Source organism: Haliotis rubra, unplaced genomic scaffold, assembly GCF_003918875.1.
Source record: "Haliotis rubra isolate DU_JTF1 unplaced genomic scaffold, ASM391887v1 Scf328, whole genome shotgun sequence".
NCBI classification, from domain to species: Eukaryota; Metazoa; Mollusca; class Gastropoda; order Lepetellida; family Haliotidae; genus Haliotis; species Haliotis rubra.
Window position 1 is genome coordinate 861887 of NW_025767000.1, and position 224856 is coordinate 1086742.

At 40.1% G+C, this 224856-nt stretch overlaps 13 protein-coding genes, 2 long non-coding RNA genes and 1 other non-coding gene across 24 annotated transcripts; 13 read left to right on the plus strand and 3 right to left on the minus strand.

Moving 5' to 3' along the window:
• Positions 1-6679: 6679 nt before the first annotated feature.
• LOC124284045 (BTB/POZ domain-containing protein 6-like) lies at positions 6680-11745 on the plus strand. Its single transcript, XM_046720097.1, has 3 exons — positions 6680-6785; positions 8302-8597; positions 9893-11745. Exons 2-3 carry the CDS (start codon positions 8320-8322, stop codon positions 10920-10922), a joined length of 1308 nt encoding a protein of 435 aa, XP_046576053.1. The 5' UTR covers positions 6680-6785; positions 8302-8319; the 3' UTR covers positions 10923-11745.
• Positions 11746-14742: 2997 nt separating this feature from the next.
• Positions 14743-24617, plus strand: LOC124284047 (BTB/POZ domain-containing protein 6-like). Its single transcript, XM_046720099.1, has 3 exons — positions 14743-14788; positions 21073-21382; positions 23108-24617. Exons 2-3 carry the CDS (start codon positions 21105-21107, stop codon positions 24117-24119), a joined length of 1290 nt encoding a protein of 429 aa, XP_046576055.1. The 5' UTR covers positions 14743-14788; positions 21073-21104; the 3' UTR covers positions 24120-24617.
• Positions 24618-51830: 27213 nt separating this feature from the next.
• On the plus strand, positions 51831-59367 carry LOC124284011 (BTB/POZ domain-containing protein 6-like). The gene is given in 4 exon segments (XM_046720048.1): positions 51831-52049; positions 54178-54473; positions 58648-59012; positions 59015-59367. Coding segments are annotated over 4 exon segments (1056 nt in total). The 5' UTR covers positions 51831-52007.
• A 3091-nt stretch (positions 59368-62458) lies between these two features.
• On the plus strand, positions 62459-65445 carry LOC124284049 (BTB/POZ domain-containing protein 6-like). The gene is made up of 3 exons (XM_046720103.1): positions 62459-62509; positions 63322-63718; positions 64800-65445. Exons 2-3 carry the CDS (start codon positions 63441-63443, stop codon positions 65227-65229), a joined length of 708 nt encoding a protein of 235 aa, XP_046576059.1. The 5' UTR covers positions 62459-62509; positions 63322-63440; the 3' UTR covers positions 65230-65445.
• Positions 65446-75683: 10238 nt separating this feature from the next.
• On the minus strand, positions 75684-77552 carry LOC124284012. Its single transcript, XM_046720049.1, has 2 exons — positions 77373-77552; positions 75684-76634 (listed from the first exon to the last, which is right to left on the minus strand). Exons 1-2 carry the CDS (start codon positions 77550-77552, stop codon positions 75684-75686), a joined length of 1131 nt encoding a protein of 376 aa, XP_046576005.1.
• Positions 77553-80413: 2861 nt separating this feature from the next.
• LOC124284051 lies at positions 80414-88194 on the minus strand. The gene is made up of 2 exons (XR_006900462.1): positions 87733-88194; positions 80414-80551 (listed from the first exon to the last, which is right to left on the minus strand). It is a non-coding gene; the product is annotated as an uncharacterized LOC124284051 (long non-coding RNA).
• LOC124284046 (BTB/POZ domain-containing protein 6-like) lies at positions 80433-83307 on the plus strand. The gene is made up of 2 exons (XM_046720098.1): positions 80433-80710; positions 81463-83307. The coding sequence occupies exons 1-2, from the start codon at positions 80433-80435 to the stop codon at positions 82481-82483; spliced, it is 1299 nt and encodes a 432-aa protein (XP_046576054.1). The 3' UTR covers positions 82484-83307.
• Positions 88195-92082: 3888 nt separating the features above from the next.
• Positions 92083-123067, plus strand: LOC124284014. The gene is made up of 2 exons (XM_046720050.1): positions 92083-92141; positions 122074-123067. Exons 1-2 carry the CDS (start codon positions 92083-92085, stop codon positions 123065-123067), a joined length of 1053 nt encoding a protein of 350 aa, XP_046576006.1.
• Positions 123068-133857: 10790 nt separating this feature from the next.
• Positions 133858-136138, plus strand: LOC124284044 (BTB/POZ domain-containing protein 6-like). Its single transcript, XM_046720096.1, has 2 exons — positions 133858-134140; positions 135055-136138. Exons 1-2 carry the CDS (start codon positions 133863-133865, stop codon positions 136112-136114), a joined length of 1338 nt encoding a protein of 445 aa, XP_046576052.1. The 5' UTR covers positions 133858-133862; the 3' UTR covers positions 136115-136138.
• On the minus strand, positions 136075-155196 carry LOC124284050. The gene is made up of 3 exons (XR_006900461.1): positions 155182-155196; positions 144320-144322; positions 136075-136163 (listed from the first exon to the last, which is right to left on the minus strand). It is a non-coding gene; the product is annotated as an uncharacterized LOC124284050 (long non-coding RNA).
• On the plus strand, positions 138711-142917 carry LOC124284048 (BTB/POZ domain-containing protein 3-like). Of its 2 annotated transcripts, XM_046720101.1 has the most exons (3): positions 138711-138744; positions 140112-140508; positions 141589-142917. In XM_046720101.1, exons 2-3 carry the CDS (start codon positions 140402-140404, stop codon positions 142592-142594), a joined length of 1113 nt encoding a protein of 370 aa, XP_046576057.1. In that variant the 5' UTR covers positions 138711-138744; positions 140112-140401; the 3' UTR covers positions 142595-142917. The 2 variants fall into 2 exon arrangements, with proteins under 2 accessions (XP_046576057.1, XP_046576056.1); XM_046720100.1 differs by lacking the exon at positions 138711-138744 and having other exon boundaries at positions 139877-140508.
• Positions 150855-155196, plus strand: LOC124284043 (BTB/POZ domain-containing protein 6-like). 3 transcript variants are annotated; one of them, XM_046720095.1, is made up of 3 exons: positions 150855-150936; positions 153076-153385; positions 154068-155196. In XM_046720095.1, the coding sequence occupies exons 2-3, from the start codon at positions 153108-153110 to the stop codon at positions 155125-155127; spliced, it is 1338 nt and encodes a 445-aa protein (XP_046576051.1). In that variant the 5' UTR covers positions 150855-150936; positions 153076-153107; the 3' UTR covers positions 155128-155196. The 3 variants fall into 3 exon arrangements, with proteins under 3 accessions (XP_046576051.1, XP_046576048.1, XP_046576050.1); XM_046720092.1 differs by having other exon boundaries at positions 150895-151006; positions 153094-153385; XM_046720094.1 differs by having other exon boundaries at positions 150895-151002.
• Positions 155197-157941: 2745 nt separating this feature from the next.
• Positions 157942-167264, plus strand: LOC124284015 (BTB/POZ domain-containing protein 3-like). The gene is made up of 3 exons (XM_046720051.1): positions 157942-158363; positions 159322-160300; positions 167097-167264. The coding sequence occupies exons 1-3, from the start codon at positions 158257-158259 to the stop codon at positions 167262-167264; spliced, it is 1254 nt and encodes a 417-aa protein (XP_046576007.1). The 5' UTR covers positions 157942-158256.
• Positions 167265-172098: 4834 nt separating this feature from the next.
• On the plus strand, positions 172099-178049 carry LOC124284052 (polyamine oxidase 7-like). Of its 4 annotated transcripts, XM_046720105.1 has the most exons (4): positions 173196-173372; positions 174856-174889; positions 175367-175463; positions 176342-178049. In XM_046720105.1, exons 3-4 carry the CDS (start codon positions 175367-175369, stop codon positions 177781-177783), a joined length of 1539 nt encoding a protein of 512 aa, XP_046576061.1. In that variant the 5' UTR covers positions 173196-173372; positions 174856-174889; the 3' UTR covers positions 177784-178049. The 4 variants fall into 4 exon arrangements, with proteins under 4 accessions (XP_046576062.1, XP_046576061.1, XP_046576060.1 ...); XM_046720106.1 differs by lacking the exons at positions 173196-173372; positions 174856-174889 and adding an exon at positions 172099-172187; XM_046720104.1 differs by lacking the exon at positions 174856-174889.
• A 1625-nt stretch (positions 178050-179674) lies between these two features.
• On the plus strand, positions 179675-189120 carry LOC124284053 (polyamine oxidase 1-like). 3 transcript variants are annotated; one of them, XM_046720108.1, is made up of 6 exons: positions 179675-179763; positions 179933-180042; positions 183977-184066; positions 184179-184272; positions 186131-186257; positions 186927-189120. In XM_046720108.1, the coding sequence occupies exons 4-6, from the start codon at positions 184213-184215 to the stop codon at positions 188264-188266; spliced, it is 1527 nt and encodes a 508-aa protein (XP_046576064.1). In that variant the 5' UTR covers positions 179675-179763; positions 179933-180042; positions 183977-184066; positions 184179-184212; the 3' UTR covers positions 188267-189120. The 3 variants fall into 3 exon arrangements, with proteins under 3 accessions (XP_046576064.1, XP_046576066.1, XP_046576067.1); XM_046720110.1 differs by lacking the exon at positions 183977-184066; XM_046720111.1 differs by lacking the exons at positions 183977-184066; positions 184179-184272.
• Positions 189121-204019: 14899 nt separating this feature from the next.
• Trnay-gua lies at positions 204020-204152 on the plus strand. The gene is made up of 2 exons: positions 204020-204056; positions 204117-204152. It is a non-coding gene; the product is annotated as a tRNA-Tyr (tRNA).
• Positions 204153-224856: the final 20704 nt, after the last annotated feature.

The window sequence follows — 224856 nt, forward strand, 5'->3', positions numbered from 1 at the left end:
AACAACCCTTATTGAACAGGGCCGTGCTGCGTTGTCACGTGACACGTTCACATTTCAGTGGCGAGACATCCAACCAGCCGAGTAAGGTGAGTAGGGCGGATAGACTACGACAGATGTTTACTTTGTCATAAAACCATCACTATATGACACAGGTTGAAGTAAACGTGACAACAGCAAGCGAGATTCCATGTCAAGTTTGTGTAACATATCTGAACCATAGGCATAATATTAATAATAATAGTCCCATTCGCTGTCTGGGCTGCGTGTAGAGGGGGGAAGAAAGAAAGAAAGCTGCCCCCCAGAAAAAATAGGGGGGTCAGCTCCCCCCCCCAAAAAAAATATATATGGGGGGCGCTGCGCCCCCCCTATATATATTTATAAGCTGGAAATTTTTTCAGGGACCATAATAGAGAATTAAACACAAATTCAAGCCTCTGGTAACGTTGAAAAAATAACATGATCACAAAAAATATTTCCGCTAATGATAGAATCCAAATTTTTTAATTCATGTCACTCAAAAGTGAAAGCAGAGGCAGTCAGGCTGTTATTAACAGCCAATATGGATTCGAATCAGCGGTAAATTGACAACATACATTGACATTACAGTGTAGTCTATACAGTAACATAAGTTTACAGTAATAGCCATATTTTAAGTATAATAGGTGCTGTTTGATTTATTTATTGAAAATCTAAACAATAACAATAAGACACGATTTCAAACTCATACATTGGCAGTGAGAGAGCTGGTTTTATCTGAAAGCCGAATTCTTGTATGAAATAAGAATGGCTGCATTATTATACCCCCGCTACGACGTAGTCGCTGGTATATAGCGCTCAGCCCGTCCGCCCGTGTGTCCGTGCGTCCGGAATGGTTTCTCTGAGCATAACTCAAAAACTATACCACTTACAAACTTCAAATTTGGCATGGAACTTACCCTTATGGTGCCATTGTGGGTTTTGGCTTTCAATTGCATGATGCCAAAATTGAAAGTTTTCCTAACATATTATTTTGGTATTCAATAATGGTATTGAAGGCGATCAGACTATAAGCGGGGATATGTGAGCTGTGCTCACTTCTGCCTTGTTATTGAATGTAATTATAATATATTTATACTATAAAACTATTGTTTTTCGGTACCCTATGGTTCTATTTGTCAGCACCCAAAATATGATTATTATAAAGCAAAAATCACAGTGACTCCAATTTCGTATTTTTCAGATATTTAAGACCAAATATGAAGAGAATAAGTAATTATAAAGACCTTCTTGTGAAGTATTCTAAAGCTGCAGACAAGGGCGGGGACACTCTTTGTGGAGAAATTGCAAAGCAAGTGAACTCGTCTGTCCTCTTCATATACCTCCTCTCTCCACCCCACACCCCACCCCCCGTTATAAATTTCGAAATCTTGCCCCACCAACTTTTAAACTGTTCCTACGCCTAGGTAGCTAGAAAAAGATGAGTTTTTTAGTTGGCTCCTAAATGCTTCCAGGGAAGATACTGATCTCAGTTCAACTGGCAGAGAGTTCCACAAAGCTGGTGCAGCAGCACTGAAAGCTCTGTCTCCCATGGATGTTTATGTGGCTTGGATTTTCAGGCTGCCTCTTTTTCTTAGACCTCACGACACGATTTGGACGATAGCTTTCGATGATGTCTTTGATGTAAGCTGGTGAATTGATTCTCCTCTTTACTAGGAGCCAGTGCAACGACCTCAGCACAGGGGTGATGCGTTCCTGACATTGTGTCCTGGATATGATCCTGGCAGCTCTGTTTTGTACAAGCTGGAGATGTTGGATTGCTGCTGCTCCTGACACGAGGGAGTTACAGTAGTCTAGGCGTGAGATGACGTATGACTGAACTAATAGTCCATGGGCTGATATAGGTGCCCCCCCCCCCGGGAATTTTGAAGACTATATTTTTTTGAAAGCTTATCATATGTACATTCAAATTCCAGGTGTTTGCAGGCTGGGTGCGGGGGATTTTTCCCGCAGTGTCAGGGTGGGAAAAATTTGAGAAAATTAGTTTTTGCTTTTTTCACAAAATACATTCTGATAACTGCTTTCTATCAGGAACTATAAAAATATTTAAGGTTTATTGATAAGTTATATGTACAGGAAGACATTTACTTGGAAAAATGCATGGCGTCTAAGGGAAAAATTAAACTTTATAGCTGTTTTTCTACACTTTCTAGTGGGCAATTGTTTTAAGAAGGTATTCTTGTTTCAATAGCTCTAAAATGATCAAAATTAATGTTACAACTATACTTGAAGCATGAAAAGACTTTGAGATGTTTTTTTGTAGTCTGGGTGCTGGAGAACTTTGGAAAAAGCATTCACAAATTCAGGGTGAGATTCGAGAAGCTCAATGGGGAGAACTTTGCCGCGTCTGACAAAGGCACTGGTGGTATCACCTCCTGTAAATGCATGAAGGGCTAGCTGGACATTGCACAGAGTGGACCCTTTCAGATTGATAATACTTTGTACATCCAGAAGTCTTCGTTGTCACCAGTGCCTTTGTCAGCTTCGTGTAGAAAAACAGCATTCAAGTCTGATTTCCCCCTTAGACACAATGCATTTATATCAGCCCATGGACAATAAAAGTTTGGTTGTGTCAATGTCCAAATAGCGGCGGATTTTTCGTATTCGGCGGAGATGATCTTGCTGCTGCTAGGGCTTGTGTTTCTGGTGACATCGAAGAACGGAAAACAACACCAAGATTCTTCACCTGGGGCACAGGGCAGATAGACTGATCTCCAACTATATAACATGTACCTTATATAGTAGGGTGTGTGGATACTAAACCGGGGCCTAGTTTATCGATTTTCTGATCCGCAGTGGGAGCCTATGGTACTCAGTAGCCCGTGTATTCAAGGGAGATAACTGGCAAACTTTGCGATAACTTTGAGGATTTTATACACATTAAAACCTAAACAAATAGAAAACGTTTTCAGACTTATAATTTAAGGGTAGTGGTTAAAACGTTTCCTTGTCACGCCAAAGACCCGGGTTTGATTCCCGACATAGTTACAATGTGTGAGGCCCATTTATGGTGTCCCCCGCCGTGATATCGCAGAAATATTGCTAAAACGGCGTAAAACTAAACTCAGTCACTCACACCAAAACCGAGGCATTGTTATCCTGCCTCACGAAGCCCGTCGGAGATGATAGGGACAGATTTTCTCAAAAAAACGTTATAGATAGGGAAACCAAATTTGGTTTGTGTTTTCAACACATGAATGCCTTGATGAAGTTTCAGAACAGAAACGGTGTTACAATTTGTAACAGAGTTATGGCCCTTGTCATGTGTTTCTTGACTTAGTGCACGGTATCCCCAATGGGGACAGTTTTTCTGAAATTCCATTATAGATAGGGAAGCCAAATGTGTTATGTATTATCAGGACTCAAATGCCTTGATGGAGTTCGAAAACGGAAGACGTGTTACGATTCTTTAGAGTTATGACCCTTGTCATACGTTTCTTGACTTCGTCCACGTTATCCCCAATGGGGACAGATTGTCTCTGTAACCGTTATAGATAGGGAAACCAAATGTGGTGTGTGTTTTCTGGACATGAATGTCGTGGTGAAGTTAAAAAATCAGGAACCAAATAAGAACAGAACACTGTGGTGGGGGATATTGATGACCCTGTCTTCTCGTTGTTTTTGTAAGGAAGCAGCTAGCTAGCCAGCTAGGGATCGGGTTTCATAGTGTAATTATCGCATGGTTGTGTTTGACGGCGTTGCTTATCCCTTCACTGATGTATCCAACCTAGGCTTGTTAATTGAAAAAAAACATCAAAATCGGGGGTTCAAACTCCCGATCAGCGGATCATAGCGAGTTCAACCATCTTACATTATAGTTCGGGCCTTAGGTAGTGTTTTTGATTTCATGGCTTTTGGACATAAGACTCTAAGAATTTGGATCAGTCTTTCTAGCACTTTGGCCTTCACTCCTATTTAGGTTCACACTTCCATGAACTTCAACAAAGTGAAGGACAATTCTTGACTATTACCAGATTATTCCGTACTATGGAGTGAGATGCTTATGACTGTTCAGATATTGGAGAGATCCACCTCTTTCTAAGAATTTTACAACATGAATTTGTGAACATGAACCATTCATTTACTTTGATTATGGGGTGTTTTCTTACCATAATACAATTGTCAGCTATGTGAAAACACACTCAACAGATTTCTGTAGAAGAATTCCCTGTTCGATTCGAGAATTCGAGAAGGACGCAATGTTTTGATTCCTGCCTTTCAGTCCCAACAGAACACATTAAGGAACACAATGAACTGTGTAGAAGTAGGGGGGAGACAACTCCGGATTTGTTGACAACTGGCATAGTGGGAAGACCTAGGCGGAGTGCAACCCTCATATGTTGACCTTTGAGGATTCTTGTGACGTCAGCTTCCGGGTTGGGAAAGCAGGGTGATGAGTCGGAGCTGTGTGTTCTACGCCTTTCGTCCACACCCAGAACATATCGTCATATGGTTTCATTTTAATAGAATTTATGTTTAATATGGTCTCCAAAAAAAGTGTACTCTACGTTACCCCATGAAAATGACCATTTAATTATTATAGAAAGTATATTATTCATTAGATAGTATTCCTTATTTACAGTTTTATATTGGGACAATACAATATCAATCTCATAGCCACCAAATTTCAGCCGCTTTCTCACCATAATGCTTCACAGGTTTAAAGTTATAGAGATTTTAAAAGGATGTAATCTACGTGACCACCATAAGATGAAAACTGTACATCGAGTGTCACCAAAAGGGTTTTACAATGAACGGACCTAATCAGTAGTAATAACTAAGTGAAGGAGATGCTCTACCTTGACACTTTAAACGTTTGGTGGGTGCTGAAGGTCGTCTGTGTAATCAACGTTACATCATTTCCAAAGAAGCATATCTTTTTGTCGGTTTGCACACAATAGTTACGTACATTTGGCACTGACCGTCCACTGGTTCCAGAAGTAATATCGGCGCAGTCACCCAAGCGCCAAAAGCACATGGCATGACGGACATTTTGTTCAGTAGCGTGAGTGAAATGTGCACGATTGTCCAGTGACTGTCATGCGGGAGTAAAAATGATCACACACCACCTGGGCTACTCAGGTAAGACAGTTTTATGGAGCTGTAGTTATGGTATGAACTCTTCTAAACATTAAATGATTATTTACTTTTAATTGGCTTATCATTGTTGATATTCTACATCAGACTAAGGTAACGTGATTACAGTTAGGATGGATTTTCACTGTGCTTATGTATTGTCTGTACTTTAAATAATGAATGAAACCAGGGATAGTCTACAACAGGGATATGAAACTCGCTTTCTTTACAAATTGTACTAATAGCGTGTGCCTCGCCATGCTCCAACGCACACAGTGGCTTGGTTCGTTCCCAGTGCAACTTCGGCTGCGTTTAACAGTACTTCAGCCAGTTTATTGTATCAGTCGGAATTTTACAATGAATGAATATGTGAATGAATGAAGAAATAAAGAAAAAGAACAAGAGAAAGAAATACATAGGTGAAAAACTACGCTGTCGCCATATTGGCTACACACGTACTGGTCACGTGACGAGCTGAGGCATACGCTAAGGGGCTTTTCGAGGAGTGACCACTCCCCGTTATATAGTCTCCTTGATGAAACGAAGAAACAGTTAATCACTTTTGTATCTTTTAATGTAAGTCTGTGTAATAGAATAACAACATCAGTAATTTTTTTTTAAAGTTCTATATAGATATGGTTGTGTTACGGTACCGTAGATTACAAGATTTGTATTCAAGTTGTATAATGGTTTTGTTGTTTATCACAATATAATACAGATCCAGTATATTTCCAGTTAGTTTGAAAAAAACTGTATAGTAAGTTTGGTGATCAACTAATGCAAATTAGTTTACCCAATCATGATTGGCGGTCATCGTTTTCTCCCACTCACCTACCCAGAGTTCCATGCGGCAAGCCAGCATAGTATGTACCTCTGCCACCGGCCAGAAAACTGTGACGATTCGTCACATCTTGCAATGTCCATTCAATATAATGTACAGATTTCTTTTACTCATTTATTTTAGACGAGTCTACACATCTAACTAAACATTTTTAATAGAATGGTTTAGTTTCACTGAGAAAATATCCAAAACCATGTAACACTATTTCGATTTACGTAGCGATTCTTTGTTAACATAGGTTGTACGGCTCCACGTGCAGTCATCGAAGCTGATGGAGAGCAAACGATGCAGCCAGTTTGATATCTAACTATGTACTGTCATAGACCTTACAGTCGCAGTTGTGGAAGAATATATATGTAACAATGTAAAACAATATGAAGAGAGCGTCGAAAAGCTTTCGTGAGTCCAGTCTCTTCTTCTTATGAATATATGCGCGTTTGTTTACAAACAAGAGAAAAGTCCGGTCACGTGATATGCAAATTAGCCTGTGGCAGTGATATTATGTTAGTCATCGCTGTGCCGGAGTGTGCGTTTTCTCCTTGACATCTGACTTTTGAGTTTGAATTTTGTGAGCAATAAATGATGTTCTGACAATAAAATGACTTATCATTTGAAGAAAAGAACTTTTTATCAGTTCCAGTTATCAGTTAGAGCACATTTTGTGAGAATAGGTGAGGTCTCTGGGTGAGGCGAGGTGGTAAATAGGAAAATAGCGTCTTGCTTTTAAGTAGGCACTGTTTCGTACGAAAACCACCGATATTGTTATAACCCGCAGCGCTGTCACGTGACACGTTCACATTTCAGTGGCGAGACATCCAACCAGCCGAGTAAGGTGAGTAGGGCGGATAGACTACGACAGATGTTTACTTTGACGTAAAATCAGAACTATATGACACAGGTTGAAGTAAACGTGACAACTGCAAAATTCCTTGTCAGGTTTGTGTAAAATATGTGTATGTGACGATTAGTTGTTTTAAGTTAAAACATATCTTTGGGACCCATTTGAAATACCATACGTTCGGTTTCGGTACAGGCAAGGCGATTCCAACAATTCTACATTCGATTACCAGGACCTATGTAAGTCTAAATGTACAGTTATTGAGCCTCCCTTCTTCTGCGAGACGCGGAAGTACATTCTATTCAAGGGAGATAACTGGCATACTTTGTGACACATATAGGAAACCTCAGTTACAACCTTGACACGTGGTTTGTACGTTACAGGTATATGACTATGGGAAGGTTTCAATAAGTGAACGAATATGTAACATTGCATCACAGATATCTTAAGGGAAAAGCTAATATACATTGTTTTGACAGTGTAAAGTTAGTAGAGACTATTCATTCTTTGGTAGTCAATCAGGTCCATGTGTTTAAATCACCTGAATAAAAGTCATGCTTGTTCCCGCCAAGATGACACCTGAACTAGTTCCAGTTGAATGCAATTTTCAATATGGAATTTCGAAGAAGTCTCCTTTCTTTTCTTTTATGGGAGAAATTACAGAGACAGATTACGATTACCTTGACCTGTATCTGTATGCGAGGGCCGCCATATAGCTGGAATATGGCTGAGTGCGTCACAAAACTAAATTCAATGTATGCGTGTCACTTTGGCCTGAACCATGAACTCAAGTTGAAGTACACTCTTGGCAATTATTCGATTATTCTGCACAATGTAGCGAGATATTTATGACTGTTCGGATATTTCAGCCCTCAGATCTATAGAGTTTTGAAACAGTTATAATTAAATCAATTGTGTTAATCCTTGTATAAAATTGAAGCAAAAATATACACCTTCGAGATAATGTACGAAAAACTATCTTACAGTCCCTGAACCGCATTATTAACTTTCTGCCTAGCCCTTTCTGCAATGATAAAATCCTAAATGAAGCAAGTCTGGATTTAATCAGTTTCAGGTTTTGAATCTCCCATCGCACTCGGGCTACTTTTCGATTTAAAGGAATTGTATACATTCAGAGACTAAACAATAGTCTAAGTTAAAAAGGGAATACACATGTGTTGTTCAAGAATGGATGAAGGCCTTCTGAAATTGGTTTCTCTATTGTCGTGTCCCGAAGGCCCCTGTAATATACGTAGTTGGTTTAAGGCAGCAACAAAACGGTCCCAGTCTGTCCAAATATTGGAATTATTTACCCCATTTCCAAGAATTTTACATGTTTTTGGGAACATGAAGCATTCATTTAGTTTGAACATGGATGTTTTTCACACACTCATCTTGCAAATGCGGTCTTTAGGGCATAAATTCCGTGGAACAATTCTCAGTTTATATTCGAGAAGGACGCAACGGTTTGACTCCGGTAAAATTCTGCTTTTTAATATCGTCCCAACAGAAAACATTTAGGAACGAAATGGCCTCTGTGGAAGTAAGTGGAGAAAACTCCGGATTTGTTGACAACTGGCAAAGTGGGAAGACCTTGGCGGAGTGTAATCTCCACATGTTGACCTCTGAGGATTCTTGTGACGTCAGCTTCCGGGTTGGGCAAGAAGGGTCGCTGGTCGGAGCTCACCGATATGTTCTGTCCAGTCGGAGTTGTGTGTTCTACGCCATGTTGTGTGGCCCCCTGGCGGAGAAGGAGGACATCAAGATCCCCGATGTGGAGGAGGAAGTATTTTCTGAAATGTTGAGGTATATATACCTGTGGCGGTTGGTATTAGTTACATTATTGGTCATAGCTGCAGGATACTGTTAGCTGTCATTGTCATATATAAAAGCCTGGCTGGATAACGCTATATGTTTTTTATTTAAAGTCAAAACTTGCTCTTTCCTGGTCTCACCTAACAATCATGGTGATTTTAGAGTTCTAATTATGAGTTAAGTGTCAAACAGCTTGTGGCAAGGGTATTTTTACAACAATAAGCACCATCTCTAGTGTAATACAAGGTCACCAGAAGTATAGGTATAATAACCATACAAATCCTCGCAGGACATTCCATGTATTAATACTAGTAGTCAAAACCGATGCATGGAGGTTGAAGCGACGTTCGCAAAATGAGGAATAAATTCTGAATACACGGGGCCAAGCTTTTACTTCAAGACAACCGTAAGTCCGACAGAACGATGTTTTACTGCACTGTTAACAAACACCGGTCGTGTGCCAGCTACCTTTAAGGGTTACATATATTGTCTCGAAGACTTTAAGTTTACAAACCATGAAGGTATGTTACTTATCCGTACATGGCACAAGCTACACGAACAGTATAAACAATACATTGATTTCATATTTGTTAAACACTCCTTAGTTTCAATACATCTTTTCAATAAATTATATCTTTTATTTAAAAAGAAAGAAAGATGAGGCTTATAATAATTTCATGATACTTTGGGCTCTGAGTAAAGAATATTGTGAATTAAGCCAAAATCAATTCAACTTCGTTTCAATAAAAAACTTCAAGTATAATTAATTTGTACTTGCCGTTAATGTGAAAAGGCATAGTACTATTGATAATGAGCGATTTAGTATGGTTTTACGCCGCTTTTAGCAATATTTCATCAATATCTCGACGGGGGACACCAGAAATGGGCTTCACACATTGTGGGGAATTGAACCCGGACCTTCGGTATTACGAGCGATGTCTTTAATCACTAGACTACCCCAGCGCCCCTGTACTATCGATAAAACACCCCAGCAGTATCGTTAAGTTCTGTTACGAATCTGAGGCAGTCATGAAGACATATTTAGATGATGAGTAGCGCAGAAAAGATAAATGTTTACGTAATCGGTATCAGTTTAGGTCAAACATTCTTTTAATGTCAAAAAATATGTTACATTTAGATTCCTGTCCAGACACATGATAAACGCGGAACTCTGGCTTTGTTCATGTAGCATCAAAATATTCAGACTGGATACAGTTCATACTAAAAATCAAACTTTGGTCAACAATCAACAAGGTCTAATTGCCATGAATATATATCACTTACAGGTACCTGTACACAGACAAGACAACCCTGACTGCTGAGAATGTGACAGGTCTGTTGTACCTGGCCAAGAAGTACTCCGTGGGGGGTCTTGAGCGTCTGTGTGTGGTTTACCTGGAATCGTCCCTAACGGCAGAGAACGCTTGTGTCATCTTGGAAGAAGCTCATAAGTTTGATGAGGAGAAGCTCTTTGACAGGGCTCTGGAGGTTATTGTCAAACATTGTGGTACCGTTGTCAGTAGCCCTGGCTTCACATCTCTTTGTGCATCGTGTTTTCATAAAGTTGTAAGTTCAGATACATTTTTAACAATGGATGAAACAAGTTTCAATGCTGCTCTCTTGTGGGCTGAGACAGAGTGTAAACGCCAAGAAAGGGAGATAACTCCAGAAAACAAACGTCTTGTTCTGGGAAAAACCGTGTACGAGCTTGATTTTACCGCAATGGGAATGAAGGTCTTTGCAAAAGTAGTTGTACCGTCTGGAATATTATCGGGCGACGAATGTACCAAGTTGTTGTGTCACATGATTTTACCTGGTACCGATGTGGCACCCTTCAAGATAAAGCCAGAACTTGACACGTGGGTCACTCTGTATGCAGATCGAATTGACAGGGATCAATGTAAGAAGGAGTCTAACATACTCATCATCACATGCAGTCAGGACATGCGTCTACTTGGTCTCTTGGCATATGGTGATGGCAGCTGCAAATATAGCACTTGTCTTTATCAAGAACAGGAGAGACAGGGGGTATATTCTAATTACACTACTACATGTACTAGTAAAACCTGGGTCAGAAGTGAAGCATCGTTTGTGTTAGTGAGAAATTTTCCCAATGAAGTCGAACTGAAGGTGTCAAAGGCATTGCCTTTAAAAAGTACATGCAGGTATAAAATTGAAATAACAAGAGAGTCAAATAAAAGTGGATTCTCAGGCTCTTCCGTATTCAGTAATATCACAGTTGGTAAATGTCAGCTATCAATTAAAGAAGAACGTGGCCCGGGTCTTATTTCCAGACTCATAATGGAGCAAATGTGAGACAACACACTGGCATGCATAGTGCTCGTCAATCAGTGTACAGTACATGTGTATACTGTTCCACTTCAAAAACAGTGATGGATGACTTGTCATCAACAACTAGGCTTAATCGGGAATAGGGAAACTGTGCTGACAAATTGCAACGATATTTTTATTTTCTGGTAATATTTCGCATTACCTTCATTATGAGATTAGAATGTTTAGAATTTCCATGTTCGTAATACATAGAAGTGACAAACACTGTGGTTTTTCTATAATTTTTAAGTTAAAAAAAGTAATATGTTCATTGTGACAAGTAAACAGGTGTTCGATAATTGAACAAATTGTGGATTTTGTATATTCTGAAATTGCATATTGTATATTTCGAAGATGACAATGTTATTTGAATAATTCCCTTCAAACAGTTAATTCACTATTGATATCTCTAGCCTTTACCCCCGTGATACAATCTTTATGTTATTTGTGAACTTGATGTGGGATCAGTGTGTCAAAGGTTACCAAGGAAGGATAATCATTTCTTCATTGTTGTGAGAGCGACGTTTCGGTGTAAGTTCTAACACCCTTATCAAGCAAAAGATGAACAGAATTGGGATAGAGGAGCATATATACAAGTTACAGGGGATGTTTGTACAGTACAATAGGGATTAGGAAGCCAAACACAATAACAACCCATGGTTTTTTGATAAAAGCGTTAAGAAGTGAAGCCTGCAATTTACACAACGAGATAGTGGAGCCTTTGGTGTACACAAAGAGGGGATTATCGGTTATTGAAAGGTTACCAGCTTGTGGAAGTTGTGCATTTAAATAAAGCTCGTCAAACATACCTTTTCTGCTTTCTTGTTATCCCCCGCCGCGCGTTTAGCGCGAAGCGGGGGATATAGTATTAGGCTCCGTCTGCCCGTCCGTCCGTACGAATTGGATTACCTTAAGAACCATTAACTAGGTTCTTTTCATACTTGGTACCTAGGTTCATCACAGTATAAGAAAGGTCCCAGTCAGCTTTGGTGACCTTGACCTTCATTTCAAGGTCACAAGGGGACTTTTTACGATTTACAAAACCGTTTTCTGGATTTTCTTCATATTTGACACCAAGCTTCATCCAGGGAATGCACAGTGCCCAGTTGATCTTGGTGACCTTCACGTAAGTTTCAAGGTCACAGCAACACTTTAAAGATTTCAACATGTTAGCCTGCATGTTAAGCTTGTCAGTAAGATATCTCAAGAACCGTTGACTGGATTTTCCTCAAATTTGACACCAAACTTCATCTTGTGAATGCGCAGGGCCCAGTATCACAAGGGGACTTTTTACGATTTACCCTTGTCAGCGAGCAACACTTTGAAGATTTCAGCATTTTAATTTTCATGTTAAGCTTATCAACGAGATATCTCAAAAACTGTCCACGGGATTTTCCTCATATTTGACACCATGTTTTATCTAGGGAAGGCGCAGGGTTCACTCGATTTTGGTGACCTTTAAGTAATTTTCAAGGTCATGGTGACACTTTGAAGATTTCATTATGTTAAGATTGTCAGCAAGATATCTCAAGAACGGTTCACTGGATTTTCTTCATAGACTTTCAAGACCTCTGTTGAATGTTTTTTACTAAGCAATTTCTTTATTACTATTTTTGGCATATTTCATACACCATGACATTCATGTCAAGGTCAAATTGAGTCTTGAAAATATTTGTGTGATTGAACAGCTACAGAGCAAGATATCAAGAGAGGTTGACTGGTCATGTTTTTGTTGACATTTAAACTGCGACCCTCACTTTTTAAGTTTGATTTGATAATTTGCAGCGTGGGATTATGTCATCTTAGTGACAACAGCCTGTTATAAACTTTTTTATAGGATAGTTTTTGACAGTGTTCATAGGACATGGTTTGTTTTCAGTGAGTGAGTGAGTAAGTGAGTATGTTTTACCCCGCTTTTAGCAATATTCCAGCAATGTCAAGGCGGGGGGACACCAGAAATGGGCTTCACACATTGTACCCATGTGGGGTATCAAACCCGGGTCTTCAGCGTTTTGAGCGGACGCTTTAACAAAGAGGCTACTCCACTGCCCCTTATGCGTTATCAGCCTCGTGGTCAGGTACAAAATCTTGGCGAGTTTCACATACTACTTATTGAATGTCTACAACTTGCAGATCTATGCAATCTGTTTTAACTGCTTGCTAAGTCTCTGAAATGATTGTCTATGTGGAATTTATCGAAACCTGTTGGATCTATTTTACATATTGTCACAGCCCGTGCCATTAAAAAAACCCACAAAAACAAACAGAAATCATTAGTTTAACCTCACTTGAATAATTGTATAATATATACGGTTTGGATATCACTTATCATTCACTATTCTGCGATGTATATGTATTCAAAGATTAACCTTCTTACATATTTCAAGGAAGGATGTTAAACAGGTGGGAGCAATCCCATTTGGTTTGTGAAAGGTAGAGCAGATGTAGGCTAGTGCACATGCACGTGCATTACATGACGATGAAATTGATTCCGCGCGTAGCACGATGAGTGTTGTTACTTCCCGCTGCCAGTATTAAGTTTACAGCGCACGGAGACACAAGAAACATTAACAAGATATTATCAAGGGATTGTTACATAGGTCTATGACACCTTGGCGTTTCTTTCAGTTATTTCAAGCCTGGCCGGGTAATGTTTATGCCAGGCAGAAGAATGTTGTACTTTGCTTCATTACAATCTGATTCATTCACTTTTTGAAAATAAATTTGTTTCATTTTCAGCAAGTACACGTGTATCTTACGCACACACAGTTGCAGACAGATGGACAGTTATGTTTTTCAGGTCACACCTCATATTAAAAGCAGATTCTGTAAAGGTATAAAACATTGTAACTTATGAGCCAACCATGAATGGTTATGAGAGATTATAAATTCCCATTGATTTCTTAACGTAAAATGCAAACAAATGCACCTGCCACTGTCGAACTCAGAGTTTGCTGAGACAGGCCACGCGCTTCACTCATCGCACTACACTTGATCGCGGACAACCTGGGGTCCCTTCGCTAACAATGGCAAGCGCCAGTGGGCGGCTTTCATACATGCTAATACGGGTCAATTGTGAGGTCGGTGCTCAACTTATCCTTGTTTGCCAGTAGTTCATTACCAGAATATTTCAAAAGGTCTTAAATGTCTGATTATGCTATGCTATGCTATGCTATGTTACGTTGTTACGTTACGTTACGTTACGTTACGTTACGGTACGGTACGGTACGTGACGTTACGGAACGTTACGTTACGTTACGTTACATTACGTTATGTTATGTTGTTAAGTTATGTTATGTTATGTTATGTTATCATTAAAACAAAGCATCTTTTTCCAAACTCATGCATTTATTAAACAAACAATATCTATTTGAGCAACAGAACAGCGCCAAAGTATGTGTCAGCGGGCGCGTGAAGTAATTCTACGCGAATTATACCATGTTATGTTCATCCCAGGATCCAAACGTATTTGGCTGGCTTAGTTGGTGGATTATGCATTTGAAAGATAAATGCCCTCCTTAAAAGCAAAACAGCAAAAATACACCCCACACCCAAATACAATAACGAATACAAATACGATTACGCCCAAAAAATAAAAATAAAATAATAAAAAATCAACAAAAAAAACCCTCCCAAACAAACACAACCCAACAACAAAACAAAACAAAAACAAAACAACAACCCCGAAATACCTAAAACAAAATTAAATGTTAAGGAAGGGAGTAAATAAGAAAATAGCGTCATACATGCATTCGCAGTTTCGGATAAAAGCCATCGATTATTATACCTCGCTGTGTTGTCACGTGACACGTTCACATTTCAGTGGCGAGACATCCAACCAGCCGAGTAAGGTGAGTAGGGCGGATAGACTACGACATATGTTTACTTTGTCATAAAACCATAACTATAGGACACAGGTTGAAGTAAACGTGACAACGGCAAGCGAGATTCCATGTCAAGTTTGTGTAACACATGCGTATTTGACTATTAGTTCTTTTAAGTTAAAACATATCTTCGGGACACAATTGAAATATAGCACTTTCGGTTTTGGTATAGGCAAGGTTATTCCAAGAATTCTGCTTTTATTCCTGATAAAGGAAAATGTCAGAGGCTATTTCGTGATTTCAGTTACCTAGACCGATGTAAGTCTAAATAAACATTTATTTTATCCTCCCTTCTGTGCCACGCGGTTCCAGTAGACTGTATTCAAGGGAGGTAACTGGCTTTGTGACAAATATGAGGATTTTGTACATATTAAAACTTAAAAAAATAATGTTTGTCATAATCAGATCTTAATTTCACATAAAGTAATGTACCATCTCTTGTTATGTAGTATGTGAAGGTGGCACATTCATTTGGCATTCATTCATTTGTTTATTCTCTGAATCGCGATCACTTCTAAAGGAAACCTCAGTTACAACCTCTATGTTTTATGTTTTGACATGTCGTTTGTAAGTTACGGTTAAGACTATGGGATGCTTTCAATAAGTAAATGAATATGTAACATTGTGTCACGGTATGCCAAGTAATATACATTCCAGTGTAGAGACTATACATTTTCTGGTAGTCAACCAGGTCCACGTGTTTAAATCACCTGAAAAAAGTCATGTTTGTTCCCGCCATGATGACACCTGAACTAGTTCAAGTTGAATGCGATTTTCAATATGGAATTTCGAAAAAGTCTACTTTCTTTTCTTATACGGGGAAATGAACTCATGGTGAAGGACACTTCTTGGATTGTTTTGCACCATGGAGTGAGATAGTTATGACTGTTCAGATATTTCATGTAGTTTTGAAACAGATATAATCAAATTAATTGTGGTGAACTATGTATAAAATGAAACAAAAATACATACCTTCGAGATAAAGTAAAGGAAAACGTTGTCTATTTCACAGTCCCTGAACCGCATTATTAACTTTCTGCCTAGCCCTTTCTGCAATGCTTAAGTCCTAAAAGAAGCAAGTCTGGATTTAATCAGTTTCAGGTTTTGAATCTCCCATCTCACTCGGGCTACTTTTCGATTTAAAGGAATTGTATACATTCAGAGACTAAACATTAGTCTAAGTGAAAAGGGAATACACATGTGTTGTTCAAGAATGGATTAAGGCCTTCTGAAATTGGTTTCTCTATTGTCGTGTCCCGAAGGCCCCTGTAATATACGTAGTGGGTCTAAGGCAGCAACAAAACGGTCCCAGTCTGTCGAAAAGTGGAAAGATTTACCCCATTTCCAAGAATTTTACACAACATAAAGCAATTTACTTTGAACATGGAAGTTTTTCACACACTCATCTTGCAAATGCTATCTCTAGGGCATAAATTCCGAGGAACAATTCTCAGTTTATATTTTAGAAGGACGCAATGGTTTGATTATGGTAAAATTCTGCTTTTAATATCGTCCCAACAGAAAAAAAAATAGGAACGAAATGGCCTCTGCGGAAGTAAGTGGAGACAACTCGGATTTGTTGACAACTGGCAAAGTGGGAAGACCTTGGCGGAGTGCAATCTCCACATGTTGACCTCTGAGGATTCTTGTGACAGTGGATTTTGTACGTTTTGAAATTGCTTATTGCATATTTCGAAGATCCATTCAAAAAGTTAGTTCACTATTGATATCTCTAGCCTTTACCCCGTGACACTACGCCTATATATGTTATTTGTGACCTTGATGTGGGATCAGTGGGTCAAAGGTTACCAGCTTGTGGAAGTCGTGCATTTAAATAAATCTCGTCAAACATACCTTTTCTGCTTTCTTGTTATAAACTTATTTATAGAATAATATTTGACAATGTTCATAGGACATGGTTGGTTTTCAGTGAGTTAGTGAGTTCAAATCAAATCACGGCGGGTAGACCGTAACTGGGCTGCATACTTTGTACCCATGTGGGGAATCGAACCCGGGTCTTCAGTGTGACGAACGGACGCTTTAACCATGAGGCTACCCCATTGCCCCTAATACGTTATCAGCCCCGTGGCCAGGTACAAGATTTTGGTGAGTTTCGTACACTGCTTATTGAATGTCTACAACTTGCAGATCTATGCAATCTGTTGTAACGGCTTGGTTGTCTATGTGGAATTTATCGATACCCGTTTGATCTATACAAGGCACATTAAGAAACTGTGCATACAAAAATTTAAAATCTAAATTTATCAAACCTGTGTAGACACATAAGGATTTAAACTCAGAGATTAGTGACATGTATCCAACATGCATGCACGTGCCACGTTCCGTGACGTTAGTGGGTACGTCCTTGAGACGTGCAATACGTTGTTGCACGTGCATTACGGGAAAGAGAAACAGAGCAAATGAATGCCACACAATACTGTCACTTTGGAAAGCTCAACCCCTGCCCTTGCGATCGTTCAAAAAATTAAACGGCTAATAAAACGCATAGCATGCCAAGGCTCACGTCTGTACAACGTCATGAGGCCATTGGGATGGTCCGTGGGGGAATGTCTCAACGACAAGTGGCTGCACATTTCCACTGCCACCGGAAAACCATTTCTGCACTGGTGAGACGCTACCAGAACACAAATGACGTCATCGATCGGCCACGTTCTGGACGTCCACGTGTAACATCGCCGAGACAGGACTTATGGATAAGGGTGACCCATCTTCGCCACAGGTTTCAGACTGCAGTGATGACTGCCCGAACCATCCCAGGACTTCGCCGTATCCACCCCAAAACAGTTCGACAACGTTTACGTCATCACGGGATCAGACCACGACGTCCCGCCATACGGCCTATCCTGACACAACGTCATCGACAAGCACGCCGAATGTGGTGCCGAAATCATGTCCGCAGACCCTTGTTTTGGTGGAGAAATGTTGTTTTTGCAGATGAGTCCAGGTTTTACATTTCCCATAGTGATGGACGTCAACGTGCCTATAGACGCGTGGGAGAACGTTATGCACAGGCCTGTGTCTTGGAGAGGATTCGCTTTGGTGGTGGTTCCGTGATGATTTGGGGTGGAATAACAGCACGCCAAAGAACTCCTTTGGTGATTGTTCAGGGCAACTTAACTGGTGTGGGCTACAGGGATCAGATTCTTCGACCTGTGGCAATTCCTTTTCTGCAAAGTCATGGCCCTGGGTTAACATTCCAACAGGACAATGCCCGCCCTCATACGGCAAGGGCTGCGATTTCTTGCAACACAACAATGTTGACTTACTGCCTTGGCCTGCAAATTCACCGGATCTCTCCCCGATAGAGCATGATTGGGACGAGATGGATCGACGTCTACGCCGTCTTCCTCATCCGCCAGATAACGTCCTTGACCTTGCAACAGAACTTGAGAGAATCTGCCGTGACATGCCACAAGCCTCCATTGCACGTTTGATAGGCTCTATGCGACGTCGATGCACTGCTGTTCTCAATGCCGATGGTGGACAAACCCGTTATTGAGCTTGTGACATGGTCGTTTGACCCCTGTCCCGCTTTTGGACTCGTGACGTCATTGTGATTGACTTTTCAGTTGAAATTCTCCCTACTTGTTATGGTCTCATGATCCCTCCATTAATTTTTTTATGTACCTTTGACATTGTTATCGTAATTATTAACTGGGATAATATTTTGAGAATGCACAGTTTCTTTATGTGCCTAGTATATACTACTTATTATCACAGCCCGTGCCACATCCATTAACAAAATCCAACACGAACATCTCTAAGTATTCCCTGATATATCTCTTTGGCATTTATTGAACAAACAATATTTATTTCAATCCAACAAGCAGACGAGCTGCAAACTATGTGTCAGCGGGCGTGTGAAGTAATTCTATCCGAACTACGCCATGTTATGTTCATCCCAGGATCCAAACATATTTGTCAATGGAGAATGCATTTGAAAGTAAAAGCCCCCAAAATACAATAAAAATACAAATTAATTTTAAAAAAAAGAAATACCTAATCAAAATTAAATATAAACGAAGGGAGTAAAATAAGAAAATAGCGTCATGCCTTTAAGCACTCGCAGTTTCGAAAGAAAACGATCTCTTTTGTCATACCTCGCTGTGTTGTCACGTGACACGTTCATATACAGTGGCGAGAGATCAGCCGAGTAAGGTGAGTTGTGAGGAACGACTACGACACATGTTTACTTTGTCATAAAACCAGAACTATATGACACAAGTGCAAAGATGACAGCAGCCTGATTCCATGTCAGGTTTGTGTAAAATATGCGAATGTGACGATCAGTTGTTTTAAGTTAGAATCATATCTTTGAGACACATTTGAAATACCGTACTTTCGTTTTCGGTATAGGCAAGGCGATTCCAAGAATTCTACTTTCATTCCTGATAGAGGAAAATGGCAGAGAATATTTCGTCATTTCGGTGACCTAGGCCGATGTAAGTCTAAATGTGCAGTTATTTTATCCCCCTTTCATCTGTGAGACGCGGAAGTAGATTGTATTCAAGGGAGATAACTGGCATACTTTGTGACAAATATGAGGATTTTATACACATTAAAACTTAAACAAATAACGTTTTCGGATTATGTTTGTCATAATCAGATCTTAATTTTCACAAAAAGTAATATTATGCCATATTGTTATGGTTTATATGAAGGTGACACATTAATTTGAAATGTCTATTTGTTTATTCTCTGTATCGCGATCACTTCTTAATAGGAAGCCTCGGCTACAACCTCTATGTTTGTTTTGAAATATTTTTTGTAAGTTAAGGTTAAGACGATGGGATGGTTTCAATAAGTGAAAGAATATGTAACATTGTGTCACATTATGGCAAGTAATATACATTCCAGTGTTAGAAGTGGCTACTATTCATTCTCAGGTAGTCAACCAGTACACGTGTATAAATCACCTGAATAAAAGTCATGTTTGTTCCCGCCATGGTGACACCTGAACTTGTTCCAGTTCAATGCAATTTCCAATATGGAATTTAGAAGAAGTCTACTTTCATTTCTTTTATGTGGAAATTACAGAGACGGATTACGTCATTACGATTTTTATCCCGGTTAGAATTGATCTGTAGCATACCATGCTTGTTGTAAGAGGCGACTAACGGGATCGGGTGAGCAGGGTCGCTGAATTGGTTGACACATGTCACCGTATCCCAAATGTTTAGAACGATGCTCATGATGTTGACCACTGGATTGTTTGGTCCAGACTCGATTATTTAAACACCGCCGTAATATAGCTGGAATATTACAGAGTGCGACGTCTGCTTTCATTTCTTATACGGGCAAATTGCAACAACCAACCAACCAAACAAATCGTATTTGGGTTCACACGAACCATGGAATCAAAGGTGAAGGACACATCTTAATTACCGGATTGTTCTGTACCATGGAGTGAGATAGTTTATATACGACTGTTCAGCTGTATCTCTCCCTCTGTAGTTTTGAAACAGATATAATCTAATTGTGGTTAGCCATCAATAATGTTTAAGGAGTGTCTGTCTCACAGTCACCGAACCGCATTGTTGTCCCTTCTGCCTAGCCCTTTCTTAGGTTCTGAATCACCCATCTCACTGGGGCTATTTTCAGTTCATAAGGAATTGTTTCTTTCTATCAAAATTATATTATACATTCAGACACTAAGCATTAGTCCAAGGGGAAAATTAAATACACGTGTGTTATTCAGTTTGTATTTGTATTAGGGTACACTTCTGAAATTGGATCCAATTTCTCTATTGTCGTGTTGCTATGGGGCAACCTGGTGGATAAAGCGTTAGCTCGTCACGCCGAAGACCCGGGTTCGATTCCCCACATGGATACAATATGTGAAGCCCATTTCTGGTGTCCCCCGCCGTGATATTGCTGGAATATTGCTAAAATCGGCGTAAATCTAAACTCACTCACTCTGTTGTCGTACTCAGGAGGCCCATGTAATATACGTACTGGGTGTGAGGCATCAACAAAACGGTCATAGTCTTGCGAAAAGTGGAAATATTCACCCCATTTCCAAGAATTTTAGAACATGAATTTGGGAACATAAACCACTCATTTACTTTGGACATGGAGTGTGTTTTTTGTACCATAATAATTGATAGCTATGTGAAACACGCTCTAAACAGGCAAACGCGGTCGTTAGGGCATAAATTCTGTGGAACAATTCTCAGTTTATATTCGAGAAAGACACAATGTTTTGATTCCGGTAAAATTCTGCATTTTAGCATCGTCCCAACAGATAGCATTCAGAAACACTATGGCTTCTGTGGAAGTAAGTGGAGACAACTCCGGATTCGTTGACAACTGGCAAAGTGGGAAGACCTTGGCGGAGTGTAACCTCCATATGTTGACCTCTGAGGATTCTTGTGACGTCAGCTTTCTGGTTGGGAAAGAAGGGAAGCTCGTCCGAGCTCACCGATATGTTCTGTCGAGTCGGAGTTGTGTGTTCTACGCCATGCTGTGTGGCCCCCTGGCGGAGAAAGAGGACATCAAGATCCCAGATGTGGAGGAGGAACTATTCTCTGAAGCGTTGAGGTATATATACCTAAGGCGGTTAGGTATTGGTCACATTATTGGTCATGGTCATAGCTGTAGAATACTGTTAAGTGTCATTGTCATTTATAAAAGCCCAGCTGGTTAACGCTAGATATAAATATCCCATTTAATTATTTTATTATGATACAACATTTCTCTATCATTTAAAAAAATATGTTTTTGTTTAAAGTCAAAACTTGCTCTTTCATGGTCTCACCTAACATTCATGGTGATTTTAGGGATCTAATTATGAATTAAGTGTCAAACAGTTTGTGACAAGGGTATTTTTACAACAATGTAAGAACCGTCTCTTATGTGATACAAGGTCACCAGAAGTATAGGTACAATAACTCATGGCATTACAAATCCCCGCAGGACATTATGTATATTAACAGAGTCAAAACCGATGCATCGAGGTTAAAGTGAGGTTCGCAAAATAAGGACTAAATTCTAGGGGTGGGTATTGCAGAGAATTTTCATATTGCTTTAAATTGCGATGCGAAAGCATATATTCCAATATGTATTGCAATATATTGAAAGAAGGTTTTTTTAAATGAAAAACTACTTATATTCGAGTTAATGCTTGATTTATCAATCATGAATACAACAAACTCACTATGCTTGATTTAGCTTTAATAAAAAACTTTTAATCATGACAAAATAAAATGTAAATAATATTTAGCAAAAATAAAAAAAACGAAAGGAAGAATTTAAAAAACCCGGAAATATCCGAAGTTTTCCGAATGAATGTCAAAATACCGGTTTTCGATCAGCGTATCGCAATACGTATCGTTTTTATGTCTGAACCGGTTATACTGCGCAGCCCTACTAAATTCTGACTACGCGGGGCCAAACTTTTAATTCGAGGCAATCGTAAGTCCGTGTAAGTGTTTTACTGTACTGTTAGCACTGGTCATGTGCCGGCTATCCTTAAGGGTTACATATATTGTCTCAAAGATTATAAGTTTACAAACTCATGAAGGTGTGTTACATATTAGTACCTGGTACGCTACACAAAGAGTATACACAATACATTGATTTCATGTTTCTTAAACACTCCTTAGTTTCAATAAATTATATATATTTTTAATAAAAAGATGAGGCTTATAATAATTTCACGAGACTTTGGGCTCCGAGTAACGAATTTTGAAAATTAAACCCAAATCAATTGATTTCAATTTCGTGTGAAAAAAGGTGACTATGAAAAATTTGTCAATTATCAGTTATTTGTACTTACCGTTAATGTCAAAAGGCATAGGACTATTGATAGTGAGCGAGATAGTATGGTTTTACGCCGCCTTTAGCAATATTCCAGCAATATCCCGACGATCGACACCAGAAATGGGCTTCACACTGTGTGGGATCATCGCAGTAATGAGCGATCTCTTTTATCACTAGATTACCCCACCGCTCCTGTGCAGTATCATGAAGTTACGAATTTGAGGCAGTTAGGAAGACTTTATTCTATGACGAGTCTCGCAGAAAAGATAAACGTTTACGTAATCGGTATATGGACTGACTCTTATCAGCTGAGATCAAACATTATTGTAATGCCAATCAATATGTTACATTTAGATTCCTGTCCAGACACATGATAAAACGCTTAACTCTGGCCTTGTTCGTGTATTATCAAAGTATTCAGACTGGATACAGTTTATACTAAAAGTCAAACTTTGCTCAAGCATTATACAGGGCCTAATTGCCATGAATCCATATCACTTACAGGTACCTGTACACAGACAAGACAATCCTGACTGCTAAGAATGTGACAGGTTTGTTGTACCTGGCCAAGAAGTACTCCGTGGGGGCTCTAGAGCGTCTATGTGTCGCTTACCTGGAATCGTCCCTGACGGCAGAGAATGCCTGTGTCATCTTGGAACAAGCCCACGTCTTTGACGAGGAGAAGCTTTTTGACAGGGCTCTGAAGTGTATTATCGAACGTTGTGGTACCGTTGTCCGTAGCCCTGGCTTCAAAACTCTTTGTACGTCGTGTTTTCATAAAGTTGTAAGTTCAGATAAATTTTTAACAATAGATGAAACACGTTTCAATGCTGCCCTCTTGTGGGCTGAGACAGAGTGTAAACGCCAAGGAAGGGAGGTAAGTCCGGAAAACAAACGTCTTGTTCTGGGAGAAACCGTGTACGAGCTTGATTTCACCCCAATGGGCATGGAGGCCTTCGCAAAAGTAGTTGTACCGTCTGGAATATTATCGGGCGACGAATGTACCAAGCTGTTGTGTCATATGGTTTTACCTGGTACCGATGTGGCACCCTTCAAAATAAAGCCAGAACTTGACACGTGGGTCACTCTGTATGCAGATCGAATTGACAGGGATCAATGTCAGAAGGAGTCTAACATACTCATCATCGCATGCAGCGAGGACATGCGACTACTTGGTCTCAGGGCATTTGGTGATGACAGCTGCAAATATAGCATTTGTCTGCGTAAAGAGTGTCGGAGGCCGATAGCGGGCCGTGGTTGGAAGGCTAAACTCAATAGAGAAGAATTACCTGCGGTAGTGAGACGTTTTCCCAATGAAGTCGAACTGAAGCTGTCCGAGGCATTGATTCTAGAAAAGTCATGCAGATATGAAATTGAGGTTAGAAGAGAGTCAAATAAAAGTGGACTCTCAGGCTCCTCCGTATTCAATAATATCACAGTTGGTGAATGCCAGATATCAGTTAGGGAAGAACGTGGCCCGGGTCTTATTTCCAGACTCATAATGGAGGAAACGTGAGACAACACACTGGCATGTATAGAGCTCCTCAAACAGTATAGAATACATGTGTACATACCGTTCCACCTCCTCATGAAAACAGTGATGGGGAACATGTCAACAACAACTACTCGGAATTACTCGGAATCAGGGAAACCGTGCTGACAAAATTGCAATATTTTCGTTTTCTGGTAATATTTCGCTCTACCTTTATTATGAGAACTTTTTTGAATTTCCATGTTCATACCGTACATGAACGTGACAAACACTTTGGGTTTTCTATATTTTTTGAATTAAGAAAAGTCTTATGTTCATTGTGACAACTAAACAGGTGTTCCATGATTAGAACAATTTGTGGATTTTTTATATTTTAAAATTGCATTTTGTATATTTCGAAGCTGGCAATGTTATTTGAATAATTCCATTCAAACGGTTAATTCACTATTGATATCTCCAGCCTTTACCCCCGTGACACTATGCTTAGGCTATTTGTGATCTTGATAAAGCCCGCCAAACATACCTTTTCATACCAATTTGTGGGTTTTGTATGTTTTGAAATTGCTCATTGCATATTTCGAAGATCCATTCAAAAAGTTAGTTCACTATTGATATCTCTAGCCTTTACCCTGTGACACTACGCCTAGATAGGTTATTTGTGACCTTGATGTGGGATAGTGGGTCAAAGGTTACCAGCTTGTGGAAGTCGTGCATTTAAATAAATCTCGTCAAACATACCTTTTCTGCTTTTTTGTTATAAACTTATTTATAGAATAGTATTTGACAATGTTCATAGGACATGGTTGGTTTTCAGTGGGTGAGTGAGTGAGTGAGTATATTTTTACCCCGGTTTTAGCAATAATTCGGCAATATCACGGTGGGAGACACTGGAAATGGATTGTCTATGAAATGGATTGTCTTGTGGAATTTATCGATATCGTGTATTGGATCTATACTACATATTATCACAGCCCGGGCCACATCCATTAACAAACACACACACCCCACCCCCCTGTGTATTCTTTGATGGGATATAAACATCTCTCAGTATTCCGTGATGGGATATAAACACCTCTAACTATTCTATGTTGGAATATAAACATCTCTCAGTATTCCGTGATGGGATATAAACACCTCTAGGAAATCTATGATGGGATATAAACATCTCTCAGAATTCCATGGTTTTATATAAACACCTCTAAATATTCTGATGGGATATAAACATCTCTCAGTATTCCGTGATGGGATATAAACAGCTCTAGGAATTCTATGATGGGATGTAAACACCCTATCAGTATTCCGTGATGGGATAAAAACACCTCTAAATATTCTATGATGGAATATATACATCTCTCAGTATTCCGTGATGGGTGGAATATACACATCTCTCTGTATTCCGTGATGGGATATAATCACCTCTAAGTATTCTACGATGGAATATAAACATCTCTCTGTATTCTTTGATGGGATATAAACACCTCTAAATATTCTATGATGGAATAAAAACATCTCTCAGTATTCCGTGATGGGATATAAACATCTCTCAGCATTCCGTGATGGGATATAAACACCTCTAGGAATTCTATGATGGGATATAAACATCTCTCAGTATTCCGTGATGGGATATACACATCTCTCAGTATTCCGTGATGGGATATAAACATCTCTCTGTATTCCGTGATGGGATATAATCACCTCTAAGTATTCTACGATGGAATATAAACATCTCTCTGTATTCTTTGATGGGATATAAACACCTCTAAATATTCTATGATGGAATAAAAACATCTCTCAGTATTCCGTGATGGGATATAAACATCTCTCAGCATTCCGTGATGGGATATAAACACCTCTAGGAATTCTATGATGGGATATAAACATCTCTCAGTATTCCGTGATGGGATATAAAAACCTCTAAATATTCTATGATGTAATATAAACATCCCTCAGTATTCCATGATGGGATATACACATCTCTCAGTATTCCGTGATGGGATATAAACATCTCTCTGTATTCCGTGATGGGATATAATCACCTCTAAGTATTCTACGATGGAATATAAACATCTCTCTGTATTCTTTGATGGGATATAAACACCTCTAAATATTCTATGATGGAATAAAAACATCTCTCAGTATTCCGTGATGGGATATAAACATCTCTCAGCATTCCGTGATGGGATATAAACACCTCTAGGAATTCTATGATGGGATATAAACATCTCTCAGTATTCCGTGATGGGATATAAAAACCTCTAAATATTCTATGATGTAATATAAACATCCCTCAGTATTCCATGATGGGATATACACATCTCTCAGTATTCCGTGATGGGATATAAACATCTCTCTGTATTCCGTGATGGGATATAAACACCTCTAGGAATTCTATGATGGAATATAAACATCTCTCAGTATTCCGTGATGGGATATAAACACCTCTAGGAAATCTGTGATGGGATATACACATTTCACAGTATCCCATGATGGGATATAAACAGCTCTAGGAATTCTATGATGGAATATAAACATCTCTCAGTATTCCGTGATGGGATATAAACACCTCTAAATATTCTATGATGGAATATATACATCTCTCAGTATTCCGTGATGGGTGGAATATACACATCTCTCAGTATTCCGTGATGGGATATAAACACCTCTAAGTATTCTATGATGGAATATAAACATCTCTCTGTATTCCGTGATGGGATATAAACACCTCTAAATATTCTATGATGGAATAAAAACATCTCTCAGTATTCCGTGATGGGATATAAACATCTCTCAGCATTCCGTGATGGGATATAAACACCTCTAGGAATTCTATGATGGGATATAAACATCTCTCAGTATTCCGTGATGGGATATAAACACCTCTAAATATTCTATGATGTAATATAAACATCCCTCAGTATTCCATGATGGGATATACACATCTCTTAGTATTCCGTGATGGGATATAAACATCTCTCATTATTCCGTGATGGGATATAAACACCTCTAGGAATTCTATGATGGAATATAAACATCTCTCAGTATTCCGTGATGGGATATAAACACCTCTAGGAAATCTGTGATGGGATATACACATTTCACAGTATCCCATGATGGGATATAAACAGCTCTAGGAATTCTATGATGGAATATAAACATCTCTCAGTATTCCGTGATGGGATATAAACACCTCTAGGAATTCTGTGATGGGATATACACATTTCACAGTATCCCATGATGGGATACGAACATCTCCCAGTATTCCTAGATGGGATTACACTGCTGTATAAACTTTCAGTATTACGTGATTGGACATAAACCTTTCTCAGTATTGGGATATAAGCATAACTCGGTGTGTATTCAAAGATGAACATTCTTACATATTCCAAGGTAGGGTGTTATCAAAACACATTCTCTGTTGGACCGGCGGCGTGAACCCAATGTGCGTTGACGTCGCGCATACAACACAAATAATAAAAATTGTTGTGGGTGGACGCCGTCCCATGAAAACATGGAACTGTCAGCACTTTCAATGTCATGCCTTAGTTGCACTCCCCCCAGCTCCCTCACGCGGTTCCCAACCCACCTGTTGAGGGTCTTGCGGGCCCCCTCGATGGCCGAAAACGAGGCGGCACCGCTCCAGTGGCGACGGGGTAGCATGTTGGACCACAAGATCCTCGAGTTGGGCAGCAGTAGCTGCACCCACAGCAGCGACTCCAAGATGTCGAGGTACAGCAGGCTGGTCTTGGTCTGTACCATATCATTAGATCCGAGGTGGATTACGAGCACCGCGGGATGGGGTTGAACGACGCTTTCCCTCTCGATGATTGGGACCAGTTCCCTCCATCTCATCCCCCCCTCGAACGAACCACGTACCACGTCGAAGCGCCCCAGACGAACGTTGAGCTCTGGCCATATAGGATGACCCAATCAGCCACACTGAAAAGAGTGGGACAAGTGAAAGGAAATATATCTGTTAGATTGTGCTAAATGATTACTGGCAAACGAATGTAGGATTCATATGCATCGGACCCCCATCTACCATATTTTTTAATTGTGTGTGGGCTAACGCCGTTTGCTGCAGCCGTTGTTGCAGCCCCAATCCTAAAAGAATGGGAAGAAAACGCTGAGGTGTCTACATCGCTGTGCGCTAATGCTTTTTTAAGCACGGCCTGGAACTGATATCTTGTGAGAGGGGAGTGGTCAAAGTGGATAAAGGCTTGCTGTGGACCACTTGGGCGAATGTTAAGGTAAGAATGGACAGCTGTCACGGGACACAAGGGGTTGGAGGGGATGGAGGAAATGACAACAAGCACGCCTTTGTTCAGCCTGTCAGTCTTGAAGCGTCTCAAAGTAAATTGTACTCGCCCGGCAGATTTGTCCAGCTTCACGTCATTGGTGGCAATGCCTGGCTGATCAACCGAGGTCTGTACGAGCTCCCCCACCCCGAAAAATCCAAAGAATGCGGCACAGAAAACAGCTTTGAAAAGACATTGCTCATATACGTTGCTGCACACCGCTGGAAGATTACGGATTATTAACTTTAACAAATCAACAGTTATTGGTTTACGTGTGTCACGTCGCGACTGGTCACGTGACATGCCAGCAAGTAACTTAGAAACCAAGAAGTGATCGGTGCAATCCTGCCACCCATTTAACTTAAGAAAGGATGATAGTGCATAGATGTATGTTTTAGCTGTACTGCTGGAGTAATGATTAACCGACAGATACGAAATGAAATGCACAACCTGATCAATCGGGGCCGGCCAAAGTGGTGACAGCTCATGGGCTCGTCTGAAGGCGTGGAACGTCTGCAAGCTCGTGTGGTATGTCGACCAGGTGTTCGACGACATGGACTTGTGTAGCAGTCGCTGGACCTCCCGATCTAGAGGTCCCAGATCCCGTCCGGTAGGGGTGTTGGTGTCCGGTCCGCTTCTGGCGCACATTTGCGGAACTGGTCCCACTGAAATCTCGACAGAGAGTCATCTATAACATTGGCATGGGTACTAATGTATACAGCTTTAAATGTGATATTGTACTGCAAGCAATATAGAACGAAGCGTCTCACAAGAGACATAGTACGAGGGACGCGACAAGACTGCTTATTGATGATATGAACGACCGCTTGATTGTCGCAATTAAACAGAATTCGTCTGTTGGCCAACGACTCGCCCCAAATTTGGACAGACAATACAATAGGGAACAATTCCAACAGCGTCATATCCCTCGTCACGCCCTCCCGCACCCATTGCTGTGGCCAACGCCCACATGTCCATTTGCCTTGGTTGTAAGCACGAAACCTGCACCGCCGGCTGCGTCAGTAAAGAGCTGAATGACTGTGTTTGACGCCCACGCAGGACTCTGAAAAACTGATATGCCATTAAAATGTTCTAGAAATTGTAACCACAATACCAAGTCATCCTTGATGCCCTTTGTGAGCCGACATCTGTGAAATGGAGACTTTAACTTGCACATCTCGTCGATGAGACGTCGACAAAATGCCCGTCCCATGTGAATGGCACGACATATGAAATTGAGTTTACCCACATGAAACTGGAGTTCGCGTTTGGTTGCCTTCCTACGATCAGCAGTCAGCCACCCTCTGATCTGCGCGGTCGTCTCAACAATTTTGTCTTGTGGGATTCGAACGTGCCCGGCAACTGTGTCTAGCTCAAGGCCCAGGAAAGTAATTTTTGTTGTAGGTTGAACAGTTTTCTCAGGTGCCACTGGGACATTGAAGTGATACAGTACATGCATACAAGATTGTAAATTATAATCACAGTCACTGGTACCGGCAACGCCCCCTGTGAGGAAGTCATCCAGGTAATGCATTAACTGCTTATTTGGGAGACTGCAGAGAATGCACCATTGCAAAAACGTGCTGAATCTTTCGAAAATAGCGCAAGAAATAGAGCATCCGAATGGTAAACATTTATCAAAATAGTACTTGCCGTTAAACTGAATGCCGAGCAACTCGAACTCATGGGGATGGACTGGTATGATGCGGAACGCTGATTTGATGTCAAACTTTGCAAGGAGGGCGCCCGCTCCCAACTGTTGTACCATCTCCACAGCTTCGTCAAAGCGAGAATATGAAACAGAACAGTCTTGTTGGTTAATGTTATCATTAATAGAGTCACCCTGCGGATATGATAAAATGGTGAATCAAACGAAAATTATCAGAGAGCTTACTGACCGACCCACCGTCTATTTTCTTCGGAACAAGTCCGATTGGTGATACTTGTAATGCAGGAAGCGGTGGATCATCAAAAGGACCAACCATTCTACGTAGGGTGACCTCTTTGTTCAGCCTTTCACCAACAACCTCCGCACCCACAGCATCTGTCGCTGATGACAGATTTTTTGACATTCTGGAGACGCGGGTACCCTGAAACTTAAGCTTAAAACCGTACAGAAAGCCATAATGCAATGAGTGTGCATCCGAAGGGTTAACCAGTGAATACGAGTGAAGAGACTCCAACATGTTACTTACGCTGACCGGAGTTGGTGCTCGAGACATTTCGTCTATACTGCTCGGGTGTATATGCACCGGTGGCAGCTGACGCTCCGACGGACGCATGGGGACGAAAACAGCTCTGGATGTTGTGACTAGACTCTCCACAGTTCCCGCACTTGTGTGGGTATTTACCGGATTGACGTTGACAGTTCCCCTTGTTGAAGTCCCAACAAATACTAAATGGTAATTCGCGATGATTATTTTTTGAGACACTTACCCCAGTATTGGTACGTGGCTTGATCTGTTGGGGTGTCAGCATGTGCTGCAACCAGAGCTCACCGTCGACACGTCCCCACTGACGAGTGGGATCCCTTGCCATTCTGTGACGGAATTGTTGATCATACACCCTCCATCCATCTCCGCCGAAGCGCCAGGCAGCATTGCGTATGGATTCAGAGTATGACAACATTCCCTGTAACACACTAGGTGAAAAATGTTTTGACATGTAAATTCGACATAAAAATATGAAATGCCGATGTCCATGCACCAAGAGTGATTGGCTTACCCTGCGATTGCTGGCGGGTGACAAGAGAGACACTACCGTGTCTATCAGCGATCAGTTCCATTTTCGCTTGGTTATCGATACCCGAATTCACATTAGGAACTAAGGTTGAAAGATCAACGTACTCACCGTTGTAGATTTTGTCACGGGTGGCCTGTTTCACGTGAGCACCAATTTCCTGAGCGTCATGCATACGTTAATGGCGAAGGGGCGGAAGAGGGAACTGAAATGTCAGACATGACGGGGAGGGAGACAACCGGGTTCTGAAGATTACCTTGGTTTGAAAGCAATTTTAGAATTGCTTCAAGCTGTCCCGAAATACTGAGACTTGCTCTTGGCGCCGGGGATGTGAAATCGGAAATTTCAACCGATGCAGAACGGGCGATGGATTCATATAATTATTGCAGGACTCACCATTCTCAGAAATGTTACCGCCTGTAACGACTGCGACAGCCGGCGTCTTCTTTGGCTGCTTTGGGCCCTTCCCCGTCCTCACGAGCCGGTGGTTGATAGCTGCCCTCCTTTTCCCGGGCATGACGAAATGAAGAACAGATCGATTTTACCGAATGGTGTTGATGGCACGATAAGATCGGCGCGAATGACATTCAGAAAGTGATGTAATCGGCACGCGTTTATACATGACGTCACTGGTAACTAAGTGACGTAACTATGGCAGCAGATAACAGAATGCGGAAGTAAACACGAGAACGAGGAAGCAAATGCGAAGGATGCAAGAGAATGGTTTTGATAACCGCATTTAGTGTCAATCACTAAATGTAATTAAACAGACATGGTTTTAATTCGTTGAGTACAGTCCCAGAATATCTAAAACAGCCTTAAATGTCAGAGTATATTATATTGTATTGTATAATATCATATATGGGGTCTTTTATTCAAAACAAAACATCTTTTTCCAAACTCATGCATTTATTTAACAAACAATATATATTTCAGCCCAACAAACAGACCAGCGGTAAACTATGTGTCAGCGGGCGTGTTTTTAAAAAAAACGTAAATTGTAATACAAATTGACATAAATTGTAATACGCAAATTATAATAAAAATTGACGTAAATTGTAATACGCAAATTGTAATAAAAATTGACGTAAATTGTAATACCTTTCGTTGCGGTAAAATGTAATAAATATCTAAGTAAATTGTAATAACAGTTTTAATCACTCGTAAATACGCGTGTGTTTGTTTTTCGTTGTATTTCATACATCAAATAAGCTTGTTAGGGCGATAACTCAAGGAAGAAATGATGGATTTTGTTCAATTTTGGTACCAAGGTATATTGGCGAGATTCACCGCAACAAGTGAAATTGAGTGACCTTGAGATAATTTTCAAGGTCACAGCAAAAGTCTGAGGGTTTTGCCAATATAAAGATTGTTAGCGCGATAACCCAAGAAAGAATTGACAAATCTTAGCTAAATGACGAAAGTAATATTCGTCCTGATATAGAATCGATATAAAATCTCTAACTGTCCTCTGTATCATGTCTTTTCGCAAATATCTGTTGAGGTTTTGATATGTATACATATAATGTTGGGGTGGGGTGGGGGTGGGTGTCTAACGGGTATACATGTATCTAACACACTTACATGCATGTAGAGTCGGAGTGGTGGGTGTTCTAACGGGTATAACTACGAGGGACGTTCAAAAAGTAGCCAGCCTCACCTAGAATATGATACAAATGCAGCTGTTTTTATGTTTTATTTTTCTACATATTATCTGTAAGCTTCAAGCACATCTGTTTTGCTATGTTGCAGCCTCACGATCCCGATTTTGTGTGACTTTGTATCTTTGCCAGGTAAAAAACGTAACATCTGCAATCACAAACTTCAGGAAACAAAATATGCTATGTTTGAGATTGGGAGAAGTCGGCTAGAATCAAACTCAGATATTAAACTGCACAAAAAAGCAATTTGAAACTACAATCGCTTGTTCAAATGACTCCCCCTTATGTTTACTGAAAGAACTCGAGAAAGAAAGGATAGATTTTGTTCAAATTTGGTAACAAGGTTTATTGACTGGACACCACTTGAATTTGGTGACCTTGAGGTCATTTTAAAGGTCACAGCGAAGGTGTAACAGTTTTGCACATGTCAAGCTTGGTAGCCGCGAACTCAGGAAAGAATTAATAGATTTTGATCCAATTTTATATCAAGGTGTATTGGCGGGATTCCCCCAACACCAATTGATTGGGGAACTTGTGCTCATTTTAAGTTCACAGTGAAGAGTGTTACATGTCTAATCTAACTTTTTAGTGCGAAAATACGAGACAGAATTAATATATGTTGCTTAAAGGTAGTACCAAGATGCTTTGGGAGTATCGTCTAACGCCAGTCGAATTCAGTGACCTACGGATTATTTTCAAGGTCACAGCGAGTATTCTTGCGATACCACCAAACCTAATGGATACAATTTGTTCGCATTTTGTATGAAGGAATCAGTTTCGGTAACCTTAACATAATTTTCAGGGTCAGACAGAGGATTATTGCGACATTCAGATATGGACATGTGGCGGGGGTAATAGCTATGTTAGTGACAACGCTTTTTCATTACTAATTTTCAAATTTTTGTTAGCAAATGGTTTCTATAATTCTACCAGCTGTGAAATTATTCGTGACACGTCTTACAAAAGCCAGAGATTATTTGTGTATGTTTCAAAAATTAAAGTTAATTGTTTTTCATTATGGAGTTATTTTCGATGTTGACGCAAGGACATATTTAACGAGCAATAGCTTGCAATAATTTAATGTTATTTCTATTACATTTTGAAGTTCTTCATAGCATATCCCAAAATAAGAGGATATTGTTTGTTTTCGCTTTGAAATGTACGTTGTTTCTTTTTCATTTTCGAATTATTTTCAATGCTGACGCAATGACATATTTGCAGTTAATTTAATGTTTTAATCATATGTGATTTATTATGATTTGCGACTATGCTTGTCGTAAAAGGCGACTAACGGGATCGGGTGGTCAGGCTTGCTGACTTGGTTGACACATGTCATCGGTTCCCCATTGCGCAGATCGATGCTCATGCTGTTGATCACTGGATTGTCTGGTCCAGACTCGATTATTTACAGACCGCCGCCATATAGCTGGAATATTGCTGAGTGCGGCGTAAAACTCAACTCACTCACTCACTCACTATTATGATTTATGTTTCGATCATACAATCATATATTGCGTTGTCACAGTTTAACCTGGTTCGTATTATTTTCTTCGTCATATTACTAAATATGATTGTATTTTATGAGAGGGAATTTTATGTTACATTTGCTAAGGATATCATAACTCGCTGGCACCTGGTTATTCCTTGCTACATAGCAGTCAATCTGTCTACTCATTTGTTGTATTTGATTGATGCATTAAAAACAAAAATGTAGAAATGATATTGAATTGTATCATTTGCTTCAAGGAATCGATCAAATGTGCTCGTTATCACAGTAAAGTCAAAACTTCTTTCTGTAAGGTATACAATGGAAGTTGACACCTTAATTGTTATGGGTAGACCAAAGAAATCAATTTCTTTTTGTTTCACCGCTCAAAATACAACAAAGAAATCAACGGGTGGCATTAACCTCAAAGAATGATCATAACAATACTTATAACCTACGAGGGTAAACATATCGGGGATAATCTGTTTTCGTGCGATATGCACCGGGTAAAATATGACTTTGTCATGGTAACATGACATCATGAACGATGTTATGACGTCACGCTGCTTCTAAGAAGCCGCCTTCTAAATACAACGATGACGGGGAGCCTGTCTTTGTTGGAAAGTAGATTATCGCGTATTTTCCGCAATTAAAGACTTCGGTAATAAATAGAAAATTATATTCGTGACCATATCATGCTATGTTAACGACCTAAATATCGGCATATCCCTTCTCTGGTTCCGAAAACACCAAAATTTAGGCAGTTGTGTTGTAAACTCATATTTATCTTCTATAAAGTCGGCTATATTCAAACCATGAGAAATGTCGTCAAATAATGTCTGATGAAAGTTACCAACGTCCCAATAGTGTCCATAGATTTTAGAATTTTTTTAATCTATAACAGAAATGCACAACCTCACTACGTTTTTGGATAAATGACAAAGGATTATTCAACCATATTGAAAGGTTTTCAGGCTTGAAGGACGAAGCTCATTAAAATCTATTGCCAGCTCCTTTTTAGAGACTGAAATGTGGGTCATAAATCCATGAAAGTTTTTATTGTTGTTCATAACCGTAAGGCCTCCCGCCTCTACATGTATTTGAGATATGACCGTTAGAACACACCACACCACTTTTCTTCCCATTTATTCAATTGGGCTAAATCATAGTTGAGAGTTGCTTCCATGGATTTTACATATTTTCCCGCAACACCGATTGATGTGTCATCGGCCAACATTGTTGTGATATTTTGTAAATTTCCAGGTAAATCATTGATATATACAAGGAACACAAATTAACCAAGGACAGACTCTTGAGGAACCCCTGCAGTAACATTTAGTTCTTTTGATAATGTTCCATTAACAGAGACACACTGTCGTCTTTCAGATATATAGTTAGTTAATCAACTAAGTACGCTTCCACGAACACCATAATTTTCTAAGTTGTGCAATAAACCTTTATGCCATGCCCTGTAAAAAGCTTTTGAAATATCACAAAATAGCATACAGTAAAGGTGGTGATTATCTAGGACTGAGCATATATTATCATAAATGTCTATGTTGAGATGTACTAGAATGAGTAGCAGTAAAACCTGACTGGAATTTACTTAAAATGGTATGTTCATGGAAACGGTCGTGCACATGCTTTACCATTATTCTTTTAAAGATTTTCCAAAGGACAGGTGATAAACTAATAGGTCTGTAATTAGTTGGGAGGGATGTATCGCCTTTCAAAATAGGAGTGACATTACATTGTAGGAAATACAGTCACTCAGTGATATATTATACAACAAACAAAGAGATTCAGCTATAGGTGTACAAATTCGTTTTAACACTCTTATGTTAATGCCATCAGGTCCACTAGATTTGTTTGCTGGTAAGGTCTTATCAGATACCTCCTTTTCGGTTACAATGACATTTGTTATACTGTTAACACAGCGATGGCTAACAGGTGGCAAAGTCTTGCCGTCATCAGTAACATTTGAAACAGATACAAAATATTCATTTAATGTTTGAGCTTTATCGAAATCTGTAAAAACTGAAAGCATCCCAGAATCATCAGTGACAAGAAAGGGAATGGGTCCCGATGAAGTAGTAACCACCTGATTGAGTAGACTGAGGTGATAAATAGTTATCAAAAGTAGATTAAACGTTTCCCTTGGCTATTCTTTTCAGATTATTTACTTTATTCCTTTGCTTTTTGTATTTAAATAGCTCAGAAGTATTCAGAGATCGAAATGCTTTTTTCCTTATACGTTCTCTTTTCTTTTAAGTATGTTTCGAGGGGCGTTGAAAAAGTAGTCAAACTAACTATATGTATATTCTCGATGTCCAATGTTTGAAAAATGCTTCCATTTTATTTTGAAGGGATCATTAGCGAAGTTATATCCAACATTTCATGTGGGTAATGTGGTTAACGAGATATTAGTCATCACAACATTGGGGTATTATGTTCCTTGCAAATTTGCAGAAAATGGAAAACGATCTGCCATTTGGTATCTAGTAATAGTAATAGGGTTATGGCCCGGGAAAGCGAAATCTGGACCAAACCACCGGTCTCAATTTAGATGTCGCTTTCGCGGGAACGGTCAAGCTACAGTGAACGCTGAAATTAGCGTTCCCGGGACTCTCAATACACAAGAAAAACAAAGAAATGTGAGTCGTCGTCTGATACCGTAGTCATGGTAAATATTTGATAAATATTTTGATGTACATTAGTAGCAAATTTAAACCAAACTGAAATTATTCACTTTTAATATATACAGAGATATAGGACTTCGTCCAGTCTCTCAGTATAGAGCATGTAGGATGGCGTACACTTGCGAAGTTTCAGGACAGATTTCATGAATAACCTGCGAACATTTTCTAAAATGTCTTTATTTGAATTTATAATGCAGTTTATGATACAGATCAACTTCCCTCAGGTAGTTCACAATGACCGCGGGAAACCAGATATCGGTTGTACACGAGTATAACAAAGGAGTACATACAAAATGTACAACAAGATGACAAAATGATACATCAATTTGTTTGTTTACAAACAATCTGAATGAACTTGGATACATTTTATGAGTAGATATTTTACATGAAAAAAAGTTGACCGAACTTTGAAAAATTCGGCCAGGAACAAAAAGGTTAAAAATTCTTTTAACAATGATCATAATAAAACTATAATTAATAGCTAATGTTGTGGTGTTTTTTTTATCTGAGCACATTCTGGATTTTAATTGTAAAAAAAAATTTGGATGATTTTCCCCCTTGTTCAATTCATTTGGCTTTTGATCTTTATATAAAGGAGCCTTCAGTCTTTATTTTATTAAAAAAATTCTAATTCGGATTTAAATATTTCCGTTGGTATATCTTACTGAGCTGGCGGAAAAAAAGTCTTGAAGTTTCTCTAGAGAGATATGTTCTTCTTTGTAGAACATATCACTGATATCTGTAACACCGCCATATAGCTGGAATATTGCTGAGTGCGGCGTAAAACTAAAGTCGCTCACTTTAACAGCATTGTCAATTTTGGTGGTTGGGTCACTATGACCTGCACGTGCATCTCGTTTTCCTTTCACCAGTGGGGTCACGTACGTGCTGAAACTTGAAACAACTGAAACTTCATCTCAGTTAAGAGGCTCACAGATCGAGTATTAGGGTCGCGCGCTAATCTGAAGTACGGTAATCTGATGTTTTCATAGCAATTCCCTTTCGCGGCACTTCTAGCACAACTTTGGTTTTCGCTTTACCGGGAATAGGGAATATTGAAATTTTGCTTTCCCAGGCCGACACCAGTAATAGTCCGCTTATATGGTGCGCACATCCAGGCACATTGCCTGCTCACGGCGCTACGTACATTACTATCCCCGACCATAGCACACTATCGTAGTTTCCGATACTTTTTCAACTCCCTGGGGACTGTACAGTCATGCTGCTTGTTAGGCGCAATGAACTCACATTGCCAGCACATACTCACGGGTACCCATTTTACAGCTGGGTGAACTGAGACAGTGTAGACCTAAGTATCTTGTCCAAGGATACTACGCAAATGTGCCCATCTCGGGACCCGAACCTCGGTGCCTCCTCGAAACCGGGCCTTCAGCGTGATAGGCAGACGCCTTACCACTGCACCATTGCGCTATCTCTTGGATAATGGTATACCCTCAGATAATATCATATACTATATGTTCAGCATAGTATTGGATGACTTCCCGTCATCTGCAAAAATTCAAAGATTTGGTTTGCTTGATTTACAGTTAGACGGGGACTGTTTTTGTAGGACACCCTCATTTTAATTTTTCAAAATCATTGTGTCCAGATATACAATATATTGAGAGCTGACACTTGTGTGACCATTCAGTATTTAGTTTGAACCCTTGACATCATGTATGAATAAGTGAAAACTTTAGGATGAGTTATATCTTTATGATGACGTCAACTGAAAGGGGGTGGGTAGTGTCTCTAAAACAGGCTCTTTCAGTAAACATGAAGGGTGAGTCACTTGAACAAGCGATTATAGTTTCAAATTGCTTTTTTGTGCAGTTTAATATCTAAGTTTGACTTTTACCAACATACAAAATGTTTTTTGCATATTTTGTTTCAATTGGTGTAGGGGGGATTCCCGCCAATACACCTTGATATAAAATTGGATCAAAATCTATTAATTCTTTCCTGAGTTCGCGGCTACCAAGCTTGACATGTGCAAAACTGTTACACCTTCGCTGTGACCTTTGAAATGACCTCAAGGTCACCAAATTCAAGTGGTGTCGGTAAATCTCGTCAATAAGCCTTGTTACCAAATTTGAACAAAATCCATCTAACACGTCACAATTTAATTCTGGACTCACAAAAGTCCAGAAACTCTCCGCACTGTTGGCACTTCCTGACAAGAGATTTGACCAAATGAAACATGCAGTTGTTATGAATATATGCCAAGGATGAAATTTTTTTTTTTCGAAAACTGGAAATTTAAACTAGCTGACCCATGGGCGAGAATGTTTAATTTCGATCAGAATTCATGTTTTGGAGGTTGTAAATGAATGAGTGTATGTTTATAAGCATCATGTCACAAATTTCAACTCATTTTGACTTAATTGAACTAACTTAGAAAGACATTAAAAAATAGATAGAGGACGAACACTATCAAGATTTTAACGTATTGTTACAGGAACAAAGTGCGAACAAAGATGATAAAGGTCTCTCACGATTACTTTTATCTATCTTACAGGCAAATAATCAAGTTGCACGAACCAGACACTGCCGATAGACTCACCACAGACGTCCAGATACATTCAAAGCAGATTACATAATTTTATCTCTAACTGTATATTATATCTGTAACTACTCCAACATGCCCGTATCATTCTGTATCATGCACTGCTGGCTTGTGTCGTGTGATTGCCAGGGCTGTCAAGTATCATGACGTTTGAGAGTGTCAAGCCTGTATACTTCAGTGTACGTTATCAGCATATAAATTAGTCCACGTGATGACAAAACAGAGACCACCCATAAGTCCAAAGTGATTGTCTGTGCTCAAACTCGCCAGCCGTCCTACCTCGACTCTTTAAGCCCCATAGGTCAACGTTTATGTTTACAGTTAAAGTGTAACCCAATTTAATTTGGTTATTAGGACCCTGTATTTTTATCAGCTGCAGCTTAACTGTACTACCAAATTCATAAGCTATACTCCTACTCCTTCTACACACATAATGGCTAAGATAACCTTCTCACTTCTCACGCCATATATTTATTATCATGTTTGCAGCCGTTTTCATTCAAATTTCACTTAGGTTAACACCCCATCATTTACATTTTTGTGGTATGGCGGTTTATCCCTTATTATAAACATATTAATTATTACTTTAGCTCCCACCTACCCTGTCGGCGTTATTGGCTACAGCCAGAAGCTGGCGTTAAACTCATAATCATCATCATATGTAGTCACTAGGCACTTAAAACATTAGAAGTAATGCCATGGAACAAGTTATCTAACTACAGTATGACGTGATATTGTATAGTAGATGATTTGAGAATACAGAAGCACTGAAAAAGCATCGTTTTTTACCACCAAGGGCATAACACTAGTGACCCAGTTCAGGATCGAGTGATGACTGAAAATGTCAAAAATGCCGCTTCGCAACAATCTGCGAATGATCCAGAGTTCTATCATTTTTATGTGATATGGCTTCACAGAACAACACAAAGGTACTACCTTGTGTTGGAAACTGTATCTGACATACTGCTTCAATGATACATTGATTCATAAAACAGAACAGAAATCACAGCAAGATAAGCCCCAGTACAGTAGCTTATTTATTAATTTGTTAACGTACAACATGCGAAATAACTCAGTGCAATTGGAAATGTGGCTCGTCAATGGTATGCGTGTACGAACAGATAATATACAAAAATACACGTCGGAAGAGTCAAAATTAAGAAATTGTTGAATATGAAATATTACTTTTAATTTGTAATTCTTGTAACATAAACAGTATTGTGAGAGCTTGAACTGTATTGAAATATGTCTTGTCAATCCTATTGACATTTGCCAATAACCACTTCCAAAACAAATAAATAGTCTATGCTGCTTCAGAACAAATAAAGGTTATTTAGGGAGCCCCAACTGGGTAATTAAGGAAAGAAATCAATACACTGTCACTTCCTGCCCAGGACGTCACACGTCACCACTCAGGAGCTAAGGGCATTGTCAAACCTTCTCACAAAGGAAAAAAAAGCGTCAAAACTGTGTTTTTATTCTACGTGACACTTGGTATGTAGTCATAGTATTCATTGTTGAATAAATTCTATCGTGGGCAACCCCACACTTGCGAGGTGTACCTACCCAGGTTCGCACGTTTCGTTTTAATATTTTGTGATCAATTATTTTGTAATTCCCGTCTGCCCGTCACGGCTATTCTTCGCCCGAGGTTTTAGAGAGGACACCCCCCACCCACCCCCGTCCCTCAAACCCCTATTTAAATAGAAACATGAAGCAATTCCACATAAATAAACATGCAAAGTACACACAATATGGCAATGCTAACACTGAGACCATTCTGATTTATTTAGCAGAGTAAGATTGGCACTATTTTGGCGGTTCTCACTTTTGCACTCTACTTTTTTACCTGAGGCGTGCAGATTCTTGGTGAGTTTTAGTATTTCATTTATTTGGTTATTTTGGTGTGTTTTAACGGCTGGGGCCCGCTGAGTGAGTCTATTATAATAATTGTATTTTTATTGTGTTGTTTAACGAGCTGGACATGGAGTGCTGTTATCATGAATGTTATCATATATTAGCGGGATGCATTGATAGTAATGAAAACTTATAAGAAGATATTGTACCTCAACATACAAACCTATCCCGATAGCTCTCATCGTCACTCTCATGTCAATCCATTGTGACTGTTGCAGTCCTCCTGTACATCCTGTATATATAAGCAAGTTTGGTTTTTTTATTGAGGATTTATTATTGCTAAACACACATTTAACCGAGATGAAGAAGGGGTCTCCAATTCCATGTATGCTTTTGCTCTCATAAGTTAGACATCCCATTTGTTAGACACGCCGATTATCAGACAACTTTGGACCAATCAGGCGTGACTGTGATTACAAACCTAGTTTTACCCACTGACGTCATAGACCTATCCCATAGACTAACGAGATGTTTTCATATTAGTGGTTAGTGGTATATTTTAACACTAATTATGAGTTTGTTACTTTTTGTGCAGAAATACTTTGATCAGAATACTAATGTTTATTGACTTCGGCTTCTCACAGTTTGTGTTCATAATGTTCACTTTGATCAAAACAGGATTATAGATTTCCCATGTAACTAACTGAGTTACTCCCAGAGGTACAGAGGTGGATACGACGGGCTTTTGGGCTTCCTCTGCTCCCCCTATGAATAACTGACAAGAAACTTGAAACCAAGATCGAGTAAACAGTTAAAACATAAACTCAATGAAGCTGCAAGTTTGCACCTAAACAATTAAAAAAATCAAAACAACACAAATATTTAATAAGAATAAATAACCATCACTAAACTATCGATAGTCACACATACTATCGATGCATCGATAGTTTTTCATTTCTACCATCGATTAATTGCTTTCGGAATAATTGCAATTCATCGATAGTTTGATGCATCATTACAGCCCTATTAATTAGATCGCTTAATATATTCTTATGCACATAACTTTGGATCAATCCATTACCCAATAAAGGTAACAGTGCAGTGTACCTGAGTGCAACCAACCATTACCTTTGTTGATTTAACTAGTCTGGGACGTCTAACTGATCGGAGGACACCACAGAGTAAGTTGCATGCAATATTTTTAATATTGCCCTTGTGGATTTCAATTACGATTTGCACACATTATGTTTTGCACACAGTGTACATCACTATCTATGTAATTGTATTATTGTTATGGAGCGACAGAACATAATCACCCACCAGAGGATAGTCAGAAGGTCCGGTTTGTCAGCAACCTGAGGAAGAGAGCCCGGGAGGAGTCAACACAGATGCGCACCATCTACAATGACGAGCTCACCAACCTGACCAATGATGAGACACGCACGATGCCATCCTTTCCATCCATGTGCAGCGCCCTGTACCGCCACCGCCAGAAGACGATTCCTGTTTTACCACAGACGAGATCAGAAGTCGTAGTGTACATCACTATCTATGTAATTGTATTATTGTTATGGAGCGGCATTGACATGCATGTTTATGTTTGTTTGCCAATCCCGTCATGATTACTTGAAGAAAACATGTTTAAACTATACATTAAAATATCCATAGTATTAATATGTAGTCTTTACATTAGGCAGTGAGGAATACACAATATATTCAAGATTTAGTTTGCTTTTACCTTTTTAAAAATTGTCAATATTTTTGCTACAGCCGAAAAGATTTACTTTGACTTCGTTATGTACAGGTCTGTGGTTGTGGTCTCTTGGTATTTTAGAAACTATGTCGTTAAGACAGTTGAGAGTGTTGATCTGTATGCAGTCTTTCTGCATGCATTTTCACGAGATCCATTCTCCCCTTTTCCTCTTTTTCACTATGAACATATAACACAAAGGTATCTTCCACCACGAAATGTAGGGAAAACTTTGAAGTCTAATTGTGCATTTGCCATAACTGGCAAATTCACTCACATTCTGGTACACGCGTCTTATTTCGTTTCCTGGGTGAGCTGAGTTAACACATTTTACATTTGGTTGAAAGCTAGAGTCCTATTCCCTTAAAACAACACCGTCGTCACAACATCAAACATCCAAGGATTTTTACCTCGACCCAAAGGTCTAAACTTACGGGACTACCCAGTAGGCATCACTTGCTTGATAACGGTTTTAGCAGCTACGCCGAAACGGGGTGTCCCCAGTTTGCCAGCAGATATTGTTTAAAGGTTTCAGGTCACTGAACCATGCTAATCTCTTGAAACAACAGGTGATACACTTTTTAGTTACCCCTGGGCTGGTGAACACAGTTCACCTTACCACTGCGCTGAGCTCGTGAACACAGTTCACCTGAACTGACACGAATACGAGTGAGTGATTAAATTAATGATTGATGTTATGTTTAAACTGAACACATCACTTATCTCGTTGACATATCAATCTGATAAGGTCACAACAGAACTACACAGAAATAACATTGATGCAGTTGCAGGGTGGTGGTTGTGTGAGACCTAAGAAGAACAAATATCGCCAGCTTGAAGAACGGCTAGACCGCCAGGATGGACTGTTGCAAGATGGTGTCGAGACTCCACTTGCTTACGGTGTGTCTCACCTTGTGGGACTATGAATAATGATGTATGCTTGTGATATTGTGTATAATGTGATAGTTTGTAATAATGTATGTTTGTATCATGATGGTAGTGCTAATATTGCCTAATAGTTGCATTTCATAATACTGTTGATGAGATTGATGATGATGATAATATGCATATTGAAATAAATGAATGAAGTCACAGCGTCAATTTTATGGGCAGCCAAAATACCCTGGACCATTTTACACACGGAACAACCTGCCCTGCACGCTCATTCACGTGTGTCCTCTTATCCCAGGTAACCCACTGCTGCCTGTTGGGGGTGAATCCAGGACAAAATCCACCCGGACAAAATCCACCCCAAAATTGCAACCTAGGACAGAATCCACCCGGACAAAATCCACCCCTAATAAAATCCACCCTAAGAAAAAAACAAACTAATGACATGTTTAGTCACAGAAATGAATTTTATTCATATCAGTCATTCATAATCGATAACACAAGCAACCAAAATACATGTGTAAGCACATTTTGTAAGCACATTTTTTGCATATATAGATATGACAATTGCACATTTTCACATTTCACATTTAAGACTCATTCATGCATCAATACATATATGAATATGACAACAGCATATGTTTTCACACATTCAGACATATCTATGACTAAACATCTTGCCACATTTCAAAAACGCAAACAACGGTCGACGCCGTGGAGAAAGTCCCCGAGTGTCTTGTCCTTCGCTGCGTAGGTCTTGCACAGACCTTCAAGGCGTTCGTGGAGACGTTTGGTGGTTGTTCTGGTTCTTTTCTTAGGGGGCTGACCTCTTTCGGACCTGTAGATGGCTGTACACGCAAGACCGTTGTCTTTTCTCAGACAGTCGGTCAGTAATGATCAAAGTGTGAGACTACTTAATGATACATGAAAGAGGATTAAGTAGTGATCAAAATGTGACAAATGGAGAAACCTTTAATGTTTGAAACAACATCTAGGAACAACAGCCAATTAGGAAAACGTAAATCCTATCAAAACAATGCTTGAGAAAAACAACTTGATCAAAGATCAGGACACACTAAAACTTTTAACAATAGCAATTTGAGAAGGGTGGATTTTGTCCATTTTTTTGAGAAAAACAACTTGATCAAAGATCAGGACACACTAAAACTTTTAACAATAGCAATTTGAGAAGGGTGGATTTTGTCCATTTTTTTGTTAAGAAAAGGTGGATTTTGTCCGGGGTGGCAATTTTGGGGTGGATTTTGTCCGGGTGGATTTTGTCCGGTCACCGTTAAGGGGGTACACCGCCGAAACGCAGCTTACATTATAATAAAGAAGTTGTATATCCATATAACTTTCTCCGTTGTTCAAATTATCATGGTCTCAACAGATATTGCATTGTCATACGAATTCATGAGAGATTTTCAAGTTATTGTGTTGTCATCCACATGTTGATTTAGCTGGTTTCTTCCTCATTTCCAATTTCATCATTCTGAGTTTCACCTCAGTTGAATATATCAGTGCAGCTCGCAAAGACGAGGTCACGGAGCGGAACGATGACGTTTAGTGTATCTCCGCGTTCAGTTACGTATTTGCGCCGAAAAAGTCGTTGTGTGCCATCCGTTGGTCTTGTGTATTGGAGTTAAACAGCCACGACTTTCAAGTGTATTTTGCTTTCCATATATACAATCCATTGATCACCCTGGGCTAGGTGTGAGATGTACAGGTGCTCGTGAGTGTGTTTTTTTTTAAACGACTGACTGCGCTTATCGCGCAGCCAAATATCGTACATTCTAAGGAAATCTCGAATTGATTGTATTATAAGGTGTCGAAATGGTGTTAAATTCTCTTTTGTGCATTAACTTATTTGTCATGCAAAATTGGTGTGTATATATGTGTGATTGAACAACCCTGTTTACTGAGATAGGAATAGGAACTTTGACCTTTCTCAAGACGTGCACAGTTATGCGTATATGCTCTTGAAAACCTTGTTTGGCAAGATGTGCCTTTCAATTTTGCTATTGTGTGCATGTTCATATTGTATTTCAATCTTGAACATATGCTTTAAACATATTTATATTCTCAGAGAATCTGGTTTGGTAAACAAGCATAACATTGCTTGTTTTATTAATACCTCACCGGTACATATATAATATAACAGAATACATAAGAACTGGATACACAAAAACGTCAAATTAATTCCTATCATAAGTAGTAGCAAACTGTCACTGACGCCTTCGGCTAGGTGGATAAAACGGGACGCAAAAATCCCCATATACACCGCATCACAATAGTAAACAGAAATTATCTTATCGAATGTTTAAAGACAGACAGACAGATAGACATAGTTTTTTAAAGTGTCCCATGTATGTAAACAAGATATAAAATTCATATAAAATAAACACATAATGTTTTACATACATCCAGCCTTAACAGGCTTATGAGACACTGTTATCTAGAGGGTCAAAATATACATCATAGAAAGATTTTTATAAAACCATATAAATACATAACCTTAGGCAAAAATATCTTAAATCTCTCTTAATGTAAATATAGCATGAAATTCAGTCATATATTTCACTAACATGGTACTGACTAATCGATTTGAACCACTGCTTCACGGTTCACTGACTGCCGTGGATGCATATTATCAAGGGTGCAGCTTCATTAAGCCTTATGCAACCAACCATAAAATTGCTGTTTTAAGAGGTCTGTCTTTTGGGAGGTCTATCTTATGGGAAGATACCGTTTTTTTCCATGTGGCGGGATATAAATGATTTATTCTGCCTGATGATTTGTACAACACCACCCAAGCAGTGCACAACCGTGCACCCGGCATACATTGTAATTTGTTCGGTTGTAGAAAAAAAGTCATGGACAAAAGTCATAGATTTGGGTAGGAATAAAGTCATAGGAAAAAAGTCATAAACTCAAAAAAGGTCAGGATTGTAACAAGTCATAACAGTATTATCATCAATAGCACTACCACATTTGAACCTAACTTATAAAATTAATGTAATCATTCAAGTAAAATACATGACATCAGAAAATGCACTATCATCATAACACTTTCATCTGCAACAGCACTACATCAGTCAGTTGTCCTAGCACATTTTATTTAACCGAATGTTCCAGCCAATGCCGTGAAGAGTTTGGATCACAGTCTTACGGCCAGCGTGTCTTATATTAGCTGCTAGAAGGAAGCCATTTGAGTAAAAAGCATTAACTGATAATCCCATGAGTTCATTAATTGGTGTGATATCGTCAAGCTCAAAGCTAGTTAAACAAACAATCATGTGACTTGTGACTTTTAATCCCACAATCCGTTAAGAACTAAACAAATAATAATCTGTTCATTTCTCCTGTTTTGATAAGATCCAATTGCTTACAGCGTCACACTAAAGGAATAATTAACTTGAAAGTGAAATAGTATAAACAAAGTAAATAACTGGAGAACATGGTGTTTTATAAAAGTTATTTTTTCTATGCCTTTTTTTCCATGACTTTTTTCCGTCCACCATTTGTTCAAGGTCACGTGAATCAATCAGAGATAGACATTATTACATGAGGTAGGGTAAATGTGCATTGTACGTGCTTAGGAACCTTGAACTTGTAGTTACATTTCATTATTTTTGTACAGATATTGGTCTAGAATAATTTATCAATTCGTTTAGTCTTGAAGATGTATTGATGCAGGGACTCCATTATGTTCTTGTTGACATTGTTGGTAGCTAGAGGTGTTCCTAATTTTGACAGTTTGGAGTGAGTGAGCGAGTGAGTTTAGTTTTAGGCTGCACTCAACAATATTCCAGCTATATGGCGGCGGTCTGTAAATAATCGAGTCTGGACCAGACGATCCAGTGATCAACAGCATGAGCATCGATCGGAGCAGTTGGATGAGTGAGTTTAGTTTTACGCCACACTCAGCAATATTCCAAATATATGGCAGCGGTCTGTAAATAATCGAGCCTGGACCAGACAATCCAGTGATCAACAGCATGAGCATCGATCAGCGCAATTGGGAACCGATGACATGTGTCAACCAAGCCAGCGAGCCTGACCACCCGATCCCGTTAGTCGCCTCTTACGATAAGCATGGGTTACTGAAGGCCAATTCTAACCCGGACCTTCACGGGTTTCACAGTTTTGTCTTCTTGAGAGGGTACGTAAGTCTCAAAACATTTGAAGTAAATTTAGATATACCAGGTTTATAATAGTAGGATACAATGTACTTGTGTTTTTTAGTGATGGCTAAATTGTGCACAATCGCCAACGTATGAAGGGACCATGTAAGTCCTTCTAGGGTGGGTGGGGTGAAGGGGTGGTATGGGAGCATTGAGGGGGGCAAGGCAGGCTGAGCGAGGTTGAGAGGTGGGCGCGGACGTCGGAGAGGACAGTCACGCACATATGGTGAATTTGGAGTCACTACATACCTATCCGTGAAACAATTAAGTAATGAAACAATAGGCGAGAGCTTCCAATACAACTGATAGCTCATGACAGGTAATAATTAATGACCGATGGTCGGATTGGGGTGTGCTGATAGTTATAGCCCGGGAAAGCCACTTTTAAGAAAACAAGAGTTGAAAATGGTGTGGCTCAACCGGAAATGGGTCTGGTTGAGTGATCGTGTGAATGTGGGTCTCCCGGCAATGCGCTATTAGCTAATCCATGTTACCGTAAATAATGCAGATTTTTTAAATATCGCTCTAAATTAGCCGAATTAAGTCAAAATGAATTGAAATTTGTGTCATGATGTTTATAAACATACGCTCATTCATTTACAACCTTCAAAACATGGAAAAACATGTATTTTGAGTAAAAGTCAATATTCTCGCCCATGGGTCAAAATGTTTTTCGCCCATGGGCGAGATTTTTTAATATCGGTCTAAATTAGTCGAATTAAGTCAAAATTAGTTGAATTTGTTTCATGATACCCATAAGTATACACTCATTCATTTACAACCTCCAAAACATGGAAAAAACATGTATTTTGAGTAAAAGTAAATATTCTCACCCATGGGCGAGATTTTTCAATATCGCTCTAAGTTAGTCGAATTAAGTCAAAATGAGTTGAAATTTGTGTCATGATGCTTATAAACATACACTCATTCATTTACAACCTCCAAAATATAGATATTGAATAAAAGTAAATATTCTCGCCCATGGGCCAAAACGTTTTTCGCCCATGGGCGAGATTTTTAAATATCGCTCTAAATTAGTCGAATTAAGTCAAAATGAGTTGAAATTTGTGTCATGATGCTTATAAACATACATTCATTCATTTACAACCTCCAAAACATAAATATTGAGTAAAAGTAAATATTCTCGCCCATGTGCCAAAATGTTTTCCGCCCATGGGCGAGATCTTTTAATATCGCTTTAAGTTAGTCGAAGTAAGTTAAAATGAGTTGAAATTTGTGTCATAATGCTTACAAACATACACTCATTCATTTACAACCTCCAAAACATGAGGGGCGGTGGGGTAGCCTAGTGGTTAAAGCGTTGGCTCGTCACGCCGAAGACCCGGGTTCGAATCCCCACATGGGCACAATGTGTTAAGCCCATTTCTGGTGTCCCCCGCCGTGATATTGCTGGAATATTGCTAAAAGCGGCGTAAAACTAAACTCAGTCAGTCAGTCAGTCAGTCCAAAACATGAATTCTGATCGAAATTAAACATTCTCGCCCATGGGCCACTGTTCGCCCATGGGCAGGCCCATGGGCGAGCGAGTTTAAATTTCCAGTTTTCGATAACATGTTTTTGCATTTTTTCATCCTTGGCATATATTCATAACAATCCCTTGTCAGAAAGTGCCCACAGTGCGGAGAGTTTCTGGACTTTTGTGAGTCCAGAATTAAATTGTGACGTGTTATCTTTTCTTTCTCGAGTTCTTTCAGTAAACAGAAGGGGGAGTCATTTGAACAAGCGCTTGTAGTTTAAAATTGCTTTTTTGTGCAGTTTAATATCTAAGTTTGATTCTAGCCGACCTCTACCAATCTCAAACATACAAAAATGTTTCTTGCATATTTTGTTTCCTGAAGTTTGTGATGCATTTTATTGCTAGTCAGCAAAGCTATTCCATTTGTCTGGACCACAACATATGGGGACAGATCATTTAGCAGAGCGGGTGCTTTACTCTGGAATGGATTACCTGAAAATGTCAGAAAATCGGAAAATATCAACAGTTTCCGATCTTGTCTCAAAACCATCCTCTTCAAACGAGCATTCGACTAAGCGCACATGAGCAGGACTCTGGATATGTAGCGCTATATACAAATGTCTAATTTGTTTTGATTGGATATACCCGTTAGAACAACCCCATCCCCTACTTTATATTATATATCAAAACCTCAACAGGTATTTGCGAAAAGACATGATACAGAGGACAGTTAGAGATTTTATATCGATTATATATCAGGACGAATATCATTTTCGTCATTTAGCTAAGATTTGTCAATTCTTTCTTGGGTTATCGCGCTAACAATCTTTATATTGGCAAAACCCTCAGACTTTTGCTGTGACCTTGAAAATTATCTCAAGGTCACTCAATTTCACCTGTGTCGGTGAATCTCGCCAATATACCTTGGTACCAAAAGTGAACAAAATCCATCATTTCTTCCTTGAGTTATCGCCCTAACAAGCTTATTTGATGTATGAAATACAACGAAAAACAAACACGCGTATTTACGAGTGATTAAAACTGTTATTACAATTTACTTAGATATTTCTTACATTTTACCGCAACGAAAGGTATTACAATTTACGGCAATTTTTATTACAATTTCGGTGTTACAGTTTATGTCAATTTTTATTACAATTTACGTTTTTATTACAATTTACGTCAGGTTAATTACAATTTGGTGCAAGTATTACAATTTGCGTTTTTATTACAATTTACGTCATAGCAAGCTGGCTTAGTTGGTGGATAATGCATTTGAAAGTAAATGCCCTCCTTATAACCAAAACAACAAAAATACACCCACCCGCCGAAATACAATAACAATTACAAATAAATTAAAAAAAAAAAGAATAAAAATAAAAATAAATACCTAAACAAAGTTAAATGTAAGCGAAGGGAGTAAAAGCACTCGTAGTTTCATACGAAAACGATCTAAAGAGAATATTACACTCGGTCTCATTACATACGAATTATACGAAACGAGTGTCCTTCCTATGGTATCTGACCGAGCGAAATCGAGGTCAGATAGCATAGGAAAGTCACGAGTTTCGTATAATTCGTATGTAATGAGACCGAGTGTGGTATTTTATTTATTGCCCACGTCTTACATGCATTAAATTGACAAAATAGCGTATTTTTGTTAATATTTAGGTTTCAAACCGAAACCGGTATCATAAAGAAGTTGCGGGAGAGTTTTGTACACACATAACTATGTAACATAACTATGCTGGCTTGCCGCATGGAACTCTGGGTAGGAGAGTGAGTTTTGTACTGTAGTACAATATTTGCATGACGTCACACTGTAATGACGTCACTGCCTTGGTAACCGATGTAACGATGCATGTAAGTTGTCATCGCCTCGTACAGCCTCTTACAGTAAACTACTCCGTAGCACCCAGTTTTTTGGTTTGCAGTTGCTTCATTCGGCTAACATCACTGGTGGACACATTGCGTTTATGTTTTTCGACGGATATAATGTCTCAGTTCGACTCGCAATTAAACAGCGACACGGCAACGTTCGCGATGTTTACATTCCCACAATGCATTTAAGTTGTAGAATGAATGAATGTACGTGTTTGTTATGAATGAAAAAATAGTTACGTCAAATGTGACCTAATTGAGAGGTCATCGGTTATCCAATCAAATCGTTTTTATCTCAGGTCAAGTCGTTACGACACAGGTCAACGCGATACGACACTCGTGTGACGTACGAGATTAGTATGCAACTACCGATACGTTGACCAAGTGGGTAATAAATTGTCATACCACGCTGTGTTGTCACGTGACATGTTCATATTCAGTGGCGAGACATCCAACCAGCCGAGTAAGGTGAGTAGGACGGGTCGACTCCGGTGGATGTTTACTTTGTCGTAAAACCATAACTATGTGACACAGGTGCAAGGAGACAGCAGCCTGAATCCACGTCAAGTTTGTGTAAAATGCGAATGTGACGATTAGTTGTTTTAAGTTAAAAACATATCTTTGGAACATATTTGAAATACCATACTTTCGTTTTCGGTATAGGCAAGGCGATTCCATGAATTCTACTTTCATTCCTGATAAAGGAAAATGGCAGAGATTATTTCGTCATTTCGGTTACCTAGACTGATGTAAGTCTAATGTACAGGTTTTTTATCTTACTTTCTTCTGTGAGACGCGGAAGTAGACTGTAGTCAAGGGAGATAACTGGCATACTTTGTGACAAATATGAGGATTTTATACACATGAAAACTTAAACAAATAACGTTTTCGGCTTATGTTTGTCATAATCAGATTTTAATTTTCACAAAAAGTTATATGCCATATTGTTATGGTTTATGTCAAGGTGGCACATTCAATTGAAATGTCTATTTGTTTATTCTCTGTATCGTGATTACTTCTTAATTGGAAGCCTCAGTTACAACCTCTATGTTTTGACATGTCGTTTGTAAGTTACGGTTAAGACTATGGGATGGTTTCAATAAGTAAAAGAATATGTAACATTGTGTCACATTATGACAAGTAATAAACATTCCAGTGATAGAAGTGGATACTATTCATTCTGTGGTAGTCAACCAGGTCAACGTGTTTAAATCGCCTGATGTTGATATCTGAACCTGTTCCAGTTGAATGCGATTTTCAATGTGGAATTTAGAAGCAGTCTATTTTCTTTTCTTATATGGGGAAATTGCAGAGACTGATTACGTCATTACGATAACCTTGACCTGTCTTAGTCTGTATGCGAAGCACGTTGGTCTATCTTTATTTAGGTATGCCGGTTAGAATTAATCTTCCGCAACCCATGCTTGTCGGAACAGGCGAGTAACGGGATTGGGTGGTCAGGGTCGCTGATTTGGTTGACACATGTCATCGTACCCCAAATGCGTAGAACAATGTTCATGATGTTGATCTCTGATTTGTTTGGTCCAGACTCGAGTATGTACAGACTGCCGAAATATAGCTGGAATATCACTGAGTGCGGCGTTAAACAACAACCAACCAACCAACCAACCAACCAACCAAACAAATCTTATTTGGGTTCACACGAACCATGAACTCAAGGTGAAGGACACATCTTGGCAATTACCGGATTGTTCTGTACCATGGAGTGAGATAGTTTATATACGACTGTTCAGCTATTTCAGCCCGCACTACTGTGTAGTTTTGAAACAGATATAATCAAACTAATGTGGTTAGCCATGTATGGTGCTGAAGGAAAATATATTCTTTCGAAATAAAGTAAAGGGAAAAGTAGTCTGTCTCACAGTCCCCGAACCACATTGTTGTCCCTTCTGCCTAGCCCTTTCTTAGGTTCTGAATCACCCATCTCACTGGGGCTACTTTTCAGTTTAAAAGGAATGGTTTGTTTCTATCAAAATTATATACATTCAGAGACTAGTCTAAGGGAAAATTGAATACACGTGTGTTATTCAATTTGTATTTGTATTAGGGTACACTTCTGAAATTGGATCCAGTCTCTCTTTTGTCGTGGGGCAATGGGGCAACCTGTTGATTAAAGCGTTCGCTCGTCACGTCGAAGACCCGGGTTCGATTCTCCACATGGGTACAATATGTGAAGTCCATTTCTGGTGTCCCCCGCCGTGATATTGCTGGAATATTGCTAAAATCGGCGTAAGACTAAACTCACTCACTCTTGTCGTACTTAGGAGGCCCATGTAATATACGTACTTGGTGTGAGGCATCAACAAAACAGTCTTAGTCTTGCGAAAAGTGGAAATATTCAACCCATTTCCAAGAATTTTGCAACATGAACTTGGGAACATGAACCACTCATTTACTTTGGACATGGGGTGTTGTTTGTAGCATAACAGAATTGTTAGCTAAGTGAAACACGCACTCAACTGGCAAATGCGATCTTTAGGGCTTAAATTCTGTGGAATAATTCTGAGTTTATATTCGAGAAGGACACACTGTTTTGATTCCGGTAAAATTCTGCATTTTAGAATCGCCCCAACAGACAGCATTCAGGAACACTATGGCCTCTGTGGAAGTAAGTGGAGACAACTCCGGATTTGTTGACAACTGGCAAAGTGGGAAGACCTTGGCGGAGTGTAATCTCCACATGTTGACCTCTGAGGATTCTTGTGACGTCACCTTCCGGGTTGGGAAAGAAGGGATGCCAGTCCGAGCTCACCGATATGTTCTGATGAGTCGGAGTTGTGTGTTCTACGCCATGTTGTGTGGCCCCCTGGCGGAGAAAGAGGACATCAAGATCCCCGATGTGGAGGAGGAACTATTCTCTGAAATGTTGAGGTATATATACCTATGGCGGTTAGGTATTATTTACATTATTGGTCATACCTGCATAATAGGGTTAACTGTCATTGTCATACATAAAAGTCTAGTTGGTTAAATATGCCTTATAATTCTTTTATTATGATACAACATTTCTCTATCCTTTAATCAAAATATTTTAATTCAAAATCAAAACTTGCTCTTTCCTGGTCATTCGTGGTGATATTAGAGATCTAATTATGAATTAAGTGCCGAAAGAGTTTGTGACAAGGGTATTTGTACAATAATAAGCACCATCTCTAATGCAATACAAGTCACCAGATAGAACTCAGGCATACTCAGATATAATAACTCATGACATTACAAATCCCCTCAGGGACCATCTCTAATACAATACAAGTCACCAGATATAACTCAGTTTATACTCAGATATAATAACTCATGACATTACAAATCCCCCCAGGGACCATCTCTAATACAACACAAGTCACCAGATATAACTCAGTTTATACTCAGATATAATAACTCATGACATTACAAATCCCCTCAGGGACCATCTCTAATACAATACAAGTCACCAGATATAACTCAGTTTATACTCAGGTATAATAACTCATGACATTACAAATCCCCCCAGGGACCATCTCTAATACAACACAAGTCACCAGATATAACTCAGTTTATACTCAGGTATAATAACTCATGACATTACAAATCCCCCGAGGGACCATCTCTAATACAATACAGGTCACCAGATATAACTCAGTTTATACTCAGGTATAATAACTCATGACATTACAAATCCCCCCAGGGACCATCTCTAATACAATACAAGTCACCAGATATAACTCAGTTTATACTCAGTTATAATAACTCATGACATTACAAAAAAAAACAGGGCCCATCTGTAATACAATACAAGTCACCAGATTTAACTCAGTTTATACTCAGATATAATAACTCATGACATTACAAATTCCCCCAGGGACCATCTCTTATACAATACAAGTCACCAGATATAACTCAGTTTATACTCAGATATAATAACTCATGACATTACAAATCCCCTCAGGGACCATCTCTAATACAATACAGGTCACCAGATATAACTCAGTTTATACTCAGATATAATAACTCATGACATTACAAATCCCCTCAGGGACCATCTCTAATACAATACAGGTCACCAGATATAACTCAGTTTATACTCAGTTATAATAACTCATGACATTACAAAAAAAACCAGGGCCCATCTGTAATACAATACAAGTCACCAGATTTAACTCAGTTTATACTCAGGTATAATAACTCATGACATTACAAATTCCCCCAGGGACCATCTCTTATACAATACAAGTCACCAGATATAACTCAGTTTATACTCAGATATAATAACTCATGACATTACAAATCCCCTCAGGGACCATCTCTAATACAATACAGGTCACCAGATATAACTCAGTTTATACTCAGATATAATAACTCATGACATTACAAATCCCCTCAGGGACCATCTCTAATACAATACAGGTCACCAGATATAACTCAGTTTATACTCAGTTATAATAACTCATGACATTACAAAAAAAACCAGGGCCCATCTGTAATACAATACAAGTCACCAGATATAACTCAGTTTATACTCAGGTATAATAACTCATGACATTACAAATCCCCCCAGGGACCATCTCCAATACAATACAAGTCACCAGATATAACTCAGTTTATGATCAGGTATAATAACTCATAACATTACAAATCCCCTCAGGGCATTAACAAATTAATACAGTCAAAAACCGAAGCGTCAAGGTTGATGAGGGGTTCGCAAAATGAGGACTAAATTCTGAATACGCGGGGCCAAGTTTTTACTTCAAGACAACCAGAGGTTCCCACACATCGGTGTTTTACTGTACTGTTAACAACACCGGGCGTGTGCAGCTACCCTTAAGGGTTTCATATATTGTCTTGAAGATTTTAAGTTTACAAACTCAGGTATCGTACGTATTAGTACCTGGTACCGAAACCCTACACGAAGAGTATATACAATACATTGATTTCATGTTCGTTAAACCCTCTTTGGTTTAAATATAAACTAATGTGCAAAAGAAACTATACCAAACTTTTTTCAATATATTTTTTAATTAAGTATTCTTTTTTGTATGAAAACATACTTGAGCGTTTTCCATGTTCCAAACTAAACGTGTTCGATCGAACAGTCTGGGAACATTTGATCAATTGAGAAAAATATGTTTGCGGTTGCATGAAAGAGGTTGGACAAGAGACAAGCCGAGAAGCGGGAGACCACTGGTAACCACGCCTATTGTAAACCGTCACATCCGGGTACTTCATCTCCGGCGACGTTAACGGCAACGACGGCACTGGGACACGTGATAAGTTGACAAACCGTGTACAAGTATTGCTGGCACATGGTCGCCCCTACCCGCGGAGCGTTCCTGACACCTCAACACCTCAATTTTGAATCTCGGGAACGATCGTCGGCAGTGTGTGTACCGAAGAGTTAGTAAACGTTTGGCACAGAATTGCATTCATCAAGTCCAGCCATTCGGAGGCAGAGGTTTAATGATTTGGGGTGGAATCTGCGGTGACGCCAAAACGAGGCTCGTCGTTATTCGAGTAAACCTGCATGCACAGCGTTATGGAGATGATATTTTACAACCAGTTGTGGATCCATTCATCCAGCAACAGCCTCGTGGAATCATTTTCCAGCACGATAATGCGAGGCCACCTTCGGCAAGGCTGAGTCAGAACTACCTCGCCAACGCCAACATCGAACGCTTTTGGGACTATATCGATCGCCAACTCAGATATCGCCCTGTGCCTCCAGTCATCCTCCAGGAATTGGAACAATGTCCCCTTGATGAATGGCAACGCATTCCCCCTAACGTCATCCGACGTTTGACGTCATCAGCCCACAGACCTGTTCTGGCGTGTATTGACGCTCACGGTTGACATGCCCGCAGAGCTACAGATAACTTGTGTTCATCTCAGTTGGTATCCTACTTTTCCTTTGAGTAACCAAATGAATCGTACTCACCTAACTCAAACTCAATTGGGTATTTTGCCACTTTCCATTAATCTTAGAAATATAATGAAGTTTAAATGTTAGTGTCTGTTATTTATATTTGATCTGTAATAAGAGAAACGACAAGAAAGATTGCAAGTTGTCACGTTCATGTCCTGAAATACAACATCTCAATATACCTAAGTTATTTTATCTATCCACCGGTACCCAAGCTAAGATTTGACATTTTTGTGTGTACGCATGTAAGATCATATTTATTGAGTATTTACAAAAATTCAAGCGTACTTGTACGCAGTAGACTTAATAGGAATTGAGTTTTCACATATATATTTGCGTAATTTACGCAGATACGCAGCTTATATGTATCTCTGATGCCCGGTACTAACGTGGCTTTGAGATGTCTGTTGTGACATTTTCCACACTTGCCTCGTCATGTATGTTTGAATGAAATTTTCATTTTGGACCCCTCACGTCTTTACAGGCCTGTCCTAATGATTGCAAAGGATTGACTGAAATCTTTGTACACGTTTTGTTGAAAAAAATCTCAAATGAAAAAATTTATCTAACATTTCTGTACAGTTTTGTTTTTCATTAATGTCCCTTCAAACAGGTGGTATCGTTTCTTTTGGACATTAGTTTATATTTTCAATACGTTATATATTTTTTTAAAAAGGTGAGGCTCTTAATAATTTCATGAGACTTTGGGCCCTCAGTAAAAATGTTGTGAATTAAACCAAACTCAATTCAATTTCATCTAAAAAATACGTTCATAAAACTTTGTCAGTTTTTATTTATTTGCACTTGCCGTTAATGTCAAAAGTCATAGTAATATTGATAAATAACTCAGCAGTATCATGGAGTTCTTTTATAAAGGAGTTAGGAAGACCTGATTAGGTTTATGAGTAGCGCAGAAACGATAAACGTTTACCTGATCGGTAAACGGACTGACAGTATCTGCTGAGGTCAAATTGTGTTTCTGCCAATAAATATGTTACATTTAGATTCCTGTCCAGACGCATGATCATTGCTTAACTCTGACCTTGTTCGTGTAGCATCAAAGTATTCAGACAGGATACAGTTTATACTACAAATCAGACTTTGCTCAAACAATAACAAGGCCAAACTGTCATTAATATATATCACTTACAGGTACCTGTACACAGACAAGACAACCCTGACTGCTGAGAATGTGACAGGTCTGTTGTACCTGGCCAAGAAGTACTCCGTGGGGGGTCTTGAGCGTCTGTGTGTGGTTTACCTGGAATCGTCCCTGACGGCAGAGAACGCCTGTGTCATCTTGGAACAAGCCCACGTCTTTGATGAGGAGAAGCTCTTTGACAGGGCTCTGGAGCTTGTTGTCAAACATGGTGCTACCACTGTTAAAAGCTCTGGCTTCACATCACTTTGTGCTTCTTGTTTTCATAAAGTTGTAAGTGCAGATTATTTCTTAACAAATGATGAAACTAGTTTCAGTGCTGCCCTCTCGTGGGCCGAGTCAGAGTGTAAACGCCAAGGAAGGAGTCAAGTCCGGAAAACAAACGCCTAGTTCTGGGAGAAGCAGTGTATAATATTGCCTTCACCTCCATGGACACGAAGATGTTTGCAAAAACAGTTGTACCGTCAGGGATATTATCAAGTGATGAAAGTAACAAACTTTTGTGCTACCTGATCTTAAATGATACTGATGTGGCTCCTTTCAAAATGAAGCCAGAGCTTCACATGGGGGTCAATCTGTATGCAAGTCAAATTCAATCCGGAACCAGTCAACAGGATTCTAGCATCATCATCACATGCAGCAAGGACGTGCGTATGACTGGTGTCTGGGCATATGGTGACGGCAGCTGCAAATATACCAAGAGAGTCAAATAAAAGTGAATTCTCAGGCTCCTCCGTATTCAACACTATCACCCTTGGTGAATGTCAGATATCAGTTACAGAAGAACGTGGCCCGGGTCTTATTTCCAGACTCATATTGGAGCAAAAGTGAGACAACACACTGGCATGCATAGTGCTCGTCAAACAGTGTACAGTATATGTGTACATACTGTTCCACTTCCTTGGGTAAAACAGTGATGCATGACTTGTCAACAACAACTACTCGGAAACGTTGCGAACAAATTTCAGAATGTCTTCACTACATAACAAATGCAAATTTGAGCTGCCAGGCTGTGTGAGATTACACCCTAGCATGAGTATCTTCAGCACTGGAAAATACATTTAACTTCTTTGATATATTAAGACCGAAAAGTATGTGTCACGAAGATATATTTCAATTAGCATGGCCTGCCATGAGAAAGCTTCCTCTTTAGCTGCCATCTGGGACACTAAGGTCCAACCTTCAACGTCCTTTGTTTAGAAATGCTGTACGTAATTATAATTCTACCATAATTCTACTATAATTCTTCTAAGATAATATTAATATGCTGTGTTAAGTGAGAATGTGTCTAGTATGTTATTTAACTGAATATATATTGAATAAGTTTCTGTATATCAAATGCTTTTTCGCCAAGAGTGAGTGAGTGGGTGAGTTTAGTTTTACGCCGCTTTTAGCAACATTCCAGCAATATCACGGCGGGGGACACCAGAAATGGGCTTCACACATTGTACCCATGTGGGGAATCGAACCCGGATATTTGGCGTGACGAGCGAACGCTTGAACCACAAGGTTGAACCGCCCCTTTTCGTCAAGAAATAGTGCTTTATTTATGGAAGGTTCAGGGTGACCTATAACGTCCCATGGTGTATGGGAGGGATTCGTTTAACAATATCCGTAATAAACTACTTGCTATATCTGTGGTTAGAATATGTGAACGATTCTTATTGCAGTGTTCAGAATAGCTTTCCTTCCGAACGTCCGAGTCAAGCGTGTAAATATTAGAATTTACCTGACCGATAGACAGGATAATGTTGAACAATAATAACGTATATTCACCCATTATCGCTTAAAACATTACCATAAGACAGTATCGAAGCCGATATTTAGTTTATCGTCTTATCCACGCTTCTCCATGGTGTCAAAAACCAAGCACATCACAGGAAGCCTTATTACTTGGAGGGGGTTAAGCACACTGACGTACAGGTTCCACTACACTAAATCAGAATCACATGCTCCCTGAGCGAGCACCGTGTGTAAACAACTGAAGAGACAGAGTACTTGTGACAGCTGTGATTGGATGAAATAGTGTAAGATGTTTATGCTTTTTGAAAGTACATTCATCCAGTAATTAAAACTGACCACAATTTAAGTATTTAGTGCTGTCATTCACCATGACTTATGCATATTGTGTGTACTGGGGTTGATGTGTTTCGCTTCCTGTGCTCGGAAGTGTGAAAATGAGCCGGACAATTTGGTCAGAATTTTTGTTTTATTGTAGTTTAAAGGCCTGACTGTACCCATGTGTACATGGGGGGCGGTGGGGTAGCCTAGTGGTTAAAGCGTTGGCTCGTCACGCCGAAGACCCGGGTTCGATTCCCCACATGGGCACAATGTGTTAAGCCCATTTCTGGTGTCCCCCGCCGTGATATTGCTGGGATATTGCTAAAAGCGGCGTAAAACTAGACTCAGTCAGTCAGTCATGTGTACATGGAATGGCTGTTGACAGCCTGGATTATTTAAAAAAAAATAAATGGTTAGTATAGAAGTCTATGGGAAAACATTTGGTGTTGTGTAGCCTACAGCCAACAGAGGTTATGTAATGAAACATGACTCAGTTAATACAGAGATGTCTGGAATGTAACAAAACCAGGAATTTAACCCCAAAAAGGTTTCTTCTCCAGACTTAACGCCGAAAACCCGGTTTCGATTTCCTACATGGTAACATTGCGTGAAGCCTATTTCTGGTGTCCCCCGCCCTGAAATTGTTTGAATATTGCTAAGACCGGCGTAAAACTAAACTAAGCTTGCTGACTCAGATCTTCAAGAAACCGATTATGATTCAGATCTCTCTTTAATTGATTAATGAATGGTCCATGTCAATATAGTACTCAGTGTGTAGTTTTAAAGTTAAACACTGAGCAGTAAATGGTTCTCTTTTAAAAAGTGGTGACCTTACTTTAACCATGGTGATTTTAAGTTGATTAAATCCATGTTTCAGACCGCTGGCTTACTTGTTTTTGTAATTATGTAGATTTGAGGAATTTGTAATGATATTTTCATTCAATTTGATGTTGCTTAAAAAATTATGCAGTCTTTGTTTTGTCAAGTAAATAGATGTATCATTAGTTCAACACTGATAGCAGGTTGTTGGTTTTGTATATTTTGGAGACGACAATGTCATTTAAATAATTCCATTCAAACAGTTAATTCAGAATTGATAGTGATATATCTCCAGCCTTTACCCTCAGTGACACTATGATGAGATTATTTGTGAACCTGATGTGCGTTCAAAGGTCATCTGCTTGAAGAAGTTGTGCATTTCAATAAAGCCCTTCAGTAATACCTTTTCTGCTTTTCTTTTATAATTTTTTAATCGAATAATATTTGACAATGTTCATAGGACTGGTTGGTTTTCAGTGGGGCTGGTAGTTTTGATGGTAGTGAGTGAGTATGGTTTTACGACGCTTTTAGCAATATTCCAGCAATATGTATCCACTGGAATCTCCCAACTGACTCACACAACCTGGGCCATCAGACCATCAGGCTACCCCACCGCGCCATATACGCTGTCAGACCCATGGTACAACATTTTGGCGAGTTATCGCACAATGCTTATTGTATGTCAAGAACTTGCAGATCTATGCAGTCTGATATTTAACGGCTTGCAAAATGTCCGAAATGATTGTTTATGTGGAATTGATAGATTATATTAAGTTCGAACTATAACGGCCCCCCCCCCCCACACACACACACGCACGCACGCACACAGAACGTATAATTTCAACGAGAACTACAGTCTGATGATAAGCATAATAATATTATAGATTATTCTGATCACCGATCGCGCCCAGCCCAGCCCATATTTTCAGTCACGTGACAGACGGTCAGAGTTCAACATTGCGCTCAATACCACAGGTAAGCGGTTTGTCATGGTCCAACCTTCAACGTCCTTTGTTTAGAAATGCTGTACGTAATTATAATTCTACCATAATTCTACTATAATTCTTCTAAGATAATATTAATATGCTGTGTTAAGTGAGAATGTGTCTAGTATGTTATTTAACTGAATATATATTGAATAAGTTTCTGTATATCAAATGCTTTTTCGCCAAGAGTGAGTGAGTGGGTGAGTTTAGTTTTACGCCGCTTTCAGTAATATTCCAGCAATATCACGACGGGAACACCACAAATGGGCTTCACACGTTCTACCCATGTGGGGAATCGAACCCGGGGATTCGGCGTGACGAGCAAACGCTTGAACCACTAGGCTACCCCACATGAGCGGAAGCGAAGAAACGTTCGATGCGTTTTACGGATTTAGTGTAATCCCAAATAAAACACAATCTCGATTAATATTCGAGTGAGATTACAGTAAAGCATATTGGACGCTTAAACTAGCAATATCGTGTTTAGTTATTGGTAAAAAAGAAGACAATGGCTTCGTATTATATTATTTTTTTGTTAAATGGTAAATTTTATAACATACCTATACTCATAACATAGATTATCTTTCACGTGGCTGAAATATGCGTGACTGAATGAGATTGAGATGCCCATGAATGGCAGAAGGAAAGTGCAATGTCGACATTTCATACATGCATTTGATAAAGATGGAATCGTTCAATGGTGATTTCCTAAGGTTCTTTTTGTTGTTTTTATTGTCCCCAAGACACACAGTCTTATGGGTTTCACCGATGTTGTAAATATCACGATTCGATTTTTCACAGACCGCCTTGTTTTCATATTACTAATTGCGGCTTTAAACAACGTTCGTTCAGTCGGCTGAGTTGACGTCAGCAAGATCTTCAAAGGGTGCCATTCCTTCAGATAGCAACTGCAAACATCAATGGCCTCAATAGAAGTAAGAGAAGACAACTCTGTGTTCGATGACAACTGGCAAAGTGGGAAGTCCCTTGCAGAGTGTAACCTCCATATGTTGACCTCTGAGGATTCTTGTGACGTCAGCTTCCGGGTTGGGAATAATGAGAGGATAGTCCGAGCCCACCGATATGTTCTGATGAGTCGGAGTAGTGTGCTCCACGCCATGTTGTGTGGCCCCCTGGCGGAGAAAGAGGAAATAAGGATACCTGATGTGGAGGAAGAAATATTTAATGGCATGTTGAGGTAGGTGATGGTCAGTGTTGTGCCTTGTACGTCTAGTAGACGGTGTCTAAAAGTCCCTCGGGTCCATGAGTATCCGGGTTAGAATTGGTCTTCAGCAACCCACGCTTGTCGTAAGAGGCGACTAACGGGATCGGGTGGTCAGGCTCGCTGACTTGGTTGACACATGTCATCGCATCCCACTTGCGTAGATCGATGCTCATGCTGTTGATCATCGGATTCTCTGGTCCAGACTCGATTATTTATAGACCGCCGTCATATAGCTGGAATATTGCTGAGTGTGGCTTTAAACAACCAAACCAAACCAAAAGCCCGTCGGTGCTTCGGGATGCCCACACACTGATACTGATAAAACTGAAATATTGCTGTGAACATTCACTCACTCACCTTGGTTGAAAAAGACAAAAATATCTGTCAGTTTATTCAGTTCAAATCTCTAACACAATTAAGGCATCAAGAATTCAGAATAACAGCCATCAACCTCTACCAGTTAACGTGGACTACCAGCATTTGAATTCAGGATTTTACTGTCTCGGACTAGCAGACTAGCGTGCATTTTGCATTCACGTCCTCGTTATGAGTGAGTGAGTGAGTTTAGTTTTACGCCGCACCCAGCAATATTCCAGCTCTGTAGCGGCGGTCTGTAAATAATCAGATCTGGACCAGACAATCCAGGGATCAACAGCGTGAACATCAATCTACGCAATTGGGATACGATGACATGTGTCAACCCAGTCAGCGAGCCTGACCACCCGATCCCATTAGACGCCTGTTACGACAAGCAAGGGTTACTGAAGATCAATTCTAACCCTGATCTTCACGGGTCTCCTTGTTATGAACAGTGAGTGTGTTTATTACAACGTCACTTTGAACAGAATGTCAAGATGCAAGGGCGTGTCAGCCTCATATGGGAGGAAAACCCCAAACTTCCCAGGTCGATCGCCAGTACAATGAATATACTGTAATACATTTCCTGCCATAAACGTTCATTTTGTGAAAAAAACCCTGCTTTCTCCATTTGTATTTATTACTGTACATAGTCCTTACTGAAATTTCCCGATGTAAAATACATATATATTTGCAGATTTCTGTATACAGACACGACAACCCTGACCGCTGAGAATGTGACAGGTCTGTTGTACCTGGCCAAGAAGTACTCTGTGGGGGGTCTTGAGCGTCTATGTGTGGCTTACCTGGAATCGTCCCTGACGGCAGAGAACGCCTGTGTCATCTTGGAACAAGCCCACGTCTTTGATGAGGAAACACTGTTTGACAGGGCCTTGAACGTCATTGTTCAGAATGGAGATGTTGCACTAGAGAGCTATAGCTTCAAAGATCTGTGTCAAACGTGTTTCCAAAACATTGTCAGTGCAGTTAGTGGAGAGGAGTATATTGTAAAACCGGAAAGAATGTTTGGTGCTGCCATCTTGTGGGCTGAGGAAGAAAATAAAGCGAAGGGAATTGGAAAGCACTCCAGAAAACAAGCGACAAGTTCTTGGGGAGTCAGTGTATGACCTTGGCTTCACAGCAATGGGGATACAGGAGTTTGCCAAAACGGTTGTTCCATCTGGAATATTGTCAGGAGATGAATGTACAAAATTATTCTGTTTCTTATGTATATCTGGGACTGACGCATCACCATTCAAAGTGAGACCAGCACCTGCAGTCTCTTTGTATGGAAACAGGATCCGCACTGATCTCAGCGAGTTGGAATCCTACATCACCATCACATGTAGCCATAACCTGCGTTTGATCGGCCTGTGGGCATTTGGTAGCGACACCAGCAGGTATAACATAGTGCTGGATAGGATACAGGGAACTCCACGGCGTTGGATTGATCAGATGAGGATGTCAGCAAAGCCTGTGAGAACTGATGGGACGGAAGTGGAAGTGGAACTGTCAGCTCAGCCTACTTTAGAGGCCAACATTAATTACAGATTCCGGACTCACATGAGCAATACTACAGGGGGGTGGCTAGGTACTCAACTTAGGAAAGGCATCACTGTTGGCAAATGTCAGATATCCATCTCACAGGCATACGAAGATGGCATCATCTCAAGACTCGTATTGCGGTTATGTGAGTTGGGTTAACGTCATCACCAGTCTTTGACGCGCCATAACGTTTAAACTGCTTTTAACGCTGATATGTTGTAGTTTTGCTGGATAAAATTTAGACTTTGAAAATGAGGATCTGTTTGGGTACACATCAGCAGTCTTTGACACGCTATTTCGGTTAAAGTTCTTTTAAGGCTGCGCGAGATATATAGTAGCTTTGTTGGATACAGTTTAGATTTTGAAAATGGGAATGTGTGTGGATAAGATGTTTGACCTTGCTCATTAATTGTTTGATCGACATTCTTGAAGTTGGTGAGTCAATAATGAAGCATACAACTTTATGGATGACAACTTCTTGTTTATTACATAGAGCACTATTAGCTTGATAATGGTGTAAGAGTGAGTGAGTGAGTGAGTTTAGGTTTACGCCGCACTCAGCAATATTCTAGCTATATAGCGGCGGTCTGTGAATAATCGAGTCTGGATCAGACAATCCAGTGATCAATAGCATGAGTATCCATCTACGCAATGGGAACCGATGAGATGTGTCAACCAAGTCAGCGAGCCTGACGACCCGATCCCGTTAGTCGCCTCTTACGACAAACATGGGTTACAGAAGATCAACTCTATTCCGGATCTTCACGGGTAAAATGGTGTATGAATCTACATCGAAACGTCGCTCTAAGTAATAAACAAGAAGTTGTATGCTTCATTTTGTATCTTGCTGATTGTTTGTCATCATGTCCAGTGAAGTGGACCAATGTTTGTCTGAATTATTTATTGTTCGTGGTGATGCTGCTGAAATTAGTGCGGTCTGAAGTGTAACAGAACATTCTCTCTCTCATTCCGTCTTTGTGTTAATGCTTCTCTTCGCATTGGTTCATACAGCTCACTGACTTGTTTGACACATTTCATCTTATCCCAGTTGCGTAGATCGATGCTCATGCTGTTGATCACTAGATTGTCTGATCCAGACTCGATTATTTCCACAACGCCGCCATATAGCTGGAAGATTGCTGAATGCGGCGTTTAACAAAAAAACAACAAAACAGTTTATATGACAAGAGTCAGTGTGCGTGATTTAGAGGCTCACTTAGAAAGACTTATCATAAAGACACATGAAATATTTGTTATCCATTTCCATATTGGTATACCTTTGCTAGCGATGTTGGAGGGATTTTATTCCAGTTTCCTAGAAGTACTTCTCATGATTACCCAAAAGGTTCTCAATAGTTGCTTGGGGCCCAGTGGATTCCCCACATGGGTATAATCGGTGAAGTCCATTTCTGGTGTCCCCCGCCGTGATGTTGCGGGAATACTGCTAAAAGCGTTTCCATTTCAGATTTTAATAGAGGTCTTGTGTTCTTTTACAAACTCTCCCATCAACCTCGCAATGGTATTTACGTTTTGCCCATTTTCTTCAGTCATGGGCCCTTATCTTAACATCGGCTTAAGTGATACACCCCAAACCGTCCGCATAGATATTTATCTTTATGTAGTTACAGAACAATATATTCCAGTATATATATTTTTTCACATCCATACTTCAGCCCATTCCTCATTAAACCCTTCATTTACATTTTCAAGGACTGGCCTTCTCTATTATATCTTATACCTATTTATATTATATAATTATATATTCTATAGGCTTGTCATAATGTTTTCTGAACACACACTCGGAGCTCCAGCCTGCTGTGCGCAGAATTGTTTGTAACTTGACTTTTGCGGATGCTGCTGGACTAGTAGAGGCCATCCGCACACTGTGTGGTTTGAATATTGTCATGTTAATACCTGCACTAGCCAACACTAGTTTGATCCATCTTGAAATTGTGTCCTTGCTCACTTGTTTATGTGGTTTGGACAAAGCAATAAACAAGGCTGTTTCTGCAACTCTGAGGCTCTTAGTCATGTCCATGTATTTCTCTAGAGTACTAACTACACACAGTGAAACATCTGAATATCTAGTAAGAGTCAACTCATGTTGGTGAAAACCTGGCCTTGATTGCTTTAAAATATCACCAAATCTAACTTTAACTCTATCAGGCAAAAACTCAACATTTCTTACATCAATCAAGTTTAAAGACTGAAGTCTCTGTCCTGTCAAAAGTGCCAACAAAGTTACAGACTTCAGAGTCATCCATTTCAAACTGGCACAATCAGCTGACTTAGTCTGAAGATATGTCAACACTTTAGACACATCCCAGGTCACCCCATATCTGGACAAAGCAGGTCTCAAATTGAATATTCCTTTCAATAGTCTCCTGACTAGGTGATGTTGCCCAACTGCTACTCCGTCAACCAACACAAAGGTAGATCTGGCAGTGTCTAACGCTGAATATCCAAGCCCACTGTGGTAGAGCTCAGTTAAGAAATTCAAAACCTGGCTGATAGTTGGTGAAACGGTATTGCAGTGTTCCTTAGCACAAAACTGCATCCATCTTTTGTGATATGACTTGTACTGTTTCTTTGTGGAACCTCTCCATGATTGCAATATGATGTTGACAGCATCTGTCGATAAGCCTTGACTTTGGAGTGATCTCCTGACAGCTTGAAGGCTGTCAGCCGAAGTTTGTTCCACAGCGGATGAATCTTGTTGGGTAGATGAGTGAGAGTCAGGAGTTTCTTGCTCTTGGGTAGGAGTCTGGGACAGTCTATCAACAGTTCCAGGATTCTGGTGAACCAGAATTGTGTGGTCCACAAAGGTGCTATCAGAATGACATCCGCACAATCGTTGTCGATCTTATTCAGTAGACTGAATGGACAAAACACATATTGTAAGTCACCACCCCAAAAACATGTAAACGCATCAACAGCAACACGGTTGGGTCAGGGTGCCAAGACACATAAGGAGATATCTGGAAATTTATCCTACTTCCAAACAGATCAATATGAGGCTTTCCAAATTGTTCTACGATTGCATCAAACACATGCTTATTAAGTTTCCATTCTGCATCATCAATGAAATTTCGAGATTCAAAATCTGCTTCAATATTGGTAACGCCGGGTATATGCCCTGCCGACAGCCGAATACCACGGTCTTTAGACCATAGCCACATTTCACGAGTTACAGCATTGCACAATAGTTTAGAACCACCCATGTTATTGACATATGCTACAGCTGTAGTATTGTCCATCATAATTCTAATATGTGTATTGTACTTGTCATTCATTAATGATTTCAGGGCTAACCAGCCTGCCAGAATTTCCAGATAATTTATGTGCATTACTTTTTCATTCTCTGACTATAAACCACCAGTGCGAGTATCACCAAACACTGCACCCAAGCCGGAGTTAGATGCATCTGACTTAATAGTAAGTTCAGGCTGCGACTCACTTAAACTCTGGTGCCACTTTCCTACATTGTCTATCCACCACTGAATGTCCTCCCTGCAGTCACCAGACAAACTAATGCTTACATCATAATTCCCCCTTGGCCTGTTTTAGCGAGAGATTTTTGAAATTCTCCAGCCTTTTATAAAACAAAGGGGCATATTTCACACCAGGATATGCTGCATTCATTTGTCCCACTAATGTAGCCAATTGCCTAATTGTCACATTTTCTTCACTTAACATTTTTTTCACAGTATGAAGCAATCTTTTCACACTTATCGGACGTCAAGTTGACCGTCATAGTTTCACTGTTGAGATCAAAGCCCAAGTAAGTGATTTGCTTGGATGGTGAGAGGACAGACTTCTTTGGATGCACAGTAAACCCTAGCTTATCCAATAAAGATACAGTATCCTTAAAGGTCACATGCAACGTAAAACACAACTTTGCAGATTCTGATACCTTTCGGTAAGGACATACCGAAACAAATCGTCAAAAATGCAAATTCAACTTATAAAGTTGAAAAATAACGCGATGAAAAAAAACGCGCGAAATCGGAGTTCAAACGTTTTACTAATGTTTCCCAGACTTTTCTGGGGAAAACGGGTTTCAACAGCTGGGCTGCGCTCATAGCATGTGCGCAGTGAAATAGGTTCGCGCAGCTTGGAAGCGGGTTGACGGGTGAATACTCGGTGAAGGCTTTGGTGTGAGCTATTTTTCTAATGTTTTATTGATATCTCAAAGGCGCGAGCTTTTTATATGTTATGACAGTAAATTAACTGTTTATATAATTTCATTTGTCTATTTCACCACACGTTCTTCACAAAACGCATTGATTTATATCACATTAAATTAGAAGGCGAGACTTGAACACCTGTAAGGTGAAGTTTGATAGTAATTCCACAGACCCATGACATACTGAGGTATCACATGAGATGACTGGGCGGTATGCTTCGCATAGAGGTACATTGCACTTTTTTTCAACGCATGAAATAATGGTCTGTTCTTAGGGTGGGAGAGGTGGGCATGTGATACCTCAGTATGTCATAGGTCTGTGGAATTACTATCAAACTTCACCTTACAGGTAAGTCTCGTCTTAATTTTATAATTCCACATCCCTACTCCCTACTGAAGTATCCCATGAGATGTTCAGAGTAGACCATTATTTCATATCAAGTCATTAGTATACAAAACATGAAACGAATTTGGTCACAACATTTACTCTATATCATTTAATAGCCCATGAACTTGAAAACATACATTTGGGTATCTTTAAATAACAGTCATTTAAACTTTTACCCAATATCAATAGCCTGCAAAAGAGCTTCACTATATTCAGTACTAGTGTCTATAGGCTTGTCATAATGTTTTCTGAACACACACTCGAGCTCCAGCCTGCTGTGCGCAGAATTGTTTGTAACTTGACTTTTGCGGATGCTGCTGCACTAGTAGAGGCCATCCGCACACTGTGTGGTTTGAATATTGTCATGTTAATACCTGCACTAGCCAACACTAGTTTGATCCATCTTGAAATTGTGTCCTTGCTCACTTGTTTATGTGGTTTGGACAAAGCAATAAACAGTGCAGTTTCTGCACCTCTGAGGCTCTTGGTCATGTCCATGTATTTCTCTAGAGTACTAACTACACACAGTGAAACATCTGAATATCTAGTAAGAGTCAACTCATGTTGGTGAAAACCTGGCCTTGATTGCTTTAAAATATCACCAAACCTAACTTTAACTCTATCAGTCAAAACTCAACATTTCTTACATCAATCCAGTTTAAAGACTGAAGTCTCTGTCCTGTCAAAAGTGCCAACAAAGTTACAGACTTCAGAGTCATCCATTTCAAACTGGCACAATCAGCTGACTTAGTCTGAAGATATGTCAACACTTTAGACACATCCCAGGTCACCCCATATCTGGGCAAAGCAGGTCTCAAATTGAATATTCCTTTCAATAGTCTCTTGACTAGGTGATGTTGCCCAACTGCTACTCCGTCAACCAACACAAAGGTAGACAGAGCAGATCTGGCTGTGTTTAACGCTGAATATCCAAGCCCACTGTGGTAGAGCTCAGTTAAGAAATTCAAAACCTGGCTGATAGTTGGTGAAACGGTATTGCAGTGTTCCTTAGCACAAAACTGCATCCATCTTTTGTGATATGACTTGTACTGTTTCTTTGTGGAACCTCTCCATGATTGCAATATGATGTTGACAGCATCTGTCGATAAGCCTTGACTTTGGAGTGATCTCCTGACAGCTTGAAGGCTGTCAGCCGAAGTTTGTTCCACAGCGGATGAATCTTGTTGGGTAGATGAGTGAGAGTCAGGAGTTTCTTGCTCTTGGGTAGGAGTCTGGGACAGTCTATCAACAGTTCCAGGATTCTGGTGAACCAGAATTGTGTGGTCCACAAAGGTGCTATCAGAATGACATCCGCACAATCGTTGTCGATCTTCTTCAGTACTCGGCCAAGTAGACTGAATGGACAAAACACATATTGTAAGTCACCACCCCAAAAACATGTGAACGCATCAACAGCAACACAGTCTGGATCAGGGTGCCAAGACACATAAGGAGATATCTGGAAATTTATCCTACTTGCAAACAGATCAATATGAGGCTTTCCAAATTGTTCTACGATTGCATCAAACGCATGTTTATTAAGTTTCCATTCTGCATCATCAATGAAATTTCGAGATTCAAAATCTGCTTCAGTATTGGTAACGCCGGGTACATGCCCTGCCGACAGCCGAATACCACGGTCTTTAGACCATAGCCACATTTCACGAGTTACAGCATTGCACAATAGTTTAGAACCACCCATGTTATTGACATATGCCACAGCTGTAGTATTGTCCATCATAATTCTAATATGTGTATTGTACTTGTCACTCATTAATGATTTTAGGGCTAACCAGCCTGCCAGAATTTCCAGATAATTTATGTGCATACATTTTTCACTCTCTGACCATAAACCACCAGTGCGAGTATCACCAAACACTGCACCCCAGCCGGAGTTAGATGCATCTGACTTAATAGTAAGTTCAGGCTGCGACTCACTTAAACTCTGGTGCCACTTTCCTACATTGTCTATCCACCACTGAATGTCCTCCCTGCAGTCACCAGACAAACTAATGCTTACATCATAATTCCCCTTGGCCTGTTTTAGCGAGAGATTTTTGAAATTCTCCAGCCGTTTATAAAACAAAGGGGCATATTTCACACCAGGACATGCTGCATTCATTTGTCCCACTAATGTAGCCAATTGCCTAATTGTCACATTTTCTTCACTTAACATTTTTCCACAGTATGAAGCAATCTTTTCACACTTATCGGACGTCAAGTTGACCGTCATAGTTTCACTGTTGAGATCAAAGCCCAAGTAAGTGATTTGCTTGCATGGTGAGAGGACAGACTTCTTTGGATGCACAGTAAACCCTAGCTTATCCAATAAAGATACAGTATCCTTAAGATTTTCTTCACATGCTACATAGTCCTCACCAACCAACAGGGAATCATCTATGTAAGCTGTGTTGGCATGTCCGAGCTTCCTTAAGTGTGAATACACTGGTTTTAACAGTTTAGTGAATATTCTGGGTGCCGAGGACAACCCATTGGGGAGACAAGTAAACTGATATAATGTCTTGTTCCAGTAGAACCTGAGATACTTCCTATCTGCATCATACACAGGAATAGTAAAGTAAGCATCTTTAAGATCCACTGATGCAAAATAACAATCTTTCTTTACCAAGTAAAGGGCGGATTGCAAGGTATCCATTTTGAAGTGGTGGTATTCAATTTTATCATTTAAAGTCCTCAGATTTAGAATCAATCGCAATGATCCATCCTTTTTTGGTCTGTGGAAAATATTAGAGATAAATTCCCCTTTTGAGTGTTCACACCTCTCAATGGTTCCATTAGATAACATTTTCTTAATCTGTTCATTGATCACCAACTGTTCTGCTGATGGAAAATTAATTGGAGTTGGAACAAAATATTGCACAGGTAAGGTATGAAATTCAATATTTACACCTGTTACACTTTTCAGCACCCAGGTGTCACTAGTAATGCCACTCCATACAGACACATACTTGCTAGTATTCCCAGCTTGGAACGAATTGGGTGTATTAGTCAATGTTTTGATACCCGTAGACTCTCTCACCTCAACACTTTTCTTGCTCCCTAGAATCTCTTGTCTCCTCTGCCCCTCTTCTTTCCTAAAAATATTGCGGCTCACCACGGTTAAAGGCTTTGGAATGCTGCTGCTGGTTGCCTGAGTGACGGTTCATACCCCCTTTGTTTGCCTTCCAGTTCTTGTATGGATGGGGCCTGGAATGGTTGTCAAATTTGGATTTTGGAGGGTGTCCAATTTTTTGTCCAATCATAGAAGATTCAGAGATGTCTTTGATGTGTTTGGAGAGATCATCTCCAAAGAGCCAATTTGTTGTCGGAAGCGGGGCTGAGCAAAGTCTCTTGTAAGCCCCTGTCAAATCAGGTCGAAAGTTTTCCCGGCGTCTTTGATTCATAATTGAGATAGATGCCGTCATCAGCTTAATGCTGTCTGTGCTCTTCTTTAAGAGCTCTCTGACATTGACTTGACCCCTTGTCAATGGCAGCCACCATGAGATCATTTGTGACCTGAATCATAGGCATCATTGCCTTCACAACCACATTCTGTATACCTTGCCATTTAGTGTCTCTGTTTTTGTGTAAGGCTTAGCCTGTAACCATATGTCCTGGTTCACTCTTGGTGTAAGCAAAAATCACAGTTCTCAGGCCGTTTATACATGTCTGCCACTTCCTTCAGCTTCTTTGGTTCGCCATTTTTGTAACCCTTGGTTGATGGACTCAGCCAAAGAAGGCCTTATCTTTCCACTGGTCTCTTCGTTTGCGTTAACGAAGGCCTGTAGGTCAGTTAATAGACCTTTAGCAAAGTCCTCATCATCATCGTCATCACTGTCGTCATTCACCTCTTGCCTATCGAGGTCCCTCATGACCGCGTCCATTGGGTCAGTATCACTGTCAGAAGAGATATCTTCGTACCCTGTCTCATCAGCACCGTTTCCGGCATGTGGCACGTCGGGTCTAGAGACATCAGGTTGTGCCACAACAGGATTAGAGGCAGTCGTCTGATTATACAGAATGGCTTTCATGAAATCCCCAATGTCATTCAGGGTATACAACTGCCTCCCGGCCGACTGACCAGTCGCCGTGTTGACCTCCACTGCACTCGTGCCTGCTGCCGATGTGCTGGTTCTATTTTTAGACACGCCATTATTTTGGCTGGTCGGCACCGAGTCAAACTCACTCGATGTGCCTTTATTCACATACTGAGAGTTCTCATGATGATCTCTCAACTGCACTCGTGGTGCTGCCTGGGCTACAATGTCCCGAACATTTTCAAACAAACCTTTACGGTTTTGCACGTGCGAACTTATTTCGCTAGGTTTGCATGGCTCTTGCTGTTCCGCCATCTTGAACTCTGACCCCGACTCGGGTCCGTGAACACAACACACAACACAAAATCCAAGAATACGTCGAATTAGTCCGTGACAGTGTTGGTACTCACCCTATATCCAGTCTATATAATGAAAGCAACAGATTCCAGTATTCCATGAATTGATCACAATGATAAATCCACAGTTCCAGTCACTTTTCCCCGAATTAACCAACTTCGCGTCAACTTTCCTCAAATGCACACTCGCTACTGACCTCTATGCGCATGCGCATCTCATGGGATACTTCAGTAGGGAGTAGGGATGTGGAATTTAGTTTATTTGTTTTTTCATAATCAGCAATGCATATTATATGTCATGAAGAAGTGATAATTGGGTTTTATTATGTTTGATTTTTTGGTTGCATGTGACCTTTAAGATTTTCTTCACATGCTACATAGTCCTCACCAACCAACAGGGAATCATCTATGTAAGCTGTGTTGGCATGTCCGAGCTTCCTTAAGTGTGAATACACTGGTTTTAACAGTTTAGTGAATATTCTGGGTGCCGAGGACAACCCATTGGGGAGACAAGTAAACTGATATAATGTCTTGTTCCAGTAGAACCTGAGATACTTCCTATCTGCATCTTACACAGGAATAGTAAAGTAAGCATCTTTAAGATCCACTGATGCAAAATAACAATCTTTCTTTACCAAGTAAAGGGCAGATTGCAAGGTATCCATATTGAAGTGGTGGTATTCAACTTTATCATTTAAAGTCCCCAGATTTAGAATCAATCGCAATGATCCATCCTTTTTTGGTCTGTGGAAAATATTAGAGATAAATTCCCCTTTTGAGTGTTCACACCTCTCAATGGTTCCATTAGATAACATTTTCTTAATCTGTTCATTGATCACCAACTGTTCTGCTGATGGAAAATTAATTGGAGTTGGAACAAAATATTGCACAGGTAAGGTATGAAATTCAATATTTACACCTGTTACACTTTTCAGCACCCAGGTGTCACTAGTAATGCCACTCCACACAGACACACACTTGCTAGTATTCCCAGCTTGGAATGAATTGGGTGTATTAGTCAATGTTTTGATACCCGTAGACTCTCTCACCTCAACACTTTTCTTGCTCCCTAGAATCTCTTGTCTCCTCTGCCCCTCTTCTTTCCTAAAAAATATTGCGGCTCACCATGGTTAAAGGCTTTGGAATGGTGCTGCTGGTTGCCTGAGTGACGGTTCTTACCCCCTTTGTTTGCCTTCCAGTTCTTGTATGGATGGGGCCTGGAATGGTTGTCAAATTTGGATTTTTGAGGGTGTCCAATTTTTTGTCCAATCATAGAAGATTCAGAGATGTCTTTGATGTGTTTGGAGAGATCATCTCCAAAGAGCCAATTTGTTGTCGGAAGCTGGGCTGAACAAAGTCTCTTGTAAGCCCCTGTCAAATCAGGTCGAAAGTTTTCCCGGCGTCTTTGATTCATTATTGAGATAGATGCCGTCATCAGCTTAATGCTGTCTGAGCTCTTCTTTAAGAGCTCTCTGACATTGACTTGACCCTTGTCAATGGCAGCCACCATGAGATCATTTGTGACCTGAATCATAGGCATCATTGCCTTCACAACCTCATTCTGTATACCTTGCCATTTAGTGTCTCTGTTTTTTGTGTAAGGCTTAGCCTGTAACCATATGTCCTGGTTCACTCTTGGTGTAAGCAAAAAATCACAGTTCTCAGGCCGTTTATACCTGTCTGCCACTTCCTTCAGCTTCTTTTGGTTCGCCATTTTTTGTAACCCTTGGTTGATGGACTCAGCCAAAAAAGGCCTTATTTTTCCACTGGTCTCTTCGTTTGCGCTAACGAAGGCCTGTAGGTCAGTTAATAGACCTTTAGCAAAGTCCTCATCATCATCGTCATCACTGTCGTCATTCACCTCTTGCCTATCGAGGTCCCTCATGACCGCGTCCATTGGGTCAGTATCACTGTCAGAAGAGATATCTTCGTACCCTTTCTCATCAGCACCGTTTCCGGCATGTGGCACGTCGGGTCTAGAAACATCAGGTTGTGCCACAACAGGAGTAGAGGCAGTCGTCTGATTATACAGAATGGCTTTCATGAAATCCCAATGTCATTCAGGGTATACAACTGCCTCCCGGCCGACTGACCAGTCGCCGTGTTGACCTCCACTGCACTCGTGCCTGCTGCCGATGTGCTGGTTCTATTTTTAGACACGCCATTCGTTGGTTTCACATCAATTTTCGACTCGCTGTGCGCATGCGTAGAGCGTGTAAACATATCCTCCGGCCATATCCGGTTTGGTCGTATTAGCGATATTGTAAACACGCTCTAAATAAATGCTGTATAAAAATTATTTACGCGTGACAACTGTTCATAGTTGAGTACATACATCAATTTGCCTATGCTTTTCAATATTTGATGTTCTATTTTGGTGGCATTGCATCAGAGATGTGTTTTTTTACTTGTGAGAAGGGGTAGCTGGCGGCTCTCGGCTAGAGAAGGGGATGTTCAGGAAGGACGGTGGACGGGTGGTGGTGAGATGTGTTTATACAAGAGCTTGTTAACAAACGTTAAGCTATTTATTTAACTGATTCCGGTCCCTTCCATTCATAAATGAATTGAGATTAGTTAAATTCGACATAAAACCATATATTTGTTTTGATTTTTGCTTCCTTTAGAGTGCGTTTACACTATCGGTAAAGCTTACGACCAAACCGGATATGGCCTGAGGATATTTTTACACGCTCTGCGCATGCGCACAGCGAGTCTAAAATTAATGTGAAACCAACGAATTGTTTTGGCTGGTCGGCACCGAGTCAAACTCATTCGATGTGCCTTTATTCACATACTGAGAGTTCTCATGATGATCTCTCAACTGCATTCGTGGTGCTGCCTGGGCTACAATGTCCCGAACATTTTCAAACAAACCTTTGCGGTTTTGCACGTGCGAACTTATTTCGCTAGGTTTGCATGGCTCTTGCTGTTCCGCCATCTTGAACTCTGACCCCGACTCGGGTCCGTGAACACAACACAAAATCCAAGAATACGTCGAATTAGTCCGTGACAGTGTTCGTACTCACCCTATATCCAGTCTATATAATGAAAGCAACAAATTCCAGTATCCCATGAATTGATCACAATGATAAATCCACAGTTCCAGTCACTTTTCCCCGAATTAACCAACTTCGCGTCAACTTCCCTCAAATGCACACTCGCTACTGACCTCTATGCGCATGCGCATCTCATGGGATACTTCAGTAGGGAGTAGGGATGTGGAATTAATAATACTGAGCCTAAGTTTACACAGACTGGCGCTGTTGTCACGTGACACGTTCATATTTCAGTGGCGAGACATCTAACCAGCCGAGAAAGGTGAGTATTGAGCAGAGACAATATATATGGTCTCTGGTATTGAGGAACGACTGCGCACGGTGGATGTTTACTTTGTCATAAAACCAGAACTATATGACACAGGTTGCACTGTTGCAGTAAACATGACAACAGCTAGATTCCACGTCAAGTTTGTGTAAAATATGAGTATGTGACGATAGATCTGAAACCAAGGCTGTAATGCCACAAACTATGGTTGGACGTCAAGGAAGAACAGTGGGGGGCGTCACAGCTAGTATTCTGTCAAATCTCAATGTCTTACAGCTTACAGCTGGGACTCACCTTAGTCGTTTTAAGTTATTTTTGTTAAACATTTTAGATAGATCTATAACCATTTCAGTATCAACATCTTACTTTCGATTATGGGATAGGCACGGCGACACCAACAAGGCTACTTTCATTTCCGGTAAAGGATAAAGAAAATGACAGACACTGATTATGTAATTTCGACCATCTTGACCTATATGTGCAGTCGAGATGACAGTGACACTGTGTATATCGTGCCCTCCTCCCGCGAGGCGCGGAAGTAGCCAGTGTATTCAAGGGAGATAAATGCTAAAGCCCTAAATGAAGCAAGTCTAGATTTCCCCAGGTTCCGGTTCCTGAATCTCCCAACTCACTGGGGCTCCTTTTCAATTTAGATGGGTTTATTTGTTACTATCAAAATTATATATATTCAGGGACTAACCGTTAGTCTATGGCAAACTTTGTGGTAACTATGAGGATTTTATACACATTGAAACCTAAACAAACAAAACGTTTCCAGACTTTGTCTATCATAATCCGATCTTAATTATCACAAGGAAAGTAATATGCCATCTTAATACGGTGTATGTGAAGGTGACACATTCAATTTAAGGGTGGGGGTGGGGTCACCCATTTTGTCCTGGGTGGTAGGGGGTGTCATCAATGTTGTACACATGTACTAGGGCGTGTCATTGATTTTGTACATGACATGCGGCGGTGGGGTGTCACTTACCTTTACATAGATTTTGATGGGGTCATTCAGTCGCTTCTCCATATATATCATCATCAAGCACACACACACACAATGTAAAATGTATGTAAAATTGATACGTTATTTTTTTTATAAGATCATTATAGTCTTTCTGTTCATGGCGATTACATTGTAACGGGACACCGAATTAAAGAGTTTCAATTCCGAGTTTCAATATGGCGTACGCTCTAAATTCATTCAAATTGCGGTCCAGCTCTACAAACATCTCAGAAACCACTGGGTCAATTACAATTAAAATTGCTTTTTCACTATTGCTGTTTAAATTTGCAAAAATGAAAGTTTACTTCACGTTCAAGAGATTATTGCACTTATGTAGCCGGGCGCACGCTAGTGTGTGTTTCTACTACTGTAGTCAGGCTTAATGCCGCGCTTTTATAGTCCAAGCCTAGTAAGATACCATGCCAAGCGGCGTAAAACCATACTCACTCACTCTGATTTAATACTTTTAATGCCTAGTGCCAGGAAGGTTAACAAGAAATATTAACACCTTGTCGTTCATTACGTAGGCGGAGATCTAACAACATTACGTTCTACGGTAATTTTCATAATGTGAAACCGTTTTAGTCCATTGCTCACTCAGTTGTGTTTTAAAATACGTAGTTAGTAAAGATACTCAACACATAATTACGTTTTTCGCAAAGTTTAAATAAATTACATGAACCATGTCTTGACCTTTATGTGTTTCTACGACGACGATGATGGTGATGATGATGTGTACGCTAAATTCCATACTCCAAGTGCATGCTCAAAGCGCATACAAAGTAAAGATCATAAGATAGTCTGAAAAGATGGGTCTTGAGCTGAGTTCTGAATGAATCAAACGATGGTGCTACGTTGTCTCAAGAGTGGGTGAGTGAGTTTAGTTTTACGCCGCACTCAGCAATATTCCAGCTATATGGCGGTGGTCTGTAAATAATCGAGTCTGGGCCAGACAATCCTGGGATCAACAACATGAACATCGATCTACGCAATTGGGATACCATGACATGTGTCAACCAGTCAGCGAGCCTGACCACCCGATCCCGTTAGTCGCCTCTTACGACAAGCATGCATGGGTTGCTGAAGATCAATTCTAACCCGGACCTTCACGGGTCGTTGTCTCAAGAAAATGTTCGTGTTTTATTGTTTATGTTTCAGCATCCACCCTGAAATTAATTTAATCTAAGTGTTGCCACAAAGCTGTAGGTGTCTGTTTTTGTTGCCACTGATATTTCAAACTGTTGATTTCACATCAAGGTGAGCTACAAAACTGAGGGATAGTCTAGTGGTCAAAGCGTTTGCTCGTCACGCCAAAGACCCGGGTTCGATTCCCAACATGGGTACAATGTGTGAAACCCATTTCTGGTGTCCCCCGCCGTGATATTGCTGAAATATTGCTAAAAGTGGCGTAAAAACGGCGGCGTCGATTCGAGAAGGTTGCAATGTTTTGATTACTTTCTTTGACAGACAACATTCAGGAACACTATGGCCTCTGTGGAAGTAAGTGGAGACAACTCCGGATTTGTTGACAACTGGCAAAGTGGGAAGACCTTGGCGGAGTGTAACCTCCACATGTTGACCTCTGAGGATTCTTGTGACGTCAGCTTCCTGGTTGGGAAAGAAGGGACGCTAGTCCGAGCTCACCGATATATTCTGATGAGTCGGAGTTGTGTGTTCTACGCCATGTTGTGTGGATCCCTGGCGGAGAAAGAGGACATCAAGATCCCAGATGTGGAGGAGGAACTATTCTCTGAAATGCTGAGGTATATACATTTTAACTGGCATTGTCATATATAAAAGCCAAGCTGGTTAATGCTAGAAATAAACATGCAGTTTAATTCTTTTATTATGATACATTTCTCTATCATTTAGAAAATATTTTAATTCAAAATACAATTGCTCTTCCCTGGTCTCGCATAACATTCGTTGTGATTTTAGAGAACTAATTATGAATTAAGTATAAAACAAGTCTTTGTCAGGTATCGTTTATTTGTATTTGCCGTTAATGTCAAAAGTCATACTAGTATTGATGGTGAATGAGTGAGTATGGTTTTATGCCGCTTCTAGCAACATTCCAGCAATATCACGGCAGGGGACTCCAGTAATGGGCTTCACACACTGTACCCATGTGGGAAATCGAACCCGGGTCTTTGGCGTGACGAGCGATCGCTTTAACCCCTAGACTATTCCAGTGTTCCTGTACTATCGATAAAACACCTGAGCAGTATCACGAATTTGAGTCAGTTATTGAGACTTTTTCAGATTTATGAGAAGCGCATAAAAGATAAACGTTTGCGTAATCGGTAAATAGACTGACTGTATCAGCTGAGGTCAAACATTATGTCAATAAATATATTACATTTAGATTCTTGTCCAGACACATGATAAAGTGGTGAACTCTAACCTTGTTCGTGTAGCATCAAAGTTTTCAGACTGGATACAGTTTATACTCAAACTTAAACTTTGCTCAAACATTATACAAGGCCTAATTGTCATGAATACATATCATTTACAGGTACCTGTACACAGACAAGACAACCCTGACTGCTGAGAATGTGACAGGTTTGTTGTACCTGGCCAAGAAATACGACGTGGGGGGTCTAGAGTGTCTGTGTCTGACTTACCTGAAATCGTCCCCGACGGCAGATAACGCCTGTGTCATCTTGGAACAAGCCCACGTCTTTGACGAGGAGAAGCTCTTTGACAGGGCCCTGGAGGTTGTTATGAAACATTGTGGTACCGTTGTTCGTAGCCCTGGCTTCAAAACTCTTTGTACATCGTGTTTTCATAAAGTTGTAAGTTCAGATAAATTTGTAACAATAGATGAAACAAGTCTCAGTGGTGCCCTCTTGTGGGCTGAGACAGAGTGTAAACGCCAAGGAAGGGAGATAACTCCGGAAAACAAACGTCTTGTTCTGGGAGAAACCGTGTACGAGCTTGATTTTACCGCAATGGGAATGAAGTCCTTTGCAAAAGTAGTTGTACCGTCTGGAATATTATCGGGCGACGAATGTACCAAGTTGTTGTGTCACATGATTTTACCTGGTTCCGATGTGGCACCCTTCAAGATAAAGCCAGAACTTGACTCGTGGGTCACTCTGTATGCAGATCCAATTGACAGGGATCAATGTAAGGAGGACTCTAACCTACTCATCATCACATGCAGCGACGACATGCGTCTACTTGGTCTCTGGGCATATGGTGATGACAGCTGCAAATATAGCATTTGTCTTTATCAAGAACAGGATAAAAAGGATGGGTATTATACTACTATTAAAACCTGGGTCAAAACAAAAGCAAGTGTATCATTTGTGTTGGTGAGAAGCTTTGCCAACGAAGCCCAACTGAAGCTGTCAGAGGCATTGATTCTTAAAAAGTCATGCAGGTATAAAATTGAAGTAACAAGAGAGTCAAATAAAAGTAGATTCTCAGGCTCTTCCGTATTCAATAATATCACAGTTGGTAAATGTCAGATATCAGTTACAGAAGAACGTGGCCCGGGTCTCATTTCCAGACTCATAATGGAGCAAAAGTGAGACAACACACTGGCATGCATAGTGCTCGTCAATCAGTGTACAGAACATGTGTACATACTGTTCCACTTCAAAAACAGTGATGGATGACTTGTCAACAACAATTAGGCTTAATCGGGAATAGGGAAACTGTGCTGACAAATTGCAATGATATTTTTATTTTCTGGTAATATTTCGCATTACCTTCATTATGAGATTAGAATGTTTAGAATTTCCATGTTCTTAATACATAGAAGTGACAAACACTGTGGTTTTTCTATATTTTTTAAGCTAAAAAAAGTAATATGTTCATTGTGACAAGTAAACAGGTGTTCGATAATTGAACAAATTGTGGATTTTGTATATTCTGAAATTGCATATTGTATATTTCGAAGATGACAATGTTATTTGAATAATTCCATTCAAACAGTTAATTCACTATTGATATCTCCAGCCTTTACCTCCGTGATACTATCTTTATGTTATTTGTGAACTTGATGTGGGATCAGTGTGTCAAAGGTTACCAAGGAAGGATAATAATTTCTTTATTGTTGTGAGAGCGACGTTTCGGTGTAGGTTCTAACACCCTTATCAAGCAAAAGATGAATAGAATTGGGATAGAGGAGCATATATACAAGTTACAGGAGATGTTTGTACAGTACAATAGGGATTAGGAAGCCAAACACAATAACAACCCATGGTTTTTGATAAAAGCGTTAAGAAGTGAAGCCTGCAATTTACACAACGAGATAGTAATGCCTTTGGTGTACACAAAGAGGGGATTATCGGTTATTGAAAGGTTACCAACTTGTGGAAGTTGTGCATTTAAATAAAGCTCGTCAAACATACCTTTTCTGCCTTCTTGTTATCCCCCGCCGCGCGTTTAGGGCGAAGCGGGGGATATAATATTAGGCTCCGTCCGCCCGTCCGTACGTATTGGGTTACCTTAAGAACCATTAACTAGGTTCTTTTCATACTTGGTGCCTAGGTTCATCACAGTATAAGAAAGGTCCCAGTCAGCTTTGGTGACCTTGACCTTCATTTCAAGGTCACAAGGGGACTTTAACGATTTACCCTTGTCAGCGAGATATCTCAAAAACCGTTTTCTGGATTTTCTTCATATTTGACACCAAGCTACATCTAGGGTATGCGCAGTGCCCAGTTGATCTTGGTGACCTTCACGTTAGTTTCAAGGTCACATCAACACTTTGAAGATTTCAGCATTTTAATCTTCATGTTAAGCTTATCAACGAGATATCTCAAAAACTGTCCTCTGGATTTTCTTCATATTTTACACCATGTTTTATCTAGGTGTTCACCATGTTCACTCGATTTTGGTGACCTTTACGTAATTTTCAAGGTCATGGTGACACTTTGAAGATTTCAGTATGTTAAGATTGTCAGCAAGATATCTCAAGAACGGTTCACTGGATTTTCTTCATAGACTTTCAAGACCTCTGTTAAATGTGTTTTGATAAGCAATTTCTTTATTACTATTTTTTGCATATTTCATACACCATGACATTCATGTCAAGGTCAAATTGAGTCTTGAAAATATTTTTGTGATTGAACAGCTACAGAGCAAGATATCAAGAGAGGTTGACTGGTCATGTTTTTGTTGACATTTAAACTACGACCTTCACTTTCATTACTTTTTAAGTTTGATTTGATAATTTGCGGCGGGAAATTATGTCAGCTTAGTGACAACTGCCTGTTATAAACTTTTTTTTATAGAATAGTTTTTGACAGTGTTCATAGGACATGGTTGGTTTTCAGTGAGTAAGTGAGTATGTTTTTACGCCGCTTTTAGCAGTATTCCAGCAATGTCAAGGCGGGGGACACCAGAAATGGGCTTCACACATTGTACCCATGTGGGGAATCGAACCCGGGTCTTCAGCGTTTTGAGCAGACGCTTTAACAAAGAGGCTACTCCACCGCCCCTTATACGTTATCAGCCTCGTGGTCAGGTACAAAATCTTGGCGAGTTTCGCATACTACTTATTGAATGTCTACAACTTGCAGATCTATGCAATCTGTTTTAACTGCTTGCTAAGTCTCTGAAATGATTGTCTATGTGGAATTTATCGAAACCTGTTGGATCTATTTTACATATTGTCACAGCCCGTGCCATTAAAAAAACCACACAAACAAACAGAAATCATTAGTTTAACCTCACTTGAATAATTGTATAATATATACGGTTTGGATATCACTTATCATTCACTATTATGCGATGGGATATATGTATTCAAAGATTAACCTTCTTACATATTTCAAGGAAGGATGTTAAACAGGTGGTTTTAATTCGTCTACTGGCAAACAAGGATAAGTTGGACCGGCGCAGAGAACGCGTTTACGAGAAGTAGGTGGTGCACGGCACTGAGCAATCCCATTTGGTTTGTGAAAGGTAAAGCAGATGTAGGCTAGTGCACATGCACGTGCATTACATGACGATGAAATTGATTCCGCGCGTAGTACGATGAGTGTTGTTATTTCCCGCTGACGGACACACAAGAAACATTAACAAGATATTATCAAGGGATTGTCACATAGGTCCTGTGACACCTTGGCGTTTCTTTCAGTTATTTCAAGCCTGACCGGGTAATGTTTATGCCAGGCAGAAGAATGTTCTACTTTACTTCATTACAATCTGATTCATTCACTTTTTGAAAATAAATTTGTTTCATTTTCAGCAAGTACACGTGTATCTTACGCACACACAGTTGCAGACAGATGGACAGTTATGTTTTTCAGGTCACACCTCATATTAAAAGCAGATTCTGTAAAGGTATAAAACATAGTAACTTATGAGCCAACCATGAATGGTTATGAGAGATTATAAATTCCCATTGATTTCTTAACGTAAAATGCAAACAAATGCACCTGCCACTGTAGAACTCGGAGTTTGCTGAGACAGGCCACGCGCTTCACTCATCGCACTACACTTGATCGCGGACAACCTGGGGCCCCTTCGCTAACAATGGCAAGCGCCAGTGGGCGGCACTCATACATGCTAATACGGGTCAATTGTCAGGTCGGTGCTCAACCTATCCTTGTTTGCCAGTAGTACATTCCCAGAATATTTCAAAAGGTCTTAAATGTCTGATTATGTTATGTTATGTTATAATCAAAACAAAGCATCTTTTTCCAAACTCATGCATTTATTAAACAAACACAGCAGAACAGCGCCAAACTATGTGTCAGAGGGCGTGTGAAGTAATTCTACGCGAATTACACCATGTTATGTTTATCCCAGGATCCAAACGTATTTGGCTGGCTTAGTTGGTGGATTATGCATTTGAAAGTAAATGCCCTCCTTAAAACAGCAAAATTACACCCCACCCCCAAATACAATAAACAATACAAATACGTTTACGATCCCCCCGAAAAAACCCCAAACAAACACAACCCAACAACAACAACAAACAAAACAACAAAACAAAACAAAAACAACAACCCCGAAATATTTAACAAAATTAAATGTTAAGGAAGGGAGTAAATAAGAAAATAGCGTCATGCCTTTAAGCACTCGCAGTTTCGGATGAAAGCCATCGATTGGTATACCTCGCTGTTTTGTCACGTGACACGTTCACATTTCAGTGGCGAGACATCCAACCAGCCGAGTAAGGTGAGTAGGGCGGACAGACTACGACAGATGTTTACTTTGTCGTCAAATTATAACCACGTGACACAGGTTGGTGCAAACACGACAGCAGCCTGGATTCCATGTCAAGTTTGTGTAACACGTGCGAATGTGACGATTAGTTGTTTTAAGTTAAACCATATCTTTGGGACACATTTGAAATACCGTACTTTCGGTTTCGGTATAGGCAAGGCTATTCCAAGAATTCTGCTTTTATTCCTGATAAAGGATAAAGGTCATTTCAGTTTCCTAGACCGATGTAAGTCTAAATGTACATTTATTTTATCCTTCCTTCTGTGCCACGCGGTTCCAGGAGACTGTATTCAAGGGAGGTAACTGGCTTTGTGACAAATATGAGGATTTTGTACATATTAAAACTTAAAAAAATAATGTTTGTCATAATCAGATCTTAATTTCACAAAAAGTAATGTACCATCTCTTGTTATGTTGTATGTGAAGGTGGCACATTCATTTGGCATTCATTCATTTGTTTATTCTCTGAATCGCGATCACTTCTAAAGGAAACCTCAGTTACAACCTCTGTGTTTTGACATGTCGTTTATAAGTTACGGTTTAGACTATGGGATGGTTTCAATAAGTGAATGAATATGTAACACTGCGTCACAGTATACCAAGTAATATACATTCCAGTGTAGAGACTATTCATTTTCTGGTAGTCAACCAGGTCCACGTGTATAAATCACCTGAAAAAAGACATGTTTGTTCCCGCCATGATGACACCTGAACTAGTTCCAGTTGAATGCGATTTTCAATATGGAATTTCGAAGAAGTCTGCTTTCTTTTCTTATACGGGGAAATGAACTCATGGTGAAGGACACTTCTTGGATTGTTTTGCACCATGGAGTGAGATAGTTATGACTGTTCAGATATTTCATGTAGTTTTGAAACAGATATAATCAAATAAATTGTGGTGAACCATGTATAAAATGAAACAAAAATACATACCTTCGAGGTAAAGTAAAGGAAAACGTTGTCTATTTCACAGTCCCTGAACCGCATTATTAACTTTCTGCCTAGCCCTTTCTGCAATGCTTAAGTCCTAAAAGAAGCAAGTCTGGATTTAATCAGTTTCAGGTTTTGTATCTCCCATCTCACTCGGGCTACTTTTCGATTTTAAAGGAATTGTATACATTCAGAGACTAAACATTAGTCTAAGTTGAAAAGGGAATACACATGTGTTGTTCAAGAATGGATTAAGGCCTTCTGAAATTGCTTTCTCTATTGACGTGTCCAGAAGGTCCCTGTAATATACGTACTGGGTCTAAGGCAGCAACGAAACGGTCTCAGTCCGTCGAAAAGTGGAAATATTGACCCCATTTCCAAGAATTTTACAACATGAATTTGGGAAAATGAAGCATTCATTTTCAAATGCGGTCTCTATGGCATAAATTCCGAGGAACAATTCTCAGTATATAGTTTAGAAGGACGCAATGGTTTGATTATGGTAAAATTCGTTTTTTTTTAATATCGTCCCAACGGAAAAAACTGAGGAACGAAATGGCCTCTGCGGAAGTAAGTGGAGACAACTCGGATTTCAAGTGTTAACAACTGGCTGGTTGGCGGAGTGTAATCTCCACATGTTGACCTCTGAGGATTCTTGTGACGTCACCTTCCGGGTTGGGAAAGAAGGGATGCCAGTCCGAGCTCACCGATATGTTCTGATGAGTCGGAGTTGTGTGTTCTACGCCATGTTGTGTGGCCACCTGGCGGAGAAAGAAGACATCAAGATCCTCGATGTGCAGCAGGAACTATTCTCTGAAATGTTGAGGTATATATATATATATATATATATACAGGTATGAATACCTGTGGCGGTTAGGTATTAGTTACATCATTGGACATGATCATAGCTGCAGAATACTGTTAACTGTCATTGTCATTTATTAAAACCCAGCTGGTTAACGTTAGATATAAATGTGCCATTTAATTGTTTTATTATGATACAACATTTCTCTTTTAAAAAAATCAAAGTCAAAACTTGCTCTTTCCTGGTCTCGCCTAACATTTGATTTTAGATATCTAATTATGAATTAAGTGTCAAACAGTTTGTGACACGGGTGTTTTACAAGAGTGAGTGAGTGAGTTAAGATTTTAAGTCACATCGGCAATATTTCAGCCATATCGTGACTAAAGCAAGTTATAAATATATCAAGAATTTAAGTTAAATGATAAAATTCTGCCAACGAAGGACAGTAAAACAACTAGGGTATCACAGATACAGATATAAAACTAGTAACTAAATCTAAAACATTTGAACTATACAAGACGATACAATATAAAACAGGCTATTGATCGCCAACAACTGAAGGTAGAGCACCATACTAGGAACCATGGGGACTTACATTACTTTTGCTACCTGCATGGACCCTAGCTGGATTTACAACATCCCTCAGCCGCTGGCGATGTAGGAACATTTAGCCGAAAGTTAAAATAACAGAAATGCTACGATTAAAAATATGGTTGTGCGATATGGACTTTGAAAGTGTATGGGACTTACGTACCCTCTCAGGAGGACAATAATTTTACGATACTTTAACCCCCTTTGAGGATACAGCCGCTCACAATCGCAGTTGCTAATTCATACTACCATGTTTAAAATACCATTTATATATTTACAAAACTTATTATTCAAAATTTATGCAATAATTCTATTTCTTTTAAAAAAAACCAATTATTAAATGAGAATTGACAGTATAAAAAAGATCCTTCAGTGTTTTGACACTGAAATATTTATCCCTTGTGATGGAAAAATCAATGCAGTCAAGCAGGACATGCTTGACCGTGATTCGTTCATCACAAGGGATACAGAATGGAGGATCTTCACCTTTCAACAAATACTCATGTGTATATCTTGTATGACCAATGCGACATCGTCGCATGATGACCTCCTCAAACCTGGACTGACAACCCAAGTAGGTGTGACCGATAGTTGGTTTAATTTCGTGTAATTTATTGATACCTACCTGGGTGTCCCACTTCGTTTTGCATTAGATCTCGGATATATGATCTAATCACGGCTTTATAATCAGAATATGGGATAAGAAGTGGGGTCACAGATTTGTTGAGTGCTGCCTTGGCAGCAAAATCGGCCATTGTGTTACCTGAGATTCCTACATGGCTGGGTAACCAACAAAAGACGATGTCGCATTGGCCAGTAGCAAGATCATTATATAATTCAACGATTTCAATTAAAAGTGGATGTTGAGAAGACAAATTTTTAATAGCCTGCAGGCAAGAAAGAGAATCTGAAAATATTATGTATTGTTTAGATTTTGGGTGTTTGTTAATATATTTAAGAGCTGTGAGTATGGCATTAGCTTCCGCTGTGAAAATAGAGCTGTTGTCAGGTAATCTAGAAGATATTGTTTTTGATCCAATAACAGTGGCACAAGCCACTGCGCCACCGTCCTTGGACCCATCTGTAAATAAGGACTTGTATGTATTATATTTACTTTTTATTTGAATATATTCCTGTTTATATTGTAATTCATTGGTTTCTGATTTCTTAAAATTTGTCAGAGTTAGGTCAACTTCAGGCCTCACCAGCTGCCAAGGAGGAGAAGAAAGAAGACGCGAAGGAGATATATTTTCCAGCGCAATGCCGGCAGCAGAAATGAATGGCTTAATTCTGTGCCCAAGAGGCGGAACTAGGGAAGACTTTTTGTTATATAGATCCTCATAAAGAGGATTAAAAACACAGTTATATGCCGGGTTAGACTCACTAGAATATAGTTTTGTGATATATTGTAACGATAATTTTATACGGCGTTGTTTGAGAGATGGCTCATCAGCCTCTACGGAAAGACTGTCAATAGGAGAAGTTCGGAAAGATCCAACACAAAGTCTGAGACCTTGGTGATGAACAGAATCTAATAATTTAAGATTGCTTTTGCAGGCTCCACCATAAATGATGGAACCATAATCGAGTTTAGAACGGACGAGTGATCTGTATAAGTGAAGGAGGGTTGACTGGTCCCCTCCCCACTTGGAGTTTGAAACTACCTTTAATAAATCGAGTGCCTTCAGACATTTAGCTCTCAGAGATTTAATATGTGGTAAGAAAGTAAGATGCTGGTCAAATATTATTCCCAGAAATTTAACTTCCTTTACAATTTTAATTGAGAGCCTGCTAGATGCAATTCTGGGTCTCTGTGCGGCTTATATTTCCGACAGAAATGAATGCAATTAGTTTTAGTTTTGAAAACTTAAAACCATTTCGTTCTGACCAATCATTAATTTTATTAAGGCATAACTGCAATTGTCTCTCAATCGTGTGCATATTTTTACCTCGACATGACACATTAAAATCATCAACAAATAATGAACCATCAATGGATTCATTTAAAACTTTAGATAAGCTGTTTATTTTTATACTGAATAACGTTACAGATAATATGCTACCTTGTGGTACACCTTGGTCTTGATCATACATATCAGACATGGTGGAACCGACACGTACCTGGAACTGCCGATCTGTTAAAAACTGAGATATAAATTGAGACAAACGGCCTCTCAATCCCATTTCATGAAGATCTTTTAAAATTCCATACTTCCAGGTCGTATCATACGCTTTCTCTAAATCGAAAAAAATATTGATACAGCATGTTGTTTTTGGATGATAGCATCCTTTACGAACGTTTCCAGTCTAACTAAATGGTCAATGGTACTTCGATTTTTTCTAAAACCACACTGAATATTTGTTATAAGATTATTTGTTTCCAGGTACCATACCAGTCGGTTATTGACCATTCTCTCCATGGTTTTACATAAACAGCTGGTAAGAGATATTGGCCTATAATTAGAAGGATCCGTATGATCCCGGCCGGGTTTAGGTATAGGAATGACGACAGCATTCCGCCATGAAGAAGGGAAATTCCCAGTAGTCCATATATTGTCAAACATACATAGTAGGACTTCAAGACAAGTATCAGGTAAATGTTTTAACAGTTGATAATGAATATTATCACCCCCCTGTTGCTGTATCGTGTGCTTGCCCTAAAGCAGTGTGCAATTCATGTAAGGAGAAAAGCTCATTATAGTCCTCACCGTTAGCAGAATTAAAATTAAGTTTCTTTCTTTCTTCCTGGTCTTTAAATTTCTGAAATTTTGGTGTGTAATTTGATGAGGAGGAATGTTTGGCTAAAGATTCCCCAAGTTTGTTTGCGATATCTGCTGTATCTGTTAGTAATGTGTTACCCTCCTTTAGATGGTGAACACGAGATCCGGAACCTTTTCCTTTAATTTTTTTGTATCATATTCCAAACCTTGGACATTGGAGTTCTGGAATTGATTTTAGATACATATTTGTGCCAGGATTGGCGTTTAGATTGCTTGAAGGTGCGTCGGGCTTTAGCATTTGATATCTTAAATTTGTTTAAGTTGTGGACGGTGGGGTGATTGCGAAAATATTTTTCTGCCTTCTTCCTTGCTTTTCTAGCTTGTTTACAGTCGTCAGTATACCATGGTTTTCGTATATGTGGATTTGTAGAGGATTTAGGAATAGTTTCATTTGCAATTTTCAGTAATTCTTCTGAAAAGATCTGAATCGGGTCAGAAGTATTAAAAATTAATTCAGGTGTAATTGTCCGTTGACATAATGTCTCAAATAAAGACCAATTTGCCTTTGTAAAATTATATCTGGATGAAGGTGGGGTATCAGCTGGATGAACGAGTGAAAGTAAAGTTGGAAAATGGTCACTTCCACAAAGGTCATGATGAACTGACCATTCGAACTCATTGAGCAGTCCAGAATCTGTCAGCGACAAATCAAGTGAGGAGTATGTGCCTGTTGCAGGATGTAAATATGTATGGGAATCATCATTAGAAATACATAAATCATTATTGGTAATAAAATCTTCTAGGACCTTGCCCTTAGAGTTGGTGTGGAGACCACCCCAGAGCGGATTGTGGCTATTCAGATCACCCATGATGACACATGGTTTAGGTAATTGATCATATAATGACTGAAGATCAGACTGCCGAAGAACAAAAGAAGGAGGAACATACAAAGAGCACAATGTAAACACCATATTTAATGTAATTCGAATGGCAACAGCCTGAAGATTACTGTTCAGTTTGACAGGGCTGTGTATCACTCCCTCCCTCACCAAGATAGAAGAACCTCCAGTGGCCCTATCGCCAGGAGGAGAAAACAATGATATGAGTTGTACTGACGTAAGTTAAGTTTGTCTGTCTGCTTTAAATATGTTTCCTGGAGACAGAAAGCTGATGGTTTGTAGTCTTGGGTCAGTAATTGTAAATCATTAAAATTCGTTTTAAATCCTCTACAATTCCACTGAATCAATCGTTGTGAACTATTCATCTCTTTGGCGGATTGACTGGAGATCTGGCTCGCCCATTTCTTTTAGGCGATAAACTTGTTGTCCTGCGATGGATGCTTTCCGAAACGTCCATCTCCTCCAGTGATCCAAACTTGTTGTGAAGTTTTATAGGATCATTTGATCCTTTAGGAATCCTATCAGTCTGTTTGTTGCGAGACAATGAGTCACGGTTTTGCCTTGCTAAACTATTCCTTTCTTTCCTAGATTGTAATTTTGTCGAGGAGTCATGTTGTGATCCTGACCTTTGAGATGGTGTCACAGAAGTAGTTTGTGAAGGAATCTGTTCAGCTGGGAAGGGATCCGCAGTCTGAGTGAAAGAATCAGATGGACAGTGGGGTTCAGGATTAACAGAATTAATCCATGTCAAATCTGTTTGACACTGAACTGTAGCTGAGGAAACTGTCGACGTTTTGGTAACAGAAGCATACGTTTCAGTCTGATCTGTAGATACCAATTTCTTTGCTTCAGTGTAAGAAATATTCTTTGTACATTTTATTTTACTTATTTCCATTTCTTTTTTTCCATACTGGGCAGGGTTTACTGGATGACGAGTGTGCTCCAGAACAATTCTGGCACTTTTTAACATCACTGTTACAATCTTCTGTAACATGAGAAGTTTGGCTACAGTGTGCACACGTGATCTTATTTTTGCAGGAATTAGATCCATGACCAAACTTCTGACACTTAAAGCATCTCAATGGGTTAGGGATGTACATTTCAACATGCATGTTGCAATACCCTGCTTTAACTGATTTTGGTGCCGTTGGAGATGAAAAGGAAAATAAATATGTGTTTGTTTTGAACGTTTCAGTGCCTTGTCTCCTGGTAAATCTTTTCACAAATGTAACCCCTTGATCATGCATTTCTGAAACTATATCCAACTCTGACATGTCATCAAAGAGTCGATCACGATCTCTTATGATGCCTTTGCTGGTGTTCAAGGATCTGTGTGGAGAGACTGACACAGAAATTCCAACAAATTCCTCTACGGACAGTAGGTTTGTGGCTTGATGTCGCTTGGCACATTCAATTAAAATAGAACCAGTCCTCAAACGTTTGATAGTTTTGACATCACCCGCAATTCCATAAATACCCTTTGCAACCGCAAAAGGGTTCAATTTGATTGGTGTCTGATTAGGTGTTTCCATCACCAAGAATCGTGGCCAATACTCCACTGGTTTTGTGATATGGTTCACATCGTTCTCAGAATCAACTTCTAGAGTACGTTTTGATTTTTTTATGGGGGTTTGAAAAGCCATGGTTGTGTGATTAAGGTTCATCATCCCTACTCCCCACCCGCCACCGAGTGCCAAGAAAGGCAGTATCCTATTGCCTGTGGATATCCAACAGACAGACACCAGGGATATAGGGATGATATACACCAGTAGTAAGTCCTACCAGTTTGGCCCATGAGCCATCGCCTTCTGGCACCGGCATCTAGGCAAATTTTCTCAAATTTGAAAAATCCATGTAATAGAGTATATACAGAATAGAACATTTCAATATTGTGTCCAAACAGAACCAAGCCAAAAAATGATAGAGCAATGAAAGTTAGTGCTCAGGGCTCGGCATGACCAGCCGATTGGTTGAACCGGGCCCATTCAACCACCCGTCTAGGTGAAGTAAGGGTCGAAGTGGTGTATTGGGCAAAGGAACACTGTTCCTGGAGCCCTTGCCCTCAACCACCAGAATCCCGTCCTCCACCGACACAGGGGCGCAACCCACGGCAAACGGGTTGGTGGACCAAATATCCCCCCGGGTCCACAACGGGGGTTGAAGGGCGCTTAGCGTGACCCAGCACCCACCACGAGGAGGTGGCCCTTCATGGGTGCCGACCATTCCTTGAACGTCATAGATAAGGGAAGTGTTAATAATGATTGTGTTTCTTCTGATGCTACGGACGGTAATGTTGATGGTGATAGTGATCTTGATGATAATGATGTTGTTGATGTTGTTGATGATGAAGATGATGGTGATGATGATGATTATGATGATGGTGATGATGATGGTGATGATGATGTTAATAACAAAGATGATGCTTTTGCAAATGATTATAGTTAACAGATAGTAAGCTTTTTAAGTCTTAATGTGTGTGGTCTAAGAAAGAGACTTGAATATGCCGAATTTACAGAGTTTATAGAGAAGTATGACATTATTGGTCTGCAAGAAACCAAAACTGACATCTTTGATGATCTAAGATTACATGGATATGAATTACATATTCATCATAGGTCTGGGTCCTTAAGAAAATCAGGTGGTATTGGTTTTGCAATCAGAAATTCTTTAAAAGATTTAGTCACATGTCTAGAAGAAGAAAGCACTTATCTTCTGTGAATTAAGATATCAAAGTCTGTGTTTCACATTGATCAGGATATGTACATTGGTAATGTATATCTCCCACCTGAAGGTTCTAAGTATGTGAATTGTAACGCATTTAATGAGATTGAACAATCCATATTACACTATCTATCAGTCAGTGATTATGTAAGCCTTATGGGGGATTTCAATGCCAGAACTAACACCATGTTTGATTGCCTTTTACTTAATAAGCACATTGTTGATGATTTCGAAATGGACGTACCACAACTTGAAAATGATATTAACCCTCTGAATATACTAGACAAACTGAGCCTACCACACCAGAGGTGCACACAAGATAAAGATGGGGCTAACAACTTTGGGTTTAAATTGATAGAATTTAAATCTCTATATCTGTAATGGAAGAGTTGGTTCAGACAAAACAATCGGCAAAGCAACATGTAAAGGCAAATCTGTTGTGGACTATGTTATTTCGTCACCATCATGTCTATGTCTTTTTGTTAATTTTGAAATAATTGATTACTCACCATTATATTCAGATGTCCACTGCCCTGTTCAATTTGTTTTAAAATCCCATAGAAACATCACCAATGAAATTGTCCATCCCTCGGTAAATCCAATGGAAGATAACATTACTATAGGCAAACCGTTACGATATGATACACAAAAATCGGACCTCTACTGCAATAATATAAATGTTGATAATATCGCACGCCTCACTGAGCGTACACAATGCGCAAGCGAACGCGGTGTTGACCCAGATCTGGTCAACGAGCTTGCAACAGACATAGCGCACGTGCTGGTGGACGCTGCACGGCGTCAGGAGTGTTCGCGCGAATCGTCCCAAACAGAATAGAAAGAAAAAAGATAAACCGTGGTTTAACAATGAGTGTAGGACAATGCGAAAATCATTCCATAAAGCTAAAAGAAAATATAAGTCACGTAACACTCCATTAAATAGAACGCATTATCATCAAACGTCAAGAGCATATAAAAAATGTATGGACAAAAGTATGCGACAATTTCAAAATGAGACCACTAAACAGTTTCGTGACCTTATGAAACGCTCGCCCAAAGAATACTGGAAGCTACTGAGTAAAGGGGATGTCACTAAATCTGATAATACACCTGATATTGAAACATTCTTTGAGTTCTATAAAGATATTATTGAATCCAAATCTAATGAGGATATATCAGATGATGTTGTAGATGATCAACAATATGACACTGATGTCTTAAATAAGGTTATAACGGGTGAGGAAATCCTTTCGGCAATCAAATATCTTAAAAGAAATAAAGCCACTGGACTGGACTTTGTTGAAAATGATTATTTTATTGATGCTTCCACACATTTAATACCACTCCTAACCCATTTCTTTAACTTGATACTTTGTTCCGGATTTGTACCAGACTGTTGGCTAAAGGGTATAATCAGACCGATATATAAGAAAAAGGGCGAACACCTAGATCCAAACTCATATAGACCAATAACAATTCTCAGTTGTTTCGGTAAACTATTCACAAGTATACTTAATGCGAGGCTCACTAAGTTTGTCGAAGTAAATAATATTTTAACTCCAGCTCAAGCAGGATTTAGAAGAGGTTTCTCTACAAGCGACAATGTATATGCTCTACATGCTCTTTGGGAAATTTTAAAACAAACAAAACGAAAACTCTATTGCGTCTTTGTTGATTTCACAAAAGCGTTCGACACTGTGTGGAGGGCTGGTCTGTGGTATAAACTGCTAAACTGTGGAATATCTGGTAGATTTCTTAACTTAGTAAAGAACATGTATAAGAATATAAAATCCACTGTCATGTTACATAATCAAATATCCACAGTCTTCCCATGCAACACGGGAGTAAGACAAGGGGAAAATCTATCGCCACTTCTGTTTTCACTTTTTATAAATGATATTGAGCCATTTCTACTGAAACGAGGAAGTAAAGGTGTTAATCTAGAATACCAAACCGAAACCGAATTGATACTTTGCCTGCAGTTTATTGTCTTGATATATGCAGATGATACTGTCGTATTCAATGAAGACCCTGAAGACTTACAACAATCACTCGACACTTTTCATGTATATTGCTCACGATGGAAACTAAAAGTAAACTTGTCCAAAACCAAAATAATAGTTTTTGGAAGCGGGCCTGCTAAAAACAGTAAACTAAAATATAAATTCACGTTCGGCAATCAAACTATCGAAATGGTTGATACTTATACCTACCTTGGAATAAAGCTACACAGAAACGGGAGATTTGTAGAGGCCATTAAAGTCCTAGCAGAAAATGCAACAAAAGCTATGTTCTTATTATTAAAAAAAGCACGACGAGTCAATCTATCGTTGGACTGTTTAATATCGGCATTTGACACTTTGATTGCTCCGATCCTAACGTACTGTTCTGAAATCTGGGCGTTTGAAAACATAAAACTAATTGAAAAGGTTCATTTAAAATTTCTTAAGTTGGCAGCAGGTCTTCGAAATTCAACACCAAACTATATGATTTATGGAGAACTTGGTAGGGAACCCCTCTACATCAAAATATATAAACGTGCTATTCTATTTTGGCACAAAATGGCAAGTCATAATGAAACTCCAAAACTAACAAATATTATCTACAGATTTATCACCAGTAATTTCACTGACAACACTGAAAAACTACTATGGACAACGTTCGTTAAGAAAATATTAAATAACTGTGGATTAGGTGATCTACCAAAACACGTCTATTACCCAATCTTGAAATTTAGAACAACAAATCACAACTTACCAGTTGAAACTGGACGCTGGTCTGATACCCCAAGAGTGGAACGTTTGTGCCATCTATGTAATTCCCCGGCGGTTGGTGATGAGTTCCACTACCTGTTCAGGTGTGAAGCCCTTGTCCAGCCGCGGTCTATACACATACGTAAAGATCTCTACGAATGGCCTAATATGTTCAAGCTAAAAAAATGTTTATCTAGCACCAGAGTAAAAAATGTGAAAGACCTGTCTAAATTCATCAACATCATCTTCAGACTAGTTGCAACTGCATGAGAATCATGTTAACTTACTTTGTCATATTTCATTGAAAATTTCACTATATATATGTGTGTTTACCTTATATTGCTGTCATCTTGATTGATTATATTATCATGTGCGAATTTATATTGTACTTTTCTCATGTACCTCCGTTGGTGGGTTCTCTTGAGAATAAACTGTCTGTCTGCCTAACCGTCGACAAAACAAAAACCCGGAGTGTCGACATCGCGTGGTCAACATACAGTGACGGTGTTAATTAGTGGAAGAGAATGTTGGTGGTTTGCAAGTGGCTATGGCGGCTACAGCTATGCTCGTATCATGAGTAAATGAATTAAAGAACCAATAAACTTTGTTTTTTGTTACTCTTTTAACCATTACATATGAAAGATTTGTGGTTAGTCTTATGCGGAACACCAAATTTATTCTTTAAAAACCTGTGGTTAATTAATACCGAGCGATTAAAAGTGGCCAAAAAGTCGCCTGCTTCCGGGTTGGCCTAAAAGTCGGGCCAAGAAAAGTCGGGCCGGGCCGGGCCACCGGGTAATACTAAAAATGGATTGCAGAATATTAAAACGAAACCTGCACATTTGGGTCGATAGTTTTCCTGCCTTCACAAATGCATAGTTTGATTGAAAATATATAGTTAATGGTGAAAAAACCCAAACAACAACAATGACTACATACCGAGATTCCTGTAGAAAAGACACCGTCTTGTTGTTATGTGTTTTCCTTGATATGTCTATGAGGGAAGTTTGCTTACATCTCTTAGCGTGTGACATCCTGGGGTCCTGGGCAGGAAGTGACAGTGTTTTGACTGCTTTTCTTTCCTTAATTAAGATATTGGGGTTCCCTAATTAACCTTTATTGTCTCATGCTGAATCAGCACAGGATGTTTATGTTAAAGAGACGTGGATATCGGCGAGTGTCAATGGGCAAATATGACATGATTATGTATATTAAAAGAAATATTTGAAATCACAACATTTTGTTATATGTTATTAAGGAACAAACAAAGTATTCATTCACAAACACAAAAATTCTTATGTGTTTTCATTTTAAACAATACCAGTCCAAATCAGACAGCCAGCGCGAATGCATATGCTTATATTTACTAATACACATGAAACACAAAATGGTATTATATCTACCTAAATACCACTTCATCAAGTAAAGAAAAAGTGAAGCCCCTTTCTCTCTCCATTCCCAACAATTTAGGGGAAAAAAGTCCTCGGAAAACAAAATCCGCAATCAAAAGTGTTTAGTCTCTGTTCAGCCCGACTTGGCCCGTGCTGTCAAAAACAACCTAAACCTCACACGTGTATCTTGAAATGTGTTTATATCCATAGATTAGTAATATATGTACCTACATACCACTTTACAGAGTCTCAAAGCGTAGTATTTGAAGCAAAAACGTTGCTGAAAGTGAAGCTCTCTTTTCTACATATTCTCACCAAAGACACTGTATCACAAGCGTTCGGTCAGCCTTGGCTCGGGCTCTCAAAAACAACTTTCGCCCAACACATGTATCCTGATTTGTGTTTAATTCCATAGATTAGTATTATATCTACCTAATTACCACTGTGTGATGTTACAAAATGCCACATGTAAAGAAACCTGCTCCGTTAAAGTTAAGCCCTTTTCTCTCTCCATTCTCAACATAGCCTCAATCAAAAGTGTTTAGTCTCTGTTCAGCCCGACTTGGCCCGTGCTGTCAAAAACACCTTTAACCTCACACATGTATCTTGATTTCTGTCTATATCTCTAGAATAGAGTTATATCTACCTAAGTACGTCCTTATAGAGTCTCAAAGCGTAGTATTTGAAGCAAACACGTTGCTTAAAGTGAAGCCCTATTTTCTATACATTCTCAACAACCACACAGTATCACAGTCATGCTTTCGGTCCGGCTTGGCTCGGGCTCTCAAAAACAACCTTAACCCCACACATATGTCCTGATTTGTGTTTAATTCCATAGATTAGTACTATATCTACCTAAATATCACTGTGTGATGTTACAAAATGCCACATGTAAAGATAACTGGTTCGGTAAAGTGAAGCCCTTTTCTCTCCCCAAACACAACATAGCCTCAATCAAAAGTGTTAAGTCGCTGTTCGGTCCGACTTGGGCCGGGCTGTCAGAAACAGCTTAAACCTCACACATGTATTTTAAAATGTGTTTATATCCATAGAGTAGTGTTAGATCAACCTAAATATCACTTCACAGAGTCTCAAAGCGTAGTATGTGAAGCAAAAACGTTGCTGAAAGTGAAGCTCTCTTTTCTACATATTCTCACCAAAGACACTGTATCACAGCGTTCGGTCCGGTTGGCCCGGACTCTCAAAAACACCTTAAACCTCACACATGTGTCCTGATTTGTGTTTAATTCCATAGATTAGTATTATATCTACCTAAATATCACTGTGTGATGTTACAAAATGCCACATGTAAAGAAACCTGCTCCGTTGAAGTTAAGCCCTTTTCTCTCTCCATTCTCAACATAGCCTCAATCAAAAGTGTTTAGTCTCTGTTCAGCCCGACTTGGCCCGTGCTGTCAAAAACACCTTTAACCTCACACATGTATCCTGATTTCTGTCTATATCTCTAGAATAGAGTTATATCTACCTAAGTACGTCTTTATAGAGTCTCAAAACGTAGTATTTGAAGCAAACATGTTGCTTAAAGTGAAGCCCTAATTTCTATACATTCTCAACAACCACATAGTATAACATGCTTTCGGTCCGGCTTGGCCGGGCTCTCAAAAACACCTTAAACCTCACACATGTATCCTGATTTGTGTTTAATTCCATAGATTAGTATTATATCTACCTAATTATCACTGTGTGATGTTACAAAATGCCACATGTAAAGAAACCTGCTCCGTTAAAGTTAAGCCCTTTTCTCTCTCCATTCTCAACATAGCCTCAATCAAAAGTGTTTAGTCTCTGTTCAGCCCGACTTGGCCCGTGCTGTCAAAAACACCTTTAACCTCACACATGTATCTTGATTTCTGTCTATATCTCTAGAATAGAGTTATATCTACCTAAGTACGTCCTTACAGAGTCTCAAAGCGTAGTATTTGAAGCAAACACGTTGCTTAAAGTGAAGCCCTATTTTCTATACATTCTCAACAACCACACAGTATCACAGTCATGCTTTCGGTCCGGCTTGGCTCGGGCTCTCAAAAACAACCTTAACCCCACACATATGTCCTGATTTGTGTTTAATTCCATAGATTAGTACTATATCTACCTAAATATCACTGTGTGATGTTACAAAATGCCACATGTAAAGATAACTGGTTCGGTAAAGTGAAGCCCTTTTCTCTCCCCAAACACAACATAGCCTCAATCAAAAGTGTTAAGTCGCTGTTCGGTCCGACTTGGTCCGGGCTGTCAGAAACAGCAAACCTCACACATGTATTTTGAAATGTGTTTATATCCATAGAGTAGTGTTAGATCAACCTAAATATCACTTCACAGAGTCTCAAAGCGTAGTATGTGAAGCAAAAACGTTGCTGAAAGTGAAGCTCTCTTTTCTACATATTCTCACCAAAGACACTGTATCACAGCGTTCGGTCCGGTTGGCCCGGACTCTCAAAAACACCTTAAACCTCACACATGTGTCCTGATTTGTGTTTAATTCCATAGATTAGTATTATATCTACCTAAATATCACTGTGTGATGTTACAAAATGCCACATGTAAAGAAACCTGCTCCGTTGAAGTTAAGCCCTTTTCTCTCTCCATTCTCAACATAGCCTCAATCAAAAGTGTTTAGTCTCTGTTCAGCCCGACTTGGCCCGTGCTGTCAAAAACACCTTTAACCTCACACATGTATCCTGATTTCTGTCTATATCTCTAGAATAGAGTTATATCTACCTAAGTACGTCTTTATAGAGTCTCAAAACGTAGTATTTGAAGCAAACATGTTGCTTAAAGTGAAGCCCTAATTTCTATACATTCTCAACAACCACATAGTATAACATGCTTTCGGTCCGGCTTGGCCGGGCTCTCAAAACACCTTAAACCTCACACATGTATCCTGATTTGTGTTTAATTCCATAGATTAGTATTATATCTACCTAATTACCACTGTGTGATGTTACAAAATGCCACATGTAAAGAAACCTGCTCCGTTAAAGTTAAGCCCTTTTCTTTCTCCATTCTCAACATAGCCTCAATCAAAAGTGTTTAGTCTCTGTTCAGCCCGACTTGGCCCGTGCTGTCAAAAACACCTTTAACCTCACACATGTATCTTGATTTCTGTCTATATCTCTAGAATAGAGTTATATCTACCTAAGTACGTCCTTACAGAGTCTCAAAGCGTAGTATTTGAAGCAAACATGTTGCTTAAAGTGAAGCCCTAATTTCTATACATTCTCAACAACCACATAGTATAACATGCTTTCGGTCCGGCTTGGCCCGGGCTCTCAAAAACACCTTAAACCTCACACATGTATCCTGATTTGTGTTTAATTCCATAGATTAGTATTATATCTACCTAATTACCACTGTGTGATGTTACAAAATGCCACATGTAAAGAAACCTGCTCCGTTAAAGTGAAGCCCTTTTCTCTCTCCATTCTCAACATAGCCTCAATCAAAAGTGTTTAGTCTCTGTTCAGCCCGACTTGGCCCGTGCTGTCAAAAACACCTTTAACCTCACACATGTATCTTGATTTCTGTCTATATCTCTAGAATAGAGTTATATCTACCTAAGTACGTCCTTACAGAGTCTCAAAGCGTAGTATTTGAAGCAAACACGTTGCTTAAAGTGAAGCCCTATTTTCTATACATTCTCAACAACCACACAGTATCACAGTCATGCTTTCGGTCCGGCTTGGCTCGGGCTCTCAAAAACAACCTTAACCCCACACATATGTCCTGATTTGTGTTTAATTCCATAGATTAGTACTATATCTACCTAAATATCACTGTGTGATGTTACAAAATGCCACATGTAAAGATAACTGGTTCGGTAAAGTGAAGCCCTTTTCTCTCCCCAAACACAACATAGCCTCAATCAAAAGTGTTAAGTCGCTGTTCGGTCCGACTTGGTCCGGGCTGTCAGAAACAGCTTAAACCTCACACATGTATTTTGAAATGTGTTTATATCCATAGAGTAGTGTTAGATCAACCTAAATACCACTTCACAGAGTCTCAAAGCGTAGTATGTGAAGCAAAAACGTTGCTGAAAGTGAAGCTCTCTTTTCTACATATTCTCACCAAAGACACTGTATCACAGCGTTCGGTCCGGTTGGCCCGGACTCTCAAAAACACCTTAAACCTCACACATGTGTCCTGATTTGTGTTTAATTCCATAGATTAGCATTATATCTACCTAAATATCACTGTGTGATGTTACAAAATGCCACATGTAAAGAAACCTGCTCCGTTGAAGTTAAGCCCTTTTCTCTCTCCATTCTCAACATAGCCTCAATCAAAAGTGTTTAGTCTCTGTTCAGCCCGACTTGGCCCGTGGTGTCAAAAACACCTTTAACCTCACACATGTATCCTGCTTTCTGTCTATATCTCTAGAATAGAGTTATATCTACCTAAGTACGTCTTTATAGAGTCTCAAAACGTAGTATTTGAAGCAAACATGTTGCTTAAAGTGAAGCCCTAATTTCTATACATTCTCAACAAACCACATAGTATCACATGCTTTCGGTCCGGCTTGGCCTGGACTCTCAAAACACCTTAAACCTCACACATGTATCCTGATTTGTGTTTAATTCCATAGATTAGTATTATATCTACCTAAATATCACTGTGTGATGTTACAAAATGCCACATGTAAAGAAACCTGCTCCGTTAAAGTTAAGCCCTTTTTCTCTCTCCATTCTCAACATAGCCTCAATCAAAAGTGTTTAGTCTCTGTTCAGCCCGACTTGGCCCGTGCTGTCAAAAACACCTTTAACCTCACACATGTATCCTGATTTCTGTCTATATCTCTAGAATAGAGTTATATCTACCTAAGTACGTCTTTATAGAGTCTCAAAACGTAGTATTTGAAGCAAACATGTTGCTTAAAGTGAAGCCCTAATTTCTATACATTCTCAACAACCACATAGTATAACATGCTTTCGGTCCGGCTTGGCCCGGGCTCTCAAAAACACCTTAAACCTCACACATGTATCCTGATTTGTGTTTAATTCCATAGATTAGTATTATATCTACCTAATTACCACTGTGTGATGTTACAAAATGCCACATGTAAAGAAACCTGCTCCGTTAAAGTTAAGCCCTTTTCTCTCTCCATTCTCAACATAGCCTCAATCAAAAGTGTTTAGTCTCTGTTCAGCCCGACTTGGCCCGTGCTGTCAAAAACACCTTTAACCTCACACATGTATCTTGATTTCTGTCTATATCTCTAGAATAGAGTTATATCTACCTAAGTACGTCCTTACAGAGTCTCAAAGCGTAGTATTTGAAGCAAACACGTTGCTTAAAGTGAAGCCCTATTTTCTATACATTCTCAACAACCACACAGTATCACAGTCATGCTTTCGGTCCGGCTTGGCTCGGGCTCTCAAAAACAACCTTAACCCCACACATATGTCCTGATTTGTGTTTAATTCCATAGATTAGTACTATATCTACCTAAATATCACTGTGTGATGTTACAAAATGCCACATGTAAAGATAACTGGTTCGGTAAAGTCAAGCCCTTTTCTCTCCCCAAACACAACATAGCCTCAATCAAAAGTGTTAAGTCGCTGTTCGGTCCGACTTGGTCCGGGCTGTCAGAAACAGCAAACCTCACACATGTATTTTGAAATGTGTTTATATCCATAGAGTAGTGTTAGATCAACCTAAATATCACTTCACAGAGTCTCAAAGCGTAGTATGTGAAGCAAAACGTTGCTGAAAGTGAAGCTCTCTTTCTACATATTCTCACCAAAGACACTGTATCACAGCGTTCGGTCCGGTTGGCCCGGACTCTCAAAAACACCTTAAACCTCACACATGTGTCCTGATTTGTGTTTAATTCCATAGATTAGTATTATATCTACCTAAATATCACTGTGTGATGTTACAAAATGCCACATGTAAAGAAACCTGCTCCGTTGAAGTTAAGCCCTTTTCTCTCTCCATTCTCAACATAGCCTCAATCAAAAGTGTTTAGTCTCTGTTCAGCCCGACTTGGCCCGTGGTGTCAAAAACACCTTTAACCTCACACATGTATCCTGATTTCTGTCTATATCTCTAGAATAGAGTTATATCTTCCTAAGTACGTCTTTATAGAGTCTCAAAACGTAGTATTTGAAGCAAACATGTTGCTTAAAGTGAAGCCCTAATTTCTATACATTCTCAACAACCACATAGTATAACATGCTTTCGGTCCGGCTTGGCCCGGGCTCTCAAAAACACCTTAAACCTCACACATGTATCCTGATTTGTGTTTAATTCCATAGATTAGTATTATATCTACCTAATTATCACTGTGTGATGTTACAAAATGCCACATGTAAAGAAACCTGCTCCGTTAAAGTGAAGCCCTTTTCTTTCTCCATTCTCAACATAGCCTCAATCAAAAGTGTTTAGTCTCTGTTCAGCCCGACTTGGCCCGTGCTGTCAAAAACACCTTTAACCTCACACATGTATCTTGATTTCTGTCTATATCTCTAGAATAGAGTTATATCTACCTAAGTACGTCCTTACAGAGTCTCAAAGCGTAGTATTTGAAGCAAACACGTTGCTTAAAAGTGAAGCCCTATTTTCTATACATTCTCAACAACCACACAGTATCACAGTCATGCTTTCGGTCCGGCTTGGCTCGGGCTCTCAAAACAACCTTAACCCCACACATATGTCCTGATTTGTGTTTAATTCCATAGATTAGTACTATATCTACCTAAATATCAAGGTGTGACGTTACAAAATGCCACATTTAAAGATAACTGGTTCGGTAAAGTCAAGCCCTTTTCTCTCCCCAAACACAACATAGCCTCAATCAAAAGTGTTAAGTCGCTGTTCGGTCCGACTTGGTCCGGGCTGTCAGAAACAGCTTAAACCTCACACATGTATTTTGAAATGTGTTTATATCCATAGAGTAATGTTAGATCAACCTAAATATCACTTCACAGAGTCTCAAAGCGTAGTATGTGAAGCAAAAACGTTGCTGAAAGTGAAGCTCTCTTTTCTACATATTCTCACCAAAGACACTGTATCACAGCGTTCGGTCCGGTTGGCCCGGACTCTCAAAGACACCTTAAACCTCACACATGTGTCCTGATTTGTGTTTAATTCCATAGATTAGTATTATATCTACCTACATATCACTGTGTGATGTTACAAAATGCCACATGTAAAGAAACCTGCTCCGTTGAAGTTAAGCCCTTTTCTCTCTCCATTCTCAACATAGCCTCAATCAAAAGTGTTTAGTCTCTGTTCAGCCCGACTTGGCCCGTGGTGTCAAAAACACCTTTAACCTCACACATGTATCCTGATTTCTGTCTATATCTCTAGAATAGAGTTATATCTACCTAAGTACTTCTTTATAGAGTCTCAAAACGTAGTATTTGAAGCAAACATGTTGCTTAAAGTGAAGCCCTAATTTCTATACATTCTCAACAACCACACAGTATCACAGTCATGCTTTCGGTCCGGCTTGGCTCGGGCTCTCAAAAACAACCTTAACCCCACACATATGTCCTGATTTGTGTTTAATTCCATAGATTAGTACTATATCTACCTAAATATCACTGTGTGATGTTACAAAATGCCACATGTAAAGATAACTGGTTCGGTAAAGTGAAGCCTTTTCTCTCCCCAAACACAACATAGCCTCAATCAAAAAGTGTTAAGTCGCTGTTCGGTCCGACTTGGTCCGGGCTGTCAGAAACAGCTTAAACCTCACACATGTATTTTGAAATGTGTTTATATCCATAGAGTAGTGTTAGATCAACCTAAATATCACTTCACAGAGTCTCAAAGCGTAGTATGTGAAGCAAAAACGTTGCTGAAAGTGAAGCTCTCTTTTCTACATATTCTCACCAAAGACACTGTATCACAGCGTTCGGTCCGGCTTGGCCCGGACTCTCAAAACACCTTAAACCTCACACATGTATCCTGATTTGTGTTTAATTCCATAGATTAGTATTATATCTACCTAATTATCACTGTGTGATGTTACAAAATGCCACATGTAAAGAAACCTGCTCCGTTGAAGTGAAGCACTTTCTCTCTCCAAACACAACATAGTCTCAATCAAAAAGTGTTTAGTCTCTGTTCAGCCCGACTTGGCCCGTGCTGTCAAAACACCTTTAACCTCACACATGTATCTTGATTTCTGTCTATATCTCTAGAATAGAGTTATATCTACCTAAGTACGTCCTTATAGAGTCTCAAAGCGTAGTATTTGAAGCAAACACGTTGCTTAAAGTGAAGCTCTATTTCTATACATTCTCAACAACCACACAGTATCACAGTCATGCTTTCGGTCCGGCTTGGCTCGGGCTCTCAAAAACAACCTTAACCCCACACATATGTCCTGATTTGTATTTAATTCCATAGATTAGTACTATATCTACCTAAATATCACTGTGTGATGTTACAAAATGCCACATGTAAAGATAACTGGTTCGGTAAAGTGAAGCCCTTTTCTCTCCCCAAACACAACATAGCCTCAATCAAAAGTGTTTAGTCTCTGTTCAGCCCGACTTGGCCCGTGGTGTCAAAAACACCTTTAACCTCACACATGTATCTTGATTTCTGTCTATATCTCTAGAATAGAGTTATATCTTCCTAAGTACGTCTTTATAGAGTCTCAAAACGTAGTATTTGAAGCAAACATGTTGCTTAAAGTGAAGCCCTAATTTCTATACATTCTCAACAACCACATAGTATAACATGCTTTCGGTCCGGCTTGGCCCGGGCTCTCAAAAACACCTTAAACCTCACACATGTATCCTGATTTGTGTTTAATTCCATAGATTAGTATTATATCTACCTAATTATCACTGTGTGATGTTACAAAATGCCACATGTAAAGAAACCTGCTCCGTTAAAGTGAAGCCCTTTTCTTTCTCCATTCTCAACATAGCCTCAATCAAAAGTGTTTAGTCTCTGTTCAGCCCGACTTGGCCCGTGCTGTCAAAAACACCTTTAACCTCACACATGTATCTTGATTTCTGTCTATATCTCTAGAATAGAGTTATATCTACCTAAGTACGTCCTTACAGAGTCTCAAAGCGTAGTATTTGAAGCAAACACGTTGCTTAAAGTGAAGCCCTATTTTCTATACATTCTCAACAACCACACAGTATCACAGTCATGCTTTCGGTCCGGCTTGGCTCGGGCTCTCAAAAACAACCTTAACCCCACACATATGTCCTGATTTGTGCTTAATTCCATAGATTAGTACTATATCTACCTAAATATCACTGTGTGATGTTACAAAATGCCACATTTAAAGATAACTGGTTCGGTAAAGTCAAGCCCTTTTCTCTCCCCAAACACAACATAGCCTCAATCAAAAGTGTTAAGTCGCTGTTCGGTCCGACTTGGTCCGGGCTGTCAGAAACAGCTTAAACCTCACACATGTATTTTGAAATGTGTTTATATCCATAGAGTAATGTTAGATCAACCTAAATATCACTTCACAGAGTCTCAAAGCGTAGTATGTGAAGCAAAAACGTTGCTGAAAGTGAAGCTCTCTTTTCTACATATTCTCACCAAAGACACTGTATCACAGCGTTCGGTCCGGTTGGCCCGGACTCTCAAAAACACCTTAAACCTCACACATGTGTCCTGATTTGTGTTTAATTCCATAGATTAGTATTATATCTACCTAAATATCACTGTGTGATGTTACAAAATGCCACATGTAAAGAAACCTGCTCCGTTGAAGTTAAGCCCTTTTCTCTCTCCATTCTCAACATAGCCTCAATCAAAAGTGTTTAGTCTCTGTTCAGCCCGACTTGGCCCGTGGTGTCAAAAACACCTTTAACCTCACACATGTATCCTGATTTCTGTCTATATCTCTAGAATAGAGTTATATCTACCTAAGTACTTCTTTATAGAGTCTCAAAACGTAGTATTTGAAGCAAACATGTTGCTTAAAGTGAAGCCCTAATTTCTATACATTCTCAACAACCACACAGTATCACAGTCATGCTTTCGGTCCGGCTTGGCTCGGGCTCTCAAAAACAACCTTAACCCCACACATATGTCCTGATTTGTGTTTAATTCCATAGATTAGTACTATATCTACCTAAATATCAAGGTGTGATGTTACAAAATGCCACATGTAAAGATAACTGGTTCGGTAAAGTGAAGCCCTTTTCTCTCCCCAAACACAACATAGCCTCAATCAAAAGTGTTAAGTTGCTGTTCGGTCCGACTTGGTCCGGGCTGTCAGAAACAGCTTAAACCTCACACATGTATTTTGAAATGTGTTTATATCCATAGAGTAGTGTTAGATCAACCTAAATATCACTTCACAGAGTCTCAAAGCGTAGTATGTGAAGCAAAAACGTTGCTGAAAGTGAAGCTCTCTTTTCTACATATTCTCACCAAAGACACTGTATCACAGCGTTCGGTCCGGTTGGCCCGGACTCTCAAAAACACCTTAAACCTCACACATGTATCCTGATTTGTGTTTAATTCCATAGATTAGTATTATATCTACCTAATTATCACTGTGTGCCACATGTAAAGAAACCTGCTCCGTTGAAGTGAAGCACTTTTCTCTCTCCAAACACAACATAGTCTCAATCAAAAGTGTTTAGTCTCTGTTCAGCCCGACTTGGCCCGTGCTGTCAAAAACACCTTTAACCTCACACATGTATCTTGATTTCTGTCTATATCTCTAGAATAGAGTTATATCTACCTAAGTACGTCCTTATAGAGTCTCAAAGCGTAGTATTTGAAGCAAACACGTTGCTTAAAGTGAAGCTCTATTTCTATACATTCTCAACAACCACACAGTATCACAGTCATGCTTTCGGTCCGGCTTGGCTCGGGCTCTCAAAAACAACCTTAACCCCACACATATGTCCTGATTTGTATTTAATTCCATAGATTAGTACTATATCTACTTAAATATCACTGTGTGATGTTACAAAATGCCACATGTAAAGATAACTGGTTCGGTAAAGTGAAGCCCTTTTCTCTCCCCAAACACAACATAGCCTCAATCAAAAGTGTTTAGTCTCTGTTCGGTCCGACTTGGCCCGTGGTGTCAAAACCACCTTTAACTTCACACATGTATACTGATTTCTGTCTATATCTCTAGAATAGAGTTATATCTACCTAAGTACGTCCTTATAGAGTCTCAAAACGTAGTATTTGAAGCAAACACGTTGCTTAAAGTGAAGCCCTATTTTCTATACATTCTCAACAACCACACAGTATCACAGTCATGCTTTCGGTCCGGCTTGGCTCGGGCTCTCAAAAACAACCTTAACCCCACACATATGTCCTGATTTGTGTTTAGTTCCATAGATTAGTACTATATCTACCTAAATATCACTGTGTGATGTTACAAAATGCCACATGTAAAGATAACTGGTTCGGTAAAGTGAAGCCCTTTTCTCTCCCCAAACACAACATAGCCTCAATCAAAAGTGTTTAGTCTCTGTTCAGCCCGACTTGGCCCGTGGTGTCAAAAACACCTTTAACCTCACACATGTATCTTGATTTCTGTCTATATCTCTAGAATAGAGTTATATCTTCCTAAGTACGTCTTTATAGAGTCTCAAAACGTAGTATTTGAAGCAAACATGTTGCTTAAAGTGAAGCCCTAATTTCTATACATTCTCAACAACCACATAGTATAACATGCTTTCGGTCCGGCTTGGCCGGGCTCTCAAAACACCTTAAACCTCACACATGTATCCTGATTTGTGTTTAATTCCATAGATTAGTATTATATCTACCTAATTATCACTGTGTGATGTTACAAAATGCCACATGTAAAGAAACCTGCTCCGTTAAAGTGAAGCCCTTTTCTTTCTCCATTCTCAACATAGCCTCAATCAAAAGTGTTTAGTCTCTGTTCAGCCCGACTTGGCCCGTGCTGTCAAAAACACCTTTAACCTCACACATGTATCTTGATTTCTGTCTATATCTCTAGAATAGAGTTATATCTACCTAAGTACGTCCTTACAGAGTCTCAAAGCGTAGTATTTGAAGCAAACACGTTGCTTAAAGTGAAGCCCTATTTTCTATACATTCTCAACAACCACACAGTATCACAGTCATGCTTTCGGTCCGGCTTGGCTCGGGCTCTCAAAAACAACCTTAACCCCACACATATGTCCTGATTTGTGTTTAATTCCATAGATTAGTACTATATCTACCTAAATATCACTGTGTGATGTTACAAAATGCCACATGTAAAGATAACTGGTTCGGTAAAGTGAAGCCCTTTTCTCTCCCCAAACACAACATAGCCTCAATCAAAATTGTTAAGTCGCTGTTCGGTCCGACTTGGTCCGGGCTGTCAGAAACAGCTTAAACCTCACACATGTATTTTGAAATGTGTTTATATCCATAGAGTAGTGTTAGATCAACCTAAATATCACTTCACAGAGTCTCAAAGCGTAGTATGTGAAGCAAAAACGTTGCTGAAAGTGAAGCTCTCTTTTCTACATATTCTCACCAAAGACACTGTATCACAGCGTTCGGTCCGGTTAGCCCGGTCTCTCAAAAACACCTTAAACCTCACACATGTGTCCTGATTTGTGTTTAATTCCATAGATTAGTATTATATCTACCGAAATATCACTGTGTGATGTTACAAAATGCCACATGTAAAGAAACCTGCTCCGTTAAAGTGAAGCACTTTTCTCTCTCCATTCACAACATAGCCTCAATCAAAAGTGTTTAGTCGCTGTTCAGCCCGACTTGGCCCGTGTTGTCAAAAACACCTTTAACCTCACACATGTATCCTGATTTCTGTCTATATCTCTAGAATAGAGTTATGTCTACCTAAGTACGTCTTTATAGATTCTCAAAACGTAGTATTTGAAGCAAACACGTTGCTTAAAGTGAAGCCCTAATTTCTATACATTCTCAACAACCACATAGTATAACATGCTTTCTGTCCGGCTTAGCCCGGGATCTCTAAAACACCTTAAACCTGACACATGTTTCCTGATTTGTGTTTAAATCCATTAATTGGTATTATATCTACCTAAATACCTCTTTATTGAGGCTCAAAGCTTTGTACATGTATTTGAATCTAACACGTTGCTTAAAGTGAAGCCCAGTGTTCAATCTGGCTCTGTGCGGGCTAATGAAATTAATACAGCTGTTAATTACACCTGTATCCAGCTTGCTTAATTGCCCCTTGACTAATTGCAATCAGCTAGGTGTTGTGATTCAATTAACATACTCCATTGTTGCCCTTAATTACCGCAGGGCCTTCAGTGTTATTATTACTCCACCGTTTCTTCATAACGTTTATCACAGAGGGGCATGTAATCACTGACTAAATTAGTAATGCTAAAAATGAGACATTTGTTCTGTAATATATATAGGCTGTGGAAGCATAAATAATTATATATATATATATATATATATATATAATTATTTATGTTTCCACTCGTGTTATGTTCCAGAGTATAAACTTTAATGAATACTAGTTCCGATACAGATGTCAGGCTGAAGCTATTCGTGATCTGATTTACACATATAATTAACTAAATAAATATCAGAAGATATTATACCAAATTATATGACATGAAATGCTTGAAAGAGGTGGGTTTGTTTTAGTGGATTCAGAATACAGGATGTTCTCCGTACAGTTTCCACAGTATAAACATCAATTCATAATAGTACAGATATAGATAGCCGGCTGAAGCTATTCATGACATGATTTGAACATATCAGTAATTTAATAAATATCAGAAGGTGTCAGCTAAAATGACTTGCCGTATGAGATGTTATGGTTATATAATTTGAACATACGAAAGTATGAAAACACATCCACGGCAATGACACTGTCTTGCCCAGCTCAGGCTCGGGAGAACATTGTTTTCACTGTGAGAGCTTTGCCAAAGGTTACTCTGAGATGCCGTTTCCTGATGTTGTAAACTTTAAGCGTTTCAGATAATCCTGATTTCCTGAACACGCATACAGACAATAGAAGTATTAGAGAGAGCAGTGGGAGAAGTATGTTTTCATTAAATCCACAGTGTCTCGCCTAGCTTTCTCCAAGTGCATCCATATAAAACTGGCCAAGCTGGGCAGTAGCAGCCTATATTCAAAATCATCTGATCTGAAAATGTCTGCATTACTTGTTGGCGACTCGTTACTGAAGTATGTTGGACGTTATACGCAGAAAGAAGGGATCGTGACAAGGTCACTGTCCGGAGCCAAGGTGGCTGACATTCCCGATCTCTTGTGGGACATGGAGAACTTTAAGGTAATAAACAGTTCAAGAATGTCGGATTGTGCACAGAATGTGAAGTGATATGTAGGTAGGTATAATACTAATCTATGGATATAAGCACATTTCAAGATACATGTGTGAGGTTTTAAGTTGTTTTTAAGCCGGGCTGAACAGCGACTAAACACTTTTGATTGAGACTATATTGTGAATGGAGAGAGAAAAGGGCTAACTTTAACGAACCAGTTATCTTTACATGTTGCATTTGATAACATTACAAAGTGATATTTAGGTAGATATAATACCAATCTATGGATTTAAACCCATTTCAAGTTACATCTGTGAGGTATAAGGTGCGTTTGAGCGCCCGGGCCAAGCCGGACCGAAAGCTTGTGATACTGTGTCTTTGTTGAGAATGTATAGAAAATAGGGCTTCACTTTCAGCGACGTTTTTGCTTCAAATACAACGCTTTGAGACCCTGTGAAGTGATATGTAGGTAGATATAACACTAATCTATGGATTTAAATACAAATCAGGATACATGTGTGAGGTGAAAGGTGTTTTTGACAGCACGGGCCAAGCCGAGCTGAACAGCGACTAAACACTTTTGATTGAGGCTATGTTGTGTTTGGGGAGAGAAAAGGGCTTCACTTTAACGGAGCAGTTTTCTTTACATGTTGCATTTTATAACATTACAAAGTGATATTCAGGTAGATATAATACCAGCCTATGGATTTATACACACATCAGGATACATGTGTGAGGTTGAAGTAGGTTTTGACAGCACAGGCCAAGCCGAGCTGAACAGAGACTAAACACTTTTGATTGAGACCATATTGTGAATGGAGAGAGAAAAGGGCTAACTTTAACGAACCAGTTATCTTTACATGTTGCATTTGATAACATTACAAAGTGATATTTAGGTAGAAAAGATAGCTTCACTTTGAGCAAGGTGTTTGCTTCAAAAACAACGCTTTGAGACTGTGTGAAGTTATATGTAGGTAGATATAATACCAATCTATGGATTTAAACCCATTTCAAGATACATGTGTGAGGTATAAGGTGCGTTTGAGAGCCCGGGCCAAGCCGGACCGAAAGCTTGTGATACTGTGTCTTTGTTGAGAATGTATAGAAAATAGGGCTTCACTTTCAGCGACGTTTTTGCTTCAAATACAACGCTTTGAGACTCTGTGAAGTGATATGTAGGTAGATATAACACTAATCTATGGATTTAAATACAAATCAAGATATATGTGTGAGGTGAAAGGTGTTTTTGACAGAACGGGCCAAGCCGAGCTGAACAGCGACTAAACACTTTTGATTGAGGCTATGTTGTGTTTGGGGAGAGACAAGGGCTTCACTTTAACGGAGCAGTTTTCTTTACATGTTGCATTTTATAACATTACATTTTGACAGCGCGGGCCAAGCCGGGCTGAACAGAGACTAAACACTTTTGATTGAGACTATATTGTGAATGGAGAGAGAAAAGGGCTAACTTTAACGAACCAGTTATCTTTACATGTGGCATTTTGTAACATCACACATTGATATTTAGGTAGATATAATACTAATCTATGGATTTAAACACAAATCAGAATACATGTGTGGGGTTTAAGTTGTTTCTGAGAGACCGGGCCAAGGCGTACAGAACGCTTGTGATACTGTTTGTTGAGAATATGTAGAAAAGATAGCTTCACTTTGAGCAAGGTGTTTGCTTCAAAAACAACGCTTTGAGACTGTGTGAAGTGATATGTAGGCAGATATAATACTAATCTATGGATATAAACCCATTTCAAGATACATGTGTGAGGTATTAATGTGTTTTTGACAGTACGGGCCAAGCCGGGCTGAACAGAGATCAACACTTTTGATTGAGACTAAATTGTAAATGGAGAGAGAAAAGGGCTTCACTTTAACGAACCAGTTATCTTTACATGTTGCATTTGATAACATTACAAAGTGATATTTAGGTAGATATAATACCAATCTATGGATTTAAACCCATTTCAAGATACATCTGTGAGGTATAAGGTGCGTTTGAGAGCCCGGGCCAAGCCGGACCGAAAGCTTGTGATACTGTGTCTTTGTTGAGAATGTATAGAAAATAGGGCTTCACTTTGAGCAAGGTGTTTGCTTCAAATACAACGCTTTGAGCCTCTATGAAGTGATATGTAGGTAGATATAACACTAATCTATGGATTTAAACACACATCAGGATATATGTGTGAGGTGAAAGGTGTTTTTGACAGAACGGGCCAAGCCGAGCTGAACAGCGACTAAACACTTTTGATTGAGGCTATGTTGTGTTTGGGGAGAGACAAGGGCTTCACTTTAACGGAGCAGTTTTCTTTACATGTGGCATTTTATAACATTACAAAGCGATATTCAGGTAGATATAATACCAGCCTATGGATTTAAACACAATTCAAGATACGTGCAGTACGTTTAAGTTGTTTTTGAGAGACCGAGCCAAGCCGGGCGGAAAATTGTGGCCGAGATAATGGTGAAGAGTGTGGGGAAGAGATCGTATGATTTAAATGTGGTCATGCTTTAAATACGGTGAATAGTGAATTTATGGGGTGGTATGTGATTGGATATAGATGTTTAAACATTTTCGGGCCGACGGAAATGTGTATCGGAATTGGCTGAAGTATTTATACGTTTTAAATCCCGTTTCGTTTAACGATTCCACTTTTAGACGTAACCTCGGTCAGCCAGTTCACAGGCCTCTCGTCTTCCTGGGTTTTAGCCGATTTACTCGTACTAAAGTTATTATGGTACGCGTTTGTGGCTTCCGATTGATCATTATTATCCCGAGTGTATGTTGCATTGATTAATTGTAGGCATGGTTTTCGTTAATTGGTTTCTTAGCCAATAATATATTTGGCCCGCCTTGGCCCGGCCCGACTTTTAGGCCATCCCCCTGCTGCCCTCTCGCCCACCAACGAAACCACAGACAGGTTACGTAACTCTGTCGCCAGAGCACTGCAGTGACGTCATATGAGGAACGATTTTCAGTTAGTTATATAGAAAGTGTGTAGCACGCTCATCATTTTGATGATTTCTCGATATCAACGACGACATGCCGAATCGTTGCTTTGTCGTCAATTGCTCCTAGGGGTCGGGCGATGGTGTCACCATGCACAGATTTCCACAGGACCCCGCAGTTCGTGATAAATGGGTTATGTTTGTGAGTGCGAAGCGAGCGTTGTGGAAGCCTCAACGATATCTTACTTGTGTTCAGATCGCTTCACGGAAGTTAAAGAATCAAAACTACTTACTAGTTGTAGTAAAATATGTATATGATTGATGACCATAAGGATTTTCCATGACACAACTTGTAACATAACTCTTCCTCGGAAGTGAGGTCGAAGTAACAATAATATTGATAGTAGTATTATATTGACACCCACCTCGCTGCCAGGAGAGAAATTGTTATGTTATACGCTATGTCATGCAAAATCCTATTGACCATCAATAAAATACATATTTTACTACCAGTAGAAAGTAGTTTTGATTTTGTAACTCGGTGAAAACAAACCTAAATAGCATTTATCCTCAGACTGGCGGATGTTCCCGACAGGGCGCCGCCATTTTTGAAAATCGTAAAGTCTGTTAGAATTAATGAGATTATAGTTTGTTTTCATCAAGTTAGAAAATCAAAACTACTTTCTACTCGTAGTTAAATATGTATTGGAATCATAACCAAACGGATTTTGCATGACACAACTTATAACATAACGATTTCTTCCACGGAAGCGAGGTGGGGGTCGAAGTCACAATACTGCGCGATACGTTTCTTGCTACATTCACATGGTTAATGTCCACTCACCAGTATGTAGATACTAGTCAATGTGCGTCTTTATATTTGGTCTTATAATCCTAATTAGTTTATTATCATACTTGTATGCATTTTGAAACTAAATAAAAAGCAGACGATCTGCTGACTCTTATAGTGAATTTATAACAGAACTGTAATATCTAGACATTTTATAGTTTGCCAATGTGAATCATAATTCGCACACACACCCAAGTGTATGTTGTCTGTCTCATTACACTTCACGGCGAAAACAATGATTCTGTTGAATGCTACGACAAATGAATAAAAAACAAAATGCAAATATTAAAATTAAAACAGATTAAAGTTATAGGAACAATATCAGGCCATTACTTTGTTTGAGGAATGTATCCATCAATATCCACAAAACTGTTCCAAACGATGTGTCTTTTAACAGTTTAATATACGAAAAAGTGATAAATCTTTTCAGGTATTGGTGTATAGTCTCATTGGTCACCCAAGATAGCACACCTGGCAACTAATTGCATAATGTCCGCCTTTCTTTAAGGTTGCAAAAAACAGACTATTATTTTACGTTATGCGAGTGGAAGGATTACCATTTTGGAATTTAACATGCAACAACATCCGGAAAGAAACAGAGAGCTTACAAATTATTTTGTGATATTTGGTGTAGAAGGATTATCGAAATGTTGTTGTAAACATTTAGCATTTGGGTATATATAATAGATCATGAATATTTTGTTACCACTGTCAAAATGGCAAATGCTATGGTGCGGGTTACATTGATTGACAACATTCATAGAGGTCAGAATCTTTACCACAATGGATTCAAGTACAGAGTCAACAGACGCAGAGCTCAGAAAACATACTGAAGATGTACAGATGCTACCTGTCCATCATATCTGGTTACAGAAAACAACCTGCTGAATATGGTCGGTCAAGGCCACAACTATCCTACTACCACCTGGATAGAAGGTCCATGGACACTGCCAACTTGGAATCATTTTGTTTCAAATACTGCGCTTTGAGACTCTGTGAAGTGATATGTAGGTAGATATAGTACTAATCTGTGGATATAAAAACATTTCAACATACATGTGTGAGGTTTAAGATGTTTTTGACAGCGCGGGCCAAGTCGGGCTGAACAGAGACTAAACATTTTTGATTGAGGCTATGTTGAGAATGGAGAGAGAAAAGGGCATCACTTTAACCAACCAGTTATCTTTACATGTGACATTTTATAACATCACACATTGATAGTTAGGTAGATATAATACCGAACTATGGATTTAAACACAAATCATGATACTTGTGTGAGGTTTAAGTTGGTTTTGAGAGCCCGGGCCAAGGCGGACCGAACAATTGTGATACTGTGTCTTTGTTGAGAATGTATAGAAAAGATAGCTTCACTTTGACCAACGTTGTTGCTTCAAATACTGCGCTTTGAGACTCTGTGAAGTGATATGTAGGTAGATATAATACTAATCTATGGATATAAATACATTTCAAGATACATGTGTGAGGTTTAATGTGTTTTTGACAGCACGGGTCAAGTCGGGCTGAACAGAGACTAAACACTTTTGATTGAGGCTATGTTGTGTTTGGGGAGAGAAAAGGGCTTCACTTTAACGGAGCAGTTTTCTTTACATGTTGCATTTTATAACATTACAAAGCGATATTTAGTAGACATGATACCATTCTATGGATTTTAACAGAATTCAAGATACGTGTGTTACGTTTAAGTTGCTTTTGACGGCTCGAGTCAAGCCGGACCGAACAATCGTGGCTGAGATAATGTTGAGAGTGTGGGGAAGAGATCGTATCATATAAAGGTGGGCATGCTTTAAATACGATGAATAATGAATTGATCGGGTGGTATGTGATTGGATATAGATGTAAAAACATTTTCCGGCCGATGGAAATGTGTATCGGAATTGACTGAAGTATTTATACGTTTTAAATTCTGTTTCGTTCAACGATTCCACTTTAAGACGTAACCTCGGTCAGCCAGTTCACAGGCTTCTCGTCTTCCTGAGTTTTAGCCGATTTACTCGTAATAAAGTTGTTATGGTACGCCTTTATGGCTTCTGATTGATCATTATTACCATGCGTGCATGTTGCATTAATTAATTGTAGGCATGGTTTTCGTTAATTGGTTTCTTAGCCAATAATATATTTGGCCCGCCTTGGCCCGGCCCGGCCCGACTTTTACGCCATCCCAATAATTTGGAAGGTTGGCACAACAAAATCAACAAGAAGACAAAGTCATCGATATCTCCCGCAATGGCAAAATACTCTTCATGATTATGTCTCGAGTTATGATTATGTCAAATATTTAGGTGTGTATATAGAAAAGTGGAAGGAGAGTATTGAAAGGTTTTTAAAGTTCTGCTCGAGAAAGGAGCACTATCACCAATTTCAGTCTAAGTAAAAGTTGTTGCCATGGAAACGCCAAAAATATTTTATTCAGAATTCCAAAACTACCAAAAGGCACCAGTACATCACTAGATCTATGTATGTGCCAAGTTTGGTGAAGAAATAGTGAATGGTTTTAGAGTTCTGCTCCGGAAAAGAGCACTACCACCAATATCAGTCTAAGTCAAACTTGTTGCCATGGAAACGCCAAAAATATTTTATTCAGAATTCCAAAACAACCAAAAGGCACCAGTAGACCACCAGATCTATCTATGTGCCAAGTTTGGTGAAGAAATATTGAACGGTTTTAGAGTTCTGCTCCGGAAAAGAGCACTACCACCAATTTCAGTCAAAGTCGAACATGTTGCCATGGAAACGCCAAAAATATTTTATTCAGAATTCCAAAACTACCAAAAGGCACCAGTACACCACCAGATCTATCTATGTGCCAAGTTTGGTGATGAAATAATGAACGGTTTTAGAGTTTTGCGTCGGAAAAGACAAATGTGCACGGACGGACGGAAGGACGCAGTCCATTTTAATACCCCCCGCAAAACGCGTTGCGGGGGATAACAAGTATGCCATGAAGACACATCCAAATGTATTTGAGGTTGTGCGAATGCCACAAAAAGAACAGTCATCAGAGAGATCCTGTCCGTAGACGTCGCTACCGAATCATCGACGCTAGGATTCTATCCTTGAAGGCCGACCTTCTTGCCGACAGACTTACTGTCTTGAAAGTACACAGACCATGTGTCAGAGTTGCTTCATCTTGGCTGAACATTCAGATCACTTAAGTGCAGACATAAAGGAGTTTTGGCAAGAAGAAATAACTGGACTCATCTTTTATGTATTTATTACTTATACACCTGCAGAAATCACTTATTTATATAAAACTCACACAAATATATTGTGTGAGCTTTGTGAAATATATATACAAATATGTTATATTGTGTGACATACGATACATGCATGTTGTTATATAGACTGAATAAATATATTGTCTACTATATATATCACACTCTGTTTTAATTGGTTTGTTAATTTTGAGAACACTGGGAGTGAAGTCACTCATGTAGAACATCACCTCCCTTTTCCCGGACTGTCGACAAGTAATTTGGACGGATTACTTCTTGTTGTCGACAGTCCTGGCATAAACCATTTGCAAATTCCCTCACGGCTCATTGTGTGTGCATATATAGAGGTGTTGGGTTTTGTAAATACATGCTCATTTTTGGTGTATAACATTTTGCAATCAATATACATCATAACATGTCATGTGTTCAAGTATCACACCTGCCTGTCTGTCTAATTACATGATGTGACATAGACCGAACTCGGGCCATAAATCAATGCGTTTTGTTTATGGTATATAGCCTGATTGGTGTTAAGTTCAAATTGCATGTGGTCAGTGATCGCAGTTGTGTATTGAATATTGTCATTAGCAGACAGGCAGGCAGACACACAGGTGTCAATAAAACAAGACATTGAGTTTTGTTTGTGACAACGACATATCTATATCACAGTTAGAAATTCTGTCAACGCTAAATAATGACATTGCTTTTAAGTATCGAACTGAGAAAGTGACTAGGTAAGAAAAACGTGGACATGTGGTGAAATTGACAAATGAAATATAAACAGTTAATTTACTGTCATAACATATAAAAAGCTCGCGCCTGTGAGATATCAACAAAAATTTAGAAATATAGCCCACACCAAAGCCTTCACCGAGTATTCACCGGACAGCCCGCTTCCAAGTTGCGCGAACCTATTTCACTGCGCTTGTGCTATGAGCGCACCCCAGCTGTTAAAACCAGTTTTTCCCCGAAAAGTCTGGGGAAAATTAGTGAATCGTTTGAACTCCGATTTCGCGCGGTTTTTTTTCATCGCGTTATTTTTCAACTTTATAAGTTGAATTTGCATTTTTGATGATTTGTTTTGGTAAGTCCATACCGAAAGGTTTCAGAGTTGTGTTTTATGTTGCATGTGACCTTTAAACACTCCTTAATTTCAATACATTTTTTCAATAAATGATATATTTGAAAAAAAATAAGGATGAGGCTTATGATAACTTCATGGAATTTTGGGCTCTGAGTAAACAATGTTGTGAATTAAACCAAAATCAATTCAATTTTTTTTGAAAAACGTGACAATAAAAACTTTGTCAATTATCAATTATTTGTACTTGCCGTTAATGTCAAAAGGCATAGTACTATTGATAGTGAGTGAGTTAGTTTTACGCCGCATTTAGCAATATTCCAGGTATATCACGGTGGTCGACACCAGAAATTGGCTTTACACATTGTGGGATCGTGGGCGTAACGAGCGATAGTCACTAGATTACCCCACCGCCCCTGTACTATCGAGATTACCCCACCACCCCTGTACTATCGATGAAACATCTGAGCAGTATCATGAAGTTACGAATTTGAAGCAGTTACAAAGACTTCATAAGATTTATGAGGAGCGAATAAAAGATAAACGTTTACGTAATCGGTAAATAGACTGACTGTTTCAGCTGAGGTCAAACATTATTTTAATGTCAATAAATATGTTACATTTAGATTCCTGTCCAGACATGATAAATGCTGAACTCTGACCTTGTTCATGTAGCATCAAAGTATTCAGACTGGATACAGTTTATACTCAAACTAAATCTTTGATCAACAATCAACAAGGTCTAATTGCCATGAATATATATCACTTACAGGTTCCTGTACGCAGACACGACAACCCTGACTGCTGAGAATGTGACAGGTCTGCTGTACCTGGCCAAGAAATACGCTGTGGGGAGTCTAGAGCGTATGTGTCTAACTTTCCTGGAATCGTCCCTGACGGCAAAGAACGCCTGTGTCATCTTGGAACAAGCCCACGTCTTTGACGAGGAGAAGCTTTTTGACAGGGCTCTGGAGCTTGTTGTCAAACATGGTGCTACCACTGTTAAAAGCTCTGGCTTCACATCACTTTGTGCTTCTTGTTTTCATAAAGTTGTAAGCGCAGATGATTTCTTAACAAATGATGAAACAAGTTTCAATGCTGCCCTCTCGTGGGCTGAGACAGAGTGTAAACGCCAAGGAAGGGAGATAACTCCAGAAAACAAACGTCTTGTTCTGGGAGAAACCGTGTACGAGCTTGATTTTACCGCAATGGGAACGAAGGCTTTCGCGAAAGTAGTTGTACCGTCTGGAATATTATCGGGCGACGAATGTACCAAGTTGTTGTGTCACATGATCTTACCTGGTACCGATGTGGCACCCTTCAAAATAAAGCCAGAACTTGACTCGTGGGTCACTCTGTATGCAGATCGAATTGACAGGGATCCAAGTAAGATTGACTCTAACCTCCTCATCATCACATGCAGCGACGACAAGCGCCTACTTGGTTTCTTAGCATATGGTGATGACAGCTGCAAATATAGCATTTGTCTTTATCGAGAACAGGATAAAAAAGATGGGTATTATGGTACTATTAAAACCTGGGTCAAAAGAAAAGCAAGTGTATCATTTGTGGTGATGAGAAGCTTTGCCAACGAAGTCCAACTGAAGGTGTCAGAGGCATTGGTTCTAGAAAAGTTATGCAGGTATAAAATTGAAGTTACAAGAGAGTCAAATAAAAGTGCATTCTCAGGCCCCTCCGTATTCAGTAATATCACAGTTGGGAACTGCCAGATATCAATTACAGAAGAACGTGGCCCGGGTCTCTGAATACCCTTTTTACTGAATCATAAGTGTATCTAGATTAATTTGATCATTTACAAGAAGTACGTTACAGAATGTTTTAATATAGATCAAGAGAAATCAGCCCACAAGCTCACCGATGATTGAAGAGACAAATATACATTTGATTCCAGTTTAGACAAGACATTAATTTCATAATAAGCCAGCCAATAGACTTTATGTTAATATCCCAGTGACAGTTATTTTGAAGGGTCAAGTCTAGATGCTTGTGATTATCTATGTCTTGAATTATCACACCGCTCATTGTAAGGTCAGGTTGGATGCTTCTGTTAAGTTTTCTACTAAACAGTAAAATAGGTTTGTCGCTGTGGTGACAATTATATACGTTTGAAAATGTAAAAACCTGCAGTGAGAACACGACGCCACGCCAATAGCAACTCCATGCTTGTTTGATAGGTATTCTTGTCGATGCATAGAGAAGGGTTCCCATATTCATTATTGTATCATTATCGAGATAAAGGGTAGGTTAGACATTTGGGTCAAGGTAAAAATCGTTTGATGTTTGATGTTTTGACAACGGTGTTGTTTTAAGGGATTCTTCAAGATAAAAAAACGTGTTCACTCAAGGAAAGAAATAAGACATGTATACCAGACTACCAGTATGATATTGAATCCATGTTAGTGAGTTCACAGTCACTTTGATTTATAAATTAGTTCACTCAATTCATAAGTTGTGAGTTATTCATTTTCTTGCAGAAACTTGCGATAAGAATTTTGGAAATGACAGTTTTCAGCATTATTTCCACAAATTCAGTTATGGTAAATGCACAGTTAGACTAGAAGTTTCTTCTTACTTTTCGTGGTTGAAGATATCTATGTGTAAATGGTTACCGGTATATGTTCATTCTGAACAAGAGAGGAGAGAATGGATCTCATGGAGATGCAGTCAGAAAGACTGCAGAGCAACAGTCTCAACATTGAACGACATAATGTCAAAAAATCCTGGCCCGCGTTTCACAAAAGCCTCCTAAATTTAGGAGGTTGTAGACCCTACGACCTTGTTTACGACCCTCTTCCGACCTCCTTTACGACCGTTTCACAAAGACGTGATATCCATGTCGTGTCGTACGACGCGGTCCTAAATCCATGTCGTACATTGTATAAGAGGTACTTTGTTGCATAGCAACGCATAAAGCGAGACCGAACGGGCACCTGCTTATCTTGTTATTCAGTATTTCAAAATAGAAAAACAGTTTGAATAACAATGCAAATGTTATGTTTTTAATTCAATGTACAGGTTATCTTATGGTAAAACGATATCAATAAATGAATTATTTTGGATTCTCTCACTAAATTTCATTGAAAATTACAGGATAAAATGTATAAATCATTTCCATTAATATTATCAGTTTTACTTATAAGGTTTGAATTAAATCGCTGTTCATTAACTTGTTCATTTGAAATTGCAATATTGGTCCCAATGTATTGAATATTGCACACTATAGGAACTAAAGTCAGTGTTGCAGCTATGGCTACGTTTGATCTACTAACACTTGTGTAAAGGTTTAAAATGTGGTGTAATACCCAAAATGTGTCAATTTCTTTTGTAACTTTTATTCAAACAATCAAAAACTTTCAAAGAATAAAAACGTATACCCTGTATCCACGCATGATATGATATTGAACAAGGCTAAATGTAGGTTGAATCTACTGAAATTGGTTTCATGAAGAAAAACCCATCTGAATGATACGCAAAATATACATCCTAGTACTGAAAGTGTAATCAGAAGGATAGGACGATTGTGTTTACTCTTTTTTTCATCCGACCTTCACCTCAAAGACATTGCCTAATATGTAATACTACAACAATGTTGACGTGTGACATTACAGCTGATGACCGATTTCTTACAAAATGGCGGCTTCGCTGACAAGGGTACACAGGATTTTGCGAGGACTCTTCCCTTGCTTCAGGGATCGTTTGTACATAAATATGAAATGTAAGTAATCAGAGTGACTCTGACTATCTGTGTATTGTTATGCTGATAATTACCGTTGTCGTTCTGCATGATTTTGCGTCTGTTATGGCGTCACGCTGCACGGAAACTTTGAATTTCTTATTAAGTATCAAATCAAATCATTGCATTGTATCTATTTTTAGTTTCCTCTTTTTTGCTATGATACTCTTTCCATACATATTCTAAAGGTATTGAGCCATTGCAAGCAATGAATAGCCGGCTGTTACGCAGTATAATTCGAATCTACTTCATTTACATGTCAAACTACAGTAGCGCAGTCTTCCGAGCACAGCGTTTGTTTTCACACCCAATATCCAGTTGGTGTTGGTAACAAAGACCAACTGTGATTTGATTTTAAAATTTATGGGGATTTCATAGATGCATTTGTCGCAGCTGGCTATGACATATACGTGATGTAATAGGCGTCTCAATACCGGCTGTGCGAGACGTGATTTTGTAAACACTATCCAATAAGGCGGAAAGCGCACTTCGGCGTTCGTGTAAGTATATTTTCGAAAACATCCAAACCGATTCTAGGTTCATCGGCAGCGTTTCAGATTATCATTAGTGATATCATGAAAAACTGATTTCAGTTATCATTAATATGTTATTTTTGAAATTCAGTACTCCCAGTAATTATCCGATTTTCACATTTGAAAACATGCTGTCTATCCTGTACAGCAAATAATGCTGTGAATCGTGATTTCGTATTGTGTATAAAATGGCGACATTTACGATGAAGCCTATTTTGAAAGGTTATTTAAGCACTTAAGCTTTGTCTTTTAGCTTTACTGTGAAGTCTATTTGTGTGCCTGATATATTTAGAATTTTATTGGACTTCAAAGTGAGGGTTGAAGAGGAAGGATATATGTCCCTGTGGCACCCAGGGTTTTTTAATCAAGTCCAGATACACGGCCAGAGCACTAGCGGTGTCGCGGAGTATTCTCAACAGACTAGCTCGGGATACTCCATGGAGATCCCTGATTTCACTGAGGAAAATCCCTTTTGCCAAATACCTCTGTGTACACAACACTTGCAGGGAGGTCGGAATAGCATGTGAACGCCTTGTTCAGTTGAGGCTCTAACTTTCTGCACAGTTAGAAAACAACATGAGTGTCGAGCACGTTCGACCTGTCTCAAAATTTCTGAGGTCTTCTTTGTTTTCTAACTGTGCATTGAGTCTTAAGTGCACAGAAATCATAAATAAACATGAGTGGGCGGAGCTTATGTGCAGCAAATTGGATGACAAATACCCGAATATGGAAAAAAATATTCATACCTAATTACAATCAGAATTATTTCAGAAACACAAATTAGTTTTTGAACTATTTTACATAATGTATACGATTCTGTAACATTATTGTGACCACAAAGTGATGAAGAAACAGAATTCATGTCAGATAATCGTTTTCAAACAGGATGACATTTTGTTTCCATTTTAAAACAACACAATTAATCGTCCCATATATGCAAAGGAATAATACGGTTGACAAGTATAAAATGATTAAGAAAACTTTTTAAGATTTTTTTCCAAATTATAATGGAGAAATAAATGTGGGCTACATATTCGAACTTGACCATGGAAACAGTAAATGTTAATTTGAATTTCCTCTAAAAAAACAAGAAGCAAATCATATTCTGCACATCAGTGGCTTTAAGTTTTAGCGTTAGCCGGGAGCAGTACCGCAGCAAATCGGGTTTTACGAAATTGTGGACTGTTTATCCAAGTTCTGGTCGCTACACACGTTGTCTGTGTAGGCGATGTCCCCGATGATGATGTTCACAAGGCCCTTCAGGATTAAGTTGACTCTAACCTGCGCACCTGCCATCACGAATATGTGTACGATAGTTCGGTGTCAGTTTGCAACTTAAATTTTATAGCAATGTTTTTCGAATTAAATACATCTGAAATAAAAACGCCACTTAAATACAGGTCTAAACAAGCGAAGAAGATAAAGATGCCTGCTACATATTGAAGTTGGAAAATACCATAATGTACCTAGGGAAGAAATAATATGTGTCCATTGTTTATCTTTAAATCTTAATCGAATAGAAGACTGGTTCAAGTCTTAATAAATTCTATGTTCTATTCTGTTCTGATAAATATTCTATTATAACAATGTTTTGAAAAGAAATGTATATACTCACGGCATGGATTATGCTTCCTGGCACCGTATCTTTAGCTTTGGCGGTACTCCCCTAATTAGCTCTCCCGGGAAATCCAAAATATACATTTTAGCCTTCCCGGGACATCTGAAAAATACATTTTAGCCTTCCCGGTACGACACCGTATTTACAAAACCTAACATCTCTATATATACACACACACAATGAGCCGTGAGGGCATCGGCAAATGAACCAGCCGTTACACTTGAGTGCACACAACCCGCTCGGACAAAAGCCACCCGGACAAATGCCCCCTAGGACAAATGCCACCCAAATAAAAATAAAAACCACCAACACAATAACATTTTTAAAAAGTCAACATTACTATGAAATCAAAATTTTACATGAAAATCAACTTTTTAATCAAAGTGAATATATTTTTTTAAGAACCCAAATTATTCATCAAAGTCTACATAATTTTACAACAAAATCAACATTAAAATCAATATGGGTGGTAATTGTCCTTTCTTTAATGGTAAAATAACAGGGTGTCATTTGTCCGGGTGGCTTTTGTCCTGCTCCCCTTCCGAGTTACAACTTGTTTTCATAGACGATTCTGTCGTAATTGCCTGGTGTCGCTGGGCCTTATTTGTTCGAGCCAGCCGCTAGTGATAGTGAGAAGAAGAAGAAGAAAATATTTTTATTTTTGTGTCACATGTTATATATAAAACATACATAAACTTAAAAACATTCAATAAAATATAACATCCGGCCATATGGCCTATGAGACACAAGGCACTATATTATATCTAAAACAGATAGTAGTAAATAAAATCTATGATCAGCCTCGCTCATCTCGGTTACGGTTAATTTCTTCAACCTGAACAGTGCGACATTAGGAAGGGTGGATGCCCATCAGATGCCGTTATTTGAAAATTTCCCCGGTAGTTCTTGTCTGATTGTATTAAAGTATCAAAGCATTTTGGGCTTTTGCAGGTTTTCTAATGCCTGGATGGTAAAATGACTGATCATAATTGATCCCGTTTCTGTGGGTTTTTTACCTCGATATTTATTCACGTCAATTAAAAATATGACGTATAATATTAAAAAATGACATTTGATATATTTGAATCCGTAAACTAAACAACTCCACTTTGCCATTGCTATAAGACTCTGAAAATTTACTTAGGTGAATAGGTACATACAGTTTTACAACACAGCAAATGCTTATATGTATTTCTTATGCAACAATGAAGTTCTGTCCGTATTCTCAAAATAGTGTCAAATTGCATGCAATCAGGGAGACTCTATATGTTGTAGAGTATCCCTGTTGTAACCCGTGTTAGGTGGTATAAACCTGCACATGTTATTTGTCATCATTCACTTGATGGTCCGTTAATGAATTTAAAACAGGTATAATTAGTGGTAACACCACTTGGATAACCCGACAAAGGTTCCCATTTTTCATTTCTTGTGTCTGGAGTAAATACTCAACATTATAAACATCGATCAAAGGATTAACCGATAACACGCTGATTGATTAATTACATTTATATTACACAGAAGATTTGTCAAAAGGTAGTGTTCATGTATGTAGATTTACTAATCTATACTGAATACTCTCTGTCGTGTCGGTGTCTGCGTAAAACAACTTCCTTCTTTCAAAGGATTAACCGCCAAGACATTGATTGATTGCTCATTATTGGCTAACTAAATTACTTTTTTGTAAAGAATGGTGGACATTATGCGATTATGCGATTAGTTCCCAGGTATGCTATCTTGGGTGACCAATGAGACTATATACCAATGTGAAATACCTGAAAAGATTTATCACTTTTCGTAAACATGTATTAGATGTATCATTTGGAACAGCTGTAGGTGAATGGCATATCACTCGTTTTTGTGGATATTGATTGATACATTCCTCGAACAGAGTCATAGCCTGACAATGTTCTTATAACTCTTATCTGTTTTAATTTTAATAATTGCATTTTATTTTTATTCAGTTGTCAACAGAATCATTGTTTTCGTCGTGAAGTAATGAGACAGACAGCATACACTAGGGCGTGTGTGGGAATTATGATTTACATTGGATATTCAAGTTATAAGTATAGGCAGATCGCCTGATTTTTATTTAGTTTCAAAATGCATACAAGTATGATAATAAACTAATTAGGATTATAAGACCAAATATAAAGACGCACGTTGACTAGTATCTTCATACGATCTGTCGACAAATGAAAAATAGGATGTTGCTAACTGTCGACAAAACAAAAACCCCGGAGTGTCGACATCGCGTGGTCAACATACTGTGACGGTGTTAATTAATGAAAGAGAATGTCTGCTTAGTGGTTTGCAAGTGGCTTTGGCGGCTACAGCTATGCTCGTATCATGAGTAAATGAATTAAGTTGATTAAAGAGAATGTCATTTTAACCATTTGCAAGAGAATTAAATGTGCAAAAACAGACTATTATTTTACGTTATGCGAGTGGAAGGATTACCATTTTGGAGTTTAACAAGTAACAATATCCGGAAAGAAACAGAGAGCTTACAAATTATTTTGTGATATTGGAAGTAGAAGGATTATCGAAATGCTGTTGTAAACATTTAGCATTTGGGTATATATAATCAGAGACCATATTATATGGTCTCTGATATAATAGATCATGAATATTTTGTTACTCATGTCAAAATGGCAAATGCTATGGTGCGGGTTACATTGATTGACAACATTCAAAGAGGTCAGAATCTTTACCACAATGGATCCAAGTACAGAGGCAACAGACGGAGAGCTCAAAGACTGACTGACTGACTGAGTTTGGTTTTACGCCGCTTTTAGCAATATTCCAGCAACATCACGGCGGGGCTCAAAGAAACATACTGGAGATGTACAGATGCAACCTGTCCATATATAAAGGAGTTTTGGCAAGAAGAAATAACTGGACTCATCTTTTATATATTATTACTTAAACACCTGCAGAAATCACTTATTCATATAAAACACACAGACAAATATATTGTGTGAGCTTTAAGAAATATATATACAAATATGTTATATTGTGTGACATATGATACATGCATGGTACATGCATGTTGTTATATTGACTTAATAACTATATTGTCTACTATATACATCTCACTTTGTTTTAATTGGTTTGTTAATTTTGAGAACACTGGGAGTGAAGTCACTCATGTAGAACATCACCTCCCTTCTCCCGGACTGTCGTCAAGTAATTTGGACGGATTATTTCTTGTTGTCGACAGTCCGGGCATAAACCCTGGTGAGTGGACGTTAACCACGTGAATGTAGCTAGAAATTTATTGCGCAGTATTGTCACTTCGACCCCAACCACGCTTCCGAGGAAGAAATCGTTATGTCATGCCAAATCCTGTTGGCCATGATTAAAATACATATTTAACTGCCAGTAGAAAGTAGTTTTGATTTTCTAACTTGATGAAAACAAGCCATAATCTCATTAATTCTTTAACAGACTTTAGCCCGTGATGTTACGATTATTAAAATTGGCAGCGCCCTGTCGCGAACATCCGCCAGTCTGAGAATAAATGCTATTTAGGGTTGTTTTCACCGAGTTACAAAATCAAAACTACTTTCTACTGGTAGTAAAATATGTATTTGATTGATGGCCAATAGGATTTTGCACGACATATCTTATAACATAACAATTTCTCTCGTGGAAGCGAGGGTGGGTGTCAGTATAACACTACTTACAATATTATTGTCACTTCCACCACAACCTCGCTTCCGAGAAAGAAATCGTTATGCTTCAAGTTGTGTCATGGAAAATCTTTTTGGTCATCAATCATATATTTATTGTACTACAACTAGTAAGTAGTTTTGATTCTTTAACTTCCGCGAAGCGATCTGAACACATTTAAGATATCGTTCCAAACTTCCACAACGCTCGCTTCGCACTCACAAACATAACCCATTTAGCACGAACTACGGGGTCCGGTGGAAATTAGTGCATGGTGACACCATCACTTGACCCCCTAGGAGGGCAACGCAACGATTGACGGCAACGCAACGATTCGTTTTGCTTTGAGTAAGTTTCGTTGTTCAGACCATCCTTTAATGTTTTAATATGGGCGAAAAGTAAATATAAAACAACATGAGCGATTCTGCCCTCTGTGTATTGTACACCATTGAATCAGAATACCAATTCTTTATTGAATGTTCATTTTACTATGATCTGAGAAACAGCCTGCTCCCACAATACGACATAAATAATCCATGCGAAACTAAATTTATCAACTTATTATTGTCTTGCAATTCTACAACTGTTAACAATCTTGCTAAGTTTATATTTCTTGCATTGACAAAAAAGAGCGAGGTTTTTGAGTATAAGATTAAATGAGACATTGTACATGTTAGCATACAGCTTAATATTATATATGGCGCTGGATTGTATTGTCATCTTTATAATTGTATAACGGGTGAGTGGCCCTTGTACGAAATTAACTCTCACTCACTAGATATATGCTTACGATGACACATATTTAAACTAAACGTGACAAAATTCACTTTTCACCCAAACATTGAGCATTTAAAATGTGTTCACCACTGCAATTTCGACTAGTCAAGTCGATAATCCTTTCGTAAATCCCTTAAACAATCATTACTAAAACAACACTAAACATCAAAGACTACCGCCAGTCGCCATAACGCCCCCCATGAAACACTCATGCCGCTACAGCAATTAGCCCATGCAGAACAATAATTTACCATCACCCACCAGTTATCTCCCCTTGCGGATTTTTCCAAAATTGGAAATCTCACATTTCCAACATTGGAAATTTTTGGAAACATCATCTTTCCAAAATTGGAAATGTCTTGGAAACATCATCTTTCCAAAACTGGAAATTTCTTGGAAACATCATCTTTCCAAGACATTTTCAAGCTTGTAAATGTGGATTTTATCCAGTGTTAAACAGTGATGCATGTCTTGTCAGCTGCTTGGAAATGGGGAACCTTGCTGACAAATTGCAATGGTATTTTCATTTTCTGGTAATATTTCGCTCTACCTTCATTATGAGATTGTTTTGAATTTCTATGTTCTTAATACATGGACGTGACAAACAGTGGATTTTCTATATTTTTAAGTTAAGAAATGTAATATGTTCATTGTGACAAGTAAACTTGTGTTTCTTAATTTAAACAATTTGTGGATTTTGTATGTTTTGAAATTGCTTATTGATATTTCGAAGATCCATTCAAAAAAGTTAGTGCACTATTGATATCTCTAGCCTTTACCCCGTGACACTACGCCTATATAGGTTATTTGTGACCTTGATGTGGGATCAGTGGGTCAAAGGTTACCAGCTTGTGGAAGTCGTGCATTTAGATAAATCTCGTCAAACATACCTTTTCTGCTTTCTCGTTATAAACTTATTTATAGAATAATATTTCAGTGAGTGGGTGAGTTCAAATTAAATCACGGCGGGGGAGACCGGAACTGGGCTGCATACTTTGTACCCATGTGGGGAATCGAGCCCGGGTCTTCAGTGTGACGAACGGACGCTTTGATCATGAGGCTACCCCATTGCCCCTAATACGTTATCAGCCCCGTGGCCAGGTACAAGATTTTGGTGAGTTTCGTACACTGCTTATTGAATGTCTACAACTTGCAGATCTATGCAAACTGTTGTAACGGCTTGCTTGTCTATGTGGAATTTATCGATACCTGTTTGATCTATTCTAGGCACATAAAGAAACTGTGCATACAAAAATTTAAAATCTAAATTTATCAAACCTGTGTAGACACATATGGATTTAAACTCAGAGATTGGTGACATGTATCCAACATGCATGCACGTGCCACGTTCCGTGATGTCAGTGGGTTCGTCCTTGAGACGTGCAATACGTTGTTGCACGTGCATTCCGGGAAAGAGAAACAGAGCAAATGAATGCCACACAATACTGTCACTTTGGAAAGCTCAACCCCTGCCCTTGCGATCGTTCAAAAAATTAAACGGCTAATAAAACGCATAGCATGCCAAGGCTCACGTCTGCACAACGTCATGAGACCATTGGGATGGTCCGTGGGGGAATGTCTCAACGGCAAGTGGCTGCACATTTCCACTGCCACCCGAACACCATTTCTGCACTGGTGAGACGCTACCAGAACACAAATGACGTCATCGATCGGCCACGTTCTGGACGTCCACGTGTAACATCGCCAAGACAGGACATATGGATAAGGGTGACCCATCTTCGCCACAGGTTTCAGACAGCAGTGATGACTGCCCGAACGATCCCAGGACTTCGCCATATCGAATATGGATACAATATGTGAAGCCCACTTCTGGTTTCCCCCGCCTTGATATTGCTGGAATATGGAATATTGCTTAAAGCGGCGTAAAACTAAACTCACTCACTCTATTGTCGTACTCAGGAGGCCCATGTTATATACGTACTTGGTGTGAGGCATCAACAAAACAGTCTTAGTCTGGCGAAAAATGGAAATATTCACCCTATTTCCAAGAGCTTTAGAACAGGAATTTAGGAACATGAACCACTCATTCACTCTGTGAAACACGCACTCAACAGGCAAATGCGGTCGTTAGGGCATAAATTCTGTGGAACAATTCTCAGTTTATATTCGCAAAGTACGCAATGTTTTGATTCCGGTAAAAATTCTGCTTTTCAGTATCGTCCCAACAGACAACAGTCAGAAACACTATGGCATCTGTGGAAGTAAGTGAAGACAACTCCGGATTTGTTGACAACTGGCAAAGTGGGAAGACCTTGGCGGAGTGTAACCTCCATATGTTGACCTCCGAGGATTCATGTGACGTCAGCTTCAGGGTTGGGAAAGAAGGGACGCCAGTCCGAGCTCACCGATATGTTCTGACGAGTCGGAGTTGTGTGTTCTACGCCATGTTGTGTGGCCCCCTGGCGGAGAAAGAGGACATCAAGATCCCAGATGTGGAGGAGGAACTATTCTCTGAAATGTTGAGGTATATGTATTGTAACTGTCATTATCACACACAGGATTTGGTCAGTTTCGTATAAACGCCTAGCTGGTTAACGCTAGAAATAAGTTGCAATTTAAGTCTTCTATTATGATACAACATTTTCTATCATTTGAAAACTGTTTTAATTCAAAATCAAAACTTGCTCTTCCCTGGGCTCACCTAACATTTATTGTGATTTTAGAGAACTAATTATGAATTGAATGAAGTGTAATGATCCCAGATGTGGAGGAGGAACTATTCTCTGAAATGTTGAGGCATATATCTATGACGGTTAACTGTCCTTGTCATACATAAATGCCTACCTGGTAAAATATGCCATTTAATTCTTTTATTATGACGCAACATTTCTCAATCATTTAATAAAAATATATTTTAATTTAAAATCAAAAGTTGCTCTCTCATGGTCGGTCATTCATGGTGATTTTAGAGATCTAATTATGAATGAGGTGGCAAAAGAGTTTGTGACAAGGGTATTTTTACAACAATAAGCACCATCGCTAATACAATACAAGGTCACCAGAAGTATAAGTATAATAACTCATCACATTACAAGTCCCCGCAGGACATTAACTAATTAATACAGTCAAAAACCGATATGTCGAGGTTAAAGAGGGGTTCGCAGGGTAAAGACTAAATTCTGGCTTTTACTTCGAGGCAACCAGAGGTCCGACACATCGGTGTTTTACTGCACTGTTAACAAACACCGGTCATGTGCTGGCTACCTTTAAGGGTTACATATATTGTAACGAAGATTTTAAGTTTATAAATTCATGAAGGTATGGTACGTCTAGTACCTTGTACCGATACATTACACGAAGATACAGTTTATACTAAAAGTCAAACTTTGCTCAAACATTATACAAGGCCTAATTGTCATGAATATATATCACTTACAGGTACCTGTACACAGACACGACAACCGTGACTGCTGAGAATGTGACAGGTCTGTTGTACCTGGCCAAGAAGTACTCCGTGGGGGGTCTTGAGCGTCTGTGTGTGGCTTACCTGGAATCGTCCCTGACGGCAGAGAACGCCTGTGTCATCTTGGAACAAGCCCACGTCTTTGATGAGGAGAAGCTCTTTGACAGGGCTCTGGAGCTTGTTGTCAAACATTGTGGTACCACTGTTAAAAGCTCTGGCTTCACATCACTTTGTGCTTCTTGTTTTCATAAAGTTGTAAGCGCAGATTATTTCTTAACAAATGATGAAACAAGTTTCAATGCTGTCCTCTCGTGGGCCGAGTCAGAGTGTAAACGCCAAGGAAGGGAGATAACGCCGGAAAACAAACGTCTAGTTCTGGGAGAAGCAGTGTATAATATTTCCTTCACCTCCATGGACACCGAGATGTTTGCAAAAACAGTTGTACCATCAGGGATATTATCAAGTGATGAAAGTAACAAACTGTTGTGCTACCTGATCTCAAATAATACTGATGTGGCTCCTTTCAAGATGAAGCCAGAGCTTCACATGGGGGTCAATCTGTATGCAAGTCAAATTCAATCAAGAACCAGTCAACAGGATTCTAGCAACTCATCCGGAACGAGTCGAGAGGATTCTAGCATCATCATCTCATGCAGCCAGGACATGCGCCTGACTGGTGTCTGGGCATATGGTGACGATAGCTGCATATATAACATTTCTCTAGACCAAGAAGAGTCACATACGAGTCAGTCTCACAATCTGAGATCGTATACTACTGTTAAGACCTGGGTTCAAAGAGAAGTATCAGCTGTGTTAGAGAGAAGTATTCCCAACAAGGTCCATCTGAAGCTGTCAGAGGTACTGATTCTAGAAAAATTACGCAGATATAGAATTGCAGTTACAAGAGAGTCAAATAAAAGTGGATTCTTGGGCTCCTCCGTATTCAATAATATCACACTTGGTGAATGCCAGATATCAGTTAAGGAAGGAAGTGGCCCGGGTCTCATTTCCAGTCTCATAATTGAGCATAAGTGAGACAACACACTGGCATGCATAGTGCTCCTCAAACAGTATACAGAACATGCTTGGGTAAAACTGTGATGAATGACTTGTCAACAACAACTACTCGGAAACGTTGAGAACAAATTTCAGAATGTCTTCACTATATAACAAATGCAAATTTGAGCTGCCAGGCTGTGTGAGATTACACATTAGCATGAGTATCTTCAGCACTGGAAAATACATTTAACGTCTTTGATATATTAAGACCGAAAAGTATGTGTCACGAAAATATATACTGTATATTTCAATTAGCATGGCCTGCCATCAGACAGCTTCCTCTTTAGCTGCCATCTTTGACACTATAAGGTCCCATCTTCAACGTCCTTTGTTTTGAAATGCTGTAATTGATTATTATTGTACCATAATGTCGCGGGTCCTGGCCGCTCATAAATCGGACTGAGGCGTAGTTGATTAAAATCTGTTTATTCTGTAAAATACATATATGGACATCAATGTAATATGATGTATGGCCGAGGGGTGTATCAACTCACCTCGGCCTTGGCGTGACATGAAGTGGCAAATATGAAGATGCCTACGTCACGGAACAGGTAATGCACGAGATGTCACGGAACAGGTAATGCACGAGATACTACTGGTATTACAACGAGAGTAAGAGTGATAGAAGAAGCGCTCGTAAATGAGCAGAGAGGAATAAAGTAAGAGATACGCAAATGTATAGGGAAATACATCCGGCGACAATAATTCTACTATAATTCTTATTTATGTGCTGTATTAAGTGAGAATGTTTCTAGAATGTTATTTAATTGAATATATATTGCATAAGTTTCTGTATATCAAATGCTTTTTCGCCAAGAGTGAGTGAGTGAGTGAGTTTAGTTTTACGCCGCTTTTAGCAATATTCCAGCAATATCACGGCGGGGGACACCAGAAATGGGCTTCACACATTGTACCCATGTGGGGAATCGAACCCGGATCTTTGGCGTGACCCATTAGGTTGAACTGCCCCTTTTCGTCAAGAAATAGTGCTCTATTCACCCTGAACCTTGTATAGTTGAGTTGAGTTGAGTTGGGTTTTACGTTGAGTTGAGTTGGGAATAATGCCGATGTGACGTAAAACCCACTCAACTCAACTCAACTATACAAGGTTCAGGGTGACCTGCAACGTCCCATAGTATATTGGAGGGATTCGTTTGACAATATCCGTAATAAACTACACGCTTGCTATATCTATGGTAAGAATATGTGAACGATTCTTATTACTCCATTATCGCTTAAAACATTTCCATAACACAGTATCGAAGCCGATAATTAATTTATCGTCTTATCACGCTTCTCCATGGTATCAAAAACCAAGCACATCACCTGAGGCCATGTGACTTGGAGGGGGTTAAGCACACTGACGTACAGCCAACAGAGGTTATGTAATGAAACATGACTCAGTTAATACAGAGATGTCTGGAATGTAACAAAACCAGGAATTTTAACCCCAAAAAGGTTTCTTCTCCAGACTTAACGCCGAAGACCCGGTTTCGATTTCCTACATGGTAACATTGCGTGAAGCCTATTTCTGGTGTCCCCCGCCGTGAAATTGCTTGAATATTGCTAAGAGCGGCGTAAAACTAAACTACGCTTGCTGACTCAGATCTACAGGAAGCAGATTATGATTCAGATCTCTCTTTAACTTATTAATGAATGGTCCATGTCAATATAGTACTCAGTGTGTAGTTTTAAAGTTAAACACTGAGCAGTAAATGATTCTCTTTTAAAAAGTGGTGACTTTACTTTAACCATGGTGATTTTAAGTTGATTAAATCCATGTTTCAGACCGCTGGCTTACTTGTTTTTTGAATTATGTAGATTTGAGGAATTTGCAATGATATTTTCATTTAATTTGATGTTGCTTAAAAAATTATGCAGTCTTTGTTTTGTCAAGTAAATAGATGTATCATTAGTTCAACACTGATAACAGGTTGTTGGTTTTGTATATTTTGGAGATGACAATGTGATTTAAATCACTCCATTCAAACAGTTAATTCAGAATTAATAGTGATATATCTCCAGCCTTTACCCTCAGTGACACTATGATGAGATTATTTGTGAACCTGATGTGCGTTCAAAGGTCATCTGCTTGAAGAAGTTGTGCATTTCAATAAAGCCCTTCAGTAATACCTTTTCTGCTTTTCTTTTATACATTTTTAATCGAATAATATTTGACAATGTTCATAGGACTGGTTGGTTTTCAGTGGGGCTGGTAGTTTTGATGGTAGTGAGTGAGTATGGTTTTACGACACTTCTAGCAATATTCCAGCAATATTTATCCACTGGAATCTCCCAACTGACTCACACATCGTACCCATGCGGGAATTCGAACCTGGGTCACCAGACCATCATGCTACCCCACCGCCCCTTATACGCTGTGAGACCCAATGTGCAAAATTTTGGCGAGTTTTCGCACAATGCTTATTGTATGTCAAGAACTTGCAGATCTATGCAGTCTGATATTTAACGGCTCGACGAGAACCACAGTCGCGGATGATAATCATATTAATATTATAGACTATTCTGATCACCGATCCCGCCTAGCCCATATTTTCAGTCACGTGACAGACAGTCAGAGTTCGACATTGCGCTCAATACCACAGGTAAGACGGTTTGTCATGGTACTTGTTGTTGACACATGTATAATTGAGGTAAACACCACAAAATCTGATGAGGTGTTCCAGTACATGTGTTTTGTGGAATGTGAATAAGTACCTCCCCCCTCTCATCCAAACCCCCAATCTTCTTCGTAAATAGACTTTAGCCAGTAAAAGCTACCTGCACAGACAAGTGCAGTGACAGGTTCTCCCCTCGCACTGCGACACGTGGGGAAAACCACGAACACACTGACACGTGTAATTCAGTGTGGTGGATGTCGGATAAGTCGACATACTCACATCAGTAAATATCAGTTATTTGAATGCAACAACTAGTTCTCATGAAATACGTGAATGACAATAACAAGTCATCATTCTTTCCGGTTTGTAATGTCAATGAACATTATGCGAGTTGTCATGGATATCCTACGAACGGAAACATGTAGATATCACGTACATGATATACGTTTCCATACAGATGTAAGTACAGATACACATACTGATAACACACATTTTTCATATGATATTGATTATAACAACAAAAATACACCATGTGTATCGCTTGGATGCGGAAGTAAACAATGTACAGGGGAGATATCTCGTGCTGACCCAGCTGGGTATTTTCATACAGCTTCTGCCGACAGTGCAAGCTTTCGTTAATATCAGAACGTGTATATAAAGTTGTACTGAATCCACCATGAAGCAAAGACAGTGCCTGTTTTCAAATTACATTTAAACACCCCTGTGTCGCTCATGGAGTGAGTGGGTGAGTGAGTTTAGTTTTACGCCGCTTTCAGTAATATTCCAGCAATATCACGACGGGAACACCAGAAATGGGCTTCACACGTTGTACCCATGTGGGGAATCGAACCCGGGGATTCGGCGTGACGAGCGAACGCTATAACCACTAGGCTACCCCACATGAACGGAAGCGAAGAAACGTTCGATGCATTTTACGGATTTAGAGTAATCCCAAATAAAACACAATCAAACAGATTAATATTCGAGTGACAATCAGTAAAGCATATTGGACGCTTAAACTAGCAATATCGTGTTTAGTTATTGGTAAAAAAGAAGACAATGGCTTCGTATTATATTATTTTTTTGTTAAATGGTAAATTATATAACATACCTATACTCATAACATAGATTATCTTTCACGTGGCTGAAATATGCGTGACTGAATGAGATTGAGATGCCCATGAATGGCAGAAGGAAAGTGCAATGTCGACATTTCATACATGCATTTGATAAAGATGGAATCGTTCAATGGTGATTTCCTAATGTTCTTTTTGTTGTTTTTATTGTCCCCAAGACACACAGTCTTATGGGTTTCACCGATGTTGTAAATATCACGATTCGATTTTTCACAGATCGCCTTGTTTTCATATTTCTAATTGCGGCTTTAAACAACGTTCGTTCAGTCGGCTGAGTTGACGTCAGCAAGATCTTCAAAGGGTGCCATTCCTTCAGATAGCAACTGCAAACATCAATGGCCTCAATAGAAGTAAGAGAAGACAACTCTGTGTTCGATGACAACTGGCAAAGTGGGAAGTCCCTTGCAGAGTGTAACCTCCATATGTTGACCTCTGAGGATTCTTGTGACGTCAGCTTCCGGGTTGGGAATAATGAGAGGATAGTCTGAGCCCACCGATATGTTCTGATGAGTCGGAGTAGTGTGCTCCACGCCATGTTGTGTGGCCTCCTGGCGGAGAAAGAGGAAATTAGGATACCTGATGTAGAGGAAGAAATATTTAATGACATGTTGAGGTAGGTGATGGTCAGTGTTGTGCTTTGTTCGTCTTGTAGACGGTGTCTAAAAGTCCTTCGGGTCCATGAGGATCCGGGTTAGAATTGGTCTTCAGCAACCCATGCTTGTCGTAAGAGGCGACTAACGGGATCGGGTGGTCAGGCTCGCTGACTTGGTTGACACATGTCATCGCATCCCACTTGCGTAATGATCGATGCTCATGCTGTTGATCACTGGATTGTCTGGTCCAGACTCGATTATTTATAGACCGCCGTCATATAGCTGGAATATTGCTGAGTGTGGCTTTAAACAACCAAACCAAACCAAAAGCCCGTCGGTGCTTCGGGATGCCCACACACTGATACTGATAAAACTGAAATATTGCTGTAAACATTCACTCACTCACCTTGGTTGAAAAAGACAAAAAATATCTGTCAGTTTATTCAGTTCAAATCTCTAACACAATTAAGGCATCAAGAATTCAGAATAATAGCCATCAACCTCTACCAGTTAAAGTGGACTACCAGCATTTGAATGCAGCATTTTACTGTCTCGGACTAGCAGACTAGCGTGCATTTTGCATTCACGTCCTCGTTATGAGTGAGTGAGTTTAGTTTTACGCCGCACCCAGCAATATTCCAGCTCTGTAGCGGCGGTCTGTAAATAATCAGATCTGGACCAGACAATCCAGGGATCAACAGCGTGAACATCAATCTACGCAATTGGGATACGATGACATGTGTCAACCCAGTCAGCGAGCCTGACCACCCGATCCCATTAGACGCCTCTTACGACAAGCAAGGGTTACTGAAGATCAATTCTAACCCTGATCTTCACGGGTCTCCTTGTTATGAACAGTGAGTGTGTTTATTACAACGTCACTTTGAACAGAATGTCTAGATGCAAGGGCGTGTCAGCCTCATATGGGAGGAAAACCCCAAACTTCCCAGGTCGATCGCCAGTGCAATGAATATACTGTAATACATTTCCTGCCATAAACGTTCATTTTGTGAAAAAAACCCTGCTTTCTCCACTTGTATTTATTACTGTACATAGTCCTTACTGAAATTTCCCGATGTAAAATACATATATATTTGCAGATTTCTGTATACAGACACGACAACCCTGACTGCTGAGAATGTGACAGGTCTGTTGTATCTGGCCAAGAAATACGCCGTGGGGGGTCTAGAGCGTCTATGTGTGGCTTACCTGGAATCGTCCCTGACGGCAGAGAACGCTTGTGTCATTCTGGAACAAGCCCACGTCTTTGATGAGGAAACACTGTTTGATAGGGCCTTGAAGGTCATTGTTCAGAATGGAGATGTTGCACTAGAGAGCTATAGCTTCAAAGATCTGTGTCAAACGTGTTTCCAAAACATTGTCAGTGCAGTTAGTGGAGAGGAGTATATTGTAAAACCGGAAAAAATGTTTGGTTCTGCCATCTTGTGGGCTGAGGAAGAAATAAAGCGAAGGGAATTGGAAAGCACTCCAGAAAACAAGCGACAAGTTCTTGGGGAGTCAGTGTATGAGCTTGGCTTCACATCAATGGGGATACAGGAATTTGCCAAAACGGTAGTTCAATCTGGAATATTATCAGGCGATGAATGTACAAAATTATTCTGTTTCTTATGTATATCTGGGACCGACGCAGCACCATTCAAAGTAAGTCCAGGACCTGCAGTCTCTTTGTATGGAAACAGGATCCGCACTGATCTCAGCGAGTTGGATTCATACATCACCATCACGTGTAGCCATAACATGCGTTTGATCGGCCTTTGGGCATTTGGTAGCGACAACAGCAGGTATAACATAGTGCTGGATAGGAAACAGGGAACTCCACGGCGTTGGATTGATCAGATGAGGATGTCAGCAAAGCCTGTGAGAACTGATGGGACAGAAGTGGAACTGGAACTGTCAGCACAGCCTACTCTAGAGGCCAACGTTAATTACAGGTTCCGGACTCACATGAGCAATACTACAGGGGGATGGCTAGGTACTCAACTTAGGAAAGGCATCACTGTTGGCAAATGTCAGATATCCGTTTCACAGGCATACGAAGATGGCATCATCTCCAGACTCGTATTGCGGTTATGTGAGTTGGGTTAGCGTCATCACCAGTCTTTGACGCGCCATAACGTTTAAACTGCTTTTAACGCTGATATATTGTAGGTTTGCTGGATAAAATTCAGACTTTGAAAATGAGGATCTGTGTGGGTACACATCAGCAGCCTTTGACACGCTATTTCGGTTAAAGTTCTTTTAACGCGGTGCGAGATATGTTGTAGCTTTGTTAGATACAGTTTAGATTTTGAAAATGGGAATGTGTGTGGATAAGATGTTTGACCTTGCTCATTAATTGTTTGATCGACATTCTTGAAGTTGGTGAGTCAATAATGAAGCATACAACTTTATAGATAACAACTTCTTGTTCATTACATAGAGCACTATTAGCTTGATAATGGTGTAAGAGTGAGTGAGTGAGTTTAGGTTTACGCCGCACTCAGCAATATTCCAGCTATATCGGCGGTCTGTGAATAATCGAGTCTGGATCAGACAATCCAGTGATCAATAGCATGAGTATCCTTAAGCAATGGGAACCGATGACATGTGTCAACCAAGTCAGCGAGCCTAACGACCCGATCCTGTTAGTCGCCTCTTACGACACACATGGGTTACAGAAGATCAACTCTGTCCCGGATCTTCACGGGTAAAATGGTGTATGAATCTACATCGAAACGTCGCTCTAAGTAATAAACAAGAAGTTGTATGCTTCATTTTGTACCTTGCTGATTGTTTGTCATCATGTCCAGAGAAGTGGACCAATGTCTGCCTAATCCAGTCTGAATTATTTATTGTTCGTGGTGATGCTGCTGAAATTAGTGCGGTTTGAAGTGTAACAAAACATTCTCTCTCATTCCGTTTTTGTGTTAAAGCTTCTTTTCGTATTGGTTCATACGGCTCACTGACTTGTTTGACACATTTCATCTTATCCCAGTTGCGTAGATCGATGCTCATGCTGTTGATCACTAGATTGTCTGGTCCAGATTCGATTATTTCCACAACGCCTCCAGATAGCTGGAAGATTGCTGAATGCGGCGTTTAACAAAAAAAACCCCAACAAAACAGTTTACATGACATGAGTAAGTATGCGTGATTCAGAGGCTCACTTAGAAAGATTTATCATAAAGACACATGAATTATTGGTTATCCATATCCATCTTGGTATACCTTTGCTGGCGATGTTGGAGGGATTTTATTCCAGTTTCCCAGAAGTACTTCTCATGATTACCCGAAAGGTTCTCAAAAGTTGCTTGGGGCCCAGTGGATTCCCCACATGGGTATAATCGGTGAAGCCCATTTCTGGTGTCCCCCGCCGTGATGTTGCGGGAATACTGCTAAAAGCGTTTCCATTTCAGATTTTAATAGAGGTCTTGTGCTCTTTTACAAACACTCCCATCAACCTCACATGGTATCTACGTTTTGCCCTTTTTTCTTCAGTCATGGGCCCTTATCTTAACATCGGCTTAAGTGATACACCCAAAACCGCCCGCATAGATATTTATCGTTGTGTAGTTACAGAACAATATATTCCAGTATATATATTATTTCACATCCATACTTCAGCCCATTCCTCATTAAACCCTTTTACATTTTCAAGGACTGGCCTTCTCTATTATATGTTATACCTATTTAAATTATAGAATCATATATTTTACCTATTGTATAAATTATATAATAATTTCTACCGTACTTGACGCCGCCAGTATCCATCTGATGAAGAAGCAACAAAGGTTGTAACAAAGAATAAAAGAAGTTGTTATTCACAAACACTGTCTTGTAGTCATATGTCTCCAACTTCTAAACGCCTATCCAGGCAGATTGTATTTGCAGACCTCATATTAATATGCTGTGGCTTGCCGGCACATGACTCTTGAGAAGTGTTGTCCCTTTTGGAATATTGCCCAACAAAAGTACAAGTATGCTGTGTTTCTTTTTTTTTCATATCGGAATGCAATGCCACAACATTTAAGATTATAAGCAGCAAAGGTGTTTATATGTTTTCTTATGTCACACTGCTCTGATGAGATAGGATCACGCGAGGAGTTCCGTCTCTATCGTTGAAAGCTATCGTACCATACGCCTTAGGTTTGCGGCTTGTGGGTCATGCCAGTGGGTTTGAAGCATATGCCTATAACGTATAGGGTTTTGGGGTGGCCTTGTGGTTAAAGCGTTCGCTCGTCATGCCGAAGATCCATGTTCAATTCCCTACATGAGTACAATGTGTGAAGCCCATTTCTGGTGTCCCCCGCCGTGATATTGCTGGAATATTGCTAAAAGCGGCGTAAAACTAAACTCACTCACTCAATCTATATCTGTATGTATGTCTTTCTATCTATCTATCTATGGCAAAACTTATATAAGCTATATGTATCCAGAATAAACTGCTCTGACGGGAAGTTGTATGCTTCACAGAAGTAATGAGTCCTTAGCTGTGATTTGAATGAATCCAGATCGTGATTTGATCTCAGATGTTGTGGGGGGTTCGTTCCACAAGTTTGGTCCGGCAATTTGGAAACAACGGCTGGTGATGCAACTAGGTTTTAGTGCAGGTGGCTGAAGGCGAAACTGGTGAGAGGATGGAAGAGATCTGACAGGTTGATATCTGGTTATTATGCTGGAGAGATACTGAGGTCCTCGATTGTGAAGACACTTGAAGGCAAGTAGGACAGCTTTGTATTTGATCCACTGTGGCACTGGTAGCCAGTGTAGATGTTGGAGAACTGGTGTGATTTGATCATGTTTCATGATCAATGGTGTCAAATACAGCTGACAAGTCCAAAAGTTTAAGAACAACTGCTCCGGTCTAACCCACTGTTTCAAGGATGCCACTAACACTTTGACAGGGCGGTTTCAGTACTGTGATATTCATGGTATGCTGACTACAGTGGTTCAAGATGGTAAGGTGTTCTCTCAGTCTTGCAGCAACCACACGCTCAAGGACTTTGGAAATAAAAGACAAATTAGAGACTTGGTGATGGTTTGATAAAGTGTCCTGATCAAGGCTTGGTTTCTTAAGGAGAGGTGCAATGATGGCTACTTTGAGAGACACAGGAACACCCACCTCACTGAACAATACGTTAACTGTGTGATTACAATGTTTGTACGGTGGCTGAGTAGGGTTATCGCTTTCTCGCCTTAAAATTCGGAGACGAGAAAGCGATAACACGAGACGAGAAAGCGATAGCCCATGAATGGCGTTGTATGACTTGACGTTTTGAGAATATCTAATACAGATGTAGACTTTCCTTTGTCATGCAATTTGCGCGTATGTAGTAGTCATATCGTGAAATAACGGAAACCTTCATTTTGTGATGTGACTAAGGGAATTACATATTTCGTGATATGACTGGATTCGAATTGTCTTAACCAACTTAATCACACCAACCAATTGAATTATTTCTTTGATGGGCATTTTAGAAGTTAGGTTGATGAAGAATAATGACAATTATTATGGATATACAAATTCTTGTATTCTGTGGAGGCGACGTTTCGACATAGATTTTAATGTCGTTGTCAAGCAAGTGATACATGAGTAACAAATTGAGAGAAAATATACATTAGTTGTTATTACAGTAGATAGGGAATGAGTTGTTTATACAATAAATGAGGTGAGATTGAGTAAGTTGATTGGATGCCAGAAGGGTGATACACAAGGACTGAATTAGAACTTATAAAACTGATAGGAAGCCAGGTGGATGTATATACGATGGATGGGGTTGATGTACATAGTTGAATTGAAAAATATAATGTACACAAGAAATATTATTGATTACTTTATCAAGTGATGGTAGGCATTGGGAATGTAGTATCCTTCATCTCTGTTGAGGGCGGATCCTATCTTCTTGACGTGTACTGCTTCCAAAAGTTTACGAATTTTGTAGTCTGACTGGTTCTTTTCTATGGTTTTATTTGAATTATGATATTGTGTGACAAATGTGTATTGATGGAATATAAACATCTCTCAGTATTCCTTGATGGGATATAAACATCTCGCAGTATTCCTTGATGGGATATAAACAACTCTCAGTATTCCTTGATGGGTTATAAACATCTCTCAGTATTCCTTGATGGGATATAAACATCTCTCAGTATTCCTTGATGGGATATAAACATCTCTCAGTATTCCTTGATGGGATATAAACATCTCTCAGTATTCCTTGATGGGATATAAACACCACTGAGTATTCCTTGATAGGATAAAACATCTCTCAGCATTCCTTGATGGGATATAAACATCTCTCGGTATTCCTTGATGGGATATAAACATCTCTCAGTATTCCTTGATAGGATAAAACATCTCTCAGCATTCCTTGATGGGATACAAACATCTCTCAGTATTCCGTGATGGGATATAGATATCTTTCAGTATTCCGTGATGGAAAATAAACATCTCTCAGTATTCCGTGATGGGATATAAACATCTCTCAGTATTCCTTGATGGGATATAAACATCTCTCAGTATTCCTTGATGGGATATAAACATTTCTCAGTATTCCTTGATAGGATATAAACATCTCTCAGTATTCCTTGATGGGATATAAACAACTCTCAGTATTCCTTGATGGGTTATAAACATCTCTCAGTATTCCTTGATGGGATATAAACATCTCTCAGTATTCCTTGGTGGGATATAAACATCTCTCAGTATTCCTTGATGGGATATAAACATCTCTCAGTATTCCTTGATGGGATATAAACATCTCTCAGTATTCCTTGATGGGATATAAACATCTCTCAGTATTCCTTGATGGGATATAAACATCTCTCAGTATTCCTTGATGGGATATAAACATCTCTCAGTATTCCTTGATGGGATATAAACATTTCTCAGTATTCCGTGACGGGATATAAACATTTCTCAGTATTCCTTGATGGGATATAGATATCTCTCAGTATTCCGGGTCGGAATATAGATATCTTTCAGTATTCCGTGATGGAAAATAAACATCTCTCAGTAGTCCGTGATGGAATATAAACATCTCTCGGTATTCCTTGATGAGATATAAATGTTTTATGCTATCAAGGAATACTGAGAGATGTTTATATCCCATCAAGGAATACCGAGAGATGTTTATATCCCATCCAGGAATGCTGAGAGATGTTTTTTTCCTATCAAGGAATACTCAGTGGTGTTTATATCCCATCAAGGAATACTGAGAGATGTTTATATCCCATCAAGGACTACTGAGAGATGTTTATATCCCATCAAGGAATACTGAGAGATGTTTATAACCCATCAAGGAATACTGAGAGTTGTTTATATCCCATCAAGGAATACTGCGAGATGTTTATATCCCATTAAGGAATACTGAGAGATGTTTATATTCCATCAATACACATTTGTCACACAATATCATAATTCAAATAAAACCATAGAAAAGAACCAGTCAGACTACAAAATTCGTAAACTTTTGGAAGCAGTACACGTCAAGAAGATAGGATCCGCCCTCAACAGAGATGAAGGATACTACATTCCCAATTTTAGAAAATGATTTTTTTATTTTGAATAAAACACTCCATACATAATATTAGCATAATATACACTGTAAAGTAGTCAGACATGTAAGACTGTTTGACCTGTTTGATATTCTGTGACTATACTAAACGAACTAAAACCACCAGTGAATAGTTCAGTTTATGTCTGTTTAGCGTCCTTCCTTCAAATATGTTAGAACTTATTTAGAAGAAGGGTTCTCTTTGAATACCCACCAAGTTATTATATCCCAATACTAAGAAATGGGTTATATCCCATCACGTAATGCTAAAAGATATATTATCCCATCACGGAATACTGGGAGATATTCATATCCCATCTCGGAATACTGAAACATATACATGTAGATATGAATATATATCTCATTACTGAGATATAACTGAGAGACTTCTTTATCCCATCACGGAATATAGATATCTCTCAGTATTCCGTGATGGAAAATAAACATCTCTCAGTATTCCGTGATGGAAAATAAACATCTCTCAGTATTCCGTGATGGAAAATAAACATCTCTCAGTATTCCTTGATGGGATATAAACATTTCTCAGTATTCCGTGACGGGATATAGATATCTCTCAATATTCCGTGACGGGATATAGATATCTTTCAGTATTCCTTGATGGAAAATAAACATCTCTCAGTAGTCCGTGATGGGATATATACATCTTTTAGTGTTCCGTGATGGGATATAGAGTCTCTCAGTTATATCTCAGTAATGAGATGTATATTCATATCTACATGTATATGTTTCAGTATACCGAGATGGGATATAAACATCTCTCAGTATTCCTTGATGGGATAAAAACATCTCTCTGTATTCCTTGATGGGATATAAACATCTCTCAGTATTCCTTGATGGGATATAAACATTTCTCAGTATTCCGTGACGGGATATAGATATCTCTCAATATTCCGTGATGGGATATAGATATCTCTCAGTATTCCGTGATGGAAAATAAACATCTCTCAGTATTCCGTGATGGAAAATAAACATCTCTCAGTATTCCTTGATGGGATATAAACATTTCTCAGTATTCCGTGATGGGATATAGATATCTCTCAATATTCCGTGATGGGATATAGACATCTTTCAGTATTCCTTGATGGATAAATAAACATCTCTCAGTAGTCCGTCTCAGTATATATACATCTTTTAGTGTTCCGTGATGGGATATAGAAGTCTCTCAGTTATATCTCAGTAATGAGATGTATATTCATATCTACATGTATATGTTTCAGTATACCGAGATGGGATATAAACATCTCTCAGTATTCCTTGATGGGATAAAAACATCTCTCTGTATTCCTTGATGGGATATAAACATCTCTCAGTATTCCTTGATGGGATATAAACATTTCTCAGTATTCCGTGACGGGATATAGATATCTCTCAATATTCCGTGACGGGATATAGATATCTCTCAGTATTCCGTGATGGAAAATAAACATCTCTCAGTATTCCGTGATGGGAAATAAACATCTCTCAGTATTCCTTGATGGGATATAAACATTTCTCAGTATTCCGTGACGGGATATAGATATCTCTCAATATTCCGTGACGGGATATAGATATCTTTCAGTATTCCGTGATGGAAAATAAACATCTCTCAGTAGTCCGTGATGGGATATATACATCTTTTAGTGTTCCGTGATGGGATATAGAAGTCTCTCAGTTATATCTCAGTAATGAGATGTATATTCATATCTACATGTATATGTTTCAGTATTCCGAGATGGGATATGAATATCTCCTAGTATTCCGTGATGGGATATAACCCATTTCTTAGTATTGGGATATAATAACTTGGTGGGTATTCAAAGAGAACCCTTCTTCTAAATAAGTTCTAACATATTTGAAGGAAGGACGCTAAACAGACATAAACTGAACTATTCACTGGTGGTTTTAGTTCGTTTAGTATAGTCACAGAATATCAAACAGGTCAAACAGTCTTACATGTCTGACTACTTTACAGTGTATATTATGCTAATATTATGTATGGAGTGTTTTATTCAAAATAAAAAAAATCATTTTCTAAACTCACGCATTTATTAAACAAACCAGACTTATTTCCGCCCAACCAGCAGATCAGCGGCAAAATATGTCGTGTGAAGTAATTCTTTACGAACTACACCATGTTATGTGGCAGGCTTATCTAGCTGATTGCTATAATTATTTGTAAGTTGGTGTATTGTGCATTTGAAAGTTAAACCTCCTCCACCACCACCATCCACCTTAAAACCCAAACCACAACAATATACAACTCTCCCCCTCCTTAAAACCACAACAACCATACAACACACACACACACGAAACAAAATAGGAAACAATAATAATAATGATAATTTGTATCATTGAATTTTCTGTCCTTATTGACAGCAATGTGATTGGCAAGATTCAGGAAAGGCACGTTAAATATGTGAATCTCGCCTTTGAAATGTCTCGCTTGTATCCCAAGTACACTGTCAGAAAGCTGCAGTGTTGGGGAGTCTACATATACTCCGAAAAGTTCTTGGTTGGTTCAACTATGCAGCGTTTCTTGGGAGAAGTCTCATTCGCTGTCTGGGCTGCTTGTTGACGGGGCAAGGGCCCTGAGCTGATGATGAGCCTTACCAGCCTGATTATGCCAGGAACACCCGAATCGTCGAGTCATTTTCATCTCAATCTGTAGAACATATTAATAAAAGATAAATAAAATAAAAATACACAAAAATACAAAAGCAGAATTACCTAAAGAAACAAAATTGAATTTAAAAGAAGGGATTGAACAGGAAAATAACGTCATGCCTTTGAGCACTCGCAGTTTCGTACGAAAACCATCTATCGTTATACAGCGCTGTGTTGTCACGTGACACGCTCACATTCAGTGGCGAGACATCCAACCAGCCGTGTGAGGTGAGTAGGACGGGTCGACTACGGTGGATGTTTACTTTGTCGTAAAATCATAACCATATGACACAGATTGGTGCAAACACGAAAGCAGCCTGATTCCATGTCATGTTTGTGTAACACATGCGACTGTGACGATTAGTTGTTTTAAGTTAAAAACATATCTTTGGGACACATTTGAAATACCGTACTTTCGGTTTCGATATGGGCAAGGCGATTCCAATAATTCTACTTTCATTCCTGATAGAGGAAAATGGCAGGGACTATTTGTTCATTTCGGTTACCTAGACCGATGTAAGTCTAAATGTACAGTTATTTTATCCTCTTTTTTCTCTGTGAGACGCGGAAGTAGACTGTATAAAAGGGAGATAACTGGCATACTTTGTGACAAATATGAGGATTTTATACACATTAAAACTTAAACAAATAACGTTTTCGGATTATGTTTGTCATAATCAGATATAAATTTTCACTAAAAGTAATATGCCATCTTGTTATGGTTTATGTGAAGGTGGCACATTAATTTGAAATGTCTGTTTGTTTATTCTCTGTATCGCGATTACTTCTTAATAGGAAGCCTCAGCTACAACCTCTATGTTTTATGTTTTGACATGTCGTTTGTAAGTTACGGTTAAGACTATGGGATGGTTTCGATAAGTGAAAGAATATGTAACATTGTGTCACGGTTTGCCAAGAAATATACACTCCAGTGTAACAAGTCGATACTATTCATTCTCTGGTAGTCAACCAGGTCCACATGTATAAATCACCTGAATAAAAGTCATGTTTGTTCCCGCCATGGTGACACCTGAACTTTCTCCAGTTAAATGCGATTTCCAATATGGAATTTACAAGAAGTCTCCTTTCTTATCTTATATGGGGAAATTGCAGAGACTGATTACGCCATTACGATAACCTTGACCTGTGTTAGTCTGTATGCGAAGCAAGTTGGTCTATCTTTATTTAGGTATGCCGGTTAGAATTGATCTTCAGCAATCCATGCTTGTCGCAAGAGGCGAGTAACGAGATTGGGTGGTCAGGGTCGCTGATTTGGTTGACACATGTCATCGTACCCCAAATGCGTAGAACAATGCTCATGATGTTGACCTCTGGATTGTCTGGTCCAGACTCGAGTATTTACAGACCGCCGAAATATAGCTGGAATATCACTGAGTGCGGCGTTAAACAACAACCAACCAACCAACCAACCAAATCTTATTTAAGTTCACACGAACCATGAACTCAAGGTGAAGGACACATCTTGGCAATTACCGGATTGTTCTGTACCATGGAGTGAGATATTTTATATACGACTGTTCAGCTATATCAGCCCCCACAACTGTGTTGTTTTGAAACAGATATAATCAAACTAATGTGGTTAGCCATGTATGGTGCTGAAGGAAAATATGTTCTTTCGAAATAAAGTAAAGGGAAAAGTAGTCTGTCTCACAGTCACCGAACCGCATTGTTGTCCCTTCTGCCTAGCCCTTTTTAGGTTCTGAATCTCCCATCTCACTGAGGCTACTTTTCAGTTTAAAAGGAATGGTTTGTTTCTATCAAAATTATATACATTCAGAGACTAGTCTAAGGGAAAATTGAAAACACGTGTGTTATTCAATTTGTATTTGTATTAGGGTACACTTCTGAAATTGGATCCAGTCTCTCTTTTGCCGTGGGGCGATGGGGCAACATGGTGATTAAAGCGTTCGCTCGTCACGCCGAAGACCCGGGTTCGATTCTCCACATGGGTACAATATGTGAAGCCCATTTCTGGTGTCCCCCGACGTGATATTGCTGGAATATTGCTAAAATCGGCGTAAGACTAAACTCACTCACTCTTGTCGTACTTAGGAGGCCCATGTAATATACGTACTTGGTGTGAAGCATCAACAAAACAGTCTTAGTCTTGGGAAAAGTGGAAATATTCACCCCATTTCCAAGAATTTTACATGAACTTGGGAACATGAACCACTCATTTACTTTGGACATGGGGTGTTTTTTGTAGCATAATAGAATTGTTAGCTATGTGAAACACGCACTCAACTGGCAAATGCGGTCTTTAGGGCTTAAATTCTGTTGAATAATTCTGAGTTTATATTCGAGAAGGACACACTGTTTTGATTCCGATAAAATTCTGCATTTTAGAATCGCCCCAACAGACAGCATTCAGGAACAGTATGGCCTCTGTGGAAGTAAGTGGAGACAACTCCGGATTTGTTGACAACTGGCAAAGTGGGAAGACCTTGGCGGAGTGTAATCTCCACATGTTGACCTCTGAGGATTCTTGTGACGTCAGCTTCCTGGTTGGGAAAGAAGGGATGCCAGTCCGAGCTCACCGATATGTTCTGATGAGTCGGAGTTGTGTGTTCTACGCCATGTTGTGTGGCCCCCTGGCGGAGAAAGAGGACATCAAGATCCCCGATGTGGAGGAGGAACTATTCTCTGAAATGTTGAGGTATATATCCCTATGGCGGTTAGGTATTGTTTACATTATTGGTCATACCTGCATAATAGGGTTAACTGTCATTGTCATACATAAAAGTCTAGTTGGTTAAATATGCCTTATAATTCTTTTATTATGATACAACATTTCTCTATCCTTTCATCAAAATATATTTTAATTTAAAATCAAAAGTTGCTCTTTCTTGGTCATTCATGGTGACTTTAGAGATCTAATTATGAATAAGGTGGCAAAAGAGTTTGTGACAAGGGTATTTTTACAACAATAAGCACCATCGCTAATACAATACAAGGTCACCAGAAGTATAAGTATAATAACTCATCAGATTACAAATCCCCGCAGGACATTAACTAATTAATACAGTCAAAAACCGATATGTCGAGGTTAAAGAGGGGTTCGCAGGGTAAAGACTAAATTCTGGCTTTTACTTCGAGGCAACCAGAGGTCCAACACATCGATGTTTTACTGCACTGTTAACAAACATCGGTCATGTGCTGGCTACCTTTAAGGGTTACATATATTGTAACGAAGATTTTAAGTTGATAAATTCATGAAGGTATGGCACGTCTAGTACCTTGTACCGAAACATTACACGAAGATACAGTTTATACTAAAAGTCAAACTTTGCTCAAACATTGTACAAGGCCTAATTGTCATGAATACATATCATTTACAGGTACCTGTACACAGACAAGACAACCCTGACTGCTGAGAATGTGACAGGTCTGTTGTACCTGGCCAAGAAGTACTCCGTGGGGGGTCTTGAGCGTCTGTGTGTGGCTTACCTGGAATCGTCCCTGACGGTAGATAACGCCTGTGTCATCTTGGAACAAGCCCATGTCTTTGATGAGGAGAAGCTCTTTGACAGGGCCCTGGAGGTTGTTGTCAAACATGGTGGTACCACTGTTAAAAGCTCTGGCTTCACATCACTTTGTGCTTCTTGTTTTCATAAAGTTGTAAGCGCAGATTATTTCTTAACAAATGATGAAACAAGTTTCAATGCTGTCCTCTCGTGGGCCGAGTCAGAGTGTAAACGCCAAGGAAGGGAGATAAGTCCGGAAAACAAACGTCTAGTTCTGGGAGAAGCAGTGTATAATATTGCCTTCACCTCCATGGACACGAAGATGTTTGCAGAAACAGTTGTACCGTCAGGGATATTATCAAGTGATGAAAGTAACAAACTGTTGTGCTACCTGATCTTAAATGTTACTGATGTGGCTCCTTTCAAAATGAAGCCAGAGCTTCACATGGGGGTCAATCTGTATGCAAGTCAAATTCAATCAAGAACCAGTCAACAGGATTCTAGCAACTCATCCGGAACCATTCGAGAGGATTCTAGCATCATCATCTCATGCAGCCAGGGCATGCACCTGACTGGTGTCTGGGTATATGGTGACAGCAGCTGCATATATAACATTTCTCTATATCAAGAAGAGTCACATAGGAGTCAGTCTCAGAATATGAGATCGTGTACTACTGTTAAGACCTGGGTTCTAAGAGAAGTATCAGCTGTGTTAGAGAGAAGTATTCCCAACGAGGTCCATCTGAAGCTGTCGGAGGTATTGATTCTAGAAAAGTCATCCAGATATAAAATTGAAATTACAAGAGAGTCAAATAAAAGTGGATTCTTGGGCTCCTCCGTATTCAATAATATCACACTTGGTGAATGCCAGATATCAGTTAAGGAAGAACGTGGCCCGGGTCTTATTTCCAGACTCATAATGGAGGAAATATGAGACAACACACTGGCATGTAAAGAGCTCCTCAAACAGTATACAGAACATGTGTACATACTGTTCCACTTCCTTGGGTAAAACAGTGATGGATGACCTGTCAACAACAACTACTCGGAAACGTTGACAACAAATTTCAGAATGTCTTCACTATATAACAAATGAAAATTTGAGCTGCCAGGCTGTGTGAGATTACACAATAAAATGAGTATCTTCAGCACTGGAAAATACATTTAACTTCTTTGATATATTAAGACCAAAAAGTATGTGTCACGAAAATATATACTGTATATTCCAATTAGCATGGCCTGCCATCAGACAGCTTCCTCTTTAGCTGCCATCTTGGACACTGTAAGGTCCCATCTTCAACGTCCTTTGTTTTGAAATGCTGTACTTAATTATTATTCTACCATAATGTCGAGGGTCCTGGCCGCTTATAAATAGGACTGAGGCGTACTTGATTAAAATTTGTTTATTCTTTAAAATACATATATGGACATCAATATAATATGATATATGGCCGAGGGGTGTATCAACTCACCTCGGCCGTGGCGTGACATGAAGTGGCAAATATGAAGATGCCTATGTCGGGGAACAGGTAATGCACGAGATGTCAAGGAACAGGTAATGCACGAGATACTACTGGTATTACAACCAGAATCCATGTTTCAGACCGCTGGCTTACTTTTTTTTGAATTATGTAGATTTGAGGAATTTGCAATGATATTTTCATTCAATTTGATGTTGCTTAAAAAATTATGCAGTTTTTGTTTTGTAAAGTAAATAGATGTATCATTAGTTCAACACTGACAGCAGGTTGTTGGTTTTGTATATTTTGGAGATGACAATGTGATTTAAATCATTCCATTCAAACAGTTAATTCAGAATTAATAGTGATATATCTCCAGCCTTTACCCTCAGTGACACTATGATGAGATTATTTGTGAACCTGATGTGCATTCAAAGGTCATCTGCTTGAAGAAGTTGTGCATTATAAAGCCCTTCAGTAATACCTTTTCTGCTTTTCTTTTATAATTTTTTAATCGAATAATATTTTACAATGTTCATAGGACTGGTTGGTTATCAGTGGGGCTGGTAGTTTTTATGGTAGTGGGTGAGTATGGTTTTGCGACGCTTTTAGCAATATTCCAGCAATATTTATCCACTGGAATCTCCCAACTGACTCACACATCCTACCCATGCGGGAATTCGAACCTGGGTCATCAGACCATCAGGCTACCCCACCGCCCCTTATACGCTGTCAGACCCATGATACAAAATTTTGGCGAGTTTTTGCACAATGCTTATTGTATGTCAAGAACTTGCAGATCTATGCAGTCTGATATTTAACGGCTTGCAAAATCTCCGAAATGATTGTTTATGTGGAATTGATAGATTATATTAACTTCGAACTATATAACCCCCCCCACCCCCCACCCCCACACATCCCAACACACACAGACGCACGCACGCACGCACGCACACAGAACGTATAATGTCGACGAGAACTACAGTCTGATGATAAGCACAATAATATTATAGACTATTCTGATCACCGATCCCGCCTCGCACATATTTTCAGTCACGTGACAGACGGTCAGAGTTCAACATTGCGCTCAATACCACAGGTAAGACGGTTTGTCATGTTACTTGTTGTTGACACATGTATATTTGAGGTAAACACCACAAAATCTTATGAGGGGTTCCAGTACATGTGTTTCGTGGAATGTGAATAAGTACCTCCCCCCTCTCATCCATTCCCCCAATCTTCTTCGTAAATAGACTGTAGCCAGTAAAAGCTACCTGCACGGACAAGTGCAGTGACAGGTTCTCCCCTCGCACTGCGACACGTGGGGAAAACCACGAACACACTGACACGTGTAATTCAGTGTGGTGGATGTCGGATCAGTCGACATACTCACATCAGTAAATATCAGTTATTTGAATACGACAACTAGTTCTCATGAAATACGTGAATGACAATAACAAGTCATCATTCTTTCCGGTTTGTAATGTCAATGAACATTATGCGAGTTGTCATGGATATCCTGCGAACGGAAACATGTAGATATCAAGTACATGATATACGTCTCCATACAGATGTAAGTACAGATACACATACTGATTAGACACATTTCTCATATGATATTGATTATAACTACAAAAATACACCATGTGTATCGCTTGTATCGCTTGGACGCGGAAGTAAACAATGTACAGGGGAGATAACTCGTGCTGACCCAGCTGGGTATTTTCATACAGCTTCTGCCGACAGTGCAAGCTTTCGTTAATATCAGAACGCGTATATAAAGTTGTACTGAATCCACCATGAAGCAAAGTCAGTGCCTGTTTTCAAATTACATTTAAACACCCCTGTGTCGCTCATGGAGTGAGTGGGTGAGTGAGTTTAGTTTTACGCCGCTTTCAGTAATATTCCAGCAATATCACGACGGTAATCCCAAGTAAAACACAATCAAACAGATTAATATTCGAGTGAGAAATCAGTAAAGCATATTGGACGCTTAAACTAGCAATATCGTGTTTAGTTATTGGTAAAAAAGAAGACAATGGCTTCGTATTATATTTTTTTTGGTTAAATGGTAAATTTTATAACACACCTATACTCATAACATAGATTATCTTTCACGTGGCTGAAATATGCGTGACTGAATGAGATTGAGATGCCCATGAATGGCAGAAGGAAAGTGCAATGTCGACATTTCATACATGCATTTGATAAAGATGGAATCGTTCAATGGTGATTTCCTAATGTTCTTTTTGTTGTTTTTATTGTCCCCAAGACGCTCAGATGTTGTAAATATCACGATTCGATTTTTCACAGATCGCCTTGTTTTCATATTACTAATTGCGGCTATAAACAACGTTCGTTCAGTCGGCTGAGTTGACGTCAGCAAGATCTTCAAAGGGTGTCATTCCTTCAGATAGCAACTGCAAACATCGATGGCCTCAATAGAAGTAAGAGAAGACAACTCTGTGTTCGATGACAACTGGCAAAGTGGGAAGTCCCTTGCAGAGTGTAACCTCCATATGTTGACCTCTGAGGATTCTTGTGACGTCAGCTTCCGGGTTGGGAATAATGAGAGGATAGTCTGAGCCCACCGATATGTTCTGATGAGTCGGAGTAGTGTGCTCCACGCCATGTTGTGTGGCCCCCTGGCGGAGAAAGAGGAAATAAGGATACCTGATGTAGAGGAAGAAATATTTAATGACATGTTGAGGTAGGTGATGGTCAGTGTTGTGCTTTGTTCGTCTTGTAGACGGTGTCTAAAAGTCCCTCGGGTCCATGAGGATCCGGGTTAGGCGACTAACGGGATCGGGTGGTCAGGGCACCGTCTGGCTCGCTGACTTGGTTGACACACGTCATCGCATCCCAATGACTGAGATTGATACTCATGATGTTGATCACTGGATTGTCTGGCCCAGACTACATTATATACAGGCCGCTGTTATATAGTTGAAATATTGTTGAGTGTGGCGTTAAACAACAACCAAACCAAACCACACGTCCCTCGAAGCTTCGGTTTCCCACACACTGACACCACATGATAAAACTGAAATCTGCTGTAAACATTCACTCACTCACCTTGGTTGAAAGAGACAAAAAATATCTGTCAGTTTATTCAGTTTCAATCTGTAACAAAATTAAGGAATCGAGAATTCAGAATTATAGCCATCAACCTCTACCAGTGAGCGAGGACTACCAGCATTTTTAATTCAGGATTTTACTGTCTCGGACTAGCGGACTAGCGTGCATTTTGCATTCACGTTCACGTTATGAGTGAGTGAGTTTAGTTCTCAGCCATATTCCAGATATATATATATATATATATATATATATATGACCACCCGATGGCGTTAGTCGCCTCTTACGACAAGCATGGGTTACTGAAGATCAATTCTAACCCGGACCTTCACGGGTCTCCTCGTTATGAACAGTGAGTGTGTTTATTACAACGTCACTTTGAACAGCATGTCAAGATGCAAGGGTGTGTCAGCCTGATATGGGAGGAAAACCCGAAGCTTCCCAGGTCGTTCGCCAGTGCCATGAATATACTGTAATACATTTCCTGCCATAAACGTTCATTTTGTGAAAAAAAGGCTTTTACCACTTGTACTTATTACTGTACATAGTCCTTTATTGAAATTTCCCGATGTAAAATACATATATATTTGCAGATTTCTGTATACAGACACGACAACCCTGACTGCTGAGAATGTGACAGGTCTGTTGTACCTGGCCAAGAAATACGCCGTTGGGGGTCTAGAGCGTCTTTGTGTTGCTTACCTGGAATCGTCCCTGACGGCAGAGAACGCTTGTGTCATTTTGGAACAAGCCCACGTCTTTGATGAGGAAACACTGTTTGATAGGGCCTTGAAGGTTATTGTTCAGAATGGAGATGTTGCACTAGAGAGCTATAGCTTCAAAGATCTGTGTCAAACGTGTTTCCAAAACATTGTCAGTGCAGTTAATGGAGAGGAGTATATTGTAAAACCGGAAAGAATGTTTGGTGCTGCCATCTTGTGGGCTGAGGAAGAAATAAAGCGAAGGGAATTAGAAAGCACTCCAGAAAACAAGCGACAAGTTCTTGGGGAGTCAGTGTATGAGCTTGGCTTCACAGCAATGGGGATACAGGAATTTGCCAAAACGGTAGTTCCATCTGGAATATTATCAGGCGATGAATGTACAAAATTATTCTGTTTCTTATGTATATCTGGGACTGACGCATCACCATTCAAAGTAAGTCCAGCACCTGCAGTCTCTTTGTATGGAAACAGGATCCGTACTGATCTCAGCGAGTTGGATTCATACATCACCATCACGTGTAGCCATAACATGCGTTTGATCGGCCTGTGGGCATTTGGTAGCGACACCAGCAGGTATAACATAGTGCTGGATAGGAAACAGGGAACTCCACGGCGTTGGATTGATCAGATGAGGATGTCAGCAAAGCCTGTGAGAACTGATGGGACAGAAGTGGAACTGGAACTGTCAGCTCAGCCTACTTTAGAGGCCAACGCTAATTACAGATTCCGGACTCACATGAGCAATACTACAGGGGGGTGGTTAGGTACTCAACTTAGGAAAGGCATCACTGTTGGCAAGTGTCAGATATCCGTTTCACAGGCTTACGAGGATGGCATCATCTCGAGACTCGTATTGCGGTTATGTGAGTTGGGTTAGGGTCATTTGACGCGCCATTTCGGTTAAAGTTCTTTTATCGCTGCGAGAGATATAGTGTATCTTTGCTGGATAAAGTTTAGATTTTGAAAATGTGTATCTGTATGGTACACATCAGCAGCCTTTGACACGCTATAACGGTTAAAGTTCTTTTAAGGCTGCGCGAGATATATTGCAGCTTTGTTAGATACACTTTAGATGTGAAAATGAGAATGTGTGTGGGTAAGATGTTTGACCTTGCTCACTAATTGTTTGGTCGGCATTCTAGAAGTTGGTGAGTCTAAAATGAAGCACACAACTTTATGGAAGACAACTTATTGTTTATTGTTTATTGCCGATGTAAGAATCTACATCGAAACGTCTCTCTATGTAATAAACAAGAAGTTGTCAGCCATAAAGTTGTATGTTTCATTTTATACCTTGGTGATAGTTTGTCATCATGTCCAGCGAAGTGGACCATTGTTCATGTTGCCGGGACACCTGCAGTTTACGGGTCCCCAGACCCGGAAGTAGAAATGTATTCTTTATAGCTCGCGCTGTGCGCGAGCACGCGCCGAAGGCGCATTTGCTGCCTTCGGCAGTAAGTGACGCGCGCAGCGCGTCATATATATAGAGAAGCACGCGAGAGCGGGCTGATCTCCGTTAGGAGACATTTTAGACGAAATTAGAGGTCATTTTCGTGTTTACTGGCAAAAAGTTTAATTTAAAACTTCGTCTGAAAGACGATAGTTTTAAACACGAATTTTAGTAATGCTCCAAAACATCAATCCAATCGTTAGTAATCAAGGGGAAATCCCGATGACGTTCCTTTTATCTGATTGGTCAATTGTGGACGCACGTGTCGAATGTTCCGAATAAGGTAGTCGGTTACTACGACTGCCACAACTTGTGACAGTGAATCATAGTAAGGAATTTGTGAATGTAGAGAATGGTGCGTGCATTCTTAAAATTGAGAGTACGTGGAGAGCGGTGAAAGCGTCCCCTGCCCAGGTATGGAACTACGAAAGGATTGTATGATAGTTATTTTGTGGAATACATTGTGAGGAAGAAATATTTACGTTGTTCTGATGATCCTTTCGTTACATTTCTTACTTTTATCCGCCGTGTATTTGACCCCCAAAACCCATGAATGAATATTTTAAAATGGTTGAAAATAAAAATAAAGAAAATGCAATGCAAAATGAAAGCACAGATGAATTTAATTCAAGTGCAGATTTGTTCTTGTAAGGTAAGTCAATTCAGGGGCAGATTTGTTCTTGTAATATAAGGTAAGTGAAGCGTTTCGATATTTGTTTTCTTGCTGTGCTACATATCATGTAAACTTACCTGTTTTGTTTATTGTAAATGAAAATGGAAAAAGAAGGATACAATGAAGCATCTAAGGGCTAAAATGTTTCATTTCAACGAAACAATACATTACTGGGGTATTTTTACGTCAGCGTCTTCTTAAAATATGAATAAACATTGCAATTGACAAACCCAGAAAAAAATACAAACCCTAAAACATTGTTGAGGAACGAAGGGCTAGAGAAGATTATCGATTAATATCCAAGGGTAATTTTATGGGCCAAAACAAGGCCTAAACAGCGATGTTGTTATTCGCTGGAGCAAACAAAAAATGGCGTCAGCGTTAGTGCTCGCTTCGATGTAAATATGGCTTCTGCGCATGTCTGTAGCGAAACTTCCGGGGACCCGTAAAGTGCAGTTTACCCATGTTGCCAACCATCGGCATTGTTTTCCTGATCCAATCAGAACTAGTTACTGTTCGTGGTGATGCTGCTGAGAATTAGTGTTGTTTGAGTGTAACACAACATTCCCGCCCTCATCCCGTCTTTGTGTTAATGCTTCTCTTCGTGTCAGTTCAAATGCCTCAATGACATGGTTGACACGTCATCGTGCCCCAATTGCGCAGATCGATGCTCATGCCGTTGATCACTGGATTGTCCGGTCCAGACTCGGTTATTTACAGACCGCCGCCATAAAGCTGGAATATTGCTGATTTTGGCGTTAAACAACAAACAAACAGTTTATATGGCATGAGTCAAGAGGTGTGATTTATATGTTCTGAGGCTCACTCAGAAAGAGGTATCCTAATGACATATCAGTTATTTGTTATCCATTTCCATATTGATATACCTTTGCAAGGACGTATATCAGAGCGAGACTGTCAGTGGAGGCTTCCAATCATGTGTATATACGTCTTTGACCTTTGTCAGCGATGTTTGGGGGATTTTATTCCAGTTTCCTAGAAGTAATTCTCATGGTTATCCCAAATGTTCTCAATAGTTACTTGGGGCGGTGGGGTAGCCCAGTGGTTAAAGCTTTCGCTCGTCATGTCAAAATCCCTTGTTCGATTCCCCACATGGGTTCAGTGTGTGAATACCATTTCTGATGTCCCCCGCCGCGACATTGCTGGAATATTGCTTAAAGCGGCGTAAAACCACCTCACTCACCAAATACATATGACGTCATCGTTCGAGTCAAACTTAGTTGTGGCTCGAGTGCATGGTTTGTGGCCTGGATTTCTGATGAATTGTTCCATTTCAGGTTTTATGTTCTTTTACAAACACTCCCAACCACTTCACATGTATTTACGTTTCGCCCTTTTTTCTCCCGTCATGGGCGCATATCTTAACATCGGCTTAAGTGATACAACCATACCGTCCGCATTGATATTTATATTATATGTAGTTACAGAACATTCTACCATGACTTCAGTAAACACTGGATTGTGATTGGTTAATTAAAGTCATTCAGAGGTATATAATCACGTTATACAGGTCTCTGTTTTCCGTGCGCAATCATACATGGTTTACGGTAATGCACTATTTTTTGTCTGCCCACTAACATGGCGGACACCGAACAACCTACCGATGCATCGATAAATTACGGCGATTTTACTGTCGGAAATTACACATATGTCTTTAAAGATGGATTTAGCGATGACGGGCACGACTCACTACTTGCGTAAATCACAGCAATAGGTGTTTATACATACAAAAGTACTTCGAAAGCATGGAAACAAATATTCAGTCGAACAAGATCAAAACATCGTCTGCTTTCCGAATAAAAATTCAGCAAAAACAAATATGTTTACGTTGATTCTATGTTATGTCAGAATAGATCCAGCAATAGACTGCTACAAAATTTCCGTGTTAAATTTATTATCAGCTTTCGTCAACGATATCGCCACTGATCTTGATCCGGTAACGGAGGATGCATTAACATCGAACGCCGAAGAAATTTTAGATTCTAATGCCTTCCGTCCACATAAATAAACAGTTGGGTTATCAATTCAAACAAAATGATATTTTGAAATTTGTACTGTTTCAAATTTAGCGGTAGTAAAACACAATTAGATCTACAGAATCTGCAAACCGTTCTGTTTAGCCCAACATATTTTTTTTCTAAATGTATAACATCGTTGAAAAAGTTATTTAGCTTAGTAATGATCCCTCTTATCCATTACACTGCTTGATCTAAAGTAGTCTGTTAAAGTATAATTAATTACCTTACCGTGTTTATGCCAGAGGTACACCCTCGTGTCCTGATCCATCCTTTCGGAAATATCACCACAAATCTGGCTCTTTGTCAACAGACTCGCGAACATGCCAGCCAGTCCGATTCAATTTGAATTCACTACACTTTGAAGCAACTAGGTCACAAAACACTTTCCAAAATGTAGAAAATAATATCCGTAGAATCGAATTTGAGCACAAAGTACACATGAGTGTGTAAGAGTCACCACAGCTGTCGCCTGCAGACGTAGAGGTGCGTGAAATCGTCAAGTTGACAGGGCGCAAAATTCAACAGTATCTAAATTCGGTACAACACGGACTTCTCGTTACAGCAAAAGCGCCCCTACTCTTAAATTTTGTACCAGTACCAGTAATTAGATATCAAAGACTATCTCAGTCATACAATCAGGTTAACCTTGCGCAAACTGTCAGTGGCTCTCCTGTCGCATCTTTCCAAATGTAAACAATGACTTCGAGAAAAGGTCAAGGCCATGAGGTTGCTGCCACTATTCTGGTGGGGAAAGGGTCTACGGTGGAATTTTCAAATGTGAACCAAGCTTTTGAAACTTATTTGATATATGTTTTCCAACTTATCAGTTAATGATTGGTGATTGATGCATTGAAAAACAAAACGTGATTTGTTATTACTGAATCTGGAGTTTGTTAGTCATTGACGGTTTGCCACCAAACACCCCCGTTTCGGGCGATACCACTTGAGATTGGAATGCGAGGCCGCTTCACGTATTGACTCGTAACCAAAGAAAGAGCTCCACCTGAAATTGTTCATAAAATTGTCATGGTAGAATGGAGATAAACCTACTGTGTTGGAAAATCAGAGGTATATAACGAAATTATAATAGCTCTAAATTGTTCATTTAAAACCTCACGCTACGCGTTCGGTTTTAAATGAAATTTAGAGCTATTATAATTTCGTTATATACCTCTGATTTTCCCACACAGTAGGTTTATCTCCTAAATATATTCCAGTAATATATATTTTTTCACATCCAGACTTCGGCCCATTCTTAATTAAACCCTACATTTACATGTTCAAGGACGGGCCTTCTCTATTATATCCTATACCTATTTGTATTATATGGTTTGTTTTACCGACTGTATAAATTATTTATCAGTTTTTACCGTACCTGACGCCGTCAGTATCCATCTGATGAAGGAGCAATAAGTAGCTCTGAAACGTTGTAACAAAGAAAAAAGAAGTTGTTATCCACAAACACTGTCTTATATAGTCATATATCTCCAACTTCTATATGCCCATCCAGGCAGATTGTATTTGCAGGCCTCATACTACGGTATACCCCCGTACTTCGGTCCTGGCGATTTGGGATTTGCGAGAGGTACAGTGTCAGTACCCGAGGGCCCTTGGACCTCCAGCAAACACAAGACGATGATCTTCGTTCAACACTTGTGTAAATACTGTGTTGCTGGTCAACCCACTCTATTTTCACTATATAAGACTTCAACCGCGCCGCCATATAGCTGGAATATTGCTGAGTGTGGCCTAAAAATAAAACTAAACTAAAACTTCAACCGCGAAGCTTCAGTCTTAAGCCAAATTGCTGGTGGTTCAAGATAATTTCTACGACTGGTTTTAGTGATCGAAACATCAAGAGTGGGTGCGCACCCGACTGACTATCGTGAGCTCTGCTCCACCTTAAAACTGGATTCCTACGTCACAGGGAACATCATAACCACTTTTCTAGTAGACAGCAACCTTTTCCCCTCGCTGCAGACTACTCCCGTACCTTCCTACACCTAATACTTTGTTCGTAAGATTGTGAGTTGAATTCTAGGGATACCAGTATTCCTCTCCCCATGGCCATGTATATATCTTCCATAATTCCAAGAACTGCTGCCCCTCTGGCTTCTGACGATTTCTGTCTCACTATCACCGAGGTGCCAAGCCCTCTCAACCTTGGTAACACAACCGTTTTCTTAGTAAGATTGTGAGTTGAATTCTAGGGATACCAGTATTCGCCTCCCCATGGCCATGTATATCTTCCATAATTCCAAGAACTGCTGCCCCTCTGGCTTCTGACGATTTCTGTCCTACTATCACCGAGGTGCCAAGCCCTCTCAACCTTGGTAACACAGCCGTCTCGTACATTTACTTGGCATATAACCATATAAACCCCTTTTCTAGCTGGCTGCCAAAGTGTGCTTGTCTACTTTCATGTCTCTATTTCAGATAATTTCTACCTTAAAGATATTATTATTAAATCATGTTGTAACTTGTCTCCCATTACTTCTTAATTACCTATATTAATGATCTCAACTTCCTATCTATTATTTACATAAGTATCCCAATTTCATGCCTTCATGATTATTAAATCCTGTTATGACTTGTCTCCCATTACTTCTTAATTACCTGTATTAATGATGAAGGAAAACTAAGTTCTACTTCTTTATTGCAATGAGTGCGACGTTTCGGTGTAGGTACTAACACCGTTATCAAGCAAGTGATACAACAGTTTGAAACAAGGAGAATATATACATTGCTGCATAGTGAGTATATACAATTAACAAAGTTGATGTACATGGGATATTTGATAAGTGATTACAGCAGAGGAGGTTGATGTACAGAGTGATCATGATTGATTGTGATTAGAGTTGAGTTTATACAATTGATGAGTTTGACGTACAATGGGATGATGATAAGTAAGTAGGTTGAAGTACACTAGTTGTGATTGCAAGCACAAAAGGGAACGTGGAAGCTGGACTGACGCTTTATGTTCTTTGATTCGTGGTGGGAGCGGGCGGGATGTTTCACCAATATAGAAGTGACAACGAATCTGGTAGACAACTCCGGAGGGTCATGTTTGTTGTTGACTGTGGTTTGGATGGACTTGCCTTTCAGGAACAGGACGTCTATGCCTGCTTGCTGCTGAAGGAGTCGTCTTATCTGGTGGCTGACTGCTGGGACATACGGGATACTTATTACAAAGGGTGCTGATTGCCGGCGGGGTGGTTTAACTCTTGGGTTGAGGGTGGTTGTGATGACATTGTTGACTAACTTCTTGGGGTACTGGTTATAATGGACGAAGGCATGGCGGAGGTGGTTTAGTTCGGTTTCTTGGGCTTCTGTTATCGATGTTTTTGGCTCTTCGGGTGAGAGTGGATATGATGCCTTTCTTAACCTGTAGAGGGTGGTTGGAGGTAAAGTGAAGGTATTGGTCGGTATGGGTAGGTTTCCTGTAGACAGTAGTGGAGAGCTTGTTCTCTTCTTTCTTTACTAGGACGTCGAGGAAAGGGAGCTTGTTGTCAGATTCTTCTTCCATTGTGAACTGCACACGGGGATGTTGGGAATTCAGGTGGTTGAGGAGGTGTTCAGGGTTGTCGTTGGGGTTGAGAACTACAAAGGTGTCGTCTACTTTTCTATACCAGCATATTGGTGCGATGGGTGATGTCAGCAGGGCCTTGTCAGTGCAGTTAGTGGAGAGGAGTATATTGTGAAACCGGAAAAAATGTTTGTTGCTGCCATCTTGTGGGATGAGGAGGAAATAGAGCGAAGGGAATTAGAAAGCACTCCAGAAAACAAGCGACAAGTTCTTGGGGAGTCAGTGTATGAGCTTGGCTTCACATCAGTGGGGATACAGGAGTTTGCCAAAACGGTTGTTCCATCTGGAATATTGTCAGGAGATGAATGTACCAAATTATTCTGTTTCTTGTGTATATCTGGGACTGACGCAGCCCCATTCAAAGTGAGACCAGCACCTGCAGTCTCTTTGTATGGAAACAGGATCCGCACTGATCTCAGCGAGTTGGAATCCTACATCACCATCACGTGTAGCCATAACATGCGTTTGATCGGCCTTTGGGCATTTGGTAGCGACACCAGCAGGTATAACATAGTGCTGGATAGGAAACAGGGAACTCCACGGCGTTGGATTGATCAGATGAGGACAGAAGTGGAACTGGAGCTGTCAGCTCAGCCTACTTTAGAGGCCAACGTTAATTACAGGTTCGGTTAGCGTCATCACCAGTTTTTTGACGCGCCATAACGTTTAAACTGCTTTTAACGCTGATATATTGTAACTTTGCCGGATAAAATTTAGACTTTGAAAATGAGGATCTGTGTGGGTACACATCAGCAGTCTTTGACACGCTATTTCGGTTAAAGTTCTTTTAACGCGGCGCGAGATATATAGTAGCTTTGTTAGATACAGATTAGATTTTGAAAATGGGAATGTGTGTGGATAAGATGTTTGACCTTTGCTCATTAATTGTTTGATCGACATTCTTGAAGTTGGTGGGTCAATAATGAAGCATACAACTTTATGGATGACAACTTCTTGTTCATTACATAGAGCACTATTAGCTTGATAATGGTGTAAGAGTGAGTGAGTGAGTTTAGGTTTACGCCACACTCAGCAATATTCCAGCTATGTGGCGGCGGTCTGTGAATGATCGAGTCTGGACCAGACAATCCAGTGATTAATAGCATGAATATCGATCTACACAATTGGGAACGATGACATGTGTCAACCAAGTCAGCGAGCCTGACTACCAGTTCCCGTCGGTCGCCTCTTACGACAAACATGGGTTACAGAAGATCAACTCTATCTGGGATCTTCACGGGTAAAATGGTGTAAGAATCTATACTAGCCACATAAAGAAACTGTGCACACAGAAAGTTCCTTCAGTATTGGATTACAACACAGAAAAGACGACATGATGTTGACACTTTACAAGCTGAAGTGTCGGGCCTCAACAACATGTCAAAAGAACATGAACAATATCCGTAACAATGACGTCAGAAGTTCAAAATTGAGTCGGGGGTCACACGTCGAAGTCACAAAGTCAATAACGGGTATGACCATCATGCGAGTGAAGCACAGCAGTGCATCGACGACGCATAGAGGTTACCAAATTTTCCAAATGAAGGCCTGGGGAATGGTTTTGGACGTGGTCCCTGCCGTCTGGAACCTGTGTCTGATATGAGTCACCCGAATCCATCTGTCCTGTCTTGGCGTCGTTACACGGGGACGCCCAGAACGTGGGTAGTCGGCGACGTCATTACTGTTTCCCTAACGCTTGACCAATGCAGATATCGTGTTACGATGGCATTGGAAATGTGCTGCCACCTGTTGTTGGCTCATGCCAGCTCGAACCATTCCAATGGCTTTATGACTTTGAGCACATGTTAATCTTGGCATCATGTGCATGTGACTTTTCATGTGAATTTGTGAACGTTTGAATGACCAAAGATCAAGCTTTCGAAAGTGACCTCAATTTCTGAGTTTCACATGTTGTGTGCAGCTGCACAGGCTGCACGTGCAGTAACACATTGCAAGTCCATAGGCCACCATCAATGACGTCACGTCGCCTGGCACCTGCATGAGCGTTTGATTGTCTCCAATACTTGCTATGTTCACACCTTTATTTATGCATAAAGACGCTGTTTTCCTATCTTTATATTTTCTGTGTGCACAGTTTCTTTATGTGGCCAGTATACATCGAAACGTCGCTCTAAGTAATAAACAAGAAGTTGTATGCTTCATTTTGTACCTTGCTGATCGTTTGTCATCATGTCCAGTGAAGTGGACCAATGTCTGCCTAATACAATCTGAATTACTTATTGTTCGTGGTAATGCTGCTGAAATTAGTGCGGTCGGAAGTGTAACAGAACATTCTCTCTCTCATTCCCTTTTTGTGTTAATGCTTCTCTTCTTATTGGTTCATACGGCTCACTGACTTGTTTGACACATTTCATCTTATCCCAGTTGCGTAGATCGATGCTCCTGCTGTTGATCACTAGATTGTCTGGTCCAGACTCGATTATTTCCACAACGCCGCCATATAGCTGGAAGATTGCTGAATGCGGCGTTTAACAAAAAAAGCCCAACAAAACAGTTAACACGACATGAGTAAGTATGCGTGATTCAGAGGCTCACTTAGAAAGACGTATCATGACACATGAATTATTGGTTAGCCATATCCATCTTGGTATACCTTTGCTAGCGATGTTGGAGGGATTTTATTCCAGTTTCCTAGAAGTACTTCTGATTATTACCCAAAAGATTCTCAATAGTTGCTTGGGGCCCAGTGGATTCCCCACATGGGTATAATCGGTGAAGCCCATTTCTGGTGTCCCCGGCCGTGATGTTGCGGGAATACTGCTAAAAGCGTTTCCATTTCAGATTTTAAGAGTGTCTTGTGTTCTTTTACAAACACTCCCATCAACTTCATATGGTATTTACGTTTTGCCCTTTTCTTCAGTCATGGGCCCTTATCTTAACATCGGCTTCAGTGATACATCCAAAACCGTCCGCATAGTTATTTATCGTTGTGTAGTTACAGGACAATATATTCCAGTATATATATTATTTCACATCCATACTTCAGCCCATTCCTCATTAAACCCTATTGTATCTTATACCTATTTATATTATATAATTATATATTTTACCTATTGTATAAATTATTTATTAATTTCTACCGTACTTGACGCCGTCAGTATCCATCTGATGAAGGAGCAACACAGGTTGTTGCAATGAATAAAATAGAAGGTGTTATCCATAATCACTGGTAGTCCTATATCTCCAACTTCTAAATGCCTATCCAGGAAGATTGTATTTGCAGACCTCATACTAATATGCTGAATGTGGTTTGCCGGCACCTGACTCGTGCACATGACGTGCACCAAAGGCCAAACGTTTCGTCTTGCGGCTTTCAATAGCAAATAATGTCGAAGGTGATTCTATGTATGAGACTACTTTGTATTATAAAGAGTTTGTGATAAGTGTTGTCCCTTTTGGAATATTGCCCAACAAAAGTACAAGTGTGCTGTGTTTCTTTTTTTCATATCGGAATGCAATGCCACAACATTTAAGCAGAGACCATATAATAGATTACAAGGAGCAAAGGTGTTTATATGTTTTCTTATGTCACACTGCTCTGTTGAGATAGGACCACGCGAGGAGTTCCGTCTCTATCGTTGAAAGCTACCGTACCATACGCCTTGGGCTTGCGGCTTGTGGGTCATGCCAGTGGGTTTGAAGCATATGCCTATAACGTATAGGGTTTTGGGGTAGCCTTGTGGTTAAAGCGTTCGCTCGTCATGCCGAACATCCATGTTCAATTCCCTACATAAGTACTATCTATCTATCTGTCTATCTATTCCCTACATGAGTAGACCGCCTCCGTGGTGTAGTGAAAGTTAGAGCGTCCGCCCGGAGAGCGGAAGGTCGCGGGTTCGATCCCCGACCGCGTTATACCAAAAGACGTTAAAATATGGTACTTGTTGGTCCCTGCCTGGCGCTCGGCATTATTGGGTACAACAAGGACTGGTCGGCTCGGAGTCAGTATAATGTGTCTGAGTGGGGTATTCATGCTTCACTGCGGCATGGTATCTCAGTGAGCTAGCACTATAAAACCAGTTTAAGTCTGGGCTAGTACAAGCAGCTGCACATACCCATACACACGCATGCACGTCGTCATATGAGCGAAATATTCTCAAGCATGACGTTAAACCCAATTTAACCTCACCTCACCTACATGAGTACTGTCCATCTGTCTGTCTGTCTATCTATCTATCTATGGCAAAGGTATATATAGAATAAACTATATGTATCCAGAATAAACTGCTGTGACGGGAAGTTGTATGCTTCACAGAAGTAATGAGTCCTTAGCTGTGATTTGAATGAATCCAGATCGTGACTTGACCTCAGATGTTGTGGGAGTTCGTTCACCAGGTGATGAAGGAGCAAGCATACACTCGTGTTATTCACAATAAAGAAGTGTTGACATCCATAAATCTTGCTTTTCTTATGCATTCCACTTCTAAATGCCCTTCAAAGATTTAAGGAAAGGTGTAATGATGGCTTCTTTGAGAGACACGGGAACACCCACCTTACTGAGCATTACGTTAACTGTGTTAGTCGGTCTTTACAGTCCCTCAACCTCAATATTTCCCCTAATGCCTAGCCCTCCCAATGCAATGCTAAAGCCCTGAATGAACAAGTCTAGATTTCCTCATGGTCAGGTTCTGAATCTCCCACCTCACCTAGGCTCCTTTTCCATTTTAAATTGATTAATTTGTTACTGTTAAAATTACATATATTCAGAGACTGAGCGTAAGTCTATTCACAAAACATTATGGGGGTAAACTGGCACCGCGCTACAACAAGCGTGTATACAGTCTGGGCCACGACCTGATTCCAGAGGCGGTGAGAGTTTTAAGCGCCTTGAAACCGAATTTAAACCCTGATACCCCATGCACTGTTATGAAACATTTTTGTCCTGATGTGCTTCTTCTCTCCCTTGCAGAACATTGGCTCAATGAGATTTCTTTGAGGGAGAGATTTCGCTGAAAGGAAAGGAAAACAGTAAGTACCGCCGAATAATAATATTGTTAAGGTCATGTCATTGGTTTAACAACTACTACACAGTTATAAGTTTTTTGTTTTTTATTTGTTTAATGTCGCACTTAGCAATATTCCATCGGTTTGTAAGGACAATCCAGTGATCAACATCATGAATTGGGATACGATGACATGTAACGATAGGTATCACGATAAACCTACTACTTCTTAACAGATACAGCACCTAGCAACAATGTATACTACCCATCAAAAGTTCAGACTCACTTACAACACTCACTATATGTTATGTAAATAGATATGGTCACATCGAAGATTGATTTCTCCACTAACTTGGGGGAACCAACTGCAAACCTTATGCAGATGAATTGCACGAGGATCATGCATCAAATTGCATAAAAGCACGTGCAAATATTGTGCATGTGAACAGATGTGTTTTGGTGTCAAGTTTTGTAAAGAATTTATCAATTTTCACTGAGTTTCATCATTTATGGAACTTATGACAACAATCTTTCAATGTTACAAATTTGTTTTACAATACATCAGTTCGTGTGTAAACTGTACCTTTAAACAGTATGGAATATTTTGCAAAATCTAGTTTAGAACAGTTGACTGAAGTAAGTGGCTACATTTACACTAGTGAGTCTAAACTTTGATGGGTAGTGTATTTGTTGTGGCTATTTGTTTCAGTATTCTGTGGCGCATTTTTAAGCATTTTCTATACCAGGCTATTTTTCTCGATCAAATCCCAGTAAGTTAAACTATATTATGTTTGGCTCAGCATGCCAAAGGAACTGGTTCGTTTCCCCGAAAGGGTGTCTAAAGCCCTCGTGTAGGGTCCCCAGCCGTGACATTGCTGGAATATTGCTGGAAGCTGCGTTAACCATGTTTACTCACTCATTCATCAACAACTGTAGATGACAATGACACACTATGAATCTCAGAAGCATTGTCGAGAAACGTAGTTGAGAGACGTGCTTATTGACGTGTGATCATGTGATACAGTGTATTTGCGATAGCCAGGGGCGTTATGGCGTGTTCTACTTTCCCAACAATACATGTCAGCTTGACAAGCGTATTCAATACCCACCTGTGTAAGAGGACAGAAACTTGAAGCAAAGTTAACACAAGTGCTGGAAACATTCACGGGAAGTAGACATCTTACTCCTGGGTATTTACAGAGAAACGAAGGTAGGTCTTTACTGCACACACAGACACACACACACACACGGTAGATAGATTGATACACACAGACACAGTCTGATACATAGAAAGATACAGAAAGATGAATAGAAACATAGAGATAGAGATCGATAGTGATAGATAGAGATAGCGAGAGACAGAGACAGAGAGACAGCCAGAGGCAGCGAGAGATAGTAGAAAGAAGGAAAGAGAGACAGAGAGGGAGAAAGAGAGGAGAGAGAGATTGAGATAGAGGGGAGATAGAGATAGCGAAAGACAGAGATAGGCAGAGACAAAGAGACAGCCAGAGAGGAAGCGAGAGATAGAGAGATCAGAAAGAGGGCAGAGAGGGTGGGAGAGAGAGAGAGAGAGGACAGAGAGAGAGAAACAGACAGACAAATATACAGACAGACACAAACACGATGTATAAGTCTGGTTCGTGACTTTCATTTAGTCCCTCCAACTGGTTTACAGATCATAACCTTCCCTGTGAATGCAAGTAGTTTCAATAGGGGGAGCGATGGTATGTGAATGTTTTGTGGTACATGGATATACACCCACGTATACGACAATCGGAAACAGACTTGCTTCTTGCAAGCCTACTTTGTATAACCTGTTGTGAGCTCCTTCCCATGAAAGTCAAACATACTATGGTCAAGAGGATCTGGGTAATTTCGCAACCTTTCACCGCTTTATAAGAACACTGGATGGTGTGTGAGGACGCGTATCGGGGAATGTTATGTCAGTAGAAGGGTAGTTTAGTATATTTCAACATGGCTGCTTTTGTTGACGTTATTAAGCCTACCGTATTGAAAATCCATTTAGGTTATGTCATGGCTTGTTTTCCAGAACCCGTGAAGATCCGTTTTAGAATTGATCTTCAGCAAGAGTGAGTTAGTTTTCGCCGCACTCAGCAATATTCCAGCTAAATGGCGGCGGTCTGTAAATAATCGAGTCTGGACCAGGCAAACCAGTGATCAACAGCATAAGCATCGATCTGCGCAATTGGGAACCGATAACATGTGTCAACCAAGTCAGCGAGCCTTACCACCCGATCCCGTTAGTCGCCTCTTACGACAAGCATAGTTGCCTTTTGTGGCAAGCATAGGTTGCTGAAGACCTATTCTACCCCGGATCTTCACGGGTCAGAATATGTTGAAAACCAAATGAGTTACAATAGCAGGCATAACATTAGTGACCCGCAGAGGTACAGATCAGCTGCGTATCAACGTAAATTACGCAAATACTTATATATGTTAAAACTCTTATTAAGTCTGTTGCGTACCAGTACGCTTGAATTTTTGTAAATACTCTATAAATGTGATTTTACTGAGGATAGATAAAATACCTGACGTATATTGAGAGCTTCTATATCAGCACATGAACTTGACAACTTATTGTCTTTCTTATCCTTTCTCATGTTACTGATCAACTATGAATAACAAACATGCAAACCAACATTTAAACTTAATAATATTTTTACAATTAACAGAAAATAGCAAAATATCCAGTTGAGTTTGAGTGAGGTGAGTACAATTTATTTGGTTGCTCAAAGGAAAATTAGGATACCCAATTGAGATGAAGACATGCGAGTACATAATTCAATGACCCCAAAGTTATCTGTAGCTCTGTCATTAGTTTGTGTCACGGTCCCGGAACCGCATTGTTTACAATTCTACCATCTCACTGGGGCTCCTTTTCAGTTTAAATTGAATGTGTGTTTCTATCAAAATTATATATATTCAGACAAAGCGTTAGTCTAGCATATCAGGTGCTTGTTCTATGATTGGAACCATTTCTGGATTATACTCCTTATACTCCATGGGGTGGCCTGGTAGTTAAAACATTCACTCTTCATGACGAAAGACAAGGTTCAATTCACCAAATGGATGCATTTCGAGAAGCCCATGACCGATGTCCACCCTCTTGATAGTATCTGAATATTGCTTGAATAGGTAAAAGTATACTCACTAACTTTTTAATAATTTAAAAAAATGTTTCAGATGCAGTTTTATGACATCCCTAATGTGTCTTTGACCATCCTGGTACTTCTCATGGGTACCATCGAAGGATTGCCAACTCAAAGTGGATCAAACATAAGTATGCAGCGGATGACCCAGAAAGTCTTATGCATGTTCTAATCCTAGTACAGTTCAGCCTCGGTTTAAATGATATAGGTACTGTTGGTCAAACAGTAGTCGGCCTAACAATATTTATATGTTTGAAAAGACTCCATTCTATTTGGAAGGAATCATTAGCAAAGCCATATCTAAAATTTCACATATGTGGGTAATGTGGATAACGAGATATTAGTCATCACAACACATTGAGGTATAATATTTCTAAAATATATAAAATGAAATAAGGTTCTGTCATTTGGTACCTCTTGGATAATGGTATGCCCTCACATAATGTGATATAAAATATGTTCAGTATAGTATTGGATGACTTCCCGTCATAATAAACAATCAAAGACTTGGATTGCTTGATTTATATTTAGACGGGGGCTGTTTCTTAAGGACACCCCCATTTTAATCTTTCAAAAACACCAGATCAGATATTCAAGCTGGCCCTTTTACCATATAGTGAGAGCTGAGAGCGATTGGATTTTCCAGTTGCCTTTTATGCACTCTAATATCTAAGCTTGATTCTAGCGACTTCTGTCTATCCCAAACACACAAAACGTTTCTTGCACATTTTGTTTCCTGAAGTTTGTGATGCATTTATTGCAGATCTTCGAACATAGCAAAACCAATTTGCTTGAGGTTGACAGATAACATGTAGAAATATCAAAAATGAAAACAGCTGCATTTGTGTCATTTTATAGGTGAGGCCGACTACTTTTATATCTAGTTCCAAAATGTTGTTAGTAGCCGTTAAGTCGTTTTATTCAAAACCGATATGTGAAGCATAGCAATGAATAATAGGGTGATGTAGCAGGGCGTTGCTCTCACTTCTGACTCTCCTGCATATTTCAGAACACAGTAAAGTTTTGATTCTCGGAGCCGGGGCGTCAGGTTTGGCTGCTGCAAAGACACTGAACGAAAAGAACATCAGCGACTTCATCGTCCTGGAGGGCTCGGGCAGGATCGGCGGCAGAGTCAGGTCCGTCAGATTTGGAGGCACCACAGTGGAAGCTGGTGCGAACTGGATGGCTGTTCGGGAAGGAAATCCTTTGTGGGATATCATTCGGAAGTTCAACGTGTCTGGGAAGACATCAGACGGCGACAGTGTGGTCATAAGAACGTATGAAGGCAGTGACGTCACGGACACGGAGGGTGAGTTGGCATGGCGTAAACTTGCGAAAGCTGAGATCAAGTTAAACAGTGTTATCAAGAGAATGCAAGATCAAAAGACCGAGGACATGTCCCTGCGCTCTTGCCTTGACATCGGAAATTGGCATCCGAAAACACCCGTGGAAAAGGTTGTGGAGATTTATGGCTTTGACTATGATTATGGAGCTATTCCCGACGTTTCTTCGTGTTATTACCACGGCAGACTAGAGAATGTGGATGACAGTTTCTACGTCCGTGACGACAGAGGATATGAGTTCATATTGAAGAAATACGTAGAGAACGCGCTGCCAGAGAACGATCAACGAATTCTTCTGAACGAAACTGTTACTGCGATCAACTACACTGACACCAGCGTGTCTGTAACTACCGTCAGCGGGAACATCTTCGTCGCCGACTTCGTCATCGTTACCTTTAGCATCGGAGTGTTGAAGAGCGGTTCTGTGACTTTCAATCCTCCGCTACCAGACTGGAAGATCGACAACCTGTTCCGAGTCAGACTAGAGAACTACGAGAGCGTGTACCTTAAGTTTCCCGATACAACGTCAAGGTTCTGGGATGACACCGAATTCATCCTCTACGCTGACAAAACACGAGGAGTGTATCCAGTTTGGCAGAACCTGGAGGCTGAAGGATTGTTCCCGGTTGGAACTAACATTCTCCAGATAGTGACCTACGGTGAGGAGGCTAGCAGAATAAGTCGGCTTACTGCCCGTGATGTAAAGGACGAGGTGATGACGATACTACGGAGAGTCTACGGTAATGTCACGGAACCTGAAGATGTATTCATTACGGGCTGGAAGAACAATCCATTGTACAAGGGATCCTACTGCAATATGGAAACAGGAGCACAAAGTCCCAGAGTGGTCGAAGCTATAACGGCACCCGTGGGGAGGATCTATTTCGCTGGGGAAGCGTATAGTAGGGATGTGTCTTGTTACGTAACTGGGGCTGTTCAAAGCGGAATCGTCACGGCAAAGAAGGTAACCAAATGTTCGAAAGGAACGTGCGAGGTTTATGATTCGGGAGAAGCAGGTCCGAGTACCAAGACCCCGACGGTTGCAGCGTGTCCTTCTGGCGGGTCCTGTCAGGACGGAGGAAAATGGCCGTGCTTGTGTGCATGGTGATGCTTATTGTTTCATGCACATAGTTACTTAAGATAGAGACAGTATATATGTATATAAATCTTACATATAATTGGAATACTAAATGAATATATTGGAAATATCATTCACATGTCTGCATTAAAACCCAACTCTTGCTGAATATTGCTTTGCCGCTTGTTGAATTCTTCGTTGCAAGAACATGCTTATTGGTACCAGTTATGAAATGTACACATTCATAGTTGGACCTTCTGAAACATCCCTTCACATAAAGCTGAAGTTGACTTTCAGAAAGTTCAAGTAATCCCTTTTGTCATAATGTCTTGTAGAAAGTGTTTTGCCACTGTCGATCTTAAAACATACATCTAAAGTCGAAAACACAGGCCGTTCCACCTTGCCTCTTTTACTTTATTGGTAAATCAGTGAAGTGAGTGAGTGAATTAGTTCAGTTGTACGCCGCTTTTTGCAATATTCCTACAATATCACGACGGGGGACACCAGAAATGGGCTTCGCACATTGTACCCTTGTGGGGAATCGAACCCGGGTCTTCGGCGTGACGATCCAACGCTTTAACCACTTGGCTACCCCACCGCCCCTCACGTTAATGCCCCACATGGGAATAACTGACTATTGTCAGTGCCACGGTGCCGGAATGTCATAAACAATCTAGTATTCTAATGTTAAAAATTGTGTATATGTTCACAGTTGTATTACTGTCAGCTAATTGCATTAACATTATAAAACATTAAACAGCCTACTAACCTTGACAGATCTTGGACAGTCAAATACACAACAAACGTTTGATTAAATCAGTCACCGAGTGAATGGGCAAAGAAAATATAACAAATTCTCAATAAAATAAGATAAGATTCAACGGAGTTTTATACCAACAAAGGTTAAAGAAAGTTACTAGGTCCACAAGGTAATTGACAACAGCAAACAGTGAAACACGTACCTTACCTAAACTAGACAATCACGGGAAGGTTGGTTATATACGGATTTCTGAAAAGACGGGACCTAATAAACCATAGCTAAACGTTTAGCTCAATAACACCAAAATAAGTAACTACTTTGAGAGAAAACTAAGAGGACTTCAGAGGAGACACTGTCTCTAGGCGAGCCGCGGTAAGGCTATAACCTGATGCAGGAACCAAAAGGTGTCTCTTTACAAAGGAAACACCCGAATAGCAAACTAAATCCAACTCCAATGTAGAAGGTGTATATGCCACAGTATGGAGCAGAACACAAGCTACCCAACCAACATTACCACTAAACAATTACATTCAGCTATGTACAATAACTGAGAAAACAAAAATGACCATACGTGAAATATCAACTAGTACGAGATAATTCAGCCAATACTTAAAAATCAAAGTTACAAAAGAGTTTTAATACACGAATGAGGTAGCATACACACATGAAATAACCCACATCGAGTACATACATGATGAAAGTACGCGATACCTCGCAAAGCAAAAGATGTACGAACACTAAGCCTCCCGGATAGTAATACTTAACGTACAGTCCGCGACAAACGCTGGAGTTCGCCGACCGTTTTCTGAAACAGTCTCCGTGCTGTAATGGTTAGAGCGTCCGTCCGAGAGCGGAAGGTCGCGGGTTCGACCGCCAACCGCGTCATACAAAAGACGTTAATATATGGTATTTGTTGGTCCCTGCCTGGCGCTCGGCATTAATGGGTACAACAAGGACTGGTCGACTCGGAGTCAGTATAATGTGTCTAAGAGGGTATTCATGCTTAACTGCGGCATGGTATCTCAGTGAGCTAGCACTATAAAACCAGTTTAAGTCTGGGCTAGTACAAGCAGCCACACATACACACATGCACGTCGTCATATGAGCGAAATATTATCAACTACGTTACACCCCACTTCACCTCACCTAAGAAACAGACCAATCAGCTATAGGAGGGCACTGGACCATGTCATGGGAACTCTACGGCCTGGTGACAGTCAGCAACAGAGACGTCAACAAACATCCTGGAAGTCAGTAATCTATATTTATAAATAACTGAATAACCCGGTTTATGTTACAAAATATCTGCTGGCGCTGCGATTTGCAATGTTCACATGTGTGTGCTAATGAGTCGCAGTGCAACAGGTTGTGAAAACTAACCATCCACGTGACGCCCATATTAAGTCATTTCCGTTGTAGTTCTGCTGGACGAAGGAACACCATCAGGACTTTGTGGACGACTTGAGGGCATGATCGATCTAGTTTAGATCACACCGACCTCCGATTACCTCTGTATGGAACCTGAGAAGGTAAGTAAGGATAAACCTGCACAATACCTGATCGATACATAGACTATTCCCCCCTTCCTTTCTGAACTGTATCGAACGTTGTGATATCTTCTGAATGGAATTTTTAGGGGATGGTGCCTTCCGACTATTATTGTCCTGACTCATTGTGTTGACAACCCAAACTACATTATTTAAGAAGTAAAGTACTCCCTATGTGTAGTGTAAAGAAACATAGTTTTGCATTAAAGTATAATAGTCGAAGCGCAAGGACATTTTACATTGCCACTAGAAAAACCAAAACCAAAGGATCTCAATGATCAATCAAATCAACTATGTTATACATCCAAATTGATTTTGCAAAAGTTTTCGTCGCTCAGATACATCGTGAAGATATGGATCTAAAGCATTTACTATGGAATATCAGTTGTGATAAATCGTTTACATATAAACCGTACATGTATGCTTTGTGAACCTGTTTCTGACATAATATTCTCATCACGTTATATCTGCATTGGAATACGGCCAGCATAATACACAGGTACATTGTACTGACGTTCCCTTGCATGGGATAATGACGTTCTGCATGCACTCCTTGCTTAATGATGGGTTGTTAGGGTATCATTAGATATACGCATTACAGTTTAGACGTAAGAGCAAGTTTTGAGTTGCGGGTGCAACCGGTGGAGCAAGACATGCTTACCTGTTTCATGAACTACTTATGTCATCACTTATTTTCAGTGGTCGTTCCGTTTAATGTCCACCAAAGATGTTTCCGCAGACAGTCGAGATTGGTTATTTTTCTGGCGTTGCGGTTTCACAATTTGTAAACCCGTGAAGATCCGGGTTAGAATTGATCTTCAGTAACCAATGCTTGTCGTACTTATGGGATCGGGTGGTCAGGCTCGCTGACTTGGTTGACACATGTCATCGGTTCCTAATTGCGCAGATCGATGATCATGTTGTTGATCACTGGACTGTCTGGCCAAGACTCGATTATTTACAGACCGCCGCCATGTAACTAGAAAACATTTGCGGAAGAGTCTTAGCCACTATCAAAGATACCTTTCCTGGCCTTTTACTATCGTGGAATGAATACGAATTTGCAAATAAATGATTAACATGAAATAAATTCACTAAAACTGAGAATACCCCACAACATGCCATCTTGTGGGGTGGCGGAGGAACGTGTTGTAATAGACACAACATATCAACACATTATCTACAGCCTCCGAAAACCTTCAATGAAAAGATCAGTTTTCAATGCACCTATACTATTTAGGTAGCATATATTCATATGTTTTGCTTTTCTCAATGTTCTATTAAACTGTCCTATTTACCTGAACGTCGCAAAAGTTTTACTAACTATGGGTAATAAAGGGGCTTTTTATAATTAACTGGCTTGAATTCAACTTCAGTTAAATAATAATACCATATAATCCTTGAAAGCCTTCACAAGTTTAGAATTACTGTGCAACAGGGCATGCGGCCATAAACCAGAGTCTACCCATCCTAAACATGTCATGGTCGCCTTCCTGCTTTGCGTGCACCGAACACAGTATGCAAAAACACTGGCTTCCATTTGTGTTATCTCATTTCAAATTACATATGTTTTCTTTTAATTTTTGTGAAAGGATCACATGCCTTTGTTTAGTACACAGTAATAGTAATAGTCCGCTTATATGGCGCTCATATCCAGGCACATTGCCTGCTCACGGCGCTACGTACATTACTACCCCGGTCATAAGACACTATCGTACTTTCCGATACTTTTCCAACTCCCTGGGAAGCATACAGCCACGCTGCCTGTTAGGCGCAATGAACTTAACACTCGCATTGACAGCTGCATCCTCACGGGTACCCATTTTACAGCTGATTGAACTGAGACAATGTGGACCTAAGTATCTTGTTCAAGGATACTACCCGAATGTGCCCACCTCGGGACCCCAACCTAGATGCCTCCACCAGGGATCGAACCCAGGCCTTCAGCGTGATAGGCAGACGCCTTACCACTGCACTATTGCGCTCCACACAGCGAACAGATTGCGAACAGAGATCAAAGGTTGGGCTGCCATGTGTGATTAAACCAACAAGAAAGCAAGAGCAAAACGCAATGCTTGCTGGGAAGCAGCGTCAGATATTATAAACCAGAGCCAGCGGACAGAGGTGCTGAAGGAACATGCAAAAATGCAGAAGGTGCGGGTGGCGGGGCAGAACCAGGAACATGAGCAGAAGAAGCAGGAACAGGAGCAAGAACATACGCAGGACCAGGAGGAGAAGGAATAGCAACAAACACGGGAGCAGAATGAGCAGGACCAGGGACAGACGGAGCAGGTACAGGAAAATAAACTGGAGCAGAAGAAGGAACAGCAAACCGAACTGTTCAGGAACACTAACAGAAGGAGCAGAAATAGGAGCAAAAGGAACAGGAACAGAAGCAGGTACATGATTAGATGGAGCAGGAACAGGAACAAAATGAGCAGGAACAGGGGGGCAAAAGGTGCAGGAACAGAATCAGGAGCAAGAACAGAAGCAGGAACACGATTAGAAGGAGCAAGAACAGGAACAATACCAGGAACAGGAACAGGAACAGAAGGAAAAAGGGACATCAACAGATGCAGTTGCAGAAAGAGGAACATGCAGAGAAAACGATGCAGGAATGGAAAGAGGAGCAGGAACAGATGCAGGACGAGGACCAGCAGCAGGATCAGGATCATGTTGCTCATAAGTATATGTTGCTAAATTCTCTGAGTGTACTGTAGCCGTCCACGACGAGGATTTAATGACTGAGGTAACAGTATATAGATAAGAATGTTCTACTGCAATTGAGTATAATGAATAACCATGAACACATTATTCATACACTCCGAATATGTTTTATCACTGATGCATATTTATTCTGTAAAAAGGGGAAAGATATTAATGTTACATATTCATTTGTTCGCCAGAACCAACGCACTGATATATTATGGTGCAAGTCAACATAGAGAATGGCACAGATATAATTTTCTTCAACACCAGATGAAAGGGTCGTATGCCGTTATTTGAAAGAGCATGCTCGTTTGTGGCCCAAAAGTTGTGGGACTTGCTGGAACATTGCTCGACATCAAGGGAAAACTGACGTCGTCGTTCTTGTTGGAAGTCTTGTTTTGTGTTTTAAGTCCCACAACTTGTCTTGTTTTGGTTTTTCATAATCTTAATGTATACCTCAATATAAAACACATAAGGTTGTTTACTTTGTTTCTAGTTCAGATGGGTAAATCAGTTGAAGGGAATTTGCTATTTGATGGTTATTGCTATCAGATCATCGACTTACCTGTAAATTAAGTTAAAGTGCTGATCTAAAAAAACACTTTTACTTTGCCGAATTTATGTGATACAGATAGAGATACATCAATCAAGTGTGGACTAACAGTTAAGAATAACCCATTTGACATAGTTCAACAATTCCTGGAAATCACAGCGTGATACGTTCATCAACCTGAAATCTGATACGTTTGTGTAGGACAGCAGAAACTGGTTCAACACTGCTGGATAATACAGAACACTAAGCCAGAATCTCTCGATGTGTGTATACTGTATGTTTAAGGACAGCACATGGACATTTCCTCAAATGGACATTTTCGGTACATGAACGTTTTCAGTCTACATGAATGAGGGGAATGGATTGTGTCATTTTGTGTTACAGTGGACAATATGCCGTCTTTGATCGTGTTACAGCTAAATATGATTATTAAATTAAATATTTCAAAATGGCTATTAGATTAAAGTAACTGAAGCTAGCGGTGGTAACTAAACACACAGACATATAACATAGCAATACAATATGACTTATGTCTGAATATTATCTCACGACAGAAGATGTCTGTGTATCCCTAAGGGATCTTATGTACGAGCAATTAGTGTAATGCTGTCATACATTGTAGTAGGTCATTCTCTGCAGTCTATCTCTTCACAGCTGCTCTCAAGCGAATGTTCTACTTGTCAGGAGAAACAGTATATAGCCTTCTTTAAGACTGATATCATCACTGCAACACGCTAGTTATTGGTGAGTGTCGCATTTACCTTTGTGACTTCTGTTGTATTTGAACGCTGTGCCAAAGATGAACCCTGTACTTTATAACTGATTGTAGTATTTGAGAAATAATGTATTATTTCAGTTCACTTGATGATACCCAGGAATCCAAATCCTTAATGGCGACTTCAAGTAAGACTTCAAGTAAGCTGCAGAAACAGAAACTTTGGTTATTACTGGTAAGTTACTAGCCACATTTTCTGGCTTGCCCAAGGTTGGACAGTCTCCATCCAAACCCTTTCTATGATCATGCGGATACAGCGTTTTGAGAAAAAGTGTGTGTGTGTGTGTGTGTGTGTGTGTGTGTGTTTGTGTTTGTGTGTTTGTTTGTTTGTTAGTGTGTGTGTGCAGGGGATCCGCCTTTGCATAGAAATCCATGTAAAACAAAAAAGTCCACTGTAAGACTCCGACTCGATCATAAGCATGTACGTATGAACCCCTATCAAACAATTATGATACCAGGTGTTCGTGAAAAGCTGAACCTAACTTGCTTCAGGAAAACAGTAAAACATTTGACACAGGACAACGTAGAGAATTGCATAAGGGCATCATGGTCGAGACTAACGTTTTGAATGTAACCCTGTTCATACAACATTGCGCCATATTACGATACCACCACAAAGGGAGAGCTGACTGTTGGAGAGTTGGAGTAAGGGACCGTTTATAATTTATGGCTTGGGGAGGCGCGCGTTCTGCTGAGGTAGGGTGTCATCAATTATGTACACATGCACTGTACATATAAATGTTGAAAAGTTATGCTGCCAAAATATCTGAAGGGGGGTGGGTGGGGTGTTTGTGTCATTGTTCTTGCACTTACTTTGCACATAAGTTTCACATTATACATGCTTCTCAATTTACGTCACTCTGAATCTTTACGCATAGATCTGAATATGAATCAGTATATTTCATTTCTTGTTCAGCTTGGTAATTTGGTGGAAACGAAATGACTGACTGACTGAGTTGTTTTTTTTACGCCGCTTTTAGCAATATTCCAGCAACATCACGGCGGGGGACACCAGAAATGGGCTTCACACATTGTACCCATGTGGGGATTCGAACCCGGGTCTTCGGCGTGACGAGCCAACGCTTTAACCATTAGGCTACCCCACCGCCCGGTGGAAACGAACTAGTTATTTCAACTTTTTCTGAATGAAGATCATTGATATACCTGAAGTTAAAGTTAAACTTCTCGCAAGATTCTCTTGTTTTGATTTTGTCTACCCGAGGTGAATTCCCAAGAAATGAGCAAGGACTGTTGCACGATTGGCGTCCTTTGGTGTCCTTACCTCTTGCCATATGTCCCATCAGCAAATGTCAGATCGATGTCATCCATGAGGATGTCAATCAACTAATTTAATTTTATACAAATTGACCTCCTGTAAGATAGGGCTGTCACTTCATCTATTGACAAATGACTTTCCTTAAGTATACCAAGTTGAAATATCAAATGCTTTTTAACATAACTGAACTTGGATCTTTGAGAATCCACATGATATTAATTCCACTTGTCTCAATTCTATTACTATAATTAAGTCGTTCCTTGATTGTTAGACCATAAGATTACTCTTTGAGACAAAAGTAAGGAGTTGCGCAGCAATATATCTCTCTTTGTACTGAATTGTGTAGAACTTCCTATGTAAAAATAGGAATGGAGATGTCTGCTGGTTTGAAAGTTCAAGTAAGAGTCGATAGAGCTGATGCGCGGTTTTGGATGGTTAAATTCTCTCTTACCAACGTTTTGGATGATTAAATTCTGTGTCACCAAGGTTTTGCTCGTCACGATATGGCTGAAATATTGCCGATGTGACGTTAAATAATAACTCACTCACTCACCAAGGTTTTGTATGATTACATACTGTAACGTCACTGTGATGAAACATTGAATGTTATGAGTCTATATAATATTTGAGAATTGTCATTTCTACTTCATACAGAAACGAAGAAACCAATACCAAAACAACTTTATACTATCATTCTACCAACTCTGAGCCATGAACGGCAACCATTATTTCAACATACACTACTTATATTCCGCAGATAATGTCTGTTGGTGTGGCGCTTCTATGCATGTATGCTGAGATCGTGGCCAGTAAATTCATTCAGCCTGTTGGAAGAGACGTACATGCTCAAGGGTCAAGTGAAAGGACATCCGTTGGAAGGACTAGTACGCATCATGATTCCTGTCTATTACAGCAGTACTTAGACTTGATACTTTCCTTGATGGATACTAGTAATATCGCCCCGCGATTGATGATCAGTGTCGCTAAAACTGACAGATCTTACCATCACTTTACTATCAGGAATGCGGGGCTGAAACTGCAGTGTATACAACCCTCTTAATTCAAAGAGCCTTGCCCTAGGACACATATATACTGGACAAAATAAGTTAGGTATATTTATGATTGATATTTTATCAGTGTGTCAATGAATAAATATATTGTTATTGATAATTTCAAAATTTACATATATCCCTAACTATTTTTGTCCAGTATAGATATAAAATGTGAATTATGTTCATATATAACAGTTATTTTGATGGTTGAGGAGACAATTTGGGCCACAAAAAACTGTGTGCAAGTGGTTTTCGACTTGGGTTCTATGTAAATGAGGGCCGCATGTATCAACATCCCGAAAAATATAATAGTGAGGCACTTTCTTCAAGAGGGCATGTGGATATTTTGACAGTATTGTCTTAACAATACTTGCCTGAAACAAAAGTCCCCACTTATCTTACACGCAAAACACATTATAACGACGAAAATAACAAAGGTGTGTCAGGAAAAGTCACTTGTACATGGGCGGATGTTGTTAATATAAACTAACAATGTTGCAGATTGGGCCAAGGTGCTGATTCTCGGGGCTGGAGCAGCAGGAATGTCAGCAGCCAAAGAATTAACACAAAATGGCATCACAGACTTTTTAATGATCGAAGGCTCCAATAGGATTGGTGGCAGGTTAAAATCCGTTCGCTTTGGTGGAAAAACGGTCGAGGCTGGAGCGAACTGGATGATGGTTAGGAATGCCCGAAACCCACTATGGCAGACAATACAGAAGTACAACATCTCAGGCCGAACACTTGATGAAAAAGATGTGTTGATAAGATACATGAATGGTGAAGATGTAACGACGACTGCGGGTGCAAAGGCATGGGAAAAACTGTCGATAGCAAAGGAAACGATGTCGGAGATTACAACCCGGATGACAAGTGGTGCTCAAAGTGACATGTCCATCAGGGCTTGTCTGGGTCTGGGAGAGTGGGAACCTGTAACTGCCGTGGAGAATGTGGCGGAGGTTTTCGAATACGACTTTCAGTATGGCAATACTCCCGAAGTCTCATCCTGCCGGAGTGATGGAATCCTGCAGCAATACCTCGACGGTATGTATTACATTGCGGACGAGAAAGGGTTCGAGTCGGTCATCAAGAACGTAGCAGACGAGATTTTTGAACAAAATGACGAACGATTGATTCTGAATGAAGTTGTACACACAATCAACTACACAGACTCTAATGTCGTTGTTGAGACAAGTAGTAGCACAATATACATATCAGAATTTGTTTTACTTACGTTCAGTATAGGTGTTCTCAAAAGCGGATCTGTGATATTTAATCCTTCGCTGCCGGAGTGGAAGGTAGACAATTTGGCAAGAGTGCGATTTGAAAATTACATGAGTATATTCCTGAAGTTCCCAGACAATACGCGTCAGTTTTGGGATGACGCATTATACATTCTTCACGCCCACGAGAGAAGAAACTTCTACCCAGTGTGGATTAATCATAATTCCGATGCCATGTCAACAGAGGACACGAACATTCTTCAACTTGTTACATTTGGAGAGGAAGCCGACAGGATAAGCAAGATGGACGATGCTGAGATTACAAAAGAGGTCATGGAGGTCTTGAGAAAGGTGTACTGTAAAGGCAATGTTTCTGAACCGGAGGATGTTTTAATAACTCGATGGAAAACAGATCCGCTGTACCAGGGAAGCTTTGCCAATGTGCAGCCTGGAATTCCACTAGAGTCTTTGGGTACCATTTCAGCACCCGTTGGACGATTACACTTTGCAGGGGATGCTTACTCTGAGTTTGATGGATACGTTGTGGGGGCAGCCATAAGCGGGGTGGAAAGTGCCAGAAGGATTTTGCAAACACTCCGTGATGGTGCGAATTCGTAGAAGAAAGTCATACACATTTTACTATCAGGAGACTCATTTTTGTCACAAGTCAGCAGGCCTTTTCCATACAAGTAAATATACAACGAAATCAGTGGCGAATACAAATGGAATTTCAAATTTAGTATTTTACCTTAAACCATCGTTTTACACCATATCAATAATGCATTCCTAATTTTGAATAAGTAATATCTTAGAAAACGTTTGATTTCACTCTATATCAAGTAATACCATCGAAACAGCACATACAGCCGAAACTACACGTGCAATCAGGGTATATAAATGATAGGACCGCGTGTGAGACAATCGCAAGGAGTAACAAAGCATAACAGGGAATACCTCGACTGACATCGGAACAAAGCAAGCAAGCCCTGGGTATGATACAGATGAGAGCTACCCAAGGTAGCCACGGCTAATAAATACCGGTACTTGCGTGTTTTGTGTATGGATCATATGGTTGGTCCTGCCCCCAGTCAACAGTTCTTGACAGTAGAGCATCCATGTCAGAGATTGAGAATTGACTGTACGTCGTTGACAGCGACGTGACTGGTAGAGGGTTGTCTTCGCTGACGAAAGCCGGTCTGTTCTGTCTGTTGTTTAATGCCGAACAGGAGAATGAAAGGCGGAATCCTGCGTTCTGAGATGTCATGGATCGTCGAGTTCTACAGCGGCAAATTCTCCATCCACTCGACATGAGCTGATCTAGACCGGTCAAGGTGAAAGGCGACGTATCCCACATGACGTCGTAGTTTGTAGTCGAGGGTGGTCATTCACGCTGTTAACGCGACGTGTAATTGAACTTGAGCTATTTAAATTTTAGATTAGATTTTGGTCTTTTCAATACATTTTACTTCATGTGCCTATTGTCTGTGGTTTTTAAACGAAATTGTGTTTTTTGAACTACAGCTTTTTTCAGGTTTGAAAGGGTGAACAATAATTGAATCGCCTCAGTACGTGTGGTTTTCATTATATATGACACCTCATTATCCACACACTGCTTATGCGTGACATGCAACGTTTGTATTATACCAGAGAGCGAATACATCTTGCGACGCGTTTAACGTTTTACAGAAATGACAACAGGCCGATAACGAGACACACTCTCAAATATATAAGGGAATTCTTGATTTGAGTGCAGCTTTTGTTGAGTTCTAACTTACATTACCGGTGTGTGTGTGTGTGTGTGTGTGTGTGTGTGTGTGTGTGTGTGTGTGTGTGCGCGCGCGCGCGCACAAACGCAATAGTCACATTAAGCTGCACTTGCTCACACAAGCCAGAGAGTGTTGGTTCTCTAATGACACTCGCTAATGCAACTGAGTAAACATCACGCTTGAAATGAAATAACTCTGAGATATTACTTCCATGAACAGAAAACTGCGTTTCGTGGGTACTGTAGAGGAGGGACCTCAGTATGTGAGATATTGCCCGAGAGTATATTTTCTTGACTGTGAAATAGGTACTGTAAGTCAATGAGCCGGTCAGACCTAAAGAATGACACCTGGACAAGTCGTCACATAACATTAACTAGACTTTGCACTAGATTAAAATCTGCACCTGTCATAGAGAATTTCGTGCAGTAGCAGAGAAAGACAAATGCAACATGAACACATGCCGTTTAACTTAGTGCAGGGCTACCTACCCGTGAAGACCCGGGTTAGAATTGGTCTTCAGCAGCCCTTGCTTGTCGTAAGAGACGACTAACGGGATCGGGAGGTCAGGCTCGCTGACTGGGTTGACACTTGTCACCGCATCCCAATTGCGGAGATCGATGCTCATGCTGATGATCACTGGATTGTCTGGTTCAGACTCGATTATTTACAGACCGCCACCATATAGCTGGAATATTGCTGAGAGCGGCGTTAAAGGTCACATGCAACCAAAAAATCAAACATAATTAAAAAACAATTATCACTTATTCGTGACATATAATATACATTGCTGGTTATGAAAAAACATATAAACAAAATTATAAGCGTACAATCGCAAATCAAAAGTGCAATATTGTGTACTTCGGTTTACTTCCCAAGAACCGAAGCAGCCGGGATACCGAACCCAGCCAGAGCGGGTGGGTGTGCACTCAAGTGTAACGGCTGGTTCATTTGCGTATGCCCTCACGGCTTATTGTGTGTGTATATGTAGAGATGTTGGGTTTTGTAAATACATGCTCATTTTTTGTGTATAACATTTTGCAATCAACAGACATCATAACATGTCAAGTGTTCAACTATCACACCTGCCTGTCTGTGTAATTACATGATGTGACAGAGACCAAACTCGGGCCATAAATCAATGCATTTTGTTTATGGTGTATAGCCTGATTGGTGTTAAGTTCAAATTGCATGTGGTCAGTGATAGCAGCTGTGTATTAAATATTGTCATTAGCAGACAGGCAGACACACAGATGTCAATAAAACAAGACATTGAGTTTTGTCTGTGACAACGACATATCTATATCACAGTTAGAAATTCTGTCAACGCTAAATAATGACATTGCTTTTAAGTATCGAACTGAGAAAGTGACTCGGTAAGAAGAACGTGTGGTGAAATTATATAAACAGTTATTTACTGTCATAACATATAAAAAAGCTCTCGCCTGTGAGATATCAACAAAACATTAGAAAAATAGCTCAAACCAAAGCCTTCACCGAGTATTCACCGGACAACCCGCTTCCAAGCTGCGCGAACCTATTTCACTGCGCACGTGCTATGAGCGCAGCCCAGCTGTTGAAACCCGTTTTCCCCAGAAAAGTCTGGGGAAAATTAGTGAAACGTTTGAACTCCGATTTCGCGCATTTTTTTTCAACTTTATAAGTTGAATTTGCATTTTTTGACGATTTGTTTCGTTAAGTCCATATATTTTGAACAGGAAGAACTTCTTTATAGGCTGAACGGCGGGCAATACGAAAGACAACATAAGCAACTAATCAACCGTAGGCTATCATGGCGTCGTGTATATGTGTCTCCCAACATGGTGGCCCCGACAGGTATTGTTCTCCAATCAACATTGATCTATCGTCTTCAATAAACCTTCACTGACATTGCTTCGGTTCCAACTTGTCGGTATATACCTTCATACTGAGAAAACGTTTACGAACGCTTCGATACTTACGTGAACACTCATATGTGATCAAATATCTTTCTGTGACATAGACCTACGCACAGTACGAAGCATTCGTAAAATCAGTGTTTGTTCCTTTACAGAGAAAGCATCGTAACTATTATTTTTATGTACCCGTGAAGATTCGGGTTAGAATTGTGATAAGAGGCGACAGATGTCCTCGTATCCCAATTGCGTAGATCGATGCTCATGATGTTGAGGTATTGATCACAGGATTGTCTGGTCCAGACTCGTTTATTGCCAGACCACAGCCATGTAGCTGGAATATTGCTGAGTGCGGCATTTAACAAACAAATAAACAAAAACACACACACACTTTATTCTTATGAATGAGTGGGATTCAAGGCGGTTTTGAAAAATCGTCAGGTTACATACCTGGACTGAGAGTTTGCTGATGTGACGTTAATTAGTATCTTGCCCTTTCATTCCTAAAGTTAGTACTGTCATGCGTAAGGAGAGAACATATGTATATTCTAATCTTCACAACTACATGTATTACTAGAACAAACAAGATCGTCAGCGAACTAGAATTAAGTAGTCACAGTGGACATTTTCACAACACGGGGGAATCAACTGAAGGGTCAAAACAAATGCATAAAGATATTCGTTCATACGCAGAGAAGCGGCCGCCAAATCAATTGACCTATTATCGTCATTTGAAACCTCTAAACTAAACTAAAATCATTCACTCACTCAGTACGTACAGGTGTCATCACCTAGTTGTTTCAAAGAATAATGAAGGTTCATGAATAACGGTACATCCATGAGTTTGTTATTTTCCCTGTAGGATTTACCTATATGCGAGTGTATAAGTAACAATACACTTTATAGAAAATGAACGTTTTTTTGAGTGTCAAAGTTATACTTTTATCGTCTCTGCTTCTCAAGGAGTGAGGGTATGTTTTAAGCCGCTTTGAACAGATGCACCAAGACGTGTCTTCTTGATGCAGGTAGAACGCCCAAAGTGATGCAGGCTCCAGACGTTTACCACTGTGGTAAAACTGTGATGCTGACAAACGCAAATACGCAAACAACTAGGGTTGCTCGGAATCAAACCCACGATCGTATGCTTTGGGGACGTCTTAGACTCAGTCACCCGTGACTTCTCGTCACAAGAACGTATTAATACACGTCGTCATAGTTACGTTTCCAGTAAATATTTAAAATAGCAGCTGATATATTTACGAGGCACTGGTGTCCGACACACTGAGCCACGACAACTAGTATATATATGGTGGCCGTAATGCTCAGTCACCTTGAATGCAATTCGATGTTTTCTTTCAAGTTGTTAGGCAAAGCACATTCGGGCAGAGCGATAATTGGTTCCTGAAATGATTTGCGTTTCCTGGGAAACGGCGAAACATGACTACTATCACTGAGCTCCATTTGATAATGCACCGTTAGTCTAGAGACCCAAATTCCGGCAACCTCTTTTGTTAACATCCACGTGGGATGTTTCTCTTGAAGCTCGCCCACATTTATTTGTTTTCTTTGAGTCACATTCGAGACTTTCACAAGGAGAACGTCCTAATACGCAATCCCATATTGATTCTGACGTTCTAATACTGCCGTTTCTATTGCTTTCAAGGATTATTGTGAAAGGGTGCGCTTGGTAGGCACGTCCTACGGATTGGCTGACTTAAATGGATGGAAGGTGTATTTGGATAAACCTTATTTCAAGCAGTGAATTGGATGTTATGTGAAATTGAATTACACGGCTTTTCTCGTGAAGGTCTTGTATGTCTTTGACGTTTAACAAGGTTAGCGATCTTTAAAGACATTTAACATCGGAACAGCCGTGCAAATTGAATGTTTGCATGTCAGTTCTAACACAATGACTCTTTTATTGAAAAAACAACAACCGAACACTAGTCTTAGAGAACCTCATAGAATTTTGCGTGCTTTAACTTCAAAAATGACAATAAAACAGATGAAATATCAAAGTGGAATTATTTTTTTTATCTGTATAATAAAAACAGTGTGTTTGCGATGGTTTATGTTCATGTGGATCAAGGGATCAGAAACATTTATTCAGCGCTCCTTAAATTAGTGAAAGAAGACATAGGAAGAACATGGTTAGTTAAGAACTTCAAGAATGCCGATCAAACAATGTTTGAATAATATGCTTATCTGGCGTCCATCCTATTGGTGGCGTAATGTAGATTAACTATCATGGCGTAGTAGTCATCCCGATTAATATTGCTTCTACAGAAAAGGTTTACCCTTCATTGCAATGTATCCTGCAGTGTGTACTATAAGAGTGGTTAGCGGGTTCATTGAGGAAAATATAAAGGACGTCTTAATACAGACTCGACACACTTTTAACCACGGTGAATGGATCCGTTTATACTGAAACAACATTCCCTGTTCCCAGAGGAACAATCAAATCTGTATTTCAGCGTTAGAAGATTTTGCATTTCCACACCACACTATTTAGGTTTTCATCATAAATGGTCAAAATCGGATGATAGGTTTGCGTGTGAAGTTGTTTAAGGCCGCACTCAGCTACATTCCTGCTACATGGCGGCGGTCTGTAAATAATCCAGTGATTAACAGCATGAGCATCAATCTACGGAACTTGGGTACGATGACTCATGTTAACCAAGTCAAGGAGTCTGACCACCCGATCCCGTGAGTCGCCTTGAGCATGGGTTGCTGAAGACCAATTCTAACCCGGATCTTCACGGGTCTGGACGATAGGGTAAAAGGATCTGTGCGACAGTCAATAGGAAAATGAGTTTTCCCCCCAACCCCCTCCAACTATGATTGTCATAACCTTTTTCTTTACTTATAAGCATCGGAATCTCGGTACTTCTACACAGCAGTCCTAATTAGAATTTTCAAACTAGGTTTTCCGGTTCATCGATCACTTAATTTGTTTACAGGGCGCCTTGGCATGGCAGGAGTACTGCTGTATAGCTTCAGGCAATTCCATTTTTAGGCAAATTATGTGAATAGTGGGTGCTACCGGTAGGACATGTCATGCTTAATTTTTTTGCATACTACTGGTGTTGTCATCCATTCATATTATTTTCACACCTAATTTTCCCTTTACACCAAAGGGAATTTGTTTCTGGCGATGGTGAACTCTGGGTATTCTTTTACGCTGACATTATATATATCATATATATATATATATATTAGTCAGTAACGTCATTAGTCAGTATTAAACCACACTCAGGTAGTTCTCATAACCGGCTACTTAACACGAAGTCGACTTTTCCCCACACGTCCACTTTTTGTGTACGAATCTTCACAATATCAAAACATTCTTGCGGATAACTTGTGGATTTGTGATCACCCACGCTGAAGAGATCCCGCTGTCCAGAAATACCTGCTACAGGTGTTGTTTTGGCCCAACCTTAGTAGGTGAGTATTCCAATACCTTGTTCTTCTAAAGGTTACAATGTTTGTTTATATTCCGATGTGTTCACACAGGCTACACCCCTTCATGTAATCTGTGAAGATTCCATCTTGCTGTTCGACGTTCATGCACTGGAATCAGAAGTTTGCTTGGCATGTCTGGAACAGCAACACCTACCAGTCTGTAACACATACTTCTATCTAAATCTGCTGGCGAGCGAGGCTGCATTCGCTTTGGAATAACAGCATAGAGGTATGTAACATAAACTGAAGCCAAGGGATGTATTATTGCCTTTGTTTACGTCAGACGGCGTTGTACACGTGATGCGTCACGTGGTGGTGTTTGACTCTATCTGTGACTCTGACAGTTCTTTAATTACCTGCTTAAGGTATGTTTCTAAGTTCCTGACAGTTCTATAATTATCTGCTTGAGGCGTGTTTCTACGTTCCTGACAGTTCTTTGATTACCTGCTAGAGACATGTTCCTACGTTCCTGACAGTTCTTTAATTACCTGCTTGAGGGGTGTTTCTACGATCCTCACAGTTCTTTGATTATCTGCTTGAGGCATGTTCCTATGTTTCTGACAGTTCATTAATTATCTGCTTAGGGCATGTTCCTACGTTCCTGATAGTTCTTTAATTACCTGCTTGAGGCATGTTCCTACGTTCCTGACAGTTCTTTAATTACCTACTTGAGGCATGTTCCTACGTTCCTGACAGTTCTTTAACTACCTACTTGAGGCATGTTCCTACGTTCCTGACAGTTCTTTAATTACCTGCCTGAGGCATGTTCCTACGTTCCTGACAGTTCTTTAATTACCTTCTTGAAGTATGTTCCTTCGTTCCTGACAGTTCTTTAATTACCTGCTTGAGGCCTGTTCCTACGTTCCTGACAGTTCTATAAATATCTGCTTGGGGCATGTTCCTACGTTGCTGACAGTCCTTTAATTACCTGCTTGAGGTATGTTTCTTTGTTCCCGAGAGTTCTTTAATTACCTGCTTGAGGCATGTTCCTACGTTCCTCACAGTTCTATAATTCTCTGCTTGGGGCATGTTCCTACGTTCCTGACAGTTCTTTAATTACCTGCGTGAGGTATGTTCCTACGATCCTTACAGTCCTTTAATTATCTGCTTGAGGCATGTTTCTACGTCCCTGACAGTTCTTTAATTATCTCCTTGGGGCATGTTCCTATGTTCCTGACAGTTCTTTAATTATCTGCTTAGGGCATGTTCCTACGTTCCTGATAGTTCTTTAATTACCTGCTTGACGTATGTTCTTACGTTCCTGACAGTTCTTTAATTACCTGCTTGAGGCATGTTCCTACGTTCCTGACAGTTCTATAAATATCTGCTTGGGGCATGTTCCTACGTTGCTGACAGTCCTTTAATTACCTGCTTGAGGTATGTTTCTTTGTTCCCGAGAGTTCTTTAATTACCTGCTTGAGGCATGTTCCTACGTTCCTCACAGTTCTATAATTATCTGCTTGGGGCATGTTTCTACGGTCCTGACATTTCTTTAATTACCTGCATGGGGCATGTTTCTACGTTCCTCACAGTTCTTTAATTACCTGCTTGAGGCATGTTCCTACGTTCCTGACAGTTCTTTAATTACCTGCTTGAGGCATGTTCCTACGTCCCCGACAGTCGTTTTATTATCTGCTTGAGGCATGTTTCTACGTCCCTGACAGTTCTTTAATTACCTGCTTGAGGTATGTTCCTACGATCCTAACAGTTCTTTAATTACCTGCTTGAGGCATGTTTCTACGTCCCTGACAGTTCTTTAATTACCTGCTTGGGGCATGTTCCTACGTTCCTGACAGTTCTTTAATTACCTGCTTGAGGTATGTTCCTTCGTTCCTGACAGTCGTTTAATTATCTGCTTGAAGCATGTTCCTCCGTCCCTGACAGTTATTTAATTATCTGCGCGAGGTATGTTCCTACGATCCTGACAGTTCTTTAATTATCTGCTTGAGGTATGTTCCTACGTCCCTGACAGTCCTTTAATTACCTGCTTGAGGTATGTTCCTACGTTCCTGACAGTTCTTTAATTATCTGCTTGGGGCATGTTCCTACGTTCCTGACAGTTCTTTAATTACCTGCTTGAGGTATGTTCCTTCGTTCCTGACAGTTCTTTAATTACCTGCTTGAGGCATGTTCCTACGTTCCTGACAGTTCTTTAATTACCTGCTTCAGGCATGTTCCTACGTTCCTGACAGTTCTTTAATTACCTGCTTGAGGTATGTTCCTACGTCCCTGACAGTCCTTTAATTATCTGCTTGAAGCATGTTCCTACGTCCCTGACAGTCGTTTAATTACCTGCTTGAGGCATGTTTTCTACGATCCTGACAGTTCTTTAATTCTCTGCTTGGGGCATGTTCCTACGTTCCTGACAGTCCTTTAATTACCCGCGTGAGGTATGTTCCTACGATCCTGACAGTCCTTTAGTTATCTGCTTGAGGCATGTTTCTACGTCCCTGACAGTTCTTTAATTACCTGCTTGAGGCATGTTCCTACGTTCCTGACAGTTCTTTAATTACCTGCTTGAGGTATGTTCCTACGTTCCTGACAGTTCTTTAATTACCTGCTTGGGGCATGTTCCTATGTTCCTGACAGTTCTTTAATTATCTGCTTAGGGCATGTTCCTACGTTCCTGATAGTTCTTTAATTACCTTCTTGAAGTATGTTCCTTCGTTCCTGACAGTTCTTTAATTACCTGCTTGGGGCATGTTCCTACGTTCCTGACAGTCCTTTAATTACCTGCTTGAGGTATGTTTCTTTGTTCCCGAGAGTTCTTTAATTACCTGCTTGAGGCATGTTCCTACGATCCTGACAGTTCTTTAATTACCTGCTTGGGGCATGTTCCTACGTTCCTGACAGTTCTATAATTATCTGCTTGGGGCATGTTTCTACGGTCCTGACATTTCTTTAATTACCTGCATGGGGCATGTTTCTACGTTCCTCACAGTTCTTTAATTACCTGCTTGGGGCATGTTCGTACGTTCCTGACAGTTCTTTAATTACCTGCTTGAGGTATGTTCCTACGTCCCTGACAGTCCTTTAATTACCTGCATGAGGGATGTTCCTACGTTCCTGACAGTCGTCTAATTATCTGCTTGAGGCATGTTTCTACGTCCCTGACAGTTCTTTAATTACCTGCTTGAGGCATGTTCCTTCGTTCCTGACAGTCGTTTAATTATCTGCTTGAGGTATGTTCCTCCGTCCCTGACAGTTCTTTAATTATCTGCGTGAGGTATGTTCCTACGAACCTGACAGTTCTTTAATTATCTGCTTGAGGTATGTTCCTACGTCCCTGACAGTCCTTTAATTACCTGCTTGAGGTATGTTCCTACGTTCCTGACAGTTCTTTAATTATCTGCTTGGGGCATGTTCCTACGTTCCTGACAGTTCTTTAATTACCTGCTTGAGGTATGTTCCTTCGTTCCTGACAGTTCTTTAATTACCTGCTTGAGGTATGTTCCTACGTTCCTGACAGTTCTTTAATTACCTGCTTGAGGCATGTTCCTACGTTCCTAACAGTCCTTTAATTACCTGCTTGAGGTATGTTCCTACGTCCCTGACAGTCCTTTAATTACCTGCTTGAGGCATGTTCCTACGTCCCTGACAGTCCTTTAATTATCTGCTTGGGGCATGTTTTCTACGATCCTGACATTTCTTTAATTCTCTGCTTGGGGCATGTTCCTACGTTCCTGACAGTTCTTTAATTACCTGCGTGAGGTATGTTCCTACGATCCTTACAGTCCTTTAATTATCTGCTTGAGGCATGTTTCTACGTCCCTGACAGTTCTTTAATTATCTCCTTGGGGCATGTTCCTATGTTCCTGACAGTTCTTTAATTATCTGCTTAGGGCATGTTCCTACGTTCCTGATAGTTCTTTAATTACCTGCTTGAGGTATGTTCCTACGTTCCTGACAGTTCTTTAATTACCTGCTTGGGGCATGTTCCTACGATCCTAACAGTTCTATAATTCTCTGCTTGGGGCATGTTCTATTGTTTATCACTTGATGTCTCATGTGACGCTGCTTCTCCATTTGATCCAGACATTGTTATACATGTAATGTATATTTCTATATCTTTTATTTATTGTTACATCAATTATCACAAACACCGCGGCTGAAGAATTACCTGAAATGCTGTGCGAAAGAAAATACACTGACGAGCTTAAGAAACGTTACCACACTATTGTGAAATAGTTACAAAAGATAGATGCATAAAACAAAATGAACAGAGAGAAGCGGCTTTCATCCGAGAATATCACCCTCTGCCATTCACGTCGCTGTCAACGGCGAACCGTCCGGGCCCATCTAAGTCTCGCGCTCGTTACGCCGAAGGCCTGGGTTCTATTTCCCATGTCTGGTGTCCCCCCGTCAAGATATTGCTGGAATATTGCTAAAAGCGGGGTAAAACTAAACTCATTGACTGTGTGAGTCCAGGCCTACAGGGAAATGGCATACTGTGTAAAAATTGCCCAAACACCAGTTTTCATCACTGAACTTCGTTGAATCATTCACATAATTTTCCTTTTGCGCCCAGTGAGTCCATTTCGGCAAATACTAGCATTCAATGAAGTTGATCACGAAGTCCAAATTGATGGAGGTCATTTTGATGAGAGGAAGGTCACGGGAACCAACGATCATTATCACTGGAGACGTGGGAATTTTAGACAGAAATGCATGACCCCGGCTCAGGACTCTTCCGCTGATTTACCGACATGAACTAGAAATAAGAGAGACCAGTTTAATCTGTTTCGGTTTTAGATCGACGGATAAAGCTTCTCCTCAAGACAAAAACTCTCCACAAGTGTGTGACAAGAGAGATTACTTCAACGTGTTCAATTATTCCTTTATGTTTCGCAATCTTCCAGTAGCCATTGTTGAGAATGGTCGTCCACGATGATATCAGATATCAAACTACTTTTACCCGAAGGTTTGATAACATTTACACCATTCAAGGTAAAATGTCCAAAAGTTTGGTGGAGGGAGTGCATTGACTAAAATTATACAATTACCGATTTTCAGAAGTACAATTAACTTGACTTTGCATGAACATATGACGGGTCCCACCGTTGAGTCAGGAATTTACGCGAACGCCTGGTGTCATTAGTTTTAGATAGTGATTCATTATGATATTGTTGGAATCGATCGATGGCATTAGAGATCACCAAAGGTCATGGAAATGTTAGAGATGAGCGTGTTGAGTCAAACAGACTAGGTAACAGTAGTATCAAATTGATCTGAAGCAACAATAGGAACCATGTTCAATGTGTGTGTGTGTGTGTGTTTGTGTGTGAAGAACGCTGAACACGAGGTTTCGTAAATCAAATCCGTTCACACACAAACGTGCTATAAGCTCCAAGTACCATGCGTCCACGATGACCAGCTCAGTGACAAATTAATATCAGTAACGAGAGTCATGACCCAAAGCTGACCGTATTCATTTGATGTCGGCACCCACACTCTACTGATGTTAATCACCTGCATTATCACCTCTAACTCATTACACAGGCTGTCTCCAATAGCCTGTCTGTATTGCGTCAATGCTATGGGACGCATGCAATCATTATTGCTTCGTGCTTTGTGCTTCGTGCTTCGTATGGATTCAGATCTTGGTCATACTCTTATCTTGAACCAAATGTGTACTAAAACATAACCAAAGGATGTGCTTATTCATATAAGTCTCGTCAATCTGTCACACAAAGTGAAGACAATTTATAACACAGACATCTACATTACCTCATAAAAGCAAAGTGTTTAACGAGACCTCCCTGTATGAACCAGAACAAACCACTCAACTCAGGAAACAGACCCGTGAAGATCCGGGTTAGAATTGGTCTTCAGCAAGAGGCGACTAACGGGATCGGGTGGTCAGGCTCGCTGACTTGGGTGACACATATCATTGTATCCCGATTGCGTAGATCGATGATCATGCTGTTGATCACTGGATTGTCTTGTACACTATTGCCGAGTGTACCAACATGGAGCGGTATGGTAGGCTAGTTGTTATAGCGTTCGCTCGTGATATTACTGGAAGTTTGCTAAAAGCGGCGTTAAACCTTACCCACTCACTCACTGTACCAACAAAGCAGTGATTAGTATATTGAGTCCGCGGTACAATGACACTCAGTCTTCGATCTGATCCATTAAACCAATTCAGACAGAGGTTGCTGTAGACCAACCCGGTACTTCCCATTGGTAAACTGACTCACTGAGTTTAGTTTTACGCCGCTTTTAGCAATATTCCAGCAATATCACGGCGGGGGACACCAGAAATGGGCTTAACACATTGTGCCCATGTGGGGAATCGAACCCAGGCCTTCGGCGTGACGAGCCAACGCTTTAACCACTAGGCTACCCCACCGCCCCCATTGGTAAACAATTTGTCAACAATGAACGCACTATCTACAACAGTGTACATGTATATATCTCGGGCAATGTGCCCAGCTCCGGGTTCACTGTAAGGTTGTGAAGGTCAGACACATTTCTGGGTGATGTATTATGTCACAATAACCCCTGTCACGTACTCAGCTTAACCACATAGATATGGTTGGTTGGTTGGTTGGTTGTGTAAGGAAACTATAGTGGGGGAGGCAGTTTGTGTAATGGAATGTACACACTCATGGAGTGATCGCATAAGGTTGTGACAGGATTTAGTCAGCCCCGTGATAGCTCAGTTGGTAGAGCGGAGGACTGTAGTCAGCCCCGTGATAGCTCAGTTGGTAGAGCGGACGACTGTAGTCAGCCTCGTGATAGCTCAGTTGGTAGAGCGGACGACTGTAGTCAGCCTCGTGATAGCTCAGTTGGTAGAGCGGACGACTGTAGTCAGCCCCGTGATAGCTCAGTTGGTAGAGCGGACGACTGTAGTCAGCCCCGTGATAGCTCAGTTGGTAGAGCGGACGACTGTAGTCAGCCCCGTGATAGCTCAGTTGGTAGAGCGGAGGACTGTAGTCAGCCCCGTGATAGCTCAGTTGGTAGAGCGGACGACTGTAGTCAGCCCCGTGATAGCTCAGTTGGTAGAGCGGAGGACTGTAGTCAGCCCCGTGATAGCTCAGTTGGTAGAGCGGAGGACTGTAGTCAGCCCCGTGATAGCTCAGTTGGTAGAGCGGAGGACTGTAGTCAGCCTCGTGATAGCTCAGTTGGTAGAGCGGAGGACTGTAGTCAGCCTCGTGATAGCTCAGTTGGTAGAGCGGACGACTGTAGTCAGCCCCGTGATAGCTCAGTTGGTAGAGCGGAGGACTGTAGTCAGCCCCGTGATAGCTCAGTTGGTAGAGCGGAGGACTGTAGTCAGCCCCGTGATAGCTGAGTTGGTAGAGCGAAGGACTGTAGTCAGCCCCGTGATAGCTGAGTTGGTAGAGCGGAGGACTGTAGTCAGCCCCGTGATAGCTCAGTTGGTAGAGCGGAGGACTGTAGTCAGCCCCGTGATAGCTGAGTTGGTAGAGCGAAGGACTGTAGTCAGCCCCGTGATAGCTCAGTTGGTAGAGCGGAGGACTGTAGTCAGCCCCGTGATAGCTCAGTTGGTAGAGCGGAGGACTGTAGTCAGCCCCGTGATAGCTCAGTTGGTAGAGCGGAGGACTGTAGTCAGCCCCGTGATAGCTGAGTTGGTAGAGCGGAGGACTGTAGTCAGCCCCGTGATAGCTCAGTTGGTAGAGCGGAGGACTGTAGTCAGCCCCGTGATAGCTCAGTTGGTAGAGCGGAGGACTGTAGTCAGCCCCCGTGATAGCTCAGTTGGTAGAGCGGAGGACTGTAGTCAGCCCCGTGATAGCTCAGTTGGTAGAGCGGAGGACTGTAGTCAGCCCCGTGATAGCTGAGTTGGTAGAGCGAAGGACTGTAGTCAGCCCCGTGATAGCTCAGTTGGTAGAGCGGAGGACTGTAGTCAGCCCCGTGATAGCTCAGTTGGTAGAGCGGAGGACTGTAGTCAGCCCCGTGATAGCTCAGTTGGTAGAGAGGACGACTGTAGTCAGCCCCGTGATAGCTCAGATCGAGAGCGGAGGACTGTAGTCAGCCCCGTGATAGCTCAGTTGGTAGAGCGGAGGACTGTAGTCAGCCCCGTGATAGCTCAGTTGGTAGAGAGGACGACTGTAGTCAGCCCCGTGATAGCTGAGTTGGTAGAGCGAAGGACTGTAGTCAGCCCCGTGATAGCTCAGTTGGTAGAGCGGAGGACTGTAGTCAGCCCCGTGATAGCTCAGATCGAGAGCGAAGGACTGTAGTCAGCCCCGTGATAGCTCAGTTGGTAGAGCGGAGGACTGTAGTCAGCCCCGTGATAGCTCAGTTGGTAGAGCGGAGGACTGTAGTCAGCCCCGTGATAGCTGAGTTGGTAGAGCGAAGGACTGTAGTCAGCCCCGTGATAGCTCAGTTGGTAGAGCGGAGGACTGTAGTCAGCCCCGTGATAGCTCAGTTGGTAGAGCGGAGGACTGTAGTCAGCCCCGTGATAGCTCAGTTGGTAGAGAGGACGACTGTAGTCAGCCCCGTGATAGCTCAGATCGAGAGCGGAGGACTGTAGTCAGCCCCGTGATAGCTCAGTTGGTAGAGCGGAGGACTGTAGTCAGCCCCGTGATAGCTCAGTTGGTAGAGAGGACGACTGTAGTCAGCCCCGTGATAGCTCAGATCGAGAGCGGAGGACTGTAGTCAGCCCCGTGATAGCTCAGTTGGTAGAGCGGAGGACTGTAGTCAGCCCCGTGATAGCTCAGTTGGGAGAGCGGAGGACTGTAGTCAGCCCCGTGATAGCTCAGTTGGTAGAGCGGAGGACTGTAGTCAGCCCCGTGATAGCTCAGTTGGTAGAGCGGAGGACTGTAGTCAGCCCCGTGATAGCTCAGTTGGTAGAGCGGAGGACTGTAGTCAGCCCCGTGATAGCTCAGTTGGTAGAGCGGAGGACTGTAGTCAGCCCCGTGATAGCTCAGTTGGTAGAGCGGAGGACTGTAGTCAGCCCCGTGATAGCTCAGTTGGTAGAGCGGACGACTGTAGTCAGCCCCGTGATAGCTCAGTTGGTAGAGCGGAGGACTGTAGTCAGCCCCGTGATAGCTCAGTTGGTAGAGCGGAGGACTGTAGTCAGCCCCGTGATAGCTCAGTTGGTAGAGCGGAGGACTGTAGTCAGCCCCGTGATAGCTCAGTTGGTAGAGCGGACGACTGTAGTCAGCCCCGTGATAGCTCAGTTGGTAGAGCGGAGGACTGTAGTCAGCCCCGTGATAGCTCAGTTGGTAGAGCGGAGGACTGTAGTCAGCCCCGTGATAGCTCAGTTGGTAGAGCGGAGGACTGTAGTCAGCCCCGTGATAGCTCAGTTGGTAGAGCGGAGGACTGTAGTCAGCCCCGTGATAGCTTAGTTGGTAGAGCGGACGACTGTAGTTGAAAGTGTAAGCTGACATCCTTAGGTCGCTGGTTCAAATCCGCCTCGCGGGAACTTTTTTTCATATTTTGACGTTTCCAGTTTTAACGAGTGAGTGAGATACGTTTTACGCCGCACTCAGCAATATTCCAGCTATATGGCAGCGGTCTGTAACCGCAATTGGGATACTATGACATCTGTTAACCAAGTCAGCGATCCCGTTAGTCGCATCTTACAACAAGCATGAAATAGATAAGGTATTTTATGTTTTTGTGTTCCCCGTGATTCGTTCTGGAGAGCAATCCCCGTTGGTGGAGCTGTTAAAGCTGTTTGCAAAACGTACAATATCAGCTATTCTCAGCAATATGTGTCGCTCGGTGGTTAATGCATGTTTATGATGTACTGGAGGGAACTACTCACGCACACACGCACACACGCACTCAACCAGTACCTTAACCTTTGACTCAAACATGGCAATATTCACAAACTCAGTAACCTACTCCAACTACCGCCCACTCAGTCACTCACTCACTCACTCACCGTTGAATAATCGTACAGTGTATTGTTGAAACTCATGGAGAAGTTTCAGAATCAATTTCAATCACATCATGATTCCACGGGCCCTCGTTTCTTTGCGAGGATTAAAGATGTTAAAAAATTATGAAAAAATTGAGATGACCCCACGACTCGAAATACAGCATTTCGAGTCGGGGTCATCTAAAAAATAATAATTCTTTAATCTTCGCAAAGACACGAGGGCCTGTGCATGATTCTGCTTGACGAAGCTTGCAATTGCCTGTGTTCTTTACAGAGCCTTTACTGCTTTATCAAAGCAAAGCTAAACTTGCTTTTAAATAACGATGCTTTGTGGTAGTGTCAGAAACATGTTTATGTATGTGAAAGAAAACATGGTCTTTTGCTTGAGTAAACTCCTTTAAACTATTTCACACATATATTAATAAGTTTTCAATTATATAATTTATCAGTATTCTCGTTTGCTGTACGGTAAATTGAATGAGCTTAAGCACGTCTTGATAAGCGATAAAAAGGGTTAGAGGGGTGGTCTGGCTCGCTGACTCGCCGTTGGCTGAAGTCATGGTATCCTTGAAGAGTAGATTGTACTCATAGTGTCACTCACTGGATTGTCTGGTAGAGACAGTGATGTTACCATATGTATATTTTTCATGTTACCATTTGTATATTGCACACTAGCAGCAAAATGTTAACCAAATAAAAGTGTTTTAAGAATATTATATGGGCAGGGTTCAAAACTTAGAGAAATATCTTTTACAAGTAAGTATGCATCATGAACGATACCTTTTCGATCTGTTGTGAGACACGTACTTGTTCATGGAGAGACCGTCCAGGTTTGAAATACAAGCATTGATCTGACGTTGTCGGAATCTGCATTCCAGATTCTGTCCAGCTGTCCCTAACACCTGCTGTGATTACAATGCGAAAGCTAAATTGAAGATCTAGATCAAATTAGATGTCGTGTGTAAACAGGGCTCAATACAGTACCGAGAGATTTAAAGCACTGACGCCACAATGCATGACTACTCCAGATGTTAATGAAAGAGGAGTACGAGTTTTGTGGCATCTTTGAATCGGTATGAGAATCTTTATATTGACAAATTCTGAAACCTAAACCACCCAGCTCATTCAAACACCACACTATAATCCTTCAAAGCGAGGACCGATAGGTACTCTTGTCGTGAGGTCATTTCATTTTTTACGTCCCTTGGTTGTACAAGTAATAAAATGTCGTACCTTGAATTGATATTAGTATATTACACATGCTCGGACAGCATGCTAGGTTCCTTTGTTTTCAAACGTTATGAATTGACTAAAGCCATGTCAGTCACTTGAAATAGAAAATGCAACCAGTAAAATGGGAATTGGCTGAAACTAAAATATTAGATAATGATGCATAAACACATGCTTATGATATGGTGTGAATCGTACTATGGAATCTGGTTTAGATGATTTATGATTATGGGAACGATTTTACTGTTTTCACTCAAATGTGTAAAACTTTGGCATTGTCAACTGGTCGTTTACTATCGATTCCTGACAGTCTTGCACGATAATGACAAACACTCGAATGCTGTGATTTTGTGAGCTGGGATAAGGGTTGTTTTGGACACCATCGGATCGCATTATTTAAATTTTCATTCAGATTGTGGAGTGTGAGGAGTGTAAGCGTTATGAAACATAGTAGTTAAGAAAAACAACCACCAACACCACTGAACCCCCAACAGAAAATACCCACCAAATCTGGTGCAAAAACAAAGTTTGCCAAAGGTCAGCTCAACGCAGAAGAAAACTTGTGTTGTCTACTCAGAAAGAAATCTGAAAAGTCTATTCCTATTCATGGATCTCGGGGTAGCCCTCAAATAGTTCGATGACCCCTATGGGTCCAGTGTGCGAAGCCCCTATTTGGAATCCCCGCCGTGGTATTGCCGAACTATACTGCGGCATAAAATCCCAACCTGCGTGAACCCAGTATCACTTGAGCGCTTATATCATTATATGGAAACGGGATCTCGGATGTCTGCACCATTAACACGGCACAGGCTCCAGTGCTGCTGTTGATACCATCTTGTATACCTGATCACCTTGTTTATTACACTACCAACCTTGTCCGCATGTTCGCTTGACAATAGATTACTGACAGTCCGATCCCGTGTCCGATTCAACTATAAACTCGATTGCTATGCTCGTCGAGAGAGTGTTTGATGTTTCCCACGACGGATTCATAACGATTTTCTCATTAGAACCTGATACACATTCGCAAGGACAGCCAGAATGGCTGTTGTTGGCGTCTCTTGTTTTACGTTTGAACTTTACGTGTTGGTCATCACTCCAGAAGTTTCATGTCTTCATGACAACTGTAATGTCAGGTATATTCGCTCATGTCTTAATTCGATTCTAAACACAAAATTAACATTTAACGAAAGGATAACGCGGATCGACCGTTGTATCAGATATCCCCAAGGGATGAAGCGGGGGATTGATTGATAGTATGTAGGACCATCCAAGGAAACCATTTAGATGGATGTATATTCCCCTGATCATGACGTTAGCTGACATTAGGAGGGGTTAGGATGTACAAGCGGATCACGGCACTGGGGAAAACGTCAATGATAATCACTGATGAAAAAGAAAGTTCAGATTTGATTTTGGGTTTGCTGCAACACGGACATATTTCTTGAACCCATTTACAAGCATACTTCAAGCAATAGAACCTCTACATTTCTACAAAACAGATAGAATTTAGACATAACACAAACTTGCTTTTAGCTTCACAAAGTCAAACTGTGTAATGGCGCTCTGGTGTCATCGGATTTCCTGTGCACGGGTGGCCCAGTCGTTTAAAACGCCGTAGTTCGCTGAGGAGAGTTGCAGGGAAACTTATGATCGCGGGTTCGAATCCCGACCATGTTTCTAGATCTGTCAGCATATCACCAGTACACTTAGATTTCACCATGACCGAAACGGTAAACATCTAAGATCTGCATCTCTTCGGGATCTGCTCCAATATCAAGTTGACACGCCATGATCTGGAATACTGTTCGAGGCGGCCATAAACCCAACTCACTCACTCACTCCACCGCTGACCTAGCTATCTGGACCCGACTCGTCACCACGTTTAACGATTTTCCAAAGAAAATGTCACAAGTAATCTATAACGTATTGGTGTAGTAATATAACTGCATGCCTAAAGACTATTTCGGTTTTCATTTTCTCAAGAACGATTGAAATACATATTTGTGTTCTAAAATAAGAACAGTATGCTCCTGTATCATTCAATGATATTTTCAAAGTGAACTTGTATTTCCACAGCCGCTGGGCATGTATTCAGATGATGATCAAAGACTCTACAGTTCTTCTTATCGTCTCTTGCATGTTTGTTGTATATTATGTAAATAGGAAATATCGAAAAATCTCATAACATTGGCGAACATAAACGTCACTGTTTATATGGACTTGGTCAGTTCTTTGTCTTTTAGAATGAAGACGTCAGTCAGCTTATTGAGACACACCTTCTGAAAATCAGTAATGTAACTAAGTAGATTGTAAGGTGATATTGAAGAAAGACTTGACCTTCCTTGGAGATTAAGATCAAGTGTTCTCGCTATTTGTAGCTAGACGTGTCTTATAAACGTGTCTCGTCCTATTCAGATTATCTCCATACCCAGACTGGCGTCGACTGGTTTACGTCATTAAAAGATCGGGCGAATTCAATGAAACAGAATCGTGTTAATCGATATTATGTGAAAGGAAAGTCCACATCGACTTTGGCGCTTAAGCAATTCCAATAAACCGGTAAAACCAAGTGCTCGGGATGACTAAGAAACCTGATGTTCCAAATTCAACCAGGAAAGATAATCAATCTTAAAATACCCTGCTCATTTTCTAAAATGTTAACCCCCCTGGTGGATGTGTATAAGAACAGGATGGTGGGGTAGCCTTGTGGTTATAGCGTTCGTTCGTCACGAGTTTGATTTCCCTTATGGATACAACGTGTGAAGCTCGTTGCTGGTGTCCCCGCCGTGATATTCCTACCGTAAAACTAAACTCACTCACTCAATCACTATATATGAAGGGTGTCTTGGTCTTAACGTACTATTTCAATGAACACAGTGAAAACCATTTCTTTTTTCAGGTAAATGTTTATAATGTTGATCACGTTAAAATAACAAATACGTGACTCATGGTTTAGTCTTTGTTTATGGGCTAATTAAGTTGCGCAGGTTGAGTGTGCATTGAGGTCCTCTGCGTTTAATGTAGTCATTAAAACAGTAATTATAAACTAACTTTACTAATGTCGAATAGAATGTTTATGTAGCAGTGTTATTCACTGTAAAACAATGTACATGTAACAATATTTAAACTGGGCGTCAAGATTGGTTTGGAGCAGCCTGAGTTTGGCGTAGTCTATTGTCTCTCTCTATATAAAGGGGCACAATTCTACTTCTGGCTTCTCACATTTTTCGCTATTGGAAGTAGGTGAATCCATCGTCACTGTCCTCGTTGATATAGTAACAACTGTTATATCATAGCGTTTAAACTGTCCTTGTCATTCATTTGCATGAATTTGTGTTAACTTGTACAGTGTTAGCTTTTTTTGTTGTTTGTTGGCTTCACGTCGAAAGCTCTTACGTACAGATATCTGGGTTATCTTCATGTTTCAGTTTGGAAATTTCAGAATAAGAGATTAGTGTGTTGCATTTTGTGCTTCAAATATATCGGATCAAAATATATCTTGAGAAGTAAACAAGAAGAAACAGTACCACAGTGCAACGCATTCAGATACTCCTCAATATCTCCAAGTGCTTTAATGTGTTTCAAGCAAAAGGTGAAGGCTAGTACCAGGTCGTCATCGGATTAAATGCTTTTCGATAATGAATAATCCTTATTTCCTTACTTCACGCCCTTACTGGGTTCTCGTTAGCCCTAGTCGTTTACGTCAACGTCAAGTGTTCATCTTCACGATGTAATGCATCATTGAGACCACTGAGGAGGCAATCTACAATGTAGACACGGCACCGGGAATATCTGGCAATATGTTCCCCGGCTCCATATGTGTGATATCGGTTAGTATGATTCCAGATCCACGTCCCTTGATACCGCCGACCTATTGAACGTATTCCACGGATCAGCGTTAAGATATCGGATAGGGGGCGAACGTGCCGTCCCTTATTATTATATGAATCTTGGCAAATATTGCCAACTGACAATGTTATCATTGTGTATAGCCACAATAACGATTTCCTTGCACCTTAATATAAACGAACCATGCATGGTGACTCAACGTCGTTGAAAACGTCACGTTATAACAATAACGCTGACTCGACTTAAATCTGTTTTCTCATTACTCACACATCCAGCCCAGAGAAGGGATCTGGAGTGCTGGTTATCCCAAAATAACTTCCTTAACAGACTGCTTTATTGATTGTTTTCGGTTCATTTCTTTCTAAGTACCGATTTAGTTTTCATGTTTTGCTTGAATCAATGAGTTAGATCCAACGCCGGTTTCAGCAGTATTCCATTTATTACATGGTTTGTCAGCTTGATGTGGACAAATGCTATCTGTGACTCAAACGAATCTTTAACTCTCGTGTGACGTCAACGATTACGGATATATGTAGCGCTAACAAACCAAAGGTTATTATCGCGGCGGAACCCTATGAAACCCTCGTCCAGCGGATCCTTGCACGACGAAGGGACACAACCCTGCTCATACCGCACATACGGCGTAACAAACATAATATTAAGGGAAATGTGTCAACGAATCCTTGAAAATCAGGCTGACACCTGGTGTTTGTAAAAAGGGAAAGCATGTACTGCGTCACTGGTAGCACCCGCCACTCACAGAATGTGCATAAAACGAAAGTGTTAATAACTAAGGACTCATTTTGCCTATGGTATTTTACATTCTCTTATTAAAGAGTACACGAGAAGATACATTGGGCGACAATTATCCAGCGAAAATCAGAATTCCTGTTCGGGAAATCTAAGTAGCTCCTGCTGATCGGCACTAAGGAGACAAGATGTTTTTGTCATTACTTCAGAACATTGAGAACACAATGTCATCCCTTTACACAAACTTTGCTGAAATCAACCAACTGTTACGATGACGTAATGTTAATAAATAACAATGTGAGGCGGCATAAACTACGGTGCGATTCTTCTGATTTGCTCGCTCCTGTATGACAGATCAGTGTGGAAATTCAACCTAGACAAATTGTACAAACATTATCAACCTTTTGTATGGTCCTATTCATGTTACTGAAACAAAACATATTCACACCTTCGGGGTACGATAAGACGCTCAACCTGACCATCCGTCGCATTAACACCCCTTGTACGACTAGCACAGGTTGCTAGGGACCAAGTCACACCGAGTACGAGTCTGTTCCCCGTTGAAAGATAGAAACACACAGATACAGAGAACCAGACGTGATTGAGATCAAGGCTGGGTGCTTCAAAGAAAATATAGTCTTTAGTTCGTCATTTTTATGCAACAAGTATTCAAAACATAAATTAGAGGTATCATGTGCTTTGGAGCATAAACACTCAAACAACACTCCAGTTATTTGACAGCGACCTGCATAGACTGTGGGTAGTTACAGCGTTCTACCAGGCCAGTAGTTACAGCGTTCGCTCGTGATATTGCTGGAATTTTGCTAAAAGCGGCACAAAACCTCCCTCACTCACTCACTCACTGTACCAACAGAGCAGTGATTGATATTCTGAGTCCGTGGTACAATGACACGCAGCTTCAGCTCAGTCAGAGGTTAATGTAGATCAACCTAGAAACTTTGTCTACAACAGTGTCTATATCTCGGCCAATTTACCAAGCTCCGGGTTCACTGTAAGCGTTATGAAACATAGCAGTTAAAGAAAATAACAACCACCAACACTGCATCATTAACTAAAATCCTGAGCTGGGATAAGGGTTGCTTTGAACACCATCGGATCGCATTTTCATTCAGATTGTGGAGTGTAATGAGTGTAAGCGTTATGAAACATAGCAGTTAAAGAAAATAACCACCACCAACACTGCACCATTAACTAAACACACACCAAATCCTGAGAAATAACACGGTTTGCCAAAGGTCAGCTCAGCGCAGAAGAAAACTTGATATGGTGGGAATCGTACTATGGAATCTGGTTTAGATGTTTTATGAGTAAGGGAACGATTGTACCGTTTTACTCAAATGTGTAAGGAATTGGCATTGTCAACGGGTCGTTTACTATCGATTCCTGACAGTCTTGCACGATAATGACAAACACTCGAATGCTATGATATTGTGAGCTGGGATAAGGGTTGCTTTGAACACCATCGGATCGCATGTTCATTGAGATTGTGGAGTGTGAGGAGTGTAAGCGTTATGAAACATAGCAGTTAAAGAAAATAACAACCACCAACACTGCATCATTAACTAAAATCCTGAGCTGGGATAAGGGTTGCTTTGAACACCATCGGATCGCTTTTTCATTGAGATTGTGGAGTGTAATGAGTGTGAGCGTTATGAAACATAGCAGTTAAAGATAACAACCACCACCAACACTGCACCATTAACTAAACACACATACCAAATCCTGAGAAATAACACGGTTTGCCAAAGGTCAGCTCAGCGCAGAAGAAAACTTGATATGGTGGGAATCGTACTATGGAATCTGGTTTAGATGTTTTATGATTATGGGAACGATTTTACTGGTTTCACTCAAATGTGTAAAACTTTGGCATTGTCAACGTGTCGTTTACTATCGATTCCTGACAGTCTTGCACGATAATGACAAACACTCGAATGTTATGATTTTGTGAGCTGGGATAAGGGTTGCTTTGGACACCATCGGATCGCATTATTTCAATTTTCATTCAGATTGTGGAGCGTGATGAGTGTGAGCGTTATGAAACATAGTAGTTGAGAAAAACAACAACCACCACCACCACTGAACCACCAACAGAAAATACCCACCAAGTCTGGTGTAAAAACAAAGTTTGCCAAAGGTTAGCTCAAGAAAACTTGTGTTGTCTACTCAGAAAGAAATCTGAAAAAATTATTCCTATTCAGGGATCTCGGGGTAGCCCTCAAATAGTTAGATGGCCCCCATGGGTCCAGTGTGTGAAGCCCCTATTTGGAATCCCCGCCGTGGTATTGCCGAACTATACTGCGGCGTAAAATCCCAACCTGCGTGAACCCAGCATCACTTGAGCGCTTATATCATTATATGGAAACGGGATCTCGGATGTCTGCACCATTAACACGGCACAGGCTCCAGTGCTGCTGTTGATACCATCTTGGATACCTGATCACCTTGTTTATTACACTACCAACCTTGTCCGCATGTTCGCTGGACAAGAGATTACTGACAGTCCGATCCCGTGTCCGATTCAACTATAAACTCGATTGCTATGCTCGTCGAGAGAGTGTTTGATGTTTCCCACGACGGATTCATAACGATTTTCTCATTAGAACCTGATACACATTCACAAGGACAGCCAGAATGGCTGTTGTTTGGCGTCTCTTGTTTTACGTTTGAACTTTACGTGTTGGTCATCACTCCAGAAGTTTCATGTCTTCATGACAACTGTAATGTCAGGTACATTCGCTCATGTCTTAATTCGATTCTAAACACAAAATTAACATTTAACGAAAGGATAACGCGGATCGACCACTGTATCAGATATCCCCAAGGGATGAAGTGGGGAATTGATTGATAGTTTGTCGGACCATCCAAGGAAACCATTTAGGTGGATGTATTCCCTTGATCATGACGTTAGTTGACATTAGGAGGGGTTAGGATATACAAGCGGATCACGGCACTGGGGAAAACGTCAATGATAATCACTAATGAAAAAAGAAAGTTCAGATTTGATTTTGGGTTTGCTGCACCACGGACATATTTCTTGAACACATTTACAAGCCTACTTCAAGCAATAGAACCTCTACATTTCTACAAAACAGATAGAATTTAGACATAACACAAACTTGCTTTTAGCTTCACAAAGTCAAAATGTGTAATGGCGCTCTGGTGTCATCGGATTTCCTGTGCACGGGTGGCCAAGTCGTTTAAAACGCCGTAGTTCGCTGAAGAGAGTTGCGGGAAACTTATGATCGCGGGTTCGAATCCCGACCATGTTTCTAGATCTGTCAGCTTATCACCAGTACACTTAGATTTCACCATGACCGAAATGGTAAACATCTAAGATCTGCATCTCTTCGGGATCTGCTCCAATATCAAGCTGGCACGCCATGATCTGGAATACTGTTCGGGGCAGCCTTAAACCCAACTCACTCACTCACTCCACCGCTGACTTAACTATCTGGACCCGACTCGTCACCACGTTTAACGATTTTCCAAAGAACATGTCACAAGTAATCTATAACGTATTGATGTAGTAATATAACTGCATGCCTAAAGACTATTTCGGTTCTTATTTTCTCAAGAACGATTGAAATACATATTTGTGTTCTAAAATAAGAACAGTATGCTCCTGTATCATTCAATGATATTTTCAAAGTGAACTTGTATTTCCACAGCCGCTGGGCATGTATTCAGATGATGATCAAAGACTCTACAGTTCTTCTTATCGTCTCTTGCATGTTTGTTGTATATTGTATGTAAATAGGAAATATCGAAAAATCTCATAACATTGGCGAACATAAACGTCACTGTTTATATGGACTTGGTCAGCTTTTTGTCTTTTAGAGTGAAGACGTCAGTCAGCTTATTGAGATACACCTTCTGAAAATCAGTAATGTAACTAAGTAGATTGTAAAGTGATATTGAAGAAAGACTTGACCTTCCTTGGAGATTAAGATCAAGTGTTCCTGCTATTTGTAGCTAGACGTGTCTTATAAACGTGTCTCGTCCTATTCAGATTATCTCCATACCCAGACTGGCGTCGACTGGTTTACGTCATTAAAAGATCGGGCGAATTCAATGAAACAGAATTGTGTTAATCGATATTATGTGAAAGAAAAGTCCACATCGACTTTGGCGCTTAAGCAATTCCAATAAACCAGTAAAACCAAGTGCTCGGGATGACTAAGAAACCTGATGTTCCAAATTCAACCAGGAAAAATAATCAATGTTAAAATACCCTGCTCATTTTCTAAAATGTTAACCCCCCTGGTGGATGTGTATAAGAACAGGATGGTGGGGTAGCCTTGTGGTTATAGCGTTCGTTCGTCACGAGTTTGATTCCCCTTATGGATACAACGTGTGAAGCCCGTTGCTGGTGTCCCCGCCGTGATATTCCTACCGTAAAACTAAACTCACTCACTCAATCACTATATATGAAGGGTGTCTTTGTCTTAACGTACTATTTCAATGAACACAGTGAAAACCATTTCATTTTTCAGGTAAATGTTTATAATTTTGATCACGTTAAAATAACAAATACGTGACTCTAGGTTTAGTCTTTGTTTATGGGCTAATTAAGTTGCGCAGGTTGAGTGTGCATTGAGGTCCTCTGCGTTTAATGTAGTCATTAAAACAGTAATTATAAACTAACTTTACTAATGTCGAATAGAATTTTTATGTAGCAGTGTTATTCACTGTAAAACAATGTACATGTAACAATATTTAAACTGGGCGTCAAGATTGGTTTGGAGCAGCCTGAGTTTGGCGTAGTCTATTGTCTCTATCTATATAAAGGGGCACATTTCTGCTTCTGGCTTCTCACATTTCACTATTGGAAGTAGGTGAATCCACTGTCACTGTCCTCGTTGATATAATGACAGCTGTTATATAAGAGCGTTTAAACTGTCCTTGTCATTCATTTGCATGAATTTGTGTTAATTTGTAAAGTATTAGCTTCTTTGTTGTTTGTTGGTTTCAGCAAAAGCTGTTACGTACAGATGTCTGGGTTATCTTCATGTTTCAGTTTGGAAATCTCAGAATAAGAGATTAGTGTGTTGCATTTTGTGCTTCAAATATATCGGATCCAAATATATCTTGAGAAGTAAACAAGAAGAGACAGTACCACAGTGCAACGCATTCAGATACTTCTCAATATCTCCAAGTGTTTCAATGTGTTTCAAGCAAAAGGTGAAGGGTAGTACCAGGTCGTCATCGGATTAAGTGCTTTTCGATAATGAATAATCCTTATTTCCTTACTTCACGCCCTTACTGGGTTCTCGTTAGCCCTAGTCGTTTACGTCAACGTCAAGTGTTCATCTTCACGATGTAATGCATCATTGAGACCACTGAGGAGGCAGTCTACAATGTAGACACGGCACCGGGAATATCTGGCAATATGTTCCCCGGCTCCAGATGTGTGATATCGGTTAGTCTGATTCCAGATCCACGTCCCTTGATACCGCCGACCTATTGAACGTATTTCAACCGATCAGCGTTAAGAGATCGGATAGGGGGCGAACGTGCCGTCCCTTATTATTATATGAATCTTGGCAAATATTGCCAACTGACAATGTTATCATTGTGTATAGCCACAATAACGATTTCCTTGCACCTTAATATAAACGAACCATGATGACTCAACGTCGTTGAAAACGTCACGTTTTAACAATAACGCTGACTCGACTTGAATCTGTTTTCTCATTACTCACACATCCAGCCCAGAGACAGGGATCTGGAGATCTGGTTATCCCAAAATAAGTCCCTTAACAGACTGCTTTATGGATTGTTTTCGCTTCATTTCTTTCTAAGTACCGATTTAGTTTTCATGTTTTGCTTGAATGAATGAGTTAGATCCAACGCCGTTTTCACCAGTATTCCATTTATTACACGGTTTGTCAGCTTGATGTGGACAAATGCTATCTGTGACTCAAACGAATCTTTAACTCTCGTCTGACGTCAACGATAACGGATATATGTAGCGCTAACAAACCAAAGGTTATTATCGAGGCGGAACCCTATGAAACCCTCGTCCAGCGGATCCTTGCACGACGAAGGGACACAACCCTGCTCATACCGCACATACGGCGTAACAAACATAATATTAAGGGAAATGTGTCAACGAATCCTTGAAAATCAGGCTGACACCTGGTGTTTGTAAAACGGGAAATCATGTACTGCGTCACTGGTAGCACCCGTCACTCACAGAATGTGCATAAAACGAAAGTGAAATAACTAAGGACTCATTTTGCCTATGGTATTTTACATTCTCTCATTAAAGAGTACACGAGAAGATACATTGAGCGACAATCATCCAGCTTAATCACAATTCCTGTTCGGGAAATCTAAGTAGCTCCTGCTGATCGGCACTAAGAAGACAAGTTGTTTTTGTCATTACTTCAGAACATTGAGAACACAATGTCATCCCTTTACACAAACTTTGCTGAAATCAACCAACTGTTACGATGACGTAATGTTAATAAATAACAATGTGAGGCGGCATAAACTACGGTGCGATTCTTCTGATTTGCTCGCTCCTGTATGACAGAACAGTGTGGAAATTCAGCCTAGACAAATTGTACAAACATTATCAACCTTTTGTATAGGGCCTATTCATGTTACTGAAATAAAACATATTCACACCTTCGGGGTACGATAAGACGCTCAACCTGACCATCCGACGCATTAACGCGCCTTGTACGACTAGCACAGGTTGCTAGGGACCAAGTCACACCTGTTATCCTGTACGAGTCTGTTCCCTGTTGAAAGATAGAAACACACAGATACAGAGAACCAGACGTGATTGAGATCAAGGCTGGGTGCTTCAAAGAAAATATAGTCTTTAGTTCGTCATTTTTATGCAACAAGTATGCAAAATATAAATTAGAGGTATCATGTGCTTTGGAGCATAAATACTCAAACAACACTCCAGTTATTTGACAGCGACCTGCATAGACTGTGGGTAGTTACAGCGTTCTACCAGGCCAGTAGTTACAGCGTTCGCTCGTGATATTGCTGGAATTTTGCTAAAAGCGGCACAAAACCTCACTCACTCACTCACTGTACCAACAGTGCAGTGATTGATATTCTGAGTCCGTGGTACAATGACACGCAGCTTCAGCTCAGTCAGAGGTTAATGTAGATCAACCCAGAAACTTTGTCTACAACAGTGTCTATATCTCGGCCAATTTACCAAGCTCCGGGTTCACTGTAAGGCTGTGAAGGTCAGACACATTTTGTGAGTGATGTGTTATGTCACACCAACGTCACGTTGTCAGCTTAAGAACATGGATAAGGTATTTTATGCTTTGTCCTCCTCGTTGCTCGTGTTGGAGAACTCCCACCTGTTGGTGGAGATGTTAAAGCTGTTTGCTTAATATACAATATCAGCTACGCTTCTTTCGCCCGTTGGTTAATGCATTTCTATGAGATACTGGAGGGAATAACTCACGCACACAGACACTCTCTCAAACACTTACTCAACAAGTCCCTAAACCGTTGACTCACTCACGCACTCAACCTGCCACCCGTCCACTCACTCACTCACTCACTCACTCTATAGTCGTGTATATAACTTACATTGGATATAAACGTGTCGTTTTAATATTGTGGCATTGAAAGAATGATTGAAATGTTTGATGATTAAATATTTTATGAAATTCACGAAGAAGTGTGTGAGAATTAATTTCAACCACAACATACATAATTGTAATAAGGGAAGTATTCGGTTTGGCGAAGCTTGAATTGCCTGTGTTCTTCACAGAGCCTTTACTGCTTTATCAAAGCAAAGCTAAAGTTGCGTTTGAAGCACGGTGCTTTGTGTTAGTGTCAGAAGCATGTTTTGTATGTGGAAGAAAACATGGCCTTTTGCTTGAGTAAACGCCTTCAAACTATTCCACACATATATTTTAAGTTTTCAATTATATTATTTATCAGTATTCTCGTTTGATGTACCGTAAATTGAACGAGTCCAAGCATGTCTTGATAATCTTCATCTAGATCTGAAAACCGGAAACGGTACCCATGGATGTACAGTATCATGTATTCAATACCGTGTGTTAATAGTATTACGTTTGTATTCAATGTATTGGGTCAGGAGAATACATTAAATGAATTCAAGCAGTCTACATTGTCTCATGACGCTGTAATTAGGAATCAATTGTTCTGGGCTCCAATTAGATATTTTCTATTTATTTTGTAGATACATATATTTTTAATAGGTTCATATCTGGGACTAAGCGCTAATTAGTTATCATATGGGCCTAACATCCACATGCTTGTGGTAAGAGGCGACAAACGCGATGGATTGGCCACGGTCCCGTTCCTCAAAGCGGTCGTAGCGCTAAGGTGATCGTAACTCCCATACTTTAACATCGACTTACGACAGTCGTAGCGCTACGATCGCTTTGAGGAACGGGGCCCAGGCTAGCTGACTTGGTTGGTGGAAGCCATCGTTTCACTCACTGGATTGTCTGGTCCAGACTCCATATATTTAGATGTGAGGCATGAGGCGGTGAGGGGGTGAGATTGGCTTTACAATTGAGGACTTTATGATATCTGGCTGAACCCCCATATTTTACATTCTATAATATATGACCAGTCGCTGAAGACTGCAGCTTTCAAGTGACTGTTGAATCACACTGATACATATACAAGATCGGTTCAATGGCTGGAAATGACACTGGATTTTACCTATATTACCTATTCCTATTCCTTCACATTACGACGACACGATCGACGCATCCCTGATTGATTTTATATTGATAACATATGAAAACGTTTGTGGGCGTTTTGTTTTCCGTTTGCTAATGCAAATATTATCCATGTGAGATTTCCCAGTTTGTTATGTTAATAGCGAAACATACCTGGGTGGAAAACCAGAGGCGTGTGTTGGACCGATTGTCGTATAATTTGGTATCAAACTGTAGCTCTTGAAGTAAATGCAGTGTAAAAGAACCCCACTCCAGCCTTGTAGCCATAAATTGGATATTGGTCAGATTAAGTTGTCCAACATATTGAGAGTTATCTCCCTAGAAAGGGGCGTTGTTAACAAAATATGATAATCAAGGCGCATCTGGGATTCAAACTTGCGACCGGCTACTTGATCCTACCAGTGACGTGGCACAACTGTAAACTGTTACCCTAAAAACATGTTATCTCATAACATAATGATTCATGTTACCATGTGTATATTCCTCACTGACAGGAAATGTTAGTAAATAATAGTGATTTAGGAACATCACATGGGTACCGTTTACACTGAGAGAAATGTGTTTTACAATTAAGTATGCATTATGAATGATACACTTTTTGAACTGTTGTGAGACACGGACTTGTTCATCGAAGACCGTCCAGGTTTGAAATACAAGCATTGATCTGGCGTTGTCTGAAATGCATTCAAGATTCTGTCCAGCTGTCCCTATCACCTGCCGTAATTACTATGTGAAAGCTAAATTGAAGATCTAGATCAAATTAGATGTCGTGTGTAAACAGGGCTCAATATAGTAAAGACAGATTTGAAGCACTGACGTCACAATGCATGACTACTCCAGATGTTAATGAAAGAGGAGGGCATGTCCATTGTACGAGTTTTGTGGCATCCTTGAATCAGTCTGAGAATCTTTATATTTACAAATGCTGAACCTAAACAAATAAAACCATTTAAAGGCCACACCATGATTTTTTTAAACGAAATCTATGAATATCGGTCGGTGCTCTTGTCGTGACGTCATTTCATCTTTCATATTTCATTGTTCAAAGCAGACTATAAGACTATAAGCAAAAGTCCCTTTGTTTTCAATGTATGAATATGACTCAGTGTCAATCAAATGAAACAGAAGTTGCAACCAGAATTCCAGACCCGGTTGACACTGAAATACACCTAGTATCATCACTATTAGAAAGTGATTAATAAACACATGCTTATGATAAAATTTGGGAATCGTACTATGGAATCTGATTTATAACAGAGATGTTTATGATTATGGGACCGATTGTACCGTTTTACTCAAATGTGTAAGGAATTGGCATTGTCAACGGGTCGTTTACTATCGATTCCTGACAGTCTTGCACGATAATGACAGACACTCGAATGCTATGATTTTGTGAGCTGGGATAAGGATTGTTTTGGACACCATCGGATCGCATTTTCATTGAGATTGTGGAGTGTAATGAGTGTAAGCGTTATGAAACATAGCAGTTAAAGAAAATAACAACCACCTACACTGCACCATTAACTAAACATACACACCAAATCATGAGCTGGGATAAGGGTTGCTTTGAACACCATCGGATCGCATTTTCATTGAGATAGTGGAGTGTAATGAGTGTGAGCGTTATGAAACATAGCAGTTAAAGAAAATAACACCCACCTACACTGCACCATTAACTAAAATGCTGAGCTGGGATAAGGGTTGCTTTGAACACCATCGGATCGCATTTTCATTGCGATTGTGGAGTGTAATGAGTGTAAGCGTTATGAAACATAGCAGTTAAAGACAACAACGACCGCCACCACCACTGAACCACCAACAGAAAATACCTACCAATTCTGGTGCAAAAACAAAGTTTGCCAAAGGTCAACTCAACGCAGAAGAAAACTTGTGCTGTCTGGTTTTGAACTAAAGTCAGAAAGAAATCTGAAAAGTCTATTCCTATTCAGGGATCTCGTGGTAGCCGAATCGTTCAAATCGTTCGATGCCCCATGGGTCCAGTGTGTGAAGTCCCTATCTGGAATCCCCGCCGTGGTATTGCTGAACTACTGCGGCATAAAATCCAAACCTGTGTGAACCCAGCATCACTTGAGCGCTGATATCATTATATGAAAACGGGATCTCGGATGTCTGCACCATTAACACGGCACAGGCTCCAGTGCTGCTGTTGATACCATCTTGGATACCTGATCACCTTGTTTATTACACTACCAACCTTGTCCGCATGTTCGCTTGACAATAGATTACTGACAGTCCGATCCCGTGTCCGATTCAACTATAAACTCGATTGCTATGCTCGTCGAGAGAGTGTTTGATGTTTCCCACGACGGATTCATAACGATTTTCTCATTAGAACCTGATACACATTCACAAGGACAGCCATAATGGCTGTTGTTGGGCGTCTCTTGTTTTACGTTTGAACTTTACGTGTTGGTCATCACGCCAGAAGTTTCATGTCTTCATGACAACTGTAATGTCAGGTACATTCGCTCATGTCTTAATTCGATTCTAAACACAAAATTAACATTTAACGAAAGGATAACGCGGATCGACCGCTGTATCAGATATCCCCAAGGGATGAAGCGGGGAATTGATTGATAGTTTGTCGGACCATCCAAGGAAACCTTTTAGGTGGATGTATTCCCTTGATCATGACGTTAGTTGACATTAGGAGGGGTTAGGATGTACAACTGGATCACGGCACTGGGGAAAACGTCAATGATAATCACTAATGAAAAAGAAAGTTCAGATTTGAATTTGGGTTTGCTGCAACACGGACATATTTCTTGAACCCATTTACAAGCCTACTTCAAGCAACAGAACCTCTACATTTCTACAAAACAGATAAAATTTAGACATAACACAAACTTGCTTTTAGCTTCACAAAGTCAAAATGTGTAATGGCGCTCTGGTGTCATCGGATCTCCTGTGCACGGGTGGCCCAGTCATTAAAACGCCGTAGTTCGCTGAGGAGAGTTGCGGGAAACTTATGATCGCGGGTTCGAATCCCGACCATGTTTCTAGATCTGTCAGCATATCACCAGTACACTTAGATTTCACCATGACCGAAATGGTAAACATCTAAGATCTGCATCTCTTCGGGATCTGCTCCAATATCAAGCTGGCACGCCATGATCTGGAATACTGTTCGGGGCGGCCTTAAACCCTAGTCACTCCGACGCTGACTTAGCTATCTGGACACGGCTCGTCACACCGTTTAACGATTTTCCAAAGAAAGTGTCACAAGTAATCTATAACGTATTGATGTAGTAATATAACTGCATGCCTAAAGACTATTTCGGTTTTCATTTTCTCTAGAACGATTGAAATACATATTTGTGTTCTAAAATAAGAACAGTATGCTCCTGTATCATTCAATGATATTTTCAAAGTGAACTTGTATTTCCACAGCCGCTGGGCATGTATTCAGATGATGATCAAAGACTCTACAGTTCTTCTTATCGTCTCTTGCATGTTTGTTGTATATTATGTAAATAGGAAATATCGAAAAATCTCATAACATTGGCGAACATAAACGACACTGTTTATATGGACTTGGTCAGCTTTTTGTCTTTTAGAATGAAGACGTCAGTCAGCTTATTGAGACACACCTTCTGAAAATCAGTAATGTAACTAAGTAGATTGTAACGTGATATTGAAGAAAGACTTGACCTTCCTTGGAGATTAAGATCAAGTGTTCTCGCTATTTGTAGCTAGACGTGTCTTATAAAGGTGTCTCGTCCTATTCAGATTATCTCCATACCCAGACTGGCGTCGACTGGTTTACGTCATCAACAGATCGGGCGAATTCAATGAAACAGAATCGTGATAATCGATATTCCGTGAAAGAAAAGTCCACATCGACTTTGGCGCTTAAGCAATTCCAATAAACCAGTAAAACCAAGTGCTCGGGCTGACTAAGAAACCTGATGTTCCAAATTCAACCAGGAAAATTAATCAATGTTAAAATACCCTGCTCATTTTCTAAACTGTTGGTCCACCCTGGTGGATGTATATAAGAACAGGATGGTGGGGTAGCCTTGTGGTTATAGCGTTCGTTCGTCACGAGTTCGATTCCCGTTATGGATACAATGTGTGAAGCCCGTTGCTGGTGCCTCCGCCGTGATATTTCTACCGTAAAACTAATCTCGCTCACTCAATCACTATATATGAAGGGTGTCTTGGTCTTAACATACTATTTCAATGAACACAGTAAAAACCATTTCTTTTTTCAGGTAAATGTATATAATGTTGATCTTGTTGAAATAACAAATACGTGACTTTAGGTTTAATCGCCAAGTTGCGCAGGTTGAGTGTGCATTGAGGTCATCGTGTTTTTTTGTAGCGAATGGCATTAAAACAGTAATTTTCAACTTATGTAGAATAGAATGATGATGGAGCAGTGTTATTCGCTGTTAAACAATGTAATGTGCTAGTTACTATATTTAAACTGGGAGTCAAGACTGGTTTGGAAGCTTCTAGAGCAGCCTGAGTTTGGCGTAGTCTATCGTCTCTATCTATATAAAAGGCACATTTCTACTTCTGGCATCTCACATTTCACTATTGGAAGTAGGTGAATCCATCGTCACTGTCCTAGTTGATATACAGTGGAAACCTGATAAATAGTTACAACTGTTATATCATAGCGTTTGAACTGTCCTTGTCATTCGTTTGCATGAATTTGTGTTAACTTGTACAGTGTTAGCTTTTTTTTGTTTGTTTGTTGGCTTCACGTCGAAAGCTCTTACGTACATATTTCTGGGTTATCTTCATGTTTCAGTTTGCAAATTTCAGAATAAGAGTTTAGTGTGTTGCAGTTTGTGCTTCAAATATATCGGATCTTAATATATCTTGAGAAGTAAACAAGAAGAGACAGTACCACAGTGCAACGCATTCAGATACTCCTCAATATCTCCAAGTGCTTTAATGTGTTTCAAGCAAAAGGTGAAGGCTAGTACCCGGTCGTCATCGGATTAAGTGCTTTTCGATAATGAATAATCCTTATTTCCTTACTTCACGCCCTTACTGGGTTCTCGTTAGCCCTAGTCGTCTACGTCAACGTCAAGTGTTCATCTTCACGATGTAATGCATCATTGAGACCACTGAGGAGGCAGTCTACAATGTAGACACGGCACCGGGAATATCTGGCAATATGTTCCCCGGCTCCATATGTGTGATATCGGTTAGTCTGATTCCAGATCCACGTCCCTTGATATCGCCGACCTATTGAACGTATTTCAACCGATCAGCGTTAAGAGATCGGATAGGGGGCGAACGTGCCGTCCCTTAATATTATATGAATCTTGGCAAATATTGCCAACTGACAATGTTATCATTGTGTATAGCCACTATTCCGATTTCCTTGCACCTTAATATAAACGAACCATGATGATTCAACGTTGTTGAAAACGTCACGTTTTAACAATAACGCTGACTCGACTTGAATCTGTTTTCTCATTACTCACACGTCCAGCCCAGAGACAGGGATCTGGAGTGCCTGTTATGCCAAAATCACTTGCGATTTAGTTTTCGTGTGTTGCTTGAATGAATGAGTTAAATATACAACGCCGGTTTCAACAGTATTACATGTAGAACACGGTTTGTCAGCTTGATGTGGGAGAAAAGCTAACTTAAACTTTCGGGTGACGTCAACGAACACGGATATAGCGCTGAGAATCCAAAGGCT

Coding starts and splice junctions, on each gene's coding strand:
- LOC124284045 (XM_046720097.1), top strand. CDS start 8,320: ATGGCCTCTGTGGAAGTAAGTGGAGAAAACTCCGGATTTGTTGACAAC. Junction 8,598..9,892: donor GTATTTTCTGAAATGTTGAG/GTATATATACCT, acceptor TATCACTTACAG/GTACCTGTACACAGACAAGA.
- LOC124284047 (XM_046720099.1), top strand. CDS start 21,105: ATGGCTTCTGTGGAAGTAAGTGGAGACAACTCCGGATTCGTTGACAAC. Junction 21,383..23,107: donor CTATTCTCTGAAGCGTTGAG/GTATATATACCT, acceptor TATCACTTACAG/GTACCTGTACACAGACAAGA.
- LOC124284049 (XM_046720103.1), top strand. CDS start 63,441: ATGGCCTCAATAGAAGTAAGAGAAGACAACTCTGTGTTCGATGACAAC. Junction 63,719..64,799: donor ATATTTAATGGCATGTTGAG/GTAGGTGATGGT, acceptor ATATATTTGCAG/ATTTCTGTATACAGACACGA.
- LOC124284012 (XM_046720049.1), bottom strand. CDS start 77,552: ATGGCGGAACAGCAAGAGCCATGCAAACCTAGCGAAATAAGTTCGCAC. Junction 76,635..77,372: donor CATCGAATGAGTTTGACTCG/GTGCCGACCAGC, acceptor CTGTATAATCAG/ACGACTGCCTCTACTCCTGT.
- LOC124284046 (XM_046720098.1), top strand. CDS start 80,433: ATGGCCTCTGTGGAAGTAAGTGGAGACAACTCCGGATTTGTTGACAAC. Junction 80,711..81,462: donor CTATTCTCTGAAATGCTGAG/GTATATACATTT, acceptor TATCATTTACAG/GTACCTGTACACAGACAAGA.
- LOC124284014 (XM_046720050.1), top strand. CDS start 92,083: ATGACTGAAGATCAGACTGCCGAAGAACAAAAGAAGGAGGAACATACA. Junction 92,142..122,073: donor GAACATACAAAGAGCACAAT/GTAAACACCATA, acceptor TATCACTTACAG/GTTCCTGTACGCAGACACGA.
- LOC124284044 (XM_046720096.1), top strand. CDS start 133,863: ATGGCATCTGTGGAAGTAAGTGAAGACAACTCCGGATTTGTTGACAAC. Junction 134,141..135,054: donor CTATTCTCTGAAATGTTGAG/GTATATGTATTG, acceptor TATCACTTACAG/GTACCTGTACACAGACACGA.
- LOC124284048 (XM_046720101.1), top strand. CDS start 140,402: ATGAGTCGGAGTAGTGTGCTCCACGCCATGTTGTGTGGCCTCCTGGCG. Junction 140,509..141,588: donor ATATTTAATGACATGTTGAG/GTAGGTGATGGT, acceptor ATATATTTGCAG/ATTTCTGTATACAGACACGA.
- LOC124284043 (XM_046720092.1), top strand. Junction 153,386..154,067: donor CTATTCTCTGAAATGTTGAG/GTATATATCCCT, acceptor TATCATTTACAG/GTACCTGTACACAGACAAGA.
- LOC124284015 (XM_046720051.1), top strand. CDS start 158,257: ATGAGTCGGAGTAGTGTGCTCCACGCCATGTTGTGTGGCCCCCTGGCG. Junction 158,364..159,321: donor ATATTTAATGACATGTTGAG/GTAGGTGATGGT, acceptor ATATATTTGCAG/ATTTCTGTATACAGACACGA. Junction 160,301..167,096: donor ATGGCATCATCTCGAGACTC/GTATTGCGGTTA, acceptor TTTCTTTACTAG/GACGTCGAGGAAAGGGAGCT.
- LOC124284052 (XM_046720106.1), top strand. CDS start 175,367: ATGCAGTTTTATGACATCCCTAATGTGTCTTTGACCATCCTGGTACTT. Junction 175,464..176,341: donor TCAAAGTGGATCAAACATAA/GTATGCAGCGGA, acceptor TGCATATTTCAG/AACACAGTAAAGTTTTGATT.
- LOC124284053 (XM_046720108.1), top strand. CDS start 184,213: ATGGCGACTTCAAGTAAGACTTCAAGTAAGCTGCAGAAACAGAAACTT. Junction 184,273..186,130: donor AGAAACTTTGGTTATTACTG/GTAAGTTACTAG, acceptor TATATTCCGCAG/ATAATGTCTGTTGGTGTGGC. Junction 186,258..186,926: donor GACATCCGTTGGAAGGACTA/GTACGCATCATG, acceptor ACAATGTTGCAG/ATTGGGCCAAGGTGCTGATT.